Here is a 288,358-nt window from a genome sequence, read left to right as displayed (position 1 = left end):
TACAACACTAGATTACTAGGCTATAAAGTCAAAATTCTTAACGGATGAGAACAGCATAAATCTGAATAATTTAAATGGGTCCTAGAATCATCTTCTCATAATAAAGATCTATTTTTATCAAAAGTAGTAGTATGGTTTATAATATAAACCAAAAGCTAAATATAACCATGTCTCACTCATTCAGATTAGAAAATATGCTTCAAATCTGCCATCCCCCTCTTTTCTCTGATTGCCAGACACGCATGAAGACATCAAGCTTTGGGGACAGAGTGTGACACAAATACACAATTTGCTGAAAGCGAACAGAAAAATTCAGACAACACACTCATACACACGCACAACAAAGAGCAAGATAACAGAGCCTGGACAGTGTAGGATTAGAGGATAAGATAGCAGAGACAGGCAGGAGATGCAGACGCAAACATTGAAACAGGCACAGATGGGAAAGCGAACGGCAAGAAAAAGAAAAGGTATCTCCACGAGAAAGACAGGGATATGACACAAAAAGGAGTGAAGACACTGGAACAAAGGTATAATTGAAAACAGGGTCCACCCTGAAGCTGGAGGCCATATGTTGAACTGAATTTCCAAAGTTAAAACCGAATATCGGCTTGCTTTGGGTGGCGAATGTATACATAATACCCCAGTTTGCATATCAGTGTGCTGTGAATCTGTGCTACCTGCGTGTGGGTTAGCGGGTATACATGGTGTGCATGGCATATGTCGTTGAAACTAGGGCTTTATTCTCCTTTCAAAGTGTATTTTTTATGATAAAATACCATGTCCCAGCTTACCATGCATTGATCAGTGTTTTGAGTTTGTATGACCAATGGCTATAATATTATTTTTGAATTGTCCTTTAGTATTTTAAATCGACACATTTAGTACACACTTATCCAAAACAACCTATGAGATTACATTTATTTACGTATGAGTTCCCTGGGAATTGAACTTGCTACAGGTGACCGAAACAGGTTGTGTTTCTAGTGATAAGATCCCCAACTTATAGCTATAAAGCAATATAAATCATACACAAACAATGGCGCCAGACGGCAAGGGTGAACAATGCTTCATTTATATACTTTAACACAAACGCATACAGCCTCTCCTTTCACCCAACACCTCACACTTTAGTTGCCTTAGTAGGAGAGAGGGGAAACGAAGAAATGTTGGGAGAATTTTACATCGGACCAGTTTAGGTTGAAAATGAGACAGAGGAAAGGGCTGTATGTAGAGAAGGTGCGAAAATGAGAGAGGATATTGCCAGCGAGGGAGTTTGCTGAGGCAAGCAGCAAAGCTGTGACCTACTAATGCAGAACTGAGGAATTCTCATTGCTGACCCGAAACACATTCCTCCGGACTGCAGATATTAACCCCCACACCGCCACTGTACAATATGCATACCAACATAAATGATCACAAGCACTGTACACACACAAACCTGCAGAGATCTGCTTGCTTACACATGAATACTGTCCCGACCAGTGCTGTAAAAGCACATTCAAACCAGCACAACCACAGGCACGGTTACAGTATGCACTAGGGTTGCACGGTGTACCGGTGCTACGGTAGCATCGCGATGCTAAAGCTTCAAAATACCCGCGATGCCTCTCTGTTTTTGAAACGGTAGTATCGTAGTTAATGTTGCATATGCGCATTAATATTCAATTGAACACTTACATCTGCCTTTTTGCGGTGTTTATCCCCTAAATGAATGTGTGTTTTGAATGACTCGGACGAGAGAATGATTCAAATTGGCGATTTGAACGAGTTGGTTAAATGATTCACTAACTCAGTGGAAATTGACGCCACCTACTGGCCGTTTTAGTTCTGCATTTAAAGTAAGCCTAATATTTCCCTTTATAAAAACTGCTGTATCAATTAAATTTGTCCAACATTTGAATTAGTTCATACGTGAAAAATGATCTAGTGTACTTTAGTATTTACTACAGTAAACTACTAAAACTCATAGATACTAGTGTTTTTGAGTCTTAACATAGTAAATATTTAAGTATACTACAGTATTTATAGTATTTACAAATGACTAAATGTAAATGTATTTGCTACAATTTATCCAATTACTACAGTTAATACAACAACATATTCTAGTGCAAAGTATAATACAGTTTACTATAGTAAATACAAAATGTTTAATCTAAATCTGTGTTTTTGTATAGATTTGAATTATATGGCACAGCATCGTGATACTACTTGGTATCGAGATACTTCAGCTGGTATAGTATCGTAAGACATGTTTATGGTACCGTGACAACCCTAGTATGCACAGATCATGGCACGATATTGGCAACTGTAGTCATTATTCTTACATGGTCACATATAACACTTCCATGACTCAAATAAACCAGAACAGGAAATCTACTGTGTTTTTTTAAGCTTTCTGCAAACCAATACAAGCTCAGTACAGTACTACCGGGTATATTTAAGATACTGTACCATGTTTTAAAACATTCCACTGGATGCCCTAGATTTTCCTAAAGAATCAGAGGAGAAAATGTAAATGTATAAATTCCACAGATTTGGTCTGGGGTGTACGTCAGCACTCTAGTTTAACACACAGCACTACAGCAGTTAATGTTAATTACCCCCATACTGTCAGCACGTCTACACTACGCAGGTGCAAAGTATCACCATCACCACAGCTTCGCAGGAAACACTACCTTTCAATAAAAGCATTAATTATATTCAAATTCTTAAACATACAAACAGACGGAATGCTTTAAATGAACCGATTTGATATTCTACACTAAGCTTTAGCATTTCAAGAATGTAATAAGTCAATAAGAATGAATACATTTAAGCAAATTACAAAGCTTATATTTGTGCCCTAATGAATGAAGGCATAGGCACACCAACGATACAAATTTAGCCCAATTATTGAAAGTGGACTGAAATTTGACAGAAGAGTTATTTAGATGTGAGTGAAGACTGAAGTTGAGGCGGTGAGGCAAGCTGATCCCATATATGTTATGCAGACAGTTTTTCAAACACTTTTTTCTGAAACTATTCATATAGAGAGCCCATATAAATCATCTTTTTCTTTGTGATACCAAGTGAATTCACACTTACAAGGTAACATATGAATGGCTCAAGGTTGATTCATATTACATGTATACTGACCATTTACCCTTGACCACAGCTTAAATGAAGTAATGTACAATATGACAATATTAGACTACAATAGTGAAGAAACAATAGTTTATACGTGCTGAATGCGTTTTGTTTTCCTTTTTCTATAGCTTTTTGAGAAATTGTGAGCGATAGGGCAACACTAATGTCAAACCTATTGATTACTTAAGACAATTCAATGAGGGCTCAAGCAATATGAGACACTTGATAATGTATCGCATAAAAAGCATAAAATACAGATGTAATAGGCTAAAGCTAAAAACAAGTACTATTTAAATTAGTTGTCACAATCTTGTATATTTTGTGTTGTCTTCTTTTTTGGGCAACGAATCACTCAAAACATGAGTGCAGGATGGTGGAGAGAGGAAGTTTGTAAACCATTATGGTTACGAAGCTAATTTTAAACTAAATTATTTACAATATTATCCTATGAGTATAATTAGCTCAAAATCATGGTTTTTAATATCATGGCTATTGTTAATACTAGTTTATCGTGACACCCCTAATTTAAACAAAAAGCATATTTAGGACATCAATCACACTAGAACACTGACTAAAACAGAATTTAAAAGATTACATCATTTGGTACTTCAATGAAGTGCTGCTTCCACATAATAGCACTGCTGTTAGGCTTAAAATACACAATAGATGTTCGCTATATTAAGAGCAGAATTGACTACCTTTAAAACAGCAGCTCATCAAAAGGCAGACAAACACTAACACAATTGGGGCATCCATTCCTTTGGGATTTCCTTAACACAGAGCATAAAAGCACCAGTGAAACAGAGATGGTCAAATATCATTGCCACGTTTTTTATGTTACACACCATAAACTTACACCAGAACAGACCCCTCCGACCCCAAGATCCTCTTTCCCCCCTTTCTGCGACTGAACCTGTTTACTGCACTGTACATAATTGATAGGCCTTGCCAACTAACATTTTATAAAGTGAGGTGATCTCATGCTCAGTTCACTCAGTATGCTTCGTCACATTCCACAGGGACACCTTATGGCACAGACTGTGAAATAGATGGAAGTGTAAATAGATGCTACAGATGATTTTCAACTCAGTACTTTTAAAGCTTAGAGGCAGTAAAAAGGACAGATTGGTAATAACATGGTACATTGTGAAAAGTCCATGAAAAGCTGACTATGCTTCTTGAAAAGAGACAATTTTAAGAAACCTAACTGCAAACGGGTACTGGAAGTGGAGCTAAAATTCATGAATTTCTGGTTAAAGAAACCCCAGCGTTTACACTGAGAGCAAGCATCGTTTCAGGGATTTTTGACAGCTAGACTACCGTTACGCTTTTATACAGTGGCAGGATAGCAAGAAACCTAAGGTTTAAGACAGTAGCAGATTGCTGTGAACAACATGTCAGCAGTAAGATTAAATCCAGAGAAAAACAGTAAATTTAAATAGAGACAATGGAAAACATATTATAAGATGGTAAATTATCTTAAAGATTCAAGTGAGAGGAAAAACACAGCAGTATTAGGGGCGATGGTGCGTGCTACTGGAAGAGAAGAGGGGACAGCCCAATAAAGAAACATTTCAAAATGAATCAAGTGTGACAAACTGAAAAATCCAGAAATAATTTAGTACAGAGAACACACTACAAGTGCATCAATGCAGGGAAAATTAAATTGATGTAAACGGTAAGCACTAAACCTTTCATACACCAGACCTGTCTGGGCCCCATTTTGCCATTTGAAGTCACGAATTTTAATGCACAGCAAATCAATGAAATGTGAAACAGCAATACACTACTGATATGATTGCATGTAGGTTTCTTTTAACATAGAAAAACAAGATGACTCCAGAAGGAAATCTGATGAAGGAAATATGAAAAGCAAGTACTTAAAAGTCCAGAAATGGATGGTAAACAGTCATGAGTTATAAAACACCCAGAATAAAACAGACAGAAAAGATATATTAATACAAAGAGAAAAATAAAAAAACCATGAAAAATGACCGCAAACACAGATTGGAGAGTAAAAAGAACAGAAAATCAAAAACATAATACGAAGTAAACAAATAAATACCAGCAAGTCTTGCAGTGGTACGGTGGCTTCCTTTTCCCCGATTTTGCCCACTTCCATCTCAGCCATCCCTCGTTTCTTCTCTCACGGTTTCCTCTCCTACTTTACTCTTCTCGCTCTCGTATTTCACGTTTATGCCAGTCCACTCTCCTCAGTCCTTCTCTCTTCTTCCCCCCTCCTTTCTTCTCTCTCCCTCTCTCTCCCTCATTGCTTCTCACAGACAGCTCTCCTCTCTCTTCTGCTTCCTTCCTTTCTTTACGGATAAGTGTAGAGAAGAAGGGGAGGGGGAGGGAAACCTGCGAAAAGGGAGCGACTTGTGTTTTACAAGTAGAAAGGGGCCTCTCAATGAGAAACAGGCTATCCCAGTGTGTAAAACACAGCTGAAAGGGAGAGAGAGACGGAGAACAGCACTGAGCCGGTTTCTCCACACGTCAGGGGAAATACATGAGGGTCTTAAAGCAGTGCAATGGGAACATGCTCTTAAATATGACCTAAGAAAAGACACAATCGAAAGGATAAAGAACTGTTTAATAGCATGCGCATGTGTGGGAGTGAGTGGAGGACAGGAATAGAGGACAGACTAAGGTAGTCAGATAGAAAGAGAGAGAGAGAGAGAAAGGGGGGAGTGGCTTCAGACAAAAAATATTAGTGGGAGGGAAAGAGGAGGAGTTTAGCAGTGAAGAGAAAACAGAGGGGTGCATTTTCCCATTCTAATTCACTTTTAGTTTTGAAATCAGTGTGATATTAATGTTTTTTTCCTCATCTCTTACGTTCAGTTCTTCCTCTTGGCCAGGACAGGTCACGTAGTAATCTTGCACTTGAACTTGAAACCTCCTCACTGGTCCGCAACCCCATACTGGCCTCTCTCTGCCCAGGAACCTCCTGCAGGAGAGTGAACTGAGTCTGGGGGACTGGGGACAGAAAGGGAAAGAGAACATTGATATGCAGAGCAGCGAAGTGCACGTTCGTTTCTGTTTTTATACAAGAATGATTTGTCATGGTACATATCCTGAACAAAGCAGTAAGTAGTGTATTTGTAAGGGATGATGCAGTAAAGTGTCTTTAAAGTCAAACCCTGAATTTTACAGCAAATTATGACACTTACTAATCCGAGTAAAATAATGTCATTCTTTTACCAGTTCAAAGCTTCCGCTCAAATACACCATCATAGATAAAACAATCGGTCTAGTTAAAGATGAACATGGGCATGTTATGAACAAGTCAAAAAATATACGTTTAACATGTATTCATCAAGCAGACGCTTTCATCCAAAGCAATTTACTGTATGAGACGTTACGTTAAATGCGTAGTACAGAAATACAGATTAGGTCATTGTACAAACAAATAATGTAATGTATTTCACACATCTACAGTAAACTATACGAAGAGCTCTGTGATGTCACGTGAGTTTAAGTTTTTAAGTAATGTACTAAATGCATTACTTTATTCATGACCTACAGCAATAAAGACTAAAAAAAATTCGCTTTTACCGCTGTTCAACGATTACTGGTAATTTAGTAGTCATCTATCTCTCGTGCGTAGGCTACCCTACCATTTATCATGAGGTGAAGAAGTGTCGCCGCAGGCACACCGGTGCACCTTTAATGTAACTGAGCTAAGAGGTCACTGAAAATCAGTCACTCAGCATTTCAAGTTTATTTGTTTGCCGGACAGAAGTGCAGGTGTGTCGGCGAAATATGACATCAAACTACCTCGAGTCGAGAGTGATTTGAATCCGATTTGCCGACCCGAAAGGCGGGCATTACGCGTGGACAGGACAATCAGCCAATCATAGCGCGCTAAACGCAACGCCTTCACTAGAGGCGTCACTTGACTGGAGGTGCATTTTGTTTTATTTAGAAGCGATCATCCCAAATTGACCCAAAACCCCCCCCCAAAAGTCCCCATGAAATAAAAAATCTCAAAATATTTTGTCCAAAATATTGATGACTGACTTTTAATAAGGTGACTGACTATTGTCCCATGGAGAGAGGTGAAGTTGTCATCAGGGCTCAATCTCGGTAATTATAAATGGATAATGTTGGTGTTCCTCTAGCTCAACTTGTAGAACTTCGCGTTGGCACTGCAAAGGTCATGCATGGGTTCAATTCCCAATGCACACATACAAAGGTAAATGCACTGTAAGTCAGTTTGAATACGTATCAAAGTACCAAATCATGCATGAATGCAAAATGTGTTTTAAGCACCCTAGATTAGTTCACAACTTTCATAAATGTTGTTAATTAGATGCTAATTTCATGATTCAGAGTAAAGTTTCTATTATTTTTGTCATAACTGTTGGTTAAACAAGCACAATACTTCATGGTCAAACCATACTTTAAGCAAACACATAGAGCAAGTGTCAAGTATAATGCACAAAAATGTGTGGAAAATGTCAGGTTAGAGGAAGATGCTATGCTTTTCATATAATGCAACTTTTGTTGGACTACTCTAAGCAATAGATGTTTTGTATGTTACCTTTGCATTTTTTTTTTTTTGCTGTTTCATAAAGTGTTTTGTGTTCTGTACACATACAGTTTGTAAATGTTTTGAAAAGAATCAGATTATAACATCAGCATCACCTCAAATTTACTTCAGAAACAATAACGTGTTCATAATAATTAGGGATGCACGATAAATTATCGGCCATATCGGTATCGGCCGATAAATGGTCATTTTTAATGTTATCGGTATTGGCCGATAAATGGTCATTTTTAATGTTATCGGTATTGGCCGATAATAAAATTTGTGCCGATATATTAAAGCCGATAAATCTTAAATAGTTTCCTCTAGTTAAACTACTTCATCTGCACGCTGCTCGCAGTTAAAATACAGTACAGTACTATCTTTCTGTCGTGATCATTCACTTACTGCTATTATCAAAACATTGCTGATGAAGGTACAGTATGTAGACACAGTATTTAGGAATGTGTAAATTATAAGAACAAAAGCATATTGTTTGAATCAGACTGCTGTCTGAATGCTTTCTGTCTTGAGACCTGTTAGACATGTGGCTATTGAAAACATTTTTTCTGGAAGAACATCTATAATATGTTTATTAAATATACCAGAAAAGTTTGAAGGTTAAAGAATCGTTAATAATAATAAACTACTATTTTTCAAAAACAGTTTATTAGTACTCAGTACTTCTTTACATACTGTACACAGTAACATGAACACTAATGTAAAGTTTGATCAAAATAAGTTTACACTGTTTCGCTGACATTGAGCAACCTTCAACAATAATCACAATCACAGTCTCACCATATTGATTGCTGTCACCAAAAGTAACAAGGACAGATCACATCACATCATACATAATCTCCACCTAACCAAAGACGCAGATCTTCGTGCACACTGCAAACATAAACAAATATTGATTTGTTTCAGAATTGGTATGAGCTGAGAAAGAATAAAGGGGGAGAGAAAAGACAAGGCAAGATAACAAAGGTCAAAACAGAAGTGTGCTGCAATCTCTTTCACCTTCATTAGAGAACCAAACTGGCCCTTCATACGTAACATCATTACCAGAGTGGGAGAACAATCCCATTAGGAACACTTCACTCCTAATGCAGACAAACTGCCCAAGGACAATCTTTACCTGGGGGTGTGAGGGGGTACAATGGGAATGAGTGTGTGTCTCTGTAAAGAGGTAAACGTGCATGAGAGGATGGCTTGCTTATACTAGCGCTGATCTTGAAAGGCCATCACTATCGATTGCATTAAGCTTGCGAGAAGCGCAGAAAATCGATACATTTTTAAAGGCGAAGCCACTAACACATGGCATTTTGGAATGTGAACTTCACTGACACAAAGTGGATTCTAAAGTGATAATTAATTAAGAAATAATGCATAATCGAATAAAAGATTATTAATATTATTAAAATAAGGCCATGATCAGCATTATCAACTATTCAAATTAAAATTTATTTTTCATTTAATTTTTGTTTCATTTCTGAACTGATTTTCACCTGCTGCTGTAGTTGAGTGACAATAAAGAGATTTTGATTTGATTATAAATGTTTTAGAAAGTCAAATATTTATAAAATGCTTTAAAGTGATAGTTTACCCAAAAATAAACATTCTGTCATCATTTCCTCACTCTCTTGTCATTTCGAACGTGTATGACTTTCTTTCTTCTGCAGAACACAAAAGAAGATATTTTGAAGAAAGTCGCTAACCAAACAGCGCTGGCACCCATTCACTTCTATTGTATGGACACAAAACCAGTTTAAGTCAATGGGTTTAAGTCGCTGTTCAATTAACAACATTTTTCAAAATATCTCCTTCTGTGTTCTGAAAGAAAGTAAGTCATACAGGGTTAAAATGACAAGGAGTAAATGTTGACATAATGTTCCTTTTTGGGTGAACTATCACTTTAAATGGACTTGTATAACTCTTGAAACATGTGAACACAATTTACGGCAAATTCAAGAGAACTTTTTTAAAAACATTTTGTGGTATTACTTTTCTGTCTGAATTACTCAGATACAAGGTGAGAAATGCCTTTAGAACATTGCATTTAAATACAGTACAGTGTTGAAATCCCACTGATGCAAGGCTCATGCAGGCTGAGCTCTTATAACACCAAAATCACAAGGGCTTGGGTGTGAGGTCGAAGGAATACATCACCCTCATAAGACTAAATTCAAGTGGTGGGCCAAATCACCCGTGGCTCTTTAACCAAATTAATTGCTTGTTTAGATGCATCCCAAAAAAAATCCAATCAGTCTACCAGCTCAGGTCCGGAATTACCCACTGACAAGGAACCTGAAGCCAAGAATGCATACAGGCAGCCGACAAAACAATAGGAGGGGAAACTGGGAGATTTTCACAGTTTTTCCATTTTTCCTAGTTCCTCTTTACAGAATAGATGCAGATTGATTACTCCTTTAAAACATGCTTTTTGGTATTGGTAGTAGCCTTCTGACCCCCTTCCTCTCTCTCTCTCTCTCTCTCTCTCTCTCTCTCTCTTGTTAATCTAATGTATATAAGTGCATTAATGTATATTAATGATCTAACTTACTGCAACAATGAAGGGATACACTATAAATAGAAAAGCACAGATCTCATCATAGGCTACTGTACTGTAAAAATCATAGAGGTAGTTCGCTTTAAATATAAACAAGGTAATCCAACACGAAGGTAGATGAACATGCTCTTACGTCAGATTCTTGCACACAGAGTAAAAGCACCACATATCAGAAATAAAATGGAGAAAGGAGATCAGTTGTGCCATCTGCTGCACATAAAGAGAAATTCAGCCAACATCAAGCCACGCCTCTCTTTAAAGCCACCACTGCACTCTTTTATGGTAAATGGGAAATATGCCACAGTTATTTACAGAAAGACACCTTCCATATGTCTTTAAATTCTCGTTTCTAATTCTACTTTGTTTTTGAGCTCATAATAACGATACATTTTATTGATAAATATTTAATGTAATTCAAATATATTTTGTGGTGAAGCAGCTTTACAGAAAATACATTTAAGGAGCACAGAAATAGAAAAGAAGTTTAGAAAATGTTTCAAATACATGGTATTGTTTTAAATATAAAAAACTACATTTTATTTGACTCTTACTTCCTAATACTTTACTGCTGCCCAAATTTGGCTAATGAGTAAAACGGCGTCATAACTGTCTCTAGTAGAATGGAGCGCTGTACGGACAAGGAAGTGAGTCATTCGCTTATCGTTGACGGGAAAGTGACGTATTTGTGGGTTGACCGAGCTCAACGCGAATGAAGAAACGTGGAACGGTTTGTTTGAGCGTGTACAAGGAAGCAACGTGCTTACTCAGGTTAAAAACCTTTTTGGACAAAACAGTTTTGAGGAAGAAGACTCAACGAAAAAATATCCAGAAATTTAGGATTTATCATATTTGGGAGAAAATATTTAGGTAAGGAATTGCATTAAATCAGTCTTTTGTCATATATAGATATAGAACTAGTATTTTTCTTCCATTTTCTCTTAAAGTTTGAGTGATTAGGTTGTAATAAAAGGTCAACATAGTGAAAATATCAGCAGTTCACTTACTTGTGTGTTTAGAATGTATAAACAAACAATCACAACTTTTTAGGGCTAAAATTATAAAAAATTGTTATATTTACATTAGGGTAAAATTACATTGTTCAGGAACAAAGAGGCTGAGTTAATTAAATTTGAAATGTTATATTAGCTTGGAAATATTTGTCCAAAATACAATGAATATTTTGTGGTGATGATGATGATGATGGGGTTTCTTGCTGGGAATTTCCCATTGCTCCCATTTTAAGTATGAAAGCACGTCGTGATAACAAAAGGCGTCTTCTTGACCATTAAACTTTCAAAGTGAATCCAAACTTGATTCGGTGCGAACTTTTCGATCGATGTTTTTTATTTACCTGTCGCTCGCTTGAGCCTTTTAGAATATTTGGAATGTGGTGTGCGTCTTTTGCGAATTTTTCAGATTTGTTATAAAGTAATAGTAACTGTTTTGCAACTGAAACCATCCACATGCATCAAGCATTCTGCTTTATTTGCAGTTTCCAGGTGTTATAACAAAGTACCAAAACCTTTTGACATTTAAGTGTCAAAAGGTTGTGTGCTATATTCGAGACTTATACCACGGGCTGTGGAATGCTTCAATCTGATTGGTTGATAAACGTTCTTTGGGTATGCATTAACTTTCGGTAAATGCACACCTATGAAGGTGTTCCAGTTCTGCCGACCGCATTACAGTTCCATATCACTTCGCCAAGTTTAAACGGGTCATTTTACGTGGCTAAAACGAGTATTATTTTTGCTTTAGATATATTACAATGTGTATACACGATTTAAGGTTAAAAAACGCTGTATTTTCCACATACCGTGCATGTTTGTATCTCCTCTAGCCCGTATCTCCCGCCTCTCTGAAACGCGAGGATATTTTACAAAGCTCATCGCTCTGAAAAGCGAGGTGTGCCATGATTGGCCAGTGCACTACTGCGTAGTGATTGGTGGAATACTTCAATTGTGTGACGGAAATGTAACGCCTCTTACCAGGCTGTGAATCTGAAGCGCCAGGCTGTCCTCGCGGAGTTTTAACCGATGGAATTACCCCACTTTTTAACAGAAGCTGCCGTGCATGGCCGGTCTTGATCGCTCCCAGATTAGTGAAGCAATCGTCGTTAAAATGCTCTGCACAAACTAGCACTTTTTCATTGTACTTCTCTGGAACAGTGTTGAAAATAAAATGTAACCATTCGTTTTTTGTTGACTCATCTTTTGGCAGAGAAAACAAAGAGGCTTTTTTTGGCAACGGAACACACAGCGTCTCCATGACATGGTTGCTCCGGCGGCGGTACAATGAGATTTACAAGACCGCCCACATTACTTGCGTGTAGATTTGGGCAGTTTTAGTCAAATCACTCCACGAGCTGACGTCAAGTTGTGGGGGTGTGGTTACACGAGGCGTTTCAGGCAGGTCTGGGTGAGCATTCGCTTCTAGATAAAATACATCTTTTGTTCCGACACTTACATTTTTGCAATTTCACGTATCTAATACATGCATGGGCAACTTATAACACAGAAAAGACAAAGAAAAACACATACTTCTGGCGAATGACTCCTTTAAATAACAGAAAGGTTATAGTGTAGCCTACAGGCCATCACCTCACACAGCACCCTGCTCTTGATCTGACGTTTATAATGTCAAACTTTACTGTTAATGGAAACGCGTGCACAGTTTCGTTTCAATAAACAAAGCATTTCAAAAAACAATATAGAAATACATATACTGAAATCGAATAAATAAGATAACTAAATAGAAAAACTAAATCAATTAATAAACACGGATAGCCTACTGGTTCGTTTCCATAAAGAATCTTTAACATAAGAAGTAAATATAAAAAAGTAAGTAAGAGATGGTTCTTCAAAGAACCTTTGGCTGAATGGTTCTGATTCTCAACAAAGGGGACACGCCTATGGCGCTCATTCAGACCCAAAACTTGCGCGCATGAAAACCACACACGCGCGCAGAACAGTTCCACGAGTGTAAACACACCCTCGCGAGAGCCGCGAGCACGCAGAACAATATCCGCGTACGGAAAAGAATCCTTGCGAGAGAGCATTTCTGTTCTGTGTGCAAAAACGCAGTCCGCGAGCAGAGGCTTTGACGCTCTCGCAACTGCTCAACACTTGCTCGCTCATCGAGTTGACCTCTGAGACTTTGAAGGCGGCACAATGGCAGACTTCTCCGATCCTTTGATTGGTCACTTTTAACATGCACTCACCTACAGTCTCCGACCTGTATCTTACCCGTTGCACAGAAACATCATCATTTGTCATAACACAACACTTTTTCAGTTTTTAAACTTGGGTTACAGTGTTATGATTGCCCTTGGCTTTGGATCTACATATTTGGCATCTTAACAGGAAGTTAAAAATTAAATAGTTTGTATTTATGTATTCATAATTGCTTATGTATTGTTAATAATTTTCATTAAATTGTTATAAAATGAGCATTAATAAATGGGTATAACAGTATAACTCAAAGCACAAGTTATTATAAATTACAGTATGATGTTCTCTCTAAAATGTAATTTATTTTAATTTATTTGTTTTGAAAATATTAAAACGGGTTATACCAGCATTACCAATTTTAGTAGATAACTCAAATGAAATGACTACAGGAGACATTTAATTCTATTATTATAGTATTTTTTTTTAAATAGGTCATACATGAAATGTAAGTTTAACTATATTATATAGCATCATTTTTGTTGACAGATGTAAGAAATCAAAATGTCACTTGTTAAAATACTAACACAGCTAAGGCCAAGGTAATACACTAATCATTAGGTAAGATAGGTAATCTGTATGTGACTGCATGTAGGTGAGTGCATGTTAAAAGTGACCAAATCAAAGGATCAGAGAAGTCTGCCATTGTCCCGCCTCCAAAGTCTCTGAAGTCAACTCGACGAGTGAGCAAGTGTTGAGCAGTTGCAAGAGCACACTGCAAAAAATGACTTTCTTACTTAGTATGTTTGTCATGTTTTCCAGTACAAATGTCAAAAAATTCTTGAATCAAGATGCATTTTCTTGATGAGCAATATTGAAGAGCAACATTTGTACCGGAAAACAAGACAAAAATACTAAGTAAGAAAGTCATTTTTTGCAGTGCATAGAGAGAATTGCGCGTGCTCGTCAAAGCCTCTGCTCGCGGAGCAGAAATGCGCTCTCGCAAGGATGTGTTTACACTCGTGGAACTGTTCTGCTCGCTAAAATCATGCGCGGGTGTGTGGTTTTCATGCGCGCAAGTTTTGGGTCTGAATAAACGCCATAAAGTAGCATTAAGTAGTAGTAATTAAATCTACAGTAAGTGACTGGTAAACCTGCTGCAAAACTACTGCTGAGTTTTACAGTGTAGTATTAGTAGAGATGATCACATAGATACTTTATATGTTCCATCTTTGGGTGTATATTAAAAACTACTAAAACCTATTTTCTATGCAGTGGAGAAAATGAGGAGAGAAGTAAAAACTGGAGTGAACTTTCTCAAATGCTTGGCAGTGGAACGGGGAGGTGTGGATAAAATCAAAGCCAAACTGTTTGCTGCTAAACTACAAATGCTCCTGCTTGAAAAGTTCACAGGCCATTGGTATCCAGACAACCCCAGCAGAGGACAGGCATTCAGGTAACCAAAGAGAAAAGCGAAAACAGGTTACTTTTTACTTTAAAAAAATCTTAAAAACATATATGTATTACATATCCCAAGCTATATATGTCTTTATTGTTTAAGTGAGTACATGCTTTAATATGTTGTCTAAGATTTATATCTACATTTATGCATTTGGCAGATGCTTTTATCTAAAGCAACTTAATTACATTCAGTCAATACATTAATCAGTTTGTGTGTTTCCTGGGATCGAACCCATGACCTTTTGCAATACTAATTATGACTTCACCCTTCACTTCCTTTCTGTAATTCCTCAGATGTATCAGAATAAATGAAGGTGTTCCCTGTGATGAGTCAGTTTTACAAGCATGCACAGAGAGCGGTTTAGAGCCGCGTGCTTTGGGCTTTCCTCGTCAGATCACAGTATGGATCGATCCACTGGAAGTGTGTGCGCGGTAAGTTATTTTATGCGTGTACAAAAAACACAAAATTAAAACTCAAACTTAATGTAAACATATGTGTGTGTGTAAGCAGTCCTTTAAAAATGTTGTGAATGATGAATCGTGGACATTTATTTTTTCCCACTATTTCTTCATTCTACAAAAATATTCTGTCATTTTCTTCCCATTTTAAAACATCTAATGAAACATCCAAGTCATTCTTATGTTAGAAATATTTATTCTTTGTAAGGTAGAAAACATAATTATCTTTATGACAATATTTGTGTTACTGCAGTGATGTTTGACAAGAGCTGTTCAGATCTTTGTGGCGTTTTTGTGAATGATTGTACTGGATCATTTCTGTGAAATGAGAGAACAACAGCACTCATCGCTAAACGTTTGTAGTAATAATCTATCATGTTTCTCTGCAGCTCTGGTGAGAACTGTAGATATTTTACAGTGGCTCAGTTTTCAAAAGAAGAAGAGGGGGATGATGAGGAAACCGAGATTCACTTGAGTCAGGATGACACTTTTAGCCTAGTGGATTCTGTGAATCTGGATACCTCTGATTATCATTCAGCGAGCTCGTCTGACTGCGGCTCGGCCATCTCGAGTGACACAGAAGGGGAGATGAAGGAGGAAGAGACATTGAAGGAGAAAGAGACAAAGGAAGTGGTAGAGAAAAGGGTGAAGAACGCAGCTCATACAACTAGATTCATGGCGAGGGAGCCAAAAGGCCCACGCAAGTTTTCTCAAGCACAGGTAAATACATTTCTTCAACATTACTTTACCAGGGCACTATTACCTACTCGAGTAGATTTATCTGTCTGTATTGTTTTTGGCATGTTGTAATGACTTGGTCTTTAGATTGAGGTATTTTAAACGTTTTGTTATGTCTGTTATCAACAGATCCCTGCCCCACATTACTTTTATCTCCATGCACCAATGTGGCCCCAGAACAAGAAAAAGAGAGGCATGTTCTTCACAACCGTATGCACACCAGCACCGTCTCCTTTGTTTGCTTACTATGTCTTTCCCAAACCCACTCCTCAGTTCATTGTGCCTCACGCTACCCTGCAAACATGGGGAGCGGTAAAAGGATAAAACAACTGAAACCCAGTTGGAGGGCTATTAATTGCTTATAGCTTTTTAAAATCCATTTTATAAACCAATGACAGTGTCAAGCGTGCCAGCTTTTTATAATGTTTCACTGAAATGAACTTTCATGAAATGTAACCAATTACCCATATTTTCTCATTATTTATGTTTGCTTTGGGTTGTTGCTTAACGAAACACAAAATCACTTAACCAAACAAGACCTTAAAACCGCTTTTGTACAAATCACTAGCTTTATGATGACTTAATCAAAAACTGTACAGGGATATTTCCTAACTACTGTGCCAAAGTTGACTTGCTGCATACTTGGAATTGTGTTCAATGAGAAGTAACACATTTTTCACTAGTTTCATGAAGTGAATGTTTATTTATAGCATTTACTTTTTATTTATAGCATATGTTTGTGTGGTATTTTATAGAAACAAAATATTGTAATGGTAATCGTAAATATAATCTTCCTTGGTGATAAAGCATTCCCAAATATGAAATTGCCTTGCCAGCAGTTCATCTCAGGTTTAAGAGTCTATCAGTTCCGCAATACCACTGAAAATCCCAAGTAACTGATACCTCTTTCATACAGAAATGAATTTAATATACTGAAGCCATAAAGTGCTGTGCTGCATATGGATACTCAGAAATAATGTGAATTCACAATATAGAAAGGATTGCATTAATATAAAGTCTTATTTAAGAATATTGATTCACCATACAATGGCGCTGCAGTGCTTGTAGCTTTGTTCTATTGTAATTGTGTTGTAATTTATTTTAAAAACCACTAGGTGGTAGTATACATCACCTAAAGCCATACTTCATTTCAAAAACGCTGTTTTTACATGGTCGTTCAGAGACCTGCTGCCGTTTGTTTTATATTCAACTGCATGTAAAGTGTACAGTGTTCTTATGCCACATAATTATTTAAAACAATAATCAGTTTATTTATTTAGTATACACAATCATGACTAATCAAAACATTATTTTTTTTACGTTTCAGCTATGGAATGTCCTTTTTTTCTTTCTTTTATTCTTATTGTTTAAATTAATCAGGTAACGTTATATGCAATCTTTACTACCCTTAAAACTTTGTTTTCTTTGCTCAAACCTTAAATGCATATTTATTAGTGCTTTTTTGTCATTTATTTTATTTCTAAATTGTTTGTGTTTATGTAATCTTTTCTTTAGCAAAATGCTTATTTAAAATCTGTCCATCGTTATATTTGTGACAAATATATTTTATTACTCAAATGACTTTTATTGCTGCCTTTTTATTGCTTTTTGTAAACCTTAACCTTACATTACGTAAAGGTTACATTGTGTCGATTTCAGAATTCCACTATTCATAGTAATTTTTTCAATTCATACTTAATCAAACTAATGTTTAAAACCATAAAGCTTAAAGACCAAAAACCATAAAGAACTTGAATGGATCTTGATACCAACTACATATAAGACATTATAGCCTACTGTATAGTGGATCTTACGATAAACCTTACTTTTTATGGCTCAGTATACGTAAACACTTACTGGGATGTTCAAGAACAGTTTGATTGTTGTAAGCTAAGTGCTACAGGATGCACAGTCGGAAGGATCCACATCCAAGGCGCATTGAGTGTGTCACATGGCCCAAGGTCATAACGTCATTCCAAGAGGAAGACAGACTAGGTTTAGAGCATAGAAATAGACTTGGTTTAAGTTCATTGGGTTTGAAGAAGGCGTATGTAAACAAAGAGTGGTCGGCGACAAACCGTGTGGCCATATGGTATTATTTAATCACAGACATCAGCGCAGCTAATGTGGGCAGTGCATTTTTTTGGTTGCCTTCTGCCCGTTTAGATGAACTATACTCTTTCTTGTGCCTCTCACTGCAGTTTGCCAGCGTCAGACGCAAATATTTGACATTTAAAAACTAACATATTTGTTCGAGGCTTGATGTAATCCATTTTAAAATGAAACTCTTCAAGACTTTGTCACATGCGTGCAGCAATACCATTTTAGTAAGACACATCACAATCGCAGCAAATAACAGCAAGTGAATACATTTGAGTCACATCATATTAGGCGGCGGCACTTTTGAGAGAAGTGACTGTAATCCATCCACAGCGTTTTGCCTTTGGCGTACAGTGCGTAAAAGCGAAACTGAAGAGTGTCGGAGCGCGTCTCCACGGACGCGTGTGGCTCCGGTCAAAGCGTAAGCACTGTGTGAGTGAGAGGAAGAGTTCGGTGGGGGCGCGCATTTCGGAGATCACTCCGCTTCGCTACTGCGCTACGAAAGTGGACCACTTGGAATACGGCCTCACTGTCCCATGCCATCCTCCGGTCTATGAAACATTTCGGCTGGAGTGAGGGAAAGACAGAATGGAGGCGACTGAAGGAGGCGATCAGGTCTGTCAGGACTGAAAACAAGAGCGCGCAATGGAGATGACTTCCCGCTTCTCGCATTTCGACTCGAAGGTGGACAGCAGAAACTGTGACGGACTCGTCAACCACAACGGCGAGACGATGGAGATCAGAGTGCCGCTGTCGCCGTCGGGGAAGAGACTCAGCCCGATCGAGGGGGGAAATCTCTACAGACTGCGGGACAGAAAGTTTCTTCTGGAGGACAAGAAGCGCCTGTGCTCGTGGGCTCTGGGAACCGCGTTGTTGGGAATAATGTTAATGATATTACATGCTGAACTGTGCCCTGTCGTGTACCAACCAGTAAGTACTTATAACATGAATTCCAGGTAATGATGGTGCACGGTGCACCTCAGGTGTAACGGATAATTTAAAGAAGCTGGGGGGTTTCATTCGCCTGGTGAAATTGATGGATGGAAACTTTGGAGGACGCAATTATATTTTATTAAACTGATAGTCTATAGCTCAGAGTTAAAAGAGAGCAAGTTAATTTTGCATAATTCTAAAGATTAATTTAAGTAAATAATGTTTTTTTAATCTACCAAATTCTGTAAATGCGGAGAGTACATGTGGCTGGAACCACGTGAAACTTTAAGGCTTGCTTAATTATGGTCTTAAAATTAATTATTAAATCAATTCATTCGTTTGTAGATTGAAAAAACCTTAATCATAATGAAACCGTAATGAAGAGAGAAAGTTTAGAAAATGTTTATGTAGTTTTTATTCTCAGAATTTAAGAAAGGTACGTTTCTGAATTTCGGCGGAAAAGATCACAGAAATCTGCAATATATCATCTATAACCTCTGTCTGCTGGCTATGACAAAACACACAGTGCCACTGAGAGCAATGTGCATTTCGTACATTTCCATAACCCTGTAATGCGTTCCATAAGTGGTATTTTGTATTCTAATTTGTATCTTAATTATGTGATGCATTTTACACTATAGAGACAGGTGTAATGTAGACCATAGCATTAAGCATTTCAAACTTTTAAAAGTGCATAGGCCTATATGTATGTTGCAGTGTGAGTTTTGTTTCTAATTTTTCTCTGTCTGACCGGATTTTTGAGATACTGATGCAAAGGAACCTTTCCAAGAATACAGAGAATAGCCCCCTTAATGTTCTTGATTAAAGTAATTGTTTCTCATCATTAAAGTTTTATTTCATACATTACATGATAACTTTGGTATTCAATACTTTGAAAAGGTATTGACTGACACCTAAAGAATGCAGTAGAACCATAATGACAAGCAACAAAGAAAATATGTACACTGCATATAGTAACATACTGTCATATAGAAAGTCAAAGTTATTCCTTTAACATGAATAAAATGCAAAGCTTCTATATAATCTTCTTTTGGACCATTAGAACTTGTTAGCTCTATATACTCTACTGTGCAGTTGTGATTGGATCATGCTTTACCTGACTGGCAGGTAATCTGTTCAGTAAAAAGTTTTATGCTGTTATTTTTGGTCATGCTCCTTCAGCAGTACTGCTGTGACAATTTGAAGAAAGAATTAAATTGGGGTGTAAAAGCATTTGCAAGAGTGGAGGATTACCATTGGAAACTACAGGAAAAGCAGCTATTTATGCAAGTTTTTCCACATTTTGTCCACCCCTATAACCCCCCTTTTGTTGCTCCAACTGCCTATGGTCATATTGCATCTTTCCACACCATTTAGTGCATAATTAGCGCCCGTTTGAATAATGGATTCAAGTGTTGACCTCTAATGGGACAAAAGCACTGTGCTGATTTTCATGTGTTATTCTCTTCACATACCGTGGTGATTGGAGTGGGAAAAACAAACTTCGGCCCTCAACCCCACCCCCTAAACTTCTGTTTCATTAATTTTGTTGTTTTATTCTCATACACTTACCTAAATATACAAAGAAATCGTAATATATATACAATTGGTTATTAGCTCTATAGCTACATTAACAGAACTGTATGGAAGAATACAAGTGTCATTGCATTTTATCCACCTAAATCTGGCACCTTGCCTTATTACACCAATCCGGGTATGTCAGATGGGTCTGTAAGAAAAGTGCCTCTCATTTGTCATGTACCAGATGTTTTTCATCAGTCCTCATATTTACCTGTGCACATATATTGATCAAGAACACAGTAGTAGTTGAGTTTCACTCAGCCTTTCTGTACCTTGTATAGTTACACTATACCAAAAATCAAACATGCAATGGTAGAAACCAGGGGACAAATTTTAATTAAACGTAAAAGAAATTCGTAAGAATAGAAGTGGAATTCCTAAAAGAAGTAATTAAAGAAGTTTCTAATCATTCTAAAAAGTTCCTAAAAGAAGTTTAAAGAATTAAATAAAGAAAATAAAGAATTTAAAGAATAATCCTAACTTCCGTTGTCGCGACTCTCTCTGCAGCGGCTCTGGGTGGAGTAAACAAGTACCTTGTGATCTTTTTTATTATTTAAATTACTTTTTTTGCTCATTTTCTCCCCAATGAGCAACAAATGTGAAGTAAAAAGGCAGTCCTAGTTTTTTTCTAAGGATAGAGAAAAAAAATACAATAGGTAAATAAGGCCAGTTAGGCCTGAACGTCATTATTCATATAAAAAGCAATTACTAGACTAAATGTTTAAAAGTAAACAGTCAAAATTGCAATTTCTGACATAATTTGTGTTACCCTTAAATGTATTAATCATCTTACCTCTGGAGACTTAAGACAACAGCACGGTCATCTTAAACTTAAGATAATACTAATGCCAGTTTATTTCAAACTGTAATAGCAAAAATAGCGTTTTTTTACACTTGAAAGGTCATGAAAGACCCATTATAGATTTTTATTACCTAAATTTACACAGGCAAATAAAGATGCTTAATGTTTTACTGGCCCGTGGTTATGTCAAGCTGCATGGCTGTGCTAGAATGCTTTATAAAGAAAATCATTTACCTTTCTGTATGAGTGCGCTCATTCCAGGGGCCAGGTTCCCAAAACATTCTTAAGAAAAACATTCTTAAATTTTCTTCTTATATTCTAATTTAGATTCTAATTTATACGCTTGTTTCAATATATCATGTATCATTTATCCTGTTTACTTCCCCAAAGATTGGTTTAGTGATAACATTTGATAAAAAAAAAAGAATATCGTCGCTGTCCTTCTGAAACCTTGAATGTCAAAATTCACTATTTTTCAAATGGAAAAAACACATGTACTCTTTAAAAGTTGACAAGCACTTTTTAATACTTTTTATTGGTTTGATATTTGCAAAACCCACTGTTAAACATAAATACGAAATATGGAGATTACAAGGTTTCAGAGGGACAGTAGCAATATAACGATTATCAAGCCTAATTCCACAAGTCAACCTATTTTACGATACAGTTTTATTTGTGATCTTACATTCTGCATCCAAGCAACTCAACATTGGAGAGGAAATGTGCATATAAATTCTGCAGCCTGCAACAGTTAATTGGCCAACTTACATGACAAGCTTAATAAAAACCATGAGGTGTTTGTCATTCCATTGATCCATTAACATTTTTTAATCGAATTACCTCGTGCGCATGCGTTTCTTTACAAAAATTGCACTACTTAGGAATATTCTTACACAGACACACTACTTATAATGTATGTTAGAAACTTTCTTATTTTTATTACATCTTAAGAACATGTTCATGAATTCGGCCCCTTGCTATGCAGGAAAATTATGCAAGTTTTTCCACATTTCTTTCACTTTTTTGCAGCTTATACTGCCTACGGTCATATTGCATCTTTCCACACCATTTAGTGCCTAATTAGTGCCTGCTTGAATAATGGATTGGAGTTTTGACCTCTAATGTTATATATGCCTGATATATTTCTGAACAGCAGAAATACTACCTGTTAGCTCTTTATGAGTATTTAAAAAGTTTTTTTCAGTTTTCACGTGGAAAATTCTTAAGAAATTTGGTCCCTCACCATAAGCTTTTATTATATAATTATCTCTCATTCTTTTTGTTTTGTTTCTTTTCCATAGGGATCTGTATATGCACTCTCCATAAACGGTCTCATCAGCTTCTCCACAGGGTGTCTGCTCATTCTCATCATTGCCTTCCATTATAAAGACATCAGAGTGAGTGTTTTTTCCATCTAAATGAAAATTAATTTGACTTCACTTGGTTCTCTTTCAGTGTCTGAGGACATGTGTCTATGTATGAGGACTTTCTTCTGTTCCATCAGAGTCTTATTTGACTTTCTAATCTGATATGATATGTTTTGTGCTAAATAATATGACGTGATGAAACCTTGCTACAATCTTCTTATTTTTCATCTCCCATTGAAATGGTTCAAACCATAGGATCATTGGTGTGTGCTATTTTGGGTTTAGCAACAGTGATTAATTTATGAAGCAAGAACAACATCTATGGAGAATTTAACGTTTTTAACTGTAAGATTCAAAATTTGTTTCATAACAAGGAGATCTGCAAGTGCAGTGTAGAGATAAGAAGTGTAAACTGTTAGGACCTGGTCTTATCTGGACTTCTCACGCTGAGTCAGTGATATGAGGGGTTCCTGAGAGCTCTTGTGTGTGTGTTTTTAAATACTGAATATATGTCTAAAAGCATAAAAACAAAACTATACTGAGGATGAAATCTGGAGGAAAATGATCAATTACACCTCACACACACCTTAACTCCTTTGGGCCAAAGGACATACGTTCGGCCAAAAAGGAAACATGACAGAAGAATGAAGGATAAATCTATTATATTGATTAATCAAAAAGAGTCACGGTTATGGGAGCAGTTCACACAAAAATAAAAATTCTGACATAATTTACTCACCCTCGAGTTGTTCCAAATCTGTATAAATGTCTTTGTTCTGATGAAAACAGAGAATGATATTTGGAAGAATGCTTGTAACCAAACAGTTCTTGCCCACCATTGACTACCATAGTAGGAAAAATGACAATGGTAGTCAAAAGTACCAGAACCGTTTATTTTCCTACATTCTTCAAAATATCTTCTTTTGTGTTCAACAGAACAAAGAGATTTATAAAGCAATTTTTCCTACAAAGATTGAAATCAAAATTGGATGCTTATTACGTCATATTTAGATTTTCAGATTTAAGCCTGGTTTTAAGCCAGACTGGGTCACATTTACAGTAATGGACCTCAGGTTTTCTATCAGCTAAAATTGGATGGAAAGTACAACAGGTGTAGCAGGTAAATCAGGAAAAAATTAAAACAGAATTCCTGACCACGTACTTTCCGAAGTGTGGAATGTTATCCAAAACACAAACACTATTACCTCTCTGTGGATTAGTGTGGTGTTATTCTTATTATGCTCGAACTCATGTTTACGATTTTTTGTGTCATACAATTAATGAGGCGTTCATTTGTGATTTATGGTTGTGAGTAATTTCACTGACACATTTGTCCTTCACAAGAAACGCAGTTTATACCCAGGCACCCTATCAGAGAGGGCAGGGCTGGGTTTATTTTGGCTCCGCTCTTACCGTGAATCAGGAATGCTTTGCGCGCTCTCTTTTCTCTGCCATACTTTGTTAATCATTGCTTCCTTGTGAGATCAATCAAGTGATTCTCTTGTTGATACTGTACACATCCTGCCTATGTTTTTCTTTCCTTTCTTCAAGCTTTTCATCATCGACCACAACCAGGTGGACTGGCGCATTGCCATGACCAGTAACCGGGTGCTTGGCATCTCTCTGGAGCTCGTTGTATGTGCTATCCATCCCGTGGCCACCTACCTGAGGCCAGCCATGGGGAACAGGCTGGGGGAAAAATCTGAGGGAAATTCCTCTGCTCCCCTCTGCTTGTCCTCAAGTCACAAAGAAGTCATGCTAGATGTGGAGCTGCTGCTTTCGGCCCTTATGTTCCTGAGGCTTTATCTGGTGCACAGGGCCGTCCTGTTGCACAGCAAGGTTCTCCTCAGCGCTTCCTACAGGAGCATCGGCTCCCTCAACAACATCAATTTCACCTTTCGCTTTGTGCTCAAGCTGTTAATGAACCAGTATCCTGCCCGCACGCTGCTGGTCTTCATCATGTTTTTCTGGCTCTCAGCATCCTGGATGCTGCGACTGTGCGAGAGGTAACAAACACAAGCACATACACAGTTAAATACCCAAACAGAGACACTCAAAGCTGATCACACACACTGATCTGATCCATTTGTTTGCATTATATATATTTGGTAGTCTCAGCCTCAGAGACGTGAGTGTCGCGTTCTTTAACGGTCCGCCTCTAAACAACACAAAGCCATCTGATCTAAGAAGTAAGCTGTCGTGTTTACAACAGTTGCAATAAGAATTCATCACGATCGACTAAACGCTTAGTTCTTAAAAGTATGCAAGGTTCGCGGCATAAACTTATAATCATTGTTGTAGCTTTTAACTTTTGACATGTTCGTGAATGTACACCGGTCTGTTACTGCGGTGACCTTTCCACGCCTCAAAACAAATGTGATTGGTTGCTATACCTGTCAGTCATATGGCCTCTTAGGCGGGCCTTGGTCAAAGAAAGCACGAAAGCTTCCAGACCTTCAGTATGAAGGTCTAGCTATGCAAGACTACGTATTTGGTGCTCACCAAATGTTTTTTGACCTTGTGTAAACATGTCAACATAGAATCTGGCAATCATCCCTCTTGATTTATTAGATTAAAGCTCATGAAGTGTCATTCATTCATTCACACTCTCTCTTTTGTTAAATTCTGTTTGAATTGTAGTCAAACAATTCCTACAAATAGATCTATTCTACAAACAAATTGTTCTTCAGCATTGACAACATGTCACTAAGTATTAGATTTCTTGGAACTATTCCTGTCAGGGCGTGGGTAGTAAAAACATTTGTGTAATTCATCATTGGCATTTTCGTTTTTCATTTTTTTTGTAACAAGATTTTCAGGTTATGAAAGGTCTTTCAAGCCCTATTAAAAACTCTCATGTATTGTAAATGTCCTGTATGGTTTTTCAAAACTCATAAATACTGTGCAGAAAATTATTCGTGTGGCCACTCACTCACATTCAGTTACTCTCTGTCTCCACCTATAGGCAGGAACAAGTGGAGACAGGTGGCATGGGCACAGCGCTGTGGCTAATTGCCATCACCTTCCTCACAGTGGGCTATGGAGATGTGTCCCCTCATACCAGCTGTGGCAAGGTGGTTTGTCTCTTCACAGGTGTTATGGTAAATATATGTATATACTTTACATAACTATAATTTAGGTATTATGTTACAGGTATTATTTTATAACAATATACACTGTCCTGTTTAGCTTCTTGGGGCATTGTATTTAAAATGACAGCATACATAGCTTTAATTACTAATATTAAATTAATATTTGCACACAGAATTTTTATAAATATTTATATATTTATAAATACATTCACCAGAGGAATTAACATTGCATATACTGTACATACGAAATTGGTAGTTGGAAATTACAAAAAACAATATTGACAATAAAGTAAAAATATGTTTTGCTTTAAAGGGATACTTCACCCCAAAATGAAATTTCTGTCATCATTTACCCACCCTCAAGTTGTTCCAAACCTGTGTAAGGAAAGGAAAGATATTTATATGAATGTTTGTTACCAAACAATTCTGGGGCACCATTGACTTCCATAGTACAGAAAAAAATATTATTGTAGTTTAGTGCCCATGAACTGTTTAGTTTCCCATATTCTTCAAAATATCTTCTTTGTGTTCAACAGAACCAAGAATTTTATGCAGTTTTGCAACAACTTGAGGCTGAGTAAATTAAGACAGCATTTTAATTTTTGAGTGAACTATCCCTTTAACAAGCCACCCAAACCAAACTTAGAAACAGTTATTATACAAATGCACTTGCGTCCAACTGGGATTTCTGTTATGCAGTGTTGACAGACAAAATGATGAAGTTTTATACAGACGAGGCCTTGCTGTACAATGCAATAAATTATGTTTTATGTATTGTACTTGACAGTATTCAAATAAGCAATAGTCCTTGCTTGGTGACACCAAATTACAACTTCCACCTTTTAAGGGATAGTTCACCCAAAAATAAAAATTCTGGCATTTACTCACCCTCAGATTGTTCCAAACCTGTTTACATTTCTTTGTTCTATTGAACACAAAGAAATATATTTGGAAGAATGTTAGCAATTTTCAGTTCTGGGACATCAACCACTACAAATTACCACTAAATATTGTATATTTTTTTGTTCTGTTGAACACATAATGAGACATTTTGAAGAATTTAGAACAGTTCTGGAGCACCTTTGACTACCATTTAATTTTTCCTGAAAATTTCACTGAAAATTGCTAACATTCATATCATCAGAACAAAGTAACTTATACAGGTATGAAATTACACGAGGGTGAGTAAATGATGACAGAATTTTCATTTTTGGGTGAACTATCCCTTTAAGAAATATAATGCAGGTATTTCACTGATAGGTTTTTTTTATATATATTTTTTTTCTTTGACATATCATATAATGGTGATGTTGAAAGCATAGCTTTATAACATAATAAAATAATCGTTTTAATATGACCTCTGTGTGAATATTGTTCGTTTGATCCGCAGTGTTTGTTTGTGTCTGGGTGTTCACTAAGTAAAGGAGGGAGGGAAGGCTTTAGCTATGTGATACACAGATTGTTTTGTGTATAAACCAAATTCTTTGGTTACACCCGCACAAGATCATTTCAATGTGCTTGAAAATGTAGTCGATATCTGTTAACTTCATGTCAGATGCTGTGTCTGAAACCGCTCCCTTGTTCACTCGTTCACTATTCCCTATATAGCGAATTACATTTTTGTCCACTATATGGGGAAGAAGTGAATAAAAATGAGTGAGTGATTTAGGACACTGTCAGTCAGTGCACATGTCCTCCAGCTGATTCTAATCAGGTGATCGTCTCATGTTGTATCATGGGAAATAGTGAGTGAATCAGAGTGCATTGTGGGTAAGAGTGACCTTCGTAAGAGTGACCGAATGTAGGGAAGGAAGTAGTTGACTCAGGTTTCGGACACCCGGTTTAGTGCACTAGGAGGTAGGGAGCGGTTTCAGACACAGCAAGAGGTTTACAAGAACTCAACTGATTAAATTGTATCGGTGTATCCTAATAGAGTCACATGCATTAAGATGCGCTTAGATAGTTATAGCTGAAATTGAACATAATAATTAATTCTAAAAATGAGAATTAATCTTCGTTGTGGCAACGTGAGCACATGCCAGCATGTCTAAGTAAACGTCTGCTGTTCTGTGGTGTACACCACGTATGACTCACACAGCTGCATGTACATTTGGATTGTCTCGCCCTCCTCCAGCGTTCATTTCCGATCAGAGCAGATAAGCGTGCAGGATAGGAGCATGAGGCTCACACGACAGGAGCGTGGGGCTAAAGCCAAACCCAGACACCTCCCTGACACAGTGGAAAATAATCCATCACTCCTCTTTTCCTCTCTCGCTCAGTGTTTTTATAAGCTTTCCCCTTTTTTTAGGGAAAACTTTCCACCATTGCCATTTTTAGGCGGTTTATAGCATTTGGCGCCACTAGATCAGGAGGGTATGCCAACCTGTGCCCAAGTCTTGGAAAACCAGAAGAAAAGTTTCCTTATCCAGCTGGAACAGAATACTGAGTGCTCATAAGTAAGGGGAAAGCCATCTCACCTGTAGCTGATTCAGCAAAAATATTCAAAATGCCTATTCGTTGGTCAGATATACAGTATAAAGACCCAAGAAATCAGCTTCACAATGATGTGGTCAGCTTCACCTGTTATGCTTCGAGTGATAGTGTGATATGTAAGGGATAATGTATATCCAGTTTGTTATTCCAAAAAAGATCCTAAAGGTCTGGTATTACTCTGAAGGGTTCTCTTTCGTGATGACACAGGAAATTTCTCTGATATATCTGTACACCAATTTCCCCAACTGCCATGAATAATCAATTTTGGACATTTGTAGCATTTTTTAATCTCACCTTTTATCTCTCGTTCCTCTAATGCATCAAACGAAGGAGCTAAGGTAAATGCACTTTTACTATCGTAAAAAGTCACTATCACTGCACTTGGTCTTGGATGGAATTCTGTGTATTGTCTGTTATGTTAACTCTAAATGCTTGAGTGCATGTTTGGGATATTGAGACAGTTGGTAACCATGCTCATGTGTGTGTATTTGTTGTCAGGGTGTGGCATGTACTGCTATGTTGGTAGCAGTCATGACTAAGAAGTTGGCGCTCAACAAAGGAGAGAAACATGTGCATTTCTTCATGATGGACATTCAGATCTCCAAGCGGGTGAGCACATGGACCACCATATGAAAACATTTTCATGTCTTGGTATTTAGAAGATCCCAACTCTCTATTGTCTTTACAATACATTCACAGCACACACGTTATTTACTTAAATATATATTAATTTACATGTAATTTCCTTATTGGTTGTAATAAAAAAACGGATCAGGCTTAGCTTAGCTTAGGCATTTTGAAATCCCTAACTATCCGTAAATAACAGCTCTCTGTTTGGCGTGAGAAAAAAAAGGCAGTGACCCAGAGGATGAACAGACATGGGGGGAATCAACGTTATTTTCCATACAGCACGCGTGTTGTGATTTCGGAGGCTTTTTTTGTAATATTATTTTTTCTTTAAATAGGGAATTCCGGACAACTGCGCAGTGTGGGAAAAAGCTTAGGTCGGCCAGACAGAGAAAGCAGCTGAGCTCCTAATAGCCAACAAAAGGCGTTGAAGGGAGGAAACAATCAGGTCCCTGTCAGGAAAAATGTGTGTCTGTCCATGAGAGGTTTAACTAGAGGCAGGAAATAAGATTCACTGATGTTTGTGTCCTGTGAGGGCGTGTTAGCGTATGTGATGTACAGGAATGGAGGAGAGAGGGTGTTTAGTGGGTGGATATACATGGCTAGGTGGGCTGGTGATCAGGGTGGTGCTTTGAAGTGTTACACTCCTCAAAACAGGATCCATCTGTTTGTTTATCAGAGCGAAGGCGGAGAGACCCCACAAATAAATGCATAGAGGAGGATAATAGTTGGTAAGACTTTTCACAAAAGGAAAGGGAGTGAGAGGGAAGCAGGTATATTGGAGTAGGCAAGCATCTGTTGACAGGTTCTGTATTACTGTGGATCTCTTCACGCTTGGCATTAATGTCTTTTCGGGGATGGGAACACATTTGGATAGCACTTGACCATAGTAAAGGCAGGTCCCAAAATGCATTGTGTTTGAATTGCGATCGGATCACTGAAAACACATTCAGAGGTGGTCAGGAAAAGATTCTGACAATATTTAACCATGGTGTGAATGCAAATGCACTGTCGCTATTGGCATGCAACTACACAAGGGTTGCATTATAACATTCCCAGAGGTGGAAAGGAAAACATATTAACAACATATTAAAAAGTTCTGAAAAGGTCGAAATTTTAAAAGGGGATTAGTTTTCCTAATTACGCTCAGCTCTAAAATATATCATCAGCTGTAAATAGCTAGTACATCTAATATATACAGTATATATATATATATATAATATATAATATATATATATAATATATAATATATATAATAATGTTATATAATAACATTAACCCTATATGGTGTGCATGTATTGTATTTGTTAATTCAATGTTTGTGTGTCACTGTCTAATGGACCCAACCCTTACGAAACAAAAATATATGGGAATATACTGGAAAATATAATGCATTATATTAAATTATACATCAGTTCTTTCTGGTTCTCGAATCTGATTGGCTGATAGCCATGAGATATTCCACCAGGATCATCACGGGAACTGACCGTTGAACCGCTTCACTGTTTGTATCACTCCACCACTAAACTAACTCGGACTATGCTGTCCTCGCAACTGCGTTACTCTGAAGAAGTTAGATTGCTAGCAAACAAACACACACAGCAGTTTATCCTTTCCAGAATGTTTACTTCTGTGATGCTTTCTCTTTTTTTTGTAAAACTGGCATACAATAAACAAGATATGAAATTACTAACTGCACATTAATTCGTTTGGTATAGCGTGCACTGCGTTCCGCACATGGGTGTACATGTGATGCGATAGGACTTTCTTTCATTATCATTATATCGATCACAGATTAACTTCCAAGAATCAATATTATGTTAACACATAATATGAACGCTTACATATAGTAAATAAACTTACAGGCATATCTTTCTCCAAGGCAAAGATTGTTCGTGTTGTGAACCGAAACTAGGTTACTGCTGTACGATGAATGAGATCTACATAAATCTCAACACTGCGCAAACTTCAATACTGGAAAATGGCCAAGTGAATCTAAACGTTGTCAGTGTTGGTGGTGTCTCTAGCAATTTATTCACAGTGCTCTGCACTCATTGTTTAAAAATATTACAGCACGGGACGCAAGGGTCTCAAACAAGATAATAGAAATGGCATTAACACATTCTCGGTGAGTTGCCTTTTAAAATCTCTCAGCACAGCGCAAATTTAAAAGAAGTGATTGTTTGGATTTAGTAGCGGAGGTTTAACCGTTATGCTGGGCTTGGATTCGTGGCGGAAGAAAGTAGTTCTCCATTTCCTTTAAAACCAGAGCGGTTTAAACACACTCCGACATTGTTTCTGGTTTATCTACACACTTGTTCATGGGGTCCAGGGAGGTGCCGGCAGCTCGGGCGGCCATGGAGGTGCAGGCCGTACCAGGAAACAGACAGTCAGCCGAGCTGGGAGGCGAGGAGCAGGGAACGGCGCCGTGGCCGTGACGTTGGAATCGGGAGACGAGGAGCAGGGGCTGATGGCTGCCTTGGCGGTGTTGCCGGGGAAGCAGGGGCTGATGGATGCCGTGGCAAGGACGCAGCCTAACGTCACCACAACCACGGCAATAGCAGCAGGCTTGCGCTTCTCCGGTTTGGTGGCCTGGAGCAGAAGTACCGGGACGTCCACTGCAGACCGGTACTGCACCCCCCAAAAAATTCCAGGGGAGACCCCCGGTCGTCCATACCACCCAGACGGCGGAGGCGCACAGGCGAGGCCTCCTGGAGGAAACGGCTATGGCGCTGAGCTCTGGGAGAAGCTTCTCAGTCACACGTATCGCCCTGACGCACGCCACAGCCATGGAGATGAGGATCACAGCTGCGATCTCTGGAGTCACTTCCGAAACAGGCACTGGTAGCTCCGAGAACTCTGGGAAGCCGGATGGGACCGGCTGGAAGCACACTGGAAGGCCGGACGGGACCGGCTCGAAGACCTCTGGAAGGCCGGACGGGACCGGCTCAAAGACCTCTGGAAGGCCGGACGGGACCGGATCGAAGACCGGATAGGACCGGCTCGAAGGCCTCTGGAAGGCCGGACAGGACCGGCTGGAAGGACACTGGAAGGCCAGACGGGACCGGCTCGGAGACCTCTGGAAGGCCGGACAGGACCGGCTGGAAGGACACTGGAAGGCCAGACGGGACCGGCTCGGAGACCACTGGAAGGCCGGACAGAACCGGCTCGAGGACCTCTGGAAGGCTGGACGGGACCGGCTGGAAGGACACTGGAAGTCCGGACGGGACTGGCTCGAAGACGTCTGGAAGACCGGACGGGACCGGCTCAAAGACCTCTGGAAGGCCGGATGGGACCGGCTCGAGGCCCTTTGAGGACGTGCTACAGCATCCACACCGTTTCCTACAGCAGTAAGTCTTTGTGGAGGAGTGCTGGGCAGTGGAGGACTGAGGCGTGCACCCCATGTGAGCTGCAACAGACCCCCCATTTGCGACTGGGACTGGATAACTACTATGCCCACTTTCATCGCTCTCCCTGACGCAGAGTTCACACCCCATAGCTTGGAGGATTAGGTTGAGAAAATCCTCCAGGGGATATGCATCTGCGTCTGGGAGCATGATGAGAGCGAGTAGCTCATCATCCAGCCCAGTCAGGAACAAATGGTTAAACTCGGGGTCGCTCCAACTCACCAGTCTGCACGCCTCCAAAAAGTCCTCCACGTATGTCTCCAGAGACCTCCCATCCTGGCGGAGTTGCAGGAGTTGAGTCTCCGGAGAGAAGATGTCCGGGTCCGGTTGTAGAGTGAACATCGTAGTTAGGTCAGGTCTTCTGTAACACTTTACATAAGCAGACAGAAGGACAATGCCACACAAGGAACTGAAGAAGGGGACTGGTGATAGTTTATTGCAGGGAATAGGTGAACGGAAGACAGTGAAAGTGAAAAGTGAAAGTGACCTATTAGTCAGATATGGTGACCCATACCCGAAATGTGACCTCTGCATTTAACCCATCCAGAGAGTAGTGAACACACGCACAGCAAGTCGTGAACACACGTACACCCGGAGCAGTGGGCAGCTATTACTGCAGCGCCCGGGGAGCAAGCAGTCGTTACCCGCCGGCCCTGGGAATCGAACCGGCAACTGGTCACGAGTCCGACTCTCTAACCATTAGGCCACAACTGCCCGGTGAGTAAATCCAGAAAAAACAACAGGTAACATCCACGGGCAAGTAAAACCAAAAACAACAGGTAACATCCACGGGCAAGTAAAACCAAAAACAACAGGTAACATCCACGGAATACAATGTAGTCTGCACTAGAACAAACATAGTACAACTAGACCTGACCAAGAACAGAACAAAACACAAGGAATATAAAGAGTCCAGGGAATGACGATCAGGTGTGGATGCAATCATGAGTCTCAGGTGTAATCAAAGATGGTGACGAACTGGTGCAAAAGATTATGGGGAGTGTAGTCCATGACTGTTAAAGGTGCGGTGAATAAGAGTCCATGGAGTGAAAACATGGGGAAAGCTGGCAGGAGAACACAAGGGGGCAGACAGGACCATTACACAGTGAATATATAGGAAAATATATTTTCTTTGCATAAGGGAATAGAATTATTCATTTTTAAATCAATACAGCCTTAACCATTCATTAAAAATACTTTACAGATGTTTACATTATTCCAGTCACAAGTAACATAGACAGCATATATGAGTATTTGTCATTTACTTCTGTTTAATCACAATTGTGAAAAAATGTTTCGTATTAAAAAATGTCCTAAAAAAGAAAAATCTTTGACATGGATGAAAAAACATTTACGTATCTACAAATACGATATAAATGTCTGAGGTTGCAAAAATAGTTAATCACATCATTTTTTAAAGGGGTCCTATTTTATTAAATAAGTCTTTATTATGTTTATGATGTGCTAAACAATATAGGTATTCATGTTTCGATTTTCCAAAAAATGCTTTTTATATTACACATTTCACGTGCGTTTTACACATCTCGATTCTCAGAAAACAGGCTGTTGAGTTCCTGAACACTGCAAAAAGGTCCCACATACCCGAACACTATGCAAGGTTTAATCCTTATCTTTTTTTCACGAATGACTGGAAAAGTCATGGAAATTCTATGATGCTCATCAGTGAAATATAATATGTAATAAGTCACATTTCTATCATGGAATGCAAAGTATAAATACAATTCAGCTGAAGAATAACCAAAAATACCGTGGACACAAAAATGCATGTTCATTTCCGGTGAACAGGGAACCCGTGGTTACATTAGATTGTTTTCCACCACGAAAAAAACACTGAGGTTGTTAACATAATCATCTGGATAGGTTTGGATCCTGTGCTTTCAACTTAGCAGAAGCCATTTCCTGTCCAAGGGTACATCACTGTGTGTGTGAGCGTGCCACATATCCAACTCATCAGATAAGTGATTTACTCTGATGATACTTAAAGGAAGACATCTGGACACAGTCCGTCCTGGAAACTAATAATAACTACAAACACACAAAATTGGCAGGGAGCTCGTGACATCATTATGCGTAACCAGGTCTTCTGCAGGAAGACACTGGGACAATAATAGAATCAAAGGTGGAGAAATGTGTTTTATAAAAAAAAGAAAGCCCTCCTATAACTTTATGATCACTATTGTCATCTGCGAATCACCCTCAGAATAACCATTGTGTCTTTCTGTTTTTGTCTTTTTCCATTTGTGTTCTCATCAAGACCTCCCCACACCAATTTTATTATGCCAGTTGTATAATTTCACAATAATTTGATATATAAATATCAAATGATACACGTTTTACAGTTACAGAGTGAAATTTAATTGGAATTACAGCACCATTTATTCTCAGTATTTTATCGATTGTCTGGTGAACAATCGAAACATTTACTTGGCAGATCATTAATGGATCATTAAGCAGTTATGACAAATAGATGACCTATTAATCATATCCTCTGTGCCACAGATCCGGCATGCTGCAGCCAACGTATTAAGAGAATGTTGGCTGCTACATCGAACCACCCAGGAAAAGGACAACAGTGGAGAACATCGACATCATCAAAGATGTTTGCTGGAGGCCATTTGTGTGTAAGTCATCTGTTACCTTCACAATAACATTCATCCATTCAAAATCCTCTAGCTCAACTGGTTGATAGCACTTGCAACACCAAGGTTGTGGGTTAAATTCCAATGTATTCCTCGAATGTACTTTGAGTTGTTTAGGCTTATGGTCCAACAAATGTAAACATGTAGCGGTTAACACTAGCAAAGGATGATACGCTGAAAAAAATAAGAAACCATTCCAAATTTTCATTTAATCTTAATTTCTAGATGTATTGTGACCATTCCAGTCCAGTGTCTTGTGTCTTGTGAATTTCAACAAAATCAAATGTCAGGACTGAGATAAAGTCATGAAAAGCCACATAAAAGACAAATAAAAACTGTGATAAAAATGATCACAGATTATCACATAAAACAGTTGTTGAACTTTTCCTAAATACATGCACAAATATTACTGTTGTACTGCTTAAAAGTGAAAAAACTTGTTTTCTTTCCAGGTTTTGATGTCAGAAAAATACAGGGCATCTTTTATGTTATTTTGACCTCTTTGACCTTGTTATATTTTATGTGAGCATAACAAAAAATAGTTTTGTTCTGTTTATATATCCTCCTGAGACCCAGCAATTCATTTTTGTCCACTATGGTGGAAATGAGTCTGAGACGTCTAATGCATCTAAATCCTACTGTACTGTTTAGGGGACATGCCGCATTTTTGGGGTTGGGGCTTACAGAGCGTATATATTTTCTTTTCTAAATGCCTACTTTACTACTTTTGTTTGATATCCATTGTAGTGGACATCAGGATTTACTAACTCCTGTTTTTATTACATGAAAATATGATATTACATGTTGTGATCAAGCAAGAACAATTTACCAACCAGGCCATGAGCGTGTGTTCAATGAAACTGTCTATACTGTATGTAACACCTGTTTAAACATTTAATATAACATTCTTTCTTCACACACTCAATAAAAAAAATTAACTAAAGAAATATTTATCTTGACAACAAATGTTGATTAAAATATGATTTGTGCCAAAGTTTTCACTGTTTATGGTTTTAGCCATTTTGTTTTGCTGTTTCTCTTTTACTTTCATTTCCTATACAAACATATCCGTGTTACAGAAATTACATTATACACAATAAATAATTATAAAAGAAGAAATGAAAGTAGCTGCATTCGAGCTTTCATAACATTGCAGTCTTGTTGATCAAACAAGGCAGTCAGTGTTCTCTCAGCATCTGGAAGTAACTTGTTTCACAATAACTCAGCTGATTGATGTCAACTCTTGATTGTTTACAACAGCCCCAATCTTTCTGCAGATAAAAGTCTGAGTTTAAAAAGAGATGCTCACCTGGCTGCCTTCTTTGGTTTTCTTCATAAAAAGTTCAGATGAGTTATTCACAGCAATATTTCATATTATTGATGACTCTGGTAATCTGGCGCTTAGAATGTTCCATGTGTGTTTGTGAGCAGGAGCAACAGTGGTTGGGTGGAGGGATTTTTGACTTCCTGTTTTACAGTTAGCAGAACCACCAAAAATATGCTGGAAAGAAAGCGAGTGCTAAATGAAAACGAAAAAAGCGGTGGATAGACTGAGCAACTGAGGAGTCGGGAGGTCATTCTGGTTTCTGTTTTTTGGTCTGTTTCCATTTTGCTCTCAGTCTGTGTCACACGGACACCGGTCTGTCATTTTTGCATGTTTCAGCAGTTACTGGTGGTTACTTCTGTTACCTCTGCAATGACCAGTTTCCATAAGCGGTTTGCTTTTTTGGGACACAGAATGTTCATAGAAACCTAAACAAAACCGACACATCAAGAAATTTCTAGAATTCGTATTGCACACATATACAGTTTAAAACTTTCTTTAATTACTTTATCGCGATTTATCAGGAAATAAAAAAAAATATTAGAGAAATGACAGCTCCAACACATTTACATTTTGTGCATTAATCAGATTCGTTTCATCCTAGCACCTTAGTGCATCCAAAGTATACATTTCTTTTCACACAGTTTTAAGGAGTTTCTAAGGGATGGTTCACCCCCCCCAAAAAAATGTCATCATCTACTCTCATGTCATTCCCAAACTGCATGACTTTCTTTTGCATAGCACAGAAGAAGATATTTTGGAGATTGTTGGTAACCAAACAACACTGGCCATTAACTTCCATTGTATGGACACAAAACCACATTTCTCAAAATATCTTCTGCGTATTTCACTGTTGAAAGAGTCATATACAGGTTTTGAATAACATGAGGGTAAATCGTTTTTTTGGTTAACTTTCCCATTTAAATTGATCATACTTGAAACAGTTATGTGTACAGTTATGCTTACAGTAACAAATTTATTAGCCATAATAGAGAAAACACATATATATTTTAGGAATCAAAAACTAAACATTTTATTGTCATTTATTCAGAAAATAACAAACTGTCTTTATTCACATTTTTATACTTATACTTTTGAGGCGGCACATTCATCCTCTCTAAGAAGTGAGAAATTAATCATGTTTAACATTCGACTATTAAAACGTGTTTTTCTATTAGGACTGCAACTAAATAACTGCAGTTGGGCATCTATAAAAAAATAATAAAGTAATTTACTATTTTTTTCTTCCTTTCTTATAAAAGAGTAAATTAAAAAAAATTCATGGATAACAACAATTATATTTTAGCATTAGAAATACAAGAGTTTACTGATGGATTAACCATTACAGAAACATGTATGATTTTGGTAATCAACAATATTGTTATTTTTGGGCAGATGTGACTTAAAAATGACATTTGATGGTGGTGGTCTATTAAGATTTGTTGAGCATTATATATAACAGCTGCTAATTCTAATGAATGAATGAAATACACTTTATTGTCCCCCAAAGGGGAAATTTGTGTTAACGTTAAGACATAAGAAACATAAATAACAGATTCATCAATACAAAAAAAATGTAACTCAAAAAGGTATAAGGGACTTCCGGTGGCGCTGCTCTGCTGGCAACCCGGACTCGGGTGTTGGTGTTACATTGTAAGGTTTATAACTCGTAATGAACACATTTCTTTGTCTTCAATTAGATTTCGTCACCTGCGACTGAAGCGGAGAAAGCTGAGGGATTTTGCCAGTGAGATGGTGGATCTGTCGAAGGTGAGCCAGATATTCGTCATTGTGCTTTAAAGAGGCACTCACATAACTCAGCTCATGCGTAATCAGTGTTACGTTAGATCGGCCCATGTTCTTTATTACTAGGTGTTTAGACATATTTAAAAACTCCATAAAAAAACTCAAAAAATTTTTTAGCTTAGGTCTGACAAGGCCCTATGACTGTGTGTATAAACATAAAAGCAGAAAAAGGCTGGAAAGTGTTTCCACTGAGACATATTTCATCAAATTAGGAATAAACCTGAAACCAAATGTAAAATGTCCATTTTGGGGAGGAAAAAATATCTCATGACTTTTAATTCCTTTTATTAAAAGGCTCATTTTGAAACAACACTGCCTGTATTCAACAGATGCAGATGATCATGTGTGATCTAAGTGCAAACTGGAACAGCTCTTATCATGAGCTTGAGCAGAGAATCATCTCAATGGAGCAGAAGCTCGATGAGCTCAGTCGCTCCTTCCAAAGCACATCGGAGCTGCTCGCACAGGCGCTAAATCACAGCAGACGGGACCACAGGTGATGCTGTCAATAGTCAAATGTCTTATAGAAATGTTAATAGAAATATGTGACATATGTTCGTTATATATAAGAAAACAATCATTTTCAGAAAACATCACAGTCCTTAATATTTTCAGATCTGAAACCATCATGAACGTAAATGGTTTATGGAGTAATTTCTGTCTCTGTCTCTAAACAGGTGACTTATGACAACTCTTTCAAACTTCTAATGAAGGCCACTATACTCTGCGTCCTCTGAGCGATCTCCAGCTGGTGTGCTGAGCTTATGGAGGAAATGCATGTCGAAACATTTCTCACACGAGCAGCATGAACCATGGAGACTCCATGTTGACAAAACATTGATTACAAAAAAAAACTCATTTGTATTTATGATAGTGATGTTTGTTTATGCAGCTAATGTTTCCACTTTGAACGTTAACTTAGAAAAGGATAGTTTCAGTTCAAAAGCGATACCAAGACTGATCATTGAGAATTTCCAGTTTTACACCAAGAACAAATCTTGTAATAGTCTCAGGGCCCTTGTAACGGGTTCAAGTTTGTGAAGCCACAAAAAGGATGTGAAACTTTTTTTATTCTTTTTCAAACAAACTAGCAGTTCCTCTGTAGATAAAGTTATATGTGATATTTAGGAAGATTATCATCTCTAAAGCATCTGTGTCTCAAATGCTTCTTTAAGATATTAGGAGTGTAAATCATGCCGAGCAGCTTGATTATAACTTTTTCGTCACTTTCTGTCTCTATTCTGATTTGATACACAATGTTTCTTGTTGCACAAGGACATGTTAAACAGTTACATTTAAAGCATGCTTATAGCTTGGGTATCTTTTAATGAAAAAAATTGTAAACTGCTGGCAGCTTTTTTTTAAAAGGTAAGTCAGATAAATTGTCATTAGATACCATGTATGAGGCGGACTTTTTTGCCATTGTTGTTGTATCTCCCCCAGGTGGACAAAATATGTGCACAAGTTTGAGAACTGCTGTAGTGTTTTATCATTTACGATATAGTTATTTGATGTGTGCAACATATGAAATTTATAAGATCACTGAAAATATTTAAAACCGTTTTGAACAGCAGAGATTAGACTTTTTTATATTTTTATTTTCCAGACAGGAACTTTAGGTGTCAGTTTTACTGCTGTGTTCACCCATTCAAAACTGCTGGCCCAAGGAAGACCACTGGGAAGAATAGCACCGGATTCATTATTTCACCAATCATTAACTGTCGCTGCTTATAAAAGAACTTAAAAGCAAACCGAGTGAAGCAAAACAATTTATTGCTTTGCATTAAAGACACGTTGCATGTTGTATTGTGAAATCTACACAAAAACTGGGAGAAAATGAATGAAAATGTTTACAGCATTATTTTTGCACATTTTAATAAAGACATCTCATGTTAGCAGAACTTTGTGTGTTATATAAAACTAGAACTAAGCTAAAAAAACAACAAGAGTTTAATTTCTCTGTATATTTGTGCATTACAAATTTATTATAATCAATCAGATTTGTACTGTATGACACAGACCCCATAAATTGAACTATTATAGTTCACAATTGAAAAACTCAGAACACATTGTATTATGTTTTCTCTCTTTGCCTTCATTAACATAACTTCTCTGCAAGATTTTAAATTCTCAATGACTGCTAGACAGTATTAACGGTAACATCAAATTCCAGTGCATCTGAAACTTAACCTTGGGGTTAATGTGTTACTGTTCACGCATTACTGATTTGTCTTTCAGCCTCTGTATCTTCATTTAAATCATCTTTTAACAAAAAGAACCACCACGATCGTTACATGTGCATAAACATTGTACAAAAGTAAAAATACAAATACACCCCAAATAAAATATACAATTTCAGAGGTTTTCATTTGGTTTATACAGCAGTGACTGGTTCCGTTAATGCACTGTGGTTTTTGTGTTTTGTTGGGGTTTAGTATTTTTAAGCACATGCCACAGTAGAACAGAGGGTCTTGTAAACACCCGGCCGCAGGTACACTCAAAGGCTGCTATGCATTTTGTCTTTGCATACTGTCTATGTATTAACCGTGACTGTTGTTTGTGCCGGGTCAATTTATTTGCCCCGTCGAACGTTCTTCCACAGCATGCACAAACAAACCGGACGGCTTCCGCGTGCTGTACCTGGTGCCTCAGTAAATGTATCTGCCGTTGAAATGACCTCCCACACTGACATCTATATAACCGTGAGCCCCGGTGTAAGTATCGATGACGTACCCTCAATGACGGCTGCCTTGAGACGGCACCACAATGACGACAGGGGAAGATGGGCTTAGAGCTCCAGGTTTGCTTGAGTCGTTTCTGAAGAGCTATATCACTGCTTTTGTTCTCAAACATGCCCACTGTTTGAGGCAGGCCAGGTGTAGGAGACTGAACCTGTGCAGGAGATGTGTGAGCCGGGTTTTTCCGGAGAATGGCACTTACAAGGGTGGGACAGGACGCTAAGGGCACCGAGGCAATTCCAGGTAACAGAATTGGTCTGATGTTTGCAGGTAACTGGAGTGGTTGGACATTTCCTGAAAACTGAAGAGGTCTGGCGTTACTGAGTACCTGAACAGGTCTCACATTCCCAGGTAGCTGAACAGGTCTGACGTTCCCTGGTAACTGAACAGGTCTGAGGTTCCCGGATGACTGAACAGGTCTGAGGTTCCCGGATGACTGAACAGGTCTGAGGTTCCCGGATGACTGAACAGGTCTGAGGTTCCCGGATGACTGAACAGGTCTGAGGTTCCCGGATGACTGAACAGGTCTGAGGTTCCCGGATGACTGAACAGGTCTGAGGGTCCCGGATGACTGAACAGGTCTGAGGGTCCCGGATGACTGAACAGGTCTGAGGGTCCCGGATGACTGAACAGGTCTGAGGGTCCCGGATGACTGAACAGGTCTGAGGGTCCCGGATGACTGAACAGGTCTGAGGGTCCCGGATGACTGAACAGGTCTGAGAGTCCCGGATGACTGAACAGGTCTGAGGTTCCCGGTTAACTGAACAGGCCTAACATTCCCGGGTAACTGAACATGCCTGACATTCCCGGTTAACTGAACAGGTCTGACATTCCCGGGTAACAGAACAGGTCTGACATTCCTGGGTAAGTGAACAGGTCCAACTAACTGTAGAGGTCTAATATTACCTGCAAGTGTCTGTCTTGGAGCGGGTATGGACTTATTACTATTGGCTGATACTAGAATGGGTGCTGAGAGATTAACAGTGGGTGAAAAAGACACAATAACTCTGTTCTGTGTTTGCAGAGATGGATTGAAAGGTGTAGGAATCCTAAGGGTCATCCTGGTTTGGTTGGGAGGCGAAGGACACTGTATAGGGGGTGAACAAGCAGGAACATTAGGGCAAGCAACCGAAACACTAGGAGGCCTGACAAGAGTTTGCGGTACAGTTACCGCTTGTGGATGTGATTCAGTCAACTTAGCGGGGCCTGAAGGAGAAACGTTGCCCACCAGCATGGTCTGCGTTGGAATAGTTGTTTGTGGAGGTGTTGTTACAGTCTGACCAACAGGTATCGCAGTGGGGATTACTGAGGTTATTTTCTGTGAAGAATTGGTTGAATTCAGTGGGGCTACTGCAGGTGTCAAAGACTGAGGAAGCAGTTGAGGAATCATTTGGATCTCAACAGATTTAGGGCCTGGCACAGGGGCAGAGGTTGTTCTCCGATTGTCAGCATGAGATAAATTCAAGACAGGTAACTGTGGTACTGTGGTGGCTAGCAAAATGTTCATTTGGCTTGTGGGTCTCTTCCAACAGACATGTTTTTGGAAAGTGTTCTGTTGAGTGAAGGCATCAAGGCAGCGTGAACAGATATAAACTGCTGTGGGATGTTTTTCGCCGATGTGTTTGAGCAGTACATCTTTATTTATACACGCAGCGTTGCACATACAACAAACGAAAGGCTTTTCCTCACAACCGTTCACATTCTCCTCCTTAATCGCAACTTTGCTATTAGGAGAATTGGTCTGAAAATCCATTTTTGCTCCACAGGTTGATGACTCAGGATTCACACTGTGATTTGCAAAAGATGTTTTTATTTCAGAATTCATTTCTTTCTTTATCTCTGTTTTTCGATGACGGTTGCGTGAGTTACTCTTCGAGTCAATAGCGTTGGAACCTGTAGAACATTGCGAGTCTGAGCTCCGGTCCTCGTCGGGGCAATATTCAGTGTCTTTGGGTGCGAGTGCGTCACCGTCGTCCTCAGTGGAATCAGTACTTTCACCGTCTCCAGGTATCACGTATTCCTCATCGAAGTGCGGCTGTAATTGGTGTGAGGTGGATGAGGAAAATTCAGAGCTTGGGTCGTCATCGGAGCACAGCCCAGATGAGGAACATGAAGTGCTGGGGGAGTGGATTCGGGGTTGTCGTTCTTTAATAACTTTACGTTTTCCAAAGGATTCCATAGACACAGTATGACGTACAGGAACACAATATGAATGATCAAGCAAAAATACATTGTCCCTACTATTGCCCATTACGAACTTTTCACCAACACCATTTTCCGTCTCTTCAATCTTAACTAAAGGCTTAGCATTCATTTTCTCCTCATGTTTTGTTGCTTCCTGGTAATTCTTTTCCAGATGTTCATTCAGATGCCACGTGCTCTTAAAAGAAACGTGGCAGACTGTACAAAAGAGGTTGTACTTTGGATGTGCGTTCTTTAGGTGTAACGCCAGAGAAACAGCCCGGTCGAAATTTGCCATACATAGGTGACAAAACAACTGGCCTTTGTGTGTCTTAAGGTGTTCCATCAGCTGATCCAGGAAGGGGAAGTGCTCTCCACACACGCAGCACATGCAATCCTCACAGTCAACAGGCACGTAGTAATCGTCCTCATCACTGGATCCTTCTGAGATTCCGTACCATGCAGAGATCGTGTTGTTGCCGCAACCCTAAAAACAGAATGAACAAATGAATGAAAACTAATACGGAGGTTTGAACAGCATGCATTTCAGCATCAATATGATGCTAAAAACATGTAGAGAGTGATGTTATGCTGTCAGTTTTGAATAAGCAGTATAAATACCAATTCAATTCAATTTTATTTACATAGCGCTTATCACAATGTTGTTCCAAAGCAGCTTTACAGGAGAAAATAAGAAAAACACAGTAAAGGTATAAACACAGCACATGGTGTTTATAGAACAAGCAAAATCATTCTAATAAATAATATCTAATAAAAATACCAGGCTGTGAACCAATAAAAACGTAAATGTTTGGTGGCCTAGAACTGAGAAATGTGAACTCTGGAGCAAAGACTAGTTTCAGGTAAAAGTGTAAACATATTTATCTAATTAATATTTAATTTCCCTTTTGAAAAAACAGCATATACTGGTTAGGTATGTTTTGAAGTTGGTTTAAGCTGGTCATGTGCTGATCCTAAGCTGGTCCCAAGCAGCTAGCTCCTAGCTCAGGACCAGCTCATAACCAGCTAAGGACCAGCTTAAACCAGCTCATAACCAGCTAAGGACCAGCACATGACTAGCTCAAACCAGCTACCATGCTAAAACCAGCAAAACATACCTAACCAGCTGTTTTTTCAATAAACTTCCTCTTTTAAATAAAACTAAAATAGAAAACTAAAACCGCACTACCTGAAAAAACTGTAGTGCAAGTTTTTTGTAAGCTTTAACGTGCGTGACCGTCATGGTAAACAGATGGCAAGCATTCAGTTCTGAGTGACTGTTATTTGCTAGAAAAGCACCGCCTAAAAAGCAACTAGCAATAAAGGAATTAACTAACTACCTATACACCTATAAAGTCAATACAAATGGAAAAAGTCAACATGGCATGTGTGTGTGAGTGTGGACATGTTTTTATATCCCGGTGGGGACCTAAACCTGAATGCACACACCAACACATGGGGACTCGTGTCACCGTGGGGACCAAAATTGAGGTCCCCATGGGCAAAACAGCTTATAAATTGTACAGAACAATATTTTTTAAAAATCTAAAAATGCTAAAAGTTTTCTATGATCTTTAGGTTTAGGGGATAAAATATACAGTTTGTACAGTATAAAAAACATTACGCCTATGGACTGTCCCCACGGAGATAGTAAACCAGACGTGTGTGTGTGTGTCAGACTTGAGCCTGCTGCTCCATTAGGAGGGACTTTCACATTTCATCATATAGTACACTTACATTGTGTTGAATCCCAGGGTCGACAGCTTGATGCATCTTCTGCCTCTTGTCTTCTTGGCTCCAGCAGCACTCTACATCTACTCACGTGGAAGAATTTCCATGGCAACGGTTTCGCAGCTAATCTTGAAACAGTAAGACAAAAACAAGCTAAATAAGTTACATTGAATAATATCATACACGAGGTATCCTCGATACGTTCCTAACATAACGTAACGTAACATCCTAACGTTCAATTTACAGTAGTACAATGTGTAACGTTAGTTTGATCTAAATCTGTTTTTTTAAGTGCATGAAGAAAACTTTCCTACAGTATAAATTCAGTTTAAAGCAGCTCCGGACGAAATGAAGACTATTTGAGCGGTTTTAACCGCGTTGTTAAATAATAACAATGAATTTATGTAAGATACGGCAAACATCACACTTATTCACTAACTCATAGAGGCAACCCCAAATGATGAAGGAAACAAGAGATAACTTCAACCCATTCATTGTACTATCATTAACACACATTTACAGTATGCATCAGAACACAAAATGTGGAAATGCTGCCTCCTAAACGCCATACTTACAAAGTAACGTTTTTATTTTAAGAATTCACGTGTTTTGAAACTGGCTCCTCCCCCAGACAGTCGAGCATGCGCGAGTCCGTCTCCAAAATCATTCCGGGCAACAAATCCACTGATTTGCGCATGCGCATTTTTGTATATTTTTATGACATTAAGAAAGTATTAAATACCAATATTTAATTCAATGTTTTACATGTAGAAAATAGTCTTCCATTCAGTACACATTATTATTGATTCCTTATCACCTTGTAATTATGTTGTTTGTGACCAAACACATGTGCCACATTTTATAACACAATAGTGTAACTCTACATTGTCCAATTACTTGATTTTAGTATTTTGCTTGACACGGTTTTTAACTTGACCTACCACTTTATATTTATGCTAACTAGCTGGCACTATGGAAGTATTTATGCCTCCCCAGGTAATGCCCTCAATTGCCTCTTCGGTGAAATAATTCTTCATTCCGCCTTGAATCTTAATTCTGAAAATAAACACTAAAGTGGGCTAGAATCACTCAAAACATTGTCATGTGTGGGGTACTGATTAGTACAAATCTGGCTTGGATACATATTTTCACATTTTTGTCTTTCAACAGTGCCCTAATGGAACATTGGTTGATGATGGATTAGATTAAATCTACTGAACGCATCATTAATAAAACCACCAAAATCTTGACGTTAGATGCCAGAGATAGCATGTTCTTCTGATGAAACATTTACTTAGAAACATGTGATGTAATCCTCTTAAAATAACAGCTGCATGCTCCAACAGATATCTTACAACACAATTGTATTGTTTACAAGAGGAAATACACTTAGAAAAACAGAAATGCATCTTTAAATTCCATTGTTAACATCACAACATCTTTGAGTTTATTCTTTAACACTTGACTGGTTAGTATATGAACTTTGCAGGCAAAGGCTGATTCTCGTAGAACAAACAACTCATCCCAAACTGCAATTACTTAGTGATCCAGACCTCACAGAGGAGCTGCTAGATAAACTTCCAACTCCAGAGAAGTTGGTTAAACCCAACCCAGTGCCACTTCTGTGACTCACAGTGTCTTCTTTCTGAGAACTGCCTCCTTTTTGAAATCATCTAAGAGGGCCAGGTTCTCTTTAACAATGACCTCACAGATTTTCATGACATCATCATGACAAAAGTCGGCTATACTCAGAGAGGGCCGATGACTTCTTAACACTGTCCCAAATTCTGGCCGCATAATGAAACCTGTAAAAAAACACATGCAGTCAATACAAACAGAACTCTACTTCAGAAAACAACATGGCTTAATATTATCTATTCTAAATATTCAATTCCAACTATTATAAATATGTACACTTAAATATGGAAAACTGGTCTTCTAGAAAAAGCAGAAGCAATGTCTTTCCGTATGCCTTACCAGTTTTTCTCTGTGAGAATTGTGTGTGATAGCTGACTTCGGGACATCGCCAGAATTTGACTGCGGAATTTAGAAACCAGAGAAGAAAAACTGGGATGTCCTCTATAACCAGGAAGCAGAGAGAAAAGAGGAGGACCTGAACCTGGTACACAAGAGATATAAACCAAACACTTATGTTAATTGGTTCCTCCAGGAGTCAGACACTAACAGACCAAAAATGTGAAATGTGATGAAATGTTTCATGAGATTGAATCTCATCTGCTACTGTTTTAACCACTGTTTTCTGACCTGCTCTTGTCAAAGCGTCTTCTCCATCATTCTCCATAAGAGGTAATAGAAAAAGATTGACTTCTGTTTCCAAATAGTCTCGACTCAATCCAGGGAATATGTTACAATCCAACATGGACAATGTACCTACATCACAAAACAAAAACAACAGTTTTGGACAAGATAGCTGCACTGACTGATGAAGCGCGTTCTTGTCATACTGAGCGGACTAACCTTTATATTTCAGATGGGAATGAGCCATGAGCTTGTCAACCGCCATATGCATCTTCTTCAGGTTTCGTGGACAGAACTCTTCCCGTCTTGCCTTGTTCTGCATAAAAACTAAAAACAAAAACATGTAACAATTTTACACAACTGAATCTGTAAGCAATGCCAATGTTGTTTCAAAGTCATCTCACCTATGTGAGGATAATACTCGGATGCATCATCAACTCCTGAGGAGCCAATGCTGTCATGACTGGCTGATGGAGTTGAAGGTTTTAACATCTCAGCAGTCTGCAGAAACCTGGGCAGGGACGCAATCGCTCTGTATCAACATGTTTTATTATCTATTTACTATTAATTTTATTTATATCAACTGAAGACACATTCACTGCAAAGTAAATTCTTAAATGTTGGGCTTAATTATTTTAGTTCATTATCAGTGCAACATGCTTCATTTAAACTGAGGTCATTGTAACATACCTGTATACGTTGATATCAGTGAACCAGTCCTGAATCACAATCACAACATGACACACGGTAAAGAGGAAGGCAGTGATCTGCAGAGACTAAACCCAAGAGATGGAATCAACCCAAATTGGACACACAAGAGAATTTCAGTAACCCAGTTTTAGATACAGCGCCCTGCAAAAATGACTAACCTGCATCTCCACGTATGTATGTGGCAGGTTGTATTCGGGAGGAAGCTTGCGGTCATTGTTGATGAGATGATCCAAAATAGAAGGGCTCAAAATTGGCTGCAGATGAGAAACACCATTAGCGTATAAAGCATCTACCAGGATTCTCAAGTTACGGCCTGGCCCTACAGTCTGACCTGTGTGTCCAGAAAGATGACTCTCTCCTGAGTAATGTAGAAATCGATTCCACTGCTCTGATTGCCAGCTCTTTCCTTGATCTCCTGCGACTGAGCTCTGAATACATATGCCCTGCTTAGCAGAAAATCAATGGGTAAAACTGAATTAAGAAATGACGTTTTATAAGGACAACACTTAACAAAAAAAATAGGTGGAAACCAATCTATTCTAGGTGGAATGTTGATCTTCTGACCTCTGGTCCTCCTCAGGGCTGTTAGCTGATAGAAGAGACATGACTGTGGATTTGCCTGTGCCTTGTAAGCCGATAACTCCCACGACCAGCATGTCTGTCTGGTCACGCAGATACTGAGATAAACAATCAACATAAAGCATTCAACACACAGTCACCTGAATGTAAACAAAATTGTTTCTTTTCTATCAACAACAAAAAAGCACTTGCCTCCATAGCGCTGTCACACCAGTTCATTTGGTCATCCACTAGCTTTATGCTGTGCTTCATCTTCTCAGGGGGGAGGAGCTTAGTCTGTCCAATCACAGCTAAATTTACATGAGAATACACAGGTTAATTGAACAGAAAAAACATAATACCAACAAAATGTTTGTGAGCAAATGACTCACGATCAACAGCTCCACCAGACGCAGCTGAGCCCATGCCTCTGTTCTGGATCTGATAAACAGGTTGAGTTGGACGCTGGCCTTCTCTCTCCAGTTTGGCAGTTCCTGCACTTGATGTTGACGGGGCGACATCAGGGGCTGTTCCAGGTTTCCCACCCTCCTCTCTGGTCTTAATAAGCATGATCGGCTTTTCCAAAGCTGGGGTCACACTCACAGGAGCACTTGGTTTGGACTGAACAATGTATATTCACAGATTTCAGTATAGCCGATTACATAGCCTATGCAATGCAAATCTTCTCAACAGACCACAAGAATAGACGTACTCTTTCTCCAGGAGGTTTGGCAAGAATAATGGGGGTCTTCTGTAAAAGGGGACCTGTAGGTTCCTCGCTACCATCCTGAGAATACAAGAGTTTATTTGTTTTACAAAAATGTTAAACGTTTTATTCAAGAAGCAGTCGATAAACAGGTCAAATACGCTTAAAACCTTAGTGAGCCGTCTACCTAGAACATCATAGATATGGAGTGCTGCTTTAAAGTGTGTAGGTTGACAGCTCACATTTTAAAACACAAGCAGCATCTCACCCTGCGCTCACGGGGAACGTAGTCTCGATCACGACTGGGGCCGGAAAGGTTTTGACCCGGTGGTCCCGGATCTCTTTCTCGTCGTCGTCTTCTCCTCCTTCCCTGTCCGTACATGCCGGGCTGGCTGTGACCGGATTCGGACATCCCTGTTTGCTGGATACTAACGTTACTGTGCTGGACCACTGACTGTTATCTGACTATTCTTGCAAAACCTATACAGTATTATCGTAACCTTAGCTTTAACATCACGTGCAATCTACGGCTATAATGTCACAGATCCGTTTTATAGTATTTAATAGAGCAAAAACACTGGAAGTCGATAAACATTAAAGACAAATGTCTGACAGGTTCGCGCCGTCCATTTCCGTAATATACAATTTTTATTAAGAAATCTTGACAAAGTCGATTTGCTTTATGTAACTATAAAAAAATATGTAACTGTCACTGCCTGAACACACTGAACTACAGCGATATTTCCCATCGGATGTAGCTGCCGAGGAGGCGTATGATACGGAAGTCAAACAAAAAAGGTACGCACCCGAAAAAAACATGCCGATGGGGAAACAATATTATATTTATTGGTTCCGGGCATAAAGACAGACGCAGTTTGATTAAAAATGCAATATTTGTAAAATAACTTGCAGGTATATGTAACATTATATGCGAATTTATGAATTAAACATTATTATATAAATTATAAAAAGTAGCCCTATGTGCCATCAGCATCTAAGTATAAACGTGGATTTTTGCTTATACCTTGCTCTCATATTCCCTGCTCCTCTAGCGTCACGATGTGGACAAAAATATTTTACATCATTATAATTGCATGTATTTGTTGTTCTTCTAAACTTAAAACTCATCATACGCAAACTTATTTATGTTATTTTCATTTAAAGCAGTAACAGCACTCATTCACTTTACGATGGTGACTGGTATCATAAAACATATTTTAAAAATATGCACATGAAAAATATTAGGCTACATTTATAAATAATGGCATACGCTTGTAAAGAGTAAGCAACAATAAAAAGGTGTTCTTTTTTAAACCATCTATCACATTTCCAAGTATTCCTTAAATGATATAGCCTATGTGCAAGTGTTTTTAAACCCTTTATTTACATGTTTTGTGGTCTTTTTCCAGTTGTTTTGCATTAACGTGATTTGAAAAACACACTCACAAGCATTTTTTTTTTTGGCAAAAGCCATCCACGCTGTATACACAATCTGCTTTCCAAGTTAAACACCTTTGTGTTTGAAATCTTCCATTTCAAATAGGGAGAAAAAAGTCTTATTATGTTTTGACAGTGACAAATGTCTTTAGAGTCTGGGAGACTCATTCAGGACACCACACCTGCATGTATGTAAACATGAAATTTGCATTCATTTGGAAAAGCATTGTCAAATGACTAAACTGGCCATTGTGATGGCAAAAGCATTTTATACTGTTGTGTACATTTCATATACTGTCCAAACTTGATTTTCAGAAACGAATGGAAAGATATAACAAATAAGAGATAAAGATAGGCTTTAATTTAGTTCTCATTGAATATCAAGTTAAATATGATGTTTAAAAAGGTCAACAGCCCAGAAAAATGCAAACGGAAAATAGTTTGGCTTATGGTTTGTGTGCTTATTACCTTACCCTTCAGTAAGATGTTGTAATCCTTGTATAAGATTTAGCTAAAAACAGCTTGACTCTGAATTAAGAGTATTTAAGAGTATTGAAAAGACAAAATTAGGCATGTGAATTCTTATTTGCAATTTAAAAAAGTAGGCTACAACAAGATGAATTCCAGAAATTTCCATAGATGTCTGAATAACCATTTGTTTTTATTCTCATTTGTTTTATTGCTTATTTACTTTCTCTTATTTACTTGATCGACAAAGGACACACCACTTGCAAGGACCACAGCAAATCAAGTCTGTAAGCCCTGTTAAAAGCAACCAAAAACAATTGAGAATGTTTATTACATCAAACCACAGGTATTGAATAAACTTTTTTATATTTTATCAAATTAATTATTATAATTTATCAGACATTAAACATACACATTTTTTGTTATACTGTATATTTTTAAGTATGCAATACTGGAAATGTAAAAACTCAAACCAGGAACCTTCTTGCTTTGAGACACCAGTGCTACCCACTGAGACACATCGGAAATATTTTCATTTAAATCTGTTTATATGCTATAAAGCTACTGCCACCAGCAGATTTCTTTTAAGACAATTATTTGCAGTGTAAAGGGGCTGTGGTATTAAAATGACATGGTTTCTGGATGAATCTTGAACATAATGAACCATTTTACAGTTTGATTAATACAACAGTTGTACCAAGTATCTATTTTAAATCATGCTGAGAAAATTGTTGTTGATGAGACACATCTTACATGCTAATTTTAATATTTTACCCTCAGGGAAGCGTTACAGGGATCTATAAGTGTAATCGTTTTAAAAATTTGTTTGTGCCAACTGCAATCGAAACTTTAAATAGGGACAGGATATTGTAAGCCACTATTAATGATGTGATGTGTACTTTATTTATTGTATGTTGTGTTATTCAATTCAATTCAGTTGAATTTAATTCAATGATATTCTTCAATGTGTCTAACATATGTATGTTAGCACTGTAAATTATTTCTGTTGTTTTCACGGTATTATTACTGTTTTTCATGATGTTTTGCTGCTTAAAGCATTTGCAGTTTTGGTGTCAATTTTGTAGCTTTTACAGAATTAATGCTTTATTTTGAGAATTGCATTATTGTAGAAACTATCTGAGACATGATTTCTGTCAATTCAGACTTTTATTTGAAAAACAAATGAGAAGCCAAATACTTACACTAATCCATTTTGAACACAATTGCTATTCTAACAGACAACCTTCAAGTCATATATAGCATAATGTACTGTATATGTAGAGGTTAAAAAGGACACCACACCCTGTCACGTTAACATTAAATTTACATTTGTTTGAAAATGCACTTACGCAACTAGTTACGCAACTAGCCATTCTGACATGTTTGTGAAATGCATTTAATGTGTTTGAAGAAATTGTCTGTCCAAACCAAATAAGCATATAATTGTAAAAGCTTTATTCAAAAGTATAAAATATTACTTAGTTTATGTTTGGAGTCAATATGGCTTGAGTATATTGTAAGAATTCTGCTTAAGAAATTAAGATGCATGCTAATGAGGCAGCTTCCATAGGTTTCATACAAATAGGATGCAAATCCACCATCAGAAATTTCTAAGATGTTGCTTGACCTAACCATCATTCCTTTTGCTGGACCAGCGATGGCACTTCAATGCACTATTCTGCTGCTCATAAGTGTCTTCTTCTCCAAAGGTACAGTGTGCGCCATTAACTTGTATTTCCGTTCAAAAATTCTGACATATATGCCAAATTTCCTTTATTAACCCAGATTTTCCATACGTATAAATCTTATTTTTGTATTATCAGCACTGGCACTCAGATGCTTTGTATGCATACCGGATTTGTCAACTGGAACGTGCACTCAAAGTTTCATTACCTGTCAGTCTCCGTGTAACTCCATGACCACAACTGTATACGTAGGTAAGAATAACATGATAGAATAAAATGACACCTATTGTAAATGTAAAACTGAAGAATCACATGACCGTCTTCACATTTAAACATTGTTCCTCACAGGTGTCCTTGATCAAAGTCAGAGCCAGAAGATTTGTGGAGATCCCTCTTCGTGTGTCACTGGGAGCATAAATTATGGACTAAGCAGAGTGACCCTTAACTCTCAATGCTGTAGTACAGATCTCTGCAACTATAACAATGCACCAGGTATTATGAGCATATGAGTTTTTACATCATCAGTAATCGTACAACATGTGCTGTTCCATTACCTTTGGTTTATGCAATATCACTTAATCTTTGTCTGATGGATTTAGGATATGGTACATACGATTTGTAGGTAAAACAGTTTTTTATTCATAACTTGTATAGTGTTGCCACGGCGACCCCCTAATGGGAGGATTTGTTTCACCTGTGATGACACTGGCTGCTCAAAGATGTTGCCCTGTGAAGGTGAAGAGACCCAATGCTTCACTGTAAGAGGTGAGTTTATGTCCAATATAAAGAAATGTACTTATGTAAATTTAAATTTAATTTAAAATCTTTCACAAGATCTCTTTCTCTTCTAGTTGACAGGAATGGCAAGAAGGAGATTCAGAAAGGATGTTCAAGTCAGCTCTTCTGTGGGAGCTCTGCAGCCCATGCTAATGTATCACGGTTATTGGGGAGTAATGACATGAAATGTTGTGAGGGAAACTTGTGTAACAGCAGCGGCGCCAAGAGCATACAAGGTTTCTTTTTTTCGCTCATACCTCTAATCTTCCTACTTTTCATCTAAGATGTATCAAGTGGACATTGACTCAATTAAGGGGTCTTGGAGAGTGCGCAAGTGTCCCTGAGGTGTGGTCGACAACAACTTATATATCTTCGTTGGTAATTTTTTATTTGTCATACCATTATTAAGTTACACTGAACAGAGAACATGATGTGGTACTGAGTGATGACTGCAAACCACCTTGAAGACCAGCCAGGTTGTGAGCCTCTATATTTTAAATTGCTGTAACTGGATAAGCTGTCCCTGTTTCCCTATAAAATAATTTTACAATGTGCTTTTCAAGATTGTACTTAATTTGTCCTGTTTAAGGAGCCCCCCAATGTTCTGCGTAGTTACAAAATAAAGCACAAAATAATGTAAAATAATACAAATTTAAAAATTAAATATACTTGTACTATTGACATTTAAAAAAAAAACAATATAAAATTATTATTATATATATTTTTTAAGTCAGCCTAGTTTTGCCTATAGCCTATAACGCTGAGCTTGCTGATCTATCTTCGTACATCAATCGATAGATCTTATGCTTCGGCATATATTTCAGTCGTGACTCGGGAGTTGTTAAATGTGTGTTGTAGTGGTCTGATGCAGTCGTTATATACTGTATATACTCGTTTCTGACTGTCAAAGACTAGAATCGGATCCGGTCGCAAGAAAAACTCTTCAAGTGTGTTGTGTCTAGTCAAAGTATGTTTAAGCTGCTGTTAAGTGTGTCCCCGGCTTTAGAGCTTTTTTTATCTATCTTCTGAGAGTTGGTGATGTGATATAAATATGAAATTTAATATTATGCTTATGATTTCCATGAGGTGGAGTGGGGGTGGGGAAGATGAATTCAGACCTTATGTTCTTCATGTAACATATAAATGCAAAATAAAATGGGGCTAGTAAAACCAAAACTTGTAGATTTGATGATGCAGTGTTGGACCCACCGGTAAAGCCTTCACAACACATCTGATGAAGAACCATTTATACAGTGTATCGGGAATGAAATATTATAGAACATTACAAACGTCATATAGGGCTGTTGGACAGAAATCACAACTGTTAGCACGGCAGGGCATTTCTTATTTGCAATTTAAAAAGGAACAAGATCAGTTTCAGTAATTTCCATAGATGTCTGTTATTTTTAACTGATTGAAATATATCAGTTGAGCCTTAAGACACTTAAAGACCATAGAACAGATTGATAGATAGTCTATTCTTCAAGGTGTCAAAGATCGAATATATCTTACCAAACTTACTTAAATTAAGTTCACTCTATAGAGAGGGACTGCTTATTGAAACACTGTCTGATCTGTAAGACTCTTCATATCATGTTTTATGTTTACTGGCAGCCATGTTTGAATTTTAGCCAATGCATGCTTTTGTCACAAATACAAAACATTCTAACCACAGAGAGCGTTCATCTCTTTAAAGACCCCGTTCTTTTGTTGTATTGTTTAATTCCCCACCATTCTTTTTAAAATTACACTGCATTATTACATGTCTGCATTAGGGAGTAATGTTTGCCATGACATCTGTGTAATGTGCTGTCCAAAATGTGAAATGAATAGACTGGATCTAAGTGCAGCATCAAAGTAATTTAATAAATCCAAAGTAAAAGACATTTGCATGGCATGGCAAAAACAGAAAACAACACGACTACATACATTCAATAACCAATAACCGACCAACACAATGGCAAAACACAGGGGTATATACCATAGACATATATATATTAACTAGACGCCTCATTGTCCGCTGGATCGTACGTCAACGCCGCCGCCATATTGGTAAGGGCAAAAGCCAACTATAAAGACATACGCGTGAATGGTGGAGATGCAGTTATCTGGATAAAAACACAACATCGTTTTCGTTTCTCAACTAATTTCAATACTTTTCTATTAACGTGGAGTACAGAAACCTTTTGGCTCCAGTTAAAGATGGTTAGACTTGAAAACGTATTTATTGTCATATGGAACTGTAAACTCAGGCTTGTCAAGCAATCGTTTAGGCTTAATAATTGTGTACACATCGCTAATGTGAAATAATTTAGGGTAGATTAAATGCACATGATCAAAGAACACAGCTCATTCACTTTAAAATCATGGGAAAAATCAAAACAATTCAGTTATTTATTCTGTTGCTTGTCTTGTCTACAACATATCAATGAACATGGTGCCATCTAGTGGATTCTCACGAATAACAGGCACAAATAATGGATTTCACATTTCGACAACCATTCATTTTAAAGTAGGTTATAATCGAGACATGAGGTAAGAGCTGGTAAATTTGAGCTCTACATATATCGTAAACAATATGTTAAGAAATGTAAGCATGATTGTGCTTTTAATGCCGAAAAAGCGCAGCTCTCCCATTGGGTTCAGTGGGCTTTTAGTGCACTGTTGCCCTCACCAATATGGCGGCGCCATTGACGTACCGCAGCAGCAGAGCAATGCGGCCAATGCGACGTCTAGTTATTTATTATGTCTATGGTATATACAGGGAAAGTGGCAATGAATCAATGAATTACCATGGCAACAGATGAGGGTGTGGTCTGTGGTTGAAGTCCATGGTGGCTAACAAGAGGGCGAAGCTAGACAGAAACAATACGGGCACGTTCAAGTTCAAACCGGTGCGCAACGTTTTGCTACGGTTTCCGGGTTGACACGTTTCCTGGAAACGGTGTGCAACAGTGTTTGAGATACGTTTCTCTTGTTTGGTGGGTGTGTCAAAAAAGAATGTCAGCCCAATCAGCAGCATGTATATAACCCACATAAAGAGACAGCTCGCGCAATGGGTCCAGGGTAAAGTCGTTTACAAATGTGTCCGCTGCAGTTTACGCAACAATTTAAGAAATTAGAAGACATGTATTTTCCAGTATTCAACACATATTTATACCGATTTCATTAGCTTCCATATTTCCATATTTTTTCATACTTGTATGGTTTACAAGTAGTTTCAATAAGGTATCTTCATAATTCACAATTCAACAAGATGTCATGTTATGTAATTTATTTTCTGTTTGGGGTCAATTCTGTTAGTGGATATTGTAAGAATTCTGCTAAATAGAAGAAATTAAGAGCTATGTTTATTCAGAAAGCTTTGATGTAAAAGTTCCATAATGCAAATAAGATGCAAACCACACCTTTGGAAATGCCTTTATAAAATCTAGCAAGAACCAGCAACCATCATTCTTTAGTCTGAACCAACAATGGCACTTCAATGCACTATTCTGCTGCTCATCAGTGTCTTTTTCTCTGAAGGTATGCCTTTCAATATGCTTTCTATTTACATTTCACAATTTATGTTTAACTTTTTTATTAAAATTTTAAATTATATTCTACAATACAAAGTATATTTTTTTTTTTCATATGATGTATTCTTTTATAGCCTTTTAAGTAAGTCATACATGAAGCAAAAATGTTACAAAATAACATTATTTTGTATTTTTTTATCTCTCAGCACTGTCACTGAAATGTTATGTATGCACGGCGGATCCATCAAATGGAATATGCACAGATAGTGTAAATACCTGCAATTTCAGTGTGGCACCATGACCACAACCATGTAAAGAATAACAAGATAGAACAAAATAACATCTAATACGCAAGTAAAAACAGTCCTCTGGGTTTTGTTAAATGGTTCATCAGTGAATCTTCACATTTAACGTTGATCTTCATAGGTGGCTTTCAACAAAGTAGTACGAAGAAGTGTGCGGATCCCTATTCGTGTATCACTGGGAGCATGAATTTTGGACTAAGCAGAATGACCCTCGCTCTCAGTGCTGTAGTACAGATCTCTGCAACAGTAACTATGCACCAGGTATTATGAGCATATGAGTTGCTCCATCATCTGCCTCTTAGCCGTTTCATTTCATTGACAATCCGTATATTGTTTTTTCATAAATGAGATGCTTTATCAATTTGCCTTATCTATTGCCTTACTAAGGAGCCCTTTATACGGTGGGAAAAATATGAGAGGTATACAGGTGCTGGTCATATAATTAGAATATCATCAAAAAGTTGATTTATTTCACTAATTCCATTCAAAAAGTGAAACTTGTATATTATATTCATTCATTACACACAAACTGATATATTTCAAATGTTTATTTCTTTTAATTTGATGATTATAACTGACAACTAACGAAAATCCCAAATTCAGTATCTCAGAAAATTAGAATATTACTTAAGACCAATACAAAGAAAGGATTTTTAGAAATCTTGGCCAACTGAAAAGTATGAAGATGAAAAGTATGAGCATGTACTGCACTCAATACTTAGTTGGGGCTCCTTTTGCCTGAATTACTGCAGCAATGTTCAATACTTCAGTTTCCTTTCCTGCAGCAAGATTTTTTTCGTCGTATTTATTTGGTGATATAAACTGGAAGAAAGCATGGAAAATACAGAATAAGTTTTGTGTCGGTATAATAAAATTAAGGAGGTGTTGTATAAAATTTTGCATAGAATTTATTCTGTTACGCATGTTTTAGAAAGGTTTAAACTTGACATTTCTTATATCTGTGAATTTTGTGGGATGGAAAAAGAAACTATTTTACATCTGTTTTACCATTGTGTCTATTCAAAATTATTTTGGAAAGACTTGGAAAATTATATAAATAGAAAATTGGGAAGTATGGTGGAAATTAGTATTTTTGGTGTATTTTGTTATTTTGAAAATTATAATTTAGAAAGTAATGAACAACACATTATACAGTTATTTATTATATTAGGTAAAAATCATATACATAAAACGAAGTGGGCCTTATGTAAACCAAACATTTCACATTTTATCAATCATTTTAAAATATATTTCATGACATTGGAACAAATAGATAACAAAAAAGCTCTGAAAACATGTAATAGTTTAAAAGCACTTTCTTTTTCTTTATTGTTTTCTCCTTTTCTTTCTCTCTGGCAATGTGATGTAGCACTGTTAAGTTGTGTTTGTGGCAATAAAAAAATGTATGGTGCTTAAATGAAATGTTACTGTTATACCTCATGTGATGAATTATATACTTTTTATCATTTTAAGAGGTTCGTTTAGTTGAAAAAGATTCTGAAATAATGCCTCTTTATTGTAAATCCGTGACCTACTTGTTGTATTGTCTGGTTAAGTCAGTATAGGCATAAAATGGTGACCTCTTGTGGCAAATGTACTGTATGACAGGCTGCTTTGCAGACACGTTATAATATTTAGGGTCATTCTATATGGTTAGTGGCACATTTGGCATGTGTCAGTAACTTTTTCCTAAAGCACAAACATGATATAAACTCTTAGTTACATAAACCCCTTAGCAATAAATAGGCTACTTGTACTAGCCTAGCTCGGGATTAGCCTACTTGGTTTTAAAAATATATTACCTTGAGGGATAAAGGACATGTCTGGAAATCTTTTAACCCTGCAAGTTGTACAGTAGGCAACTGAGTACACTTTTATTATCAAAACATAAGATTGAGTCAAAGTTGATCATTTAACTTTTCATTAATAATACTTGAGTAATGGTTGACAGTCAATTAATTCAAACTTGAGACTTTTTTTATTAGTGGATAACTTATTTGACATGCAAGTATCACAAACACTTCTTATTTTTGAAGAAAAACCCTAAGTGTCTAACCTAACTGAATGGAAACCTGTTTATATTTAAGGTAATTTTTATACTTAAACATGCTGAGTGAATTTACAAACTTTACAAAATGGTACCGCTGAATAACAGGGCATTATTTGATATAAATTTGATATGAACTTGAAAAAAATGTGTGACTTTTTACCATGTTGTGTTTGGAGAAAAAAAAAATTTTGTTGTAGAAGAATATGGGTATGTCAAACCCGTGAAAGCGTGGTAACTCAAGCCTGTTTCTAAAAGAGAGGTAACGTATACTCAGAGTCAGTAACCATAGTAACCTACTCTGTGCACCTAACCTGGGGCCTCATGTATCAACGCATGCGTACGCACAAAAATGTTGCGTACGCCAGCTTTCACACTCACGGTCGGATGTACTAACAGTGAAATTAACGTGAGAATGTGCGTTCCTCCATGCCAACTTCATGTCTGGCGTACGTACATTTCTCGTGGTTTTTAGAGGCAATGAAGTGAAGTTGAAAACACATAGACTATCAAATCATTAGACAAGTCTATCGCACCACCAGCTGTGAGAAACATGATGATTAATTTGTAATTGATAAAATAATTGACACACTATTGTCACACGAGCCTTATGGGAATATGTTATCAATTATGCAATTAACAAAGAACATATAAAAGCATGAGCAAATTAATACAACCCTTAGTCCACGACAATGGCAGCGTTAGCCTTATTAGAGGACATTGCCAATGGCAGAATCCGAAGAGAACGAGTTTTTAGGGACCATATTGATTTTCTGGCCCACGATGATGACTGGCTTATCAGCTGTTTCAGATTTCCAAGGGCTATCCTCTTGGAACTTTGTGCTGAGTTGGGTCCAAATTTGGAGAGAGAGACAGCCAGGAGCCACGCATTACCCGTTCCCTTACAGGTGCTCACAACACTTGGTTTCACACCGACACCCCCAGTAACAACGGCACAAGCATCATGAAACATGTTAACCTATACCCAGGTTTGGTTTGCATTTTCTTTAGACAAAACTTTTCAGCATGCAACAGGCCTCATGTCTTCTCTGTCTTAAGTCTTGATCTCACCTCAATGTTTCCTTGATTATTACTTGATTATTTAGTTTATGTTGCCCACCTGCAGTTCCTCAATGAGGGTCATCCTCACCTCCAGCCCAATCAGAATCAAGTATTCCAGAGCATCATGTAATATAAATGTAATAATGGTACATTTGTCATGACTTGTTCAATCAAAGTGTATAACACAATATACTAATTTGATGGTGCAGTTTTTTATTCTCCAAAGGTATTGCAATGACCTAGATTTTCTTTCTCCATTTGAATATGCTGATCTGCACATTGTAAAATCCAATGTTTCCATTCAAATTTATTTAAATAACAGCTGCTAAAGAAAATATCCTGACAAATAATATGTTATGACATGTGTCTTCATCAAACGCATTTCTTATCGCACATTCTTCAGGCAGATATGTATATACAGTAAATATGTATCAAAGTGTAACCAAATGTCTTCATTTGATGGAACAGTTTATATTCTCCAAAGGGTATCACAGTAGCCTAGATTTTATATTTGAATATGCTGATTTATGCACATTACAATCCAATGTTTCCATATGTAGATGTAGTTTATTGAAATAACAGCTGCAAAAGAAGAATATTAAAAAAATGAAGATTAGAAAGGTTTCTTGAAGCACCATTAACTCTCCTTTTAATATGTTTGAATTTATATGTGTGTAACACATCGTTCTTATCTAGGCATTGTGATGTATGTTTTGAAACCGACTTTTCCCTTAGAAAAAAGTACCATGGTTTTGTAATAGTAGAAGTTAAATAAACTTACTATTGGTGCATCAGTTACCAATTGTATAACATGGTATACCATTGTTGTTTTCATAAAGATTTTAAGAAAAAGATGGTATGGAAGTTAATTGCAATGTCACTCCATTGTTTGTATTATACTTACATTCACTGAAACATTTTCTGTAAAAAAAACTATGTTGACAAGTACAGTATATAACATTTCGTGATAAAAACATGACATCTCATTATAGGCCAAATTTTAACAAGACGATATTGTTAGAGGATCTTTTAAGCATTCTGCTTGAGAAATTGGCAATAAAGCTCTTCTGATTCTGATTCTGAAATTGAGATGTATGTTAATCAGGCAGCTTTGTTGCATGCGAAGAGTTCCCTATGCAAACAGGATGCAAAAAATTCCTTGGTAAGATCTCACATGATCCAACAATCATCATTCCTTCGGCTGCAGCAATGGCACTTCAATGCACTATTCTGTTGCTCATCAGTGTCTTTTTCACCAAAGGTACAGTGCACACCATTGATTTGTATGGTGTCTTTCTAACTGCTTAACATGTCAGTATTTACGTTTTATTATGTTTTACAATATAATAAAGAATGTTTTTAATAATGACATATGTTTTTAGGGGTTTTGTAAATTCCTTCGATTAAAAAGATTTTCACATTTTCACATTATCTTTTATTATGAAACCTCTTACAAAATAATTGTTGTAATACAAAACAAAAATCATAATGAAAATGTTTACATTGTTAATCTATTTTCTTAAATATTGTTTCCTAATTTTGAATAATTTTCCTATTTATCCCTCAGCACTGGCACTAGATTGTTATAGATGTAAACCAGACTCTGAAACTGAAATATGCACACCATACATATATACGTGTGCATCTGAGTGTAGCTCCATGACCACAACTGCATACGCAGGTAAGAGTGACAAAACAAAACAAATCTATGTGAAGAATCACATGATGACAGTCCTCTAAGGATTTTGTTAAATGATTTGGCAATAAAACGTTTAATGTTGGTCTTCATAGGTGAGTTTAAACACAGTCAAAGCCAGAAGTCTTGTGGAGATCCCTCTTCGTGTCTCACTGGGAGTATAAATTATGGACTAAGCAGAGTGACCATCAACTCTCAATGCTGTAACACACGTCTCTGCAACAGTCAAAATGCACCCGGTGCATGAGTTTTTCCATATTTTCCCATCATTTCTCTACAGTTTCATGACCTTGTTCTACATCATTTCATACATTAATTGTTGCATGTCTCTATAACCAATGTGAGGTTTACAGTAAATACTTTTTTTGCCTTCATCACTTGTATAGATTTGCCACGCAAGTCCCGTAATGGAAAGACTTGTTTCACCTGTGATGATTCAGGCTGCTCAAAGATTTTGCATTGTGAAGGTGATGAGAACCAGTGCTTCACTTTAACAGGTTTGTCCTAAATCAATTAAAAATGTAAATGGATTTGTACTTCCTTATGCAAATTAATGGTAGTTCGTCTGTGCGTTAGGGTTATGTTCTGTTTTCAGGTTTAGTTTCACAGTTTCCCTGTGAATATTGTTCCCTGTTCATTTAGCCAATTGCCTTAATAAACAAAACACCATAGATCAAGTTAAACACATTTTCTTATCATTCCTAATATATTTAATTACTTGAGTATTTGGGTTTAGAGTGTTCTCTCTCTCTCTCTCTCTCTCTCTCTCTCTCTCTCTCTCTCTCTCTCTCTCTCTCTCTCTCTGTGTGTGTGTGTGTGCGCCTGCCTTAGAATTTCACACAAGATTTCTTTTGCAGTTGAGGTGAATGGCAAGCAGAACACTGAGAAAGGATGTTCCAGCAACCTGTTCTGTGGGAACTATGCATCACGTATGAATGAATCACGTATATTGGGCCGAAGTATAGGTTATAACATGAAATGTTGTGAGGGAAACCTGTGTAACAGCACCCAGAGCATGAGTGGTTTCTTTCTTCCACTCATATCTCTAATTTTTCTACTTTTCATCTAACATGAGAGCTCACGAGAGGGCACGAGTTGTGGTCGCACAGGAGCTGCATGTCTGTGGACAACAAATTATATATCTCTATTCCTCTTTTTTATTTGTGTCATTAAGTAACACTGTTTGGTTGCACTGAGTGATGACTGTAAACCACCCAAGACCAGCCAGGTTTAGAGCATCTATATTTTACTGTAAACTGCATCTAGTTAGCTTTCCCTGTCTCTATATAAAAGAGCAACACAATGTGCTCTGTTTCAATTTTACTTATTTATACACTGTAAAAAATCCAACTGGCAAAATGTTCTCCCTACAAAGAGAAATAACTTGAACATAGCATTTTTAGTTAAAGAGTCAAATGATTGTTTTGCATATACTGAACAAAATTAGCCTAAACATGTTTCTAACAAAAATTATTTTGTTGACTGGAATTAGATTCTCAAGTTTTAGGCCAAAATGCGTCAGAAAGTTTGCCCAACTTACAAAACAGTGTATTCTGAACAAGCAATATTGCAAGAGTTTGAAAGTTCCCAAGATGCATTGCAGCATGTTCAATTCTGTGTTTCTTATTTGTTTTTATTTTAAAGATTAGTGTTTTAGTTCTTGCTGGCTTAATTTATGCTTTAATATCGTTGATACTGTTAGTTATCTGTTGAGTTTAGAGTTCTTTTAATGAATGATGGTTTTTGATTGTTACCATGGTTGAGATTTGTGTGTTCAATGTTGAGGTGTAAGTGACACAACGTCAAAGCCGATATACAAACACTCAACACAAACTGTTTAAACAGTTATTTGATCAAAGTTTGGGTTTGTTTGAAGCAGAAAACATTTACAAACGACAAATACATTTGTTGATTTTTAAATAACCAATCTACAGTATATTCTCTATTTATGTTCAGCGTCCAAAAAATATTTTGTTCTGTTTTTTTGTTAGGTAAACATGAGTATTTATGTTTTGACAACTTGTTTTATTAACAAAATATTTTGAGTTGTGTGGACTTCAGACCACATTAGTTGAGAAAACTCATAAATGTGCTTGTGATCGGTTGCCTTATTATTTTAAGTTTTGTCAACTTTTTTTACAGTATACAGTTGATAAAGCAAGTGTAGTTGTAGAATTTAGCTTATTAAGAAAAATCTACCTTTTTTAATTCACCCATAAATTAAAATTCTGTCATCAATAACTCACATTCGTATTGTTCCAGATCTGTATACATTTCTTTGTTCTGATGAACATAGTATTTGGAAGAATGCTTATAACCAAACGGTTCTAGTAGGAAAAATTACTTTATAATTATAATTTGAACACAAAAGAAGATATTTTGAAGAATGTAGGACAGCAAACAGTTCTGGGGCACTTTTGACTACTAATGTAATTTTTCCTACTATGGTAGGAATTTGCTATTTGTGATATTTTATGAACCATAACGTTTTTATCTACATTTAACTTTCGCATTATTGATCAGCATGTAAACATTTGTGACCCTGTGAAAACCCAGGCTAAAGTCTCATAAACAAATTAATTATTAGATAACAAGCATCAAAGATTAATTTCAAGCATTACTTTCACTAAGATTTCAATATTTAAAATGGCATGATTCAGTCAATATTGAAGATATTGTTGTTATATTTTCACAGAATATTCTGTAGGATGACTTAAAGTAGAAAACAGTAAAAAGACTGGGTTTTCACAAGCAGAGTCACATTTGGTAATGAACAACGTTCTAATTGGGAAATTATTTAAAGATAGAAGTAGGTCTGGTATGAATGGCATGGAAAGGCGATTTAGTAAATAACTTTGTTTTCTGTTTGTGATGAGAGCATTTTAATTGTTATACATTTGCTGTTTGTACGTTGTCAGTAGTTTTTTTTATTTACAAATATTAATTATCAGACTTCTATTAAGAGGGCATTCCCTTTAAGCCATAGAGCCTACAATACATACATGTGGATATCAAAATTTTAAGTAAATGGCCTGATAAAAGATCATATCTTATATTCAACTGGCTAAATTGATTAAATATTTCTTTATTTTCAAAAAACATATTGTCCGGACCTCCGTTTAGAAGAAAACATAAAGACCAGACCTCTTGGAACTTTAATTGAATACCCCTGCTATACAACTATAAAGTATTCTGTTATATTTGTAATATTGGGAGCGGGTGAACTGTCAGATTCTTTTTCTGTTGAGGTCAGCACAGTTTTGCATGTATGAGCCCATGTTGCTTGTGATTTTTGCCTCCAGATATTATTTTCTCTAATAAAATATCTAAAGTTCATATTCTGCAGTGAGTTTTATTTGAACACTCTAGTTAAACAGGGGTCCGTTTAAAAATACAGTCTAATATGTCATAATGTTGAGCAACAAAGACACAAACAACCTTGAAGTAAATATATTTAAGAGTTTTGAAAAACCTAAAATCTATTCTGTCTCTCACAAAACTTATATGGTGGTGCTTATATGTTTCTCCACTCTCCTGTACATAAAAGGCACAAAGATGCCCATATTTACAATGAATTAAAAACAGCATACAACAATGTGCAGAGACATGCATGCACACATGCAACATGACATCATTGCCTATAATATACAGACAAGTTTCATTTTTTTTAACTGACCACAGGGTAGCATTCTGCTAGTAGTTTAATGTTGACAACCCCCTTTTAAGGTATCAGTTTCAGCATGTTTCAAATTTCAGTGCAATTATTTGTTACAGGCTGGGGGATGTAGTGTTCTGTTCACACACTCGCTTCAGTCTGAGCACAAATCAAAATGGCACAGTGTCTTCTGTTTATTCTGATGAGCACACTTTTCTACAAAGGTAATTGCTTTTTCTTTATGCACATTCTGACGTTAGGTCTAAATGATTTGTATGTTTATGTGATATGCTCATGTGTGCTACTGGAGGAGTTATGTGATCTTTGCAGCGCCAAATGTATTGTATTGGTATTACTTTCAAACTTTCAACAAATAAGTTGAAAATTATGAAATTTGAATAGGAATATATTCTTGTTCCTAAAAATTCATTGCATTGCTGTATTTTTTATGAAATGTTATGTTGTGATCAGACAATTCCGTAACATTTTATCTTCTTATATATATACATGAACATGTTTTAGTAAATTCCCTGACCTGTTATCAATGCATACCCGAGACATCAATAAAATGCACTGAAACTAAAGTGGAGTGTGCTGTCGGTCAGTGCGGTACCATGAAAACCACATCTTACATGGGTAAGAATTAAGGCAGGCGAGTAGTTCACTCCAGAATTTAAAATGCTGCTTACAAAACCTTTCTAGGTACAGAATCTTACAGTCTTTGTGTGTAAATGTTCACTGTAGGTAACAACAAGTTGGCTGAAATGATTATGAAGAACTGCTCTTTACCTCAACAATGTGTGACTGCATCTGTGAACCTAGGAGTTACAAAAACAGTCATCAGTAACCAATGCTGTGATACTAACCTGTGCAATTACCAGAGCGAGCCAGGTACTTTCCACAGTAGAATAATGGATGCCATTTTGTGACAATAAATGAAAATATGTTCAATAAATATATCAAATCACTTACATTGCAAGTTTCAATACTGTGCTGCAGGTCAATGTCACTTGTTATATTGTCTTTGTTTCATAGAATCACCCAAAAATGTCCCAAATGGTATAATGTGCTACACCTGCAATGGAGGGGATTGCTCTTCAACTTTGGCATGTGTTGATAGTGAAGATCACTGCATCAAAGCTACAGGTATTCTAACACACAAACCAAACAAGACAATATAAAAGTAATTAAAAGCACTTAAATGACTTAAGCACTTAAAGGAATAGCTTACTTTTGAATTAAAATGTCATGATAATTCACTTACCCACATGTCATACATTACATTTACATTTATGAATTTGGCAGACGCTTTTATCCAAAGCGACTTACATTGCATTATACTATACATTTGTTTCTAAATGTGCAATCCCCTGGGATCGAACTCATGACCTTGGCGTTGTTAGCGCCACTGAGCAGGCAAGCCCTCTGTCTTTATTTCTTCTGTCGAAAACAAATTGAGGTGTATTGGGAAAGCTTTCCAGGGTTCTTCCCCATAATGGACTTCAACGGGGGGATTTCAGTTTCATCGCAGCTTCAAAAGGCTCTACACGACACCAGCCGATGAACAAAGGTGTCTAGCGAAACGATTAGTAATTTTCCAAGAAAGCAAAACAATAAACCTAAATATATGGCTTGAATCTGTTTTTGAAAGAAGAAATAAACACACGGGCGTCTTGTTTGACATGTGGGTGAGTGAATTATCAATTTTTAATTTTAAAGTGAACTATTCCTTTAAATGATCTTGTAAAAATTTAAGTTTTTAAGTTTTAAGACTGACTAATTGTTCCTCACTCGAAGCAAGTTCATCAATGTTTATAACATACTATACAACTAAAATGCATTTCCTTATATCAAACACTTTATAATGTTTTGTGACATCATATTAGAGTCTTGTCTGCACACACCCCTGCAGGCACTGAAACAGTGTTGTATTACTAAGACTTGATGTCCCAAAACAACACTTTTTTTTTGCCTCATTATTGAAAGGAAATATAATACATCTGTCAATGTCCTCTCATAGCTGCAGAATGACTATGATCTATCTATCCACAGTTGATGCTGATGGACAGATGATGATGATGAGAGGATGTGCCACCAGAAGTTTTTGTAGAGGCGACCTGTCCACACAGATTGGCCAATCCAGCATAACCATGGGTCTGAACTGTTGTAGAGGAAATCTTTGTAACAGTGCCACAACTGTGCGTGAGAGCAGTCTGTTTCAAATAGGGCTGCTGCTGTATGCTATTGTACAGGCATCAGTTTGAACTTTGGGGTGTCATGGTTCTTCATAGGGTGTCAACTCTACAGATATTCATGTACCGTTGCTGTCCTTCAAAACCATTGGATGTCCAAATTCACTGCTTTTCAGGAAATGGAAAAAAACATTGTACTTTTAAAATGATTAAATACTGTGTTGTCAAAGTTAAAAGCATGTTTTAATACCTTTTATTGGTTAGATATTGGAAGTGACAAACATAACGAGTGACTAATTGTAATGATTTATGGCAAATAATAAAAATCGCCAAATATGGAGGTTGCAGAAGGACAGTAGCGATATGTTTCTGTAAGATTGCTCCTACATATGAAAATATAGAACATATGAGCATAGTTGTATGAGTGCTTGTTAGATTATATTTATTTTGTATTTACAGAAACTTTTACATGGATAATTATTGTCTTTGCAACTGAAAAATCCAGTCATTTAACTCTTTCAATAAATTGAATAGATTTCAATTGAGCGTGTAATAAATCTTTATGTATGAGACCACCACAGGTCAGAGCAACTAGTTTCTCCGAAACTAGCGTGTAACAGCGTACATATGTTAACTGATATTTTCCTTTCAAGATGACGAGGGGTTAGGTTTCAAAATGGAATTTAGTTTCAAGACACAAATATGGTTCCATAAATCCTTTATGCCTTAGGCTTTTTAATTGTCTTGGACAAGGAAAATTAAATTGCACCCTCTTACACGCTCAAGTACATGCATCCATTTCATAACCTAAAAAGAAACGCATCCTGGTTTTTTTCTATTCCAAACCTTCCATTAATGTAAAACTTTGCCATTTCTCTTCATCGCAACATAAGTCATTTGTCTATTCATTATACTACACTGTAATGCTCTTTGTTTGCCATAATAGGGCGTGAAAGAGCAGAAGTATAGTATAAATAGTGCTGCAGATGCTTGCCACACTCCCAAAAATAAAGGTGCTTCACAGCGATGCCATAGAAGAACTTTTTTGTCTAAATGATTCCATAAGGAACCTTTAACATCTGAAGATCCTTTCTATTCACAAAAGGTTCTTTGTGGCAAAGAAAGGTTCTTCAGTTTATAAAAAAGTAAGAAAGAGATGGTTCTTTAAAGAACATTTGACAGAATGGTTCTTTGTGGAACCAAAAATTGTTCTTCTATGGCATCGCTGTGAAGAACCTTTTAGGCACCTTTTTAAGTGTGTATATGTTTAATTCAATTCTTTCATTACAAGAGAAAATCTGGTAATAAAACCAAAATCAAAGAATACATGCTTCCCAATTCTTATTAAAAAATCCCAAATAATGTATCTATGCTGACTGGCTTTCCAAGAACACGTTTTGCATATATCTGATTTGCAAGAGTTTATGCATTCCATGTGGCCAGACACAGCCCTAAACGGTTTATTAGACAGAACAAAAAACAAAGCCAAAAAACTGTTAAATTATTTTTTATTCCACTTACATGAAATTACATATTTTCCCTCCAAATAACATTTATGCTTGGGTGTTCTGTATGAAAATTCCAGAGACATGACACAAAGCTAGCCAGCCCAACAGTACCCCCGTTTCCTCCCCATATTAACTACTTCAAAGCCACATGCAATTTAGGCAAGTATCAAAAGAAATGAAAGGAAATTGTGGAAAAAACATTTTAAAAACAAATTACTGGAAAAAAAAAAACTCGCACTGATATTTCCTACTGCTCTGCTTATACAGTCAAGCGGTAACCGTACAAAGCTTATGTGCTCTTTGTTCTTAGGGTCCACTATACCTCGTGATTGACAGGGAATAGGTAAATGCCATTTGCAGGGCACCAAATGCCTGGAATAAGAAAACTCCAATAAATGGAATGTATTTTTTGCCCATGATGTGTGAGCCAGCAGTTTTACCATGTAACACATTGCTGTTGTAACTTTAGTTGTAGCCTTGCACTGCTATCCTCACATATGCTTAAATCAAGGGCTGTTTATAAAACACAAATGCTAAACTGCCGTATATAATGATTATGGAAAGTGACTCTGTGACAGAGATTTACAAACAGTATAACAAAAGATTGAACTTGCAACTTTGCATGAGCCCTCACTCGCCTCCTGCACTAATGCGACAACCTAGAACTCCCTGCTTAGAAAACAAGGTTAACAGCAGACGAACCATAGCCCCTTCCCATGCCTAGCCCCTTCCCATGCCTAGCCCCTTCCCATGCCTAGCCCCTTCCAATGCCTCGCCCCTCCCACCCGCTATTTAACCCCTCCCACCCACCTCCCATGACACAAATCCTTAGGAAAAAAACCCACAATGACAGGGAAGGAAGAAAGCAAGGAAGGCGCAAGAGTAAAAGAACTAAAAGAGACAAAAGTTGACGATGAGGTGGTCTCAGTGTTGACGGTGAGCTGGAACAATGGCAGGTGAATAACGGGAAGGACTGACAGAGCGAGACTCAGTTTTCCCGCCCCTCCTCGGCGTCCTCACCGTCTCCCTGGTTATCTGAAGTCCACAGCTGTGAGGAGGAAGAAAGGACAGGAGACTTTGAGCCATGAACACTGAAGAACCTGCTTGTTTTGGTACACTACAAATCTGATGTAATCACATGTTTTTCGAGTTCCTTTAAATGAGATATAAGCAGCATCAAACGTAAGCATGGTCCAGTTTGGCAAATTAGAATCTCAAGAACATCTCATTTATAACCTCTTTTCAATGCTAGCAAAGAGAAAACTTACTGTCAAGTTGTCCCGCAGTAGCTGCATGATCAATGTGCTGTCTTTGTATGACTCTTCATTCAGTGAATCAAGCTCTGCAATGGCCTCGTCAAAAGCCTACAGGAAGCAGATGACACACAAACCAAAGTGATGGGTTATATTGGGGTGTATGAAAAGTATGCAGCATTCATAGTCTAACTGTGGGTTTTACATGTTAGTCTTACCGTTTTGGCAAGCTTACAGGCCTGCTCAGGCGAGTTGAGAATCTCGTAGTAGAATACAGAGAAGTTGAGGGCCAGGCCCAGACGAATGGGATGTGTGGGCTGCATCTCTGCCTTGCTGATTTCAAAAGCATCCTTGTAGGCCTCCTGTGAATTGGTAATGATAGCTGAAGACAAAGAAAAAAATGTGTGAATATATTTCAATGATCCTGGATTTAATAAACAGTTAGTTACAGTCCACTAGTGATTAGGAAAACAAACAACATTTGAATATTTCACACAGGGATGCATCTGGTGTGTCTGCCAGCTCAGAAAACCTGATAAGAAAACACACAGCCAGTTTGTTATAGGCTGTCTGAAACGGTATTATCCAGCGAGGGGTTTCAATTTTCAGCCTGTCTCTACGTACAAGCCATATAAAGAGTCTCCTTACATGCTTGTAGACCACCCCCTTCCCACTTGTTTAGTACACAGGTAGCGAAGATAGCTAATTTGTTTTAGCAAGCATTGGACAATGAAGCTATCCCGGCGTGGGGTGACCGAGCTGTTTTTGACACAGTAAAAAAGTGTTTTTACACGACCATTGGAGAATTTTAACCAGACCCTAAAGAATGATACCAGGAAGATGGGCATCTGATGTCCCCTGTAAATTTGTGAAATGAAAATTTACCACTAGGGGGCATGCCAGCACAAACTTTGCAGTACGGCTTTCTGTTACAAGGCTTTTGCACTGGGCACTAGGAGGGTGAGGCTATAACATGTAAATGAGCAGCTTTCAAACTTTTCCACTCTGAGAGAACAGACAACACAACTGTCAGCATCTAGCCATTTCATTCAACCAAATAACAGGCACGTCTATGCTCTCATTGCTCATGCATTACATTACTTAAAGGGACAGTTCATCCAAAAAAAAAAATCTGTCTTCCTTTCCTCACCCTCAAGTTGTTCCAAATCTGTATAAATGTCTTTGTTCTGAAAAACACTGAGAAAGATATTTGGAAGAATGCTTGTAACCAAACAGTTCTTGGCCACCACTGACTATCATAGTAGGAAAAATGACAATGGTAGTCAAAAGTGCCCCAGAGCGGTTTTCTTTCCTACATTCTTGAAAAAATATCTTCTTTTGTGTTCAACAGAACAAAGAAATTTATAAAGCATGGTAGTCAATGACTATGCAGTCAATGGTGGCCAATAACTGTTTGGTTACAAGCATTCTTCCAAATATCTTTCTCTGTGTTCATCAGAATAAAGAAATTTATACAGATTTGGAACAAACTTGAGGGTGAGTAAATGATAACAGTTAACAGACATGAAGAGCCACATTAAAACTAAGAAGAGACAGATTTTTTACTCAAAGGCCATAATTATTTCGATCAATCAAAATACATCCTAATAAAAAAATAAGAATGACAACATTTCCTTTCAAACAAGACAGAACAGAAATCCGGCAGGCTGTGGAGAATTCAAGCTCCACCCACACATGGGCTCTCATTCATTTACGAGGTGGGTGGACTCACATGTCAGCACCTGCTCCAATGAAGGAAGGAAATCAGACTGCTAACCGTTTCCTCTGCAGACCTAAAGACCCTCTTTTCTTTCTCCCTTTCCCACAACAGAATCCCAGAGCCACGCCCTGAAAGCTTGTCAACCTCCTGGCACAGGAAGTGAGACACAACCTTCTTCCTGTTATGCACACTCTGACCCTCTTCCTTTCTCACTCTATCATGACTGAGACAATAAAGAACAAACCACTTTGAGCTTTGAAACAGAATTATTAGCTATGCCATTAAACTGTGTTAACATCAGATAAGGGGTCTTTTGTACTGAACGAGATTCAAATCATAACCCGCAAAAAATGTAGCGCATTCTCTTGACATTCTCATAACTCTTGAATTAGTCTGAGGTTTTTATGAATGGGCTTGTAGGATCCTCTTTAGAGATTTCCACCCCCTTACTTCCTCTCTCATGTCAACAGTTTGCGGAAATAGTTACTTTTTTAGCAGAAGTTAGTGTGTTCAGGTGACACGGACATTCCTATTCACAACCACATATTTGAGAATAACACAAAATTTCTCAAATGCCTACCCGATTATAGGCATTTGCGGCTCGGTGGTTAGAGCATGGCGCTAGCAACGCCAAGGTCATGGGTTCGATCCCAGCGATTGCACATAATCAGAAACAATGTATAGTATAATGCAATGTAAGTCGCTTTGGATAAAAGCGTCTGCCAAATGCATAAATGTAAATGATTATCCAGCTAACAATGTTCATCAGATTTCAGCAGCTGCAAGTGAACCTAACCCCATCATGTTATGTAAAGACTTACAGGCTTTCTCTTCTGCCACAGCCACCTCCGCTAAGTAGCGATAGTAGTCGCCTTTCATTTTCAGATAGAAGACTTTACTTTCAGCAGGGGTCGCCTTGGGAATGAGGTACTTGTCCAGAAGGACCTAGAACAAACAAAAAACACAAGATAATAACGGTTTAGCATCCTAGTTTGCTTTTGAAGGTGTGTTGAGGGAAAAGGGGAAGTAGTCGTGAGCAGGACAGAAAGTCAACAGTCGAGATGGAGAGATAATATACAAAGTTCTGTAAAACTTGTTTGGCTACACGCTGTTACAAGTAACAAGTAAACAGTCGCAGTAAAATCTCTCCAGTACCATTTACAGTACACACAAAAGTCCCATGTCACAAAAATGGTTGTTGCATTTTGGGGGGGGGAGATCAGGAAAATGGACTACGCCGTATGAGCTACAGCTTGTGGAACTAGGTCATTGAGCTTGCTGGGCTCGTTCGCAGCTCGACTGGCCTGATTGTCGCCACGCTGAACAGAACCACAAGGTTGTCATTGCAATACAAGTATCCATTAACTCTTCAATGGTGCTCTTACAAAACACATGTAAGTCCTAGGATGAAAAAATGAAGACTTGTACTGTACTATCAAACTGATGCTGTCAAGGTCATTCTAGTTGAATCAGAGATGCGAATGTAACTTAACTGTTGTGTGACCTTAATATGATCAAAGTTAAAACCAATGGGACTTTGCATCACCATAACTGGAAGAACCGTTTAGGCATTCCTTTGCAAATGAATGCTTAAATCTTAATCTTAAATTACATGTCGTTGATGATCCAGTAACCTACTTGTATGTGCAACAGTGGGCAACAATGCTAAATTTCATAAAGCTGTCAGATTGCATAACCATCTGCCTCCCCATTCTCTTTGCAACAAGTCAAGACTTGTAGATGAGAGATCACAGCAGCTTGTGGCGGTTTCATTATTTTATATGTGATGATAAAGTGTGACTTTCCACCAACCACAGCACATTTCCTCCTTTAAATCCGTGGAAAATGACACATTGTGAGGTTCCAGCAAATCAGTTGTTAAAAGGATAGTTCACCAAAAATAAAAATAGTCATCATTACTCATCCACTTGTCATTTCAAACCAAACCTGTATGACTTTCTTTCTAATGCAGAACACTAAAGAAGATATTTTGAAGAATAATGGTACCCAAACTATGGTGGTACCAATTGACTTGCATTGGTTTTGTGTCCATACAATAGAAGTGAATTGGTATCGCCGTTGTTTGGTTAGCAACCTTCCTCAAAATATCTTCTTTTGTGTTCTGCAAAAGAAAATCTTTAGGTTTAAAATGACAAGAGGGTGAGTAAATGATGACACAGTGTTCATTTTTTGGGAGAACTAATCACTTTAACGTGAAGAATGAGAGAACAGACTGTTTTACAAAAGGTGAGAAAGGTAAGAGCGTGTAACATTCAGGTTTTAACAGTTTCAACAATAATGTTGCTAAAATGGTTCACTGGTAAATTAACATTAATACAAAGAAAAAAATACAAAAAACAAGAGCTCAGCAACTGCCATTATGGGATTAGAGAGGTGAGTCAACCTGTGCAGTATCACACAGCCCCTTTCATGCTATGAGCGCACAAAGTGAATGTATTCCCTCCCCTCAAACACTGTTAATCTGACTCAGGTTGCCGTGGCCACAGCCTCGTTCTCTTTGGTTTGAGCTCATCCGCTCAGGACCTGGTGACGAAGATAGATAAGAAAACAAATATTTCCCAGATGAATAGGTCTGACATCACAACGAAACATAGTTTTTAAACAGCCTAGCAATAATTTAACAGCCCTTGAATCACAGTGGGGTTGAGTGCCCTGTTCAAGTGTACAACAAGCTCAGGAAGAGATGAGTGGTCTTCTATGGCCCACACAACCACAAAGGCTCCACTGGGTTTTCGTCACGAACAAATTGGTTGAATTAATGGACACTAAGGGTTGCGTCCACAACCAGCTTATGCAAAGCATTCGACTAAGCAGTGTACGGTCCACAGCCGCATTGTAGAGTAAAGGTTCCCTCGTGTTCTCTGGAGTCCTCTTTACTTCCCACACCTCATTACATATCCTCCACTTTCCCACCCGAGCAGCTGCTAAAATCTAATTAGCGCCCATGCTCGCTTACTCAGACTTTGGAAGGAGGGGGTGCGTGATTTTCTGATTTACGGCTTATGGAACTGAAGTGGACACAAAATCCAAATCTCCTGTGATGTTTGCTTGTATAAAACATTGCGACTTGTTATTACTATGCATACTGTGTCAAAGTTTTTGTCATAGGTTGACGTCACTGGCATAAAGTGGTTGAAACAGCATCGAACAATAACAATGAAAGCATAAAAAAAGGCCTTCAAAGACTTAAACGGGGTGAAAAATTGTTTGGGTTTAAATTTCAGACAATTGTTTCTCAGGTAAAATAAGGAGACAGAAACCTTGACAGTAACAGACATAGAGTGTAACATGCACACTGTAATGTTGAATCTGTATAAAACAGCTTTAAACAGGTGGAGATGAAGATTGAAACAAAGGTTAAATAGACCCTGACCCTTTAAATCCGTCATCATCAAGGAGGGCTCTCACGTACGATAACTGTCCCGGAGAGAGGACACCTGAGCGTACATTGGAACAAATGAGATCAGGCCTGGACTAATAGGCTTGGCTGAAAGAGGTCCTTGCTCATGATGAGTTATTAACGCAAGCAGGATTATCAACCTACGCTAGCCACCAACACTTGGAATAAAGAAACAGGGATGAGAATTTTGCTTTATAAATTTACACAGATTTGGAGAAGTTGAACATAGAACAACCTTAAGGAACAATGCCTGTATGAAAAAGTAATAGAAAAAGATACGCAATGCTTTACACTTCAGACTTGAATTGTTTTGAGTTCCTTACCAGGACATCATTACAGATGTCTTTCAACTCCTTCTCGATCTTCTCCCGATATTCCTTGACCATCTGATGCTTCTTGTCGCTGGCGTCCGTCTTCTGCTCGATGCTGGAAACCACTCTCCAGGAGGAACGGCGGGCACCCACTACATTCTTGTAAGCCACAGAGAGCAGGTTGCGTTCCTCATTAGACAGTTCAGTGTCACCCTCAGTCACGGCCTTCATAGCGGCTGCCATATCATCATAGCGCTCCGCCTGCTCGGCCAGCTTGGCTTTTTGCACTAGCTCGCTTTTGTCCATGGCTGCTCAGTGCTGAGAAGAAAAGAGTCCAATTTTAAGATTACAGAGTTCAATCAGACACACATTCTTAATTAATTAATTTTCCTGGAAAAAATATGTTGATGACTCGACCTGCACTACAAAGATTTTAGTCCAAGAAAATCCTCAGCCAATGCATTACACTGAATTTAAAGGGATAGTTCACCCCAAAACAATAAATATGTCATAATTTCCTCACTTTCGAATCGCTCAAAATCTGTATAAATTTCTTGTATAAAGATATTTGGAATTAGGGCTGGGCGACATATGCCGCAATTCACACTACTTATATGCCTTAAATCGATTCTCGGTTTTATGCACAGCTCTTCTGTGAACTACGGCTCTTTTATCAGTAGGGATGGCCCTAAAACTCTATCACGAGAATTCCTGGTATTTGTTGAGATAACGATAAAAATGACGATATATCCATAACGCCATCCACCGCTGTTTTTTGCGTCAAGTGATAGTAGCTGCATGTAGTCTAGACCCTCAGAAAAACAAATATTATCAAAAAGTAAAACATACCCCAAATCAAACAGCTCCTAAAATATACCTACAGTATTTTTAAATAAATATAAAAATATATAATAAATATAAAATATAATAGTGAGATTCGACTTCAAAAGGTTGTAGTAAAGAAAAGTTAAATGAACTAAAGCTCAATAAACACATCATGTCATACCTAAAACTGTATAAATTCTATTGTTGGATGGAAACGATCACATCACGCTGTCAATCACTCTCTCTTGAACTGTGTGAACCTTCTCTTCTCACTGCAACATACACTGAATCTGTCTATGACTCGCGCTACAGAAAAAGAACAGAAAAATGCGGATAAAAGAAATCTAATTAAATAATCCATGCTTTCATATACTCATAAACGTATCTAAAATAACGTAATACAAACTCGCATTTTGTACCGTATGTAAACAGGCAGCAGTGCTGTGCACGCTGTGTCGCTATGAAAGCACATGTGGGCGCAAGCTGCGCACGGGACGATCCGTTCATCTAACAGGCAAGAAATCATATTAAACAATTTGCGCACGCGCGCATAACATCTAACGAATGTTTAAATAAATACTTTTAGCCAAACTAAATGTTGTGGTGTAACGTATTATATAACTATCAACGAATACTTAACAAACGAACTAAATGAAATGAAAGTGAAACTAAACATTAACTCGGATGCATCTACAGAGCCAACCTAAACGAGATTTAGAGCTTTTAGTGCAAACTCTTTCTCAGCTTCACGTCTGTCCTCCGCTATACCCGTTTTCGCTTCACATAATGAGCTGTGAATGGGTCTCACAAAGAAATACGTCATCAACTAGAATTTATCGTTTATATCGAGGGAAGACCAATTCCTATTGTGATGGGGCATACTGTGACAGTACGTACAGAAATTAATTTATTGGAACTTACATTAAAAACAGGTGTCCGCCTTAAAGTTTACCGCTATATTTATTTGATTTACTTTTGAAATTTGACCATTGCTCAGCTCCCTTGGCATCATGGGATAAATAAGTGTACATCCGATCCACACTCACGAATCTTGGCGGTAGTAGTATACTATCCGGGTATTTCTCGCCTGTTTTTTTGCATACTGAGGTTTCGGACATACTACTCATGACTCATACTCATTTTCGCCTACTATATAGTATGGAAGTAGGTGATTTCGGACGCAGCCTGTGTGTGTAAATCGTTCTACTTCTGTGTCCCATATTCAGAGTTTCTGCGTGAGAGCGCCTTCTGGCTTTCGGATGTTGCGGCATTTAACCGTATTTCATTGAAGAAACTGAGCATAAGAATTGCACGATATATCGCCCAGCCCTATTTGGAATGCTTATAACAAAAACGGTTCTTGGACCCCACTGACTATTATATTTATATATATTATATCATATTTACAGAAGTGCTAAAAAACACACACCAATGAATAAATTAAAGTAACACTTCACAAAAATACCCTTTGTCTTATGAAAAAACACGGATCACACGTATCAACTAGATTTAGATTTATCAACATACCATCTTCAATTTAACATACTGATCTGTATATTTACATATATACTCCACGTATTGATTGCTAAAGCTCAAAATATGACATTGACACACTGGAATCATTTGGGTACCTTTAATGTTAAATGTATATGATTTTTGGAGCTACTGAGGGCGTCATATGGGATGACATGAAGTTGAGTAAATTATAACAGTATTTTCTAATTTGGGTAAACTATTCCTTTCACTGTTTTTTATTCTGCCTAAACCACAGATTTACTTCTTACATGCCAGATGTCTCTATACATAACCAGTTGCTTGGCAGCTGGCATGATCTATTGCTTTTGTGTATCACAAAAAAACTTAAACATTCAGATTAAACTGCTATCTCTGAGCACCATTACTGTCATTTTACGTATGAAAGGTGTTCTAAAGTGTCATTATTACACAAAAATCTGAGCTATGCCATAAGTATTTAAACCTACCGGGTGGCATTACAGCGCGAGGAAATATGCGGATGTGCTTTTCTTGCCAACCACGCCCAGTTCCCAATCCCATAGTTAACGTTACCCATCTACACGCTTTTCAAATCACGTCTTCATAATAAATTCATTCGTTTTGCAAGAACAGAGAAATACCACAATATTAGTGAATATCGCTTAATCGGAGTGCATTGGTCACTTGCCCACTACACTAAGCGTAACCAATAAAAACAGAAATAGGGGTTTGACTTTTATTTTTCGCTTACTTTATTTAACAGTACATAAAAACAACAACGATGACAATTCCACGGGAATATGACAGAATGAGAAATGTATTACGTATTTGACCAGAATCTAACACAATTGTAAAGAAATTAACGCTGTTTTATGTTCAACGGAGTTAGCATGTTGGCTAAGTCATAAGAACCGAGGTCTGCCCTGCCCATCGCCATGGTCGACTGACCTCGCAGTCAAGAAACCTGCGCCTCGTCTATGTTATTTGTAACGTTAACACTAAGACCCCACAAACACATTTTTACATGATTTAAGTTGCACAAGTTTAGTATAGTCATGGGACTAACGTTAGACGATAAACCGAAGGATGGCGCTGATTGTCATGCTGAGCACTCGATCGCAGCATGCATGACATGTTGAGAGACAGAAAAGCTCGCCTGATACTATCAACCACATGACCCGAAACAATAGAAAATGAATAAAGTTCGCTTAGAGTAAAAGTAACGTTACATTTTATTTAACACGGATTAAACTACATAAAACATGACTGAATTGGCGGAAGTGATGAGAACTATAGCTTTGGCTTGTTTCACAAAAATGTTCAATAACAATACATACGGGCTAACACTGAAGAATGCTCAATGATGATCAAACGAAGTGATATCCAGAGACATGGCATTAAACGTTTAATATTACGTAACGCGTTTCTATTGTAGGATCGACCACACCAGACAACCCACCAACAGCAAGAAACAAAAAGGGGCGGCCTAGATATGCCAAGCAAAAGCTTATTGTTCATTTTCAATACGTTAGCATTATCGGCTACTTAGTCACTCGCCGTGTATCGGCCATCGCCATTTAAATTTCGCTTTACATCTCAAAGAATGAAACACGGCCCTGCTCTGTCAGACTGACCGAACGAACCTGGCATTTATCCCGATCTGGCGTATTCTCTTACCTGAGTGTCGGGGAAAACGATGGTCCTGTCGTAGCTAAGCTAACCGCGGCTCACAGCTGATTCTCACGGGCTATCGGGCTAATCCACGGGGTTTCCCTCCAATCAGACCAGCCCCAGGAGCCGAGACAAGGATGGGCCATGTGACGTCAAAGGTAACCAAGGCGACGGCTGATTTCATGTTGTCTGTGATTGCACGAGAGCCATGTGAGAGTGGTGCACCATTTTCCCTCCACTTTTCCTTCAATGTTCTCACTCACCCTTACGTTCATTGTATCACAAAGGTTTAATTAAATATCGTTTTTTGTGTCATCTTAGGCATGCTTATATTAAGAGTGTAAATATGTTCCTTTAATTGATTTATTTGTAAATCGTATTATATTGTATTGTCATTGTGTTGAATGTCTGTACTAGAAGCTTCCAACACCAAAGAAAATTCCTTGTGTGTGCAAGCACACTTGGCAATAAAGCTCTTCTGATTCTGATTCTGATTCTTTAGCTGACCCCTGTTCACTGAACAAGCCAAAATACATCTCACCAGAAGAAAAAATATGAAAAATGTATGAATCTGTTCCAAATCCGATATTTTTAGCTGCATTTTGAGTATTATGTAACAAGGGCCCTCATTTGAATCCATGCTATCACATTTATGTCCAGAATAATATGTAGGCCTACTCTGTCAATATTTACTTTACAAAAGTCCACTTTTGCTTTGTGGCAATTAAATATACATATACATGTGTTTACAAACCTGAAAAATATACCGATATATACTATAAACATGGTATATCTTGTGAAAAACATGGAACAGTGTATGAAAAAATCCGTCATCATTTACTCACCCTCAGGTTGTTTCAAACCTGTATAAATGTATTTGTTCCAATGAACACAGAGAAAGATATTTGGAAGAATGTTAGCAATTTTCAGTTCTGGGACATCATCCACTACCATAGCAGGAAAATAAATATTGTATTTTTTGTTCTGTTGAACACATAATGAGATACAGTATTTTTAAGAATTTAGGAATACAAAGAGTTCTCGGGCACCTTTGACTACCATTTAATTCTTCCTACTATGGTAGTCAATGATGTCCCGGAACTAAAAATTAACATTCTTCCAAATATCTTTCTTTGTGTTCATTGGAACAAAGTACTTTATAAAGTAACATTACGAAAATGTATGAAAAAGTATGAAATTACATGAGCGTGAGTAAATGATGACAGAATTTTCATTTTTGGATGAACTATCCCTTTTACATGATCAAGACTGTGAAGACTGAAGAGCGTTCATAGGCAAAATTAGCACGCAAGGACACACATAGCTTTCTTGGTAGAAGAGGCACTATTTCTGCACTACTCCAGTTTGTTTCCATGGGGAAATGAGTCTATTTTCTACATTGTCACATGTCCTCCCATCAGATATGAATTCAGTAACCTATTTCAAAACTCGGTTATTATTGTTCAGTCCACAGTGAGACCAATACACATGCATAAGTGCAACCGATTTCTACAAAGATATGCAGCAGTCTCACTCAAATGTAAATCTGAATGGTGATTAGAGTTTGCTGGATGACTAGTAGGGCAGGTTTTTTGTTTACCTAAAGACACACCCCGGTAAATGGTGAGAATCACTCGCTTGAGTTTTCCACAGCTACATTCAACACTATGGTTCTCACACTCTCAGTGTAGTTATGTGAACGCCATGAGCACACAGAGAAATCTATGCAGTGAGGAATGACAAAAAGTCAGTCATGGTCTTTGCAAAGGGTGGGTTGACATGCCTCGCTCTCTTTTAATACAAGAGAAATGGTCTTGTCTTTTCAAACACAGACTTTAAAGGATGTCACTCAATGCTAATTAACTTGATGGCAAGAGTACTTCTTAAACAAAACCAAAGTACACCTAAAGTAACACTTTCAAGTATGCATTGTATGGTACTGTTTCAGAAAAAAAAGAAGAGTCACATAGCTTGTTAAGACAAGAGTGTTCCCTTAGGGTGTGTTGTAAATCAGCCAAGTTGTCATCGATACAAATAACACTAGTTTACCTACAGATATCAAATCTCAGTGATTTCCACTGAATATTCTTTGAATCAGGTAGACAATTCCTCTTCTCAGTGACATAAAAGTGTTTCAACATCGATTTAAAACATCGATGTGTGTGTCTATAAAATAGGGATGAAAATAAAGAGATGAATCATCTCTTTGAAGAATATCCCCAACGCCGTCGTTATATAAAGAACATGTGTGCAGTGCTGTATGACAGTAAACAGCAATGTTGAAGGTCCATGTGAAGTTACATAATGTAAATATTACTGAGGCACCATCTAGAAACTACAGGGGGTCAAGTTTTGATGTATTGACGATGTATCAATGCATTTGTTCTGCAGATTTAAAGCAGTTACATTGTGTTTCTTTGCATATTACAATAACTAAATTACTTATTGTTCATTAACTGATTCTTTGATGTTTTATCACGTCTGTTTGGACATTTACACCATGTAATTATGTATCTCTACGTTTTATAAGACACTGTTTGTACATTATAAATAGGTCAGAAGAATTGCATATTCAAATAGAATATTTCCACAATAAGCATCCAGGGAAGTGCTTTAACATTATTTTGTATTTCTCGTCCAGTCGATTTTGTCTCTTATCAGACATACCTTATTGAATATGCCTGCAAACCTAAAATATTATTACACAGAATGCTGATATATCAATCACATCAAAATAACTTCAAAACTTAAAGTATGCCTCTATGTACTTGAATGATGAAACCATTGCTAATAGTGCCGCCTGATGGTCAATATACAGTGCTACAACTCTTTGTAATGGCGGCGGCGCACCTGTTATGTAAAATATATCTTATATAAAATATAAAATAATCTTTATAATGTAACTTTAAAATCAACAAGGTACATTTTATAGTAAAATGAGTCTAAACATATCGTTGGATAGATATTCAGATACTTTGATTTGCATTTTTTTGTCACTGCAACGCACTGAATGTTGTTCATGCGCACTAGAGGGTGTAAAGCCAAAGCGGGTCACAGTACAATATGGGGAAGTTTACAGTATGCATAATCTCGTTTTTCGTTATAGTTATTTCAGTTTTGATCGGAGAAAGACTCATAACATTGAGGTTGGTCTGTAGTTTTATCTATGCACTGTATGGGGCTAACGATTAACTATCAAGAATTATTTTTAGTCGTTTCAGCTGAAATTACATTTTCATCATCATTATGGTAAGAAGGCGAAAAGTTGCGATATTTATGTGTCATTTTTTAATGTTCTCCACAGGCATGTGACACTTTCCTCTAGAGAACTAACTCAGAAATACCTTCCCAACTGCTACCTGATAGAGGGCATAGGTAAGATAAACACGTTGGCTGTTTTTCTGACTAAGTTTTACTTATTCCATTCCAAAACTAGTGTCATATTGCCTGCCTAATTGTTAATGTTTTAGTTTTTACATACAAATTCACTTTGCTCTTTGTACCCGTGCAGTTTGTACACGCGTTTACTGTGTCGAGAATTTATGACAGTCCATATAAAGACATTGAAATGCTCTCTACTGTGTTGTTCGTTCTTCCGTGTTTTTACAGAGTTTGGGGCTGAAGATATCACCATTCTAAAAGATGGATTAGCCTTTCTGAGTACCGTATGTCATCAAATCTCCCTATAAAACCACTGTATCATGTTTGTTACAAACCGAACAGGCCTATTGTGATGTTGGGTCTAAAAGTTATAACCTCATTTCACAATGAAATAAACACTGTTAGTAGACAAAGAGGCTAAAAATGCAGAATATGCTTGTCCTTCAATGCCTGTATCTGTATTTTTAAATGCTCGAACATAGGGTTTGAAGTATCCGGGATTACCGTACTATTCAGATGAGCCTGGAAAAATCTATACTCTTGATGTGTTGGATTCTGGGCAGAACATTCAAGCATTGAGCATCAAGGGAGAATTTGACAAAGACTCTTTTAATCCACATGGCCTCAGTGTGTACACAGATGACAGAGGTTTGTTTTTTTATAAGTATTTTTTGTTGTTGTAAAATTGCATAATGTGCATATACATAAACACATAAAATACTTAAGGAATATAAAAATGTTAAAACTACACGTTTTACACAAAACAGACAAACTTGTCATCTAGTGTTAACATTTTTTTTGGCAAATATGTGATCTTTGCTGGCAAACCCTGCAAGTTAGAATGAACCTATGAGCATTTGATCAAACCTAAACGTTTGCTAATTATTTTCTCTCTCTCTAGATGGTGCCATATATGTATTTGTTGTTAATCATCCTGAAGGCAAAAGTCAGGTGGAGATTTTCAGATTTGTTGAAGAGAAAAACTCTCTTCTGTACATTAAAACCATTAAACATGATCTCCTAAAGAAGTATGTGCTTCAATGAACCACCATATGTTGATACTGTCCTAAACCTTATGAGAGAATAATTTTAAGTCTATATATGTGCATTTTGTTAGTGTGAATGACATTGCAGCGGTGGGTCCTGAGAGCTTTTATGCCACCAACGATCATTACTTCACTAATGGCATTCTCAAGTTTCTGGAGCCTGCTTTGACTTTGGCCAGGTGTGATGTAATCTACTACAGTCCTGAAACAGTGCAGTCTGTAGCAGGGGGTTTCTCTTCTGCCAACGGCATAAATATCTCCCCTGACAAAAGGCAAGTTTCAGAAAGTCAAGGCTTGCATTTTTGCATTAAACAATATATAAGAAAATATCAATAACAAATATATACAAAAACAATGCCCTGTTCATATGTATTATCATTTGTCCTTGTTTCAGGCATCTATATGTGTCAGATATTCTGAATCATAAAATTGTTGTCTTGGAAATAAAGAAAAACACCATATTGTCACGTTTAAAGGTAAACAACAAAACTACAGGAAATGTTTACACCTCATTTGTGCAATGAGACTTGTAAAGTATGTTTTCAGGAATACGAGATTATTTGTTTTAACAAAGTATGATATTTCTTATGCAGGAGGTTGATGTAGGGTCACTATGTGACAACATTGAGGTGGACCATGAAACTGGTGATCTCTGGTTGGGCTGCCACCCAAATGGTCTCAAAATTCTTCTTTCTGATCCGAATGATCCACCTGGCTCTGAGGTGTGTATGTGCATGTGCTGGACAAAATAGCTATAGGCTAGTATCTTTTAAACTTGTAAATGTAAAAAACTGTGTAAATAATTTGTCACTGTGTGTTTGTCAGTATTTTTTTCAATAATTTCAAATACCCCTTTCCTTGAAAATCTAAAATATGTCCATGTTCTATTTTAAGGTCATCAGGATTCAGGACATCCTCTCCAAAAAGTCTCAGGTGACTCAGGTATATGCAGATGATGGCAGTGTGATCATTGGTTCCTCTGTGGCGACCCGGTACGGAAAAAAACTACTTATTGGAACTGTTTATCAGAAGGCTCTGATCTGTGACCTCAAGTAGGATTATGTACTTGACTCTGAGATGAATAAATAAAGCTTGAATGAATAAAAAATTCCAATACAAGAAAGGGTATTTTTCGTTGGGTAGTAGCCTATGTCAAATGTTATAGGCATTGCTTCACTTGACATGCTATATTTCCTGAAACTATTTTATAAGCTATTTATGGCCTCTTATTAATAACATGCTAACTGCATATGCATATGGCTCAGTAGCTCTAGAATATATTAATGTTTTCTTGAATGACTAGCACATGCCCTTTGTAACAGCTCTGCGAGTGATTTTTTATGGATTGTGTCTTGAGTGTGTGTTTGTGGATGAATGCAGCTTAAGAGAAAATAAGATCATGAAAGAAGTCAGTCCTCAGCGTTTGATGCAGATATGTACTTTACTTACACAACATTTTGTTCATACCAAGCTGTTCATTAAAACTTAAAGACTGAAACATTGTACACCAGTAAGTTTTTTCCTGTTTGCTGAAAACAGTATTGAGAGACTTTTTAAAGGAAATAGAAAACTAACCATTAAATTTAAGTCACAATCTAGAGGAACGTTTAAGATCTGAACATGGTTCTGTCTGTACAAAAGGAAACGAGCAAAAAAAATCACGTTTTGCAGCTGATTAGTAAGGACTTATTCTCAAGTCTCAAGTGTGTTGTTGGGTAAAGTCATAAACAAAGTTGTAAGTGCTGGGCTCTTTGGGAACAGGAGGAGGAACCTCGGGAATCTGAATGTTCTCAAGGTCCAAGAGGCGAAGTTTTAACTCCATAGTAACCAGAGTGTCCATATCTGATTTGGTTAGATCACTTGTCATCTCTTTTCCCTGGAGAGCATTCAAACCGTCAGTCCAAATGCAGTACTAGTGAAAAACATTGAAAGAAAATAACAATTACTAAGATGAATAAACAAATGTAAAACGTCAAAGTGCAAGGGTGAAAAACTGATGAAATTATGCTTTATGACTGTAATCATAAGATACTGTAAGCGTGATAAGGTGACGTTGGTATATTTTAAAGTATAAAGGTTTTGTATATGTTATATCTCACCTCATGTTTATCAGGAGCAATAAAATTGAGATATTCATCAGAGTTATGTAGAATGGAAAACGCCAGCTCCAGCAGCTCCTGAAAAGCAGAAGAATAATGATCTTCAAGCTCCACCAGACTCTACACCCAGCCTCATTTCCTCTCCGATGATTCCCATTTGAACTTCTCTACAGGTGCCTGTGCACACCAGATGGCTTCTGTCAACACTGCACCTGCCTCCCCAAATTATGTGAAGCGATGATTTTCATTTCTTGAGCCATTTTTACCCCATAGGTAATAATGGGATGTTAGTTATTCAATGTTAGTTGTTCCAAATCTGTATGAATGTCTTTGTTCTGATGAACACAGAGAAAGATTTTTGGAAGAATGCTTGTAACCAAACCGTTCTTGGCCACCATTGACTATACCATAGATGAAACATTGCTTTATAAACTTCTTTGTGCTGTTTAACACAAAAAAATATTTTGAAGAATGTAGGAAAGCTAACAGTTTTGGGGCACTTTTGACCACCATTGTCATTTTTCCTGCTATGGTAGTCAATGGGGTCCAAGAACTATTTGGTTACAAGCATTCTTCCAAATCTCTTTCTCCATGTTCATTAGAACAAAGAAATGTATACAGATTTGGAACAACTTGAGGGTGAGTAATAAAAAAGAGAATTTTCATTTTTGGGTGAACTGTTCCTTTAAGTGTGAGTCACATTGGCATCCACAGCACAGTTTATAATAAGTTATGTAAAAATGAAACACTAATCTGAAACAATAAAGTAACTAGATCTTTAGAATGTGTGCTGTTCATAAGTAACGTTACCTAAAACGTATTCTTTAAAAAGAGATCCCTGAAAGATAGAATGTGCATCTATTTATTATGAAGACATTACCGCTTCTACACTAGAGGGTGCCATTTGAGCTGTAAATTGTGGCTCACTTGGGAGTTAGTTTAATTGCTGATTGTCTTCACGTGCAAAAGTTGCACTCTTTCATTGCTCTGTTTTGACTTGTGTTTTACCGAAACTGATCGTCTTGAAGTCTGTAATTTGGTACTGCCAGAATCTCCAAGTAAGTTTTGCCTGTTCTGGTTTTGGATTAGCAACGCCTATTCCTGTCTTTTAGTTAGTTTCCAAGTTTCTCGCACCTCCGTTACAGCTTTCTTTGAGTTTATTCTTACCTTATTCTGCTTAAGCGCTCCTTTTTCCCTCATGTGTGGGCAATCTTTTCCTGTTACCACTGCTTTTATATCTGCTACTGAGACTGAATGAAAAGACGAGAGATTAATACAGTGAAACTCTGGTTTACTGTAAATTACAAATTAACACATTTCGAGCCAGTTTGTCGGTCAGTATAATATTTCATCTCAGTCATGAGACTGTACATGATAAAAACGTTGTGGCCCTGGTTAAGTGAATGCTCTCTGTCTGACAGCAACAACACTAAACGTTATGTGGCCCAATCTTAACTTCCGGTGTTCTGCCAATTTATGCTACCCATAAATTTGTGCTACCCTCGTGTTGTGATTGGGTTGGGGGAGGGGTTATTTAGGTGTAAGGGTTGGGTTGGGGGAGGGGTTAGTCCTGTTTCGTATGGAGGTAGCAAAATTTGATAGGGATGCATAAATTGGCAGAACACCGGCAACGTTAGAGCTCTGCAAAGAATCAATAACCGTGGAGTAGGCTAGTTTTACCTTAATTTTGTACAATTCATATACAATAAAATATCAATATGAATTCATATTAATATTAATTAAATATAAAATAATTGTTATACCCAAACACAGAGCGGAAGTTAACTTCAGGCCAGCGCGTGCGTCCGATGAAACCGTCTATAAAGGCCTTAGTTACTAGGCCATTTGTCGTGTATAATAAACAGGTTGCTGAGATCACCCACCTTTCTCCTGAAGAGAGTCGTGTGGTATTTGTCCTTGGGAGAGCTCCTCTATATCTCCATAGTGTAACACTTTGTGGTTTGGTGAAAGACGACAATACCAGAACTTGTCTAAAGTAGGCGAGAAGAAAGTATTGCACTCATCTATACAGTAGGCATATGAATTTTACATGGTACCAAGGAAAATTACCCTTGGTCTCGTAGTAAAAGTGTTAACTAGGGATGTCCTGAGCGGACTGCAAAACTTTGTTTGTTTATTTTGTAAAAAAATAAAACTGAAATGAACAGCTTGATTCATTCTGTTTTTTTTTTTCTTCAGACATTGCACAGCGTTTCAGTTGTCAATTATGTACATCGGATTGATTTTAATAACTTTAATGCACATGAAGTGTGCATCTATCACAAGGAAAATACAAGTATCAGATCGGGGGCACAGAAATGAGATCTGGACATCTCCAGTTGTAACCATCATTATTTGTCTGATAGTTTTGTTACAAATGCAGCAGTTAAGCTGTAGTTATTGTGGTGAGAGTGAGAAATCTCTTACTTTGGATAAAAGAAACCATTAACTTCTCATGCTAAATGTTTATGAATATTTGGTCCAAATATAGTTTGATATATAGAATGCAAAATAATGATTTGAACATGATTTTGAAATGTAGACTGTGACAAAGTGCCGATTCAAGAGTTCGCCTCGCAGATAATTAGTTGGGACGGATAGTATGTGTATTTGACGTGCTGTCCCGGGGCGAGGGCTCCGAGCTCGGTGATTCTCCCCGAGCTCGAAGCACCAGCCCCTTGACCGGGGAGAGGGCCCCGGGTCCGGTGTGTGTGCCCAAACACGCAGCATACCCCACGGTGCTGAGGTGAAAAATGGGCTAGTGGGGTGGAGTAGGGGGTGGAGGAGGGATGTTGCAAGACATTCGACAGAATGGAGGTAATGCAGATTGAGTATTTATAGGGCTGATAGGATGATTGGTGTGATTGTTATTCGAAAAGCCAGCCGAGTTAATTATCTGTACGTGCTCCTCCTGAACCTTGTTAATAAAACAATAAATGTGTCCGAAATCACATACTGTGTGACAGTAGGCTACGTACTGAATTTAAATAAGTACCTACCTATCGGCCGTTAAAACAGTACGATCTATATAGTATGAGTGGGTTAAGGGTTTAGTATGAATATATTTCGCCTACTTCCATACTAGATAGTAGGCGAAAATGAGTATGAGTCATGAGTAGTATGTCCGAAACCTCAGTATGCAAAAAACAGTAAGCGAGAAATACCTGGATGGTCTACTACTTCTGTGGATCGGATGGACACTTCTCTATCCCATGATGCCACGGGAGCTGAGCAACGGTCAAATTTCAAAAGATAAAATCAAATAAATATAGCAGAAAACTTTAAGGCGGACGTCCGTTTTTAATGTAAGTGCCAACAAATTAATCTCTAGTGACTAAATTGTTTTTATAAACACTCATGTATAGGTTGTTGTTAAAACGTCATAGGTCAAAGAGCATATGGGTCACATGACCATAAACATGAGGTTTATGGGTATCGGACATGCTATTCATGATGCGTACTTATTTTTGCGTACTTATTTTCGCCTACTATATAGTATGATGGAAGTAGGCGTTTACGGACACAGCAATTGTGTAACCCAAAAGCAGAACAAGGAAGTCTGTAACATACAGTTAAATGTTTTTGGTAGGCTTCTGTGTAAATAAGTTGTGGTGTTGTTGGGTGACTAGTTGCCACTGACCTTGTCTGCGGCGAGCGCTGATCTTTCTGAAGCAGGTTCCCTCACACAAGCGGTTTAACCTCTGCTGTTTTATCAGCTCTGTCACCTCTGGCTGGAGCTTCTCTCGTAGTTCACTAAACATGCGTACAAATAATCAGGAAAATGAATCATCTCTAATCTATCAGGACAAAAATGTACTAAAAGTGCAATTCTTTAGATGGTGTACTTGCAGCATTGGATGTGAATTGGGGTCATCTTGGCTCATCATCTTGGGGTTCAGTATGGATCTGTGAGGTCTGTCCACTGTGTTATGCAATGTGAAACTTTGGATGGTGTGTTGCTACGGCCTTCCCACCTGCAGAAATACAGACTTATTCATTCATACAATAACTAGGATGCTTTTGGCTTTGTTGGTGACCTGAGCGTCCTCTGCTCAAAGACCTGGAGGCTTTAAGACAGCAGCTGTCAGTCTAGTTTGGTGTTGGAGTGTGATTGCTTTGCTATTATAATTTATTTAGTCTGTGTCTGTGGCCATGTAGTACTTCTTATCTTTGTTCCTGCCTTAATGGAGTCGCCCTTTATCTTGGATATTGTATGTCTTTGTGTGGACATTAGGTAACAGAGGGCACGGTCAGGCATGGCACAGTGCTGTAAGCAGAGGGAGCTGTTTTATGGGATTAAGGCATTGTCAATCTAATCTCCAACAGTGCTGTGACAGTCAGAGCCTGGGGAGAAACATGCTGACACAGTGCACGAAAGAGAGTGGGCCGGGTAATGTCTGTTTAGAGAACATTGGTTATGGTTGGATTCGTGGTTGTCTCGTTTTGTATTGAATTAATCATTTTAATCTGTATAAGATTGAAAATGTTTTGCTAGTTGTTTGCACAGCAGTGGGCAAAGAGTGTATTTAGGAATGTTTTTGGATGGCACTCTGGAAATGCATTTAGTGACTCATTCAAGTCTCTAAGAACATAAAATTCCATGTGCCAGTTTTTCTTTTGCAGTATTATGTTTGGTCAAATAGAATTATTTGGACTGTGAACTTGGGTTTGTGTGACAGGAGGGAAATATCCTTTCAAAGACAATGTTGGCCAGTTTTTCACCTGGAATTAGGCGTGAGCAGGCTGACCGTGTGCACTGTTGTTTTAACGTTTCAATTCATAATGAATTATTTGAATAAAGGCTCAACTTCCAAATGTAATTTTAATCAAATTCAAGCATTTAAAGCGGCTTGTTCATGGTGTGTGTGGCAGAAGCGAAGCACAAGTTAATGGGTTATCTCGATCATTGTGAAAAGTACTGGAAAGACACTGTTAATTCGTAAAATTCTGTGGACATAAATAAATGAAGATATTTAATATTGACACAAGGAAAGGGCACAGGCCTACAGAAAGATTTTATTCTTATCACATGTAGCTTTTGTGGTGGGGGTACAGATCCAGGATATCAGTTTGCTTAGATGGCCATCTGCAAAAACAATTATATCAGTGATCCGGACTGCGACCAAAACACATTTTGTGACCAGTTTTCAAGACAGCATGATTTTTTTTCACAAGTACTTGCACATATACGACCTGCAAATTTGGAATTTCTTCCGGTTGTTATTTCATGTGGAAAGACAAGTAGATCGTGAGCCCAGCAGTGTAGGTTGCGTGTGTGATAAGTCAACTGCGCGGGTCACGCGGCACTGATGTTTCCCGTTGCCATTGCGGACGCGCACAGTTCAGGTTGTCATTGACAAGTTTACACACACACAACGTTTATCGTCTAAAATTACTACAGAAAAAGCAATTTCCACAGTGAAAAACATTCGTTTTTATATAACACCGTGAATTAAACTATATTGCCTTGGGTGTTTTGTTCGATGATTCAAATAAATGGCTACATTTAAAATAACGCATATGCGTGCCGAATAGATGCGAAATGTGAATCGGGCCTAATGCGTTTCTAATGTCTTTTGTCCTGTCACGCCGGTTGCATCCGGTGTAGACACGTGCTGCATCAGAAATCACCTACTTCCATACTATATAGTATGCGAAAATGAGTATGAGTCATGAGTAGTATGTCCGAAACCTCAGTATGCAAAAAACATTAGGCGAGAAATACCCGGATGGTCTATTACTTCCGCCGAGATTCGTGAGTGTGGATCAGATGGACACTTTTCTGATGCCACGGGAGATGACCAACGGTCAAATTTAATAAGTAAATCAAATAAATATAGCGAAAAACTTTAAGGCGGAAGTCCGTTTTTAATGTAAGTGCCAATAAATGAATTTCTCGTGACTAAATTATGTTTTTATAAACGCTCACGTATAGGTTGTTGTTAAAACGTCATAGATCAAAGAGCATACGGGTCACATGACCATAAAACATGGCGGACGCAGTATGTCCGAAATGTATTCATACTACACCCACTCATACTATATAGAATGTACTGTTTTAACGGCCGATAGGTAGGTACTTATTTAAATTAAGTACGTACTGTCACAGTATGCGATTTCGGAAGCAGCGACGGTGTAACACTCCTTATAACTCTTTTAACATTAATCAGGTCCTGCACTTTTTCTCATTCCTGCATGTTTCAAAACTGAAACCAAAACAGACGCGTGAGTGATTTGCTTCCGATGGACACGCTCCTTTGTATTTACAAAGATATAGCAAGGTGCACCTCAGAAACGTAGGCAAATAAAGATCATTTTAGATGTTTAAATACTATTTGGAGCGGGATAGACGAGGGCTTAAAGTCCCAGTGAAATGTAAAATTTCAATTCTTATTTTTTTTATTAAATATTGCAGCGTTTATAGTAAATAGCTTATCAATATGGGTCATTTTATTTTTTTAAGTTCACGTACCCTCATAATCTTGAACTTCTGCAATGAAATGACTATCCATCTCAAATGACACAAATTAGACAGCTTGGGCAGAGCATCCTTTAACTCCTCCCCTTCAACGGTCAGTCTGCTGCTAGTTTCATTTCAAAATGCAACAGCTGTTTATACATCCAATCAATTTGCAGTAAAAAATGCATGCCACGCCCACTAATTTTCTCCTTTGAAATTCCTTTTCACTCGGAAATGCATCAGAATACGGAAGTAAAAACGATTACAACTTCCGGTTCACGGGGACTTTAATGTACTTATTTTTTTATGAAAATTTAAAATTAGTCTAAAATTGACATTTTTTAAATCTTTTCCTTGTAGCTTAAAACTCATTCTGAATCATTATGCCAGCATGGGTCATCAATTATTTTGCATTCCCCGGAACTCTGGTTTAAGTAATTAGCGGTGTTGATAGATAGGTTAATTATACAAAATATAGGTTGAAATGAGCTCAAACATGTTCTCAAAAAAAGACATCTTAAGGGGCGATTCACATTTCGCATCCTTTCCGCGTGCAAGTTCGGTATTTTAAATGCAAGAGACAAGAGCAAGAGACTAATGACACCTAGCGACAGAGTTGCTGGCGGTGTGAACGCACAGTAAGGTAGGCATTCCAATCCGGAACACTTAAAGTGTCACGAAACCTCCGCTTTCAGCTACATTCTACCTCACTGTCGTTTTTGAAAAATGCAATTAAAATGGGCGTGAACGCTGTGAGAAGAAGAGCCGTTAAAAACCGGCGAAGGTTCCGGCATGGGAGACGGGCGCTCCAATCACAAGGCGATGTCATGAATAATTAGGAGAAATGTCTTCTCATTGGTCAAGAAAACACAGTCTCATGAATAATAATGAAACACCGACGCGTCATCGATGTACTATAGTACACGTCACATCCTTTGACGTTGGCCAGATGAGGATTTTAAACCCAGAAGGCAAAAATAGCACAAAAAAGCTAGAAATTAACTAGTTTTCTCTACTGTAATAACTTGCAGTTGCTAACATTGTTTTCTATGATGTGCAACACAACCAACTTTGTTTACATCTAAATAAATGTTGTTTAGTGTTTCGTGGCTCTTTAAACATCCTGTTTATTTAATATGTCGGTATATAATTGGTTACATTATTGCTAAAAAATGTCAGTGTCCGTTCTGTTTTTTGTTTTAAGTGAAGTATGCGCATGGGAGCTGTCTGTCATGGGAGTTCTGTAAGCGTTTTTTAGAATAATAATAATATGTTCAGTACCCATATGAAAATGAACCTTGGTTTTACTGCAAATAAAACCAAAAAACTTGGTTATTGGTAACCACCAATTAATCAAGATTTTGCTACAAAAAATATATTTAACAAACTTTCTGGCAGTCTTTGCAAGGGACCGTAATGGCAACGGTTCGCAGATTACGTCAGAGGTTGTTTGCGTTTGTTAGAAAATTATACCACACCGCTCATACAATGCACGACCCGACAAACACCGATTGAGCATGTTCAGTCGGGTGAAAACAGATTCCGACCAACAGCAACAGACACAGACAGGGGTATCACACTGATCCATCAAACACCGACAGACAGACGTGTCTGTTGGAGTTTGTTGGCATTTGTCGGCATTTGTCTGTGCGGTGTGAATTAGCCATAGTAATTTTCTTTTTGTTCCAGTTTTTAATTCCAATTTCTAGGGATGTAACGATTCACCGCGAGCCGGTTTAAAAACAATTATTATTTGAGAAATAATAAAAGTGAAGTTGTTCATTCCTAATTTGTCTCAAATCATTTTGACAATTTTTTTTAAATAAATCATATCGTGAATCGCATTGCATGAGTGGATCGTTACATCCCTACCAATTTCTTTTTGTATCCTAAGCTGTTAATTATGTGTTAATGTAAATCTCATTTTTGCATAGTATGTTCTTTTTATGATGCTCATCAAATAATACCAATACCATAATTGTAGTACAATATGTTCAATACAAAAATATATTACTTTTTGTGTGTATATTAGTATATTGTGTTGAAGGCAAAGATAAGACAATGGCTAAAGCAATGTTTCGAAATTGAGTGTTAATAAATCAATACTTTGCAAACCAGTCAGGATCCCCCAGGAATTTTCTAAATTATAAAGCTACAGTATATGTAACAGCTAATATCATTATTTTTTTCACTTTTTCTCAACACCAAGATGTATCTGGAAAGTGATGTTACATGGACTTTCATCTCGAGTCAGCTTCACTTTCACTTCCAGTAATGATAAAACAAATGTGTTTATAGAGATTTACCTTACACTTTCATAACAAGAAAGGTCTTATCACTTGAATTAAAATAATTAAAATGTATTATATTATATACACTGCTCCAAAAAATTAAGGCAACACTTGATCATCCAAGCATAACACCAAGTCAGTTAACCATCAGGAATACCAAACAACCCGGTAGCATAAATGATTGTGAACCATTTTTACTTGTTTTGGTGCAAATGAAAGCGACTACAGGTATACTTAAGAGGCAACAGCAAGGGTGGTCTGGGGAGGACCATCCTTAGAGGGTCTGACAGACCTCCATGTGCTATGAAGTATCGCAATGAAATCCTCAGATCTATTGTCAGATCTTATGCTGGTGCAGTGCAGAGCCCTCTTGGTGCATGATAATGCCCAACCACATGTGGCCAGAGTCTGTATAGGCCGTTTCTGGATGATGAAGGCATTGATGCCAATGCCTGGCACTCACTTTCCCCAGACCTAAATCCAGTTGAGAACCTCTGGTATCTCATGTATCCGAAGCCGTCAAGTAGCACATAGAATGTCCAGGAGCTCACTTCTGCTTTGATCCAGGTTTGGGAGGAGATCCCCAGGACTCCATCTGCCATCTCACCAGGAGTATTTCCAGACATTGTTGGCAGTTCATACGGGCATGTGGGGCCATTCACATTACTGACTAACATTGAGTTACTGTGATGAAATTAAAACAAGTTGAATCGGCCAGTACTTTCTTTTTTTTTACATTGATTTTATTGTAATTCCTGCCCTGAATGTGTTTATGATTTTGGCTTTCAATGACCATTGTCACATTATTTTGTTCTCACAACAATAAGCAAAGTATAGAATTGAAGAGTTTTGCCTTGAATATTTCATGCATTGAGATCTAATACAGTGTGATTTAGGTGTTTCCTTAATTTTTTGAGCAGTGTATAGTATTTTTATATATTTACATATGATTTTGGGATCTTTCAGGTTAGGTGGAATTCTATTATGGTGTCCAGACAAACTTAAAGAAAACATTTTTGTAGAGCAGCCCTATCAGTCACCATGACCAAAGTGCAAAAATGCTTTTCTTTGTCCGTGAAAATCAAAAAAGGTATGAAAAATATGAATAATATCTATTCAGTCCATTTGTAATGCACAACAAATGAGAGGTTGACGGTTCAGGTGTAATATTAACTATTTTAGAAAATTATAGGCACACCTGCCCTGTGCAGCATTACAATATCATGAATTGATGAGTTGAAACTATAATATTTTTTAACAAACCGTTACAAACTTTGTACCAATGCATGAAGTCAACATGGTCACACATTGTTTACAAAAACAAGACCTCACATGATTGGGTTTCTGTGTGAGTAGAGTCAGGGAAGGTTAAGTGCTCTCAATCAAATTCTCGCTGTACTTACATGTCACAGCTTGTCCTCTGTGTCAGTGCTGAAATCTCATGTGTATCGAAGAGGAGGAACTGTAAACGCACTGCTGGTCACAATGGCAGTGAGAACAAAATAATGCAGGGAGCAGATGGTCCTGGAGCAAGAACAGTTCTCTTCTCAGAAATCTTTTCTTTACAGGTGCTGTGAAATAAAGGGCGAAAGAAGGCAATGAAACCAAATGTAGTATATCCCATTGACTCCACTGAAAGAAAGGCTCAGTTCTGAATCATAAGAATGCTGCTCTGCTTATGTTTATGTGAGTGAACCGCACCGATTGGACAGATGCCTTTGTGGTGCCAGCCAATGAACAGCTGGCTATGGTCACGTGGGTAGATCACAGAGGGAGAGCATTAGCAGGTTGGATGGGGGATGGGGCAAGAGCAGAGCCGAAAGATAATGACTTAAGAGGTTGTACGTCTGGTTAAATTGCCGTGGAGTTGCACTGCTGTTTATTGGAACCCCAGTGAGATGCAAGAGAGGTCCTGATGAGAGGAATTTTCTGATATTTTTTTCATGAAGGGGGAGAGGGTGTGTGGAAGTGTGGGACCATTGAGACTCGGTAGCATCCTTCTTTGGTCGGCAAAGCAAAAGCCAGGGGTGTAGTCATTAGAATTCAGTTGTCATGGAAACCGGTTCAGTGTGTCCTGTCGGGCTGGTGGCGGGATTCAGTGTCTGCCCCAGCATTGCACAATAAGAGCTTTGCTGACTATATCTCTTTTGGCAGTCGTGGCCTAATGGTTAGAGAGTCGGACTCGTGACCGACCAGAGGTTGCCGGTTCGATTCTCAGGGCCGGCAGGTAACGACTGAGGTGCCCTTGAGCAAGGCACCTTACCCCTACTTGCTCCACGGGCGCTGCAGTGATAGCTGCCCACTGCTCCGGGTGTAAGTGTGTTCACTACACTGTAAAAAACGGGTGTTAAATACAACCCATTAAAATCAGTTGGAAGGGTTAAATGCAGAGGTCACGTTTTGGGTATGGGTCACCATACCTGACAAATAGGTCACTTTCACTTTTCACTTTCTCTTTAAGTCCCCTATCTTCTCTGTTTCTGATGTGCAATGTGTGTAAGAAAACTTGACAAGGCCAGATCAGCGAGAGAGATGCTATGATTCATGATCTTCTCTCTGGCAAATGTTGGTAAGGGGATAGACAAGCATTTGATGCTTTTGATTTTTTTTTTTTGAGGAATCATGATTGAACTCTTAGATTATTATATGTAGGTATAATAACTAAAAGGCAATATGCTTAATATTAATATTTTATTTCTAAACAAAAAAAAAACAGAAGCATAAAGCATCCAAATTGTGATTACAGATGAAGCGGTTGAATTTTGCAACAAGTACAAAGAGATTGGTTGATGATATCTCTGTACACTAAAAAATCGTTAGTTGACTCCACTCATTATATTTAGTTCCTTTTTTTTTATTTTTTGTTTTACTTATTTGGATAAGTTTCAGACAAATTATAAAGTACAATGAACTAATTTAATTTAGTTAAGTAAATTTTGAATTTAAGTTTTGCTAACTAAAGTGAAGTTTTCAGAACTACATCCAATAAGAGCTGCCAACTAAAGTAAAGTTTTCAAAACTGCATAAAATAAGTTCAGACAACTAAAGTGGTGTTTTTCAAAACCTGCAGCACCAAAACATTTTAATTACTAGTAGAACATTAATTTGTAAAATACGTTTTTAACAAAAATGATGGCATAGTTGCAATCACAAATTAACTTTCCAATACAAAATGTATTGTGAACAAAATAACCACACAAAATGGTGTTTTACACTTGTCTTAATGTATATTTTGTAGATAATCTGTTACATAACATAAAACAAGTACTATTCCATACTTTACCAACTCAATTTTGGTTGTACTTTGGCACTGCAGTTATCAGCTCAAATGTTCATGAACAGAATATCAATGACATTAAAACAGTATTTGAAGTCTTTGGGTAGCCTATGCTAAGTGCATCAAGCTACAGTATCCCATTTAATTGACAAATTTAGTAGTCCCTCAAGATGTCAAAGAATGATGGCTTTTCAACAAGGGCCACATCACTCCAGTCACAAGAAATAAGGTCCATCCTTGATTAACGTTTTTCAGAATCTGTGTGCTGTATTAAAAACAAAGACAAACTTTAAAATGTGCATTCACACATACAACCTTCACAGATTAAAAAATAGCAATAGTAAACTGATATTATGGGTATTGCACAAATTAAACGACATGGTGTTTTAAGAATGTAAACATTACAGGAAAACTTACTTTCATTGTCTCTCATCCACTCACAATCCACGCTTTAACTGGGGGAACATGACACCTAATGTTACATTTACCTCAGGAAAGTTATGTAATGGCAATAGTTAATTGATTTTAACTGGGTATAGCACAAAATAAGTAACTTAATGTTTTAAGAATGTAAGCATTATAGGATAACTTACCTTCATTGTCTCTCGTCCACTCACAATCCACGTTTTAACTGTGGGAAGAGATGACACCTGTTACATTTACCAAATGGTAAGTTATGTTATAGCAATCCCAATAGCAATTTTTAGAGAGGGTTTAAAAGCAATGCTAAATTTATAATTGAATATATACAGTAAGACACATAAATATATTGTATTTTTACTTAACCTGGTATCAATAGCTTGAATTTGTCTTATGACAATGCACTGATGTGATGTTACGAAATAGCAGAATTTGCTGCTCCTCATCATTGGTCAATAAAAAAAATGTCCCAATCTGTTTACATAAATGCCTGAAGTAATTCTTTTAAGAAAAGAAAAACAAAGTCCCCAGAACATTTTTAAAAAGTGTATTAACACCAGGGCCAGTGTAATACCAAATCGTATGCTATATTATTAATGACCAGTTGTTTGTAAGCAAAGCTAATGAATGAGCACTACATGGCAATAAGAAAATGAGAAAAAAGATAGCTTTTATTGTGCTCTGACATCGCTGTAATGCTGCGTTCGAGACATGTCGGAATTTGAATATTTCCTACCTTAAACCCAGAAATAACGCATGAGTTGGGACTTTAGTGTTATGCAAAGTGGACAAGACACAATGAAGGTAAGTTGTCCTATAATGCTTACATTCTTAAAACATTAAGTTATTTACTTTCCTGTGGCTCAGTGGTTAGAGCATGGCACTAGCACTAGCAATGCCAAAGTCATGGGTTCGATCCACTGCACATCAGAAACAGTAAGTAAATGCAAAGTAAGTCGCTTTGGATAAAAGCGTCTGCCAAATGCATAAATACATGCAAGCATTTCTCACAGAGCTCAAATCCACACACACAGTGCACCAGTAAAGTTACCTCACGTCACGCATGCGCTTCCTGCTGTTTTGTTTCAACCAAAGTTTCAACCCTTTTTTCGTTTCTCACATAAAACTGTAAATGTAGTGCATGTTTCCACATACATTTATATATTGTGATAAAGTAATATATCAAAATCGCATATGATAGTTTACATCACTACTTATGAAGCTATTTAGGGTAGCTTTACCCATGCAGCCACCTGCCTTTTGAACCCCACTGAGGTCATTTATGTTAAATAAATCACGATATGGATGACACAGTAAATAATACTTTTGCTTTTAAATCATATGTCGTTTTACAAATTGTTACACCAATAAACAAATATTCACTTACCAAATTTGATGATAGTTAAGTTTAAATCCACCTTCCGCTTGTGACCATCTTCAGTCTGCTTGACTGTTTCCCGCTCCACGAGATCTCGCGATAAATGTTGAGATTGAGAATGTGATTTTGCTATTAAATTGACTCCTCAAACCCTTTTAAGTTAAGACAACAAATGCGCTCGTTAAGTCAACTTACAAACTAGTTAAGGGAGGATCTCATCTTAAGAATTAGTGGACCTTTCTGGTGGTCACCATGGGGCTTGGATGGGGCACCCAAATGTCTCTGAATATTAGGCCTTACAAACCTTAAAAAGTACGTAACAATGAACAAATTTTTTTTACTAAAATGCTGTGCTTTGAGATCATACGTAAATGTCAGTTTAAAAGTTTGGATTTGTTACACAAAGCTTTGACAGGATTTGCAATGCTGTGCATGAGTCATAAAGCCTACTTTTACGGTACTTTAATGACCGTATGAAAATTGTTGGATGAAATTTTTAGGTAAACAATTTCTTTAAAAAAATTCTATATTAACAGAAGTTCTGACCACAGTTAAGATGAAATATGTTTAGGTTGAATATGATTTTTTGCTGAAAAACGTCATATCGTTAAAAAAATAAAATAATACACCAAGTGAAGTTTGTAGATTTTTTCAACTGCATAAATTCTTCATCATTAAAGTAGTTCAAGAAACTTTTGGCCATGGTTGGATATAAAACTTGTAGAAACATTATCAAAACCAAAAATTCTGTGAACTAATGTGTGAATCGATATGTTAATAATTGTTAGTAAGAACGTTGGTTATATATACTGTATATATATGATATGTTAATTACAGTATAAATGGATGTAAAAATTTAAAGGTTCTGGCATCACATTTAATTTGTATTTGCTGAAGAAGGAAAGGTATGCAAACTTACCAATTTGCACAGTGCAATAAATCCATACTCATTGCATTGCAGACATTCGGTGCAGTGTCAGCATGTTTAATGTAGATTCATCTATCTACAAACCAACCCAGCTTATTTATTTTTCCTACCATTACTTTTAAAAAAGTCTCACAGAACTGCTCTCAACAAAAGCAAGTGTGTTTTTGGATAGATTCAGTTCCTTAAACGGTTCAGGTCACAGTATTTTGTTCATAAGCAGTTCTCTCTGGATCAGATTTCATTTTTAATAAATTTCTAGTGCGGGGCCACCAATTAGCAATGAGGTTTGAGCACATTAGGCAGGTTTATGTACTGGCAGGTTTTAAACTTTTAAGAAGCTATTATAGTCTTTCTAGATGATGACATGCCTCTCTTTTTACAAACAAAAATTCAAATTCACATGTGATTTAAGACAACTAAAATAAACTCTGTAAAAAATCCTGTAAAAAAAACAGAAATATTTTGGCAGCTGGGGTGCCACAAATATTCCTTCAAATAACTTTATCCTGTAAAATTGCATGGTTTTCTCAGTTTTCTTGCAGTCTTTTTCTATAATTTGATGGTTTTTGACCATATTCCAAAAATAAACTGTAAAAAAATCCTGTAAAAAAGTGAAATTTTCTGGCAGCTGGAGCACCAGAAATATACCATAAAATTAAAAAAATTCCCGGAAATGACGGTTTTCTGTTTTTTGTGTGTGTAAATTTGCAGTCTTTTTCTGTACTTTGACGGTTTTTGACCGTATTTTTTTAAGTATGTAAAAATCTGTTAATAAAACAGTACCATTTCGTGAAAAAAAGTAACATTAAAATTCTGTACAAAAAATGTTTACAGTGTGGAATCAGAATTTAATCTGAATTTAAAGAGGTTTGAGGTTGTCTAGGGAATTTTGAGAAATATTGGGACTGTTCAATTTCAGATGCTGATATAGTCTTAACACTTTAGTCTGGTGTTAAAAATAATGGAGTCATGAAGTATATACAGTAGAGAGCAATAGTGTAGATTTAGCATTCCTACATTGTATTATTAGCCATAAAATGTAAGTTTTGAAACTGCATTGACCTGCATTGAAAATCTGTCAGTTAGAAAGTGCTTCTTAGCATTTAAAAGTTGTTGTGACTAAGTTTTATTTGCTTAATTTCAGTGCAACACTAAATCTGAACTTCTTTGCCTTAGATAATTAAATGTTCTCCACACCTTTTAAATCAAACTCAAAGCAACCCTATAACTTGATGATTACTAAATCATACCTCAGCTGTATGGTTTTTTTATTTTGTGGATGACCAGAGCAAGAATAAGTATCTGGTGGAAAGGTTTTTCGTTGTCACAGTGATGATAAAATTTACTTGAATTTAAAACTTTGTGAAATATTTATTCCATACCTGGGCTTCTCTGCTGCCTCAGGGGCTGAAAGTCTCCTGTCGCTTTAAGGTCTTGTGGCTTTCTGTTAAATAATTCAGACATTTTTGCAGGGATGCAGGCAGCAATTTCCCATTTGAGATTAAGGATGATTTATGAATTTAAGTGTTAAGCCATAGATCCCTAATAAATCAACAAAGTAAATATTCAAGAAGATACATTATTGACATTCAAAAAGTTTTTGTTTCTGCATTCCTGAGGGCTTTAGCAAAATGTAATCTATTATGTTTAGCTGAAAAGAATTTGTGTACCAATAAAGGGTCTGCTTAATATTAATAATCTAACATGCAAGTTTGTGTGATGACGAATGGCACAGCAATTGCAGATAAAATAAGAGCAATGCCAGCACAGAATGTTTTGATGTGGAAAAGGGTTTCTGCAATTTTCATATCTCTGTGTAAATGACGTTTCATCGCTGTTTGCTCAGTGGCTTGGAAAACCAAAAATGTCTTTAGGGAATTCCTTCATGGAGAAGTAATGCGTCTCTTCTGCATTCTAAAGTTGGGTTACATAAGTCACATTACTTCTGGTCACCGCACATATGTTTTGTACCCCTGCTCCTCTTCCTTACACTGAAGCATCTATCTATTTTGGTAATAGAATTAAAGACCAAGTGTTAATTATATTGCTAATTTATCTTGGCTTCTGTTTTCATTTTTAGCTACAAGTCTCTGTATCTAAAACTGAAAAGCTTTTTTAAACATTTGCTATCAATTTTACATATAGTTGTCCATGCTAGTAAATTTGCTGTTATTTTGCCTGCCATCTCCCTTCAGTGGATCTTGACATTGGGATGAGATAGACGGTCATTTCCAGCTCCTCACCTGTGACACACAGGCAGGAGGCTGTAACAACAATGACCCAGCATCTGACAAGGGCACACCATGACGTCATGGCTATTTCTGGAGCGAGTCACTGTCAACACTGACCCTGTCCTGCATTCTGGATACAACATAGCCTATATTAGAACATCAAGTTGCGCACTTATAAGAGCTTTCAAACGTGCATTTACTGTAGTAGGACTAGAAAGCAGTCTAATAATAGAAATATGACACAGTAAAAATAGAGAGAAACTCATTGCAAGATTATTGTTTTTGAATGGGGAAAGGATTTAAAGGACTTTTAGATTGATTTAAAAAATAATCTGCTTTTCTGTTTGCTGTTATTTAATAAGTAGACACAACTTGCCCTGGCATAATATGCTAATGCTAATGGCCTTTTTTTTATATAAAAAAAAGACTAATTTTGTAATTTCTGTCAACATGTGCAGACTGTTCTTTTGGTTTTGACAGGCCTGCTGGAGAGACACGTTTCTAGCACTCAGTAAATTATGTAGGCTTTATGAAGAAATCCTTAAGAATAGATTACGTTTATACATTTACAACTTTGTTGGTGAAATTGTTTTTAATAATTTTGCTTTCACAGGTGAGGAATAAACACTATAACACGTCTAAAAAAATTCAATCATAAACGCTATAACACGTGTAAAAAAAATCAACAATTTTTCAAAATTGAAAATCAAAATTCAATCAGCAATTTTTGTCAACAATTAAAAATAAATCGTTTTACATTTCTAAACCATTATAGGATATGGAATGCGCTTGTTTTATGAAGTTTCATACATTTTTGAAATCTTATTCGTCAATGAATGAAACCTTTAAAAAATCCTAAAGGGCGATTTGCTGCATCCTAGTGTTTAAAGAGTGTAACTACATTCATTCTACTTTCTGATAAATTCTTTCACCGCCCCTCACTAATTAAAGAGCGTCAACATGAACACAAAATAAAACCGTTTTATCATTCGCTGTATGAGTTTCATTGTTATGAAAATCAAGTCCCTATGTAGTAGTGTGCGTTTGTTCTCTCTCATTTCAAATCGGATACATTTGCTGTTGCTTTTAAAAATAAAAATCAACACAAAGGGAGTATGCTGTGGTGCAATACTTGGAGGCTAAAGGATGAAAGAACCAACACATAGGAACTTACTCTTATACTATCTCTGGAATTTGTGGTATTTCGGAGAGGCTTACAAGTAATCTTTATCGTTATTTGTCACACGGACCTAAGAGCACCCATTAAAGATCTATCTTCGGCGTACTAAATGCAAGATGTACGTCTCATTTCTACTTTTAAAGTCGTTATAAAACGTTCAGTATCTAGCATCACAGTAGGGAGGTTTTCGAAAGAATGGGCATTGAAAATGAATACAACAGAAAGAAACATCGTGAACTGCTGTGGGTCAGATATCTAGAATATGAGGCTTATCATTAGAGCTGTGATGGGCGTGGTGAGGGTGGAGGAGGTGGAGTCACGCTCCGCTACACACAGGCGCGCTTTCAACGTTAAAAACGCACGCCGTCGCCTATGTGTAATGTACACAACGATTACAGCTCGCTAAGTATTTAAGGATTTGCATTTACAGTATCTAAAACGATATTAGAGTAAAATACATTTTTTTTACACAGAGTTAACCCCAAACAACGCGTGGTCAAGATTGCCTTTGTTTGGCATCAGGAATTAGTAAAACCAGATTGTTTTGGCGTTCAGCATTAACGAACTGGTAAGACATTCTTGCGCTTTCAGTTTTTATTTTTCAAACTAGCGTGTTTTATTATGACTTCTGTACGCTCAGGGTTTTTGCATAACAAGCACATGGTTGGCTTTATAAATTGCGTCTACATGGGAGACCTGTTGTAAGTCGATCCGTGAATCGATGCATCGTTATAATAACGCCTAGTTCATGCATTGAGCCATTTAACGCATTTTTTTATTTGTCTGCTCATGTCTTCGTTGAACACTGAAAGAATGCAGTCTTGATTTTATTGGCAGCTCGTGCACGTGACCACTTGTATCATATTACTGTTTCTTGGGTTATTTTTTAAGAAGTGTTTTTTTTAATGTTTTAAATCACATTGTCGCTATCATGTTGACAGCAGTGTGGGATTTGTTGTGTGTATTGGTGAGAAAGGAGCTTCCATATGACCACCAAACCCTGGAATGAATCTTGGGAAAGTGGGTTACGGGGGAGGGGTTTTGTTGTGCGTGTGTTTCTCAGAATTTAAAGGGAGTAGATCGACTCATCATTTATGAAAGACTGTTTGAATGACACAGATGTGCAAAAAGATTTTGCAGTGCTTTTTGTAAACAAATCTATGTTCAGGATTAAGGATGATTTAGGTTTAACCCATGAATGTTTTTTTGAAATCACTCCATTTGCTTTATTATTGGTTTTCTATAATTTTGTATTTGTCCTCTGTGTGTAAGACATAAACCTAATGGTTACCCTGTTTTATTAGAGTCGCAACGTTCTCCAGAGAGATTATTAAAATGAAACACTTTAATATCTCTTTAATTTAGAGATATGCCCCTGCATTGGTGCTTGTGTTTGTTTTAAATAAACAAAGTTTTTTTTCAAATCCACACTTGCGTTTCCAAACCGTTGAACAAAATATTATCATAAACACTTTCTATATACAGCCATGTGCCCTGTGCTCCATATCCAACTGTTTTTAGTAGGGGTGAAACGGTTCAAATTACTCACGGTTAGGTTTGTGTCACGGTTTCGGTTCGGTTTGTGTTATGTACAGGGAAAGGGGACTACTGACAAATAAAAATAAGAACAAATAAACAACCTACACGTAACAGCACCAATAAAACAACAGAGCAAAGCAGAAAATAAAATAAGATACTGTATATAAACCTTTTAAGGTAGAAATGGATTGAAGTAATCAAATAAAACATAACATTGCATATGTACAAATTAAATAAAGATGAATCATAATTTAAGTTACAGAAGCTATTGAGTCACAAGCAGTGAGTGATTTCCTTGACTTTTAACAGACAGAAGGAATATGCTGCTGTAGCTTTAAGAGGAATGAAACCAATCCAGTACACTGATACTGTACACATGCGTTGTTTTTCGTCTGTTTCGTCCGTTCACTTAAGACATAACCTACTATATTTGTTAAGATACTCGACAAGAGGGGCATGTTGACCTACTTCTTGTGTGAATTTGTCCGTTTAATCGCTTCAAAGACAACTCAGTATTTGCGCCATGTCTGTGTAGTTTAAACAGCAACATGTGCTGTTCAGGTGTCACCTGCACTCGCGCGCTCACAACACCCGGGTGATGAAAGCATAAATAACTGTACAGCAGTGGTTCTCAAACTGGGGGGCCTCAAGATGGATCCAGGGGGCCACAGATTTTGTGGCATTTTATGAAATATAGAAATTTATCATAGATTTTATGCAATCAAACATCAGAAAAATGACACCATCAACCAAACGAATTGAGGTTCCAGCATTGTATAACTGAATGTTTTTGGTTTAATTAAAATTCTAAGTTTAAGATTATACGTCTTTATATGGGGGGCCGCAAAGCGATGCACTTAACACAAAGGGGGCCTTACAACGAAAAAGTTTGAGAACCACTGCTGTACAGCATACGTCAATCCTATTGAAATTTGTCTACGTTATTTGATTTGTTGTAGGTATTAAATGTGTATCCATCGACAAACATACATTAGCTGAACTTTGTCTGTTTTAATTTTTAACGAACCACATTATAAATGCGTTGTCAGATTTAAGATGAGGACCGCGTGCCGAACTGTTGGTGGAGAATCGTGCGCTTCAATTTTTGACCGAGAACCGTTACACCACTAGTTTTTAGGTATTTCTCCAAAAATAGAGCCCTTTGCCATTATTAGCAACAGGATACTGAAACATGCTGAGGTGTATGAACAGCATGTGGATGCTGAAAAATAAACTTCATTAAATACGTTTTAATATTGACAGAGATATTAAATGACAGTTCAAGAAATTCCTTTAATGGTCAACTACAGACATAATTTTCCCGAGGTAAATAAGTTTCAAGAGATATGAGGCCTTTATAAGTCATCCCAAAGGCACTGACGTTTGTTTGTGAAATTCTACAGGGATTTATGACTGTCCAGTCTGTTTTCACTTGTTTTTCAGACAAGATGGAAGTTTCTGTCGCCGTTGTGCTTTTGTCCTACTTCGCTCCAGCTCTGGGTGAGTGCTTTTGTCTTGTCTCATTTATTTGCTCTGCTGCATTTATTGAATTAGGTGGTGTTTCGAGTTGCACTTGGAGGACTGAAAAGTGAATTTCTTACTTATTTGTCTAATGAGAAATCAGTATGTTTATAAAAAGTAAAATCCTTCCTAATGCATTGCAGCAAAATTGCTGTTGCCCATTCCCACAGACTTTCCTGAAGACATTTAACAGTATTTGGTGATTTGGCCTTTGTGTGTGTATTCATGTGTATGTATGCAGGATCAGCTTTTGGCAGGGAAATGCCAGGTAAGTGTGTAGAGGGTTAGAGACGCTGTGTGAGCGCTAAAAACTAAGCAGAGTTTAGCTTTCTGTGCTTCTGTCTGTTTTGAATGGATGGGCTTGTTTGTATTTGTCGATTTTGCAGCAGTTTAAAAATGGAAAGCAGTTCGTTTTGGCACGTTTTAACACGTTTGTTCAAATGGTTCTGCGGTGTCCTGTTTTTTCTTCAATAAGTTGTTTACGATTCCACCTTTTCCTGAAGGGTTTTGTGTAAAGTTCATGATGTAACACTACTCTCGCAACACGAGGCTGGGAGTGTCTATCCAAGTGTTTGCCAGTGCAGCTCGTGTTGTACCAACCTTGAGTACATGCAGTTCTGCAGCTCCATTTGGAGGGAGTTTTGACACTGAGATTTTTCAGTTTGACCGACCTTGGACAATTAAAACAAAGTTGCAATGTTTTCTAAGATGATTTGTGCACTGTGAAGTAAAAAAAATTACGCATTGCTGACCCTTTGACCCCCATTTCTGGAGGATTTGCTACATTCTCAGACTGTCGTGTTTGTGTTGGCAAAACCACAAAGTTTGACTATGCGCTCAAACACAAATGCTGAGACATGCAATTGTGCACTCACATGCACATGCAATATGCAGTGAGTAATGTTTTTTTGACATGGGAAGTATTTGAATCAAGCATTGTTCTTTGTTTATCAACGGGATGGAGGGAGAGAGAGCGCAAGAGATCTGTAGGGTTAACCAAAGTTCTACAGTCAGACCATTCATAATGTCTAATGGGAAATTTGGACCAGTGCCTTCAACATTCTTGTTTATAGAGAGCAGCAGCCCTTAAAATCAGCTGTGGCTCTTCAAAAACAAGAAGGTCTGTTATTACTCCATTGATCTCTTTTTGTGACATAAAACAGAGTGTGGAGTAACATTTTCAGCCAAAATTCGGTTTGATGCCTAATGACTATAAAAAACTTGAAAATGGCTTATTATGAAACGTCATAACAGCGTCTAAAATCATTTATTTTTGAGGTACTTAAGAAGATATATTTCTCTCGTCTCATACTGTACAGTGATGAGTATAGTGATGATTGAGTTCTTCTTCCAATGTTATTGTAAATATGAAGTGGTTCATTTTGTCTAGCAGAATCAAGATGAGCTATTGAGGTTGGCTGTCACAGTGGGATCATTTTTTCAAATATGTCTTAAATGGTTCTTTTTACACAGTTATGTGTCTCCGTCCAACCTTTTTTGGATTGTAGCGTGCATCAGTAGCATTTATTAACACAATTCTAATGTGTATTGAAATGTTCAGCTGGCACTTGATGGCTTAAATAGTTTTATAGTAGAAAATTATTTTTTCCATTAGACACTTTATCAGGATCCTAACCCTGCTTCTGTCTGTAAACGTTCAATTTACATGCATGTTTATGCCTGGCATTTGACTTGGGATCTTATTTTTCTCCTCTCTTTTAGCTTCCCCAGTGGATGAAACTAACGGTAAGTCACTTTGCGGTATAATATCGTCTTTATATTAACATAATGTCTTATTGGCTTATTAACAGTGTTTTTTAGCCCTGCCAGGCCAGACCACAGTCACCAGAGGTTTAGTCTTGTGTGCATGAAAATGCCTCGTGTTAGACACTATAAGATTTCACTTCACAGGAAAATGTTGAGCAGGCAGTGAGCTTTTATCCTCTTAGCATACATTCCATAAAATAGCACCTAGTCAATATGCTTTGGTATTTCAGAAACAGCTTGGTCTGTGTAGTTATGTAGATAAGTAGGTTTTTGTTGTTCTTGGTAATATGTACATGAATTTGAACAATGAATTGAGATTTTTAGATATTGTTCTTTTTTCCCCTCCTACCAGAGTACGACAAGCCATTTCATTATGGTGAGTATAGAATATACTTAAGATGTTTAGAGATTATGTATATACTCATGGATTACGGACATATCTTGGTTGATCTTTATAAAGATGAAAAATAAAAGTGATCGTATGCAGAATATTTCTCTTACTTTAAGGCATTTGTTTCGCCTCTATGTATTACATGCTCAGAGTCTTGTGTTATGAGCATTAGATCTGCTCTGATGGTTCCCACAGTGATCTGAGAAATGTGTTGAAGGGCAGAGTGCATCACCCTGCTCAGGAAACATCTGGGAAGTCGGAGGGATTTGCGTTTCCCCACCGTTTTTCCTAAATAGATGGAAAATGGTCACCCCAGGGTTTTCAATCTGTAAAGAACATCATTTCAAATCTGATGTATATTACAAAATTTCCTGAATTCATTTTAACATTTAATAAATTCAGATTCTACATTTGCATTTATCCAAAGTGACTTACAAAACAAAGAGTATTTGTAATCCCCTCTTTTCCGCTAGCCTATTCTGATGTGATTGGTCAGATGGTCTAGTCTGCAGTGATTGGTCTACCGCGAATGAGGCTCACGAGCTACAGAGTTTGGGGGAGAAGAGTGAACTTGCAAAACGTAGGCGGGGACTAAAGTGACGTAAATCCGCGGTGGTTCGCGAATCTCGAAGCCATTTGCTTGATTCAGAGTCGACTCCCTTTTTTCCAAGCCAATAACTTTGTTATTCATTCACCTTCGGATTTACAACTTGGCAGACTGCTTACTTTCAAACACGGCAACATTACACACTGCATGAAATGTAATTTTCATGATCTTATGTTATGTACTCTTTAAGGCTGTGCAGTGTTTTTCAGTTCTTTGAATCCTCCTTTCAGATTATGAATCCCTGAGGATTGGTGGTATGATCTTCGCTGTGATACTTTTCCTGATGGGGATCTTCCTCATCATCAGTGAGTGCTGGGCTATCTGTATACTGTTCCAGATTAAAACGGCTGACCTTTTTTGCATTTTCTCTGCTTTTGGGTAAATCTGAAGAATTCTGAATGGAGTTCACAAATGTTAGGCAAAGTAACACTGGAACTGTTACTTCAGCATGGCTCATTATTAAGAGAGGGACAATTGGTGAACATGTATCTTTGAAAGCATTTATAAGGAAAATCTGTACATTTGCATATGGTTCCGACATGCTGTAATGTAGCTCCTTATACTGTTGTTGTCTTGATCAAATTTTAAGGACACTTTAGTAGGTATTAATCTAAGAATGTGTCACACACCGAGATAAACAAGCTAAAGATCAGCGGTTCAGGGAAAGCTGGTGGCAGACCTGCATGTCTTTCATAACCTCTAAGTTTAAACCTCAGCGATACCCAATACGCACTATGACTTATGGTCTGCTTTTCGTGAAGGGACAGGCAGCCAGCTGGACCCTTGACACATTTACTCCGAGACCCCCACCAGCCCCCTTAAATTATTAATGAGGTTTCCAGTTGGAGATGTTGTCCCAGCCAATATATAGTTTAGTTTGACAGTTTTTTCATGTGGGTGCTTGCATACAGTTAGGTCCATAAATATTTGGACAGAGGCACGTTTTTTGTTATTTTAGCCGTGTACCAATATACATTAAAATTACAGTTATATAATGGATAGTGTCCTAAAGTGCACGCTTTATTTAGAGTATTCACATCTAGATTTGGTGAAGGGTTTAGGAATTACAGTTCTTTAATATGTATCCCCCCCCTTTTTAAGGGACCAAAAGTAATCAGACAGTCGAATCAAAAGTTGTTTTATTCACAGGTGTGGGCTTTTCGTTAAATAATTTCTTCATAAATTAAACATTTTTGTTGTGCGTGTGTTTCTCAGAATTTAAAGGGAGTAGATCGACTCATCATTTATGAAAGACTGTTTGAATGACACAGATGTGCAAAAAGATTTTGCAGTGCTTTTTGTAAACAAATCTATGTTCAGGATTAAGGATGATTTAGGTTTAACCCATGAATGTTTTTTTGAAATCACTCCATTTGCTTTATTATTGGTTTTCTATAATTTTGTATTTGTCCTCTGTGTGTAAGACATAAACCTAATGGTTACCCTGTTTTATTAGAGTCGCAACGTTCTCCAGAGAGATTATTAAAATGAAACACTTTAATATCTCTTTAATTTAGAGATATGCCCCTGCATTGGTGCTTGTGTTTGTTTTAAATAAACAAAGTTTTTTTTTCAAATCCACACTTGCGTTTCCAAACCGTTTAACAAAATATTATCATAAACACTTTCTATATACAGCCATGTGCCCTGTGCTCCATATCCAACTGTTTTTAGTAGGGGTGAAACGGTTCAAATTACTCACGGTTTGGTTTGTGTCACGGTTTCGGTTCGGTTTGTGTTATGTTCAGGGAAAGGGGACTACTGACAATTAAAAATAAGAACAAATAATCAACCTACACGTAACAGCACCAATAAAACAACAGAGCAAAGCAGAAAATAAAATAAGATACTGTATATATACCTTTTAAGGTAGAAATGGATTGAAGTAATCAAATAAAACATAACATTGCATATGTACAAATTAAATAAAGATGAATCTTAATTTAAGTTACAGAAGCTATTGAGTCACAAGCAGTGAGTGATTTCCTTGACTTTTAACAGACAGTAGGAATATGCTGCTGTTGCTTTAAGAGGAATGAAACCAATCCAGTACACTGATACTGTACACATGCGTTGTTTTTCGTCTGTTTCGTCCGTTCACTTAAGACATAACCTACTATATTTGTTAAGATACTCGACAAGAGGGGCATGTTGACCTACTTCTTGTGTGAATTTGTCCGTTTAATCGCTTCAAAGACAACTCAGTATTTGCGCCATGTCTGTGTAGTTTAAACAGCAACATGTGCTGTTCAGGTGTCACCTGCACTCGCGCGCTCACAACACCCGGGTGATGAAAGCATAAATAACTGTACAGCAGTGGTTCTCAAACTGGGGGGCCTCAAGATGGATCCAGGGGGCCACAGATTTTGTGGCATTTTATGAAATATAGAAATTTATCATAGATTTTATGCAATCAAACATCAGAAAAATGACACCATCAACCAAACGAATTGAGGTTCCAGCATTGTATAACTGAATGTTTTTGGTTTAATTAAAATTCTAAGTTTAAGATTATACGTCTTTATATGGGGGGCCGCAAAGCGATGCACTTAACACAAAGGGGGCCTTACAACGAAAAAGTTTGAGAACCACTGCTGTACAGCATACGTCAATCCTATTGAAATTTGTCTACGTTATTTGATTTGTTGTAGGTATTAAATGTGTATCCATCGACAAACATACATTAGCTGAACTTTGTCTGTTTTAATTTTTAACGAACCACATTATAAATGCGTTGTCAGATTTAAGATGAGGACCGCGTGCCGAACTGTTGGTGGAGAATCGTGCGCTTCAATTTTTGACCGAGAACCGTTACACCACTAGTTTTTAGGTATTTCTCCAAAAATAGAGCCCTTTGCCATTATTAGCAACAGGATACTGAAACATGCTGAGGTGTATGAACAGCATGTGGATGCTGAAAAATAAACTTCATTAAATACGTTTTAATATTGACAGAGATATTAAATGACAGTTCAAGAAATTCCTTTAATGGTCAACTACAGACATAATTTTCCCGAGGTAAATTAGTTTCAAGAGATATGAGGCCTTTATAAGTCATCCCAAAGGCACTGACGTTTGTTTGTGAAATTCTACAGGGATTTATGACTGTCCAGTCTGTTTTCACTTGTTTTTCAGACAAGATGGAAGTTTCTGTCGCCGTTGTGCTTTTGTCCTACTTCGCTCCAGCTCTGGGTGAGTGCTTTTGTCTTGTCTCATTTATTTGCTCTGCTGCATTTATTGAATTAGGTGGTGTTTCGAGTTGCACTTGGAGGACTGAAAAGTGAATTTCTTACTTATTTGTCTAATGAGAAATCAGTATGTTTATAAAAAGTAAAATCCTTCCTAATGCATTGCAGCAAAATTGCTGTTGCCCATTCCCACAGACTTTCCTGAAGACATTTAACAGTATTTGGTGATTTGGCCTTTGTGTGTGTATTCATGTGTATGTATGCAGGATCAGCTTTTGGCAGGGAAATGCCAGGTAAGTGTGTAGAGGGTTAGAGACGCTGTGTGAGCGCTAAAAACTAAGCAGAGTTTAGCTTTCTGTGCTTCTGTCTGTTTTGAATGGTTGGGCTTGTTTGTATTTGTCGATTTTGCAGCAGTTTAAAAATGGAAAGCAGTTCGTTTTGGCACGTTTTAACACGTTTGTTCAAATGGTTCTGCGGTGTCCTGTTTTTTCTTCAATAAGTTGTTTACGATTCCACCTTTTCCTGATGGGTTTTGTGTAAAGTTCATGATGTAACACTACTCTCGCAACACGAGGCTGGGAGTGTCTATCCAAGTGTTTGCCAGTGCAGCTCGTGTTGTACCAACCTTGAGTACATGCAGTTCTGCAGCTCCATTTGGAGGGAGTTTTGACACTGAGATTTTTCAGTTTGACCGACCTTGGACAATTAAAACAAAGTTGCAATGTTTTCTAAGATGATTTGTGCACTGTGAAGTAAAAAAAATTACGCATTGCTGACCCTTTGACCCCCATTTCTGGAGGATTTGCTACATTCTCAGACTGTCGTGTTTGTGTTGGCAAAACCACAAAGTTTGACTATGCGCTCAAACACAAATGCTGAGACATGCAATTGTGCACTCACATGCACATGCAATATGCAGTGAGTAATGTTTTTTTGACATGGGAAGTATTTGAATCAAGCATTGTTCTTTGTTTATCAACGGGATGGAGGGAGAGAGAGCGCAAGAGATCTGTAGGGTTAACCAAAGTTCTACAGTCAGACCATTCATAATGTCTAATGGGAAATTTGGACCAGTGCCTTCAACATTCTTGTTTATAGAGAGCAGCAGCCCTTAAAATCAGCTGTGGCTCTTCAAAAACAAGAAGGTCTGTTATTACTCCATTGATCTCTTTTTGTGACATAAAACAGAGTGTGGAGTAACATTTTCAGCCAAAATTCGGTTTGATGCCTAATGACTATAAAAAACTTGAAAATGGCTTATTATGAAACGTCATAACAGCGTCTAAAATCATTTATTTTTGAGGTACTTAAGAAGATATATTTCTCTCGTCTCATACTGTACAGTGATGAGTATAGTGATGATTGAGTTCTTCTTCCTATGTTATTGTAATTATGAAGTGGTTCATTTTGTCTAGCAGAATCAAGATGAGCTATTGAGGTTGGCTGTCACAGTGGGATCATTTTTTCAAATATGTCTTAAATGGTTCTTTTTACACAGTTATGTGTCTCCGTCCAACCTTTTTTGGATTGTAGCGTGCATCAGTAGCATTTATTAACACAATTCTAATGTGTATTGAAATGTTCAGCTGGCACTTGATGGCTTAAATAGTTTTATAGTAGAAAATTATTTTTTCCATTAGACACTTTATCAGGATCCTAACCCTGCTTCTGTCTGTAAACGTTCAATTTACATGCATGTTTATGCCTGGCATTTGACTTGGGATCTTATTTTTCTCCTCTCTTTTAGCTTCCCCAGTGGATGAAACTAACGGTAAGTCACTTTGCGGTATAATATCGTCTTTATATTAACATAATGTCTTATTGGCTTATTAACAGTGTTTTTTAGCCCTGCCAGGCCAGACCACAGTCACCAGAGGTTTAGTCTTGTGTGCATGAAAATGCCTCGTGTTAGACACTATAAGATTTCACTTCACAGGAAAATGTTGAGCAGGCAGTGAGCTTTTATCCTCTTAGCATACATTCCATAAAATAGCACCTAGTCAATATGCTTTGGTATTTCAGAAACAGCTTGGTCTGTGTAGTTATGTAGATAAGTAGGTTTTTGTTGTTCTTGGTAATATGTACATGAATTTGAACAATGAATTGAGATTTTTAGATATTGTTCTTTTTTCCCCTCCTACCAGAGTACGACAAGCCATTTCATTATGGTGAGTATAGAATATACTTAAGATGTTTAGAGATTATGTATATACTCATGGATTACGGACATATCTTGGTTTATCAGAATCTCAGATTCAGAAGAGCTTTATTGCCAAGTGTGCTTGCACACACAAGGAATTTTCTTTGGTGTTGGAAGCTTCTAGTACAGACATTCAACACAATGACAATACAATATAATACGATTTACAGTCTAAAAGATTCTAAATTGTGCATATATAAAATAAAGACTATTTTACAGAAAATGGGGGATAATAACATATAAGAGACATTGTACAGGGTAGTATATAGTAGAATAAACATATTGTATGTACACTTGTGCAAATGGATAATTTAGTAAGTAGAGGTAGTGTTATATGCATGTATACATAAGATGTAGATATAATAAGGCACTATAGTGCACACTATAGGAGTAGTGGAAGTGGAATATTGCTCTTAAGGAGCAGTTATCTGTTTAGGAGGGAGATTGCCTGGGGGAAGAAGCTGCTTCTGTGTCTGGAAGTCCTGGTGTTTGGTGCTCTAAAGCGCCGGCCAGAGGGCAGCAGATCAAAGAGTTTGTGTGCTGGGTGTGTGGAGTCAATGATGATTTTTCTTGCCCTGTTTTTCACTCTGGAATCGTACAGGTCCTGAAGTGTGGGCAGAGGAGCACCAATAATTTTCTCAGCACTACGAACTGTCCGTTGTAGTCTTCGTAGGTCTGATTTGGTGGCCGAGCCATACCAAACAGTAATTGAAGTGCACAGAACAGATTCGATGACACCTGGTAGAACTGGGTCAGTAGCTCCTGTGGTAGGTTGAACTTCCTCAATTGACGGAGGAAGTATAACCTCTGCTGGGCCTTCTTTACAATGGAGTCTATGTGGGACTCCCACTTCAGGTCCTGAGAGATGGTGGAGCCCAGGAACCTGAATGACTCCACAGTATCCACAGTGCTGTCCAGGATGGTGAGGGGAGGAAGTGATGGAGGGTTCCTTCTGAAATCCACTATCATCTCCACTGTCTTGAATGCATTCAGCTCTAGGTTGTTTTGACTACACCAGGCAGCCAGCTGAGCAACCTCCTTTCTGTAGGCAGATTCNATCACCGTCTTGAATAAGGCCAATGACTGTGGTGTCATCTGCAAACTTCAGGAGCTTGACAGAAGGGTCTGTAGAGGTGCATTCGTTTGTGTAGAAACTAGAGCACTCCAAACCGAGGCAGCCATCCGCGGCGCCATCTTGGATATATCAAGATATTAATCTTTATAAAGATGAAAAATAAAAGTGATCGTATGCAGAATATTTCTCTTACTTTAAGGCATTTGTTTCGCCTCTATGTATTACATGCTCAGAGTCTTGTGTTATGAGCATTAGATCTGCTCTGATGGTTCCCACAGTGAGCTGAGAAATGTGTTGAAGGGCAGAGTGCATCACCCTGCTCAGGAAACATCTGGGAAATCGGAGGGATTTGCATTTCCCCACCGGTTTTCCTAAATAGATGGAAAATGGTCACCCCAGGGTTTTCAATCTGTAAAGAACATCATTTCAAATCTGATGTATATTACAAAATTTCCTGAATTCATTTTAACATTTAATAAATTCAGATTCTACATTTGCATTTATCCAAAGTGACTTACAAAACAAAGAGTATTTGTAATCCCCTCTTTTCCGCTAGCCTATTCTGATGTGATTGGTCAGATGGTCTAGTCTGCAGTGATTGGTCTACCGCGAATGAGGCTCACGAGCTACAGAGTTTGGGGGAGAAGAGTGAACTTTTCGCCGGCAGTTCTAGCAAAACGTAGGCGGGGACTAAAGTGACGTAAATCCGCGGTGGTTCGCGAATCTCGAAGCCATTTGCTTGATTCAGAGTCGACTCCCTTTTTTCCAAGCCAATAACTTTGTTATTCATTCACCTTCGGATTTACAACTTGGCAGACTGCTTACTTTCAAACACGGCAACATTACACACTGCATGAAATGTAATTTTCATGATCTTATGTTATGTACTCTTTAAGGCTGTGCAGTGTTTTTCAGTTCTTTGAATCCTCCTTTCAGATTATGAATCCCTGAGGATTGGTGGTATGATCTTCGCTGTGATACTTTTCCTGATGGGGATCTTCCTCATCATCAGTGAGTGCTGGGCTATCTGTATACTGTTCCAGATTAAAACGGCTGACCTTTTTTGCATTTTCTCTGCTTTTGGGTAAATCTGAAGAATTCTGAATGGAGTTCACAAATGTTAGGCAAAGTAACACTGGAACTGTTACTTCAGCATGGCTCATTATTAAGAGAGGGACAATTGGTGAACATGTATCTTTGAATGCATTTATAAGGAAAATCTGTACATTTGCATATGGTTCCGACATGCTGTAATGTAGCTCCTTATACTGTTGTTGTCTTGATCAAATTTTAAGGACACTTTAGTAGGTATTAATCTAAGAATGTGTCACACACCGAGATAAACAAGCTAAAGATCAGCGGTTCAGGGAAAGCTGGTGGCAGACCTGCATGTCTTTCATAACCTCTAAGTTTAAACCTCAGCGATACCCAATACGCACTATGACTTATGGTCTGCTTTTCGTGAAGGGACAGGCAGCCAGCTGGACCCTTGACACATTTACTCCGAGACCCCCACCAGCCCCCTTAAATTATTAATGAGGTTTCCAGTTGGAGATGTTGTCCCAGCCAATATATAGTTTAGTTTGACAGTTTTTTCATGTGGGTGCTTGCATACAGTTAGGTCCATAAATATTTGGACAGAGGCACGTTTTTTGTTATTTTAGCCGTGTACCAATATACATTAAAATTACAGTTATATAATGGATAGTGTCCTAAAGTGCACGCTTTATTTAGAGTATTCACATCTAGATTTGGTGAAGGGTTTAGGAATTACAGTTCTTTAATATGTATCCCCCCCCTTTTTAAGGGACCAAAAGTAATCAGACAGTCGAATCAAAAGTTGTTTTATTCACAGGTGTGGGCTTTTCGTTAAATAATTTCTTCATAAATTAAACAAGTTAAAGGTCGGGAGTTGATTCTATGTGTGGTATTTGCATTTGGAAGCTGTTGCTGTGAACCCACATTATGCAGTTCAGAGAGATCTCCATGCAAGTGAAACATAAATAAATAAAGCTGAGAGTGTGCACTTTAGGACACTATCCATTATATAACTGTAATTTGAATACAATTTGGTACACAGCTAAAATAAAAAAAAAATGTGCCTCTGTCCAAATATTTATGGACCTAACTGTATGTAAATTGTAGTGTGACATACAAAGACAAAATGGAAGCTTTGCATTTTTTGTATTTGCAGTAATACCTTCTGAATAATCATGTGCATGTGAAAATGTTTCACTCATATATATATATATATATATATATACAGTATGTAGGGATAATCCACAGCTAGCCGTGTGTTAAAGGGTTTTAATGCACGACGTGGTTGCCTCTGCGAAGTGCATTAAAATCCTTTAACGCACGGCTAGCTGTGGATTATCCCGCTTATACCATGATCATTTACCAAGTGAAATCTTTTATTGATGTTTACAGTGAAATTTTACTGCAAACAGGTGAAAATTACAGTGATTTTGTCAGTTAAATTTCAAATGTAATCAAACTTACTGGAGCTACCTGTACGTTAAAGGGTTTTAATGCACACCTTCCAGCCAATCAGAATCGAGTATTCAAAAAGACCATGGTATAAATATATTTATATATACACTCACCTAAAGGATTATTAGGAACACCTGTTCAATTTCTCATTAATGCAATTATCTAATCAACCAATCACATGGCAGTTGCTTCAATGCATTTAGGGGTGTGGTCCTGGTCAAGACAATCTCCTNTATATATATATATATATATATATATATACTGTATATATGTGTATATATGAACTTTCACTGCTTTGGGTCTGACTTTTGCTTTCTTGTCTACTGTAGGTCGGAAGTGCCGCTGCAATGGGAGTAAGTCAAGGTAAGTAGCTTAAACGTATTTAATCAAATTTTTAGGCCAACAGTTTAAGTACTGTGTGTGCTGCATTAGACAGAAACTACTTGTTAAAGCAGATCACAATAAATAATAATTTTGTTTCTACATGGTTCAGAAATCTACCAACTTTTGATTTGTCTTACTTGTTCTGTTTTAGACCAGTGGGACTTGATCCTGAGTCAGCCAGAGGTCAGTTTTCATTATTCTTTTTTTTTGAGGTATCATAACACTTTAAAGAAACTTACAATTAACAGATTTATTTATTTTTTCTTTGCAGGTGGGAAGTGAACAGGGTGGGCAGGTAAAAAACGGACAATACTATATATCTACGTTTGGATTACATGATATTATATTTTTGGCATACATTTTCAAACTATATATCTGCTGTTTCCTTTCACAGAAGTCTGGTGGCCTAAAGAGAGTCTCATCTTTTGGAGCATTTCTGCTTGGAAGAAGAAAAGGTCAAATGAGGATATAGTCGTACCATAGTGTTCCCCACAATTCTTAATAATTTTTAATAAAAACTTTTTGCCGTTTTTAAAAATGTTTAAAGAAAAATGTTGATTCTCAGCTAGGCTTACTGCCATTGTTTACTACTTCAGCAGATGATTCTCTTTGACAGTTTTTGACACAGTTTGTACACAATTTCATATGTTTTCAGCTTTCAACAAAGTTTATAAAACTCATATTACGTGTTCAGTAAATATTAGGCATTTTATATGTTTTGTAAACGATGTACTTCCGGTTTTGTTACTTTGTAGAGTTAACCAATCACACTGTAAACTGCACTAGAAATAAACTGATTTCTAAACTAATGTCTGTTTAGTGTTATTAAGTGTCAACATGATGTTAACTGCTTTTGCACCTGTCCCAGTCTGTCGCTCATATGCTGCTCGTGGCATTACAGAAAATAGTTGACACTAATACAGGCTTTAAAGGGATAGTTCACCTTAAAATGAAAATTCTGCCATAATTTACTCACCCTCTTGTCATTTAAAACCTGTATGACTTTCTTTCTTATGCACAACACAAAGAAGATATTTTAAAGAATGTTGGTAATAAACGGTACCCATTGACTCCTCCATTAATCTACAATGTATTTCCCAGCGAAAAGTTATTGATTTATTTTCGGACTGCCTTAATTGTATGTACAGATGTAGGTTTGTTAAGGTATTCGCGATTCTCCTCTGGCAGGTCAGTCACACTTGCTGCATTAGGTGGGGTTCTGCGCATGCAAGGTTTCGTCGGCATTGTTCAATGGGTGGTTTGGCTCAGGATCCCCACCGCAATATCCAGCAAGCTTCATTTTGCAGACGCTAGGAGCTTCCCGGGGAGGAACGCTGAGACTAGAGTTCACCACTAGAGGGAGCAAGCGAGTGCAGTTTCTAAAGCGCAGCATCGCCGCAATCCTCCTCCAGCGTGCTCTCTTCATCCACGGTGCTGTATATTAAACGGAACAACCCCTGCCTGAATAATACAGAAAACTGCAGCAATGGCAGCTCCAACAACAGGTTTGTCTGTTTATTGCATGTATTTATTTTAGAAGATCACGCAATGCCATTAAATGCTTTTATCGATTTGTGTTTCAGAACATTCGAGTGCACGAGCACTCTATTGAGCAAGGGAGACTGCACTTGTTGTTTGTCTGAAGAAGCCATTTTTTGCGACATTGTGTAAAGGGTATAACTTGACTAGAGCATGTAATCAATTTGACAGAAATTCAGTTGTTGAATTTACTTCACAACACAAATGTAGTTGTCTCTGTTTGCTGTAGGTTGTAGGCTGTAACACATTCGAAATTTGCCGGTAGGTGCAATCCTATCTACCCTATACGGCGTCGCTATAGAGCATCCTCAAGAGAGAATGCGCTGCTGAAGAGCGCCAAGCTGTCACAAAACACTGAAGTTTAACTGGAAACCCTAGTAAAATTCCTTAATTTAACAATAATTTTACTACAGCTGAGTTGCGGTGTACGGCTCTAACCTTGTTTGGCACTCTGCTGAATCTCTAAACGATGATAAAGTTGTCAGAGGCATGTGACAGCATCATCATTTCGTTTTGTCTTTCGTTCGTGTTACTTGGCAATGGGGTTTCAAATAGCCTAATATCGGCAATATAAACTGACAGACTAATAGTATTTTGGAAATGCAGATTTGTATTGATTGTTACTAGAGGAAAGTACACTACCCGTGTAGTGTGGCGACTGCAGTTATCCCTGCGCTTACACAATCCAACCTGCTTTCCGCTGAGCACGCAGTCCAACTCGTTTTTCAACCAATCGATAATCCGACTGAGATCTTGTGGAAAAAACTTGAGTTTGCAAAATGTCTTGCCCAGATTGCACGCACAGTATCTGGTTCGGATAGTAATTGTATGATTACTAAATCAAATCATTTCATCAGAATGGGTCTCGGATGCATGTCAGCACAACGCCTGCATGAATATGTTCATCATAATTTCACACATTCACTCTGATAGCAGGTGTGGTATTAACATAAGTTTAGATTTAGAAACCCAGCACCTGTCCATGGTGCTGAACACAACGCATTGTCTTTCCAACTTTAGTCTCATGCCTGACTCTAAATAGGAGTTTCCTTTGTTCCAAAGATGTTCAATTGTTTTATGTTTATATTTACTTACAGAGTCTTACGCGTATTTGGACCAGAGTGCCTTTTACTATGGTAGGTGTGCAAACATTGCATAGTTCAAACATTTGAATATATTGACTTAATTAAAATATAAATGTGATTGAGCACAGATTATGAGACGTTGAGGACCACGGGTGTCATCTTGGGTGTGGTTATGTTCGTGGCTGGGATTCTCATTGCTCTGAGTAAGTCAATCTGCCAAATATTATAGTTTATTCTTTTTGTCATATTTACTGTTTTTAGTCCCTTGCTGTTCTTATGTCCATCTGAAAATGTTTGTGTTCAAACAACACAACACAACTACTTTCTTGGGACAAGACATTATGTGTACTTACACATGACTTGTGCTGTCCCTTTCATTTATTTTACACAAAACCAACACAAAATATTGGTCACATTAATATTAACACATCTTTTTTTAGTTAACTAGGCAGTGCAGGGAGACCAAATATTTATTGCATTTCACACAAGTTTAATTTGAAATTAGTCATTTGTAAAAGAAATGTCTGTGCATCTTTTCTGAAATGAACTGAATTCCAAATTTGAACCAGCCCCAATCGAATTTCCCAAAGAGTCCTTCTCAATTTCATTTTTCATCACATCTCTCTTTGTCTCTCTCTGTCTCTCAAAATATTTTGCCCTTGACAGGTAAAAAGTGCAAATGCTCAAAAGCATCCAAGTAAGAGTTTTTCAAGCAAGTGTACAGCCTTGACTGTGCATGTGGAATGAGTCCAAAAAAGGATGAGGGTACTATGCTTGTGCATTGGAAAGCTCATTTGCTGTTTGAATGCAGCCCCTGGTTTCTAAATTGACACATATCTAAACTGACCAGGTTATTCTTTCGTGCCTCGGACACTGTCTATTCACTCAAACAATGTTACATTTAAAATACACCCCATCAACACTAACACTAAGTAATCCCAAACTCTTACACAGAACAACAGAATCTCACAAATTCCCAACAAATTGAAACTGGTGTTCTTTGTGTGAATAGGCAGTGTGTATCAGTCAGAGACTCAGCATGTCAAAGCTAAACTGGCCAATGAGTCCAAACTTAACCTCAACAACAGCTGACTGAGCCACACTGAAGAAATTGCGATTACTGCAGATGAGCATGCTCGCCAAATGTTTCAGTACCTCAGGCTTAGCATAATAACTTTCTTTTGTTCCCTATTCACAGAAGTCCAGTGGAAGGCCCTCAGCCACCAAAAACAGAAGGTAAAACAAACTTTAGGGACTGTTTTACTCAACAATACAGTCACATTTAATTTAATCTTGATCTAACCTTTTTATTCTATAGTTCCACCTCAGACAGTGTAAAGAAGATGCATGTGTGCGATTGGGTGGCCCGTTTCGGAGAGGAAATGCTCAGACGCACAAGGTTACTTACAGGAATGTGGAGGAGAGTAGAACCTACTTGACCTCTTTTTGTAACCTCAGCTTAAATGCTGTTCTATTGCTGTATTTCTAGGTCTCTCTTTCTCTAGCACTTGTTTTACATTTTGTCCAATGATACCATTTATGGGAAACATTTTGCCCACCTTAACTGCTTTTGGAGAGATGCACCTTATGTGTTTGTTTTGCATATGCATGAAACAATTGCTTTATAGATGGGAATTGGGTGTAAAAAAACAACCCCTTTGCTCATGAATAAAGCATTCGTGGTCTTATACCTGTTTTTACAGCATGAATATTACTACGCTACACTACATTTTATAGTACAAAGCACTGTGGAAGGTACAGTATCTTAGCTCCCCACCGAATATCATGAAGCAAATGAATGTACTTGTAGATGCAACTAATATTTGAAGCATCCATTATACGGTATCATCATGTAACATGAAAACTGAAATATTGAGTATAAATTATTGTGCATCTATTCTGAATCACATTATTCCAACCGCATGTTTGACTGTTATTAGGGGAATGTTCATTAGAAGTCATGCCTTTATTACAAGGGCTACAAGGGTTTTTTTGTTGTTGTTTGTATTAGGGTCTGTTATGAATGAAGAGCAGGAGACAACAGCTCTATTAAAGGCCACTTTTATTATTCATCAAAGTTTGTCATGTACCAAAGACATATGAATCAATAAAAGATTGAGTAACCGAGGTTCATCTTGGTCTTTACTTTGATTAGCTTTACTTGGATTGGCTTAGCCAGTTGACACAATATGCAAAACATATGATTAAACATTCATTAACATTTGCAGCATAACATGGATATTTTATGATATGTAAATATCAAACTACAAATACAATATCTTTATATCATCCCTGTAATATTGTATATATGCACACTTTAATGCCAGATGTCAGACTTTGGTTTTGTCAATAATTTCATTCGTTCAACTGCTCTAATATTTACTAAAACAGTAACCAATGTTTTACATTTCACTACATGGTCATTACAATTGTGAACCAATTCTCATAAATCCACAGTCCTGTAAATCAAAGCATTTTACAAGAAAGAGGCATTGGCGTGTTTTCCCTCATTTGAATTTCCTGAGGGACTCTGGGTACTTTAACACAGTGAATCATGCTTGTGATAAATTGGATTGGTTTTCTTACATCTGATTCAATCTCCAACATTTAAAATCTTGATAAAGGTGACTATTAACCCCACATTGAAATCAAACGATTCATACTTTTATTTAATACCACTCAATTAAATGTATGTTAAGTCATCGATTATGACGTCTTGACACTAAAAGGTCTTAAAGACTGTAAAGACAACATCAGTGTGGTTGTGTAGTTTTTTACCTCAGAACCCCCTGACATTTCACCCCCTCATATGACTCATCAAAATAACACATTCACATAGTCAGTTGACACATATCCTGATTAAAGGACTTGATATCAAGTGTGCTACTGTATTACATATTAAAGAGCTATCATTCACAATTTACAATGAAATAAATACTGAAACAGATCTTCCCTCTATAAGAAAGTAACATACATTCGATGAAAAAGATTCCAAATGGAACCAATGAGGTTTTTACAGTGTGACATCATTGTAGAATCCACAAACCAATACTCTGATGTGAAGAACTTATAAAACCTCAAAAGAACAAAAACTCTTTATGGAGTAAAAAAAGATGAGAGTTCTTCGCAGTGATGCAAAGAACCATTGAACATTCACAATATAATAATATGAAATGCATAACATCCAAAGGCAATATAAATATGTAAAAAAAACAATTTCCCACTGATACAGTGGGTTCCATGAACAATTTAGCTGCCCATATAAGAGAACCAATATGGTTCATAATTAAAAGTGGAAACTGCCAATCCTCATGACGATTTCATTGAAATCACTATTAATGAACAAATTCATTGATCGCTTTCATGCTACATGAATACACCCAAACGCTAAGTGAGCATTTAGATTTACTGAGAATCAGTTGTTTTTTGATGCAGAATCTACTCTGCCCTTTACTGTCATACTAAAATGATGCAATACTTATAATCCTCATGTGAGGATACTGTAGGTAAATCCCATTCCTCTCCGATGGCAAGCTAGATTTATTCAAATCTAGATAGACTACATGCAGCAATTTTTCTGAATATTTGGCTATTTTGACAAAGATCTAATCACAACAAAATATAATAATTCCTATCTACACTGATGGATTGTCTTGATGACGGATGTTCTTTTAACGATTATAATTTCATGTACATACTGTACTATTATTGGTTCCCTCATTACTGTAACTCTATTGGAGAAGGTTGGGTACGCTGGGACTGCAAAAGTAGTCCTGGTCACTCTTGGTCCTGTAAGGATGTAAAACGCCGTCTAGAGGCACTTTTCTTCTTCAATATGAGTTTGAGCTGAAAGAAGAAAAAATAAGAATGTCAGCTGTGTATTCTCCTCTTGAAATTTTTATTTATATACTTCAATTTATTCTTTTCAAGGATATCCCCTGTAATACATGTCAATTTATTTTTCATTTCTTTGGTAACACTTTACAACATTAGTTAATGCATTAGGTAACATGAACTAACAATAAACAAGTTTATCAGCATCTGTTAATCTTTATGAATGTTAGTTAATGCCAATACAATTGTTCATGTTAGTTCATTGTGCATTAAAGGTGCTGTGTGTATTTTTTTGGAGGATTTCTTGCATGGAATTCGTCATGATGTTTCTACAGTAGCCCTAAACGAACAAACTGCTCAGAGCACGTTTCGTAAATATGTTATCTCCTTCGGCAAAGAAGCGAAAAGGTGACGACATATTAATCCTGTGTCAGCCACCGTAGTGACTCGAATGGGAGGGGTGGAGTGAGCCGTTGGTTGCAATTTCTCAACCTCACCGCTAGATGCCACTAAATTTCATACACTGGACCTTTAACTAATGTTGATGTTGTATTAGTAAACGCTGAAATGAACATGACCTAAGATTAATTAATGCTGTAGAAATATTGTTTACTGTTAGCTCAAGTTGCATTGGTTAATGTTAACAAAAGTGATGACCATTTCTTATGAATGAAGAAAAGCCTCTTACACTCTCTCCTTTATCTCCGCTCTGCAGTAAATGAGCGGGCTGGTCATTTTCCAGGTTGCGGATGCTGGGATCAGCTCCACGACTCAGCAGAAGTCTGATCAGCTCTTCCTGACAGGGGCTTCCATGCAGTCCTGCGGCCATGTGTAAGGCGGTGTGGCCATGAGCCTAAAAATATATTTGATATACAGAATTTATTTGTATATTAAAATGAGGATCTCTGCAGGATAAGAAAAAATCACATCACATGACTAAGAGAAAGAAGCACTTTATCAACACAACTCAAAGGCAACAAATACCAAGTAATGGAATAAGCATTAAAACTGATCTGGTGAAGCGGCACAGTGATTATCAGTAAAAAAAAAACAAAGATCAAAAAGATTGCTGACTCCCATCCTGAAATGAACTAGAGTATGTGATAAATGTATCACTGAAGTATGAGTACATGAAACCACTTCAATACAATATCTGTTGTTATCATGTGTCGCTCACCTTCAGGTTGATGAAGGCCTGCATATCAGTCAGCGGCAGGCTCAGGAGAAAGCGCACGAGATGGATATTCCCCTCCTTCACTGCCAGGTGAAGAACTGTCTTGTTGCTTTTGATTTCCTGAAAAGGCCATAACAATACTAGTCAACAGAGTGAAACCGAAGCAAGATCAAAGCCGCCCGTGGCATGAATGAGATTTCCTCCCTGTGCAGCACCCAAAACGAAACTACTGCGTATGGAACAATGACAAAAGTCAATTGTTTGTCTATCTCTCAGAAAGGAACATTAGGAAAGAAATAGTTTCTTTTCCCATACTATGGAAAATCTACCGTCTTTTTAAATGTCAATACCAGTGATTTGCTGTTTACTGAAGCTAACTGAGCAACACTAAGCAGTGTTAAAAAATACTCGTCCTGAACAATGAGACTCTAAAGAACCAAAAACTTCATTTTCAGGTCGTGTGATGGTACAAACTAGTTAAATAAAGAGTACCTGGCTGAGTATTGAGGCTCCAGCATTTATAAGAAACCGCAAGCACATAAGTTTGTCCTCCGCTTGAGAATGTAGACTGCCATCAGCGAGCCAGGCATTTATAGCCTTCGTCGTGCCACAGTGAGAGATTACAGCACAGTGCAGAGGAGTCAGACCTTAAAGAAGAGGATATTATTATTATTATTATTATTATTATACGTCTCTACTTGAGTTTGATGTTCCTTAATAGCCACCAATGAGTCAATGACTCAAATAATAAAAAATCGAATTACTAAATTATTACATATTCATATTATCACAATTTGTCAACTTTTCGTGCAGTTGCACGAAGTTAAGATGGCTTTAAAGTTGATGACATGGAACTGTAATTTAATAATAACTTGTACAGCTTTTACCTTCAAAATTACGAGCCTCCAGGTCCACTCGGAGTCCGGACGAAAGTATAACCTATAAATTCATCCGATTAGATGCATGTTTTGTGATTCTGAATTGCATACAAACGAGTGGATGGCTTAGCCCTCTAACCTGCATGATTCGGGGAAAGCCATATGTGGCAGCCAGATGAAGCGTGGTTTGACCATTGACATCACATGTGCTGATGTCTGCACCAAGTGAGAGTAAATCTTGGACTATTTCTGGTTGATTTGCTGTTACGGCCACCAGCAAAGCAGTCTGGGATACAGAAGAAAAGCAATTCAATTTGCGGTCCATATATAACTTAAAATGGGCCCTTATTGATTTAACAGTCTTGGGTTATGATATTCACCTTCCCCTTGTGCTCCTTGGAGTCCAGCTTCCCCAGTTCACACAGTTTCTCTGCAGCAGCAAAAGCATATTCCCTTAAACCTTTAGCAGTGTAGATGTGTAGAATCCTAAAGAAAGAGAGAAAATTTGGTTTCAGTTCTCGTTGACGCAAAATGCTCAGCTTTCTGCTTTCTTTTGGAGTCACAGGACTTGCCGAGGTTATATAAGCTGAGAAACTCACAAGAACTCTCTGGTAAAACACCTAATGATGTGGTCTGGTGTGGCCACATGATTGTAAGATATGTTAAAGGAAAACAATATACATGACGACAGTATACACTGTATACACATGTTAATGGAATGCACCCAAATGAGTAGTATTTAATTAAACCAAATTTCAATGTCATTGGGAAATTCTAGAAGCTATTTTGTCACGTCTTAAAGTAACTGCTGATTTTTTTGTAGATCATTATTCTAAATGACCACCCATTCCCGCATTAGTGCTAATAAATCTAACCCACATTCAGAACAGGCTTCATATACACATTCCCGTGACTTACGTGTCTCCATCATCATCTTGCCAGGTGGTTCTGCTGTAATCCATGTTCTGCAGGAACGTTCGAGCCTCCTGTAGCTTCATTATATCCATCTGCGTCTTAAGGTCCTGGAGAATATACGGGCTAGTGTGATCCTCTTGTTTAGATTCAGATGGCCAACACAGACCAGAGCTCATATCAGTCCCAGAAGCAGTAACAGGGCACTCGGTTATGGACTGTGAGGACAAAGAGAAAATCAAGACATTTTTCATCTATTTTGAACAGATGCCATATGTTCTGTGATGCTTTCCTGTGGCTCAGTGGTTAGAGCATGGCGCTAGCAAGGTCATGGGTTCGATTCCAGGGATTGCACATACTTAGAAACAAATGTATAGAATATTGCAATGTAAGTCGCTTTGGATAAAAGCGTCCGCCAAATGTAAAATGTCGTGTAATGTTTTGTTTATCACGTCGCCTCAGGATTTCCACAAGCCTCAAATTATAATGTTGCTTCAGACTTCTATATGTTTAAAGTTCTCTCTTAAAAATGTAGTTCAAAATTTGCCTGACATTTTTTCTAAAAAGTCTTAAATGACATTAAACTTACTTAAACTGAAGAAATTAGTTATATACTTTATAAATTATGCGAAATACGACTAGTTTTTCTATTAAAAGTCAGTTTAATAGAATTTAAGTTCAAATAACTTGTAAAGCTAATATCTTGTTGTTCATTCTCTCCCTTGCTTACTCCAGCTTTGATCCTCCTAGTATACAGCATGGCCTTGTAAACTAACGGTACAGTTTAGCATGTTGACAAAATGTTTATATGCTCTCCTACTTGTAAGTCGCTTTGGATAAAAGCGTCAGCCAATTGAATCAATGTAAATATGATTTAACTGATCAATTTAAGGCAGCTTTTATGTTCAAGTTTGTATATTAAATACATATTAAAATCCTTTTTTTTAATCTAGGTTTTCTTACATATTGCTGTGTTGTATGGCCATCGTGGCAGTCCTGCATCTGCTGGGAGCTGTAGCCAGTGGCAAGAGTCTGTCCAGTCTGGGAAAAGTTGGGCATAAATGGGAATGGATTGCACTGCTGCAGGGATGATTGAGGCGGATGAATGCTGGGAACCTCCCAAAGGTCATATCTGACTGCTCCCATATCTGAGTAGCTTACACTGGCCCCTGTGAAAAAAAGAGATTCAGAAATTCTGCAAATGAAACCATGATTTAAGTTATACAACCACCTCTATCTAGCTGAGCTGGTCAGACTTACCAGCAGTGGGAGATGGTACGGATGTCAAACCCTGTTTGAAGCATTTTAAAAAATGATTAAAGTCTTTGTAATTGTCTGAAGACATTTATATGTAGAAATCTGTGTTTTTACTCACTGGGACGGATGCAGGGCCACCAGCGGTGTAAGTCGCTGTGGAACAGAACGGGGGTGCTGAGGAGGTCTCCCTTTTTCTCTTCTGCTCCAGGAGTTTCTTCACTGTGGGCAGAGGGTAACACGCCTTTTCCTTCGGTGCTGTTGGCAGACGTAAAATGTTGTTGGGTATCTCTCAGTCATAAATTGTTAAATATATCATTCTCTTTAAATATCTATTCTAAAATATTCAAGATTTAAGTCCCCTTTTTCTATTTTATGCTAATTTGCTTAAAAGTACAATTTTACAACAATACTTACATTATTAATTAATGATAATGCTGTATAAAACAGTATATATTTAAAGAAAACAAAACAGTGAAAATCAATGTTTAAGCATGTGATTTATTCACCATCACAATAAACATATTTTAAACAGACAAATATACACAATCTTGGTGCTAAGGGGAAGGTGAGAAGATCGTACGTTTTCATTTGAACACACAAAAGCATTTTAAACAACAATAATTGTATTAAATGCCATTGCTAACCCAGAGTGGCAGATAAAGCACCGCTACATTTTTCTGGACACAAGCATCTTTAGCGCACTTTGTTATTGTTGTTTTTAAGTAATATTGACTGATTTCTCCAGTAATGTGATTTACCCATGAGCCCATTTTTATAGTAGTAGGTGTTGGTATGACACAAAAATGTATTTTCTTTGTGTTAGTCACCAACAAAAAGTGAAAAAGAATGCAAATACGGTAGGTTTCCAGTGGGCATCGGTTACGTATTCTAAAGCAAACGCGAGGAAAGTTTCTTCAAACTCTTGACCCAAAACGTGAGATAAGATATTTCCACCGAAGGAGCATAATGTTCATCCTCTCGCCTCTGAGGAAGGTATTCCATTTGGAAAGGTGGTGATGAGCTCACGTCTACCGTTCTCTTTCCCCAGAAACCCTGTGTCTATGGAGAGGGTTCACTTCTCGCAGAACATTTTCTGTTACCTTTTCTCCGTTACGCTCTCGTGGCAAACCACATCTTCTTCCTGCAATGGTGACGTATGTTCTTTGAAGGGGCCCCATAAGGTTGTGTACTATATTTATAATGTAGCTGATCCTGAATCAGTTTTGATACCTGGCACGACACCAGATAGTTAGGCTGCACTGAGTGATGACCTGAGCTGAATTCAGCTGCCTGAAGCAGATGACAACATTGCAATACTTCATCTAGCCACTAGAAATAAAGTCTGCAATCCAATATGGGTAATAATCGAATGACTTCTACACTGACATATATTTCTTTAATACAAAGAAATAAAAGTCCTAGATTTCTTTAATGAATCTTTTTTAGGGCATGTTTATAAACCATGAATCCATTATCTTTTCAAGGCCGAGTCAGAATTTTTTTTGCGGCATCAATTTTCGTTAATAATTGTCATGTTTTCAAAAAGTTGAAAACATGCAACTGTAGAATTCTGTATTGCTATCATTTTCAGTATTGGTTTCCCCAAAACATGCTGAAGTGAGCTATTTCTATATCAAAGGGGTTTTAAAAGAGGAAGGCAATTCTGGTTTCATGCATGGAAATTCCACCGGGGATGATCTCAATTATTGATTTTCTTATCCGTCCTTTCTCTTCGTCTTTTAATGCACGTGTAGGCTACTGTCTTCAAAATTGAGCAGGGCTACTGATGAACAGAGTGGATATACTACATTACTAAACTAGCAATTCCTTTGTATACCTAATGTATTTACTGTAATGTTTTAAATATAACCTACATGTAGCCTATGTTCCTCTTCCAACGCCTCTATTGTGTATGATCAAAGTGTTTCAAATGTCCGAAAGGTTGGGCTTCAGTGGTCGGGATACCCTTGCGCCGCTCTCTCGCAAGTTCATCGGAAATCCCTGGCCAATGAGTCACGCGCGTGGGTGAGCTAGCGGGGATTCCGTACACCACGCTCTATTCTAGACACCATTATTTACATGTAAAAATGTTTTATTTGTGGTTACACTCCGGGCAACTTGCTCTGTTTCTAATGACATTTTTACAATGACTCCTTGGTTATTTTTCTTTTGACTATAATTATTATTTATAAAAACGTGTCAATTGCTGACTAGACCCACACCCATAAAAACGGGAACTGAAAGCATAACAGGGAGGAGTAATTCATTAAGGGGTTTCTCCAGATAGTTTTAGAAATGAGCTCATTGAGTGATATACACTATGTTGTTGGGGATCCTTATTCAAATGAGTAAAGTCTATTTTAAAATGGTCATACATGACCGAATTTACGTTCGTGCTTAGCCTGGTCAGGGATTTAAACACAACTACGAAATAATGTAAACAAATTAGTTTGTTAAACATACAGTTTGTTATCAACAGCAAAATGTCAACGACGTTTACCTGCTGGGTAGGCTTTAATAGGCTATTAAATGACTTATTACTACAAAACAGCATCGGTAATGATCTAACATTCTCCAACATTTGAACAGGCCGTAGGGCTTTTCTGAATAAATAAATGTAAAAAGCCTTACTTACATTTCTGATGCATGTCAGAATCCCTTTTGCTGTCTTTAAATTTCGGCTCCCACGCCAGGTGAAATGAATGATGTCAGTCGCAAGCCAGGCTCTGTTAAATGTCAACTCCACGAGCTTGATCACGTCCTCCCCACTGCTGTCTGACAATGAATATTATCAATTTATTCCGGCACGTTCCACTGTGTATACAAAAAGCACGCTGTACGTATTCCGCCCTTTTGATGCCCCGCCCCTTTACTGTTGAGGAACCGAATCTGTTCTATCTGAAGCTCCGCCCTTCAATGCTGACGAGACCTGGGGGTACGTGTCTAATTCAAAAGCCCTAGACTAGAGCACATCATGTACTGTATTTAATTTTTAATTCATCCATTTAATGACTTATTTATATATCTATAAAAAAATGATAAATGAGAATCTCAAACTCTCTAACTGACAATTGATTACTCAATTAGTTTAAAAAATAATTTATATAAAAATATCATTTTTGTATATTTTATTTCCTATTTATTTCCTAAAATTTCTCCATCTGGAAACTAATAAAGTATTATCCTAGGCTATACAAAGGCAGTTTACCGCACGTAAAGGGCACAAAAACAGCATAAATTAGTAACCTATTAATTTGCCAACCTATAATATAGTGAAATTGACCTATTTGTCAGTTATGGTGACCCATAACCTAAATGTGACCTCTGCATTTAGCCCATCCAGTGAGTAGTGAACACATGCACTGCAAGTCGTGAACACACACACCGCAAAGGTGCCTTGCTCAAGGGCACGTCAGTCGCTACCTGCTGGCCCTGAGAATCGAACCAGTGACCTTCTGGTTATATATTGTCATAGCCTAAATAAGGTAGTATCTGTGACTTTGCCTCATCTGTAAATGTCACTATTGAGTCCTACAGTTTTTTGTTTTTTCTTATTCTAGGTGACTATATGGATTACCTGTATAAACTGGTGGAGCATAGAATTATCAGCAACAATGTCATAGGAGAGAATACACATAATGATAATCTCTAAAAATAAAATAAAACCTGAATATACCAAGTTTAGACAAAACTGTCTGCCAAATGCATAAATGTCAAATACAATGGGAACAGGAATCCCAAGCATTTATTAAAAATCTTTTGAGCTGAACCAGAATGAAAAAAAAACTGTGCCTATGTTATTGTTAATATTATTATTTTTCTCATAGCCACTTTAGTTAAATACTGCATTTAGTGTATGTATACTGTATTTAGGAGTTTTCCTTGTAGTTGTTTACAAGTGAAGAAACTCACACTATTAATTTGAGCAGTTTAACCCTAGTTTGTTTACAACACATAACAATGAGGGGAATATCCTCATCCTCAAACCACAGCTTCTCCCTCATCACTTTATGTTATGTTATGTTATGTTATGTTATGTTATGTTATGTTATGTTATGTTATGTTATGTTATGTTATGTTATGTTCTATGTTCTATGTGCTATGTGTTATATTGTAACACTGACTACTACAGTAGTTTGGAATAGCAATAGTATACATTATTTTTTATAGGCATATTTGCCAATGTAGAATATTACGAATGTTATAAAAGTACTAGTATACAAATGATACATAAAAATTCTAAAATAGTTGCCAACTTTTAGTCTACTGTGCAGTACGTTCCATTCCAAATACAGCCGTATATTCTTTTGAGGGGAGGGTGGAGCACGCGGCTTCTGTCTTTTAGGAAAATGGCCCCATCTAGTGTTCAAACATACATAGGCTCCATAGATCAACAAAGCTTTTTGCCATATGCAGAAAGGTTCTGCGAAAAGATCAGCATTACATTGATCCACCGGTGACTATTGTTAATTTTGGCATCATTAAATGACAATAGAACAGGTCAGACCAGATCATGACAACAATGACGTGTATTGACAACATTGGTGTTTGAAAGATATTGACAAACGAATGAATAATTAAGCATAGCACACAAAAGTAGTGATGTTATTGCATTAGGATGGGAAGTCTAGTAAAATTGAACGGGAGATTATTCTATACGCGACAGTATAAAACCATCAAACTAGCTTCAAAACGGACGTGTTTACAGGTTTTATTACTGAAAAATAACGAGAACATTTTGTCATAAGGCCATATGCATTTTTGTAAAGTAAATGAGGTTCATATAGTCACATGATCTATATCCCGGAAATAAACAGCTGGATAAAATGGCGATATGAGCTGCTACAGTGTAACAGAAAGTGTAGCAGTAATAGACATCAGTTAGTACCGCAGGACTTGAAAAGCCGATAACGTAAATAAATGTGTAAAGCTATGTGTATTTAATAAATGTGTATTTAAAGGCACTCCATCCAAAAATGGACAAAGACAGGCTCCCCGTGAGTACATCAAATAATAAACACACACGAGGAAGTATAAAGGGGGTGTAACGCAAGGCAGAGCTACTGTATAGCCTATACATATATATGGAAATATAAATCGCAAAAAACGTCAACGCAAGCAATTGATTATCTTACGTGCATCTTTATGGATGAATGAAAATGTTGTGATATTTAGTATGATGTGTCTTTTGATACCGTACTCACTGTAACGCTTGTCTGACATTATTCAAAGCGTGTCCACGCGTGTCATTTTCACATGCTGCACGGGACCAGTTTTATTTGTTGTCATTTAGAGTTGATCTTTTTTAATCCAGTATCTAGTAAAATTCATATATGTAGTATTGTCTTTAAAGTTTGCTATTCAGTGCAGGATTTTCTGTTTATTTGTGCCACAGCCGGGTCCGTGCTCTTGGCTGGAGGTGCATAACTTCATTGGTGACCTTATGGCAGCCTCTGCTCCACTGAGAGATCAGCGGGTTGATGAAACTTTGAGTTCTGCCTGGGACATGACAAGACCCAAAGTCTCTCCCCAGTCAAACCCTTCTAGATCAAGCCAGGTGAAAAGTACTGTAGCGTTTGGTCTGCATTCTGAGGAACGGGAAAAATTACCTAGAGACCATGAAAGCATTAGTGAGTAAAGTCAGTGTATTGTTTGTTTATTTTTCCACACACACTTAATTCATACGTTTACTCTTTTGTAGTTCAGCATCGTACCTGCACATGTCCTGGCTGCCCACTTTCCACATCATCCTCTCCTTCCTCACTCCAGACTATGAAAGCTAGAGGTAACTCTGCCTCACAAATCCAACCACCCTCACCCCCCCAGTCCACCCCACCACAGCAGGGCAAAGAGTCCAATTCTGCCCCCCTAGGCCTGGGCTTGTGTCTCGGACTGGGTCTCTCTTTAGAAGAGGACACCAGTGAGCCCAGCTGCACATCTAATTCTGAACCTGGTCACCCTCAGCAGCAGGACAAAGGCACTAGCACCCACAGTCCCATCCCACATGCAAACCCTGATGCCCCACCTCTTCAAGCTTTTCCCTGTCTGTGCTGTCACCGTGGGTTCCAAACCTGTGCTCAACTCCTCTATCACGAAAAAGACTCAGAAGAGCATGCTGCGCGCTACCACCACCATAATCATCACCACCATCACTGCCTTCTTACCTCTTGCATGCCGTGTACACAGTTGTACCACGCTGCCCAGTCGCTGTCCTCCTTCCCGTGCTTGTCCTGCCAGCGCACGTTCCCCACCTGTGCCCAGCTCTTGCGCCATCAGCAGGGCCACGTGCAGCAGGAGAGCTTGCAGCAACTGCCGTGCATGCACTGCAGCGCCTCTTTTCCCCGGCCTTCGCAACTGCTGCAGCATCAGCGTACCCAGCACGCGTCCAAAACGGGCGGCTTCCTGTGTGCCGAATGCGGCCGCGCGTTCAACTCGCACAGCAACCTGCGCATCCATCTCAACGTGCACACCGGCGCCCGGCCCTACAGCTGCGCGGACTGCGGGAAGAGCTTCAGCCAATCAGGGGCCCTCAAGATTCACCGCAGAATACACACGGGAGAGAGGCCGTATACCTGTACGTATTGCGGGAGGGGTTTCCCTCACTTGGCTGGGGTGAGGGCCCATCAGCGCACACACACGGGGGAGAAACCCTACCGGTGTGCCCAGTGTGGCAAGTGTTTTACTCAGTCTGGGGCGCTAAAGATCCACACTCGCATCCACACCGGTGAGAGGCCTTTCGTCTGTAGCCTCTGCGGGAAGAGCTTTTCTAACCGCTCTGGCATTCGCTTTCATCACCGTACAGTTCATGGGATTGTTACTGAGCCCAACTCCGTCGGCAGGCCCAGCCTGGCTGCCACCGCGTCGGCTCTTGCATCAGACGTCCAGAGGATCCAAGAACCTCTCAACCTGATCCATCTTAGGCAACTGGAGGGGCGGAATCTGTCCGGCAAAGAACAATTAGGCAGGGATAGTGACAAAACAGCCCTTCCATATGTCTGTGAGGACTGTGGCCAGCGCTTCCCAGATGCTCCATCTAGAAACAGACACCAGACTTTGGAACACTATTCAACAGAAGAGAGAGAAAGGGAAGAGAGAGGTACAGATAACCACAAAGATTAGAGGAATGACAGTAGACTGAGAAAGCAGATAGTCAAATACCGATGGCACCTGAATAATGCACTATGCCGCATATAGTTAAAGCTATAGTTCACACAAAAATGACGATTCTGTCATCATTTACTCATGCCATTGGCTGTGTGTATGATTTATTCTCCTCTGTGGAACACAGTGGAAGTTTTTTTTAAAGAGTGTTAGCTCTTTTTATCCATACAATGAAAGTCAATGTGGTCCTAAAGTTTCAAACTCTCAAAAAGGTAAGGTATAAAATATTCACGCAAATCCAGTTATTTCATCATTTTTAATAAGGTTTAGTCACTCTGTGTGATACGTTTTTACATTATTCACTCAAATCAAATATTGACCAGCTCATGTACACAGCCCAAGTCAAATAGATGTACTGTAAGTTGATAACAGAAGATCTGGTTGTTCTTGCATGTCTTGTGACCAAACGTCATGCCACATGAGAACCAATGAGATCTCAATGTTATCCACTTGCTGGGAGCTGGTATCAGTCCATCATAACAAACAGAGTATTATTGTTTGGTCATGTAATATTCGTTTGTCTGTGACTTGTGCCTCAAGAACCTAAATTATGATGATCTATTGTGATTTGCACCTTAAGTTTTAAATCAGTAACTTAGAATTTGGCAATCAGTGTTACGTTTTAGCACAATTAGTCTTCCTTATCTACTATTTTTAAGTCGACATTTCTTTTTAGTGTTTGAAAAACTGCTGAACTAGATTATTATGAAAAGGTTCTCTTTGCATTTGTTGTGTGCTGTTTGAAGTTATAGTGCCATGTGAATATTGCTAGGCAAATCAAAACAATTGTAGATTCTGGCTTTAAAAGCTCATTATTTATTGGTTAAGGTTTTTTTTCCCTTCTCACTTCTATAATTGTTGTAGAACTAATGTTTGTAATTACTGTAATTCATGCATTCACCAGGTAAAAGCACTTAAGTATATTGTGTGGTAATCAGTATTATAACATATAGGACATGTCATGGGCTCTCTGCAGGAGCTGACAGTATACAAAATTACATAAAGTGGTGTAGCTGTCTTTACACAAGTCCAGGTAAGTAACTAAAACAAAGGATTGTCCATTATTCTTGTATTAAATGTATTTAACATTATATTGTTGGTATACTCACTCTGTTGACTGATCATCATATTTCTTTCTGTACATCTGTCAGTGTGAACATTGATCAATGAAAACTTGTGACATATGACGTTGTACTGCCTTATATTGATATTGAGAATGTTACAGTGTTACAACAGTTGTCAGTGTGTGTTCCATCTGTTCGGTTGAAAATAAAGCTTTGGATTGTATGACCAAATGTTGTTTCATACATAAAATATGGATGTTTGTTTGGATAAGAAAAGAAAAGACAACATTTGAAGAACAACAACATTACAATGACCCTGTGGAAGTGTAATTTATTATGATGCACTGGTAGGTTCTTCATATGGACTTCGGGCAGATTAATCTGAAATTGTTTTATATTTGTTTATATTTTTTATTATATTAAGATTTACAATTCGACATTATATTATGATTAAAAAGTAGCTTGGTATACTAAAGACAAGGTTTCTCACCGTCTCTGTGGGAAGAGGGGAAAGCACAAAATGTGGATACTGTATTGTATGACCAGAAGTGGGAACGAAGTGCATAAATATCAATCTTCAAAAGTATAATTGTAGTGGATGTATGAACTACCTTAAAAAGTCACCAGTGCTGAGTCACAGTTACCTGAAGTCAAAGTAATTACTGTAAAGGTCAATGAACTCTAAGGGAATTTCCATTGGGCTTGTTTAGGGCAGGTCTGGTGATGATATTGGCCCATTCATTATAACTATATCAAAACATTGATTTAGAAGTTTAAGCTGTATGCGCGCAGATCCATTTCATATTGCCTCGCAACAGCAAACAAGCCGCAGCAACATTTTGCGCTTCAGTGAAGTGAACAGCGTTTCTTTTAAAATCCACATGAAGCAAAGCGGGGTTTTTATTTCACTTTAACATAATCTGTTTCCTTGTTATTCACAAATGATCACATTTAATCAATTTAATAAAACATTTTATCAAGGAATTCTTTAAAAACCATTGCAAGGGGGCTATTTTTCAAAATAAAATGATTATTTATTGATGCACTTCCCTGGTGCGTCCTCGCAAGCAACATAAAAAACAGCATCCTTTGTTATGCACTCAATCTATGGCCACGGATTATGCTGGATACAGGTGACGCTTTTAACCGATTTGCATAGGGGGTCGATGTGTGAAACCACGGCGTAGCTTTGTCTTTAATTGTTTTGATTGATAAAGCAATCAAATACTTTGCAACAATTATTATATATACTTATACATACTTTTTAAATTGTGTTTATTATTGCAATGTGTAACAAAATTAAAGGTACGTGCTCAACTTGAATAGCAAACCACGCCTTCTTCTGCGGTCATAAATTGTGTTTACAGACGTTCATTTCAGCAGAAGTTTGTTTTGAAGCGCAGAAGTCAAGAGAGTCAAAATGAGGGTCTGTATTATCCTCGCAGTGCTCGCGCTCATCAGTCTCCAAAGCTCAACTGGTAAATATATTTTGTTTTGCTAAAGCTATTGTTTCGCAGCTGAAAATTAAAATGATAAAATGATTTTGCACCACCTACACTGTAGGCCTATTCAAAAGCTGAAGTGATCAAATGAGACCGTACAGTACTGTGCGTACGGTTGCTCACTTTTGGAAAATAATCAAGTTGGGGTTGTTGAGTTGTTATGTAAACCATTTTAACAATATTTGTATCGTCTTTATTTTGTTTTGTTGCTCGTTAAGTGCTAAAGCTAAAGAAATGTACCTTCAGAAATGAATACTTGAAGTTTTCAATTGTTTGAATGATCGGGGCTGGGTTTCCCGAAACCTTCGTATCGCATCACTACGTCGTTCTTAAGAATATATCGCTACCACTCTTAAGGTATAGTTTAAAAATGACGTAGCGTTAAGAAGGTTTCGGGAAACTCAGCCCAGCTCTTTAGGTGTAACTTAATCCATGCATGTTTAGACATAAATCGTGAATATGAAAGTGTTGATGAAAATTTGTTTAACCATCATGTGCTTTATTTGACAACAATAATGTTATCATTAGTATTGCATGTGAGCAAACGTAGAAATTGCATTATTGGTGGATACTTTACTACAATTCACGTTTTATAGTGTTTCGAATCGCATGCTTCTTTTGTCAATGTTGTTTTCATGCGTGGTGTCCACAGTTCTATTTCAAAACAACGCACCATGTTTTTTACATTATTACAATCATATTACAATTTTTTGGCATTTAGGTGTAGGCCTAAGATAGGCTTTCGTTTCTGAACAAACAGGAAGCTGTGATATGCAAATGCTAATTCAAAACTGTTTTGTTTTCTACATTCCTCAGCCTATCTGATGGTAAAAGGACCATCTGAGCCAGTCCTGGAAGGACAGGATGTGACGCTGGAGTGTGTGGACACCGATTCTAAGCTCAATATGAGCTCAGTCCATTTTGAGAGGTTCTCTAAGGTACGGCCATTTACACAGAAGCATAAATGTGCGTGTATACAATATGCTTTGACCTACAGTTGTCGGTGAATGTCTATACAACAGCAGCTTGATACTGAAACAACATCTTTCTTTTTCTTGAGAAACGAGCAGGGTTCAGGTTGGTTGTGCTGTTTTTGCCTCCCCTCTGTTTCGCTGCCAATATGATTACAGTAAACAGAGATCTTATAGAGACGTATTTTATAAGGAATTTTGTTTCTTCCCTCACAATTTGTATCAATATTTTATAGACTAACTTATTTGTCAGGGCAACAACAAGAACAAGAACAAACAAGGAACAACAACATTCTCATTTGAATGTATTTGTCTGGAGGTCAGGACTGAAAGTAGTATTTACACAGCAGAATGCAGTATGTGTTTTTCCAGGCTACTGAAAGCTGTTATTCTGGTTTTAATTAGTATCTGGCACTGAGAAGCCTTTCGAGGATTCACAACATCTGCTGCGTCTGTCGATGCGCTGTCTGTTTGTCACCTTTTCCTGGCATCTAGATGCAGTTGTGCCAAGACAAAAAGAGGTTCTATACAACCAATCACAAAGACAGATGTTTTGTTTTGCAAACTTTCATTAGCCTGTGTCAGTAAGACCCAAGTGTCAATATCTATTTCCTACAGGTATAGCATATTTGAGCAAATTCAGCAAGCAATCCCCATTTCAGATACAATCTCAGGCAAGCCTTTATCATGCAGTCAATTTGTGAGTCAAAGTTGTCAGTCTGAATATCTAAAAGTCTAGTTTTTATTTGAAACAAAGTAGAAACACCCATCTCTATACAACACAATATATAAAAACCTATTTAGTTAAAAATCGAACTGAAATGAACAGACTAAAACGTTTTGTTGTACTAAATTCAAATATAATGTAAATCCAAATGTGACACTTATTTTACACATCTATATGTGAGTGAAATTTTTCGTTCTTTTTCTTCCCAACAGTACATGAGGAATTGGTATCGTCTCCAGGCAGATGATGTGTATTTATACCGCAGATGTTTCATGTATGATGTGGATGTGAGAAGAGAGGAGGGCAAACTTCTTGTCCTAATTTCAAGCATCCAGTCCTGGTCTGAGGGTCCATACCGCTGTGTGTCTGAGAACTCTTCTGCACCGGATAACTCTTCCGAGTCGCTCACCATCCCCATCCACTGTGAGTAAGAGTCAGATCACTGCCAAGAACTCACATCATGGGCTGATGGAATCTTTAAGAAACAGTTTAAGACTCTTTATGTAATTAAGCAGCGATGCAAATGCCCATCGATTGTTACGAACACAAATCGATTTGTGTATGTCTACACTGTCTAGACGCATAATAGCTCCTCGGTCTTTCGTTGTCACATAAGTTTTCTGTTTTGGATCTAAAGATAAGGAGAGAAATAAAACTCTTTCTCTCATAAAATGACTAAATCAATGTTGATATTGAATGGTGGTTTTGCTGTGCCCAGGGATGAGTTATTGGAATAACTTTGTGGAGAAAAAAGATGGATTTGTACTAGGGCTGTCAAACGATTAATCGCATCCAGAATAAAAGTTTTTGTTTACATAATATACTGTATGTCTGTGTAGTGTTCATATTAATTTTGAATTAATAAACACATACACATACATGCATATATTTAAGAAAAATATACAATATTCTTTTTTATAAACGTTTATTTATAATTTAAATTATTGGTAAATATAAATAAATACATCTAAATATTTCTTAAATATACGTGTATGTGTTTATAAATACAAAATTAATATGCACAGTACACAGACATATATTATATAAACAAAAACTTTTATTCTGGGTGCGATTAATCGCGATTAATTGTTTGACAGCCCTAATTTGTACAGAAAGGGTCAATACACATAACAGATGGAGACAAGACAATCTGTGAACAGATTAATACACCATAATCTTAAATAATTCTTCATCCTTGTCTCCAACAAGATTCTTAAATGCATGTGCAGGTTAATATCTCTCCATGTAAATGATCTTTGTTTGTTTGTGCTGCTTCCTTGTTTTCATGTGAATGTATTCAGAGCTGCTTTGACTCATCCTCTGTATCCACCCATGCTCTCTCTCTTTTTCTCTCAGATATGCGAGAGGTATCAGTGCACCGGGCTGGTTTGGGCTACCTAACCCGTTATTACAACTCTGTGGAGGAGCTGAAAGTTCAATTAGGGGATGACGTAGAGCTAGAATGTTCCACTTCAGCTTCTGAGAAACCCAATTACTACTGGACCAAAGAGGTGACATATCTAATATTTGATGTTATATTCATTTTATCTTGTTCCAAACCTCTTTCATTTTTCTGTCTGTGGTGAGATTTGAATTGCCTGTTTCAAGGAATTGGTAGTGTAGTTTTCTCATACCTGAGAATTTTTGAAAAAAGTCCAAATGAAAGGGTTGTGAATGTTATCATTTTTAGTTAAATAAAGGAACTTATATTCGTGCATGGTTCATGTGTGAAAAGTCCCAGAATTTTGAGGTGTAGGATAGACAGCACAACTAAGTCATGCTGTGAGACTGTTTTGTCACATAACCTAAAACAACTGGCTTTGTGTGCTAAAAATATTATTGACTAAACCAGCCTGAATATATAATGAATAAACATTATAAAATGAATATAAGGATTATATAAAGAGTTTGTATTAAGAAAATATATATAGTAAATGTGGAAATAACAAGTACACTTATCTATTTTTTACAGTGCACTAAAGGGATAGTTCACCCAAAAATGAAAATTCTGTCATAATTGACTCAGATTGTTGCAAACCTGTATAAATTTAATTTTTCTGCTAAACACAAAGGAAGACATTTTGAAGAATGTCAGTAACCAAACAGATCTCATCCCCCATTGATTCCCATAGTATTTATTTTCATTACTATGGCAGTAAATGGGGGATGAGATCTGTTTGGTTACTGACATTCTTCTAAATATCTTCCTTTGTGTTCAGCAGAACAAAGATATTTATACAGGTTTGAAATGACAAGAAGGTTAGTAAATGATGACAGAATTTTTCTTTAAGAATTTTTGGGTGAACTATCCCTTTTACACTTTCGATCTGCATATAAATAGCATGCATAGTCAGCTCTTCAGTACATTCCTCCGGTGTTTATGCATCGTAAAAGCTTTTGTGCCTCTGCTTGTCTATGTGTAATTGTTGACATTCTCAAATACACACAGAACAGAAAGCACCATGCCACGTTCTTATTCTCAGGCCAAAAAGTCCCTTTAAAATGTCATTGTGTGGGTTGACAGGTGGCCATAGAATTGCATGTGATGTAATGTGGTCAGACCTGCACCTCAGACTCTCAGAATGATTTCATCCATTACTTTTCACAACCATGCAGTGTCATTCATTGTCACAGTAACTGCTTTAACTTTAGCACTTTAGCACAATTTTCATCTGTCCAAATCAGGGTCGTTATCATTAACTAAAGCTAAAATTAAAACCGTTAATGCATTTCTATTAATTGAAATAAAAAAAGGAAAACTATTTGAAAAACTTACACCAAACAAAAATGAGAAATATTGCTTGGATTTTTTTTAAACTGAAAATGTAAGCGGAGGCACAAAAATTATCAACTGTAAATAAATAACCAGATCAAAATTAAAGCTGAAATAGAATAAAATACAACAACACTATAAATAAATAAATAATCAAACAAACAAATAAAGCTAATTAAAAATAATATTAAGCTTACAAAACTGTGGTATTATCAGTTTTCCCTTTAATACAGTATGTGCTTCCCAATCCCAAGGTATAATAGATGCAGATTCCTGTAAATATAGCAACGCAGTATAGTAGTACGTTGGAGTATAGCAGCTACCGGTTACTACGCTCTGTGTCTGCTCTTTGAAAGAGGCAACAGGAAGGTGCTGGGAGCCAGTGGATTAGCTTAAACAATGGTGCTTTAGCCAGAACTTGGCCTGATGGAGAATCCTCTTAATTCACTTTCATTTAAATTGAAATGGACTTTTTTGGCAGGCTGCAGAATCCCCTTTCGGAGCCAAAGGCATTTGTGAGGTTATGATGTGCTTTGACCAGTTTTTGCACAGGCATTTGTTTCCCTGTTTTGTCCTCTTGTTAAAGTGCTAACATGCAGTTGTTACCATAAGCTCAATTTTTGCTTCACCAAAATTATTCTGTATCAAAATTATTTTTGTTGGTTTAATTTGGTAACCTCACAATAGACGTTTTAAGGTGTATGCTCTGCTTATTTTTATACTTTCATTACACTCGCAATGTTGCACTGTTGTAGTTTTTATTCCCCTAATGGGATCCATTACTTTGGCTTTCCCCTTATTCATGGTTCCTTTACTAAGAATTATGAAGTACTTCTGCCTTATCTTTCTTTGAAATTAAAATGTAAAATCTTGCCTTTAGTTCCTGCTTTAGTTTTCACCTCTCCTATAAACTTACCTTTGTTTTCTATCAAGGGAGAGAACTGGGTTTTGTCTGCCAGTAAGCTGAAGTTGGAGAAGGTGACAAGGCAGGTTGGAGGGAGATACACCTGTACAGCCCAGTCTCCTACTGTGCAATCCCTGATGAAGAAACGCACTATCAGCGTCACTGTCCTGCCAGGTCAGAGCTGCCAGAAGGGGGCAATGGGCTGCTGTTAGTTAACCGCACAAACTCAACTGAAGTTAGATGACTGTTACAGCAGTTTCATGGTGTTGGGGTGGGATTTTAATAATCCAAACAAATAGACGAAAAGAAAATTAAGATATAGATCTTGTACAATAGATGCATAATATTGGGATTGCTATAAAAAAAGCATAACGTTAAAACATATCTAAAATACTAAACTTAAAAAAATAAAAATGGGATGTTAGTGTTTCCCTTTAGATGGTTTTAAAGCAACAACATAAACAAACGTCACTGTGCATGCACATGTTTGTGGACTGCCCTTAACTTCAGGTACACATTAACAAATAATAGAGTGCCTGTAGATTATTTCTGATAACAATAAAAAGAAACCGAGAAGAACAATTACTTGCCTCTCCAATATTTTGAATTAAGACTGCGATACCAAGCTCATCTGCCAAATGTCAATGTCCCATACGGATTCTTTAAATCCAACAAAACTAGACAACCCATTCAAAAAATTGTTTATTTAATATAATTAATATACAACTAAATTCAACAAATCATTTATTTAATACAAGTATTATAGAATAAAATAATAATATCAATTAATATTACCATCAATTAAATGAAATATAAACTGTTTATATTATTAGACATTAGCCAAACACAGTCCGAAAGTTAACTGCAGTCCAGGCGTGCACGTAAAATGAAATGGTCTATAACTGATAAACAACAGCGAGCAAAGATAATTTAAAATAAATAATATTTGTATTTCATTAAATGTTCATTATATTTAAAATTCTTTTAATTTCTGATTTAATCTTAAAATTGCACAGACACGACCTGCAGCAAATCATCCTGTGCTTATACAGTATCTCTGGTGCCCTCAATTTTATTTGAAAATCGATTTCAACGTATTTACTGTGATGTTTTTTATTAGTAAATGTCACAGAACGAAAGACATAGATCAGCCCTGCATCAACCAGAGGCAACAAAGCCAGAGTGCTTCCATTCTAATCAATGGAGCCATCGCTACAGCTGCTGCATGTTCAGACAGCTTCATTGATCATCACAAGAACGTTCCAGCTCTGTGGTGTCATTCGCTTGTGTTGTAGACACAGTGCAGGACAATAATAGCTGCCATTAGACTATTGCATTACAGTCATGAATATTAATAATAGTAAATAGTTGTCACGCAACATTACAGCAAAGCAATAACATCAGGATTAGGGACATTTGTCTTCTGTGGGTGATGAGGTCAGAGAGGAAGCAGCAGAGATGAGGGAGGGTAGAGATGAAGGACCTATGAGTGACAGACGAGAGGAAGAAATCCAAGAAAAAGAGATCATGAGGAAAATGTGTTATTTTTGGTTGATTGTATATCATGAGGAAAGACTGTGGTGCAGCAGGTGCATTAGGACTACAACAAACAGGAAAGTAGGCAACTGATCGAAATAGAAGTGAAAATAAATAATACCTGTTTTATTAATGTAAAAGCAAAAGTATATTTTGTAAACAGAGGTAAAATTTGTACTAATTAACTGAGTTTTTAGGGTTCAACATCCAAAATTCTAAAAATAAAAATAGTGTCATCATTTACTCACCCTCTTGTCATTTCAAACCTGTATGACTTTCTTTCTTCCGCAAAACACAGAAGAGATTTTGAAGAATGTTGGTAACAGAACAACGGCGATACCTATTCACTTTCATTGACTGGACACTAAATCATTGCAACCACCATTGTTCGGTTACCAACTTTCTTCAAAATATCTTCTTTTGTGTTCTGCAGAAGAAAGAAAGTCATACAGGTTTGAAATGACAAGAGGGTGAGTAAACGGTGACAGATTTTATTTTTGGGTGAACTATCCCTTTAAGGTATTTACTATTAAAGTTTCAGAGTTTCTGCTGAGTCAGACCTTGCCCTCAAATTGACCTTTAAATGTTTTGTATCTTTTTCACATTACAACAAGGAAGCAATCTGGAAAAGAAAGATAATTATGGACAATTAGCTTACCTGCCTAAGGCTGAACTACTAATTTAAAAGTGTTTAGTCGGTTTAGATGGTTCATCAAGTTTTTAGATTTACCCTGCGTTCCAATCAGCATACTATCCGTCCTAATAGTATTCGAAAGTAGAATTAGTATGTTCAAAACCGTAGTATGTTGAAAATAGTATTCCGAAGTTTCCTGGATGGTCTACTACTTCCGGTAGAAATTCGAAGTGCAGAATGATGCACACTCTAACGGCTGATATTACCCACAACTCACCGCGAGTAGGCGGAGTTTAGTGAGGCTCCACTGCATTAATAAATTATATAACGGATGCGTCACTAAAATTAACAAATGTAAGTATACAGTAAACATTACATACGAAATAATGAATGAATAAATACCTTAATGGAAGAAGAGCTGTATTTTGATGTATGAGACAGTTATTGGCCACAATGTTGTTTAGGCAACAACAGCCACTTCCGCTTCCTGTTAGTATGTCCCAGTGTGTGCAATCTCTTTTGCCATGCACTCAAAAGTACCTACTATTCCAACACAAAAACAGTACCTACTATTAGGGCTAGTATAAGTAGGCGAATTGGAACGCAGCGAATGTTTTTTGCAACTAAACTTTTTAGCAGAGTTAAGATGACTGTCTCCCTGTTTGTGTTTACAGAGAATGCAGCATGGTATGAGTCCACCGCTGGTCATGTAGTTCTCACAGTGTCCTGTGTAGGAATTGTTCTTCTGGTGATTGTGATATCCATGATAACATACCTCTGCCGTCGAGCCAGCCAAAGGAAGTGCAAGGGTCCCATGTAAGTACTCTTACCTCCCTAAAAGGACAGGGAGGCGTGGCTTGTTATACTGTAAATCAGTACTATGAGTTTAAAAGACAGTGATGACTGCCTCTCAATCCCCATCACTTCTAACCCCCTTAGAGCCGTTCAGACAGACTAGACCATGTGCAAATAACCGTCTCTCCCAGAGCCCCACATATTTTCTTATTCTGTCTAATATAACATGTTAATCATTCATATTTCTCTCTTCCTCAGTGATGACCACTCCCAGAAGAAACCCATCTACAGAAACAGCGTGGAGTCCCTACCCTCCACCAGTTCTGACAAGCAGCCACTGGTATAAAGAGTGAAATCGATGGAGGGCTGGAGAGGAGAAGAGAAAACTGAAGAGAAAAGAATTAGAAGGGGAGAATATAGTGTGAAGAGGACTTTGTATACTTTTTGATTCACTTTATAGACAGATAGTATCTTAATTATATATCTAAATAAAGACCCTAGAACATAAAATCTATAGACAAAGGTGGAACAAATGATGGTTTTAACAAGGTAGGTCGTGTCCAGTGTGCTCGGCAGAAGTGCTCTTCAACAAAAGGTGTGCAATTTTCTCTGTATTGATTAAAAACGCAGCAAAATTGAGAAATGCTGAAAAGATGTTTTTGAGAGCTGACCTTGAATTATTCTTTTTCCTATCGTTCTCGGGTTGAAAAGGCAGATTTCAGTTTATGTAAACCATTTAACATTTCTTTTATGCAAACTCACTGTCTTCAGGCTATCAGATCATTTAGTCCGATGTAAAAAATGGAATATTGCTTTAAGTAAATGCATAATCATCTGTTTCTCTTGAAAGGGCAGTAGGTAAGATCCAGACTAATACTCATCCAATTACTCTTTGCACTTTGACTGTGTTGCACTTTTGCACATGTTTGATTTTGCCCTGTATGTCTTTGAATTTAAAGCTAATAAACTGTTTTAAGTTTTACAACGTATTCAGCCTCCAGTGTTTTTACTGATCTAATTAAGATACATGGATACTCATCTATCCCATGCAATAATCCAAAACTGACAGCAGACTTTTATCTCTATGTAAAATTCCTTAATTCGTTTTACATTTATGATAATGCATTATAAGACAGAAAAACAAATAAAACAGAAAACAGAAAATAAGCAAACCAGTGGCTTTAACATGACCAGTGCCATATACAGTATCTATTGCATGAAATGACAATCATTTTTACACTGTATATAAGTATTTCACCCCTGACTCCCAATGGGTGGCAACAATCAATAGATAGGATTGAACAAAAGAGGGATCGACAAGGCTTGAACTCAGAACCAGAAATGTATCTGACAACTCTAGAATATAAAAGGAAAAACCGTCCATATCCGAAAAAGCCTCAGGCAGTCCATATCTAAACCGTGCGTGCTGCTACATGCCTGTAACTTGGTATGCAATCCAAAGTTTTTCACAAACAACATGAACAGTAATTGCCTATACTTTCCCCAGTCAACGCATACTGTAACAGTAACTCCACTGTTAATTTTACCCTCCAATGCTTTAATTTTACTGGAGTCCAGCAGTTCATCACTGCAGGCATTATCCCAGCTACTCATTTAATTTGTTCTGTTTGCTGTATTTCAGTTTATGTTGTTTTATTTCCAGCGTGTGGCTGACCAGAGGCCTCCATTAATAACCGGAGCTTCTGTGCATTAGCAATGACAGTTCATTAACAAAGGTACATGCCATGAAAAACAACAAGAACAATAGGCTAATTTGGAACTGATTATTTGCAACGTATCCTCTATTCTTCTCTGTTTACATGAGTGAGAGTACAGGATAGCAAGGTCAACTTCTTGTAGAAAAGGAAACCTAAAATATAAATGGACCAAAAAGAAACACCTCAAGTAAAGAATCTGAATAACCAATCAAGCTGTTAATGTATACTGTTCGTTTGCATATCCGAGGACAGTTCCATTTTTCAACATTATAAGAACACCTCTAATTCGCACAAAGCATTTTTTTAAGACCGTTGACTGTTTTATTTTCAAAAATGGTTTTAAACATCAAAACCTGTTTATTTGCTGCGTAATTATTTTGGTTAAAAATGCCACAAGCTGCAATTTGGGATTGGAAACACTGAGGTGTGAAAATAATATTTCACGTCTCTCTGTTCTCAAAGGTAGCAGGTTCTTGTCAACAGTCAGGGTTATTTTCCCACTTAAATGGCTTGCAGTTTGTGTTGTATAAATGTCTCCACTTTAATGTCTCTACAATTTTTTTATGCCAAAACATTTCCAAAAAGTAATTGCCAACTATAAAACACAGTAAACAAACTCCACCCACCACTCTGTATGTATTTCATTACATAAATTGAAAAGAGAAAGTCGTTCCATTATTCATGATTTCTTTTTTAAATGATTGGAGCTTGTATTTAAATAATACATATATGACTCGCAGATTCTCCTGACTACTGAATGTAAACATAACTATGATGACTACAGTATGTAGTCATAAACCATGTTTTTATGATTCACACCTTAGACATAACAATACCATCGTAGAAATATACAGTACGTATTTCAATACAACATCATTCAGCTATAATTATGTAGCTTGTTACCACAAAGCCCACAGAAACAAAATAGTTTAACATAATGGGATGTTATTTTCACACTTTCAGCAGGAGCCAACAAACCATTTTTGTTTGTTCAGCGTTTGTAATTCTCTTATTGATCAGATGGTGTCGCTAAATACAAACATTATTCTGCCAATTATTATCAGATTCTTTCCTTTCTAATTACGCCAGTGAACTGAGCTTGAGACAAAGATATTGAAGTCGTGCTATGAGCGGTTTCATGGCAGCTTGGCCGCTAATGATCGTGTAACTTCTGTTCGTCTTGTGTCAAATAGTTGAATGAATCACAATGAATGAACATAACTGCTCACAGAAACTGTCATTTAGCGCTGCCGATCCGCTGTCACATTACAGTATGAAACATATTAATCAAAAAGTAATTCTTCCAGTAAAAGCGAATTATATGCAGAGTTTCAGATATGCAATAAAAGTCGCTAAAAACTTTATTAATAGCTATTGTAATTCATCATGTTATCAACGTGAGTACCACATTTAGAGGCTCATTTAAAAGCGCAGTCTAGATGTTGTTAAAGTGCTATAAGGGTGGTTTATATAGCACATTGTATTTTTCATCATAATAACAACACGGTTATTTGTCTTTATTTTAAATTGCATTAATAAAACCCCGCCCACGATTGGGTGTGCGCCGGCCATTGCCAAATCCGATTGGTTGTGGGTGAGCCCAAGAAAAACCGGCCCTTCTACATTTCCACCTTTCATTCAGAGTAGTGACAGATTTAGCGAGTGTATGTGTGTGTATTAGTATGTAACACAAAACGATTGCAGCTAACAGTGGAGTTGAGAAAAGCCTCGTAGGTGCGAGCCTGCGCGCTCATGTTTTTCTAATTCCCATCCAAGGAAGAGGAATTAACAGAGAGAAGGGAATTACACAAATGATGGCATTTTCTTCTTTTTGGAAGTATTGCGCTCCTCTTTCTCTCCTGCTGCTCCTGTCCTGTTCGCACACAGGTAAGATGAATGCTTATTTAGCGCACTTTTGAAGTTAACCTGCCGGCATCATATAGGATTGAGAATGTGGAGAACTGTTTCTCCATTTACCAATGCTTTTCATTGCAGGAGGTAACGCTGTAGGGTAAATAACACACACCGGGGTGCACGCAGCCAAACGCACACTGGATTTAACTAATAGTGTTCGTGTACACACAGAAATCGTGTTTCCTTTTTCATAGATTGTTTGGTTCGCGAAGTGTTTGTGCAAAAGTGAAATCGCTTCCGCACTTGAATTAGTTTTCTCCAGAAAGTTCTTTCTGTTTACGTTTGTGAGATTGTTCGCGAGTGTGTAAGCAATTTAACGGCAAACGTTACTTACCGCTATTGGCGTATATTATTGGGAGTAGTTTGCGTCAGCCCTCTGCTGACTCCGTACGCTTCAGTATTGAAGAGAGTCGCTCAATTGGATGGGGTACATTCGTGTTATAGACGTACACGTACGCACATGCACGTATTCCTGTGTTGACACTCGCACCTCGCCTTGTTTAGATGTGGTGCGCTGTGAATTTTCTTTGTGCATACATAGAGTTTCAATTGTTATTGTTGCCGATGTCCTTCGTTGGGATTCAGCGCGACGCGCAGAGATCCCGAGGTGTACTTGTACGACCAATGCGGCAGTCAATGAAGGAGTGCATTTAGTTCTGTGTCATGGTAGTGGACTTGCGGAATTCGGGCTGTCCCGTAACAGCAACACACTCCTGTCTCAAATCCCAACACGGGCCGCGTATTACATGCTTGCCATCGCATGTTAAGTGCATCTGCTGTTGCCTTGGGATTTGGATGACAAGAGTGTCTCGATACTAGCCGGCCGTTTAATTCTTAGTTTCTAGCTGTGCCATCTGTTTGTGAAATGAGGCCCAAATTAATAACGATTAATCAGCAAGAGCTGAAAACGGCAACGAATGAGTCTGAAAAGAGAGTGAAGCGCAGAGTAATAGCGCCTTGATTCACTCGCACTCTATATTTATTTGACATTTATGGTAACTGACATTATTAGCATACGTATCTAGTTAAAATTCCGAAAGCATTCATCCATTGAAATTCAATAGCTGTTTGTGGTCTGAGCCAGATCCAGGTTTGCGCGTCTATTTGTTTGACACCGTCTAAAGTGGGTTTGTTTAAGGATGTGGAACTGAAGGCATTTATGCAATTGTCTGTACACAGCCATGCATGTATATCACTGTATGCGCTTGTGCCTGTAATACATTAGATTGTGTGTGGAATTTTGTAAGTGGTGTATGTATACATTGTTCAAATGGCATGACTGGTTGTTCATTTGGATCTTTGAGGTCAAGAGGGAGCTATGGAGACGACTGTCATTAATCTCTCCAGTGACAAGAGGTGAGGCAGGTGGAGGAAGACAACTGAACTGATTATCATGCCCCTTCGTCACATAAATCAATAGAGACTTTTGATACCAGATTCACGTCTATTTATTTCTACTACCAGAAAGAACCAATTTACCAGAGATGTGGCAAGAGAGATGACAAAGGGATGTGGTTAGGGGGAGATTATCTGATGTATACCATCTGAAGCAGAATGAATAAGAAATAGGAAGGAGAAATAGGAGAAAATGAATATACTGTAGGGTGGAGGGATAATGATAACAAGATGACACGTAGTGAAACTACCTGATCTCTCACAGGAATTGGAAGAACGTGCGATAAAAGGTGTGTGTCTCTGTGTGTCAGGTTTTGCCTACAAAAAAAATGCTTGATACTAAAAATGTCTTGGTGAAAATTGTAAAATGTAGAAACGTTCAGGGGTAGGTACAGTATAGAGTAACTATTGTTATTGTGGAAACAATGGAAGTCAATGAACAGTCCGTGTACATTTTTGGTTTTTGGGGTGGTCCTGAGAATAAAAAAAGATAATAATGTTAGCCTGGTAGCAATGAAAGATTTATACATTCTCAGTAATATAGTGTAGTGTGTAGGCACGCGCGTGCGTGTGTGTGTGTGTTAATTTCCCACCCCCCACCACAACAAATTCAGAATATACTAGAAACAGTGACTGTGTGTGTGTGTCCCTTGGGCATAAGCCTGCAGTCTCATATTGTGTGTTCCATCTGAAGCCCTCTTCCACTGTTTGTTGCTCTCTCATTGTTTCTCTCTCTCTCTCTCTGCACGGCCTTTTTTGCAGGGACTGACACACATGAACACGCACGCTCACAGTAAATGGCTGCAACTGCGCCAGTCGCATTCTGCATGCTGCATTCTGCGCCCGTCCTCTCCCATCACTGCTGCTCTCATTGGGCCTGCACAGTTAATCATCTATTTGTTTATTCGATGGCAAGCAATATGAGAGTCATTCGTTTGAATCTGTTTTCATCATTTGTTGGGACTCTGTCAATGTTGCTTGTGCTGGAGGGCCAAATTGCCTCCTAATTAGAACCACAGTGCAAAAATGGCAGTGCTGTTTAAGAACATTTGTATGGATCGTACCTTTTTATTCAAATATCTGACATTACAGTTGTAGTCGTTGCCTTATTATACAGCTTTCCGTGGTTAAAGGTTAAGAAACAGCCATTGTTAAAACTATACAGGAGGCAGAATGTTTGATTTATTGGTCTTATTTGTAAAACAAGAACAGGGCTTTTGAGCAGCTTCTGTAAGATCACAAATAGCCTTATTCCAATGTGTATTACAATACAAATGCTCTTCTGCATGTAAAGGTAGTTCTCTACCAGCACTCGCATCATATTGGTAGAAGCTATAGGATTAACCTTTTTTAGTTGTATTGCATGAAATACTGAATTTGGTATTTTCACTTGTCACTTTGTTCTGTAATGCCACGAGGAAGCCTTTATCTTAAGCCAAGGTTTATCCTTTGATTCCAGCCTATGGTTGTGTAATTCCCTCAGTAAAATAAAAATGTTGACATTTAATTTAAGTAGAAGCACCACCTACCCGTGTGCTGAAAAAAGACTGTGGCAAAGCCTTCGGGTAGCTATCTATTTTTATTTTAATTTCACAGTGAACGCTGAATCCTGGTTTACACATTTAGAAATACACAAGATGGAAGAACTAGCATCTTTCTCGTATCACTTTAATACACAACGGCACTATAAACAGATGTTCATTTAGAGACATAGAACCTACTGTTACATAATGTCACGGCATGCAGACAGAAACACCGTTCTTTTGCTTTGATCTTAAAGGCCCACTGCAATGCCTTTGAACGTGCATGATTTGATATGTTGTCGTAATTTCAACTGAAAAATGCAGAGAACGCGAGACATATTGAGTGCCCCCTCCCCCTTTTAAAGTAACCAATAGCATTTCGTTTAGAGCACAGTCAGCCTCAGCCAGGCAAAGCTGCATTTAACAGCGTGATAGCCACAGTGACAGTAGTGTAAAGGAGCAGGTATGGTCCGTCCGTCGGTCCGTGATGCGTGCAACAGCGCATGCGCGAGAAAAGTGCACTAGTCCACTAGGGGTAAATACAAACACAGAAAGGGTGCAGTGTGCCGGTGTCGAAGAAGAACGATACAAAACCAACACGCTGAAACCAAGAATAGTAAGCTAGGAAACATATCCTTATCCATACGGTTTGGTTTTTGTTCTTGTTGTCTTGCTGTTTACTCGGATTGTTTGCATTGGCGAATGACTTCCTCTATCATTAATTTGCAGTTGGTCTGTGAATGACGCGACTCAGCGCTGCCCTCTGACCAGTGTTGGGTGTAACTAGTTACTAAGTAATTAGTTACTGTAATTTAATGACTTTTCCCTTGAAAAAGTAAAGTAAGGGATTACTCGAATTTTTTCTGTAATTTAATTACAGTTACTTCTGATGTAATTAAACTAAATACTTTGTGTAATATGTGTGTGCGCAGAAGAGGAATTTACATCAAAATTCAAAGTCTAACTTTAAAATACGTGCTTTAATGTATAATTCTCACATATGTAATTAATAATAATACTTTATGTAGTTTTATATTATTTATTTGTATGAATTAAAAGAGCCGTTTCATGTCTATCCTTGAATCACTTAACTCATCAAGGTTGATGTAGGATATAGAAAGTAATAAGTAATTAAATACTTTTTGAAGAGAGTAACTTGTACAGTAATCTAATTACATTATCGAATGTGTAATTAGTAACTAGTAATTAATTTAAACACTTAATTAAACACTGCCTCTGACGGTCTGGTAGAGCACACATACTCATTCCACATACTCATACTCATTGGTTCCAAAATGAGATAAGGTTTGTTTTGATTTAAGCCATAATAACTCAAAAATACAGCTAACTAACACAATAAAACCATGATAACATAATAAAAATCATGATTTTTGAAAAATATCATCTCATTTTGGAACCAAACTCTTCATACTGTGTAGACTTGAAACGGGTTAGATACATTTTGTTTTCTCAGCGGATTTGCCCGTATGATCAGGCATATGATCAGCTTTGCGCTATAGTGTCTCTCTTAACCGGAGGACACTCGCGTGCAACTGGTCACGTGACACTAATGCGAAATTAAGACTTTAATGTAAATGTTTACACTGTCTGCTCTGGATCATCCCCTATCTCCCATCTAGTGCATTATATGTCATTCACCATGTAGGACATAATTAATGTGCGAACAAGTGGCTGATATGAGGCGCCACTTCCGCAGCTCTGCTAGTGAAGAGGGTGGGACTCTTTGAATTCCAAAGCGAATTTGATTGGACAAGAACTTTGACGAGAGGCTGAAGTGTAGCGTGATGCCATGGAATTTCTAGATTTGTTTGAGCGCCCGTGCCAGACTGTCAGTTTTGAACAGTTATATTTCCTAGATGCAATTTTTGTCAGCGCTTAATAGCATATCAGTTTATTGATGTCCTTAAGGCGCTCTCATTTTTAATAAAAGGAAAAAAACATTTATTTGATTTCACTGGGTCTTTAATATTGCCTCTCCTACTGGACGCGTTGAACGCCTCCTGCGCACTTCTGAAAAAAGTTAAGGACAGGGAGAAATGCCCAGTTGAATGAATTCATCATAGTGTTTTATGGCGTAGTCGTGCAGGCTGGGTATGTCGCAGGTGGCGTGCCTCGCTAACTGTATTTCACCGTAATTATCTCCAATCTGATTCAACTGATTAGACACTCCTTTAATTTTTTCGTTCGGTCTCATTGCCTGCCCGCGGTCACCCGCATTAGATGCTCTTCTTTATGTTTCATTTCAGAGCTTAAGTGCTTCATTGAGAAATAGCTTATGCAGGAGTGTCGTTTCAAATGACAGAGAAGATGAATCAGACGCCACTCCGTCATGTCACATACAGACGTTATTAAGGCCCGCAGCGCTACGCATTGCTATAATTAAACTAAAACTCTTTCATGTCTCCCAAAAGAATGTCTAGACCATTATTTTAATGAAACCCACTCGAAGAGATGCATCAATTAAAAAACCTTATTTTTTAGGGTTATCGCTCTGAAGCCGTTTCTGCTGTTTGCTTTGATTGAATCGAGGCTCGTTCATTGTGGGAATTTAAGTGCTTGCACTCTGATAGGGATGTGAATTATTGAAACGCGCCTATTTATATTGGACCCGGTTTGGTGAGACGACACAACCTTGCTAGACGCAAGCTGTCAATAATTCAGCTTCAAACTTTTATAGTTCTGAAGTGCAGACAGATTCTGATCTAATTTTTCTTCCTGTTGTCCTGTGAGATGTCTGAGAGTGGCACATTTGTCGTCTGGGGCCTGACATCTTCCTCAGTGTAGAGAATAAGACTTCAGAATTACAATGCGTTATTTCTCAGCACCTTTACAGCATTATTGAGAGAGCCAAATAGAAGTTGTCATCAATCTGCAATCTCTGCCACTGGTTCCTAATGGATACTGAGATGAATTGTAGTTTAATAGTTCTCCTGCAATATTCCTAAATCATAAGGAAACTTTCTATTTGTCTGCCTCGTCTGATAATGTTCCTGCGCCCTGAGCTATGGTGATCTTTCGGGTCTGTTCTCTCGTTTTTAAGCCAGTAAACCAACATGTGAAACGCTTATGAGAAAAGTCTCGGCAGTGTAGAAGGAGAAAGAAATCAAACACTAAGCTTTAGGAGATAAAAAGAAAGGCGGAGAAAGAGACCTAAGTGTTGTGGTTGATGCCACAGAGGTGAACATTCCTCTGTATAGGGGATATTGTTGTCATGACTTTGCAAACTCTCTGGCTTGTTTAACAACCCCTTAATTCATGTCTCCTCTCTTCGTTCTCTCGCTGTCCTATAATTCCTTTGACTCATCCCTCCACCTGTCTCCAAGACTCCCATTCCGTGCCCACATGTGGTAAAGGTCCCTGGCTTTTGCGGTAATTACAGGACTTTGAGTGGCACTAAAGCCCTCGCTAGGTTTGATTGGATGAAGGGCCCATTAGAACTAAAATGGGCCCCGGCTCCAGATGGAGTGCGTGTGAAAGGCTTTGTGGCTTCTTGAGAGGGCGACTAATGCCGCCCGCACCGATTACATTATGTGGAGAGCGTGGAGGTGATAATGAGGCTCTGGACGAGCAGAGAGGACAGGAGTGAGCAGCCCTACTCAGGACAGGTGTGTGTGTGTGTGTGTGTGTGACGTGTCAGAGCACATCCTCATGCGAGGAGAGAGAGAGAGTGGATTTTTTCATATATTTTTCCCTCTTTGTATATGTTGTTTTGTTTAGAAATGCTAAAACTGAAGGCTTGTGTACAATCATTACAAGTTACCATGGTAACTATGGTTTCTAGCAAAATAACAGTTCTATGTTTCATTTTGTATCATTAATAAGGACGAAACGTATCTGTCTGTGTCAGTGTGTCTAAAGGAACATGTTGACCTACGTTACTGCAGAAAATTTGTATTATTTATTTGTAATTGCATGGAAAACAGAGGTCAGGACTGTCTTCCGCATTTCCATTTATTTTTTCTATGGACCCAAGTCATATGAATTAGGAAAGGCTCATATAAGGTTAGTAAACCATGACAGAATTTTTATTTTTGGGTGAACTGTCCCTTTAAAGTAGGCCACAAGAAGATCCCAGCAACTACACTACACAGTTCAATGGGCCGTGGAAAAAAAGAGCAAAATGGGAAGTGTAAGAGGCAGGACTGCACTGGACGCTATTTAAGAGAGTGAAGAGCGGCAGTCGGAGGGAGGAAAAACAAATAAATGAGCCTCTGAAGGATCTGGGGGAAGAAAGAGCAACAGCAGAGTGCAAAAGAATCTGTATCCAGTGAGAAGATTAAAGACAGCATTGGGGAGAAAAAGTGTAGAACAAAGTGAAGAAGAAAGACAGGGAGTGAGGGGGAAAAGGAACACAAACTAAGTGGAAACTAGGACTTCTGTACTGTCCGTGACTGTCACAAACAAAACACTGCAAAAGTGGGAACAAATGATCAATGAGGACATTTTACTGCAAGCCACCCACCCATCAGGAGCTGAGTGGCAGGTCAGGGGGGAAGCGCTAACACACGCACACAAACACAATTACATTTTCCTCCCAGTCTTCTGCTCTCACTGATATGCGAGCTCAATGGCGTGCTAGTAAATGAGAAGTGCCGCTTTGATATCAGGAGAGGACCTGATTGAAAACCATCAGATAACGGGTAAATTGAAAGGAACGGCATACAAACAAATTGTTTTCACGAGCGCTCTTGCTGTCATACGCACTGCTGTTGTGGATCAAGGGTCACACTCGGAAGAACATACCGTGGACAGTTAAAGGGATGGTTCACCCAAAAATGAAAATTCTGTCATTTTACACCTGTATGACTTTCTTCCGTAAAACACAAAAGATGACATTTTGAAGAACCAAACCATGGCGGTACCCATTGACTTGAGTTGGTTTTGTGTCCACACAATAGAAGTGAATGAGTTCCACCACTTTTAGGTTACCAACATTCTTCAAAATATCTTCTTTTGTGTTCTGCGGAAGAAAGAAAGTTACACAAGTTTGAAATGACAAGAAGGTGAGAAAATAATGACAGAATTTTCATTTTTGGGTAAACTATCCCTTTAATAGCGCCCCACAGAGAAAATATCAAAAAGATAGAATATAGATTGGGCACATAGGGTTTGATAAAACCTGGATCAGAGAAAAAAAAATCCCAGCATCAGGAGTTGCAGCCGCCGGCACGATCCGACACTGCAGTATCAACCCAATAGCGACCCCTTCCCAAACCGAGAACAATGAATTCGTGCTTAAGCACGAGCCTTTGATCTTGGCTAATTAGTAAGTGGTAAATAAATCTTCATTAGCCGTAATGAATTTACACTACGAAACAACAAACATCAAAAAGTTGCCGTTAATTCCGCAATTAAAATCTAAAAGCACGGCTGGAGGATGGGGCAACACTTGCGATTACGCGCCCGCCATGTTGTTTAGACTTCTTATTGTTCGCTAAAAACCACAGCAGAGACCGCGAGGTCATCCTGTTGTTCTGGCGATGTGGAGAGTTTGTCCTTCCAGCGCTGGCAGGCAGAATTGGCCCCGGTTCTCCAATAGCAGGAGATTACTCTATCTAACAATGGATTATGTTTCCGAGATTGTCTCGGTTTGAGGGTGGTGCAAGACATCCCGGACCGCCGAACTTGAGGGTTGCTGATTGCGGGAACTCAACTTCAGGGAGCTCTTGTGAGAATGGAAAAAGGAGACACAAAATAAGTAGTGCTAGATTTTTAGCGAGCGCAGGAGTGACTGGCCCTGCAGGTGGTTTTGGAAGATGCATTTTCTGTTCCCCGATACCAAACCTGGAGCTCTCGGCAATCTCAGAGCTCATTTGAAAGAAAAACGCCGATGAGGAAGGTCCCCGCTGTCTTGCCTATAATCACATTGCTGCGCAAACTGTTGTATTAACGGTAATTTTTCGTAGCAAACAAATTTTTGTGAGACTCATATTTGAGATGAATGTCAGTCAGAGATTGTAGCACCTCAGGCAGGGGCGGATTAAGGTGGTCAGGGGCCCCCCTTAGGTGGCTTTCAGGTGCCTTTCACGCATGCAGTTTAGTTCGGAACGGGGCAGAGTTTGCATGAAAAATCGCCAGGATAAGCTCACGCAGCTCAGTGGTAAGAGCATTGCTTTAACAACGCAAGGTTGTGGGTTCGATCCCAGGGGATTGCACATACCTATGTATAAATGTATAGGATAATGCAATGTAAGTCGCTTTGGATAAAAGCGTCTGCCAAATGCATAAATGTAAATGTAAATGTACCAAACCCTGCGCATCCGCTTTAGCCTATTACAATGTACTTACTATAAATCATATGTAAGAGATGATAGCGTTGGTAATTTACCTTGGATTTGAGCAAGAGTGAGCCTGCATTGTTTTGTGCATTGCGAGAGGAATTAGAGCAGCAAATGAATGGTAATACAATGTTTACAGATTTAAAAATAGTCCTGATAAATAGTCTGTTTGCAAGCAGCAGAAAGCTCTGTAAGCGAACATACAGTAAGACCAAGTGTTGTTTACGCTGCGCTACGCATAATAGCATCAAGTGAATAAAAAACACAATATATATTGACTCGTGTTCTGTTTACTATCATGTGTCATGCACGTTCGTGATGAAGTAAGATGAATGCAAACGCACCAGGGTTCGATAGAATCAAGCTGAGACACAAAACCAATGCTGTGAGGGACGTCGGGAACAATCGAACTTGGATACATTTACATTTTATTTATTTGGCAGACTCTTTTATCCAAAGCGACTTACATTGCATTGTACTATACATTTTGTTTCTGACTACGTGCAATCCCCTGGGATCGAACCCATAACCTTAGCATTGCTAGCGCCATGCTCTAACCACTGAGCCACAGAAAAGCTATGTACACATTGAGACAGCAAATACTACAGTGCGTTTCCTCTACATTCCTGGTTTCTTAGTAATGGCAAACACCAGGAGAGCACAAGCTCCAACCCCTAAAAACGCCTCGTTCGATCTTTACTGAGATTCAAACCACTGTGCATTACATAAACTGTGTATAAAACAAAGCCATAATTAAAAACCAACCTGTATAATATGAGTGTCATTGTGGAATAACTCCTTGAAATATTACAGATGAGCTAACTGCTGCAACAGCTAAGGATCCCACTGCAGTTGTTTCAACCACAGCACCGATGTTAGCCAATGCGAGCTGCCAGTCCTCCTGCTGCTATCTTGGTCACGTTGTTCTTTTAACCTTTGTATTTTCCGTTTTTGTGCTCCACTGTACTTTCTTTCAGACATTTTGCCACTATGCCGTCTAGCAGTGACGTAAATGAAAATGAATGACTGATTCATGAGTGATTTCACCAGGAGCTGATTAGACAGATGTGACCCAAATGTCACGTCTATCCAATCACCGGCTTGTTTTTTGTTTTATATCCTATGGGCCAATGAGGGTCTATTATTTTGTTCGCGCTGAAGTAAATTTAAAATAAAAAATCTGGCCAATCGGAGGCCCCTAAACAGGTGGGGCCCCTAGGCTGCATGCAGCCTAGGCAAGCCTGTGCGTTAATCCGCGCCTGACCTCAGGGAAGAGAGGAATCAGTCAGTATATACCACTTTAATTACCCATGATTCCGCTTCACGTTATCTGTGTGTTCAACTAATGAAGCTCGGAGGAACACAACTCTCCGCTACAGGAAATTGTCCAATTAAAAAAAGATTGCTTATATGCTCGAAGATGGATTGGAGGAGATGACAGCAATTTATGTGCATGGATATTAAAAATATTAGAGTTAAAACAATCTTAGGTGATTAAGAATCTGGTTTATGGCTCTTAGGATGGTCATGTTAATCTTCACTTGTACATCCAGATGCGGTCGCACAATCGGGGGGTTTAATCACGTCACCTTGTTTTGAACCATTTATATAAATCTCTCCTAGAACGCTGGAAATGGCAGCTCTTGTCTCTCGCCTGGGAGGAAAAATGAGGCTGCTGATCTGACATCTGTAGATTTTTTTATATAGTGTTTAGACAATCTTCCCTCTTACTCCATCTTTGCTTCGGCCCTCTTCTATTTTGTCCATTACATACTCATACACACTTGCACACCTACAGATCGATGCCATGCATATTCATCACTCATTTCTCTCCCGTGGGAGGTTATGATGTAGTATCAGTAAGGTAAGAGAAGGTGATTTTAAAGTAATGGCCATGGGCTATGCTTTGTAGGAGAACCCGTGTGTATATTCGACAGGAGCTCTGGAGCAGGGCACTCAGTCCAGGTGTCCAGGTTTGACGCCTGTGGCTGTTCAGTGCTGATTTGCATAAAGAAAATCTGTTGTGCTTTTATTCCCCCGCCCTTTCTTACGCTTTAAAGCGTAAGAAAATACATACCTCATAAAATACAAATTTGAGGTTTGTGGCCAATTTTTAGTCAATTTCTATCAGCTGTGAGGCCATCTTTATGCTCTTCTTGACGTTTCGTTTAACATTGAGCAAAAATAAGCTTTTTAAATGTGCTTTTTTCTGACTAAGGAATAGGAAATGCATTAAACGCAGAGGGGTAGCCTGGTCTATTTTTGTTTCTGTTCTAGTATTTCTCTCTTTGGGATTTTCTTAAACTTTCCTCACCTATCTCTCTATTTCTATTCCCAAATTGTACAGTTTGTGCAGGACTGCATTTTTCTTATAGATCGTTTCTATTTTTGCCCATTGACATTTCCTGTGCCCTTTAATCCCCCATCATACTTTACTGTATCTCCTGCGGTCTTTTTCACTTGTTGTACTCTCGCTTTCGAAACTTTCGCTTTTCCTCTCAGCACGTCTTCCTGTTTTCCGTCCCCCTGCATTTGGAGTCACCACACAGCATGGGCTGATGTCCACCGGGAGCTCTTCAAGCGCAGCAGTGGGACGTTTAAACCTATTTACTCCCATGAATGTTTAATTTTCTCATCTCTCTGCATTATCGTAATGCTGAAGAATATAAAGCAGACATATCTATCCTTATCTCTTTTCCCTCAAATTTATTTATTTTTCTGCAAAGGCTAGTTTATCTCTTCATCTATTATATATTGCTCTCTATTTCTTTCTCTCTATTGGGCAATATCTTAATATAAGTTTTATGTGTATATAGCTAAGCACTGACTGGTTCTATATGGCTCTATGGGTAATATGCTCTTATGGACGCAAGCAGTCATTGGCACAGCAGCGTGCATCCTGCATGTCATTATAATGCCTCAGTCATTCATGCGTGCCCACATACCCTTTTATGCTCATTCACACACTCACTATTTCCAACACGCAGTATCACAGGATGAATATATTAAAGATATTTGCATCTGCCACTCTTATAAATCAGTGTTGACTAGAGGTAGAGAGAAGGCAGTGCCTTTATTTGATTTAAGCTATACAAGCCAGTTGGTCTGCTGTTCAGGAACCTGAATTTTTAAATCATTAGAGAGATTCAGGGATGTGAAATTAACCTTTAAATCTAAATAATAATGGCTGAAAATTCTCCTTTTAAAGTTGAAGCATTTGACATAAATACTATATATGGCAAGCAGTGGTTATGCTCTGGAAATAAATGTGCCCTCATAAAGGTAAAATAAATGCACTTGTAAATCTATTCAAGGGGTAAATGTTGTCCCACTGAAACATTTTCTGACACTGTTTAAGATATATGTACATATATCACAAAACCCTTTACAAGGTGATAAACAGAACAATATAAACCTCAGCCCTCCAATAAAACGGTTTGAAATCTGAAAATAAGAGCTCGCTAAACATCCACTTGTACAAAAAATCCCAACAGACCAAAACCATTCAGATATTGACATAGCTACAGTGAGGAACAATATATTTTATACATACTGTATATTTTCATGAACAAACAAAACATATTTTTTGTTACTCAGAGAATGAGGCATCCTCAAAATGGTTATTTTGTTACTGCTTTATAAAACTTATCAACGTTTTATGAAACCTTTTACTCGCACATGCTGTACTGACAAAGACACAAGCTTATCTTTCTTATGGTGTCATGTTATGCACACCGTCCAAGTCCAGGAGGCCTGAAGTTGAAGTACATCACACACTCCCACGGCCCACATGCTGGACGAACACACTAACACACTGCCATGCTGTCATAATGTTGGCTATGGTAAGTGATGATTCCACCAGGAGGTTTAACACTAGCCAGAGGGTTTTTCAGTTTTTTAGTCACTCCCACCCCCATTTTTCATACAGCATCTCACAGCTCGGCTCTCCCTATATCAACCCTATGCATTTCTATCTGTCTCAGGGCTAACTCGCACCCTGTTGTACTTTGCCAACCCCTTCTTTCAGATGAGCGTATAGGCGGAGACTGAAAACAGGAGGAAAAGCAGAAAAGGTCTTAATGTGTGTGTGTGTGTGAATAAGGGGCCTAACAGAAAGCCTTGGAAGCAGGCGGCAACACACGTTTTCTGGCTTTGAATTAATCCTATTGATTACACTGCTGAGATCTGGGTTGTGACACAGTTGTTATTGCTTTGAGTTTGCGATATTAATAAAAAACTGAGACGGGGAGAGGAGGCTGAAAAGATGGAGAAAAAAAAATCAATGCAGCGGCTCATGAGGTAATTAAAAGAAGCAATGGACGGCATTGAAGGCTTTATTAGAGGCTCTCGGTAAAATGACTATTATTACGCAAACAGCTCCAGCAACACAGGCCTTTGTGTTTAGGAAGTAATTGCCCCTGCAATGGATTCAGATTCTCAACAATGTTGTTTTTCGTGAGCAATCGGAGACAAGAGAACGGGGTGGGGGCTACTTGATGCAAAGGGCACCTCTTCTGAATGCCCTGCTGTCAATATCCGAATTAATCACCTAATCGTTTTCCACAGAGCAAATGTACTTTCATGTTCTCAATTACTCCCTGTTTTCCAGCATGCTGTATTCATGAAGATGTTGTGGAAGATCGGCTTGTTGGATTCGTATTAGCAGTTAGCGCATAGCCTCTGACACAAAGGACAGCTGTGGGCTTTAATTCATTTGCAGTTTGCAAAAGTCTAACCATGACAAAATAGAGCCAAAGAGAGTCTAACCCTCAATGGATCTGCGATATAAAAACATTACGTCATTGACCAAGTACAAAAATACGAAAAATAGGCCAAACTCACAGATTAGAGATCTGACAACAGACACTTTGGAGAAAAAGCCGCCTGCATGTGAAATGATTCAGGTCTAAGCATATCTAATAAATGCGCTGGCACGTAAAGATATCTTGTCGGAAAGAAACTCGTGTGTTTGGGTGATGAGACAAGACGTGTGCACTCACACTAGAAAAACATTACAGGCAGAGAGATTCAAATGTTATTGCAAATTCTGCTTAATAGTCAGTAAAATACAGTGAAATATTACACACGTTTGCTTATCATACTCTTTTGGAGATACTGGCTAATGAAGACCGTGTCAGACAGATAACACTCATGTACCCGTCTACCAATTTGAGTAACCAATACAGTTACCCAACAACACTTTTAGAGGCATTTTTTGTCATTGTTTTATTTGTAAATTGCCACTAAATATTTTAAGGGAGCAATGTTCAGATTTTAGCGGCATCTAGCGGTGAGGTTGCAAATTGCAACCAACTTCTCACTCCAGGCCGTAGGTCCGACGCAGAAGTAAAAAACACGCTTTAGCCTGACATAGCTGATATGCTTCAGCACACCCCACAACCCTAATATAGGACAAGCGGTATAGAGTTTTTTATTTTATTTTATTAACATTTGATATGCACATTCTGATTAGTAATGCAAATAAGCGCTTGACAAAGCTTGCTATTACCCTAAATGTGTTTTATTATGCTTCTGCAAAGTTTATGAAGTTCAGATTAGCTTCATGTAAATGGTTTTTACTGCTGTAATCACGAGCATTTACTATGATTTATTGTGTTCTAATGTGCCTGCAATCAGAAGTGGTTTCACTTTTCACGTGTCCATATGGCCATCATTATGGTTCGATGTGAGTTGTAGAACATATTATTGCTTTGTATGATTAGAAATGATTAACTGTTTCCAGTACTGTTTTGTTTTATTTGTAATTTTTATTTCCAGCTACACACCACACCAGTTTGTGTCATCCGAAGACATTGTATTAGGATAGAACTAAATCTAAGTCTGCTGTAGCTCTAACCGCCTAACCAGAGTGCCGTCTCATTAAATAAGGATAATAGACCTTCAGCAGTTCAGATTAAAGACAAAGTTTAAGTTTATCTTGAGATTTTCAAATGCATAGTGTCCAATGTTCTTAAATTAAAAACTAACTAATATAATTGTTTTGTTATTACACCTAGTAGACTTTCTCTCGTAGGGATCTACTAACAGTTATTATTGCAGTTGTTATTAAAGAGATCTTTAGTTTAACAAAGATTGAAGAAACCATGCCGTAGAAGACTTAATCGGATTCCTTTTATCACAGGTTCCATTTGACGATGGTGCTCATGGGTGTAGCATAAGCTGTCATTTCCCATCCTTGCACCCTCCTCTTGTCACTTCCCAATTTTCGCATCCTCTCTTGACGGTTGCTGTCAGTAAGCGAGTTGGCAAAAAGGCCAACAACTGAAGATGCTCAGTCGCGGTTCTGTGTCGCTACACTTTAATGTGAACTGCCCTTGAGAAGGACAGAGAGGCTTTTATCCATGAAAGGAGAAGCATATCAAGGCCTCCACCGATGCTTGTTTTTTCACATATGAGCAACTTCGCAGTTTTGTGAAATATTTCTCTAGCAGGTAAAGCAGATGGTGTCAGAACCTCAGCACAATGGCAACACACACACCTGGCATATACAGTATTGTGTTACCAGTGACATACTGTATATGTGGTCAAAATTCACTAAAGAAAAAGTGAAGCTCAGTTCTTAGAAAATATAGCATGGTTTGATATTTTGAATCTAATGCAGTGACACTCAGCCATTTGTATTTGGGACTGATGTTTAAAAATGTCCATACTTTTTTGCGGTCATTGTTATCATCATAGATATTGGTTTTGAGTATGGCCGGGTACAGGAAGTTGGTAATTTACAGCCAACTGTATTTTATGATATTAAGTTGCAATCTGTAACCTTTTTTTGTTTATAAATACAAAAGTTATTGAGCGTGTGCATTAAAAATCAGAGTTTAAAACTTTGTCCTTATCATACCTTGATTCACAGCGATAAGTTTAAAGGTGGGGCAACAAGCTATTTCATGCATTCTGACTTCTTTACACTGATAAACACGCTGGCTTCCCAGTGCTAAAAGATGCTGACATGAACCGCACGCGGTAAGTGAAACTGAGTCATGTGTCTGTGTTTTGTTGGCAATCACCGCGTACATGCATTATGTAAACTACACAACCTTGCAGTGAATCAACACTTATGCAGGGATAATGCGATGATGTATTGTGTGCTCGTACTTTAGTTCTGCCCACTGCACTGCACTGCACGTCTTCAGGAGGTCGACTGTTTTCAGAAATAATTGTACTGCTGTCTTTTATAAATGTGATCAAACTAAATACTCTTCGAAGTATGCAGTACTACTCTATAGGTACTCAATATTAATATGAGATTGGTAGAAACTGTGTGTTACCTCCGCTTTAATATTGATTTAAAAGTTGAGGTTTTGGGTCAGATTTTGCTGGATATGTCAGTTTGACATCATTTGACTGCACGTGAAGATAAGTATGCAAGTAACCTTCAATTTTATGTTACAAAAATGTTATGTTACAAACTTATGACTTGCAGCTTTATTGAATCAGACTGTTAATGATCACATTTATAAAAGGGATCATTTTATCATAGTTTGATCACATTTATAAAAGACGGATATAGCCGTACGATTATTTCTGAGCTTGTTACCCCTTTACTCATTCGGTTCCCCTGTGGTGGAATGAACTGCCAGCCTCCATCCGAACTGCAGCATCCTTCACAACTTTCAAAAAACCGATCAAAACATAACTGTTCCGCATTTATTTGACTAACAATAACTGTCTGTCTTGTGTCAAAAAAAAAATTCTCTCCCTTGCTTACTCGAGCTTTAATCCTCCTAGTAGCATGGCCTTGGAAGCTAACGGTACTGTTTAACGTGCTAACAAAATGTTTATATGCTACCTACTTGTAAGTCACTTTGGATAAAAGCGTCCGTCAAATGAATAAATGTAAATGTAATGACAACAATGCTTTCCTGTCCCCAGATAACACTTATGCTGGTGAACGGTGTTCTTGTAAGCGAGTCATTTCCAGGTTGCATATCCTCTTCAGTGTTACCCTCGTCGGCCTGTTCAAAGAGGGTATAACAAGCCTGAGAAAGTATAAAGAAGCAAAGAAATCGTAATGAGACGATCCGAAAAAACAGGCCAAAATACATAACCACGCCTGTATTACAGTATCAGAGTGAGTCATCAGCACTTCCTGTTCTCATCCTAGTTCCACACACCTTATCACAACTACTCATTTGCACCCATACAGTATATACGATCTTCAGATGGTAGAAAAGCAACGCGTGCACACACTTCTCCGGCCCCGTTAAGTAAAACAGAGAGAGGCTAATGCATTTGGATTTGGCACTGTGCAAATTCATCGCCGCTCCTCAGACGTGACCCACTTTATCTGAAGTGGAGCCCCATCCGTTCTGCTGAGAATCTATCACCATTAGAGCTCGGCTCTTCAGTCCCACTGCCTTGTGGTGTTATAGAGACTCACATATACACAAATGCACACAGTTTGTGTCAGCCCAGGGGGGTGCAATCATGTCCCGCTACAGGGGATGGAAAAGTGACAGAAAGAAGAGACACAGATGTGTGTGTGTTTCAGTATGGTCTGCCAGCCAGCGAGTGTTTGGGGCCTGGAGTTTCCTTGGTAAATGGAGGATGTCCTGAAATACTCTGTGCAGAAGGGGTTTGTTTAAATGAAGAATGTGTGTTTTAGCAGTTTATCCCAGTTCTGTGTACTTGTGTGTTTAGCACGATGAGGCGTAAAGAAGACGGATTATGCCGTATATGAGAGGACAGGATAAACAGATTTAGGGGATGGAAAAATATGAGTTGAAGATCAGAAGAGGAGAGACTTAGGATGAAGGAAACTTAGGAACGAGAGCAAAAGTTAAAAAGGAAATGTTAAACTGTGAGGGGAACAAGAGATACTTTGCCACAGATTAAAATGACTCCTCCTGACTACTTAATAATTAGAGATTACTACTGAAAGAGAGAGAGAGAGAGAGAAGTGTCAGAGGTGTCAGAGGAAATGCGTGTGCTTTAAAAGAAAGGGTGGTAGCCAGGGGCGTCGCACCCGTGGGGGATGTGAGTGTTTTAACACCCACAGTTTTCCCGGTGAGAGGGTTCAACACCCGCACTTTTTGAGTTTTTCCGCAGTTTTGCACAAACGCCTTACAGCAGTTGCTCCTCCGTTTCTCTGGCCGCTCTGTGTCTGCTCTCGCTGCGGCTGCCTCCTCTCCCCTCCCTCTCAAACATGACACCGGCTTTGAGTGTGACAGGCTGATGATTGCCTGTTCTGCCTTAAGTCCCGCCTCTCTTGGTGTGTTAGATTTATCGGTCAGCTCGTGCTGAGGAGGCGGGAATTTATGGTTATGGTTATTTACATCTCCCTTTTCCAGGTACTTTGAATGAGTGTTTATGCTTTTGAGGTTTTTAAATAAGCTTGATATGTGTTTGGGAAGATATTCTGTTTATGTTTTGTTGACATGTCGAGTGTTTTCTGTATTATATTTCGTTTTTTAGACTAATACTAATTGCTAATTGGGATATTGTTCAGCAGCTAGCTAAATTCGGTTATGTATGTGGCATGCAATGTATAAAGTAACTGTGATGAAGAAGGCAGGGAATTGACGAGGAGGAGGGACACATTGTCATTGTTAAGCAGTGTATATATGGGTTTATTGCCAGTGCAATTGATTTAGATATTTTGAGCATTGTTTGTTGATTAGCTGAATACTTTTGTGGATACTTACCTGTTGTGTTTGATTGTACCTGTTGAGGAGAAAAAAGTGAGAAATGATGTCATTGTTTGCATACCTGTTGAAGAACTATGAAAGAAAAGTGTATATTATTTTAATGTTTAAAAACAGTAAATTGTTACATTATTTATACCACCAGAGAAAAAGCTTTGTGTGGGCGTTTTTTTTGTTTGTTTGTTTTTTTATATCTCCCCTTTTCAAGGTGCAAGTAAGCCAAATTTAGCAGTCTCAGTCACAGTCCTGTCAGACCCATGTCACTATCAAGCCTACCACCGAGTGTGTTTTTATACTTTTCTAGAATCACTCATTTAAATGGGAAGCTTTTTATATCTTGTATGTTATACCATTTGTACCCTTCTGTCATTGTAATCATCGTTTTTATTGTTAACAAACAAACCACATCCATCCCCCGCACTTTTGAAAAGCTTGCTACGCCCCTGGTGGTAGTGGAAATAAGAAAGATGGGAAAAGATGTGATCGTTGTAATATGAAGTCAGGGGATCGTGAAAAAATAAAACTAACAAAAACGAAACAGCAGGCGGGTGATGTATATGGAAAAGAAAGATGGAATTTCGTTTTCACACATAAGGGTTTGTTTCGGAACCTGGTGCGTTTTCCCTCTTGGTTAGGTTCGTTTAGGCATATGTGAACACGGCAATACGCCTTTTTCACATGACGTCACGCATCTTCCGTGCTGCCGTGAAGCAGTGTATCATTACTTCCGCTAGCACTCCAGTTCATAAGGTAGCGGTAATGCACATATAAGCTGATTTGCCAACCGCCAGTAAAACTCAAGAAGAAGAAGTTACTTCCAATAGCGCCTCAGAATGGAGTTTACCAAGTGGCTTGCACATCTGCCACAAATACGACTAGATGATGTACAACGTCTTGCAGACAAATTTTCGCTAAAGACAAGATCAAAGCAAGAGAAAGGATACAAATTCTTCGTTGAACAGTACCTGTTTGATTATGAAGGTAAGTGTTTTGTTTTCTTTTTGTGTTAGCGAAGGTGCTAGGATAAGTACTTGACTACGTGTTCTGTCAGTTTTTTTTCTCACTGTTGTTAAATTCCAGCGCGACGGCAAAACGGAAGTTCTTCTTCTTCTTCTTCTTCTTCTTCTTGTTTGTTGCAAGACGGATGTTATGATACACTGCTTTGCAAAAGGCGGAAGTTAAGTGATGTCATTGTGAAAAGGGCGTATCGCGCTAGGATCCGCCCCAAAACAATCGCTCCGAGACCGCCTGAACAAGGTGGTCTCAGCCCGATTGCAAACGAACTCTGGAGCTATTCGCTGGACGTGTGAAAGCCATCCGACCCAATGGACCAACGAACCAGACTGCATCAAAATGTATGATGGGTAATTACGTAAAATTGCGTGACGCAAAAGGGATTGTTTTGCTAATGGCTCACTGTAACAATGTTCAAAGTAAGTAAGGAAGGAAGGTAGGCTGGAACCGACGAACGTTAAACCTAACTTTTAATAAAATAAACAAACAACAAACCGAAAGTAAAGTGCCGACAGCTCCCTCACGGTCGACTGCCGGCCACACAAACACAACAAAACATAACATAAAATCCAGGCCTGGTTCTCTCTCATCCTTCTCCTCCTTTTATGCTTCCAGAGCTCCGCCGTGAGAGACACGAGACCGGTGCAACGCGCAGCTGACGCTCATTATCACTCGCGTTACCGGCCGGAAAATAAACAGATGCACTCTGACCAATAGAAGGAGAGTTTACTCGCACGTGACTTGTATTAACAAAGTTTGGTCAGTTTGGAAATATTGCCTTGTGAATGCGAACCGAACTAAAATAAATTTCAATATTGTAGCGATTTAACCCCCAGTTTCGGAACAAAGCAATCGATACACAGGTGTGAAAACACAGGAGCTGATTAATGAGATTTAATACAGGTGGTAATATCACATACGTGTTTCAGGAGCTAATAGAGAGAATGTCGTATATCAGAATAATGATCCTAATAAAAGTTGCAACGAGAAGGCCCGTGCTCAGTTTACTTTTTCTTCCTTTGAATCACATTTCAAAGAGTTTGGAATCTATTGCTGTAAGCCAGTGGTTGTCAACTGGTTGGCTGTTTGATAAGGTTGTGCAAACAGGAGAAAAACAGAAATGCAGCTAACATGGTCATTCAAGGATAGAAAAATACATATATTTTTCTGTACATAGTTTTATAATCAAATTATTCATGCTTTTCTGTGTTTGATTTTTGAAAGCACGTATATTTTGTGCCGAAACCATTTCGGTTCAATATTTAGTTACTTCTTGATTTTAAACCACCTGCTTTAAGCTACTGATGAGAGTTTAGCACTCTCGGATTTGTTTAAAGCATTTTTAAATCCATTTCTACTGAAATCCGCTCATTTCCTCCCGGATTCCATGCAGGTCTATGAACAAACAGAACTCTCGTGCTTCTTTAATGATTGTACAGTGGGTTTAATAGTTTTACAGGAGAAATAAAGATGCAGAGAGGATGTGGGAGGTGAACGGTTAGAGAGGGAACAGCAGGTGTTACGGAGATCGGAGATGAGAGATCTGATTATTATGATCGTGTTGATGACGCCGCTGATGAGCGAGAAGATTCAGACAGGAAGAGAGAGAGAAAAGACTGATTAGAATTTGAAAGGCGAGTTGATGGCCACTTCTTTTCCTCTGAGGTATGAAGCCTTGTCAACCTTTTTTGCTCTCTTTCTTTTAGTCACACACACAGGTGTTTACTAAATCTATACCTGTGTGACGAATGTCAAATGCAAGCCACTTCCTGACCTTTCACTGTTGTGTTTCAGAGTGTGAAATGGATACATGTCTGCACAGGAAACGAATCATGAATGCTGATGGACATGCAAACTTGCATCATTACTGACATTTTCACAGGAACGGTGTGCAGATATATTTATTCAAAATCTGTATGCTTGTGCATAGTAATAAGGTGATGCTCTGGAGATATATGTCATTATAAAACAAAAACTGTGTGTGTGTGTGTGTGTAGCTTGTCCTCTCATTCAGATTCAGAGTTTGATTCTGGATCTGATGATGTGCTGCTGAGATGCTGTAAATACAGGTAGGCATTGGGGAATTATGAAGAAACTAGAATGCAGGTTAATTAGGTATTTGTTTTCAGAGAGATGTATCGAATGACAATCAAGCTGGCCAGTTGTTTGATCATTTAGCAGGACTGTGTGGGATGATAAGGTGTACTTTTTTCATTTGACTGACAGCTATGGGACACATTATGGATCTTAATAGAAAGATAATGAAGTGCACTGAGTATAGGCTACCTCTTGATTTGGCAAATAAAAGTCCATACTTTTAGACAAAGCTAATTATGATTACTACACTGTGATGCTAGAAAATGTACAAAACATTGTTGCAGTTGAGATGTCCCCAAATGGACGTTTTGTCAGATTTACCTTATATCGTGGAATGTTTTGTTCCTTAAGAATAGCTAAGCACACCCACTGACAAACACATTCGCTGCACTAGTAGATGATGATGATGATATATTCGCCCCTATATAGTTCTGATCTATTTACTCTCTCCTTTATTCCCGGTACACAGCAGATCATTTTTCCCCTTGTGCTTGTTCTTTCTGTACTTGACGACTTTAAAGTATCTGTCTGACACTGAATTAAGCTGAGTTGTGAATCACTATAGAATTGCTGAGAAATAGTGTGCAAGCACTGCATATTGTCAGTGGGAAAAATATGACAAAAATGTTGCTTTTTAATTCATTTTAATTTGAGTGCAGCTATAATCGATCTATATACTAACAGCGTGCCTGAATTTTCATTTTTCATTGTGACCGAAAATTTCAAAGCTGTTTTTGAAATTCTTCTATACTAAATAATGCACATTTAATAAATGATATAAACTTCTATTTTGGATGTATGGCACGTTGAATAGGTTGTGTATTGCATCACTTTTTTCAAATACTGGTTTTAACTTCCACTTTCTCTTTAAAACTTTTAAAAAAGGGACTTTTTATCCACTCTGTTTTCTGCTGCTTTCATTATGTCTTATTAGCTATCTCCTACTCTCTCGAATGTCATCATTCCTTCCCCCTCCTCTTTTAAATTTATTTTCATTTTCTTTATCTCTTTAAAGTCTTGGCTGGAGATAGCTGGAGGTGACTCACACCGGTACACATGTTTCCTGTGTAGGAGGCAGCGGAAAGTCCTGTGAAATTGTGAAAAATGTCAGATGTTTTCAGGCCTGTGATTGGCCTGTTTCAAAAGGAGGTCACTTTCACTTTCAGTGTGATACAGAAAGTCCCCAGACTCCCCACATTAGCCCCCCTGCATCACCCTTCCTGCACTGACCGTAAAAGATGCAAAAAAACAGAACAAGAAATACGAATATGAGAACCTTTGTGGTAAAGGAATGACATTTTATATTCTTTCAGCTGTCCCTCTGTTGTTGGCTTTCATGATGCAAGTATGTGAAATGTTCGCCCGAATCCTGTGAGTTCAGGATTACTACCTCACGTGTTCACACGTGTCATCTTGGTACTCCTGCAGATAAGGCTTCAGGAACCCACCACAGACCGCGTACAGCCCAGGGCCTTACAAAACGAGAGAACTATTTACCTTAGACTAGATGGAGGTCTTTCTTTTTCGGTTTATGGCACATCAAGCCTTGGCAACTGATTGAGGCTTACAGTGCTGTTTTACTCTTCCCAGAATTCTCTCTTAATATTGATGGAGGCCAATAAACCAAAGTCATTTCCCTTGCTGCGTCGCTTTGTCTGAGTGCTGGCCTTAAAATAAATCACTTAAGTGTAGTGTGAAATTCACAACCAGACTTTTTGGAGCGTTTTGGTCTACTCGCTGTGTTACCTTTTTGTATTTTACCAAATCCTCACAGTTCGCAGTTATTTAAACCAGACAAATTTGATAATATTTGAATATTGATTTGCAAGTATTTCATGCACAATAAATCCAGGGTAAGTCATTTTAAATGTTAAGTGAAACATTTTTTTTACTAAATTATTTAAAACATTGAAATTGCTCAAAAACATTAAAGGTGCTGTGTATCATTTTTTTGGAGGATCTATTGACAGAAATTCAATATAATATACATAACTTTGTCTTCAGGGGTGTATAAAGAGCTTACATAATAAAGCGTTATGTTTTTATTACCTTAGAATGAGCTATTTCTATTTATATACACCGCATGTCCCCTTACATTGAATTCGCCATGTTGTATACCGTAGCCCAAAACAGACAAACTGCTCTACGGAGCGCGTTTCATAAATACTTTATCTCCTTCAGGAAAGAATCGAAAAAGTAAAGACATCTTAGTTCTTTGTCCGCCACTGTAGTGCTTCGAAAGCAAGGGGTTGAGTGAGCCATTAGCTGCATTACGCAACCTCATATGCCGCTAAATTTCATACACTGGACCTTTAAGAAAAAAGCTTTAATATCATTTGTTTGCATTTGCTTTATGTATTGTTGTCTTGTTATACATCTAATAAAATGCATATGCTTAATGTTTAAAAAAATCAGAACGGTTATTAGTACAATCGCAATGCAGATTTGTTATTTAGTCAAATTTATATAAACACAGAATACAGAGTATCACACATTAGTGCACATAAGCATTAAAAGCTAAAGGAATTAATAGGTAGACGGATAACTCTCAGCAGGAACTTCTTTTACTTTCTCTTTTAAGCAGATGAGTCTTCAGGCATGTGAGAGAGAAGACTTTAAGTGTGAACGCTTTGAATTTGTTCTGTTTTTAATTGAGGATTTTCTTTTTTTTTTCACTTGCTGACGATAGGGTTGAGAAAGGAGAGAAAATAATGAGGCAAAGAGGGCACATGGGATTTGAAAATAGCTGCACTCCAACACGTCACCCTTGAGCTCTTGTGCACACTGTTGACCAACTGTTGACCAAATTGCACATAAACTGAATGGTCAATTGTGTCTTGACTGGACTTGACTGTGTTGATGAGCAGATCAATCTAATAATGATGTCCCATAAGTTCTTTTTCACATTCTTGACTCTTAGACTGCCTTTCTTGAGATGACACATGTTGTACTAACCCTCTTCCATTTTTCTCTCTCTCTCTTGCTCTTTCTGATACTCTTTTTCACTTGGGTTGTTCATCCGTTTCACAATCTCTCTTTCTCCGACTGTGCTGTAGCTTGAGTTGTATTACTGTGTGGTGGAGAGATAAATCCTGTTGGCCAGTAGTGCTGATCACCGAGGCCGATAGTTCGGGTGGATTGGCCGTTAATTGCCGCTCTGAGCCGGATCTCCACAGGGAGGAGTTGGAATCTTGATCACTCTTTCTTTTTGTCCGTGCTTGTGATCGGATAAAGTCAGGGGGGTCTGATCCTGAGAAACCTCACACAGTCAATGCCTTCATACTGTAGGAATCGGTCGACCTGTTTTATAGGGAGCACAAAAAGAAGATTCTTTATGTTTCTGGATGCTATGCCATGAAACTGTGCTGTAAACAATGAATGTTGAAGAAAGTAATGATAAAGAAATGCAGTCAATTATGGACAAAAACTGTAAGGCTGCCAAACATTTGTACAGAGTAAACACTCTCATGTTATAATAGCTCTCATTGCTCTCATAATTAAAGCTGCATCCACTAGTCTGTGGAGCTTAACTTCAGGCCAGGCACGAACATCCGATGATGCCGTTTTTAGGAAAAATTATTGTGATAATCATTTTGTCATTTTAATCATTTTTAATCTCATAAGGCTAAATTCAGGTCATTATAATTACAAAATGTAAGTGGAAAAAGGAACGTTTCCAAACGCTCAAAGGCAAGTGTTCCTGTAGCATATCTGATCAATTGTATTAAATGTAATAGAAATCCTATACAAAACAGTCAACACATAGTTCATAAATTTACTGAAGTTGAAAGACTTTTTTAAGCCAACTTAAAACTTAACCTGTCGCTAAGCATTTTTTGCTTGGAGAGACTTCAGTTTTTGCATTGTGTTTTTGTGTATTTGAGGGGCAGTGGGAGAGAGAGATGTTTGTCTCGGTGTATAAGTTGTCTTCTTTTAGTACAAAAACAAGAGCAGCCTGCTCAGTTGGAGCCTCTGAGGGTACTGTGATTGGCTCAGCAGGGTGGCATGAGAGCGAGGCCAATGAGGTGGAAATGAACTACACTCAACCTACCATACTGTACAGATCAAAAATATGAGGTGATAGATAGCTTGGTAGTTTAAGATTTGAACTGGTAGCTCAGCTAGGATGTTGGTTTAGAACCCTGCAGGGTGGTTCGGAGTCAGCCCAAGACATCTTGCATGCACTGAATAATGTTAAATAACTTGCAACACTATATTATTTAAAATACAAACTGGCATTTAGACGTTAGACTCTTTATTTTTAAACTATAGGTCTTTTGTAATATTACCGGTTCATACACACACAGTCCTGGGGGTCTTATAAAGAGCCAATTTAGTGTGGCTTTACTAAAGTTTGAAGCCAGTTCACTGAAGTTCCCCACGGCAGCAGTCAAATCGTGTGTACTTCCCCTCAGAAGCAGAATCTTTAAACTCAGTCACCTTCAATCAATTAAAGCCTGTATTGGACGTCTTCTCCTTAGGGGGGAATTTGGACGGGAGTGAGGAAGAGTAAGTGAGAAAAATATTCACCCTCTGTGAATTGCTTTTTAACCCCTGCTAAGGTTAAAAATAACAGGTTCATGTCTTTGGTAATGTGTTTGATGCAATATGATTGATAAAACGAAAAAAGAAGCCTAGACCGGTGTTAGCTGGGTTTATGTGGTTGGACCAAGTAAGACTAGCAAGCTAAACAGGACTCTGTAGCGAAGAAGAAGAAAACTGTATTTGTTGTAAATGAAATGGTCTGGAGAAGATACACAGTCGAGTCCTCTTGAGATTCAGGATAAAGTTGCCAACCACGCTTGCAAAAGCCTCTTGTGAGATGGATGAATGACAGCAGTGCGTACAGGAGATTTGAAAACGTAACACTGAGACTATTAATCGCTCAGCATTGTGCAGGATGTGATGGGCGTTATCCACTACTCCAGCCTGCTGCGTTTCATTGACGTCTTCCTGCTGAGCAGCACTGAGAGATGATGTAATGCTCAGTCTGTCAATAATATCACGTCTTGAATTGATTTTAGATGCTGTTCTAATGACTTGATATTATGGGCATGTGTGCAGTTGCAGGGTGTATGATACACTTACACTTAGACACTTAGACTAAATTAGCTTATGACAGGTAATCACTACACACACATCTCCATTTGAGTAGCTTATTAATTTATTACAGTCTTTCCTGTAGCTCAGTGGTTAGAGGATGTCGCTAACATGCCAAGGTCGTGGGTTCGATCCCAGGGGATTGCACATACTTAGAAACAAAATGTATAGTATAATGCAATGTAAGTCGCTTTGGATAAAAGCTTCTGCCAAATGCATAAATGTAAATGTAAAACCGTCGGTGGATGTGTTTTAACTCATGTGGGTGATAAGTATTGTATTTGAAAATCATGTGGTCAGTGGGTTGCTTGAATGACTAATTGAGAATATAGACCATCAAAGATGGTCGATGCGTCCCTATTTACTTCCACTGTAGAAAATGGAAAGCCAAAACCTCCCAGATATGGCCACTGACATATTGCGCCAACGATATAATTCAGAGCCAGAGTCTGTGCAGTAGTAAGCAAGAGGTGGAGCCGTGGTATCAAAGTAACTAAAACCAAACTTATTAGAAAAACAAACACTTGAATATACATCTGCATTATAATAACAGAAACCATCTTTGGCAAAAATGTATTTGAAGCGTAATTGATTTTCTTTAGTTTGGCGTACATCCCGTTTGTTTACATGAAGAGGGCCGGGCTTATGACCTTTACTGCAGCCAGCCACCAGAGAGCGATTGAATTGCTTTGGCTTCACTTTTTTAATTTTTATGCGGCACGCATGGCCGAGACAGACAGACCACTTTTAATTGTGTATTTGTTTGTTCATTTCGACTACACAGTCTTAAAGCATCTTCACAAATCATTAGCATCTACGATTGTCTTTTAGGCTTTATTTATATATGCAAATTGCAAAACACTGATAATTAAGCATTTGGGAAAAGATGTTGCGATTCTTTATTGCAGGATAAAGCTTTCTGTTGTTGTTATTGATATATATCTCTGATGAGCTCTTTAAATCAGGTCACAGACTTGCGTTGTGTAAGAATACATGTTTGCCTGAGCTATGAGCGCACTTGCGCACTACATTAAGTTCGTGATTCAGACAATTATATCACAAATATATGTTTGATTATGACTACATAAACCAGGCGCAGAAAAAGATTGTGTTGCACAGGCCTGTGCTTGCTGAACTAATCTGCCTCACTAAATGATGAATAATCCACTAGTTGGCCATCGTGATCAATCCCTTGTTACAATATTCATAGGGAATTTGTATTTTGAAGTCCAATAAAAGGTTTGGGAGGCATGTCCGTATATGAAATGCGATGGGCGGGACTGTGCGTTGACAGTCGTGAAGAGTGACGGCAGCAACGGCCAATCGATAACAGCCCTCAGCACGGCCATGACAGACAGCTGGTAAATTGAAGACCAGCGTGACTGCAAGACAAATGGATACAATCAGATCTGAGAAGAAGAATGCCTGTTTGGAATAAATGCACACACACGCGGGTTTCAAAGAAGATGAGCCCAAGATAAATAATGTAATTTATTCAATGGCGGAGAGCGACACACAAGCCATGACGGAGAAAGTGAGAAAGTCATTATGGGTGGGAGATGCAGTCGATATTAAAACTATAGTTTTACTTGTGCTCGGATCACACTTTTCCCTCAATCTATCATCCTGGCGATCGCTGCCATTAATTTTTCAGAGCCAATCTGCCTCTTGGACCTGAAACTTCTGTCATCGTAACTCTGTACCATTCTGTATTCTTTTGTCTTGCGTCCTTCTGTTCTTTCTTCTGCTACAGTGGCATTGTTTATTGTGCATTGTGGCTTCCATCTGGAGTGTTTGTGTGTGAGGATGCATGAGACTGTACTGCATGTTTGATCGCAGTTTAGACAAGGCTTTTCTTGCTAATCTGCTTAAGTATCAACCTTTTGTTCAAGCCATAAACAGTCTAAAATGTTGTGTCTATAAAATAAGGCAAAGCTACTGTTCCATGTTAGCCATTGCGGGCAGTCGCAGGGTTTGCTTGTTTTCTTGAAACTGATGACTGCACATGCAAAGTAATTTCCAGGTACATTTGTAACATGCAAATTCATTGAAACACATGAATCTGTACGAGTTATGCGCTACAGAGATAGTATCATATGGTGATGGAATGGTGAATGTCCAAAAATATGATGCTATTATTAAAAGGATAGTTTAGCCAATAATAAACATTCTGTCATCATTTATTTGCTCACATGTCAATTAAAACATGTATATGATTTTTCTTCTGTGTAACATAAAATAAGATATTTTGAGAAAGGTTTTAGTGGCTTAGTGTCTATATAATGGAAGTCAAAGAGGGCCAATGTTGTTTGGTTGCCAGTGATCTTCAGAAGAAAGAAAGTCATACATGTATGAAATGACACAAGGGCAAGTAATTGATTCAAGAATTTTCATTTTTGTCTGAAATTTCCCTTCAAAGGACATTTGGGTACTTTGTTTTTATTACATGTTTGTCCCTGCTTGTTTCGGGAAAAGAGGAAGATTCAGACAAATGAAAAACATGTCCGTCTCCTGCCCTCCCTCTCTCTCCCTTGTTGAATCTACTGGGCTTCTCCATCTATCATTCACCCTTTGCCCTCTCTCTTCTCTGTTATTTTTCCGCCGCATGTTCCCCTAGACATTTCTCATTTGTTGAGTGAAAGTTGCTGGTTGAATAATCATGTTTGTACTGCTCAATGGTAGGCTCTGGCTCTTATTCTGCGATTGAGCAAGAGAGCTTATCTTTTGTGAACACTCTTTCCATGCTCGTCTCCCTATGTGCCCCCTTCCCCGAAACACACACACTCATTTTTCTCTGCAGTCCCCATACTTGATTTATGTTGACCCCTCGAGCTAATGAAAAATACAGAAAAACAACCACAGCAAGCAGTAAATCAAGCCAGACTTCAGCTGTCATTGTGAAACCACTACACTTGTTTGATTTCTTGTGTCTCAAGCAGTTGATGTTAATGACAATCATCAAGTGCTTCGCGGCTCCTCTGCTATTATATTCATCCTTGTCTGTCATCTATGTGGAAATTGCCTTGACTCCAGAAATATGTTTCTCACAGACCTAAGAGACTTTGATGTGGCACGATAATACAGGTCCACAGAAAACAATTCAGCCAGACCAGTTGGTGTGGCGTGTGTGCTTTAGAGCTGTCATCGCGGTCCACCGGGGTTGAGAAAGGGCTATGACAAATGAACGGTTAAGGGGCGAGTATGGTCCAGCCGCCCGTGTCTGCGCGTCGCCCGCATGACGTAATTTTCGTCATCAGGAGGGTCCGTGGTCGTCCACACATCCCGTCCGCGTGTAGCCCATTTTTTGAGACCGTGCAGACGTGACGCGTACAACAGCGCATGCGCGAGAAAAGTGCACTACTCCACTAGGGGTCAATACACACACAGAAAGTGTGCAGTGTGCCGTTGTCGAAGAAGAACGATACAAAACCAACACGCTGAAATCAAGAACAGTAAGCTATTGCTGTTTGGATGTTGTTCTTTGTTGTCTTGCTGTTTGCTCGGATTGTTTGCAATGGCGAATGACTCAATCTATCATTAATTGCAGTGGGTCTGTGAATGACGCGACTCAGCCCTGCCCTCTGACGGTCTGGTAGAGCGCACATACAAATTTGTACTGCGCATGTTTCGAATTCAGACGTCCGCGATTAATCCGTGATGAGTATGCTCAAGAAGCTGTGCAGACGGGTTTGTGCGCGAGACGAACACGGACGCGGAAAGTCAAGTATACCCGCTCCTTTAGGGGTCGAACTCGCATACTGTGCCGGTGTTCTGTCAATTTATGCTGCCCATAGACTTTTGCTACCCTCGTGTTGTGATTGGGTTGGGGGAGGGGTAATTTAAGGTGTAGGGTTGGGTTGGGGGAGGGGTTAGTCCTGTTTTGTATGGAGGTAGCAAAATTTAACAGGGTAGCATAAATTGGCAGAACACCGGGTGCTGACATCATAGCAGCACGAGGGCTCTAATAATACCCTGTGCAAACGAATCAGACACGCTTTGAGTTAAACCACCGGAAAGAGGGAGGGACGCAATCTAAAATCTTAAAATGAGATCGCAATGCTCCCTTCAAGCAGCTAAAATTAAATGAAAGAGGGAGATTTTGTCATTATATCATCTTGGAAGCTCGGCGAATATAGTGCAGACTGCTGGGAATTTTTTTTTAGATTCCCGTCGGGCCCGCTCCCACACGTTTGTAATCGTTTAACACAAACAGTGTTTCCTGTAATTAAAATCGGAGGAAACCGTCAAGTCTGGTTACGCTCCATATTCAGAATGCCTGTTGAGAATTGTGTGTTTACATCTGTGCGTGTTGTGCCGGTCAGGTCAGGTGAACCGAAAACCAGCTTTACTTGTCCATAGAAAATCTAACAAAGTCTGTTTGCATTTCAGGGTGTATCTTTGGTAAAATCGGGGGAAGGCACACTTAATTGGATAATTACATTTATTCAACAATGGCAACAGCACTATGATAAAAAGCGCATTTGCTTAATAAACCTGAATTTGGGCCTAATGTTAATAATGATCAGAACAGTTATTTTGCCAAGTATGCTAACTGTAGGTTATTTGTTGGAAAGCAACATTAATATTGAATGTGTCACAGGGAACTGTTAACCGATTCACACAAGGCGCATTCAGTCAGAATTAAAGTTCTTACTAAGTCAGCACAGTTTTTTTTGTTAGTCTGACTTAATTTCATGAGAAAGGATGAATGAAATTTCACGAGGAAGGATGAGCAAAAAGTAAGTACAGAAAACAAATTTTTCTTTCATTATACTTTCATTATTTTCTTATAATATGTTTAGTTCATTATACTAATTTCTTAGTCTTTTCTGCATAAACTGCAAAACACCTTGACTTGTGCAACCCAAAATGAGTAAAAAGAGAACTGCCATTAGCACAGTTATTGCTCATTGGTGAAACAATGCATGTTACAGATGTAGCCTCCCAAGTCTGTAACTGTAATTGAAAATCCAATAATCAAAATTTACTCTACCAATGTAGTCCGAAGCAAAAGCATGCTCAGAATTTTTTAGTTTGACTCAAAACTTAAAGTTCATAAAAAAAATCATGATACTTTCCTCAAAAGGAAGAATGTCTTTCAGTAACTTAAAATGTTTAAGTAAGTAGAACTTTTCTATATTAAAAAAGTTTACATTAGTCTGTTTAATTACTTTGAGCATTTGTGTTTACAGCGTTGTATGTATTTAATGATTTTAATGAAACTGATTCATCTATTGTTTCCTGTGATACGGTATGGTGTGTTCACGGTGATAAATACAAAAAGCATGTCTAATTGCCGTACAGTATATGTACATCTGTACATTATCTGGCCAGTGGCACTGACCCTGTGCATGTTTATGCATGTGAATATTGTTTATTTGTGTCTTAATGCAAGCCACAGATGACATTTATGACTAGACTAGTCATGGTGGCTCACCTTTATCTAGATTAATTCAAGCCATGGTTGTTTTGCTTGTCCATGAGGTGGAAGAAGCAATTGCACATGTGTGTGTGTATGTGTGTGCACCTGTGGCTTTGTTTGTGTTCCATCGAACACGGTCAGAAAAGATTGAAATACACAGCTCTGAATGGATAATTTTGTCTTTCTATAGATAAAAAAGGCCTGTTTACCAGATTCACCGCTGAGAGCGACAGAGTCCTTACTCACTTTAAGAGCGTAGCTTGTTGGAGAACCAAAGCTGAGGGCTAATTATCACCCCTTCCTCTTCTTCCTCTCAGCAGGGGTAGGCTGGTCTTAACACTTGGTACAAAGCGCTGCTGGAGGACGTTCAAACGCATTAGCCGTGTGCACCGGTACTTCTCTTAATATTTAATGTAAGCGTGCGTTCTGATAGCCCGCTGTAATTACCCCTCTGCCTCGCGCTATAACTCAGCCATCTCTCTGAGTGCCAGTGTTATTTTTAGATTTTATTAATGATAATTTCCTCAGACATAAACAGTACCCTTTCTCCACCTCATTTCCTCTACTCCTCCTCCTCGGTTTCCAACTCTTTGCTTTAAAGCGAATCGGTGACGTTGTGTGACTGCTACTTCCTTTGGCTCTGTTGTGTCTTTTAATGGAATAGGAAAATTAAAGATCTCTTTAGCACCACTATCTGTAGATACACATGAGTGTAAGGGAACATGATTGCAAATGTGTCTGCAATCTGTCTTTTTCTTTCTTTTGCTCACTCACTTATGCACACACTGAGTGGCTGAGTGGCAACCGCAATGGAACATTATTGGCAGGGCATTTATGGCACTGAAGTCTTTAGACCAAGTAGAGATGGTACACAATCCTTTTCCCATTATTCTATCCCCTTTTTCATGTTTTCTTTCATTTTAGGCGCATTGGAGAGCAAAATGAGATCTTCATTACTGTTTCAATTGAATTTCTATTAGATTATATGAGATGGAGCAAATTGAGACATTTTGTTGAAGTCAGCTACTTATCAGATATTTCTCCTGGTAAAGACTAATCTAATGTTTCTAGAGTTTTAGTGAACATCCCAAAAAGAACTTGGAAAAAAAGTAGTTAATAATTCATATAATGACTATTAATATTGAACATTAAACTGGTGATGTTTCTTAACATTTTCTCAATACACAGCAAAAATGAATCGCATTTTCCTGTCCTCTGTTGATTGACAGGATGTATTGGCCCTGATCATCGGTTGTTTTTAAACTATAGGCCGATAGCACGAAAAAGTGCTTTTACCGACCGATACCGATTATTGGCCGATATATTGTGCATCTCTATAGAGAATACATTTACAATATCAATATGGATTCAAACATTTATTCGACTCATTTGTTTGATTTATTTTGACAGATTGATTCTGTAGACATTCCTTTCATAGCTCCATGCTCTCATTTATGTCAAATTGTATTCTCTCCAAACTTAAGATATCAGAGAAAAAGTTGTCAATACAAAAGAAAATGTATCTGAGAGCTCTATATCCTGAGTAATGAACGACATCCTCTGTGAGATTCTGAGTATAATTACATCTCACAGTGTGCTGACATAGTAAATGATTTACTCATTTGTTTGTAGAAATGAACACATGATTTCCATGAGGTGTTACACATATTATTGAGCATACATTTATTGTAATATGTGCCTTCCCGAAGGAGTATCGCTGACTTTCTAACCATCACAGTTTCTTTTCTTTCTCAGTTTGGCATGCTCTAATATTTTCAGTGAAAGCTGCTTTTGGAAACAATAAATATTGTGAAAGCACTATAAAATACTGTAAACACGACTTGACTCAAGTTCCTCAGTTGTTTAGCTTTTTTGCGTTGTTTGTGTCTTTCTATTCTACTTTTTTACACTTTTGTATCCACTTTTCATCTCTCTATCTTCCTCCCATGAAAGCTCAAGTGACACCGGGAACAATATTTGAATAAAGCTTGACCGTGAGAGCCTGAAAGAGTGAAAGGAGGGAGATACTGTAGAAGAGGAAAGATAAAGGGCATAAATAAATGTGTGTAACTAGAGGAGAGCGAGAGTCTCTTTTAATTCTTGCTCTTTCTTTCTCTCACTGGAGAAACAGCTTTAGAACTGTGTGAAAATCAATCACTTTACTCCTTCGCTCGGCTCTCGTTTCTCCTCTTTCATCTGATCTCTGTCTCTTTCCCTCTCTTCTTTTGTGTGTGGATCTTGCTTTCACACACATCTCTTTCAAATTCAAGTATTTATAAAGCAAGCACCAATTCACCATACAAAACGTTTATATATAGACACAGCTTGGCTTACAGTACATAATGTGTACTGTACGTATGGCATTAAAAGCTACAGTATATGTGGTCAAAAGTTCAGATTCATTGGTTGATTTAACCTGTCAACATGTATGTGATCCTCTGTTTGAGTTCATGGTTTAATTTAACCCCAGGCTTTGTATTGTATTTGTATCGCCCAAGGGAAGTGTAGTCTCGGTCAAAACAATTAGTGCTTTAAATGAGATATTTAAACCTCCCAGTATGAAGCCTGTAGGATGAGGCTTCATGCTCAAACAACTACGAATGACATTTTAGAATGATGCAATTCCATTATTCAATACATATTTTAGTTTGCACTTTTTACAGTATAATGCCTGTTGTTATGTTTGTACCTCTAAGCACCTTTACTGCGTCTTGTTGTCTTATTCTATTCTTTTGTGAATACATTGTGTAATCCAGTAAACGTCCCTATGGAGAGGTATGCACTGTGTTGCTGTGCTTTGATGTTTTTCACGTTGCATATATTGCATTTCTGTTTTCAGAATTGCGGTTGAAATATTTTTGTTCTTTTCTCCTCATCTCTCGCACTCTGAAATCCTTGTTTTCCTCTAGCTCAGCATACCTGCCGTTCCCTTCTGTCTCAGCTCAGCTCTCCCCTGCTCTCCACACCTCTCCCTCTTTTTCATCTCCCTCCATCATTTTGCCGTTGTTTGTTCCACGTGACATCATCTCTCCGTCTAAACTCACTTCACTTGTTTTCTTTCTTCCGTTCCTTATGTGTGCTCTCTCATCCTTCCACCATTTATCTTTCTTCTTTAATCATTCTTCTCTCCTTATCCAACATCCTCTCTAACCTGTTTTTTGCGGTCTTTTCGTTTCTCGCTCGCCCTCTCTATATATCACGATATGTCCCAGTTCTTATGGGGGGGCCCCTGAGGGCCAGTCCCTTAATGAATGTGAGTGCCACATGAATATTTCATGTGCCTTGTTCCTGTTTACTTAATGATAGCGCTAATTCAAAGGCCTATTGATTAAAATTTCATTTATTTTGTTAGATGTTTTCTTGTTTATTTTCATTTGTTCAAGCCAGGGTTTGTTTGTCTGCGTAAGCAACATGTTTATGTGAAAATGAGTGAGGATACAGCAAGGATAAATCACTTTTGATTTAAACAGTGTGTTGCTCCTAAGAGTGTGTATGTTTGTGATACTTCAGATACAGTTTGTTTGTACAGTAGTTCAGCCTGTCTTCATTTTTCTGATGTTTTGTTCTTTTGTCTTTTTGTCTCGGCTTCTTTTGTCTCCAGGGACGCGAATACACCTTCAAAATGTTTCCCATATTAGAGATCCAGGAAAACAGAACAAACTCCCCTCAGCAGCATTGATGCTCTCTTCATTTCCCCCTTAACATCTTTCATTCTCCTGCTTGTCTTGGAGTCTCGTTTGAGCCATATGTCTGTTTTCTATTCTTTCTTGTAGGTAGTAGTTGTAGTCCTGTCTGTCTGGCCTCTTCAGTTCTGATGGTTCGCGCATGTGTGTGCGCAGCTGAATCCATTTTGCAGCCCACTGTGTCTTTGTTTGGCTTTGATTTCAAGTCTCCTTTTTCCATCTCTCTTTCACTGATCTCTGAATCTATGTTTTTTCGTCCTCTGTGATCCCATTCTCCCTGTATCATTTACAATATCCATCTCTCCTGCACTTACATCTCCTGAAGTCATTCCTTCAAAAATTCTCTTATTTCTCACTCCATCCCAGCTTTGTGTCCCTTGATAAGCTCAGCATGTAAAACTGAAAGCTCGGAAAGGAAAAAGAAAATACAGCCCACCCCCCTATCGTTTCTTCATTTTTTGTGTGTTCTGCATAGCCAGAAGGGCAATTTTGTCATATTTCTTATATAAGAGAAGGGAGTAAGGAAATAAGGGAGAGAGAGGGGGAAATAGAGTGATGGATTAGGAGTCTCATGCTCTACCGACTGAGGTAGCTGGGCCTACACATGCACTACACCTTTGAGACTCTGCCAAACAGTGTCAGACATGTCTTACTCAGGGAATACGCAGACACCTGTAACTTTTTTTTATTCCTTAACTTCATCCCTTTTATCTTTCTTTGTATCTTTTTGGGGGGCTGGAATAACCTGGAACAATCTGTTTTATATAAAATAAAATCCTATTTTTGGTGAAGCATCTAATGCACCAAGACTTGTGCACAGTTGGGTACTGTACATTGTAAATATTTGACAAAACAAATGTAAAATATTTGTCATGCCAATGAAGCGAACTTCAAATGAACTTGCAAGCGAGACAGAGAGGTGATATGAAAGCCTGTTAGGCAGTGATTTGCTGTGGAGAAGAAGGACGGTGTTTGAGTGGTGAGATGAGTGTGTTAGACTCACTTCACTTAAAAGCAAATCATGGTTGTTTCAGGACCTGTGTTTTTGCAGTCAGCCAAATTTTACTACAGGAATATACACAGTGCTGTGTTCTAGCAGGACAATATCTGACTGCCCATCTCCATGACTTTCAAGGGTACTTTCAATGGTACCTCAAGTATGATCGAGTCTGCAAATGTTGGATATTTGATCAATTTCACAAAAAAATAATGTAGTGAAATTGTACAGACTCTCTTTTGTCCATCTAGTCAGAGGATTTTTGCTAGTTTGAGGTGAGTAAAAGCATATTGTCTATAATGCTCCAATACTTAAAGAGATACTACACCCCAAAAAGAAAATTCTGTCATAAATTACTCCCTCCCCAAACCTGTATAAAAAAGATATTTGGAAAAATTTTAGCAACTGATATTTTTCGGACATCATTGACTACCATAGTAGAACAAAATAAAATGGTAGTAAAAAGTGCCCTTGAACTGTTTGCTTTTCTAAATCCTTTAAAATATCTCATGTTGTGTTAAACAGAACAAAAAAATTAGAAAAGTCGTGAATGATGTCCCAGAAATGTCAGTTGCTAACATTCTTCCAAATATCTTTCTTTGTGTTTAACCGAACAAAGAAATTTATACAGGTTTGGAACAACTTGAGGGTGAGTAAATGATGACAGAATCATTTTTGGGTGGAGTATCACTTTAAATCTGATAGGGATGCACCGATACCATTTTTTAAAGACCGAGTACGAGTACCGATACTTTTTTTCTGGTACTCGCCGATACCGATACCTATAACCGATGCCTGTATAATGTACAATTATGTTAATAAACCAGTATCTTACATTTTTTTTCTTTTCTTTTTAGGTCTACTTAAATTTAAGTACTATTTTTAAATTAAGGTCAATTTTTTTATGATAAGTAGCACAATTTTACTAGCACATTTACTTCAGTTTGCTAAAGTAAACAATATACTCTGTGGTTGAGTTATAAAAAATTCAAGGGGGGTGGTGTGGTAAAATGTGAGTGTATTATAACTTGTTCAAGTTAACCGGTCTTTTATTTTGACGGATCGCCACAAATGGTGTTTGTTATGTGTTCGTGTCCTCATGCAGTGAAACGCTGGCGCTGAAAGCTCCACAAGCACAATGCGTTCAGTACACGCAACCGCACCACTCTTTCACACACGGTAACGTAAAACAAGCAGAATACATATTTAAACAGTATCTGAATATTTCGTTAGCTGTTAGCGGTTCAGCGCTAATTTCTTGTTAGTAAATAATACGTTTGCCAGATTCCGTGTTGTACAGCAAATTCTGTTTTTATGCCTAGATTCCTCTATTCCGTCAGCGTTTTCCGCATTGCGGAAATCATAGGGCTTCATGTATGTCACGTGAGGTATCGGTCTTTGGTATCAGTGTGTCATTACGAGTACGAGTACGAGTACATGAGCTTGGTATCGGGTATATTGGTATTGGTATCATCCCTAAAATCTGACTCAAATCAAGTGATACGTTAAAAATTCTCAAAAATAAAGCTAAAAAATAAATGGACAATTTAACTGTCATATTCTGTAATGTATGATTCTCTGTCTGTTAGTGTGTGATGGCCAGATTTTGCAGCTATTAACAAAGTTGGCAAATGTGTGGCGCATTGTATTTTAAAAGCTGTTTAGATTTTTAGTGTTTATGAACTTTACATTATTTAAAGGTCATGTTGTTTTGTTTTTATGGATCCATTGCCCAGTGTGAAAATGCATTTTAATTCATTTAATATATTTGTTTTTTTTTAACAACAAACTGTGTCTTTTGTAGTAAAAGGATCTTGAAAAGCAATTCCAGGTGACATTTTATTTTTTTTGTGACACTGGTACACTCCAACCCCCCTAAGACTAAAGTTGGTCGTCTGATTTTTTATTATCTGTCCATCTCCCCATGGTTTGCTACATCTTCCTGTCAGAGCTCGCACTTTATTTACTTTCATTTTTGTTGCTTTTTGATCTTGCGTTTAATCGACTCCAAATTGAATTCTTTTCTTTTGGCCTATCCTGGATCTGTCTGCAACCTTTTGATGTGTTTTTATGTTGTCACAGCCTTTGCTTCAAAACGTTTGGTGACTGAAAGTAGCATAATATTGTGTGTTCTGTGTGTTTGTGCAAATATTTGACACACCTATTTACATGAAGTTGCTCTGTACGTAGCTTAGAGAACTTTGGAGTACTTTATACATGTCCCCAGTACAGCCCTCTCTCTCTTTGTGTGTGTGTGTAGTAGTAGTAGTAGTAGTAGTAGTAGTGGTAGTGGTAGTGGTAGAGGTAGTGGTAGGGGAGCTTGTGTTATTGCCACACTGGTGAGTTGGGTGTTGCCAAGCAACTCTGCTGTATATATATGTCTGCTGAGATGGCCTTAGACTAGTCTCCCCCGTAGACTGTTCAGACATTATCTGCTGCATATCGCACACATAACTGGCAAGAGCTTTCATAAAACTCTATACTCCAATCTGATTGTCTTGTATCCAATTTCTAGGAGTCAGTCGCACAAGGTTTTTGATCAGTCTGCCAGAAAACTGTCACGTTTGCAAGTTTTCACATAGCAACAATAATGAGTTCAGAAGAAAAGCTAGTCAAGATCAGATCTATTCACTTTACACTTTGCTTTGTGCACAAGTGTAATGATGGGGCTGTGCTACACAAAAAAATGCAGTGTTATAGTAACAGTATATACAGTATGTAGTATATTTTTCACATTTCATTTTCACGAGACATTTTCCAGCTTTTGTTGGAAATGGCCATTTTTTGCTAAACTAGCTCTGGTTGTTTTACATGTTATTTGTTTTATTCAGCAGACATTTACATTTAGACTTTAGCTCGTAGGCAAAAGTAATAGTACACTGTCAAAATGACAAAAGGTACAAAAGCTGTCACTGACGAGGTACCTTTTCAAAAAGTACATACTGTATATGCACCTGAAGAGTGCATATTAGTATGTGCACGTATCCGTACCTTCATGGTACATTTTAGGACCTTTTTAAGGGGTACCATCCCTTTTGTACCATTTTTTCTGTACGTGTACGTGTACGCCAAAGTAAGCTTTGACCAGCACGAATTTCCATTAGGTAATGTTGGCTTGTGTCTGTTCGATTCAAGTCGGTGTAGCATCCAAAACACTGCACACTTCACATTAAAGGGATGGTTCACCCAAAAATGAAAATTCTGTCATCATATACTCTTGCTTGTCATTTCAAACCTATATGACTTTGTTTCTTATGCAGAACACTAAAGAAGATATTTTGAAGAATGTTGGTACCTATTCACTTTTATTGTATGGACACAAAACCAATGCAACCAACATTCATCTTCGTTTGTGTTGTGCAGAAGAAAGAAAGTCATACAGGTAATGACCAGAGCATGTGAGTGGAGCGGGGAGCGGAGCGTGCGAAATGTAGTCGGACGGGGAACGGGTTTTTATCCAAAGGCTGGAGTGATCGCTCTGTCTCGCTCTGGTTTGTCAAAAATAGACTAGGCACCTATCTTTAGCGAAGCTGTGCAGAGAGCCGCTTCTGGGGCACTTTTGAAACGTGCCGAGGCGCGTCTGGTGTAAACACAAGCATAGACTAAAATGACCGCGATCAGTTCCGGTAGCTGCGTCGGAGCCGTAACGTGCCGCAGATGCATGCGGTGTAAACGAGGGGTAAGGCTTCGGTTGAAAACGGCAGGTGTTAGGCATGCAGAGGAATTTTAAATTTGAGCGAGTGTGGAGCGATTTCACCGGAGCGGGATGAAATTGTAGATGAGCGGGGAGCGGAATTGAGCGGAGCGGTCTGGTGCGACTTTGAGCGGTAGAGCGGAGGGAGCGAAAACCCACGTGAGCGAACACCACGTGAGCGGGGAGCGGAAATTCTCACCGCTCAGCTCCGCTCACATGCTCTGGTAATGACAAGAGGACAAGTAAATGATGACAGAATTTTCATTTTTGGTTAACTACCCCTTTCATATAAAGATTTAAAGAACATTTTGGCCCTTGCTTGTATGTTGGTCTATCTGCGTTTTTTTCAAGGATCCATTGTGAGATGCAAACATTCGCACACATGCAGGAAAACACAGTGCCAGTCAATTTGTTCTCTTTGATCCTCACGCACATACAGACCCAAACACAGAAAAACAAGACTGATGTTTCTATAAGAAGATTTCCACACAGGCAGAGAGAGCAAGGGAGAGGGAGACACTGCCGATGTAATTGGGCTTGTTGCTTGTGTGCGTGTGTTGCAGGATCACATGAAGCCGAAATCCAGGACTATTAGAGCTCATTCTAAGCTTCTTAATCCATCCCGTTCCACCACTGCTCATCTATTAGCACTCCAAGCCTCATAATTACAGCTGCTCATTGGGCCTGAATGTGTGGACATGCGCCTTGCTCTCTACCAGTCTGCTTTAATCACACATACAAACACCTATTCCACAGTTCACAATACCTCAGAGCCTCAGGTTCACAGAGGAAATATAAATGTTTTCCAAATTCAATTTACATTGTTGCGCAACACGCAGAACATGAATATAAACAAGATTACAGAATATGATAAAGGGACAAATATTGTAGTCAGTCAGTAGTACGTCATCTTCCGTAATGATGTACACAATTCTGTTGTTATTTTACTGCGTTTTAAAATACTCATATAGTGTGTGTTTAAGGATAACCTCTGTAATACCCTTGTGAAAGTCCCAGAAGCAATATCTGCTACATTCCCATAAATGCAAAGTCACCGGTCTATAGAAAGAATGAATATTCTTTTGTGTTCCTGGAGACACTGCAGTCGTTGTCAGAGTTATTGCTTGGCGGCACGAGAGCGCTTTGTGCTCCGCCGAGCAACAAAAAAATCGATGTGCTCTGCTGGCAAAAGAGAAAAGTGTAATAATATTTTCACGATATAAAAGGTAAAACCTTCCATCTCTTTGATACAAACCAAAGTAATAGCATTACATGTTTTACATTAGAAACGCATTATCTAACAGAGCCAAGGCCATCAGGGTATTTGGAATGATGAGTCTCTCGCACCTGCAGTAACTCATTTCTTTCTGGCACGGTGCAAATTACAAAAGCAGATTTGGCCCCTGTGGCTAAAAACGCTAAATATCGATACACTGTCTCTCTCATTGCAGTCTTTTAAATAGAAGAACAGAAATGCTATTCAACGTGCTGATTTATATTTTCCACCTCGCTGGAGCCGTTTCCAAATACCTGCTTGTGGTTAGCCTGAATTCTGCAGCTGTTTTGGATTAAACATGCATTTAGGAGCTAGATTGATGCCTGTGATTCACAGAAACTCTGGTCTCCTCGGCACTAAGGCCCTCCTAACTCATCTACAGATGGGATAACTGGTTTGGATGGCAGGGGTTTCCAGGGATGTCCCGCTTTGATGTGCCTCCTCGGTTTTTGATTTTAGGCCAGGCACCAGCGTCAGATCCCCTGGATCTTTTGTTCTACGGTTATTATCATCAGTGTGTGTTTTTTGTTCTTCATAACCACCTGTGCTATTATAAACAAAATGGCTCTAATGGTGATTGTCTGTGAGCACTGGCGTTTCAGTTGTGCCTAATTTAGTCTTTTAACTACACTTTTGCCCCTTGATATTCTTGTAAGGAATCTGAATGTTCCCGTGACAATCTGAGAGAAAAATGTGGAAAAGCAATGCTGAACATGTAGAGGATTTCAAGCTCGAACCAAATTCACACAATGAATACTATATCGGCAGATGTTCTGGCACAGAAAGTTAAGCGCCTGCAGAATATGAACTAATTTCATGCCAGTGAGTAATTTAACATGCTATTTAAGAGCTGGTTTTAGAACTGCCTTGAGTCCACACTGGACTGCTTCCTTTCAATGGAGCCTCATTTGAAAAAGAAAATGTGGAGTTATTACCTCATAAAATGACAACAGTGGTCTGAAGTTAACAAAACAAGCAAATAAATTGAACATGCTTGTTCAAATGAAAACAATTATGTTAATTTGCTAGATAAAAATGCTTCTTTTAGAGCTAGACTGTAAAAGCAAGGATTGTTTTACTGTATTACATTTTTACAGATTGTGTTGGCCCGTAAAGCTGATTGGATGATCCACAAAGGACGTTATAGCTAATAACAGTGGCAGGTTGCTTGGCATAAGTTGTTGTACTAATGAACGCTATTATTTACTGGAAGTGTTTGTGATTTATTAGGATTACAAAATGTAATTTATTCAATTTTGGTGTCTTATGTTTGTCTTGCAGCAGTGAGATTTCTACACTGTAAAACCTAAATATAAATAAGTTTATTTTAATTAATTAAAAAAAGTTATGTTCACTTAATACAAAAAATGTTTTGTTAACTCAATAGATGAATATTACGCAGAACTTCATCTGAATAAGTTTTAAGAATTAATATGTTATTTTAATAAGCAATTCATCAATTTACTTAATTTAAACAAGGTGTAATTCAACATGATCGGTTGAGGGAGATTTCCAGTTCCCAGCATGCTTTGCGTAAGACTGCATTTAGGCAGTATATTTTTAAATTGAGTGATTTTTATGTTTTTTTTCAGTTAAGATAAAGACTTGTTTGTGTTTAACGTTAATTTATCTTTAAGAAGGGTTTGTTATATTTTTGAGTTTTGGGGTTACCATTGTTCAGAAGAGTGGTACACGTGCTTAGGCTGTGGGAGGTTAAAGTGCGTCCGTGATGTGTATTGCATCATTCAATGAGCGTCAACTGTGCCAATGCCAGTACTAAGATGTCTCTCATCTTATTTGCTCATTGGATTTCAGACTTGCATGCATTACGTCTATATTTAATTTATGTATGACAACAGAATAGTACCAACGAGACTAATAAATGTTGAGTTTAGTGAACATAAAATTAAAGGTGAGTTATATTAGTAATGTTTACAGGTGTAAGTTTAAATCGTCTTTGGCATTGAAGGGATGAATCCCTGTAGTCCATTCACAGACGGCCAATCACAAGCAAGCACATACATTATTGTCTTTCAGTACAAATGTATACCAACCAGTTTTTTCCCCTCACGACATACTGAGGGGTAAACAGACTACCAAAGGGCTCTATTCGTCATCTCCATTTATCTATAAATGGCTCTATCAATCGCTCTATCCCTGTCTGGTCTTTTCTGTATCACTCCTGATAAAAATCTTTAATTAATCAATGCTAGCACTGGCGCAGACCTCCTGTGACTCTCTGCTCCTATGCTTCAGCTTTCCATTTCAACATTCCTAAGACGTCAGCTTCTTCCGTCATTATAGTCGCTCGTAGCAAACAGTGTTTCTTCTGTCCGGTCAAACGTAATGTTCTTTGTATGCTTGGATTGTCCACTCCAGACAGTGACAACAGTGGTGACCTCACTTAAAAGTTCACGATGTCTCGTCCTTCCCCTCCCGGGAATGTTCCCTGTTTATCTCTCTCTTGTTCGATTCTCACCCACTCACCTCCTTATTCCCTCTCCCTTTATCTGGGTAAAGTGTATCCATGTGTGGTGATTACCGCCTAGTGGCTATGGAAGTGCGGGTGATGTGTGTGTATGTGTGATTTAAAGAAGAATGTGTTTCAGTGCTGTGGACAGTGTCTTCAAGCCAACAGTACCAGCTAACGGCAGTCAAGCGCACTTTAAATGAAACAAGCTTGTTGTGGCGTTATCCTCTGGAGAGATGGGGAGGGGGACAGTGTGTGAGTTTTTGTGTGTTTGTGTATCACCAACGGGTCTGGCTGCACTATGAGAGTGGAAATGGGCGAGAGAACAAAAGCAAGCGAGTCAGTAAGTTGAAGGGTCTGAGTGTTTGTTTGCTGGACTGTGACAGACTTTCCTGTACTCTAGACTTACCCAGAGTGCTTTTATCTGGAAGGAGTCAACGATATATGAAGATTTTTTTAGGATCCATGCAGAAGTGAAAGAGGCTGATTGGGGTTTGTCTTGTGATTTTGATTCTTCTTTATTTGAGGGAAAATGGGGAAACCCTCCCTGTGATTGTGAAATGGAAGCATTTCACTTCATTTGTCTCGTGAAGGTTGTGAAAGTTTTATGCCTGAAATATATTTCACTCAAGCAAACACATAGCCAACATATTGCCTTGATCTGTTGGAAACTGCAACATAACATTTACATATTGCAATAGGGAATGTTAGAAAAGATAATTGGCTAAATAATTCTTAAAAGAGGGGGGAAACTTAATCTGAAATTAAATCCAAAAACTGAATTATACATTTATCAATTTTGTAAATTCTTAATATTCCGAAAGTCAAAATAATAAAATATATTCCCAATATGGCAGACTTCATATACAGTACACACTCGAATACAGGGCGAGAGAGCGCCTATGAAAGAGCTTGACGTCATGCGTGTACATAGTCGTGAAAGATGTGAAAATCATTAGAGCACTGAAAGAGAGCAATAAAAGGAGCAAATTACTTTGTGTCAGCTGTTTTATGTTGGAGGAAAAAGAGAGAGAAAGAGATCAGCCATAAAATGGGGGTGACCGATAGATCAAGAGATGAATGAAGAAACTGAAAAGTGGATGAGAAAAATGTATAGAAAGAAGCGATAAAATGGGAGGGAGGGAGGGAGGTAGAGCGAGAGAGAGAGAGAGAGAGAGAAGGGTAGAAGTCAAACTGCACATTTAATCTCCTTCCCTCTCCGGCACGCTGTAAATCAACCACAAAACACTGTTACTAGAGCTTGACCATCTGCACATACACAGTCAAACTACACACACACGTGCGCGCACACACACAGGAACTTTCAAATGTACAGTTTCAGAGAGCACTGACCACTTCTGAAAAAGTACTGTGGTATTACCATGGAAAGATAACATTGTAAAATCATGTTTTTTCGTTGTATATAAATGTATGTAAATTATTCAGCACCATAGTACAGTGTTGGCTAAGTACCCAATAGTATTGTCGTCTGATACCATGTCATTACATTACATTAAAACATGGACAAAGGATTGTCATGCTTTTTTAGAACACTAATAGAGGAGATCTGTAAGACAAAATATGTTTTAAGAAGTGGTATACCCAAAGGTACAAAATGTCACAGTGTTTTGTTCAAAGAAAGAAAACCAGGAGCACTGCTCACAAATGCCCCCTCATAGTGTTCTCATCGACCCCCCCCATCCCCCCCCGCCCCCATAAAAAACATTTCGGTCTTTGTGAATTTGAACAATGGCACAATTTTCACAGCAATTTCCAATGTGTATTTGTATGGCAATCATTTTTGAAAGATGTTCACAAAAGTTGTGTCTGGTGAGCGTGAGGGAAGGGTCCGTACATGAGGCCTGGCACCAGGTGGTCATTGATAAAGTGGCTGCCTGGCTGTGTTGTGCGCTTCCTGACCTCAAAGACACCTCGTGCACGCACAAGGGAAGCCAGTTCGGCATAGGTGAGACAAGATGCTGGATTTATGAGTCCGGTGACAAAGCAGGCATTATTCATTCCACTCCCTGTTGCAAGCCTGGACATGGACCGCTGCTTGGAACTGGCGAGACCGTGAGTGCAATCACAATGAAACTCTGGAAAAACCTCTGCATCGCACACATGCAACAAACGCAGTATGTTAAAATGAAAACCATGCATGTACCTACACAGCTTACTGATAAAGATCAGAACAAGTAATAAAGCACGGTGTTTAACGCTGTCTTTCACCCCACACACGCAGGCGCTCGACATGCTCCCTTGGCTGGCTGCCCCTCTGCGGCAGTGCTTTCTGTCCCGAGGCGAAGAGAAGCAGACGTCACACTGTAACAGCGGGATTGAAGTTGTGTGTGGGAGGGAGGCTAGTGGTAATTAAATGGACAGTTTATGTGAATGTGGGTCCGTGTGTGTAATTTTGCTGTATGTTGCTGATGGGGATGAGCTGTCTTTTAAATGGGCTGGAAATGAGGCAATTTGCTTCACGGAGAATAATACTTTCATCTGTTTGAGCTGGTACACATGTGCTTGGTAATTTACAACCTCCTGTCCGCGCACACACATACACGGGCTTTCTGCAGTGCCGTGCAATTACTGTGTCCTTCTGTTGTCCCCTTTAAATGTCACCATGTGTACGCTCGCGGAGCCTGTGCGAGTGGGAGAAGAGCGTTATGTTTGCTTTTTAAGCACACCTTATGGTTTTTGTTTTGCTATTTTAGTGTGTGTTTATGTGGGGTAGGTGCAAAACTCCACACCCATGATGCCACTGCCCTATTGATTAAGAATTAAATCTTAGCAACCTATCTGAAGTTCAGTGTTCTACTGATCACATTGAATTTTTGAGCACTTCCTCTGCGTCGATTTAAATTTCAGAATAAGTCCAGCGAGCCTTCGTCTTATAATTACGTTGCGTAAATAAGATGGTTAACCCTAACCTTAACCCCTGTAAAATCCGAATTGGAGTTTTGTGGCTTTTTAGTCCATGTTGATTAGCTTTGATGTCATCTGTATGCGAGCACGCTCCTAAAAATTGACTAAATTAACCTTTATCAGATTTTATCTTTGCATTTTAGATTTAGAGTCTCATTTTGGTCCAGTCATTCAAGGTATGCTCTGTTGAATAAGAATGTTCCTCTCCTGCATTGAAGATCAGTTCTGCCATACTTTTTCAAACATTAAAACTGAAGATACATCGGAAAGAGTGTTTGCTTGTTTCGAGCTTGGCTGCTGTTAATGGAAACTTGTTTGTGTAGGACATTAGGTTTGTGTGTCATTTCTGATGGTTTGGGGAAAAGTGCTACACTTGAAAAGATACAATTTCAAGGTTTTGATGCATCAACACACGCACAAACACGCCACCTCCTTGCAGGCTCTCAGAAACATTTCGAAGCGTTGCTTTTGCAAAACATTTCGTGTACATTCTTGTCCCCTTCTAAATCAATGGATTTGTAGCGTTCGCTATTGTGTAGGCGAACATTGCACTGCTTACCACATTTTCTCTGAGTCTGTTTAACTAAAAAGGTCACAGTCTTTCAAGAATATTGAAAGTTTGGAGTGCGTGTACTGTAGATGGAAGAGCGAGAGAAAAAGAGAGAGGATTGGTGAGTTTGTGTGTTTACCTTAAAGGGATACTTCAGGCAAGAAACAAAATTTCCCCATGTTTTACTCGCCCCCAAGGCATCCTGACTGAATATGACTTTCTTCTTGAAGAATAATGCAGTCAAAGTTATAATACTACGTATCATTTTACTTCCAAACGGTAGAATGGGAGTGAATGGGCATCAACTTTTTGAAGCTCCAAAAAGTGCATCCATTGATCAAAGAACTGCTCGACATGGCTCTATGGTCTTAACAAAGGTCTTCTGAAGCGAATCGATGCGTTTGTTTAAGAGAAATATCCATTTTGACAGTGCTATTAACATTGATGTCTAGCTTCCCTTATCCCTCGGCTGTGCATGAACCTGAGGCATGTTTTTCCGGCAAATGACGGTGACGAAAGATCCCGCGCAGAGGAGGCGTCCTATTGGAACAAAACAGAAAAGGCTGCGTTCGTCACCAGAACTTACGACACGCCTGTGTCATTTGCCAGAAAAACAAGCCTCTGGTTCACGCGCAGCTGAGGGATAATGGTGAGTAAAACATGGGGAAATTTTGTTTTGCCTGTGAAATCCCTTTGCACAGTGGTGCGCACAGTGAACCATATTGTTTTTGTGTGAATTGTGTGGTCTATGAAAAAGCAGCGACACAAAACAGGCCCACGTATGTATGTATGTGTGTGTGTGTGTGTGTGTCTGTAGCCGGTGACCGCATTACTTAGGGTTGATTAGAGCGGTGAGGAGAGAAAGACAGAGAGGGAAAGATGTTTTAGAGGGCGGGTGATGGACAGCGAGATCAGGGACAGACATGAATGACAGCGAAGTGTGGATTGGAAGAAACAAAATGCAGTCAAGCCCAGCTTAATGAATCGAGGGCTGAGTCCAATGGTGGGTGCGATGGATCGCCAGGGTAACGGGGCAGAGAATGCATATTGTTCAAAAATCTCCCCTAAGAGCAACAATAATAGCCCCCTGAGTCTGAGGTAACCGGGCCATGACATCATCGCCTTGGATTGCATCGCTACGACAGCTACTCTCCTCCAGCAGTTGCCAGGCACCGGTCACCATGGTGATGATATATAAGCTGAGGTTAAGAGTTAGGGTATCAGAAGGGTGGGGGTGGGGCCCTCAAGGGTTGAAAAGGTTACGTATATTTGTATGCGTGTTGCACGCAAGGTCAGGTTGCTAAAAAGTGTTTTAGTAGATAGGAATAGGAACGGAATATTGCAAGTAATATTGCAGCTGTCACCTGACTAACATAATGAAAATGAATTAAAATATAAGATGATGACCAAGATAGACAGTAAATGTGGAGTGAGAGAACCCGAGCGAAAAAAAGAGAGACAGCGGTGACCCTCTCTGACACTAATGGCTTGTCCGCAGTAGATTGACTTACATTTTTCCGCCCAGCTCTCTAATGATGTACCAGTCATATGACAAAGATGACACATGCATACTCTGTCAAATCAGAGCTGAAATGTTCTGGAGTACTTTTTGTGCTCTGCAACTTTCTTAAAATGACTACTTGGGCATATTTATTTTTGAAGAAAACTATGAAAGGACACATCGACTATCAACAATACTTTCAGGTCAAGCTCAGACACAGAAAATTAACTATGTCTGACAGGATGGAAAATAAAAAATTAGTTAACCTTTGATAACATTATACAATTTCAGTAGTTTTATCTTACTAAAGTGAGACAAACCAACTAATTCCATGAAGTAGGGGTGTCACAATACACTGATATTGACAATAAATGTGATATTAAAATGCATATCGATAAGATGTTTATTTTATGATATCGTAAATAGTTCAGCACTTGTTTAACTTTTGCCTCAAGAGCCACAATGGTTACAAACTATCTCTGCCTCACTACACTTGTATTTTGAGTGTTATTCATTGGCCACAAAAAGAAAAACACAAAATAAACAGCATTTTTGACAGAGATGATTGTTTATTTCTAATAGATATTGCAATATTGCAAATTTTGGGTCAGGATAACCGTAGTAAAAATCTGATATTGTGATGGCCCCTACCAAGAAGTACAGGATATGTCTTAAATTGGCAGTTTTTATGTTTAATGGTAATGCATAGATTGTGGGTTTAATAAATAAAATAAACAAAAGAATATTGCGTTCTAGAAATTACCATCTCCATTTTATATCTCCATTTACCCATTTTATCTCACTCCCGCCCTTCATATGAGCACTGCTTAGTAGGCATGATCTGCTAACTATCTAATAACATTATACTATGCTACTAATGAATGACTACTTACAAATTACAACATCTACTAATTTGTGTGTTAGCCCAGTCACTCTCTCTCTCCATCACCCTGGATTCGTTGAGTAATGAAACACTTTATCTCACTGCTAAACTCCCGCAGCTCATCTGCGTTAGCGTAACATTCATTAAGCAACGCTGTGAATCTTAGGCACTGCCGCTAAGCAACCTTTCTCCGTTCCGCATCTCTACCTTAGCGATTCTGAAACGCTGCCCCTGCTGTGCCTCCGCACCTGGCTCGGAATGAGAATTTATAAATGCATCTTCATGCTGTTTTATTAAAGTCCATTACAGAGGAATGGCGCAGGATCGACTGGGGTATTTCACCATCGCTCTCTGCACTTTGTTAATCTGGCCATTATTAAATATCGCTCTGCTTGTGCCGTTAATATCCTTCTAGGTCTAGTTGCTAAGTCATGAATATCAAAATGGCCACCGGTGAAGCGGCCCTTCTCCAGGTCATTGTTATCCTCGGGTGCTGATGGAGAGGATCTTCGGATCGATTCTAGCGCTTGGTTATTATAAAGTGACAACGCAATGCCGATCAAGGGTCAGTGGTGTGTTGGGGCAGGTGCATGTGGCGTTAGAATTTGCGCCGTGAGTTATGCACACTTGTCAATTTTACTCTGTTCTTTTATTCATGGAGAATGTGCTAATGGCTCCCAAGGCTTGTTTCCTCATAATTACGGTCCTTCCTCACCCTAGATTACATTCTAACAGCTAATGTACACTGAACACAGACCTATTAGTGTAATGTTAGCTAGTAGAGCTAGCTCTTATTAACATTTGTTTGTTTAAGGCTGTTTTAGCGTGTGCAGTTAGAGGCGTTTAACTCACTGCTCTATCTCAGTCTAGCGTTTATTAAGAGCCTTTTCGACCAACGCACATTTGTTTTCCTGCAAAAGTTTTAATACAAGTGTTTAAGTGGGCCGTTTGTTCCCTTGGGGAGAGAGAGGAGTTGTGCACAGGTTATGCAGCACAGGTGTAGTGATTTACCAGACTCCCACAGTGCTCTAGCAACAACTTCAGCCTGCCGCTCTGTGTGTGTTTGCGTTTACTCGTGTTTTGCTATTGTACCATCCCTCTGTCAGTGTACACAAAAGCAGCGCCAAGGATTAGCATTTATTTATTCATTCATTCGTGGGAGTTTTTTAAGCTAATTAGTTTGCAACCAAGGGAAAACTGTAATTGTGTCCTGAGGGATGATGGGATGGCGGGTGGGGGGACACAAGAGACGAGAGAGTAAGCAGAAGAATGAAACAGAGAAAAGAGAGATTTATTAATAGAGATTCAACGTCGGTGTACACACGGCAAGCTGACAAGACCATGTTGAGGTTCGTGTGTGTTTCAGGTGAATCAGTTCCTCACGATGATTCCGAGAGCCGCTTGTGTTGAGATTGAAATGTTTGTCAGGTGAGCTGCCAACCTTAGCTGTGAGTTTAGCTAACAGCGTGTTTTCACAGACAGCATTCTTACATCATTTACTTTCACATTTGAGTTTACATAACCACATCAGAGAGAGAGAGCGAGAGAGAGAGAGAGAGAGAGAGAGAGAAAAAGTGGCAGTGAAGTGATGGAGTGCTTTGGCAGTCACAGATAGGGGAGAATTACAGTAAGATGGAACTGAATAGTGTGAGGGGTGATGAAAATTATTCCTCCTCTAGGGAGTTTTTGCCTCCTGTCAATCACTGTATTAATCTCAATCCTTCCTTCCTCTCTCACATCTCGCACTCACTGTTTTGTCCATCACTCAAAATATCGCTTTCTGTCCTCAATTTTCTATCCTCAAATATCCCAGCAAACCATGAGAGACTAGGCAGAGATCTCATTTCTGCTGCTATTTTCACTTGGCTGTTCTGAAACAGGTAGTTGTGGCTCATATCTGATTGGATGAGAATTCAAGATCATTGTAAAATACTCAATATATATGCACGTGGCCGTAACTTGGCTAAATTTTATACTTATATAAATTATATTCTGCCAAGTCGCTTGGCTGGCAACCACAAGCTGCCTATAGTTAGTGTAATGAACCCTTTTAAGTGGGTGGAAGAGTTGTACATTATGGGTATTAACATATTCGACAAAGACGTTTATCATTTTGTTTTTTTAAAGGCAGTAAGTTAAGTCAGGCTGATTATTAACAAGCATGTGTAGTGTGTTATCTAACACGCTTTAACAGTGGTCAGAAGGGATTGCAATGAGCATCTTGTGGTTGCCTGTTGCTTTTAATTTCACATCTTTCTCGATGTTCTTCCTTTTTTTAGTTTCAAAATTCACGTTTATACTTTCACAATCTAGATAGTAGGCGGAATTATTTAGTATAGTATGTTGTGGATGGCACAATAACATACAGACTGTGACTGTACTAGGGGGATTATTTAAACATTGGAATGAGCAGAATTAGTTTCTTAGAACAGAAATGAATAGTCTGAATTGACTGGCCTTGATCATATTCAGTTTCCAGACAGAGTCGTGTGTTGTAGTGAGGTGAATACACAAGCTGTGTTTTTTTCTGAAATAAAGCACTATGTAGAGTGGGTATAGCATTGATTTTTATTCTGCATGTGTGTTCCACTGGAGCTTTTCTGTTTTAGTGCTTACAAGGACAGTTTCTTCAACTAGAAGGTTTCGTATTCATGTGCACTGTTTTTTATGAAATACAACTGTCCACTTTTAAAACTCAATGTATTTCATCTCAGCTGTCACACACAGAGATTCACGCAAACTTAAACCCAGTTCACAATGATAGTGATTAAATCACTGGAGGTCATGCCCAGTTTGCACTGGCAGCAAAGTACTACTCGGAAATTATTTATTTTCAATCGAGGCTGCCAATGTGGTTGTGTTCAGTCGTGTCCAGAAATTTCAACTTCATGCAAATTGGAAGCAACTATGAATAGGAAAAAAGAAAAAAATAATGCTGGGGTATAAACAATGATGTGTGACAAACACAATTTGAGTTTATAGTACATTATGATTTATTATGCACTTCTACAGTTTTTATACAAACTTTCCCATGCAGAATGGTCATTTTTAGCAGCTAGAAAATGATTCTTTTATTAAATAAAATAAGTGAACAAAATGCAGCAACCGGGTGTGTGATGCTTTAAAGGTGCAGTGAACTGGCCATTTTTATTGTTTTATACTATTGTGTGATGTTTACTTGACGTTCGCGTGGTTTTTACATTCGAAAACATCAAAATCAATAAGTAATAGGCTATTTTCTACCCTGGTTTTGAGGGCGGCTGGAGAAACGCTCGGTTTCTAAGGGTGGGCCGCATAGAAGACTTGGAAGTAAACGCCCACTGCTATGATTGGATAGCAGCTTGCATAGTTGACTTAGTTTGGAGCCTTCTTTGAATTTGGTTAGACACGTAACATTACGTAACTTGATTTTACTCAAATTTAGACTTATTTCCCGGATATGATGGCAAGGCTTTGCGTATAGTTTTTATAGCCTATAGTTGTATGGTGTTTGGTGATATATGACCGTACATGTCAGCATTTAAGACCTGCGAACCGGACAGAAGATCACCGCGATCGCGGGTCTCAAATGTTATAGTTTTCATGATAAATAAACAAACAGTAGACTCCCTGCAAAAATGACCCAGCACCAGAAATAATATCAAAACACTTCAAAACAGCCTCCATTATTCGCAAACGGTGGATAAATCCTTGAAAAATGATATATGAGCTGCCAAATCACAGAGATGCCGATTACAATTATTACAAATGACTAGAGGACCCCAGGTAATACTACCAGGGCATATCAAGCGATCTCTAACAAAGCAATAGTTGACACATAGTACAAATATGTTTTACTCACATAAGATTGCTTCGCCATTCCTATCGGATCCAATATTGACGGCACAGCACTGCTTTTTAATTTTAGTCTCTCCGCAAAGACAAAGACAAGGAATCTGCATTGAAATGAAGTGAACAAACGCTCAATGTTTTCCCCACGTGAGCTAGAATGTCTTTAAAAATAAAATTCAACCGGAATCCGAAGGAAGGTTATGCAGCGACTGTGTTCTTCCACAACCAGGCACTGCACAATATTTTGCAATCTTTAATGGCATGATGCTTACACTCGCTCTATCTGGTTCCGTGCAGCTTGTGTTCAGTACTGTCATGTGCGAACCAGTGGGCAGGGCTCGAGAAGTAGGCGTTGATATTCTTCTGTGGAGGCTGTGTTCAACCTATAGATAGTTGCATTCCAGGACCCTGGCGTTCACTGAGCCTCGTGTCAATAACAGTTGTTATTTCAGTAACAAGGGTGTTTTCAGGTCTGACACTTACAGGATGTTCGCTTGAATACAATTCCCTCTTATATAACAAAAGCTCGGGTTAAAATTGTGGTCCTAGTTCACTGCACCTTTAAGAGATAAGACTGGAGCTTCTATGTCAGGGCTAGTCAACTGAGGGCTAGTCAACTGGTGGCCTGCCAATCATCTTTACCTGGTCCGCCTTAATATTTTAAATAAGAGAGACTTTATGAATGGTGTGCTTTAAGAAATGCGCATCCTGAGACGCCACGCCTTTGAAAGTCCAAAACGCTGCTACATTCAATACGAAAGTAATTCCCGCGGCTCATTAACGATTGACGTCTTATAAAGCGATTTGATCGGTCTGTCCAAGAAACTTAATGTTATTTGCAATGTTTTAATCAGCAATCCACAGCCACAGGCAGTCGGTTTGCGCACGCGATAGGTTGCGTTCCAAAACGCGTCTTGTGCCCTTGAAAGTAACTTAACTGCAGGAAAAGTACTACACCACGTGAACTGTTGTCTCAGATAAGGAAAAACAATGTTGTTTTTGTTACTGCATTCATTATGTATGATTTAAATAGCTATATTTACGAAAACAGCTGTTCATCTCCCTCCAGAACTTGCACTTCAAAGGATCTGCCGTTATAAGTGCGTGGGGCACATGAATGCGATTGGATTTCACCCGATGATTCGATAGCGTTCAGTTTCTTGCACAGACCGATTGATTCGCTTTATAAAAACCCAGTTTAACGTCAAGGGGCAGGGATTACATTTGTGCTGAATGTATTAACGTTTTTACTTTTCTTTATTTGACTTTCATTAATTCAATATCTTCATAAATATCTTCTTGAAAAAAAAACAATACCACCCACATCTCGGAAGTACTGGGGGACTGGGGAGGAGTAAATTAACAGCAATTTCATTCAACGTATCAGGGAATATAAAATACAATTAAAAAGACAATATCCATTTTAATTAAATATCATGAAAAGGTATATACTGGATGCAATATTTGTGTGCAGGTTTTAATATATGACCTGTAAGTAACAGCAACAAAAACAGTATAAAAGTAACAAAATGCAATAAATAACGAAAATACAAAATAACAGAAGAAATTATGATATGGGAAAAAAACTGGCCCGCATCCTATTTATACTTTTGGAATCTGGCCCTCAAAGAAAAGTAGTTGAAGACTAGCTGAAGTTCTATGTTGTCAGTTGGCCTTCCTACTTAAAGTGAACCCCCAAAATTCCTACTTAAAGTTCACCCAAAAAAATGAAAGTTCTGTCTTTATTTACTCACCCTCTTGTCATTTCAAACGTGAATGACTTTCTTTTTTCTGCAGAGCACAAAAGAAGATATTTTGAAGAATGTTGTCAACTTGCCCCCATTTAAAGTAAAAGTTTTAAATGACAAGAGGGTGAGTAAATGATGACAGAATTTCCATTTTTGGGTGAACTATCACTTTAACAACACAGGTGGCAGATTCTTGTCTGCACTCCTGTTGGTGGCCACATCACGTGCCCGCTCATTTGCATGAAGTTGAACCCAATTTCGTTGCTGTCTCTCATGTCACCAGAAATCACTATCATTGAAAATGAAAGACTTCAGTCACTTTGTCACTGCAACGCCCCATTACTATCCCACTCTCTGTCTCTCTCTCTTCATGTTCTGAGCCTCAAAACAGACATTTGTCTGTTTTCATAAAGCCCTCTCTGTATTCAGCTACCCTGTATCTCTCTCAGTCCTTCCCTCATTCACTCACTCTCTATCTCTCTCTCTCGCTTTAAAATGTCAGATGGGAGTCAGAATGTGGTCATTTTCTGCTGATGCAAACAATGTGTCACATACACTTAGATGCAAACAAGCACACACTGAACTAAAAACATGCGTACGCTCACAGCTAAGTACCAAGCACACTGCTTAGGCAGTATGGACTACTTTGCATTCTACTTGTGCTGTTCATTTCAATAGTGCTTGTTGTGGGTCTGTTCCGTAGTGCACTCGGCAAACGAAACTCCCAAGATAAAAATGACTTAATTCTCAGCCTCCCCGAGCCATCCGGTTTACAAGACCGGCCCGGCGTGCTCCTGGCGTTAACACTGGAGTGGCCTGCGACTCTACAGCATAGTTGCTTCCTGTTTGTAAATACTTTAAAAGACCAAACGCATTAGTCACCCCGTCACGCGTTTGCTCGCGTTTATCAGAAGGGGGCTTAACCGAAATCCTTGTCTTAAAAAAGCAGGCGGCATTTCATTAGTCACCTAAATGCACACAAAACGTTTCGGAATGACAAATTCAAAATGTGTAACTAATTTCACAGCTGCTTGAGGTAGTCTCCTGAGTGATATGGCAGCATGTGTGTGTGTGTTTGTGTGTCTCTGTGGAGCTGGAATGCAAATGACGGAAGTATTGGCTGTATCTCCTGCAGATGGGAAGTAAGTCATTTTGTAGCAGCTGTGTTTGGAGCTGCTGGGCAAAAAGGAATGGGGACCACCTCAGTCCCAGGACAACGAGAGACTGTATGTGTGTGTGTGTGGATGTAGGTTTTGCCAATACAGTAGAGTGTGGGGACAAAATGTTCTCAAAAGGACAGTAAAGCTATAAATCACATAAATTAAAGGGAACAGCCAACGGTCCCCGAGAGAAAAACGGCTTAATAAACATTAAATAATGTCTTAATGAACATCTAAAAATGCAAATATGTGAGGGTTAGGTGTAGGGTTCGGGAATAGGAAATATCATTAGCTCAGCCTAAAAATGTCAATGGAAAGTTCCTACATTAATAAAAAAGCTAAATTATGGGCATGCACAGTAAATGCAGGACTTTTCCTACATTGTGTGCACAACCTAACTTGTGTTCATTAATGGCTTAATAAAAATGTATATGTACACAAACAACAACATACTGGGCTTTATTTATCCTACTCCCGGAAACCTTTTTGCAACAACCTTGTTTTTTTTCCTCGTTCTTCTTCTGATAAGACTGCATGTGTATCTGTGAGAGTTAGGTGAAAAAGAGAAATCAAGTGATACTGAAAATAAAACAAATTTGTGCTGAGAAAGTGTTAAATAAAAGAAAGGTTAAAACCATAACATGATTTGACAAGAAATAAATGATTCAGTCCACTTTTAATTAGATTTTTTTAATGAGCTCAATTCTTTCATAAGTCTCCACAAAAGTGAGAGGGGTTAACAAACGGGCAGATCGACTGAAAAAAGTGTATGACAGAATTAAAATAAATAGCATGTCATGCTGGGCGAGAGAATAAAAAGCCAGGGGTCAGGGTAGAGAGCCATGGCGGGGGTTACACGAACCCCTTTATTGTCAAAGTCAAATGCGGATGGTTGCTGTGACAACATGCAAATGAGATGCAAACGAGCGGAACATTTGGGAGGAGGGTTGGTTGGCAGGGTGATGTTGTCATGGCGACCCCCAGTGATGCACATCGGAAGAACACAAACAGGCGGGAGAGCCGCGCAGGGGACAGGCAGAGTGATATTAAAAGAGAGAGACGTGTTTGGAGATGAATAGATTATGGAGCAAAGTGCTGGACAGGGAGCATATTGAAAAGTGGGATGTTGGCGGGACAGATAATAGAAGTTATCGTTTATGGATTTGTGGGGGGTAAAGCATGAAACGAATAAGGAGGAGCGGTATTTGAGTGAAAATGAAAAATATGGGGGAAATAGGGATGAGGGAAGGAGAGGTAGAATACCAGTGGTTTTACTTTTTTGTTCTTTCTAGTTTCTGTTCTCATCAGATTTAACTGCTTTGGGTCTGTGTGTGAGGTTGGACATCTAACAAATTGATAAGGCAAAGGGAAAGACAAGTGGCTGGAGAGAGAGTGAAGAGGGGTTTGCTTTGTCGGGACAGAGAAATTGAGTTGTGAAATGAATGTGATGCAGCACACTACAACGAATTCCAACGGACAGTGAAAACCGATGAAAGAAGCAATGTGCGTTGAGGGAAACTTTCAGAGAGTAGTTGGGTTGTCATGATACCAACATTTTGGTACTAATGCTGGTGAAATGTCATGATTCGCTATACTTTTTTATCACGTCAAAAGTATACATACTGTATATAAAATCTCATATATGAGATTCCTTTAAAAAATGTTTTGGATATTTGGAGCTTTGAGCTAACTTTAAATTAGGGCTGTGCAATTAATCGAAAATTAATTGTAATCGTCAATTTTGGCCTTCAACAATTACAAAAACAAAATAATCGAGTATTGCGCCACATTCCATTTTGCAAGGATCCTCTCTTTTCTTGTGGTATAAATCCACAGCGCACCCCTTTCCTTACAGTGGTTCAGCTGTGCTATTTCTTTACATTTATTTTTCAGTTGAATTCACAGATTAAAAGCAAAGTTATTTATTTTCTATGTTGTTATAAAAGTTAATGAGTAATCGTGTTAAATAATCGGGATCTCAATATTGGCCAAAATAACCGTGATTATGTTTTTTGTAATAATCGAGCAGCCCTACTTTAAATATTTTTTTCTGTTTAAAAATTATTTAGCACTCAGTTAGCATTTCATATAGACAATTGGTTGGTTTTGACACCCCCACCTTACACCACATGCACATCTGCCCTTACTCTCTCCTCTCCAACTCTTCCCTTCTCTCTGTCTCGCTCTATTATTATTGTTAATAATAATAATAACAATAATAATAATAATAGGTTATAGTTGCTGTCAAGATTGAGCAGTTATGCGATTGGGGCACACACAAACCCTTCATGCAGAGAGTCATTATAGGACGGGGGGAGGTGAGCAGAGGGCCTTGTTTTACAAATCCCACCTAAAACAGAAGGCTAAAGAGGTGATCGAGCAACATTGAGAGAGAGATGAAAAGACTACAGATTTCTCCCAGCAAGAGATTGTTCTCGTTGCAATCCAGATCGCAGTACGGCTGTGTAGCTGCCTCTCCGGCGGGCGTACCGCTGCCTGGTCCATCCCCGGTGCCACACGTTAGCAATAACGTTTTATCACCAGCGTGCGCACACTGATGCGCAGTCTCAGCTTGCTGCTAGATTCAGTCCAGAACCCCTGCAATGTCTCTGTTACAAAACCACGGCCATCAGTACAGGCAGTGCGCATTTCTGTTCATTTAACAAAACAAACCAGATGTGGGGAGATGGAATGAATCAGGACCCCTAAAGAGAGAGGTGAGAAATCGTACTGTAAAGGACCGGACCCCCGCTGTGGTAGCTGACAGGTCACTGGGGCAACACATCAGCAGGTTAAACACATACAACACTGGTTTACTTAAACAACAGTAGTTTCCCATCCATCCCCTGACAACATGAAAGCATGCTGCCAATATCTGCAGTGCTGCGTGTGCTGTATTATATTTCCTTTTCTGTCACCATCTTCCCTCTTGCTTTTGTCCTCAGTGTCTGTTTCTGCTTCTTGGCTTCCTTCCTTTCGTCGCTGCTTTGTTGTTCCCCACCAGAACGGTCTAGAGAACTGGCCGGGAGGGGAATTGGCGAAACAGCAGAGGGAAAGCGCTGACTCTCTAAACACTCTTCACACTTGCTGAGATTAGAAGGCTAATCAGGCGGGCCTCTCTCAGGCACCTACGAGGCCCCTCCAGTAGATTGGGTTGTTGATGTTAGTTAGCGCCGCATAAGGAGAGTTAACTGCAATTACATTCTCCTGCCTGAGGGGGTCAGCCAGGTTACTCCTCATTAACTTCTCTCAGTCGAGTTTTTTTCCCCACTCTTGTTTCTTTCTCGATCTTGTATTCTTTCTAGGTCACATCTGAGACAACAATTAGGGGGAAAGAATAGGACAGGAAGACGGTGAGATTGGGCGTAGAAACATCTTTTGTGCTGAGTGTTTCAGAGGAACACAATGGCATCAGTGTGCTCGGGACCCGAGAAGAGTTGTCACGGCACACCAGCCGCCCGAATGCAGGGCAGCGCGCTTTTCATCGGCGCCCAGCTGGGCGAAAGGATTGAACGTTTGGAGCGAGCGCGGGTGTGCGGTTATGAAGAAGAAATATGACAAACAGTTCAGGCATTATTTCCGTGTGTGTCTGCGCCCGCTTGTCTCGGGATGTGGGAGTGGGTATAATTGTATGTGTGAATACCTGGCAGGACAGAGAACAATGCGAACAATTTAAGGTTGACATCATCGTCAAGTAGCTTGTCAGAATAATAGCGATGCTTCAGCCTCCTTTTGATACATGTAGTCTATCAGCCAACAAGCGCGCACACAAACGCAAATGCCATTGATCACAGGGACATGACAAGAAACTTCAAGTACAGTAGCAACACAAACACACGCCCACAGACTCGATTCCTCTCCATCACTGGATAGTGACTAAATAATAAATCTTCGGTGTGACACAAAATATGAATCCGTTATCTGCTCCTATCTTATTCTCTGTGCAAATGACTAATCCAAACCATTTTATACTTTTTTTACTCGTATTGTTCTTTCCGTTCATGTTTGGTTTTATTTGGACGAGTTTAGCTACAGTGACCAACCTGAATTACCTGCAACAATAAGCAATTCTTCCAATTTCATGTCTTTTGTTGTTTCTTTCTCAGCCAGCTGTGAGCACTCGCGATGAAATGATAAATGAAACATACACAGTTCAGCAACTCTTCAAAGAGAGTGGTGACCGTGGAGCTCAAGACCCCATTTAGCCTCCCCTGCTGAAAACACCAGCACATGTTGTGATTTACTTGCTGGTCCATTGTGTGGGATGCTGGTTGGAGGTGGATTTATTAATCTGACAATATTTTGCCTATTTTAAGATACCCAACTGACCATCGATTAACATAAGTGGTCATTCTGCTACGTGCAGTTTCCAAAATCTACCAGCCAATGATTCAGGGCACATTTTAGATTTATTTTATTCATATTTATTAAATTGATTTTGTAGCAATATTTCACATTATTGGCCATTAACTAGCTATGTAGCTACAGTACGTATATTAGTGGCAACTGTTAAAAAACCCATATCACGTTAATGCTGGATTCTCCACCAGTGTTAAAAACTGGCTTTACCATTAAGACTTGCTTGGTCAGCTTACCGGTACACCAGGCATACCCAGCGTGGCAATTCGTGTTGGTCTGAGGTGGTCAGCAGCAGGTTGCGAGTATGTGTTAGGCAGTATTGATTGCGCACAGAAACGATTGTGCCCGTATTTCTCATCCTGCTGTGATTTCCCCGACCCCGGTGCTGTGTCGTAGATATATGAGGCTCCATAAAGTAGTTTAGAGCAGCCAGCGTAACCTTCGACTCAACAGCATATTTTTTGGTCCACGGTGAAGCCTATTTTGCCCAGTAACAATCTATGTACAGTACATAGAGCGAGTTCAGGGAAGGTTTAATTGCAATACAAGAATTTTACACATTTCTATTACGCATTTGTGATCATTGATCCTAAGTAGCAAGGGAACATTTTTAGTAATAGCCAAAAATACATTGTATGGGTCAAAATCATAGATTTTTCTTTTGTGCCAAAAATCATTAGGGTATTAAGATCATGTTCCATGAAGATATTTTATAAATTTCCTACCGTAGATATATAAAGACTTTATTTTTCTGAGTGTATGGTCTGCTACAGTGCGTCTGATTAACAACTTTCTCAATATTAAACAGATTTTTTGCACCCTCAGGTTCCAGAGTTTTGAACGATTGTATCTCCACCAGATATTATCCTATCCTGACAAACCATACATCAATAGAAAGCTTATGTATTCAGCTTTCAGCTGATGTAAACATCTCAATTTCGAAAAATAGACCCTTAAAGGGGTCATATGACACGGTTTAAACGAATATTATCGTTTGTTTCAGATGTAATGCAATGTGTATACATGATTTAAGGTTTAAAAACGCTGTATTTTTCACATACCGTGCATGTTTGTATCTCCTCTTTACCCCGTCTCTCTGAAACGAGCAGATTTCACACATCAGGTTCCAAAACAATTGTACTGACACATACGCCCATCTGCGTATACATTTGGGCGGTCTTTGTCAAATCATACCACGAACTGACGTAGATTTGTGGGGGTGTAGTTACACGAGGCGTTTCAGGCAGGTCTTTGTGAGCATTCGCTTTTAGATAGAATGCATATTTTGTTCCGACCAGGGCCGGCCCTGGGCATAGACGGAGTAGGCAAATGCTAGGGGCGCCGCCGATCCCTAGGGGTGCCAAAATGAGTGAAGATTTTAATTATAATTCATCATCTTAATTGTCGCCTTCATAGCGGTAACCCAGCAACATGAGTACGTGGCCGCTGCTTGATGACGCAAGCGCACAGCGGTTCGTATGCAAAAATTACAATGTGAACACAGACCAGCGGGGGAGGGAGGAGGCCGGAGAAATTGAACTAGGGTTCGGTCCAGGCAATCGAACTAGATATGAAAGCGGCCTAAGTGAACTGAAAAGTGTGTGGCATATAGCATGTGCCATTTATTTAAGAAAATCCAAAACAGCATTTGCGCAGAGGTTGACAAAATGAATAAACACAATTTCTCATTAATCCTTATCTAAATAATAATAACAATCAAATATTAGTTTTATGAGCTCTAATATTCAAATACAGTAGCCTATTATTGAGAAAACAATTTGTTTTATTTTATTTGCAACATTATTTTCAAACAATGAGAAGGTAATTAGAAACATTTTTATTACAAATATTTGTAGTTGTTATTTATTTACTTCCTATTTATGTTAATCACAATTCATTTTATATTTAAATATATCTTGCCTAGGGCACCAACAGAGGCTGGGCCGGCCCTGCTTCCGACACTTTAATTTTTGAAATTTTAGGTGTCTAATATATGCATGGGCAAATTATAACACACCAAAGACACAGAAAAACACGTATTCGCGCCATATGACCCCTTTAAGATTGGTGTTGTTTTCCAGGGTCACATTTACGCATTTGGCAGATGCTTTTATCCAAAGCTACTTACATTGCATTATAATATATGTGCAATCCCTGGAATCGTACTCATGTCATTGGCATTGTGAGCGCCATGCTCTTACCACCGAGCTACAGGAAATTTAAAAAATGTTGTATTATTATAATATATTAGATTAATAATAGACTTCTGTGAATGTTCAGATTGAAGCAATGCACATTAATGCGCAATATGTCTAACATGCAATTCAGATTTTGCGTGGGGGTCTGTTGTACTGCATATATGTCTTGTTCGGGTCAAGAGATAAAAGTTTGAGCGGGTGAGCTTGTGCTTTGTGTTTCTACCTTGTCACCTACTACCAGCTGCTGTCGTTCCATTTTTCTCTCGCTGTCCTCTGCCTGAACTCTGGCGCTCAGCATCGCCACTGCCTGACACCTCGGCCATACTAATGACAGCAGTGATCGAGAGAGAGGGATAGAGGTATATATAACTGACAGAGAGAGGAGCACATTAGTGGGAAATAGAGATGAACTGTATATACCATACATACTGTACCCCAGGAGAATAGAGTATAATGTTATATAATACTATACATATTTAATGTAAGTATATTGAATAAAATCAAATCTACATTGAAATAGGTATGTAATATTATATGTATAGTTATATATGCTCTAGTTATGTAATATTAGTATATAGGGGTGTCGCATTGTACCAGTATTGACTGGGTTATATTTAATCCAGCGTTGGGACCAACTCAATCAATGTCTTATAAATTGACACAATATTAGACATATGATCGTATCATAAATAACTCCAAAATCAACCAACATAAGGCCAACTCTCCAACACAGTTGGTGGTGGTATTGCACCTGTTTAACATCTTGCCTTATGAGCCAAAGTGGTTACAATTCCTCTCTCCTCCTACCTACCCGTATTTTAAATGCGATTCATTGGTCAAACCAAGAAAAAATAAAGAAAATAAAAGATGACTGAGTAATAGCATTGTTTTTTAAAAGTCATTAATATCATAATATTGTTATTGTGGATTCTTTTGGCCATTATAATGTGTAGTAAAATTGATATTGTGACACCCTTTTTAGTATACTGTATAAGAGTCAATAGTACATATATTACAGAGAGACTTTGTGATTTACTATTTCTTATATACATATATATATAATAAATATATAAAATAGTCCCATAAAATATTCAAAAGGTCTCTTTTACTGTTTATTTCTCGCTTGAGGGAGAAAAGAGCAGGGAATGAATGAGAAGAATAGGGAATGAAATGTGTTTTAGGTTATGCCCAGACCCCTTGTATTTTCTGATCACAGTGGAACAACTCACCTGATTGGCCAAGTATGCTAGTGTGTGGCCGGAGCACAGAGCCGTGTGTCTGCTGATAGGCAGTTGCTTGGCGACTGTGTGCTTTATGCTGAAACATTACAGGCAGTGACTGATACAGCCAGTGCCCAGCTGTGCATAAAAAACAGGTAGAGATGGAGAAAAATGGGAGGAGAGAGAAAGGATGAATTTGCCTGGCTCGTGCTAGTAGCAAAGAGGTTTAATAACTGTAATTATAGGATAATCAACACAATGTAATGCACCGAACAGAGAGATTCAAGCCACACCCATGGGGGGTTGTCTCTTTAGTCTGTGATTTTTTTTTTTTGCATGTACGTGTGTGTGTGTAATAAAGGCAGCTAAAAATAGAAGATTGTGTTTTAATGTATTACAAGTTTGCGTGTACGTGCAAAAAAAATCTTTTCATCAGAAAGAGACAACCAGTCAGAGCTGTGGCACATGATATAGGCCTATAAGATACTTTGGTGACCTGGGTTTGAGTCCGGACTGAGTCACGTCCTGTTTAAACCCCATCCCCACCCTACCTTCTTGTCTTCACTTTGATATCCTAAAAGGGCGACAAACAAATTAAAGTGTGCTTTTGTGAGTGTGTGTTTTTGTGTGTAGTATTAGAGTGTCTGGAGCTCAGTCTGAAAAAACAAGCAAGTAAGGCTTGTGATTAATCTATGTAAATGCAGACGCACAAAAAAAGAATGCAGCCGAGGAGAGATGTACGTGTGTGTGTGTGTGTGTGTGTGTGCGTGTGTGTGTGCGTGTGCGTGTGCGTGTGCGTGTAGGTGGAAGATAATAATGCTTTTGAACAGCCAAGATGTTCTGTTTTCTTGGCTGCTGACTATCTGATAGCAACAGCTTGAGTTTGACATGAAGCGTTGTAATAAAATGTGAGTGCATTATTTATCAAAGAGCACCTGTAAGCTAAGGTCACCTTTCCCAGAAACTGCCCAGTTCCTCTTAAAGATGAAGCGAAGAAGGGTAATAGAAGAAGAGAGAATTTACTCATATGGGGCCTCATTTATCAACAGTGTGTACGCACAAATGAGTAGTGAGTGCGTAAGAACAGTTTCATGCAAAGTGTGGGATCTACCAACTTGTACTTATATGTAGAATTGTGTGTAAATATAAGCACACCTCTGAGCATGCTTACGCAGAAAATCTAGTGGTAGAACAGTGATAATACAAAAAGAAAGTGCCACCGTGTGTGTTTCCTTTGTCCTTTATTTGCAAATACTCAGTAAATTCATAGTTCAAGCTAGACATTTGTATAATTGGTGTGAGAAGCTACAAAAGACAGATGGGAAATCATTTGAAATGTAGTTATAGTGCCATGGCTGATCTCACTTGGATGATGTGGCAAACCTTCTTTTATTGAAAGCACAATGCAAAAACACACTACACAGAACAATATATTAAACATAAATAAAATAATAAACATTCAAACAAACTGAAAAAGAACTAAAAGAGCTTTGCATATTAATCATTATTACAAAAATTATATATTAAAAAATCGTATTTCTTTTCTGTTACTACATCGTTTTACCAAATCATAATAACATTGCAATTTCACCAAAAAAAGAACTGCAAATTTGGTTTCTTTTCTGAACATTTTAATTTATGCAAAATAAATCTCTAAATAATTATGAAATTAACAATAAAAACCAAATTAAGCAAAACATGCATTGCGGAAAGAATGCGTTTTCAAAGACTGCTGTGATCTGTTTAGTGAGAACACAGAGAACATTCACGAGGTTTATGAAAGGAGGTTTCGTCACCATATATGGATCATTGGGGCGTTTCCAAATGCAAATGACCATGAACGTGAACGAGCATGGAGCTTAAGAACATGTGGGATTTATCAACAATGATTACTCGCTGGTGTGGATAAGAACTGTGTACGCAAGTTTGATAAATACAGATTTTTTGTTGTACTTAGACACATTTTAAATTTAATTTGTAGGGCAAAAACCTTTTCTATGCACTGTTGATAAGTGAGGCCCCAGGAGGAGAGAAAGAGTGGAGGATGAAAGAGCCGGTGCCACATGTAAACGATGGAGGAGTGTAGTCGTGTTAATATAATATTGCTTAAAGATCCCGTTTATGAAATAAAGCAACATCTAGCGGTGAGGTTGTGAATTGCAGCCAACGGCTTTCTCCAACGCTCGCCCCTCCCTTTCAGAGCACTACGGTGGCTGACACAGAACTAAGATGAAGTCCCGTTTTCGCTTCTTTGCCGAAGGAGATGACGTATTTACGAAACACACTCTGTAGAGCAGTTTGTCCGTTTAGGGCTACTGTAGAAAGAACATGGTGAATTCCATGCAATGGGACCCGCGGTGTATGTAGATGGAAATAGCTCATTCTAAGGTAATAAAAACATAACGCTTCATTATGTAAGGTCTTTATACACCTCTAAAGACATAGTTATGTATGTTATGTTCAATTTCTGTCAATAGATCCTCCAAAAATAAAACACTGGACCTTTAAAGTGATAGTTCACCCAAACTATCATTTACACAACCTCTGGTCATTTAAAACCTGTATGACTTTCTTCCGCAGAGCACAAAAGAAGATATTGTGAAGAATGTTGGTAATCGAACAACAGCGGTACCTTCTCACTTGCAAACCAATGCAAGTCAAAGGGCATCGCCAACATTCTTCAAAATGTCTTCTTTTGTGTTCTGCAGAAAAAACAAGGTCATACAGTTTTGAAATGACAAGAGGATGAATAAATAATGACAAAATTTTAATTTTTAGGTGAACTATCAATTTCTACAGCTGTTAAAACATTAAGTTTGAGGTCCTTAAAAATCTAGTAGGCTGTTGTTATGTTACAGCTGTTATTCATGATTTACTGCATCTGTGGCAGATGGTGTTAGTGAAAGGAACTTTATTATTCCAAAAAGCATTTGACTGGTTAAAAATATCTGTAGTGCAAGAAGTTATCAATATTTTTGGTATTTCATTTCCCCGAGCTTGGAGCGTAATTGCAATCTGGCTTTGGCCAAAGGTTCGTTATTTATATTGTCAGGTATGGAATGGCGGTTCGTAACACCTGTGTATAAACAGTAATTATTTTTGCAATTATGTTTGATGCCATCGGTGACACAGAAATTACACATTTCACCAGCTAGACAGTTTTCTCTTGTGGTCACTCATGATCTGTAGTCTTCACAGACCTCTATATGCCTCTCACATACAGTGCACATAACCACAAACAACCTCCTCATTTATTTTCATAAACAAATACGTCTCACCTGAATGCGCACACTGATTCTAACTCTTTTAAAACAATGATTCAGAAGCAACTTTTCTAAACATCTTATCACATGCTCACCGACTTTCTCTCTCTGTCGTATCACTCTCACGCACTATCTATGCCCATGGGCAGTACAGATGCACGGTAATTGAACTGACATACCTACAGTGTATTAATGCAAGTTTAATATGGCTGGAGTGAATGAGAGATGATGGGAGACAGAAAGGAGAAAATAAGAGAGAGAGGGCAGAGTCAGAAACGGGAGCAGCCGAGCAAATCAAAGCAAAATTAAATGGATTTACATATTGGAATGAACGCCGCAGGTATGCCTTCTAATTATTTCATCTTCCCTCAGCTCTCATTTCATCAGTTGTTTCTCTCAGTCAACAGACAGCCTGTTGGTTTGATGTAGATGTGTTCTACAGCTCCAGGCTCTCTCTTCCCTTTCCAAACCATTTAAGCATCTCTACCCTTCATTTATTTGTAATGAGATGCTTACAGGTGCTCTTCATGTCCAGTGTGTAATCACTGTAAAATTCACCTCTTTTTTTCTTTCGGATTGTTTTTCACTGTAATGTCCATCTTTGGTGATCTGCTAATTCATTATTGGAAACGCTCTTTTTTATGTAAACTGTCCCTAGAGATCCCCTAATTTAATTTAATTCTGTGGCGTGACCGTTCACACTATTGGCAAATCAATGAGGTATCGGTTATGTAACCCAGTATTATGCAAAGAAACCGCAATAGTTACATGGATTGAGCTCATAAATAAGTTAGCACATCTATCACTGACATGATTGAATGAATAAATGAAGCGCATGTATGCACATGCATGCACGCATACTGTCATTTCGGAGGCGGAATGGATCATTCGGATTTATCATTTGGTGGATTAAGAAGAGCTGGACAGATTTTAATGCAGGACGGACATAAATGTGTAAGTGCACATTTTGTAAAAGCACATTACTGGCACACGTATCTCTAGTTGATGCCAGGATCCAAAACTAACACCCGCTAAGTGGCAAATGTAAGTAGCGTTTGCCGTTGAATGTAAATATTTTTTAAAGCAATTGCAACAGAATACATCGATTCATTTCAACGAATCACCCCAAAGGAGTCGTTTTATTTGTTAATATTAAGTTATCAATTTGGGCAGAAACTAGAATTTATTGAGTTGCTTTGGGGTAGTGGAGGCCTAATAGGCCAGGATTGATTTTCAGCTTTTTCTTAAAAGCTCAAAGCCTCATTCAGGATGAACACAGCAGCATCTCTTCTTGTTTCCCTCTATGTTTTGTATCTCACTGTATCTCTCTTGTTGAACAAAAGCACATCTATACCGAGGGTCTCCGCTTTGAATTTATATAATGTTGAATTCCACAAAGACAGGAGTGCTTGACCATCACATCAAATCAAAGAGATTCAAACCGCGCACTGAGAAAAGCACACGGCCTTTGCCATTGTTATATTGCAGTACAGTGTGATTACTGAGCCCTTAGTTTGACAGCTCTGTCTCTATATCTGTACCTCCGAAAATGGCCTTATATTCTGTGAATCTCTATCGCACAGTGCATCAAGTGAATCTGTATGCAGTCTCTTTGACAGTGACGACATTTTCCGCCATTTCCTAATCGTATTTTGAGGCTCAATGGCATTAGAACTTGTATCATGCTTTGATTTTATACTTTCAGTATTCCAAGGCCATTTGTTTTTTGTTTTGTAATTTGATTTGCTTTCATTTCGATTGGGTCAGAGGAGATTTTTCTGATGTGCTTTAGCTGTTATATGGATTTCACAACCCACTAGAAGAAATTGGATTTAGAACACAAGATTTGCATTCACATCCTGTAACTTTGTTTTGAATCATACAAGGCAAAAGGGTTTTGTTGTATATATTGTGTTTATAATGTGTGTTTATATGACAGTGGATAAAATATATAAGGGATGTACATTATTGTAAAAAAAAGTCTGACAGGATAACCAGGTCAGGTTTAAGCTGGAAAGCCTGGTATTTTTGCTAAGGTGTTCGTTTAAACTGTTATTTTAAGTATTAACAGTGTGAAGAGGCAATTTCAGCGTTATGGATGTGTCATTTTGCATTATGGATGTGACAAATAAATGCTCAGATAATGTATTTCTTACCAATAAACTGAACCATCTGTTTATATTTTACTGAACCATTGTTGATAGAGTCTAAAGATCAGAAAAATATTAGTCTATGCACAAGTTTTCTATTTTAAGAAAGAGAAATAAACATGCAGTATGCATGTGACAAAAAAGGACACCATTTTTGAGAGACTTTGTGTACATACATACAGCCACAATATGGAATAATTTTGTTATTAAATATCCCAAAATCACTTCCACAGAGTGATATATTTCATGCAGTTGTGTACTTACATTATCCCAAATGTTCCCAAGAATATGCAAATCCAGAGACATTCCTATTTAAAATAATGGCCCGTCCCTTGTCTCCCTTGTATTTGTCGCATATCAGTGACTTAATATCCGCTGCTCCGCGCTACCCTCAGTTTCCGGTTGTAGAAACTACGGCAACACGCAAATGCGGAAGTGGTTAAACAGCATCTGGGACGCAGCATCTGTTGTTCTGTTATTATGGATCACGATTACTCTTTGGCGAGTAGAGGAAACCCATAAAAGCGTAAACGAAGGCCAAACGAGACAAGCAGGCTTATGGACAAACGAAGAAATAAAACGAGGATTAATATCGGCGAGGCGTTTTCTAAATGGAGAGAGCTTCGTGACCAATTTGGGCTCGACAGAGACTCCACTCTCGCATGTGTTTTAATAGACAGGTAAGCAAAAATGTTTTTATTGTACACAAAATACTCATGCACAGATTATTTGAATAGTTATGAATGCAGTTACCCTATGAAATACACAGTATATGTCGCACAAAAATATGTAGCCAGTAACGTTACTTGTAAATGCTGTGGGTTCGTTCAAATTTACTTTTTAAACGACGACTGTATGACTGTTTTAAACACGAAAAACTGTGTAGCATTACGCTACCAAATCAATTGACAAAGTCCAATATCAGTCGCGGGCTAACGTAGCATTACATTCCACGTTTCTTGCAAGCTAATTCATTACGATGACATAAAATAAAATTAATTCATTACCTCGTCCATGAACATTATGGGCGATCTCCATACGCCTCTGGAAGGTGAAAACGACATGTCCCATAATTCCACTCTCCTACATAATGTCATTTAGCTTCGCCTTTTGTTGTTGTTTCGAAAGTGCGCCATCTAGCGGTCTAAATTTTCCATATTGTGGCTTTAATAGGATTTCTGTGAATTAAAATGCACAAACTAGAAGCAATAATACTCAACAAATGAATGTATGCCTCTTCATAGAACCTAAAATAGTAACTTTAATCAAAATATCATGTGTCCAATTATGAGGAATTATGTTTACTGTTATGGATGTGACAATCCAAAAATGGCACTTACCTGAATATGGAAAATCATGCTCTTAAAATAAAAAAATGCTTTAAAAACTTTGAGACCTCATATTTGAACAACCAAATGTTGACGTCTGTGCTATATCAGTATAGTAAAAACTTTCTTTTCATGGCAAGTTTGAAATTTGCATGGAATGCCCGAAGATGCTATACCCCTCCCATTACATGATTGGCCAATCAGAATCCAATTTTATTTATAAATAATATTAAAATACTGTCTCATCCTTTAACATAGGGCAGTATTACTGAACCGATCACACATATTAGATTTATATTGCACATTCATAATAGGAATAAGCTCCCTTTCAATCATTTTTAATAGGGATTGGAATTTAATTATGTGTGTTGAATAATGAACTCCTTTGTAATCACTTTAATACTCTCAACTGGATGGTCTACAAGCACAACTCCTGATTAATTGTGATTACAGAAACTTCCTACGATTCCTCATCACGCTGTGTCCAAACTCATCACCCCTCCTCGATGTCTTTTTAACACGATCATGCGCTCTGTCTATCACTATTTTCTCCCAGACACCTCTGTCATTTTCATCATCGATGTGTAAATGTCACATTAACCAGCTTTCACTGCGTCTATCACTCCATCCACCCTCTCTCTCTCCCGTGCCCTGGCGCCTTCTCTTCCCAGCCCGTTGGCTCGTATAAAAGGTTGTTATGTGAGTTAGGTGTTAATTGGTTGCTGAAGTCCATTAATATTCTCCTTGCAACTTTGTTCGTCAAGAGCTGAGCAGGGAAAACTGATGAGTGTGTGATTTTCCTCTAGAGAGAGAGAATGAGAGAATGATGGAGAGGGATGAAAAACGAGCAAGAGTTCAAAGCCCCGCTGTAAGGTCACTGTCAGTGAAAGAAAGGGAGAGTTATTTAGAAGAAAGTGACAGCGAAAGACAGCCTGAGAGAGAGAGAGGGAGAAAAACAGTGTTGATAAGAGCTACTAAAGGGCACTATTCATAAGAGCACAGAAAGGGAAGATTATGTTATCATATGGAAAGAAATAGTTCCTTTGTGAGCTGGCAGATAACTGGCAGAATGGGGACAGGAGGAGAATGATTTTAAAAGGAGCGTGCCGATCTCCTGTTCCTTTTAATAAACAACATACAGCTCCACACAAAAGCCTCTGATCCTCGTAGGAAGCAACACACAACAGCACTTTCAGAGCCGCCGAGAGCGCATTTCCTTTTGACCAGATACTTTGTTTGTTTGTTTCCGAGCAAGTTTGTGTTGCCTGGTGCACACACTTGTCGGGTTGTTGAGCTCACTGGGATTTTTGGTTAAAGCCATGTCAGATTGTGCTATGACTTGGCTAGACTTTGGTCACATTTGACAGCATTGACTGGACTGATTCCATCATCAATCTTGTCACGTACTTACTAACATTCTCATTGACATGCGATATTCAGTTGCAGAAACCCAGGCAAGTCCTTGCACTAGTCTTGGCCAGTGTTGGGCAAGTTACTCTTAAAAAGTAATTAATTACTAGTAGCTAATTTCATATTCAGTAGTGTAATTAGATTACTGTACAAATTACTCTCTCCAAAACGTATTTAAGTACTTATTACTAATTACTTTCCATATCAACCTTGATTAGTTAAGTGATTCAAGGATAGACATGAAACGGCTCTTTTAATTCAATCAAATAAATAATATAAAACTACATAAAGTAGTATTATTAACTGACCTAGGGCTGCAGCTATCGATTATTTTAGTAATCGAGTATTCTACTGATTTTTCCATCGATTTATCGGGAAATCGGATAATAAGTACTTTTTCTTCATTAAAGAGCAACTCTAAATATACAAGAGAAAATAAGACAGGTCTCTTAAAATGAACAACTAATTTGTTTCCTTTCTAGAAAAATTAACATATTTATTGCTGAAATTGCATACATTAATAACTGTGAAAACTAAACCCATTTAGTACATTCCATTGCCATATTCCATTGAAAATGAAATATAGGCCTAATACAAATGTATAAACAAGAAACATTAATAAAAATAGAAATAATAATTTCAAAGGTAAACAACTAACTTCAGCTTATGCATGATGCATTTAGTTTATCTAAATTACTTTTAATTTCTTTTTTTTTACTATTAAATAGTAATATATTTGTCCACATAAAAATACCTAGTTAACCGGACTTTTATTTTGGCAGGTCGTTGGAAGACGCTTATTTTTTAGTGCGTTAGCTTCACTCAGTAAAATGTTCTGAAATAAACTCTCAGAGCAACTCTTGGAGATGAAGTTCATGTGTTCATGTCCTCATAAAGTTCAGACGCAGACAAATTCATGAGCATCACACGTGTAGCATGTTAAACTGTGCAGTTCATTCACTCAGACACGCAGAACAGACATGTGTAAATAACAGGATTTGGCATCCACTAGTCCGAATCTAGTTTGATGGACTCAATGCAGCCGGAAAACAAGTTTCACTCGCAAAATAGACTAAAACTAAGTAAAATAGCAGTTCACCATTTCAATAAGCTATCAGTTATTTATCAGCATGAGAAATACGTGTGAGCGTGTGAACAGACTCAAATGCGTGTGTCTCACGGTGAATGCGTGAGACTTGAGAACCCTGTAACATGAATAGAGTTTAGCGGGCTGTGCGTCAGTAATAATGGTCCGTGGGGAAACGCAGCGCTCCGTGTGTACTGTAGTTAAGTGGATTAAACGAGGCTTCGAGGCAACAAAAATTACCTCGATGATTTTTTTGTATTCAAATTACTCGAGTTACTCGAGGAATCGTTTCAGCCCTAAACTGACCAAAGTATTACAAATGTGAGAATTATAAATTAAAGCAAGGATTTTAAAGTTAGATTTTGAATTTTGATGTCAATTCCACTATTGCATGCACATATATATTACACACAGTATTTAGTTTAATTACTTCAGAAGTAACTGTAATTAAATTACAGAAAAAATAAGAGTAATCCCTTACTTTAATTTATCAAGGGAAAAGTAATTAAATTACAGTAACTAATTACTTAGTAACTAGTTAAACCCTACACTGGTCTTGGCTATGTTTTGTCTGGAAAAAGAAAGACAGAGAAAGCGTCTGTAGTCTATTGTACTCTAGCTGGAGAAAGAATTTGTTGACTTCATTTATTGTATGTAATTTTGAGTACTCGTTGCCAAATTCGCTGTTTTCAGGAAATGGAAAAAAACACTGAGCTTTTTCAGTTATTGCATACTGTGTTGCAAGCACTTTTTAATACTTTTGATTGGTTAGATTTTTTGCAAAAACCAGTGACAAACATAAAGGGTGACTAATAATGATTTATAGCAAAAATAAAAGATATAAAATCACGAAATATGGAGATATGAGGTTTAAGAAGGACAGCAGCAGTATACTGAAATGGTATATTTGAATAATATAAATATATTACATACAGTAGGGCTGTGCAATTAATTGAAAATAATTGTAATCGTCAATTTTGGCCTTCAACAATTACAAAAACAAAATAATCGACGTAAAACGATTATTGTGCCGCATGCCATTTTGCAAGGATCTCTTGCATCTCTTTTCTTGTGGTATAAATCCACAGCGCACCCCCTTCCTTTACAGTTCTTCAGCTGTGCTATTTCTTTACATTTATTTTTCAGTTGAATTCACAGTTTAAAAGCCAAGTTTTTTTATTTTTCTATGTTGTTTTAAAACTTAGTGAGTAATCATGTTAAATAATCGGGATCTCAATATTGGCCAAAATAATCATGATTATGATTTTTGTCATAATCGAGCAGCCCTAACATACAGTATGCAATTTATTATTTATATTTATTATTAACTTTTTTCCACCATTATTAAAGATTTTTAGATTTTTTCTACAAAAAAACTAAAACAAATATCACCTCTCATAAATGTGATTTCAACAGAGAATAATGGACAAAATTAACCATATATGCTGTCTTTGTTGCTTGTAATTGGGATAAAGTAAACTAGTAAACAATATTTTACATACATTTTTATGGCTTTCTGCATCCTTTTTTAAATACATTTTTATGTTGGTCCATGAAACTCATAAACACAAAAACATGAACCCCATCCAAGGGTTAAACTGAACGTGTCTCTTTTACCCATCGCAAACATCATTATTTCTGTGCTCATGTTGGTTCTTATTGGCCTACCAAGGTAGAAGCATTACATGCTTGCAATTACATCATGGCCAATATTGTACAGTGTGAAACATGTATTACAGTGTTTTCCTCTTACATTCACTGTAGCTGTTCAGTGCTGAAACCAGGCTTTGTATTTGTTTGTGAAAAGTCCTAATCTCCAAATTAAGTATTTTAACGGTGTCCCATCAACAGCAGTGCTAGGATTTCTGTTCCGCCTGTGTTTTTCACATGCACCTTCTTGTTTGTTCTTGTGTTTGTACGTAAAGGGTGATAATTGTGCTGGTAGGTTTAGAGTTTGCGTGAGGTTTTAATGAGAAGAGCTCGCAGGAAGCTGTCTGATTGAGTAATGGTTGCCGGCTTGGCATAACAGCCTGGCAGTAACAAACAACGCGACTCAGAGAGACAGCCTTGCACACTCACCCGGGCCACGCACACTCGTTTCTCTCGCTCTCTTCTACGCCTTCTTCCTCCAAGAGGCGTAAATTTACTGCTCCTTCCACCCACAAGCATTATTACATCGCCCCAAGGACAAAGCACAAATTTAGTCTTTGATAAGCAGAACACAGGATCAGTGCATCAAAAGTATCCTCGACCTTTTTTTGCTGATGCATCAGGATTCCGGCATCCACAGACACCCACCTCAGGCCTTCCTGGACTGAACTGTAGACGCTGGATTAAGTGTTAAGGAACTTTTAATGTTTACAATATCAGCAGAGGCAGGTCAGAGAATGTACGAAGCATGCGGTAGTTTCTAACATGCGTTCATGCAGCTGTTAATTCAGGCCCCTTTGGCTGCATTTGTTTCAATGTGGCCCAGCTGAAAGCCAGGATTTGGATTAAAATTTGGATAAAAGAGAGGGAAGGTTGACTAGGGACAGAGATTCAAGATGCTCGTAACTGTGGGATACAGTCGCGTTAGCAGCGATGGAGCGTAATAAGGACAAAAGGATCAAATTAAATGAAAAAACATCTGTGCATTAGAAAAGGTGTCCGACAGATAAACAGTGCATGCTCAATTTGAGCTAACTTGCGAGCATGAGGGCAAGCCAAATTCTCTTGAAAACACATCCACCTACTGGCTACACGTTATTGTTTGAAAACATGATTTTTGCTGTAATATTTTGTCTTGTTTTTCAGTAAAATATTCGCTAAAATTACTTGAACCCAAATTGCATCAGATATTAAACCTTGTGTTTAGAGAATAGATCTTGAATTAAGTTTGTTTATCTGACCCCACTGGCAAATTCTGTGAGAATTATGCTAAGCAGGAAAAAAGCATTTGCTAGCGGCTAAGAAAAATAAGCTTAATTCAAAATATATTCTCTGAAAAGAAAGTTAAGCAATTGTAATTTTCAAGTATATTTATCTTGTTTTGATGGCAAAACAAAATACTGATGAAGAACATGACATTTTTCAGTGTTGTTTCTGTGTTTTTTCATGATTTCTTTTCAGTATACCCAAATTATCATTTCATGTGATGAAGTCAATGTTTACCTTATGTAAATGGCTTACAGTATGCTGTGTAACTTCAGTGGCCTGCTAGTTTTGTCCAATGCCGCGTTAACTGAGGGTGTGAATGGAAGGAATGTTCACGCAGCTGAGATGATGCAGGTGAGAAACGAAAGCGTGCATATCTCTATTGCCAGATTCATGCTGTTTGCATTATCATAAATGCTGCAGAAACACTCATGTCACGCTCGCTTACCGTTTCTGTCAGCCCTAGGGCGACTTGATTAGTTTCAGGTTGGTTTGCGAGAATTTTGGCTTGTTTGTGAACACTCCAGATTAATACAGACCATCTTAGATGTCTGCAGGACCGGCGATGGAGTTTTATTCAGGCTGACATGTATAGAACAAACTCAGCTGAAGTCGTGTGATGCACCAGTTGTGGCAGTCCTAACGCGTCAGAATTAACATGCTAATTAGATAGATGCTTGACCACTTCAGTGCGCACCCACACGACATCAAACCAACATTGAGCTTTCCTCAAGTATAGTTCCTTACGCACGCACCGCAGTGTATACTGTTTAAACACATACACACACAAGATGCTTTTCATACATGACACTCACAGACACAATAGTTTTCAAACATGACACACACACACACACACACACACACACACATTGGGCCTCATTCATGAAACATTCGTAAATATATTAGTAAATTCCGAGTAATTTACGCGTAAAACAGACCTTCCCGAAAACTTTCCTCCGGATTTACAAATACTTCGTAAACGTCAGATTTGATAGTAAAATGTGTGTATGTTAATGAATTCCAATCACTCGTAAACAGTGCGCGAACATTCACAATTAGCATAACCCCGCCTATGAATTACAGCTACGCAAATTACGTATGTAGGAATGCCGGAATCCTCTGGACTTCATTATCTATTTTGGCTACATTATATTGCATAAATGCATAAGAGACTAATAGGCTACATGCTTACCAATAAATTAATCAATTAAACTATGTCCACCAAAGCGTTTTTAGCAAGCTAAAATAATAATACCTGGTGCTCTTCTGAAAACGACCAGCTGGTGGTGCCTGACAACTCTTTGGGGGCACTGCGCGTTATTCCGGAGATGCGTTGGTTGATGTGATTTAGAATATCCGCAACAGTTAGCCTACTTGTAACTAGTATCTTATTTTAAAGAATATTACTTAATATGAAAATGCAGTAACCATTAATATTAACTTCTGCATTGTTGTGTATAATGGTTGGTCAATGTAGTGTTTGTCCCGCCTCATCTCCACTGTGATTCGACGGCTGTATAAAAAAGGACAGTGACGAGCTCTGCGTTTTCCTCAAAGTTAAAAAGTAAATGAATCATAAAAGACAGGGCAAAAGAACTCGTGAAATATCATTATGATACATAGTGCATCAAAATGCAGTGTCATCAGTTTGTCTAAAAGGATACAGAAAGTTACGTGCGGTTTTACGCACTATTTACACGTGGTATTGAGCAGGTGTACATTTCTTTCGTATCAACTAACATTTTGAAAATACGAACATTTTCATGAATCCGAAAATTTGCGTCAAAACGACTTTACGAACGATTTACACAAAAAATCGTTCTGCTTGTGTTTCATGAATGAGGCCCATTGTGTGAAAGTGTTTACTCATGTATGAACAGCATCCAAAGGCCACTGCATTCATATAGACACGCATGCTCACATAGTGTAGTAGTACGGTACAGAATGTACTGCACATTGCAAAATAAAACACATTCATTTAAAACGGCCCTCGTGACCCCATGAACACGCTCTGTGTGGCAGACAGATAAAGGCTGATCAGAAAGAAGCTAATGTTCCCTGAGAGCCTTGGCAAAATGCACTCCACTGTAGAAATTAGGTTGAAATAGGAAGAGACTCTCTGACTGACTGTCTGTTTTGGATTCTGAATGAGTGCTATTGTAGCCTTACACCCTCTCATGCCCTTTAGAAAAATAACTGATATGTGGAGTATGCATCTGCAGACACACACACACATACTCAAGTATATATAAGGGTGCGCCACCCAAATCGAGTCGGTGCAGTATTAAGAGGGGTCAGAAAAGCAGATTAATCGAGCTGTAGCCGGAGTTTAAAACTACCAAAAGAACATTGTGTGGGAGAAATACAGAGGAATTAGAGAGGAGAACAGCCACTTTTTCCACGGATGGACAGATCAACAAAGAGGGAGAAAGAGGAAAGGAGAGATGGATTAACTTTGACCCAACCTTGGTGAAAGTGGGACGTTGTGTTTGCGGAGAATCGATTTGGAATCAGGTGGCCATTGCAGTTACCTGGGGCACAGATCTGGGCTTGTGATCCCCTACACAGTCACTGTGACACAGTGGATATTAGCCCTGCCAATCTCTGTGCGTGTGTGTTTGTATGTGCGTGTGGGACTGTGCAACTCAGTATCAGGGTGTGCTTAGAAGACTGGCATGATTTTCTGTTTTGGGCTTCAGGAGATCTGCACAGAGGCTCAGGGTGCTGCGATAAGACCCATAGCTCTCTAATCATTAGGGATCAGGCCGGCCTTTCTTGAGCTTTTCTCCACATTTTGTACTTGCTTTTTAGTTCATGGAGCAGAACCTTTTAATATTTCATGTGTTTTATGGGATCTTAACTTTATTTTCATATTGTACCATCTATCGATCCATTTAGGGGTTTGTTACCATGTAATAACACAGTAATAAGCATGTGATACATTAAATGTTTAGCTTTGCACCTGCAAAGGCATCAGTTCTTGTGTTCAACCCGTTCATTTGCCTTTCTGAAGTTGATTGAATGTAGTTGTTTGATTTCCTGTGATTTAAATACAGTTTAACTCGCTTTAAATCTGGTGAAAACAGTTGGCAGACTAGATAGCGTATTGATTTAGGGTTGTTTCTGTGAGCCAAACTATGCTTGTGGTATCACAGCGCCGTGTTGGCACAGAGGTGTGTGTTACGACGAGGTGAAAATCAGCGGGATCGCCCCGTCAGGGAAAGGGAAAAACAAATTGAGCTCGCAAGCAGACGAGCGGAAGGTGTGGAAAAAGATTTTCATAACCGAAAGCTTTTTGGGATTTAAATATGTGACCTCAGCTACAGTTTTGAATATAAAAACAGCCAAAGAGCAATGTAATCTAAAAGCAGCTACGCGTTAATGTTTATAACAATTGAGCTTATACTTTCAACGCTAATAAGTGGTTTGGCAGCATTAATCAGAAAGTTAAGTGTGGAAATTGCCATTCGCTGTGCGTTTTGTTTTTTCTTCACACTTGAAATGTGGAGATTGGATAGTTTTAATTAGTTGCGTTCAGTTGGCTATTACTGCATTCGATATTAGCTCGAGAATTCAAACGTTGCCACTTAAGTGATTTAGTTTACACTGCACTTATTGTGCTGGTGTTTCTTGTAGTCATTTTGCAGTGTTTTCAGCTGTCTGCTGTGCTCGCCCGTACTGTGCGTTTGTGTGTGTATATGGTGAATTGTGCAATCATCGACCACAGAGGCCTCATTGATCAGCTACTGAGCCTCAATACACAATGAGACCAGGCCAGCGACCTCTCCTCTCCTCCACTCCTTCCCTCCTACTGCGATCTCTCGTTCTGCTCTCCCTCAGCCGTGAGTGTCATATCTCCACTTTTTCTTCTCCCTACTCTTCTAGTTTCACATCTTCATGTCTCTCTCTCTCTCTCTCTCTCTCTGTCTCTGTACTGTAGATGTTCTCTTAATAATTTCTGAACACACATCGGAGTGAATCTTCACTTTCTTTGTCTGTTACCTCTCTCAGCGTTCATTTCTCATCTCCCCCCCACTCTCAACTTCACTCTCTCTCTCTTTAGTTTCAACAGTCATTGTCTCCTCAGAAACTTCTCTCTGCCCTTCTCTCTCACTCTGGCTCAGAGGAAGATAATTTATGGGAAAGAGTGAGCGAGCGTGGAGAGAGAGCGAGAGCATGAAAGGAGGATACAGTGAGGAATGAAGACTGAGCCAGCTGGCAGATTTATGATTGAGGGATCAGAGAATGAGTGTGGATAAAAAAGGAGCGTAATGCACCTATTTTTATAATTCTGAAGGGCTACTAGTGGCAGCCCGACGTGACCAAAAAATATGAGGGTGTTTGTAATGCCAAGGTCACAAGTTTGATTCCACCAACACGTACTGCAAAACTGATTGCCAGATGTGTTCATGCAAATTACTAGTTTGAGATGTAATGAAGTCAAACCTTGTGATTATCCGAGAATTGTTGAATTAAAAACCCACTTTGCTTTGAAATCCAAGGGGGCTGGAGTGTGATAAAACAAGAGCCTTCAGCTGAGAGGGAATTGTTAATACAACCCTTAAAATAAGCAGAACGCTATGGAGAAAGGAAAGTGCTGTACGACGACAGCGAGACAGAGAACAGGCTCAGTGGGGACACAGAAGACGTAGCATGAAGGAAGAAGATATGACAGCAGCTTTATGGAGGATAACCTCAAACTCACTAAGGGATTTTCGGAGTTAAAGAGTACAAGTATTCAGAGAAGCCTCAAAGCACTCGAGGAAAACTTTGATCGGCCATTTTGTGGTGTAATTGTTATATTTCCCCAAGTATTTCCATTAATAACTCTGCCAGGCCCTCGTTGTTCCTTTTCTCTGACTCACTACCTCAGGATGATGTGACAGATTTTTTTTACTTGTTGTCCTCTGAATTTTAATAACTGTGGGATTTGGGTTGCTGGGCCTTGTTCTCAGCAGGTGAAAAAGTAAATATAGTCCAAAAGTTTGAGACCACAAACAAATTCTAATGTAAACCTGAACTTGAGAACAACTTTGAAATGAGAAATTTGATTTGAGTTGGTTATAAATTAAGCACATTTGTGAAATATTGACTTTGTTAAAAGGTCAGATTTCATTGATTCTATTAAAGCACGTAAGATTCATGCTCATTGAGCTCATTGGAACATTCTCAAACCATGCTGTGATTACACGGTTACCGGATCATCATGTTTAGCTTGAAAAATCCATGTCGGCATGTGTGCTATCAATAGAGCAATAGGAGGTCTTGCCAAATACTACACAATTATAAAATTCATTGTTTCATTTAAACTATTACGCTGAAAAAAATAACAAAAAATTGATCTTTTGGAACCCACTGTATATTCATATATCATGGCAACAAAGATCAGCGTGTATGTATGAGAGACAGAGAAAAGGATAAGAAATGGTCTTTAGCTTTGGCAGCATTGGCTATTATGTAATTCTCACCAATAAAGCATTTTTTCTTTTGCGGTTTAAAACTGAGAGGCTGGTGGGGACGAGAGCCAGCTTGGCTTGATAAATATGTGTGTAGGAGCGGTATTGTGATGGTCTGAATCTTTGTTGCTGGCCGTAGGATAACTCTCGCAGGCTAGACTGGTGTAATTGCCCTGTAAATTTCCCGTAAGCCCCCTTTGTTATGCCTGACTGTAAATGTCTCTGCAGCACCTCGATACAACTCCGAAACAGCATGTCAGGAACACAATGGGTCCAAAACCGCTGAACACACATGTGCGCGCGCGCAAACAACGAAACTGCAGATATCAGGGACGGAATAACCTGATGGAGTGAGAGAAGCCATCTAGAGAAATGAAGGGATGGAGAGAGAAAGCGAGGGATGAAATGGGGTGAGGAGAGGATATGACTGAAATATGGTGATAGGACAGGAAAGCGTAAAACATGAAGGGCAAAAGAAAGAGAGAGTGCAGCAGTTATAGTGTGGAGAAGAGATAAGCAGAACAGCAGGCAGAAATCACAGATGAGGAACAGATGGAACTGGGAATGAAAGAATAAACATCATAAATAGAAAATGCAACGCTGATAGAAAAGATGTTTGGGTACAGCTTTAGAAAAAAGATACAGAAGAGAGAGAGGGAAAAAATGGTTGACATAAGTTATGGATGGGTGTGTTTGGGGTGTTTCTGACCCCCAATTAAGGTTTGACCATCTCAAAGTTAAAAACTAAATATTTCTGGGGGGGTTAAATTGATCATAAAAGCACCAGTCTAAATACAATGCAAATTATTTCTTGCCATTAAATAAACGCTACATATAGCATAACAGAATTGCCGGAGGAGGTAACCATAGCAACAGTAGACCTCACTCTGATCATTGTTGGACAGTACATCAATGAGACATGACAAGTCTTTTCACAAATGTATGAGCGAAAAGTGTTTTGTTTTGTTCAAAGTCTTTTGGATAGTTAACGTCTAGCTTTTGGGCAGTTTGGGTTAAGTGAGATGAACATCAGGAGACTGTGGGCACTAAATTAACAATACAATTTATCTCAAAAACGTCAACCCACCCCCCCTGCACGCTGTATAACAGCATGAGGAGAAGAATGGAAAAAATGAGCATGAACTAGATGTAATTAGAGAAGTGAACCAAAGAGACAAGAGATGGATGTTCGGTCCATTTTCCTCTCTCGTGGCTTTTGAGATTTCTGCATGTCCCCATCGCTCTCTCCCTCCTATTTCCCACTCCCACTCCCTCTCTCTCCCTCGGACAAAAGGGGATGATTATACCGCGAGCCTGAGCTGCAGAACAAATCACGTTTCTGAAGGAGAGAGATGGAAATAAACGGGGCCCTCGGCCGAGAGATAGTATGGAGCGAGAGACCAGAGAGACGATGAGGAATCCATGGCAGGGAGATAAAGAAGTTAGTTAAAAAACCTAAACTGGGGGAAACAGAAGCAGGGGAACGTTCGATGCCTTGAAGAGAGAGTACCACAGAATGAAAGCCAGGAAATGATGGCTGTTACAGAGGAAAAGGGGGCTTAGCAGGGACTGAAGAGGGGAAAGATGAAGAAAAAAGAGGGGGCTTGATGTAAAAGAGGAGGCAGGGGAGCATGTGTAGGTGTGAAAGAGGGAGAGGGAATGAGATTAGTGAGGAAAAGCAGGCGGTAGGAGAGGGAATTATGAGTTTTAGAGCGGAGCGGAAAGCGAGGAAAAGAAGGGCAGGGGATAGAAACGTGCAGGATTGGAAAAGAAGAGTCACAGAGCCGGAAGAAATGAAAAAGGACCTGGAATGAGAGGGTGACATATTGGCATAATCGGGAAGAGAGATTTGCTGGGGATTATGCTTTGTTATGCTTTGAACATTCTTTTTTGAACTGGAAATGATTGACAGAGAGTGAGATTATTCGCTGAGATAGCTTTGATTTTGAATCCAGGGAGGTCTGTAGTGTCTTGAGAGAGCTGTCAATGTCAGTTGCTCGACTTGAGCCGGGTCTTTTGTCACCCAGAAAGGGTATATTTTGTTGTAATGACCCTGTGCAGTGTGTTTTCCTTTTGCCACAATTGACCGGAATCAAGTATTCCAGAGAACAGCAATTCATGATTGAATTTTTGTTCCATCCGTATACACAGCTATTGTTGAATGGCCTTCAATTGAGAAATATGCTTTCTGCAACCAGATATAGTTCAAATGTAGTACAGAATCTTACAGTACTAGCCAACTTTGAGCTCCTGACCGCAGAATTGAAGACTGGTATGCGAGTAAAAGATAGGTGCAAAAAATCACAGCCTGTCAGCTTCTCCACCAAAACGCCTCCATTACGGCTCCACAGACATGATTGGTCTGATTTACCAACTTCAACTTGCTCACAAGATTTTGGCTCCTACAGCCAAACTTGTACACACTGCGGTAGGATGACTTGAACAGATGATTCTGTGAGCCTCAGGTTATGGACAGTCATGTTTAGAAGAATAAAACAGGAGAAAGAGAGATCAAGTAGCTCGCGAGTTATGAAGATATCAGGCGCTTACAGAGCGAAGCAGAAGAACTGAAGTATAATTGGATTAAAAGATTGAATTAAGGTCTTAATGTCTTGATCGCGCTAGTATTGTTAAACTCTGACGTAAATCTCATGGGAGGTCCTGATCCTCTGTCTGGATATCTGTTAATTCATTCAAGGCTTATAAAAGTGAATACATGACCGCTTTCTATGTGTGTGCGTGCGTGTTTGGTTTCTTAGCGGGCGTCTCGGGGCTCCATCTCTATAATTCAACTAGTTAATCTTTAACAGGGTGGTCGCTAGCATGCCAACTTTGTATCTGGCTTTCAACCAACTCTCTAAATTGAACTCACCTACATGCAGCATAACTCACTACAGCTTCCCCAGGACCATTACGCTGCCATGATACAGCCTTGTTTATTTATTCACTCCTATTATTTATATATTTTCTCCTGAAATAATAACCCTTTTTCTTAACTCTAAGGGCGCAGTAAATTAAAAACTATTTTCTCTACATTTCAGAAGGACAGAAGGACATTTGCGCATGTGTGCCACAAGTTCCTGTGCGTATCTATAGGGCGCCCTCACCTGGCCGACATCGCAACCTCTTCACCCCACTCCCTAACCCCCTCCCCCAAATGTGCTTTATTTATTCGCTTTTCATAGCGTCTGTACATGGGCCTGCCATCGATTGTTTGACTTCCTTACTTAATACAATTCTGAGAGAGTTGAGTATTTTATTATGGCTTGATTCTAAAAGGGTCAAGATTAATCCATCTCCAGCTTGTCGTTTCTCGTGTTAGCCCGGCCATTTGTATTCATAAACCTCTGTGCCCACAATGCAGATATGCCCATAAACAACTCCCACGCAAGTTATCTTCGATATTCAACTCACAGCTGCAAATGCGTCCCAGGCTGTATTTTTCTCATTGTTCCTCGCTCTGTCTGTCTTTTAAGTTATTTTTCTCCTCTTCATCAGTGAGTTGGCAGATTTCTCAAATGGCGTATTGGCATCACGGCCGTTTCTCCTCCCTACGCACCATCTATCTTCCTGTTTGCGTCCCCTCTGTTCGGCCATTTACGTGAAGAGGAGACAGCTGGCGCGTGGCGGAGTGCATTTAACGGATGCTCAATTAGCTGTGTTTTGTTTGACTTCTCAATCAAACACATTTAGCTACTTTTGTTGGGAATTTGGCCACACTTGTTTGAGTTGTGTTAGGTTGAAATTAGGTTTTTAATTGCCTTCCTTGCATTCACACGCTTTCTCTTGATGTATAGTGCTGTTGGAACAATTAGGAGCCATTAAAACAATGGCGGCCAAGTCCGCGGACGCCCGAGTGCTGAGTAATAACAGTCATTAGAATAATAATTGGGACGGCAATGGTGGCGGCACCGATTGTCGTGATATGAATCACAATATTGATGCGGAGGACAGAAATAATAATGGCGGCAATTACAATACCAATCGTGCAAAATTTGAATAGAATGTTCTCAGTCAATGTCTCTTGTTTTTTACTTCTTTATTTCAGCTTAATACCTCACCTGTCAATGTTTTATTAACCCGCCCTCCCGCTGCGCTGAATTTAAGACAAGGGGCTCCAAGATGGATAGGCCCTGACAGGATTAAATTTAAATGAAACTAGACAAACGGAAGATTCGGTCTCACACCTCGATACAATGTTTTTTACTTTCTTGAACTTCTTGTCTCGTTGTCTTTCTGCCATCACATTGGCACAAAACTCCACATTTCAATTAATCAATTTCTCTCAGAGACTTCTTGCCTACTGATTATAAACCAATGAGAAGTTTGGAGACAATCTCGACATTACGCTTTTGTGTGAAATGCGTCATGTACTCTTTCAACTGTTAGTTCTTCTGAGCTACTAAGAGGTTCAAAAGTCTGGGTCCATGTTGAAAAGCTGGGTTTAAAATCTTATTTAAAGCAAATTCGTGACATTGACCATGTGAGCTGCTTTGTACAAGAATTCAGATTGGCTGCTTTGACTGAAGCACACAAGCAACGTTTTTAGTAAATTATCAAATCATGTTGGAATGAAAAATCTAATTTAATGCAAGTTTGTATTACCTACTTTGTACAAGAAGTCAAATATCCAGTTTTTTGACTTTAGCACAAACTTTTGCATTGAATCGAATGCACAAGTCCTAAAGGGGAAACATGCCACCATGAGTCTGAGATGCTATGAAATTCATTTATTTTGGATATACTTCTTCACTAAAACTAAAAAGTTAGCTTTAATATAATTTATAATGAAAAAAAAAAACAGTTTTAGTCACAAAACTGCAAAGCATCTTAACTAGTAGTATCAGAATTTCGGATACCACTGTACACTATACAGTAAATACAGCACAGACACCTGTTCCAACAAAATTCCAGAAGAATGCAGCAGATGTAGACAGGAAACATGGGTGATCATCATTCCAGTCATGACAACCTTACAGCATTTCTCTAACATGTCAGGTGACATGTCAAACAGTCACTCTGAGCATGTAACCATCTAGTCTGAGCCATTGAATGTAAGTGCAGAGCGGGACCCAACACGTCTCAGCCAATGTGACAATTTTACCCTAGTGATCTGTCTCGATGATGTCATCAGATTGAGACAGTACAGCTGAAGAACTTGTGTCAGGGTTTCGAATCATTACTTCGCACCAGCGACAGGCTCTCTGCGAAGAACACGGCTAATGATGTGCCGTGGGTTTCTGCAACATGCTCTTGCAATCCAGCGGTGATGTCCTCATCTTCAGCCTTCACAAATAAATATCAACAATCAGCCATGGCTGCAAAGCGTCAGCCGCGACATATGCCGCAGTGACATGCCACAAGTGTTGTTGTGTTCAAATGGCCATTAAGACGTTGTAAACAGACTTAGCATCGTAAGTGCCATTAGTTATGTTTCCATTTCTCTGCATGTGTAAGGGATCGGAGTTCGGTTCCAAAAAAAGAGCAGTCATTACTACTGCTCTCAGAGCTCAGTGTCAGGCTGAGCAGATGGAAGAGAGAAATGTGCCAGGCCCACAGTAAAGGATAAAGATAATGATGCTATTGGTGTTACCGCCGCTTAATTAGGACCCTTTTTCTTTCTTTTTGTCCTTTTCGCTGTGTCTGTCTATCTGTCAGTCTCTCATTATTCCTCTCTTCTGCATAGTTCACACTTCTAAGCGCAAGATAGTTACGTGAGCTATGTGTTAATTGGTCACTGAGGTATTTCTATCTTTTAAATCGCTCTATTGTGCCATCTTTTTTATCCTGTCTATCAAAATGCATTTATAAGTGATTTATTTAAACGAGTTAGAGGTCTCCATTAACTCTCTCTGTCTCTTTTTCTTTCAGCGCGGGGGCAGGCCGTGGAGGCTGAAAATGTGACGGTGCTTGAGGGGGGGTCGGCACATATTTCATGTCGTCTCCAAAACTACGATGGTTCAATCGTGGTCATCCAGAACCCACGCAGACAAACGCTGTTCTTCAATGGGACACGAGGTGAGCCCAGGCCTCAGTTGTGCTTAAAAGCTTTATTTCCAATCAAAAGTTTTCTGACTTAAATGTTTTTGTTTGCCTACCCCAATAATTTTAGTTTAGCTCGCTTTATGCAAAGGTCCAATTAGTCAGATTATTTTAATAGAAAAATAGAACGCAAAAATAGAAAACAACATCAATGAGTCATTCAAAAATTGACTCAATTATTCTACCATTTATCTGCTATTTATAAAACGAAACAAAGTTTCTAAAGAAGATGAGATTTGGCAAATGAGAAAAGTTTTGGGTGACATAAATTAACTTAATAATCACGTTATTAATAGCATTAACAACATTCATTAAATTATATAATGCTTAGCAAATCACTAGTCGATCTCAGTTTTCGTAGATCGCAGACCGTCATTAAAGTCTTTATCAACCAATCTTCATCAATCATAATATAATATAATTGTGACAAGGAGAGCGGGACGAGGGCCGTGAGGGAACGGCGTGAGGCCGGTGACGTGAGTGATAATGAGCATCAGCTGCGCGTTGCACCGGTCTCGCATCTCTCACGGAGGAGCTACGGAAGCATAAAAGGAGGAGCGACAGCAGTGAAGGACGAGAGAGAACCAGGCCTGGATTTTATGTTATGTTTTATTATGTTTATGTGGCCGGCAGTCGACCATGAGGGGGCTGTCAGCACTTTACGTTTGTTTATTGTTTGTTTATTTTATTAAAAGTGGTTTAATGTTCACCGGTTCCCGCCTCCTTCCCGTTTACTTGGAACTTTGTTACATTGGTGCCGAAACCCGGGAGGAAGGAGAGACATGCTGTCGGAGAGCCCTCGTTCCCTCACGGCCCTCGTCCCGCTCTCCTTGTCACAATAATATATGCTGTAACGTCAGTGAGTTGGTCATCATAGTATGTTTGTCACCAATTGTATTGCTACATCAGATGCTGCATTTTACAGCAAGTACCCGAAGTAACTTATTAAGCCCTCACTCCTTGACATTCAGTAATTCTGACGCATTCCTTATTCACTAATGCTTGTCTCGCAGCACTTGTAAGTGTTAAATATGTTAAACACAACCTTGGAGTCTATGCTACCAGTCTCTTTTCATCCTGGTTAGCTTTTATCATCTTCTGGTGCCATCAGTCTTCCTGAAATCCTTTTTAACTGATTACACCTAATTTCAGTTCCTTTTAAAAGTCGCTTTCATGTAATAACATTTGTTTTTTCCCTTCCAGCCGTCACTATCGCTCAGATTTAAAATGCCTTTAAGTGATGCCTCCCTGTCACCCTCGTTTAACATGATATGCAATGGGTTTTCATCCATCCCTTTGTAACCCTCGACTCGGAAGAGAACTCGGAAAGCACTTAATTCGGCAAAGAGACAAACTGGAGAAAAGAGCGAAACGGAAGCAACCACAAAAGCTGGAAGCTAAAATAGTGTCTGTGATCCCTGCTGTTTCAAGTGAACATAATTGGGCCATTTTGTAGGCGCTAAATCATCCCCTCTTCTGAATCATTTACTCCACTGTATCCAGACACGCTTTTTACTAATAATCTTTGGGTTTTTAATATCTGTGTATTCTACACTGTGACCATGACAGCTCCTGGCTGCTCTTAATGCTTGAGTGCTCTGGTCTGAATGCACTGAGAAAAAACACACGAAATGAAACCCTCTTCTCGCTAACTAATGAATCCTGATGACAGTCTTTTAGTGGGTGGCAGGGTGTAAATATCCTTTGGCGGTCACTGACACAATAGCCTATCAGTGTGTGCCCTTTCCGTTAGATTCATTCAGATTGGCTAGATCTTTGAGGTATGTAAATGAGGCGTGACTAAAGGTGATGCCAGCCTGGACAATGCATTGACATTTCCTTGCCATTTAGCACGAGCAAAGGCATTTATCTCCCTTAGCTGGGGTCTTTTATCCCTGTCGTGTGAAACAGGGATGGTGCGAGTAGATACACATGTCATGGAAAAGTAGACCGCTATTCACTCATCGCTCATTAATTTGCTCACGGACTCATTCACTCATTCGTGGTATTGATTTACTAGTTCATTCATTCACTTGCTCTCAATGTCTCTCTCTCTCTCTCTCTAACTCGCTCACATTTTTCGACATGAAAGTCAGATAAATGCACCAAAAGCCCAGGTGTTGAAAAAGCCCTCGGCCCATTAAAAGCAGTAATCATCTTATGGATTCAGTGCATAGGGCTGCTGTCTGTGAGTGGGCTGATGGCAAAGGGTCATATCTCCATAGCACAGTCAGACAAAGACAAACAGCTTTAAAAGAGAGTGGGAAGAAAAGCAGTATTTAGCACCAGTCGATACGAAATGAGTTTGTGTGATTTTTATCCCCAAAAGCGCCATTCGGCCCATGCAACTGGCATCATTATTTGTTATTATTATCATTTTCTGTCGATTGATTTTTCTTTCACCTTACTTTCAAAGCACAAATCATTTTCTCCGCTCAATTGCTCTGTTGTGTGCTTCCTCTCAGTGTTTTTGTGTTGTTCTGTGACCAACAACTGTTAAACTTTCATTTGCTTTCTCTTTTTCATCCGTTCCTTTTTGTTTTCTTTTTCATTTATCATTTGTCATGTGATTTTCTCGTAGAGTTGAAGTCGGGTAGCTCAAAAGTTAGGGCATAATTCATTCAGAAAGTTGCTTTAAATAAATACGATTGCCAAATGTAACAATTTAATGTAATATTGTCACGTGCAAACCTACAAATTAGTTGACTAATAAACGAAAAGTAGTTGTGTTACAGTCTAGCTCCCTTCTTTCTTAGCTCCCTCCCTTCTCAAGGGGGCAGTCGTGGCCTAATGGTTAGAGAGTCGGACTCGGTTTGATTCCCAGGGCCGGCGGGTAACGACTGAGGTGCCCTTGAGCAAGGCACCTTACCCCTCCGGGTATACGTGTGTTCACCACTTGCTGTGCGTGTGTTCACTACTCTCTGGATGGGTTAAATGCAGAGGTCACATTTCGGATATGGGTCACCATATCTGACTAATAGGTCACTTTCACTTCACTTCACTTCTTGATAAAGTAGGCAGCCAGCAAAAAAGTAGCTATAGTCACTATACACTGAAGTTACTCGAAGGGCAATATGTCTTATCTATTTTACTATCAAATGATTTCTAATGCTCTCACATATCTTGCGCATACACAATCCGGATCGCAATGGCAAATTGACTCTAAATACAAAAATATAATTTATGCCATTTATGTCAACTAGTTTCATTGTTGCTGACAATTGTAACTTACCTTTCCAAGTTTTTTCAAGAAGGCAGGGAGATTTTAAAACAGAGCACAGTACAGTGCAGTATCTCACAGAAGTGAGTACACCCCTCACATTTTAGTAAATATTTTATTATATGTTTTCATGTGACAACACTGAAGAAATGACACTTTGCTACAATGTAAAGTAGTGAGTGTACAGCTTGTATAACAGTGTAAATTTGCTGTCCCCTCAAAATAACTCAACACACAACCATTAATGTCTAAACCACTGGCAACAAAAGTGAGTACACCCCTAAGTGAAAATGTCCAAATTGGGCCCAAAGTGTCAATATTTTGTGTGGCCACCATTATTTTCCAGCACTGCCTTAACCCTCTTGGGCATGGAGTTCACCAGAGCTTCACAGGTTGCCACTGGAGTCCTCTTCCGCTCCTCCATGACGACATCACGGAGCTGGTGGACGTTAGAGACCTTGCGCTCCTCCACTTTCCGTTTGAGGATGCCCCACAGATGCTCAGTAGGGTTTAGGTCTTCACCTTTACCCTCAGCTTCTTTAGCAAGGCAGTGGTCGTCTTGGAGGTGTGTTTGGGGTCGTTATCATGTTGGAATACTGCCCTGCGGACCAGTCTCCGAAGGGAGGGGATCATGCTCTGCTTCAGTATGTCACAGTGCATGTTGGCATTCATGGTTCCCTCAATGAACTGTAGCTCCCCAGTGCCGGCAGCACTCATGCAGCCCCAGACCATGACACTCCCACCACCATGCTTGACTGTAGGTAAGATACACTTGTCTTTGTACTCCTCACCTGGTTGCCGCCACACAAGCTTGACACCATCTGAACCAAATAAGTTTATCTTGGTCTCATCAGACCACAGGACATGATTCCAGTAATCCATGTCCTTAGTCTGCTTGTCTTCAGCAAACTGTTTGCGGGCTTTCTTGTGCATCATCTTTAAAAGAGGCTTCCTTCTGGGACGACAGCCATGCAGACCAATTTGATGCAGAGTCCGGCGTATGGTCTGAGCCCTGACAGGCTGACCCCCCACACCTTCAACCTCTGCAGCAATGCTGACAGCACTCATACGTCTATTTCCCAAAGACAACCTCTGGATATAACGCTGAGCACATGCACTCAACTTCTTTGGTCGACCATGGCGAGGCCTGTACTGAGTGGAACCTGTCCTGTTAAACCGCTGTATAGTCTTAACCAACGTGCTGCAGCTCAGTTTCAGGGTCTTGGCAGTCTTCTTATAGCCTAGGCCATCTTTATGTAGAGCAACAATTCTTTTTTTCAGATCCTCAGAGAGTTCTTTGCCATGAGGTGCCATGTTGAACTTCCAGTGACCAGTATGAGAGAGTGAGAGCGATAACACCAAATTTAACACACCTGATTTCCATTCACACCTGAGACCTTGTAACACTAAAGAATCACATGACACCGGGGAGGAAAAATGGCTAATTGGGCCCAATTTGGACATTTTCACTTAGGGGTGTACTAACTTTTGTTGCCAGCGGTTTAGACATTAATGGCTGTGTTGAGTTATTTTGAGGGGACAGCAAATTTACACTGTTATACAAGCTGTACACTTACTACTTTAAATTGTAGCAACGTTTCATTTCTTCAGTGTTGTCACGTGAAAAGATATAATAAAATATTTACTAAAATGTGAGGGGTGTACTCACTTCTGTAAGATACTGTATACTATCATTTAAAAGTTTAAGGTCACTTGACTTAAAAAAAATCATCTTAAGAACTTTTGATCTGAAGGCATATCTCTGAATGTTTGAGTGTGGAAAATATACTAGTTGTGTCAAAATGTATTTTATTAATAAGCAAAAAATGGATAAAGAAAGTGTTTTTGACATGAATGACTTAGACTAAATAATGAAGAAATAACAGCAAATAAGAACCCAGAATACTTCTTCAGTACTGTTTACAAAGCATCTCTTGATGAGAAGCTGGTTGTTAAAATGCAAAAGCTTGCAAAGAAAAGTGCGCATGACCCTACACTTTTAAACGTTAGCGTATGTATATGGCGTTAAAATGCAAAGTGTAAGATAAAAACACAAAAAAGTGATTATTTTATCCCACAAGAGTGCAACATGTTTGCGAAAATAGCCTATTACTTTGAAACAACCAGATAATTTCATGTTACTAATAAAAATTATGATCTACCCTTTCGTGTTTTTTCCTGATACTGTATATTTGTATCATGTCTATGTATCCTTACCCCTCTATTTCTATCTTTCTTTCTCAGCGTTGAAAGACGACCGCTTTCAGATGGTCCTTTTCTCGCCACAGCTGGTGCGGATCACATTAACTAATGTTAGTGTGTCCGACGAGGGTGGCTACTTCTGCCAGCTCTACACCGATGACACACACCACCAGGTGGCTACGCTGTCAGTGGTGGTGCTCCCGGAGGTGCCCATAGTGGAGGTGAAGACAGAGGCGGTGGAGGGCGGTTCGGTGGAACTCACATGTGTTTCTCCACGGAGCAAACCTCCGGCAACACTGCGTTGGGTTCGCGACCGCAGAGAGATCCCTGGTGAGTGTCTATGTCTGGGCAAGTTTAGCCTAAATTACAGGGGCCACGTATTACCATGAGCATTGTGAAACCTGAAATTATATTGTTGGGCCTCACAAAAAAGACGGTTTAATAAACACATTAAAAAGCATCCCAATTACAAGTTTAAAATTGCAAGGTGATAAACAAGTGTGTGTATGGGCAAATGTGAATGTAATACAAAACAAACGTTATATATTCATATACTTTACATGCACATGGCATGCAACCATACACGCAGTATTGTATATACCCCATATTTAAACACATACAGAAGATCACACACACACATATCGCAAGAGACATATGTGCATATTTGCTTTCTCTCTCTGTCAGACGTTCTGTCTTCACAGTAAATGTCATACATTTCTACTAATTCCTCTGCCAGACAGAAAGATGTGCATTGCCCCTCGCCCCTTTGCTCATTGGTACATTTTCTCCTCTATTGCTTTATGTCACTCTGTTGAATTTCAAATGCATCTGTCCATATGTGTGTCCCCTCGCGTGTGTGCAGAGAAGCGTTCGTCAAACACACACCCACACACTACAGTGCTAGAATCTGGATCCAGGTGCAGCCCAGTCTGTGCCTTCCTTTCTTTACTGTCAACTGTGCTCTCATTCCCTCTCTATCTCCCCCTTTTATTTCTCACTGCCATTCACATTTGTTTTTTGTTTGTGTTTCTGTTTCAGCTTTTCTCTTTTGGGCTCTAGGAAGAAAAATACTGAGAAAGAGAAATGGAGAGAGAAAGAAAGAAAGTGCAGAGTCGGATTTTAGGCTCAGGGTTTTTAGAATATAAAGATTGATTGCCGACACAAGATAGATGCTCTTTTTCCCAAACCTAGTGAGCTGCCTACGTAGGCAGCATTTTAAAGACCTCATGAAATCTAAATTAGAGTTTTGTGGCTTTTAGTCAATGTGCTTTAGCTTTGAAGCCATCTATATGCTAGTGTGCTCCTATACTTAAGCAAAATTACCTTTCGGTAGACATATGCGTTTAAAATGTACATGATTCTGACATCTGGAAAAAGAAGCCAAAAATATTGATGACTCATCCTACACCAATTTTGTTCTACAGAGCAAGGAAATGCTCTAAATGTTACTCGCCCCTAAATCACCTGAAGCTCACTAGGAGGTAGCGAAATGTGGTTAATAGATGTGGGCAAGGCAACATGCACATGTCAAACTCTACTGAAATCATTTGCTGCCTATGTAGAGCGTTCCAGATCAGTCACATACGAGGGTCTTAAGATGGTTACGATGATACATTGGAAGAAACAGATCAAGTGTGTGTGTCTGTGTCGGCCTGCCCACAATAGATTCAATGAGACAGGTCTCAGATTAAGTTTAGGTCTTTGAGCCAACCCCTTTTCCACTTAAAGAATAATATCCTGCGATATCGCCCTTGTTACAGATGTTCCAATAGCTCAGTTGGTAGAGTAAATATTTTTCTGTAGCTCAAGGGTTTGATTCCCGGGGAGCACACATACTGATAAAATATATAGCTTAAATGCGCTGTAAGCCACCTGTCAAACGTTGCAAGCATCCAGATTTCACTTATAAATCTCTAAACTCGGTTAGTTTGACCTGCTGCTCTGTCCGCCTACACTTCACTCTCTTTAATCACCTCTTTTTCTCACTTTCAGCTTTTGTCCTTCATGCTGCACTTGTCACTTCTTTTTTCTTCATCAAATTAAAACGCGATAGTCTTGCAAGGAAAACGCAAGGCTGTTCTGTGCAACGTGCGCGGCTCACAACATCAAATTCACGCTGTCTGAAATAATCACGGCTATCACGCAATCTTTTTAAAACTATGCTACTAGTGTTAAAACGTTAAACATTTTTGAGAAAACTGACTTATTTACTGCTGCTTTTCCTTCTTCCTCCTCTCTCTCTCTTCGCTCTTTCTTTTTCCCAGGTGTGATCTCTCAGCAGGAGAATGGGAAGACTGTGAGCGTGTCCAACACTATCCGCATCCCCGTGGAGAGGAAAGATAATGGGGCGGCGCTGAGTTGCGAAGCGTCTCACCCGGCGCTCGTGGGCCAGAAGCGAGTTCGTCACTACAGCCTCGATGTACACTGTGAGCCAACAATGCCATCATGTTTCCATGACTACTGCCATATTAGACTGATTAGCTGTTGTTATTAGCTTGCTGAAGCCCCATCTGTTTAAACATGTTCACTTGGCAAGTCTCTAACAAGGTTTGTTTGTTTGTGTTACATCTTGCCTGCCATGATAAAGGATGAAAAAGATGACAGTAGATCCTGTTACACATCGCAGAGTTGTTAAAAAAACGCTTGAAATATGATTCACAGAGTGATGTTTTTTCATAAACCATAATGAAAGAAGCATATTCAGCTTGCCATGGCTGATGGAGGGTTCAAGCATGACATTCATCTCGAGCTAGAAATTCCTATTTTAGACTGCTAAATTATTTAAGATAATACAATACTTAATACAAGTGAAGTGAATTGAAATAGAGGTGGTGATAGGTCTGGGCTAAGATGGCAGGAGAATTTTTTATATATAATATACAGTTATATAAACTTCGGTAGTAATTCACAGCGTTAGATGTGAATTCAAAGTTTAGTTTTCCATTAATATAGTTTCAATTTGACTGTAAATAATAATAATACTTAACTCAAGGACTCAAACACCGCTGTATGAAAGGCTTTACTGTATTTAAAGACAGTTTATTGCCGTCTGAACCCACAGCGAGTTTGTATCAGACACCTGTTGACACCATGCCTAGATGCATCCCGTCTCATCCTCCCTCTTTCCTCCCCTCTCTCCATCTTTCTCTTTATCTCTGCAGTTGCTCCTACAGTGAAAATCATTCCCCCTCAGGGCATCCTCAGAGAGGGAGACTCCCTCAGTCTTACCTGCTCCGTTACCGGAAACCCACTGTGAGTGCACACCAATGTGTTTGTTTTCCTTTCACTGTCGTTTCGGTTTGTGCGTGGGTGATTTTGATGGATGTGAAAGCTTGTGTGAAGTTCTGTTTCTACATGTGCTTTGAAAACGAATCATCTGAACTGGTCCCACAAGAACGGCTTTCGTCTTCTGATGATCCAAAGCGCTTACGATGGATCTCAATCCGGCTAAATTATAACAACTGGGAAAAAACAGCATCTGGACGTGACTCCCTTTCTTTTTCCCGCTCTGTCTAATTATCTGTCCTTGTCCCTCAGCGGCGGTGAGCATCAAGCCATTAAACCTCTCTGGAGGCTCGTAAACCACCGCGGCTGAAATGAAAGATGAACGAATGGAGAGATAGAGAGAGGATGGATGAACTGCCAGTGTCAGTCACTCAATGCTGAAGTAAAGGCATGAAGGAGGAAGGGAAAGAAAATAACTCGGAAGAGTTTGGCAGTTGCTAGAGCATTGCTTTAGCAAGGTCGTGGGTTCATTTTCACGAGAACACCCATGCTGATGAAAAGTGTATACTTTGAATGCGCCGTATGTCGCTTTGGATTAAAGCGTCAGCCAAATTCATGAATGTAAAAACGGGTGTCTTTTCTAGTTGACGAGATCATAATTCTTCATTCAACCTTAAGTTTCTATCAGACTTGAGTTCAAATGTAAATGATGTGCCATCTCAAGCTGAATTAAAGGGATAGTTTAAAATTCTGTAATTTATTCACCCTTTTCACATGTCAAACCTGTATGGCTTTCTTTCTTCCGCAGAACACAGAAGATGTTGGTAACTGAACAATGGTGGTATCCATTCACTTCTATTGTATGGACACAAACCGAAACCAATGCAAGTCAATGGGTACCGCTGTTATTTGGTTATCAACATTCTATAAAATATCCTTTGTATTCTGCAGAAGAAAGTCATACAGGTTTGAAATGACAAGAGGGTGAGTAAATGATGACAGAATTTTCATTTTTGGGTAAACCACCCCCTTAATACATGTTGTAAAGATGCATTCTACGTGTATTGGTGCCAATAGATTGTATAGACGAGAGACAAAATACAAGTTAATGGATGTTTGTTGTTACGTTTAGAAAAATGTCTAAATTAACATAGTAAAATCTGCTGTGTGCTGTTCATTGTTTAAGATATTTGTTCTCATATGCATATGAGGAACACAAATAGCTCTCATTTCGCACAATGACCGTGACAGACTGATTTATGTGATACGGGGACCGGGAGAGAACAAAGCGCGTGAAACATGTAAATGTTTAATTGTAGGGACACGTTTGACGATTATGGGATGCAGTGATGAGAAATGAGAATAGACCGCCCACCCACAGGGAGCGTGCATCTCTGGATGGGTGGAGATAAACGAGTGCCGTGATAGCAGGATGAGGGATGAGTCCAGATGCTTCTCTATGGTAGCTGAACTCATGGTACAGCACTTCGTGCTGCTTAGTTATAAAGCCATTACGATCCTGTTCGTCCGACATTAATCACCAATTAAACACTGTCTGCTTTTGTTGAAGGGGTGGGTTTATTATCCTGCAGTACTTTGGCGGGCTCATCCTCGGTGTTTGTGGTCACGTGTGTGGGGGTGTGTATGTGACAGCGTGTGTGGTTCGGCGTCCTGTGAAGGCTGTAATTAAAAGTGCCCGGTGGGATTACAGTGGGTGATGATGGAGGGATTGTGTTCCAGTCAGCGTGGATGAGAGATGAGACGTTTCGCGGGGCTCAGAACAGAAGCCTAAGGCTTTTGCCCTACAGCTTCAGTGTATCTCCCGCTGCTATGGATCACCTCACAGCTGCTCGTGTGTGCGTGTGTTTGGTAATCTCCTCCTTTCATGCTCTTTTGTCTCTGTCTGTCCGGTGTTATCTGCTTGAACATCCTGGATTTTTCTCTCCTCTCCTTTTTTGGAACTTCTTTTTTGTGTTTTAGACATTTTTGTCTTACCTGTGTTGAATTTACATTTCTTATTATTTGGAGAAGGTTTTTTTCCATTTTCTTTCCTTAATGTTTTTCTCTTTCTTCATCACTCTCCTTTCTTCAAGCTTTTTTCACCCTTACCTGTTTTATTTCCACTGCTTCATTATTTGGAACCACCGCTTACTTTTCATTACATCAGGATGCAAATGAAACAACATTTCATGCTTCTGTTTTCAAATCACATTTGTCTTCTCTTCTAGACCACGTGACATCCAGTGGACACGGGTAAACGACACTCTTCCCGAGAGGGCGGAGAAAACCGGCAACATCCTCCATATGTCTCGCCTCAGCCAATCACACAACGGCACCTACCTCTGTCAGGCGCATAATAATTACGGCCGTGCAGCTGACCACTACACACTGCTGGTGTATGGTAAGGAAAAAAGAAAAAGCACATTCATTTTGCCCTTTCTAAATTATTCATAACAGTCCACCCGCCATTCCTGTATCACTAGCCGTCAAATGAAATCTATGTTTTCACGTTAAATAACAATTCAGCATGTATCATGCGTCCTGTGCTCCCTCCGTCCTCCCCCTCTCGCCCATGTTTGCCCCCGGTGGCCGTGCAGGGTACAGAACATTTGCTCTCTGTGGACCCGCTGGAGGTGTGATGTATTTTGAAAGAGTGTAAGAAATTAGATCCCCAGAGGTTTCCCCCCTTTCTTTTTCTTTTTTCTCCTCTATTTCTCACACGGTGGCGACAGCCATCAAACACTCTTGTTAACGAGAGAGCTCAGAGAGAGCAGGTGGGTGGGAATGTCATCTTTCATCCAGTCTCTATCCCTCGCTCCCACTCTCTTCTGCTCTTTGTCTTCAACAGATCTGTGTAGGTGAGCCTCTTAGCTTTGAAACTCCTCTGCACGTCACAGAATGGCCCTTTCTTTATATATTCGTTGCTTTGTTTTTTCTTCTCTCTCTCTCGTACACAAAACAGGCCTTGCTATGTGATCGTGTGTGAATTTTACATAAACCCTATAATGGTTCGCTGGCCAGATAGGTATTAAGCTAGCTAAAAATTGCTCAGTTCCTCTAAAACAAGCAAACAGACCAGACTAAGACCAGCTGAGGCATTCATTCTCAGTTTTAGCGTATGCACGCATCACCTGCTGGAGGTGCCGTGTTCAGTGTGGTGAAGTGGCTGATTGAAGATGAATCAGCGATCATTGTGACAGCTCAATGAAGCTGAAAGTGGAGGAGGGCTGATCTCAATATCTCACCGTTTCGCACTGACAAACATTTTTCCCCACAGATTTATTGTCTGTCTGAAGTGACCACGAAGTGCAAAATGAGAAGCAAACAGCCACTTTGGGAAAGAGAGTGCGTGTTTTGAACAGAGTGTTGTTTAGAAAGTTGAGAGCGATGGCGAGAGAGAGAAAGATAGCAACAGTGATGGAAACACATACAAACGCATTCAGCTGGTCTATATACCCTATTAGTGAACAGCACAGTTTTCAACATGATACATGCTGAGGATCAGACATACAATTTAAAAGGAATAGTTCACAGCTGTCATATTGTCATCCTCAAGTGGTTCCAAACCTCTATAAAATTCTTTGTTCTGTTGAACACACAAAAAAAGATATTTTGAAGAATGTGGGAAGCCAAACAGTTCCGGGCCACTATTCACTACCATGTAGTTTATTTTACTACTATGGTAGTCAATGGTGCCTCAGAACTATTTGGTTTACAAACATTCGTCAAATTATCTACATTCTTCAAAAATTGTAACAACTAGAGGGCAAGTAAATGAATTTCCATTTTTGAAAATTGTGTGTCACACAATAATTGTATTAAATTATACAATAAATAATACCTTAAGCCCTCTTGAGACATACAATGTACTTGTAAAATCATCATGTGCGATCATTTAATTAGGCCCTAATAGAACTATTCAGTCTCAAAGGACAGCAGTAGAGACAGCCAAGTAAATAACATGATATGAAGAGCGCCCCAGTCCTGTCTTTGCCTGGAGCCCCAAAACCATTGAATTAGCCCTTTGGGAAAAGCAAAGGACAGAGTTGGAGGAGATGTTTTTCAATATTTTACAGCTTTCCGTTTCCATCTAGTTGCATTTATATTTGTTGTTTTTATGTGGTCGGGATGGTTGCTCACGTTTAATAGCAAACAAAACTCCCATTGGAAAGACCATGCAGCCAACGATGAAAACCATTACGTCTCTGACAGGTCTTTACCAGTATAGCTTCCAAGTTCTGTGTGTGTGCTCACCTTGACGTATTCAGCCTTTTAAGTGGTCATACAGTCAGACCTTGAAGCCCCCCCGGAGACGTGCTTATGTAAAACAGAAGCAGCACTTTGCCATGATTGACCCTGCTGCCAATAAAAGCCATTACGATCGAACTGCCTCAGAGAGCCGCCGAAATTGAAATGAATGGAGAGGAAAGCGTGATGGAGGGAGAGATGGAGACAGCGTTGCTCGCAGGAGAGATGCAGACAGTAATGAGCTGGAGCTCTAATTTGGAGAAACAACACAAGACGATTAATTAATGAAGTGAAACTCAGTAAAAAGGCTGAAAATGGAAAATGTGAGCGAGAAAAGGAAGGGCAATTTAAAGATGTCATATTTGGAACTCATGATAGGAATATTAAGTGGTGTTGAGTCGACAACAGGGACGTGGCCTTTGAGCAGAGAGGGCATAAGTGAGAGATTTAAAGGGGTCGTATGACACGGCTAAAACGAAAATTATCGTTTTAGATGTACTGCAATGTGTATACATATATCAAAACCGCTGTATTTTCCACATACCGAGCATGTTTGTATCTCCTCTTTGCCCTGCCTCTCTGAAATGCACAGATTTTTAACAAAGCTCATCGCTCTGAAAAGCGAGGTATGCTATGATTGGCCAGTTAACCAGTGGCCAGTGTGTAGTGATTGGTCGAATACTGCAAGCGTGACGGAAATGTAACGCCTTTTACCATATTTGGACCATCAGGTTCCAAAGCAATTGTACTGACAGGTAAGCCCACCTTACTTGCGTATACATTTGGGCGGTCTTAGTCAAATCATACCACGAACTGACGTGGATTTGTGGGGGTGTGGTTACACGAGGCATTTCAGGCAGGTCTGGGTGAGCATTCGCTTTTAGATAGAATGCATCTTTTGTTCCGACACTTTAATTTTTGCAATTTTACGTGTCTAAAACATGCATGGGCAACTTATAACACACCAAAGACAGAAAAACACGTGTTCGCGCCATATGACTCCTTTAACCTCCTACGACCTGGCGTCCACATGTGTGGACATCACATTTTTGGTTGTGTGCACGATAATACTTAATTCTGTGTAACCGGAACCTGTTATTCACAAACATGGACCTTTACACTGCCATCTGGGGGTGTCAGAAGAGAAAAACACTTTACATAGAAATGTCAAGATGGCAGCGAACACATCTGAAAAATAAAGGCAGCTATGACAGGCCAAAACGTCCAAAAGGTAAAAAATGTAATAAAATGTCATTGTTGCTTCTTGTTACGTTATGCATAGTAGTGTTGTATGATTAATATGGCATGCAAATTTGACACATTTTTGCAACAGTAAAGATGTACTATGCCTCTAAACTTGATGTCCACACATGTGGACAATGGGACTTTGCTTAGTTGAAAATGTAAAAATGTATTAAAAAAAAATTGTTTTTAAATAACTGTGAAAACGTAGTTTGGGAAGAATTTGTTTGAAAACATCAATTTACACAACGACTGCAAGCAGTACCATGGGGCCAAGCCCACACTTTGCCCACACTTTACCAAGTGTACCCACAACCAGCCCACACTTCCCCCGGGGTGCCCACATTTTCCCCGGTGTACCCACAGCATTTTCACACTTCCCCCCAGTGTACCCACAGCATTCCCACACTTACCCAAGTGTACCCACAGCATGCGCACACAGCCCACACTTCCCCCAGTGTACCCACAGCATGCGCACACACTGCCCCCAGTGTACCCACACCCAGCCCAAACTTCCCCCAGTGTACCCACATCATGCCCACACTTCCCCCAGTGTGCTCCCACAAGCATGCCCACACTTCAACCTCAGTGTACCCACACTTACCCCAGTGTACCCACAGCATGCCCACACACAGCCTACACTTCCCCCAGTGTACCATACTTCCCAGTGTACCCACACTTACCCCAGTGTACCCACAGCATGCCCACACACAGCCTACACTTCCCCCAGTGTACCCACACCTAGCCCACACTTCCCTCAGTGTACCTACAGCATTCCCACACTTCCCCCAGTGTACCCACAGCATTCCCAGACTTCCCCCAGTGTACCCACAGCATTCCCACACTTCCCCCAGTGTACCCTCAGCATTCCCACAGCATTCCCACAGTGTAACCACAGCATGCCCGCAGCATTCCCACACTTCCCTCATTGTACCCACAGCATGCCCCCACACAGCCCACACTTCCCCCAGTGTACCCACAGCATTCACACACTTCCCCCAGTGTACTCAGGCTGTTAATAAAATAGATTTGTACTTTAATAAACAATGGTGTCTTGACTGTTTTCTGTGGATACAGACCGATTGTTGACATGTGTGGACATCGTTTTTTTCAAAAAGTGCTTCATGTTCAAATATAATATTTGGTTATTATATTTATTGGTTCCTCCTAACCCCAAATAGCTAGAAGAAATCTAAACTGCAAGCCAAACCAAAGCTCGGGTCTTAGGAGGTTAAAAGGACCTTATGGACTCCTTAGACGCTAGCACAAAGCTTAGGAAGATATACTTCAAGTCTCTCTCTTGTCTTTGGTTGTATAATGTCGGCTCAAAACCCAAAAGTCCCCAAAACTCAGGGAACAACATCTCTGACATCTGTGTGATGAAATGTTTATTAGGTTTCAGACTGAGCTGTAATGATGCACGGGAAGCAGGAAGGAAGAAACGCCTTTAAATAGCAGTTATGGGAGAAGTGCTAGAAAAAGTAAGAAATGCCATAAATAAAAAGTGAGAGCTGAAAAGAGAGGAACGGAAAACAGCGGATATGATATAATAAAAGAATGTAAATGATTAAAGATCCTGGCTGTTTCGGGAGGCTGTGACTTTGGCACACGAATGGTTTCAGTTGTTTATTTTAAATTAAAAATTAATTTCTTCACACACTGGTTTTACACACAAATGTGTTCGTACGCACGTACAAGAGTGACACCCATTGAGAAGAGAGGAAGAGAGATGATTAGCTTCTCTCCTCTTTCTGAACATGAAGGGTGGTCTCAAGATATTGATCCGTGCACAGTTATCCATTGGTCATTTGGTTATGTATAAATGTGATAGACTCATATGCAGATGGAAGAAAGAGTAGCTGTGAGCCTCTGAGAGGAACGAGACGGAGCGAGAAAGAGTGATGACGCTAGTGCTTATATTAGAGGTGTGGAGGTTGGTGAGCACAGCAGAAAGATTGATGATCTTGGGGACGGAGGGATTGAAGATTACAGTGAGAGAGAGAACAGAACCCCGGGTGCATCGTAACTGCAGTATTTTTCAGCGGTGAGGAATTGAGGGGCATCACAGGAAGTTGCTGCACCCTGCTGGCTGCAAACGTAACCCACACAGAGACCCTTGACCCCCAACCCTCTTTCTCTCTCTCTCTCTCTCTCTCACACACGCATACAAAGACTACCATGTCTCATTTTGAATGTGTTTGCCGCTGCATGAGCTTTAATTTAGTTGCAGTAGTTTGTAAATAACCCTATGTCACTGCCATTCTCTTGTAGTGTCTGTCTCACCCACCTCTCATCCCGCCATTGCTCAACCCACCCCTCCATCCTTCAGGTTTTCAAAGGAATATGAAGGTAACCCTTCCTCCATCCCCTCTCCTCCTCTGATCTTCATCCCATCCCTTCCGCTTAATTTCTTAAGGGAACAATTCACCCCAAAATGAAAATTCTGTGGTGGCCAAGAACTGTTTGGTTACAAGCATTCTTCCAAATATCTCTGTGTTCATCGTAACAAAGACATTTATACAGATTTGAAACAACTCGAGGGTGAGTAAATGTTGACAGAATTTTTTTGGGGGGGTGAACAGTCCCTTCAACTGATGTTTTTTTGCACCAAAAACATTTATTTCCCACCTTCTGTCTTAGAAATAAGGATGTTTTTGCTAATGTTCCTTTTATGCTATTTCATGTTTTTCTCCACAAATTATTTTATAATTGTTCAATATCTCTCATTGGCTTGTGTTGTGTTGATTGTTCAATGTTAAATAAAACAGGCTGCTGATGTTCTTGTAATACTTGCATTTTTTTGTATTCTGAATCATGATTGATGTTTCTGTAGCTGTCTTTGACCTGAACACTGAAAACAGAAGCTACCTTTATATTCATCAATCTGTATTGCACATTACTGTCGATACTCTCAACATCTATTTGCATCTACTGCCTTCCAACGCTTTTTCATTTTACCTTAAATGTTAACACTACTCTTTTGCCGCCTCACAAACACCGGTATTACCTTTAGGAATTGCATATCTTGTTTTCCAACTTATTCTGACTAAACACAAGTGAATTCCTCGCCGACTCTGCTCTGAATGCTTTCCTTCAAATCAGCTTTCTTCCATATGTTTTCGTCTCATTGTTATATTCATGTGTTTATTATTGTTCCTTAAGATGCATGTGCACACTTCTATTGTCTTCTAAGTGTCCTTGTCATCTGAAGCACCAGCGCTGCTCTCTGGAGTATCTGCAAAGCTGCTGTTCCCTGTTTCTTGTTAGCATTTCAGAGTCTATGAACAGAAGAGACGTATGCTAAAAGGGGAAATAAAGACCCCTTATATTTATAATGTTGTGTGAAGTGGGGTCGTGTCAACAGAGAGCCCTTGAACCGCCCACCCCACAGAGCTCCTGACAGTCTTGACTTTTCTCCATAGCAACATTGCACAACGCACACACATTTGGTCTTTTCACATTTGAGGTGTCATTTCACCGATCATACTTTCCAGCATTAGAAATTTAACCTGGATAATTACATATCAAGATTTTAAGCTGTATATTTGTGAACTCCGGGTTAATGTAATTATTTGCATATTTATGAAGTCAAATGAGACAAGCTCACACTTTCTTTAATAACTGCTTTTCCATCCGTGAAAATGATTTCAATCTCCTGAAACATGCAAACACAAAAAATGCAGCAAAAAAACGCTCTCTTCTTCCAAAAATAAAAAAATTACCATTGCTGTTCAATATCTCATTTTACTCACACTAAAACTAAACGTAGCTGTGAAAATTTTCTCTGACAGTTTATTTTATTATTGGTCGTCTGTTGCTAACAATTGCAGTATTTTGACAAACCAATTACAAATTACAAATCATCTTTTTTCAAAGACAGCAATGAACTATTGAGAAAGCTACACTCCTGAACAAAATCTTAAGACCGGGGGAAACATTACAAGTATTCGCATTTCTCGCTGGTGGATCGTAACCAGGTTATACTGTAAGTACTGCTTCAAAATGCCAAAACAAGAAACAGGAGCAAGAGACAAAAAAACAGAGAGTAGGCAATTTATTGAAAACTTCATTTAAACTCAAACAGGCTGTTCATCAGCTGATCAAAAGTTTAAGACCATAGCCTTAAAAAGTTCAAATCTGCCCAAAAATATGGCTTTCATGTCATTGTTATTCAGGCAGTCACACTGTAATGATCTCCTGATGGCAAAGGCAAAAAGGCTTTCTGTCTTTGAACGTGGCAGGATTGTTGAGCTGCACGAGCAAGGGCTCTCACAATGTGCCATCGCTGCCGAGGTTGGACGCAGTAAGACAGTCATTGCATATTTCGTTAAAGATCCTGAGAGTTATGGGACAAAAAAGTCAAGTGGTAGACCCAAAAAAACCTGCACTGAGCCGGAGGATCCGACGGGCTGTCCGTGAAGACACAGGGCGATCCTCAACCCAAATTAAGGCCCTTACTGATGCTGACTGCAGCCCAATAAACATAAGACGCCATCTGCGAGAGAAGGGCTTCAAGAACAAAAAACGTCTTCAAAAGCCACGTCTCTTTCCACGCCACAAACTTGCCCGTTTGGAATTTGCAAAGGAGCACCAAACATGAGACATTGACAGGTGGAAAAAGTTTTATTCTCTGCTGAGAAAAAATGTAAACTGGACGGTCCTGATGGCTTCCAACGTTACTGGCATGACAAGGAGATCCCACTGGAGATGTTTTCTACGCGGCACAGTGTTGGAGTCACCTTCATGATTTAGGGTGCTTTTTCCTTCAATGGGAAAATGGAGCCGTCAAACGGTTGCTGGCTATGTGGACATGTTGCAGCGGGCATCCCTCTTGACTGAGGGCCCTCGTCTGTGCGGTAATGACTGGGTCTTTCAACAGGACAATGCTGCTGTTCCCAACGCCCACCTGACAAAGGACTTCTTCCAGGAGAATAACGTCACTCTTTTGGACCATCCTGCATGTTCCACTGATCTAAATCCCATTGAGAATGTTTGGGGATGGAAGGGATGTTTACAAAAACGGACGTCAGTTCCAGAACGTGGATGCCATTTGTGAAGCCATCTTCGCCACATGGAGCAACGTTGCCACCAGCCTTTTGGAAACAGTCGCATCAAGCATGTCGAAACGAGTGTTTGAAGTGATCAACAAGAACGGTGGAGCTACTCACTACTGAGTCCATTTTTGACACTTTTAGTTCTGCTGTGGGTTTTTGGGGGGCTATGGTCTTAAACTTTTGGTCAGCTGATGAACTGCCTGTTTGAGTTTAAATGAAGTTTTCAATAAATTGCCTACCCTGTTGCTCCTATTTCTTGTTTAGGCATTTTGAAGTAGTACTTACAACCTGGTTACGATCCACCAGCGAGAAATGCGAATACTTGTAATGTTTTAAGATTTTGTTCAGGAGTGTAATAGTGACTTCAAGTCTTCTGCTTCTCAGATTTTAATCCTCTATAAAGTTTCAGGAAAAAAATCTCAACAATGGCTTAAACTACAATATGCTTAGATTTGCTCATGCACCGTCTCGAAATTCTCAATTTTCATAGAGACATTTTGGTAGCACTTTATTTTACAGTCCTGTTTCCCATGGACATACTGTGTACTTATTACAGTAAATATAATAACTGGGTAATAACTAGGTTCTAACTCTGAACCTACCCCTAAACCTGAACTTATACCATGTAGTTACCTTATACTACCCAGTTCTTTCTTAGGTAAGTACACTGTAAGTACACTATAGGTACACGTACTGTAAAATAAAGTGCAGCCGACATTTTTGTTATAATTTTTTTTACAAATGATTCTAAAACCCAGTTATCCGAGCTATGCTATCGACATTTGTTTTATAGCTCTTTTCTCTTGCTTTATGCTAACAATAATCTAATTTGTGCCTTCTTTAAAGGAAGAATAAACATCTGAAGTTGATACTTAAATGAAACATAACTGAGCACTTTAAGAGCTGTGAATGAGCAAACTCTCAGCAATAAACCTTCAATCAGAGAAAGATTTCACACTGGATACTTTTTCCATTGGCGTTCAGTGTTGGGTGCAAAAAAGGTGATCATATAAGAGATCATAACGTAGGGTTAAGAACTGTGTGAAAAGTCTTATTCTGTCCATCTGACCTGCAGAAGATTATATCACATCCGTTCTAACATTTTCATTTCATGCACGTCACACTGAAGAGTCACAGAATCTGTCACCTCTCTTTTCCTTTATGGCCTTCTCTCTCAGTACCTTCCTCATGGGCACTCTCTCTGCCTTTATTTCTTCAATCTGTGCAATTTTCCGTCTAATTCCTAAGTTGCTGTTCTTCGCATTTTTGGCTTTCTCCGCTAGCCAGTGAGAGCTGAAAGGATGAAAGCAATGTTTTCTTGAACAGATGGAGAGGTAAAGACAATAACAGGCAGAGAAGCAGTGCATTGCAGACACAAAGGCTGTGTTCTTGCTTTAATGTCACTTGCTGGTGCCGGGTGACTGGCTCACTGAGAAGTTTGTTTGAGACAGGGAGCGCTGTTAATTTTTCATCATCTCCTAATGAAGCCTCCCTCTCTCCAGACCTCCCACTCCTTCTTTGTTTGAAGTGTTTAATTGTTGTGTTAAAAGGCAACTATTAGAAATATATGTGGTTGCTTTTTCAGAAACTTGTGGAACCATTTCTTGTCACTGTTGTTGACTATTTTGCTGCAAACAATGCTTTCCTCGTTCGTCTTTATGTCCTTTTTCATGACATCAGTCTTTTATGTCTGTCTACCACTTCCATTCATTCTGTATCCTTGTCTTGTTCTCTACCCACTAATGTGTGTGCAAACAGGTTGTTAAATATTTAAGTGTGTTGTCCAGGCTTATATGATGAGTCAGCCTCTGTTTGCATCTCGCTGTTTCCCATCTGTCAAAAATGTGACTGAATATTGAATACTTAACAAAACACACACACACACTTCTTATTCCACCCATCTATCATCTGCAATCTTTCCCTATTATTCACTATGTTCAGCGTTTTGTTAAATGCATTTTCCATAATGTTTTCCCATGTTCTCGCTGTCATTATAATTCAAACGCTAAAGTTCTGTTCTTTATTTGTGTGACTCAGACCCCGGGGCAGTGGTGGAGACCCACAGTGCAGTTCCGTATGCAGTGATAGGGGGCATCCTGGCTCTGCTGGTCTTTACTATTATCTGCGTGCTCATCGTCACCATCTGGTGCTCCGTCCGACAGAAAGGTGACCTCCTCTGTCCACACGCACTTAACCGGCCGTGACACACTGACATGCTACGCCTTGCTCTCAGAGGACAGAAAAGCACAAATAAATATATAATGATACAAAAGAGAGAGTGGGGGAATATTGAAGGAAATGAAAAAAGCACAGAGGTGTATGGGAATGTAAGATAAAACTAAAATGTAGAAAAAATGCTTTTTCCTGGTTACCAATTTTAGACATTGTAAGCTGTCTTACCTTTTTTGTACAAAGGTCAGATTTCTGCTTCTATAGAAGAACAGTAGGTGCTGATTGCAACATTCTCGCATCATGCTGGGATAATTTCCACATTGTTATGTTAATGTTAATTTTTCAATTCAACTTTTCATTCTTAACTGTTCATGCTCCAAACAAATCTCAAATGGATCAACGGGTTTAAACTTTACACAGTAATATCATATTTATTTGAGAATGTTGATTTTGAAGGTGTGCGTACATCAGCTATTTTACATATATATATATATATATATATATATATAACCTAAAATGTTTGTACTCCAGTAAGAATTCAGATTCTGGACGGTGTTGAGTCTTTCATTTTTAAATGTTGACTGTTACATAATGTGCAGTTGTTTTTGCATGTATCCAAGACTTCCTTCCTCTGTTATGAATAATTGTATCTATTGGTTTGTATCCATCAATTTTTAAAAACAAAGAATGTATAATCTGAAGCGATCAAGTGAGCTATTAATCATTTGTACAACATTTAATTATCTGGCTTATCTAAAAAGAAACTTAAATTGAACTATAATTATAAACTATAATTCTCTCTCTCTCTCTCTATAAATATACAGTATATATATATATATATGTATATATATATTAGTCCTCAGAGGTCACGCCCACGGACCGTTGGCTAAACATCTGATGCATAAAGCACACTTTTCAGGAAACACTTCAGCACGTTCAAAGTTGTCATCTGATTGGTTGAATTTCACATGATTTCCGGGAGACGCGCATGTCGCGTTCTTTAACGTTCCGCCTGGAAACAACACGAAGCCGTCTGATCTAAAGCTGGGTCTGAATTCTCCCCCTATCTCCTATATAATGCACTATATCCGGTGTTCGCCATTTTGTAGGGTTGTCCGAATTCTGAGTGAACAACTCATTCCCTACATTCGTTCACTAATTTTTACACACAATGCGTGAGTGTCGTTAATGCCATTGATATCAGGTTAATGCCACGAATTCACGTTTATACTTTATACTACGTCTGCACTTTGTTTTTGTTGACAGTTATTTTCTACTTTTTGAAAATAAACAGAGTAAATGACTGTATAGACAGTGGTGCTTTATTTTAACTATATTAAATAATTTTATTAAACGTAATAAATGTAATAAAATAAACGTGGCAAACAGTTGTTTTGTTCTCTTTATTAAAAACAAATACAAAAACGTGACAAAGTAAAAATTAACTTTTTTAACCATTTTATTAAACAACAAATGTCCGCGACAGTACTGTCAGACGCAGGTTATATTACGTCAGTGTCCGAAATCGTTCACTCATTTTCATTCACTTCACGGCGGCGATAAGTTCCGGCTACAATACATATATATATACATATAAACATATTTGGGTTATTTCAACCCTGCGCTGGGACAGGAACACAAATGTTGAGTTAAATTACCCCAGAAAATGTTTATATTTGACTCTAAAATATAGATTAAAACAATCTAGCATTTTGGCTTAAAACAACCCAGCATTGGTTCATTTATAACCCAGTTGTTGGGTTCGTCCCTTTTTGACCCCTGTGCTGGATTTGAAAATACCCAACATTTTTTTATATTTGTTTGTATTTCAAATGATTTACACCGTGATGTAAAATTTTTGATCATATTTGGTCATACATCCCACCTCTACCGCAAGAGAATGATGGATGACTGAAGACCCAGCAGGATAGAATAGTTGGTGTAGAGACATCTTGTATTCCTGAGGGCAAAGCACACATAAAAAGAGTGTATGTGTTAGGATGAGAGGAGAGAGGCTGTGACAGAACTGTTATATAGAGATCTAGCCCAGGGAAACGTAGGCATAGCCCTTATGTTTAATTGCCTTCATTCGCCGACCGTATCACGCCGCATCTCTAAAGAAAACTTAATTACCTCGTCCCTGCGCTGCTTTAAGAACTTCTGGTCGTTTCAGTATGTCACCATTTCCAATAAAGATCACAGCACCCGCAAATTGGGGGCGGAGGCCAGGGGAGGGAGTGACCAGAGCCCACCTGCCAATCAAAGTCAGAAGCAGTTAGTTCACCCATCAGCGCAGAGACAGGGAGCATTAGGGTTGATCCTGTCTAACCTTGAGCCGGCTGGCAAGGCAGAATGGAAGTGATTAATCAGAAGCTTCGTATAGGGGATGAGGAAGAGGAACATTAAAGCCCTTGATTCATTGTCCTGGACGCACACGGCCTGTGACACCACAGGTTTTGTAATGACCCTATCAGCCTCTGCTTTACACTTAGAAATAAAACCTCACGTACATAAGATCGATTTTTTAATTAAACACTGTTGTGCCGGTACCACGGTTATTAGAGTTATTTGTCCCAGTGCCACAAAGACAAAACTGTTGGCTCATATAATGATGGGAATAAAAAGGTTATATTGTACAGGGTTGCTGACTGTGCGGTTACATTTTAGGGACGATGATACCGTCAATGAATTTAGTAATTAATAAATTAAAAGTTGATGCGTTTAAGGTTCCAAGTTACAGTAGATGACTTTTGCTGGTCCCGCAGAAGAAGCCCACACTGTTTGTCTGCTTGGCAGAAATATGCCACACAGGTAATGAAGATTTAGATGTGTATGTGCGGTATTCAACACGGCCTCATCAATCCCCAGAGGCCAATTAGTTTTCAGCAGACAGACTGAAGGAAAGACAGATGCGTACTCTTCGGGATAGCTGAAGATGCAAGACAAACCATAAATATGACTATTTTGCATAAAACAGATATATGTTCAATAAAAAAACAGTTGGATATAATGTAGTACACAATGAACAATAAAAATGTGCATTCACGAGCTAAAGGGATAGTTAAAATTCTGTCATCATTTACTCTGAATGTTGGTAACCGAACAACGGCAGTACCTATTGTCTTGCATTTCTTTTGTGTCCATACAATAGAAGTGAATGGGTACCACCCTGTCTCTTTACGACAGAAACTATCAAATATCAAAGTTAAAAAAATGTTACAATATCTGTCTCTTTATCGTCTAGGTTCATATTTGACTCATGAGGCCAGTGGGTTGGATGAACATGGCGAGGTGCAGGAGGCGTTCCTCAACGGCAACGATGCCAGCCAGGGCAAGAAGGAGTACCTACTGTAGCGCCGCCCTAGTGGATCCCTTCAGAAACACTGGACCGGGGCAGACTGCACACCACAACCACACACAACGTTCCCAAACAGACACACCACCACCATGACAACCGGAGGGAAGCATCACAATCGTGCCATATGAAGATGGAGTGGGACGGAGAGGACGGAGACTTTAATGGAAGAGGGCGGAAAAAGAGAACAAGTGAAAGAGAGAGAGAGAGGGAGTAGGAGCCAAGACAGGAGGATAATTATTATAATGGAAAGAGATGCGAGGAACCACAAAGACCATCTCATCTCTCACACACAGTGTGTAAGATTGAGACAACTAGCTGTAATTATAGGGCCGGGAGAGAAAAGTGTCTATTCGAAATTGACTGATCCATAACTGGCCGAGACAACATCACTGCGGGTTGAGCTATTGAATGTCCCAACGTGAGCATATTGAAATACCGTGCATTGCCGAAGCATCTGGGCTTCAGATACTGAACTAGTAGAAAATACATCCACCAGTAGCAGCGCTGAGAGCTCAGAGCCGCCCTCATAAACTATTCATACCGGGCTATCACCGTGTTTCATCCGGCGACTCCATTATCTGCTTATGTTGGCCAAAACTCACCTCACATAATCGCTTCCTGAAGATTTAGTGGTCCTGCCGAAAGACGGTCCCTCTCATTTTCATCCCCTCGCTCTGCGATTCTCCATTTCCTCCTCTTGGATTTTCCCTCCTCTCCGTCCTCTATCTCTCCACTTCTGTTGATACACGTTAGACGTGTTGTCTTTTATGAGTGAAAACTGTAAAAAGGGGCTTAATTATGGCAAAGCGTCAATGTGAATGACGAAGCTTGACTCATGTTAGAAAAAACAAGAGAGAATTTTCCAGAAATAAAACAATTTTTGATTGCTACCACACAAAACACTTACACGACGAAACATATCTCAGAAGTCATTATTTGTATGAAACAAAAAGTCTACAAAGTTACATTTCTCTTTTAAGAAATCAGTACAAAAAAAGACTTTCTTTTGTGCGCATTACAGAGCGATGCTATCGTACTAACACAGAATATTAGCTTAGAGGTGCAAAACTGAACAAACTACTGTTACGTCATCTTTAAAAAGAAAACGGAGAAAATGACAAAAAATATATATTTCGTTTGTCTTAAAGAGATATCTGAGGTCTTAATTGTTTTTATGAATTATTATTTGGACTATTATGATCGTTGTTATTGTTATTATTATTCTTACTGTTATTATAATTGTAAATGTTATAAATCGTATACTTTCCATGCTTCAGTTTGACTTGTAGAAACAGCTGTGTGCCCACTTTTCTCTCCCCTCTTTCATCTTTCTAGACCTTTCTATCCTCTTCGTGTCTTTCTCAGAATTTGTCCGTCTCCTCTTTGTCTTTCACTTCCTGTTTATTTTATAGTCTTTGCGTCGCTGTTGATATAGCTAACTGTACATCTTTATAGGGGAAAGATACTGAGCACGACAAAATAAAAAACACTTAAAGAATCTCATGTGAGAATGACTGACTTTTCTCCACCTTACTGACTTCCTGTAATGTTTTAATTAAAAAAGAAAAAGACACATTAATAGAGTTTTACCAAGTGGCAATAAAAAGCAGGGAGGATATTTAATTAGCTGAAGCAGCGACAGAATAATAAAATGAGCAAAGATGGAAAAACGGGTGACTGAGATGATGGATCATGTGGATGCAGTAGAAGACAGACAGAGAGAGACAAACTAGGTGCATTAAAATATGAAGCCTCCATTATTCCAGAGCAATCAATATATGATTGTGTCAGAAGTCACTTGCTGAGCACCGAGGGGGGGCGGGTGCATTTAGATTTAAAAGCAGAAGGGAGGATGAGAGATCGATGTGTTTGTCCTTTACTGATGGAGAGGCACTGCAGAAGCCAGTCGTAAACAGTAAGTGTCACATGACAATCAAAGCGCACACTGCGTTCCCTGCTGTTGTGCTCGCTTTGAGCTATTGCATGGCCTTCTTGGATATAGAAGGACATTCGCTAGTAATATTTTTATAACTGCTTCGCCAAACACAATCAAATAGATATAGACAGGCAGAAGATGGCTTCCGCCCTCCCTCTCAAGCAAACAAATGGAGAATTGAAATGAAAAGTGACAGCATAGACATCTGAAGTTAACATCAATCTCGTATTAATTTAGTTTATAGGACACGGCCAAATTCGGCTGACGGTAGTCACGGGCAGATCCACGGTTTGTTGGTCAAATACCACATCAGAGTTTCCTTCGGCTTTATCCAGGCAAGGACAATGAACATTGCATTCTCTGCATGACGGATTCGAAGCTTCCATGCTTATGGTAATGACCCCATTCAAGGAGATCTGGATTAGAGCAGGTGTGATGAATTGACTGAAGGTGCTCCGCTGATTGAAAATTGTCATATTGGCAGGAAGCTAAAGGCTCTCGAGCGAAAAGAACAATTGAATGTGCTTTCAGTCACGGAAAGGTTTTACTTGTTTTTTCCTTTTGACAGCATGTCTTCACTCAATACTTCACCCCAGCGTTTGAGGTTAGCGCACACTGGAATGAGAAAGAGAACAAGCTCACATTTTCACCAAGAGAAAGATGGTAGTCAAGAAATTAAGAAAAAGCATGAGACAAATTACAGTCTCAGAGTTCGGCCTGTGGAGTGTTAAAAAGATAAACCGGGACGTTACATTGAGGATTTCATGCTTGAAACAGATTGATAATGGGTGGTTTGGGACAGAGAGAGGAAGACGGTGCAAAGGGAGAAGAAGAAACGGGGAGATCAACACAAATATACAGATACAAAAGGAGCCGTTTATCACACCGGCACTGACACAACTGAGCGAAAAGAATAATCCAATTAGTGTGAAACAGGGCTTTCATTCAGGCTCCACGTAAGAAGTGTGCATTTAATCAAAACTGCTATGGAATCCTGTTTTCCCTGGGAGTTATTGAGGGGTTCATTATCGCAATGCATTCATACAGTCTTTCCCACTTGATATGTTATTATAGTGGTTTTAATTAAACATTTAGATCAAAACCCAAAAGCTTACAGTACGCTGGGTTTAAACACTGATGTGATACATTTTAATGTAGTATATTTAATTATTGACTTATTGATGCCCTTCGTATAACGGTCCTCTGGGACTGGTGGGTACATGGTCCTAAGGATCCCATTTCCTTATAGTTTAATTTGACCATTAATACTGGAGGATCACTGATATTAGACATGGCACCAATGCGAGGGTTTCGCAACATGACAGGAATTACAACAAGTTTAACATTGTTTATAATGCAAATAGACCGCAGAAAGCCTGGCATCTAAGATGAGCTATGGATTTGTTTTACTCGACTACTGAATAGATTTACATACTGAATAACTCAAATGCCCAGAGGAAATGTTTTGTTGCTGAACGTCTGCTGTTTATGTTTAATTTAGGAAATCAAAAAAGACAAAGATGACAAACATAGATGTGCAGTAAGATTTGTCTTGTATATATTATTAAAACACCTTTTACCCAAGTTCCCCTATCATAAACAAGAGATTGATGAATTTGGAACTCTCTTGAACAAGTCTGTGGCATTGTTAGGAACAGTTCACCCAAAATTAAAATGTTGTCTTCATTTACTCACCCTCAAGTTATTCCAAATCTGTATACATTTCTTTGGAAGGATGCTTGTAACCAAACAGTTCTTGGCCACTGTTGGCCACCATAGTAATTATACATTTCTTTGTTCTGTTGAACGCAAAATAAGATATTTTGAAGAATGTAGGAAAGCAAACAGTTCTGGGGCACATTTGACTACCATGGTCATTTTTATGGTTGTCAATGGTAGCAAAGAACTGTTTGGTTACAAACATTCTTCCAAATATCTTTCTCTGTGGTCACCGGAACAAAGAAATTTACTCACCCTCGAGTTGTTCAAAATCTGTATAAATGATGACAGAATTTCTTTTGGTGAACTGTTCCTTTAAGACCTTTTCTACACCTAGAGGAGACACATGAGATTAATCTGTTTCTGAGGAGAAAAATTGGACGAGTACGGGACGTAAGCAAAAGTCTCCACTTAATCTCATTACTGAAAATGAAACAATTGAGATATTAAAGAAATCTCATTTGCAGTGTTTCTGTCCTATGAGTGTACTCTAAAGATAATAGCTGTTTAAGTGCCCTCTTCAAATCTCATAACATTACACCCCTGGGGATACATTGCCTTGAGAAGTTGGACCAGAAGAACAAAAATCTTCAACTGAATAGAATGCACCTCACAGACTTCACATGAGAGGAGGTGGTCAGGTGGGCACAGATAACAAGCAGAGCTCATTGCCTACCTGCTGCGGAGTGCTGGTGAAGAGGAGAGGAGCTATAGATATGCCAGAGTATGGAAACCATAATCGAAGATCATTTGGATCTAGTGGCATTTGGAGCGAAGAGGTGCAAAGCGTGGGTTATGTGGAGGGGCAAGCAAAGCATTAGGGAAATTGAAAAAATCCAAAGAGTGAGACTGAGCATATTTTAGAGTATGTAGCACTTACGTGAACTTGCAACAGACACAGGAGAACAGAACTTGACTAAGAGATGTGTAAAAAACCTGGTGATGCTTAAAAATAGACCATAAAGAACAGATTGAGCACAATGTCTGGGACACAGACGTCCCAGTGGTTTCTGGAGATCTCATCATGAGTGAAGTGTTCTCCACCAGGAACTTCACTGTAAAGCAAGAACTCCCTGATTTCAGAGCAATCCTGTGGGAAGGCCGTTTGACAGGTGTGCCATCACATCCTTTACTTCAGACCGTTTGTCCAGCTTAGGTCCTGCTGTACCTTCGTTCTGAGCAGCTCTCCAGGTGTCAGGAGAGCTTGAAAGGATGAACTGGCCAAAGGCAGCGATCACAGAGATAAGCCAGCACAAAACCCATATGAGTCACTAAGCCTTCATATCTAAGAAACTCCAGCACTATCTGAATTTTACTGTTAGGCGGAGTCAGCTAAATTTAATACTCTGATTTTGTAGTCAGCACAAATATGTCTTAAGGTTATTTCATTTTGCTATAAGCAAAAATAAAAATAGCTGAGTTAATTCACGGCAACTGTGTTGCATATGCTAAACAAAGTCACTTCAGTTTATTGGTTCCAAGGACTTCCAGACCCATCTGACCCACCTGTTCATCAGTCTGTATTGCCGGTGTGCGATGAGGGTGAGCAGGAGCACCAAATCAGAGTTGGAAAGATCTAGAAAAAAGTTTTTTTTCCCCAGAATTGTTTTATGTATGCAAATTGTATAATATCAAAGGTACACATTTCTAGTAATTTTTACAATTAATTTTCATATTGTAATTTCAGAAAGTTTTGGAAAATTCTTCCTCTCCCCAAATTATGTCACTACGAAACACAATAATATATAATTTAATAAGAAGGATTATACTTACATATTAAGATTTTGTTTAAATCTACTTTTTAAATATATTTTTTGCTATTTAAAAAAATGTTTCCACGTGTAAATCAATAACATTTACAATTTTAACAATATTTCAAATGTAATTTATGAGATTTGTTGTATTTTGAATTCAATCTTTCTTTGTAAAAGGCATAGCATTGATCATACCGATTTCAAAGTTAAAGATTCATTAGTTTATATATACATTGAACCAAACACTATCATAACATCTTAGTTGATCATTTAAAATACTTTATTTTTGACAAAACACCCCATCTTTCGGTCATGGCACATTTTCAATAGTGATGGTAATGTTTTGGAAGTGATCACAATATTTAATTTTTACAGCTGAATCAGACTTTCAACATTTTATGTTAATACAAAAACTAACTATGTTGCACATACGCAGCCAGCACATATTGCAGACACACATCTGACAGTAAATATCTAATAGAAAACATACAGCTCACATAATATATCACTACTAAAACATACTAAAATACTAATGACTTGCATAACTATACAGAGTTTTGTTTATTTCCCCCAAATAAAGGATTAAGTGTTCATTTTTCTCACTACCGAAACAATTTTTGGCACTACCGAAACAATGATACCCAGTGATACGTTTCGGTCGTGACTGTTTTGGTAGTGACAATTTTTGAATACTTTTGAGCCTAGCTCAAAGATGCTTATCAGCACATGGTTTGCAAGCACAGTTCTGAACAAATGTACACACATAAAAACTAAATTTAATGGAATAACGCCCAAAAAAGTTTGCTTAATTGCAGAAAAAGATGTTTGGTAGTGACGTTCCTTAAAGTTACACACAGATTTTGAGACTTTTGAACACATTTACTTCAAAATGAGAAGACCGATCTACTCACCATGTAGCTTATTAGAGAGAGGGACACTTCAAAAATGTAGGGGTGTGGCTAAAATCAGTTTCAGCCAATGGACTAAAACATACACTATTTCGGCAGTGACATGAAAATCCGGGACACATTTTTTTTACATAAAGTTTAATCATTTAAAAATAAAATATATATTTTTTTAACTTTAAAAAAATCAAAAAAATATTTTAAAAACGACAATTTAAAAAATATATTTTTTAGCATAATTTTCATAAATTGAAATTTAGGGGTTTGGGTTCGGGACACCCATCTCCCAATTGAAAGTACCCAATAAATCATGATAATATATATATGAAGCTTACTGATATTTTAAATATTATTGTGGGTTTGAAAGATGATAGAAGCTTCTTAGTAAACAACTATAAGATTTGAATACTTGAATGCTTTTTAAATGTGTTTTTTTGATATGGGACAGCAGTTTCTATGAATCCTGTAGAATGGCCCATATATGTAACAGCTCCTTCCCTGTCTCTTTCTCTCCACCAAGAAGCTCTTGGCCTGATAAAGGTTGAAGACCTTTGAATCAATTATTGAAACACTCTGAATATATTATGCCATTGTTTCTGTTGAACTACGTCTCACCTTTGATAAAAGCCTCTTTCCAACGAATAAATGTAAATGAAATGGGGTTCACTGATTTCAACAGCAGCCAAAAGGCCAAACCTTCACATTTGCTCCCTACTTATTTTTCTGTAACTTGCAGGTCAGTCATGTGTTCCTTGTTGTCAGCACTCCAGGTGGGATTAAAAAGATAGCTGGCAACAGGAGAACAAAGACAGAGCGATTCCTCATGGCATTTGTGGTTTACACTTGGTTGAAAAGGTTAGAAGAGTGTTGCTGTGACAGGGCACGCGGCGTATGTGAGCATAATGCGAATCCGCAGAGGGAACAGCCAGAGGAATCACACACACCGTAACAGCTGCTCTGGCAAACTAATCACGTCCTTGCCACAGTCGCTGCTTTGACAGACAGGTTATTTCATTTTGTGCCTAGACAATAGGCAATACATATTGGGATGAAAAAAGCTGTTAAAATATCCCCGGAAATGCTTCAATATGCCACCTGTCTCCTTATCGTAATGAGTTTGACCTTTTCAACAGCCACCGACAGTAATCAGTTCCAGAATGCCCATGAGTGTTTTATAGTAATGAACAATGATTGCGCAATCTCTTAATCCTCTGCTCCTCACAAGCATGGGTTGGGCCACTGGGTCCGCTTTTCTCTTATTGTTTTTCCCACTCACGCAAATTGATTAACTGAAATAATTAATGGTGTAAAAGTTTGAAGTCTTCTCATTGTTCTGCACCCATTGTAATTCGTCTTCACTCGCTGCACAATTAATTTCTCCAGTTAATCAACTATGAGCCCAGATATACAACAAACACATGCAGATACACACTCCTCTTCGGACTGAAGGAACGGGAAACATGCTAATTAAAAATCAAAACTTGACAGTTGAATAAAACTGTGAGAGAAACAAGTTATTAAAATTACCGTAATTTGACAAGAAGATAAATGTGAATTCTTTAGCCTAGAGTAATTCTTTCACCATTTATCTCATTGCTAATTCCATCTGCCTCTTACTGTATATGCTCTGGGTCTCACGTGCTGATGGACAGAGTGAACACACATTTATTATCTATTTTAACCACACCTCAACTGTAGATATCTCAATTTAGTCAAGTTTGTGAGCAAAACGGCCCTTTCCATTAGATAAGTACAAAGGAAAGCATTGCTGCTGCGTAAAACATCAATTTCATCCAGAAATACAAAAGGCACCATTACATACTATCACGATAACAGACACACAAGCACAGATTTGTGTACACTTTATCTCTAAAGTAAACAGGTATGGCTGGGAGAAAAAAATAACAAGGGGAAGTGCTTATCTGGTTGAGAGTTCAGGTGTCAATACACAGGAATTAACTCATTTCTCAGCAGGACATGAAATGATGGAATTCCACAGTGGTTCAATAATGCTTCTTCAGTGCTTTTCTTAAAAGTTCTAGCAAAACAACAATCTAAGGTCAAAAAAGTATTCTTAGTCTGTCTGTCTAACACAGGATGGATGAATGAATTCTTCAATATATTCATTCTTAACCCCCCCCAACACACACACGCACGCACGCACGCACGCACGCACGCACGCACACACACACACTCTTCAAAATATCTTATTTTGTGTTGTGCAAAATTAAAAAGTCATATAAGTTTGAAATGACAAGAGGGTAGGTTAAGTAAACTTTCATTTTTGGGTGAACTCTCAATCACAATCTCAAATGCATCAATTGCATCAGATGATTTCACCATAATTCCACCACTTTGTGCTCTATTGACCACAAGCATAAAGCCATTTCCTAACTACTTTGTTATATTTGGAATGTATTGCATGAGCTTTAATACAAAACACGTCCTTTAATACAAGATATTAAACCGTATTTTTGTTATGTTTGAAAAAAATGTTACCGGTTACTAGCTTTAATACGGTATCTTCGAATCTCGCGATAACAAGCGTGACTCGCCCCTGTTATCACGCATAGGAAACCCTGCGTGGTCCTCTTCTTTTTGCTGTCCACAAGCAAGGTAACGCAATCTCCGTATGTTTCTGTGGTATAAAGCGGATTTTAAGCGTTATTTGCCACTAGTTCGCTCCCAGAAGCGGTTTAACATTTAGCAGAACTGGTATTTATGCCGGCCTGTACATAAAATGCAACACAATACTTTGTATTTAAAAAATAAAGATTGAATCGCATGCAAGGGAGCCCCGATGTTTAATGGCGGCGCCCATGCATACGTTTGCGGCCTGGTCAACTCGGACAGCGTCTTACTTCAAACGTCTTTTTGGTTCAGTAATGATTACAATAAGACATAATGCTGTTTAACTTAACGGCTGTGTAATTTCTTTACACTATATATTTTGTTGTTACACTTCTAAGTGTTGTTTTCCGCGATAGTATAAACGTGGTCGGTAATGTAGCTAACGGCTATCAAGCCGGGCAGATGCGCGGGGACCGTTTTAAAATATAAAAATTTAAAGGTAGTACAGTGACCCTAAAATATATGTTTATTATTGAATATGGTTTCGTTTGAACTGGTTAGTAAAATGTATTGTGCTTTGATATCAAAGAAAACCTTAAAATAAGGTACCATGTTTGATTTTGGCTTTCAGATGCCAGGCGGTGGTGTTACAATGAAAGATGTCAACCAGCAGGAGTTTGTCCGTGCGCTGGCAGCCTTCCTCAAGAAGTCAGTTCAACTCTGTGTTTGATGAAAATTGCCTGTGTCGATAGCGTGCGACTTTGTAGTAAAAACGTTGGTCAGCTTATATCGAACCTTGATGTCTTCGCAGGTCAGGGAAGCTGAAGGTGCCGGATTGGGTTGATATCGTTAAACTGGCCAAGCATAAAGAGCTGGCTCCCAGTGATGACAACTGGTTCTACATCAGAGCTGGTGAGTGTTTATCTTTTTGGGGAACTTTATGCCAGAGAAACGTTCATGCACATATTGAAGTGGTATGATGGTTTCAACAGAGATCCGAGCTTCACACTCCAGAGCAAAAATGCTGGCTTCTTTTGATCAATGTATTACACAAGCTTTGTGCCAAAAGTTTTTTGTTCGTATTAGTCAGAGGGTATTAATTCTTTGTTGTTTTTCTAATTTAAACGAATGTAATGTATACATTGTAGACCATTGGCTGTTATATCATTACATGTAATGTGACAATTTTAATGTTGAAGTGTTATTTTCTATAGAAAATCTTGATTTGCATGTAAGCAGGGCAAAACTATTGTGTCATTTGTTTCATCCAAATTTCACTATGCCAAAAATGTCAAATCTGAGGTTTCGATCCGTTTTACAAGCTTGGCTGCTAGGTCTCACTAGAGCTGTCCCATAGGAAACCGATGTTTATTTTTATTTACTTGCAATGAATTACAATACGTTTTTCCTCACACAAACTCTAGCCTAAAGATAACTTGTTGCAAAAGATGAGCTTAGTGGTCTGAAAATGTTTCTTACAATAGGGTTATCAATAATGGATGTTGAATGTAAGCAGTTGTGGCAGGCTTGGGCCTGATTATTGATGTCTCTGTCCTGTTAATGTGTGTCAGCAGTTGCTGGTGTATGCTGGAAAACTGCTTCTGTTTCAGTAAGATATTCATCAAACAGGCCATTGACACACTGTAGAAAATTAAGAGCTGAGTTTGAGTCTCTAGAAACAGATTTTGTGTCAGTGAGAGCTGCTATAAAGTGGGTCAGGCTTGCATCAGATTTCTTTGAGTCTTGGATGGAAAGTGTTGGTACTTGTGGTGTTGTCTTCTTCAGCTGGCCTAAATGTCCACTTTTCTCACCTCCTCCCTCTCAGCCTCCACAGTTCGTCACCTGTACCTTCGCGGAGGTGTTGGTGTGGGTGCTATGATCAAGATCTATGGGGGGCGTAAGAGGAACGGCGTGTGCCCTGCTCACTTCAGCGTGGGCTCCAAGAACGTTGCCCGCAAAGTGCTCCAGGCCCTGGAAGGCCTTAAGATGGTGGAGAAGGACCCCAACGGGTGAGTGCCCTCCAGTAACTAAGTGTACTAACACTATACTGTCTTTCTCAGGCTAACTTGGTCCTGTGATGATTTGTAAGCTGCCATTTGTGTATTTACTTTTGGCTACATCTCTACATGTGATCACTTATTGTGTCATAATGGATGGTGGTTTTGTTTTCCAGCGGGCGTAGACTGACCTCTCAGGGGACCAGAGACCTGGACAGAATTGCTGGGCAGGTAAGGACTCCTCTCACTTTACAAGTCCTCAGTCCTTATTAATGCTTATCAGCATCTCAGAATTCCGAAAAATGCAGCTTGCTGTTGGTTTCTATAATGTAAATTTTCTAGTAATTAAGATGAATCTGTCCGACGCTCAGCATGAATAGGCTGGTCCATGTGCTAATCCACTGAACCTTTTCTCACTTAAATTTAAAGAAGCCTTTAAATACCTTGAGGATTGACCACAATAACTTTGATGTAGGGGTGTGACGAGACACTTATCCCACGAGACTGAGTTCATGAGAACGAGATGAGATTTTTAGACTTCGAGAAATCCTCAATGATGAAATGTATAGGGGAAAAAGTTTTTTATTCGCCTTAAAAACACAAAATGCAAAAAATGTAGGCATTGTACAATCATCTTGTACTTTATGAAACAAATTAAACTTTAATTTTAATTAATTATATTATGCAGTAATGAACAATATGTAAACACTGCAAAATGTTTAGTCACAAACTCGACACAGGCAGTAATTGCACAAAAATTATGCTTTGTTTTCTTAACTGATGCAGCTTTAAGTAAAGAGCTGTGGTTTGTTTTCTCTATATGCTTTTGCATAGTGCTCGAGTTAGCAGAGGTGGTGATCATCACACTGTCAATCCTCCTTCCTCCACTGACTGAACCCTCATAGCCTTCAGAGAAACAGTTAAAACTACACAAACACATCATGTTTTATGCTAACATATTAACATATTGAAGAGACAGATGATCTGTTTTTAAGAGGTTTGCCTGTGAATAGTGAAAATAACGTAATGTGAACTTGCAATTGCTATACTCTACTTGTGGTACAGTCCGTCGCTGTTCAGCGGCGCGCTCCCAAAGTGCTGCTGGCAGTGTAAACCGCCGTAAACACTAGTGCTTAATGCGCGAGGCGCTGCAGATGCGAGCAATGCGTGTGAAGGTTGAAATCCATCCGTCTACCGCATGTTTACATGGAGAAACGGTGGGAAAGTAGCGCAGCGGAATGGATAACCACGTGTCTATATGAATGGCCGGGCCGGTCACTGCAGCACACAGCACGCAGGTTAAATTAGGGAGCATATGCGACAAAAATGGTTGCAATTATGAGCGCTGTACTCCATTATTCCAATTGCGTGAGGATATTTTATTCTTGTGAGACCAATCAGATCTCGCTTCACATCGGATCTCGTGCCACGAGATCTCATCACACCCCTACTTTGATGTTTAATATGGTTATGGTAAAGTCTTGAAAAGGGCACGTGTATCCTACCCTACACGTAAAGCCTTTGCTGGGTCTTTGGCCCTCCGCTGGTCCTTCACTCTCCCGCGAGCTACCGCTGTGCGCCAATCCAATGCTGAAGGAAGTAAACAAGCCGATTGAATTTCATGCTCGCTGGGTTGCCGTATGGCGGCATTTTATTCTGCCTGATCCCCTTAATGAGCTGAATTCAGATGAGTTAATGTGATTTTCTTGTTGTGCTTGCCTTGGCTGTATCTTTGGCTCTCTGACTTCCAGAGCACTGTTGCTATTCTTGGCTTTGCACTGACTGCTTGATGAAAACCACTGTTAGTCTAATCTCCTGGCTAAGATCAGGTCCAGAACTTGATAGGGCTGCTAAATATTTTCAGCAGTTGGTTGATTTCTCAAGGTTTTCAGGGGTGATTTTTTGAAAATTGCTTGACTGTTTATTAATGGACTCTTGTTGTCATGTCTGTTAATTTTGTACCCTTTCTGATTTTTATTTTACAGGTCGCCGCTGCAAGCAAGAAATCTTAAAATGTAAAATAAACTTTTGTGGAAAAACTCAACCTAGTGTCTTGTCTTACTGTTTGGGTTCCTATTCAGTTATAAAATCTGTGATTTCATTATCTTACTGTTTAATAAAACGTGTCAATTGCTAAAAATGCTTGATGCTTTTTGAGTCGTTGAACAATATTTTGCATCAAGTCTGTCTGGGTGGGTTGTGCAAAAATAAGAGTCTGATGAGCAATGTGGCTATATTCCTAACATTACATCTTAGTACTGGTGCTGACAGATTTACTCAACTTTAAGACAAATGTCTGTTTTTCCATGCTGCTAGTTTTGGCAGAGGAGTTGGGAACAGTGATGACTGCTTTGTAACTACTTTATGGTTACTGTAACAGCGCCATCACGTGGACCTTTAGAGTATGGCCAGTACAACTGGTGATCCATTTATTTTTGCCCAAATTATCCAACAGTAATGTATGATTGTGGAAAAGTTTAATTGTCTGTGATGTGAATTTATTTGCAACAACTGCAAGTAATGCTAGAGGCGATCTGACGTGTATAAGTTCCAAATGGTAAGCATGTTTTTAAGAGTTTATATATTAAACTTATTTTTAAAAGGTTGTAATCAAACACATGCCATTCATGCGTGAATAACCATCCTTCAGTACATGTTTATTAGTGTATTTTCAGGTATAGTTAAACTAAATCATCTGATGTAGAAAGATTTACTACAAATAAAGCCAACAAATATATCTCTGGGTGTTCTGCATCATTTGCCATCCATTTATCCGCAAATACTTGCATTTTGGGAATAGTTCACACAAAAATGAAAACTGTCATGAATTACCCGAGTTGTACTAAACCTGCATAATTTGTTCTGTTAAAGATATTTTAAATGTTATCAACTGAGATTTCTGAGCCGCCATTGACTACCTTAGTAGACACCATTAAAATAGTAGTTAAAGGTGCCCTAGAACGGTTTGTTTTCCAAAATTCTTCGAAATATCTCATTTGTGTTCAACAGAACAAAAAATGTTACTATAATTTTTCTACTGTGGTAGTCGATGATGCTCCAGAAATCTCGGTTGCTAAGATTCTTCCAAATATCTTTGGAAGTGGGTGATTCATGACAGAATTATTATTTTTGGGCGAACTTTCCCTTTAAAATCACCATGAAACAGAAGTTGAGATTGACTTCTTTTCCGTATCGTGACGTGTATCCGAGTGAAACGGCTTCTGAAATTAGAAAAATGTAGAGCGGGCTTTATTTAGCCTTTCCCTTTTTGATTGGTTTGTTGTAAGTAGGGCCTGGAGGGAAGGGCTAAAAAAAAGTCCTACCTCTTTTTTGTTGCTGACGTCATGTGGTTTAGAGTTGTTGAGAGGGGGGAGGAGCTTAATGTTTTTGATTAAAGATTACAAGTGCAAATTTATTTAGAAGAAATAATGGTGTGCACGGATAAATCATAATAATCAATGCAACTCTGTGTAAAACACTTAGAATTTCCCTGTTTATTCTGCTTTTATTATTTTAATGGTCCTACAGATGTCGCTTTTGGGTTCAGCTTGTTTTAAGAGAATGTTTTTGGACTGCTTTACCATTTATTGTGATAACAGTATTGACAATGTTATGCTGTTGGGGATACTACCTATATTATGGCTAGGAAGAGTAGCTCTGAAAATATCTTCCCTACATTTGCATGTACATTTTTTCATTTAGCACAGTGGTTCTCAACTTTTTTTACTTCAAGGGCCCCCATTCTGGAGCTTAATGACACAAAATATGTATTTTTGATTTAAAAATAATTAAACATTACGAAATATCTAGACTTAATAGGAGGGGTTTTCTGGACGGTGCTTAAGCCTAGTCATAGACTAAAATGCTAGGTGTCTTAATTAAAAACAACTTTCACTGACATTTCTTCATTCATTATTTCTTTTTTAATGTTTACTGTATAAATTAATTCGGTAACGCTTCACTTATTTAACAGTGGAGCACTAATAAACTCTCGCGGTGGGTTAAATCAGCCGTTGGAGTGTACATGGGAAATTTTATCCGCATTGTTTGCGTGCTCTTCTGGTCCATGTAGCGTAAGTTATAAATACAATTATGCCTGACATTGCCTGTAGGACACTAAGAACGAGGTAAATGTAATACAGTAAAGTTGCTGAGTGCGCGTTCAAGCCAAGGCCAGCCCGTGTTTATATCCTGCTTGCAGTACTGCTATTCAACACCAGAGGGAAGCAAAGATCGGGACTTACGCGAATCACTGCTCAGAAAGTGAGCTTCATCAAAATGAAATGCCCCAACCAACATTGTCTCTAGGCATTTAAAAATTTCTAAACGAACAAATGTATTTAAAAAGCCCCCTCTGTGTTTAGACACAGTAGATGTTTTGTTCTGTGTGACTGCGTTTGGGTGTTAGTCTAAGTTACTGTTTATTACACCAATGTGTGTTCAGATGATCCCTAGAAAAACAAAGCGGAAAGCATCTGTGCCATTCCCTGTGTCCACACTGCCCAGCTCTCTGCCAATTTATCTGTGACTGTGTACACAAAACCGCATGTACTACAATCAGTCAGGACAGCTAGTGCATTTTTTTTAACCAAATCTGTTCTTTTGTAACATTTAATTCTCAATATCTCTATTTCCCTCTGTCTTGTTTTCCAGAGCAGCAGCTGTTGCAGAACACCTGAGCCCCTCCCCCTTCTCACCTGCCCCCTTCTCTCTTTCTCTCCCCTGTAATTTGGAAGCACAGGAGAAAGATAAACATGTCTGTGAATGATAGAGGACAATGTAAAGAATGCTGGCTGGGGAGGTGTTGCTGTTTGTTCACTTGCTACTGTTGAGGTGGGGAGATTTAGTCTGGGCTCCAGTGTCACTGACGACTCCCGCAGCCTTGATGTTTCGTCTGGTAACCTTTCAAAGGTGTTATTTCCATAATGGCGCATGTGGGTGTATAGAGTAGATTAAAACTAGAATTGCTGTAATTCAATTATTGAGATTGGATAATTAAGCGACTTTGTTCTGCGAAATACATGAAACATTTAATGGCGGTAAAAGTTTGAGTTCATGACCGAAAAGCTGTCAGCGTGCACTCAATCTACCAGGTGTCTGTAATATTCCACTGCAGATGTGTCGATTTGAGGATTCCTGGGCTTTTTAAAATAGTGGCGGTTATCACTGACAACCACTCAACACCATTCTTCTCTCCGCTAGTCTGTTTTTCCAGTAGGATAAGAGAGAGGTTGAAATGAGCATGTCTGAACGCAATTATAAATGTGGTTAAGTCGAAATCTAATGTTCCTGATGAACAAATATTTTGTTTAGCCTTTTCTATCTCCAAACACTAAAACAAGGTTGTGTGTGAGATTCACCCTTTTTTCCAGAATCTATTCCTACAGAGGTCTTCCTCTTTACACAACTGTTAGTGTGTGTAAATATTTTTTCTCTTTTTCATCTGTTCTCACCATGTCTAATCTAATCTCACTGTCCACTGAATTGAGCACAGAGTTGTCGTTGTTGGTTTTGCTGTTTGGCTGTGTCGAGAAAAGTAAACCCATTGAGTAGAAACACTAACACAATTCTTTTTCCAAACAAACACTTTCAGTAGGTTGAGTTTCATCATCTGCTGGCCACCTCCAGCTCTCTCTAGGTGTCTGCTGTCTCTTTTTCCTCTGTCAGACAGTCACTGACACTTACAGCTTCGGCATGGCGTCATTGGTAATCTACCCATCATGCTCTGTTTTTATTTAGGGCAGGTGGTGTATCCTGGTGTTTTGGTAGATTAATCTTGTCTTTGTGTGCAAACGTGGTTGTGATGCTTCCGTGTGTGTGTGTGTGGCATGGCCTTGGGGCAGACAAGCCTGTGTTGTCTTTACTCAACAGGCGCATGGCACGGTCTGCTCTCTAGAACATAACACCTGTTTTGAGGGCAAAAGGCGAACAGAGAACAGATGCAGGTTCGAACGACTGTGTTTGTCTGGCACATGATTTGGGTTCATACAATTGACTGGAAGAGTCAAGCAACTGTCAAAGAAAATAGTTTTCTTAATCAATTCAATGTTTAATTTAAAGTAAAATAATTTATACACTCCTTTAAATATCATTTTAACAAAGATAGTATTGTTATCAGAACATGCCTTAAATTAGATTAGCTTTACTCACACCATTGGCAAATCGTTTTTTCTTTCAGATTTTGTGAAAAAATCTAGTGGGGCTAGAAATTTTTTTAAATTTTAGATTCATTAGCTACAACTTGCCTCATAGTCTTGCCTGTAAGTGGATTTGTTTAATGGGACAAAAATATTAAATAACAATATTTTAGGCAGTGGATGGATCAAACCATATTCATGAGATTTGAATATGTTTGTAAACCTTACAGCACTTTAAAATAAGTTGTATTTGGTACCATTGCATTAACTAACTTGAACCAACAATGAGCAGTATGTTTTTTTTGGCATTTATTAATTTTATTAATGTGTGTTAATGCAAATACAATTGTTCATGACAGTTCACTGTGCATTATCTAATGTTAACAGTTACAACTTTTGATTTTAAAAATGTATTAGTAAATGCTGAAATTAACATGAACTAAGATGAATAAATGCTTTAGTTTAGAAGTATTGCTGTTTGATAGTTAAAGGCGCAGTTCTTAATTAACAGTGGCCACTAGCGTTGTATTATAGATTTGCCACGAATCGCTCAGTCCAAACACGACGGTCACAAAAATATGTCGTTGTCATGTTGACGCAGGGAAGAGATTTTGCGGGCATTAGAAGGACTGTAGAAAGAGCTATGACTTATGTATTACATAAATTAAAAGGTTTGTGAATTTTAAGTTTAAAAAGGATAAAAGTCAGGCAGGAGATAGTTCCTGTGTTAATGTTATAAAGACTTTCCATCAGAGATGCGTTAAGACCTGAGGTTTTAAGGCTTTTAGCAGATATGTACTCACGATATCTATGGAGATACTTTCCAGCAGAGAGTCGTTGGAGAGAAAGATCGTCTTAAAATCACCCCCGAGGAGGTTGCTTTTTTCAATTTTTTCAACCGCAGATATGAATTCGCGCAAAGAGTTTTCGCGTCACTCATGCGAAAATAACGAACTTTTAGTAGCAGAGTTATTTCAAGGTATTTTCAGTGCATATAATCCATATATCCTTTGTTTATACCTCCTAGTCTCAACGGCTATCGTGGCCCATGGTTGCTTCGCGACGAAAGACGCCAGGAGAACGCAAAGTACAGGCACTTTGGGAAAAAGGGAGAACGCAGCTTGCGTTTTCCGCGCGGTTTTAGACGTGAAATGTGAATCGGGCCTTACTCTTTTACTCAATGACGAATAAACTTTCAGTTAATCCGCGGGTCACATGCTTGCGAACCGCAGATAACGATTCGTACAGATCATCCCACGATCCGTTTCACCACGATACCGCAGCAGAGAGGAAGAGGAAACGCGCGTTGTAGATTTGTTGTTTGTCCGTCTAGGGCTGCTGTACAAAACATGGCGGCGAATTCATTGTATGTAGGGCCGCTCTGTACGTATATATAAATAGCTTATTCTAGGTATTACAAACAATGGTTCATTACGTAAGGTCTTTATACACCCCTGAAGAAATAGTTTTGTATATTATATTGCATTTCCGTCAATAGATCCTCCTAAAAACGCCGTATTGTTCCTTTAAATCCAGAAAGTTAGTCCAATGCAAAGAAAAAAATAATATAGGAAGGTGTGAAATGATGACACCCCTATACTCGGCTTTATCAGAAACATCTATGAGGGTTAATCCGATCATGCCTACCTCCGGTTCCCTAAATAACAATCACACACAATTCTGTTTGGGCTTATTAAAGGGGCTGTCTCTGTCTTTCCTCTTAAGCAAGTCCTCCCGATCTAATCACATAAACTGATAACCAGACAGTCCTTCCATTTCTGCAGTATTTATCTCACCTGCGTCCCAGCGCCAGTTCTGCTTCATTCGGTGGGACTGAGCTCTGTATGCGGTTACTTCACCTCTCTATCAACTCAAACCACTGTTCACTATAAGCTCTCAGCTGTGTTGTCTTATCTCAGCAGTTTCCCTCTCTGGTTTATACCTCTCAGCCTCCTTCAGTCTGTTCTCTGCAGACAATGCACATCCACATTTCCATTCCGTCGAGCAGAAATATGAATTTTGCAACATCCTATTAAATATTTACTCGAACAGTGTCCAGAGTAATGTGAACACAAGCCATGCAAATACCTGCGGTTATTTATTAAGTCTCATGTGACATGCCATATCCCTTCAGTTAGTAAAGACAACCAGAACAGCACGTGTGAGTAGGATTTATCAGGATGAGTGTATTCTCTAGGAAGACAGGAATGATGGATTATTTATGAGCGCTGTAATGGTTAGTACTTGATGGTATGATAGTCATGCAGGTCCTCTGGCTTTCAAGTTGTATGCAGTCTGTTTTTTAACTTTTGCCAAAGTTTTCACACTTTTCTCCTCTCCCCTTGTGTCCATCAAAGTTCATGCTTGCTGTTTGTAGTGTAGGAATGCTCGCGGACTGTGTAGTTCGATTTGAGGTGTATATGTGTTTGGAATGGATGGTTTTTGTATGTTTCTACATTAAATAACTTCTCCCAAACTTTATAATTTTCAAGTATAATAATAAACTATATGCACACTGGGTGATGAAGTACTTCTACTAAAATCTCAGCCAGTTAAGTTACTTCCGTTATCATAGCACTGAGGTAATTTGCCACCAAGTAATAAGAATATGTTTACTAAAAAAAACAACGTTAAAATTTCAGCGAATTACAGTTGAGCATCGTTGAGTGCCAATGTGATCATGCCTCGAGTAAGTGCGAAAGTTTATTTAGTTTTTTTTTCCATATTTGTGGATGTAGCTTGAAAACGTATAGCTCAAAGGCTTTCCCCTTTTTGGTTGTCAATGTATGACGTAGTGTTTGGATAATATGACATATGTCGTTGACCGTAATTCTACACTGTAAAAACAGCGTTTATATTTTTTCGACGTATAATGTAAACAAAAATGAAAAAATACATAAAAATTTAAAATGAAAAAGGCCGCAAATTTACAAGACAGACGTGATTTATTTTTGGCACCCCAGCTGCCAGAAGATTTCCGTTTTATACGTTTTTTACAGCGTAAGTTCATCTTGAAGTGACCAAGTGAAAAACATCATTGTTCCTTATGGGCAGTATGTGCGCCGGATGTAACAGCTGGCTGAGAGACAATGCGGAGGCGATCGTGCACAGAGTCTACTGAATTAAATTATTACTTCAGTGTAATGGATAATTAAAATGTTTTTTTTTTTTCAAAAGGCTGATTCACTTAACAAATTCAATGATACACACTAAAAAATATTGCGTAAAAAATAACCCAATACAATGACCTAAATGGCACAACTGAGTCAAAAGCTGATGTTTATCAGTGTACACTGTCAGAAAAAGTGTAAAATGTTGTCACAGGGGCGTTACTCTCAAAAAGTACATATGACCCTGCCTGTGAAAACCCAGCTAAAGTCATTTTTGTGATTTTGTGATACATAATGTAAAAAACATTTTGTAAAAATACAATCTTGATATCTTTCATATTGACTGAGTAAGGCTGCGTCATAGATTGTACTGATAGTAACATTAAAGGTTGAAATCCAATTTTCATTAGTTTAGCCTGGCTTTCACATATACATGGTCACATATTTACACCTAGTGCATATTTGTACCTTAAAAGGTATTGGTACCAATGGTGCCCCAGAACTGTCAGTTGCTAACATTCTTTCAAATTGTGTTCAGCTGAACAAATAAATTAATATAGGCTTGGAACAACTTAAGGGTGAGTAATTCATGACAGAATTCTCACTTTGGGGTGAACTGTCCCTTTAAGTTTTCTCTAACAAGTGATCCATCTCATGCTTCTTATAGTCTTTCTGTTTATGTGGAGATGGAGGTTTTGGTGGTAGTCTATTTTATGGTCCAGCATAGCTGTTTACATGGTCTGGTGAAGCTGGGTGACCTGTCCTGGGATCCAAGCATTCTCAGCATGATTTTTCAAAAGGGTTCTATCCTTTTATACTTTACCCATCCCATGTTCTTATGCCATCATTAGATTTCATGGCACGACTGAACAGACCTGGACAGAGGGGGACTGGGTCCAAGATCTTTTATGTTCCAGGTTCTGTCTTGAAGCTTGTCTGCCAGGTAGTGCAGAGCTCCAGAGCCACATTGGGACATTGAGACTGCTGTCTGGATACAGAACTGTGACTGTCCCCTGCTTTTGAAGAACACTCAGGAGAGAACTCGCACGGAATGCTAATGCTACAGTCAAAGTCAGGACAGTGAAATTTGGGATGCTGTTCAAGAAAGGAGACATTGTGTCATTGCTCTGATGTCCGTTAGCATGCCAAGTTGCCTCGCATACCCTATTCTGAAGAGAAACGTTGAAATCTATTACTACTTTGAAATGGAAGTAAGTTCTCTATTGCAGGTTATTTAGGAAACATGACACGAATTGTTACATCTAGATTTAATGTACTATGAATCCCTTTCTGAGCTCTTTAAAACCATCTGTTTTGGAGAATGTAAATGAGTGTCTCATTTGAAAAGCTATCTGCATACTCTTGTCATCAGACACAGATGAGACGCACTGCTCAAGTGTAACAGACAGATATTTAGACTAACATTATGCGTTTGCCTGAGGCACTACAGTAATGGGGAGTCGTGCTTTCCTGCCTTTTGATATATGAATGACCCTCTTTTTCATTTTTCATCACAGCCACAACGCTTCTTTCACAGCCGTCTCGTGTCCGACCGTGTTTTAAATCTGTAGCTCTACACACACACAGCATTTCATGAATAACAATGCCCCAATACTATTCATTGCCCTATGGGAGTAATGGTTGGGTGGGTACAAAGAACCCGGCCCATTAAATTGTCCTGCCACCTGCAAGCATAACTGCCACTCAGCTTTTGCTGCATGCACACGCTTTCTATCCACATTTTTTCTTTGCAGTAGCATGTTTAATTCCTTTTGTTGTCCTGTCAGTTCCAGGCCCGGGTGTGGAGCAGGTTGGATTCATAGATTCATTTTCTGTCAGGTAAATTAAAGCTACAGTGGTGTATATCAAAATACGTTCTCCTCTCCTAGTTTAATGGTTTTATGTACCCCGAATATATAAACATTGTGGCCATGTGATGCTTTAATCTTGAGTGATGTAGTAGTGGTAGTGTGTAGTTCCATCTGAATGATGCAGGACCTTGAGAAAGAAATGCATTATTTGGCCATCAACTGAAATGTTGGTCTAGAATGAATTGTACTCAATCAGTCTATTACAATGACAAAACTGCTATTTGTCTAAATAGTGTGTATTGCTGTTGTTTTATTCATTGAGGCATTTAGAATACTTTAGACAATCTAATAATTGTGGTGTAGGCTATTTTGAGTGACAGGCCAAGAGTAAATATAGACAGTACGCTTGCCCAAAGCCACAAAATAATATTTATGCTTGCTCCATACCTCTAATAGCTTTTATTCTCCTTCAAGACATTAACTTTGGTCGACCTTTAAAAAAATCCTTTCGAAAGTTCAAGTGCAGTTCAATGTCTTCCATTCTTTAAAACTTGTGTCCTTAGCAGGCTAAGTATTTTCATAGTGCCCTTGTTAGTGCCCTTTTCACCTCTCAAACAGTAGGCCTACACGCT

General features: G+C 38.6%; 17 protein-coding genes and 1 long non-coding RNA gene across 40 annotated transcripts in view; 12 read left to right on the top strand and 6 right to left on the bottom strand.

Annotated features, from left to right (window-relative positions):
* The window catches only part of spaca6 (sperm acrosome associated 6), a 50,247-nt gene extending 44,691 nt beyond the window's left edge, over positions 1-5,556 (bottom strand). For 2 of the 4 annotated variants that reach the window (XM_057339817.1, XM_057339818.1), the window contains exon 1: positions 5,195-5,556. In XM_057339817.1, coding sequence (XP_057195800.1) covers positions 5,195-5,260 — 66 coding nt within the window. In that variant the 5' untranslated portion in view covers positions 5,261-5,556. The remainder of the gene's footprint in view (positions 1-5,194) is intronic. The other 2 variants (XM_057339819.1, XM_057339821.1) reach the window with 1 other exon arrangement.
* A 5,367-nt stretch (positions 5,557-10,923) lies between these two features.
* Positions 10,924-17,617, top strand: si:dkey-79d12.5 (maternal B9.15 protein). Of its 2 annotated transcripts, XM_057340200.1 has the most exons (6): positions 10,924-11,090; positions 12,444-12,641; positions 14,666-14,846; positions 15,146-15,283; positions 15,700-16,030; positions 16,178-17,617. In XM_057340200.1, exons 3-6 carry the CDS (start codon positions 14,674-14,676, stop codon positions 16,370-16,372), a joined length of 837 nt encoding a protein of 278 aa, XP_057196183.1. In that variant the 5' UTR covers positions 10,924-11,090; positions 12,444-12,641; positions 14,666-14,673; the 3' UTR covers positions 16,373-17,617. The 2 variants fall into 2 exon arrangements, with proteins under 2 accessions (XP_057196183.1, XP_057196182.1); XM_057340199.1 differs by lacking the exon at positions 12,444-12,641.
* An 827-nt stretch (positions 17,618-18,444) lies between these two features.
* Positions 18,445-39,027, top strand: kcnn4 (potassium intermediate/small conductance calcium-activated channel, subfamily N, member 4). Of its 2 annotated transcripts, XM_057339951.1 has the most exons (9): positions 18,445-19,078; positions 22,766-22,861; positions 24,383-24,837; positions 25,797-25,932; positions 28,915-29,025; positions 34,971-35,092; positions 38,135-38,204; positions 38,570-38,736; positions 38,918-39,027. In XM_057339951.1, exons 1-9 carry the CDS (start codon positions 18,794-18,796, stop codon positions 38,919-38,921), a joined length of 1,446 nt encoding a protein of 481 aa, XP_057195934.1. In that variant the 5' UTR covers positions 18,445-18,793; the 3' UTR covers positions 38,922-39,027. The 2 variants fall into 2 exon arrangements, with proteins under 2 accessions (XP_057195934.1, XP_057195935.1); XM_057339952.1 differs by lacking the exons at positions 38,135-38,204; positions 38,570-38,736; positions 38,918-39,027 and adding an exon at positions 35,563-36,117.
* Positions 39,028-40,628: 1,601 nt separating this feature from the next.
* si:dkey-79d12.4 (uncharacterized) lies at positions 40,629-45,526 on the bottom strand. Of its 3 annotated transcripts, none has more exons than XM_057339948.1 (3): positions 45,466-45,526; positions 44,897-45,013; positions 40,629-43,646 (listed from the first exon to the last, which is right to left on the bottom strand). In XM_057339948.1, the coding sequence occupies exons 2-3, from the start codon at positions 44,930-44,932 to the stop codon at positions 40,638-40,640; spliced, it is 3,045 nt and encodes a 1,014-aa protein (XP_057195931.1). In that variant the 5' UTR covers positions 44,933-45,013; positions 45,466-45,526; the 3' UTR covers positions 40,629-40,637. The 3 variants fall into 3 exon arrangements, with proteins under 3 accessions (XP_057195931.1, XP_057195930.1, XP_057195932.1); XM_057339947.1 differs by having other exon boundaries at positions 44,897-45,018; positions 45,466-45,518; XM_057339949.1 differs by having other exon boundaries at positions 44,897-45,018; positions 45,205-45,468.
* Positions 45,527-46,203: 677 nt separating this feature from the next.
* On the bottom strand, positions 46,204-49,916 carry smg9 (SMG9 nonsense mediated mRNA decay factor). Its single transcript, XM_057339950.1, has 13 exons — positions 49,393-49,916; positions 49,131-49,205; positions 48,811-49,039; positions 48,632-48,729; positions 48,425-48,537; positions 48,192-48,303; positions 48,019-48,114; positions 47,840-47,925; positions 47,554-47,660; positions 47,369-47,476; positions 47,156-47,281; positions 46,868-47,009; positions 46,204-46,695 (listed from the first exon to the last, which is right to left on the bottom strand). Exons 1-13 carry the CDS (start codon positions 49,534-49,536, stop codon positions 46,617-46,619), a joined length of 1,515 nt encoding a protein of 504 aa, XP_057195933.1. The 5' UTR covers positions 49,537-49,916; the 3' UTR covers positions 46,204-46,616.
* A 2,728-nt stretch (positions 49,917-52,644) lies between these two features.
* Positions 52,645-54,034, top strand: LOC130558382 (urokinase plasminogen activator surface receptor). Its single transcript, XM_057340751.1, has 5 exons — positions 52,645-52,738; positions 52,853-52,966; positions 53,063-53,206; positions 53,369-53,479; positions 53,566-54,034. The coding sequence occupies exons 1-5, from the start codon at positions 52,645-52,647 to the stop codon at positions 53,772-53,774; spliced, it is 672 nt and encodes a 223-aa protein (XP_057196734.1). The 3' UTR covers positions 53,775-54,034.
* Positions 54,035-61,627: 7,593 nt separating this feature from the next.
* On the top strand, positions 61,628-65,410 carry LOC130557569 (uncharacterized). Of its 2 annotated transcripts, XR_008963330.1 has the most exons (5): positions 61,628-61,684; positions 61,991-62,104; positions 62,215-62,358; positions 62,506-62,616; positions 62,977-65,410. It is a non-coding gene; the product is annotated as an uncharacterized LOC130557569 (long non-coding RNA). The 2 variants fall into 2 exon arrangements; XR_008963329.1 differs by having other exon boundaries at positions 62,215-62,616.
* Positions 65,411-65,896: 486 nt separating this feature from the next.
* negaly6 (neuromast-expressed gpi-anchored lymphocyte antigen 6) lies at positions 65,897-69,761 on the top strand. The gene is made up of 5 exons (XM_057339441.1): positions 65,897-65,998; positions 66,297-66,410; positions 66,519-66,665; positions 66,810-66,920; positions 67,827-69,761. Exons 1-5 carry the CDS (start codon positions 65,950-65,952, stop codon positions 68,036-68,038), a joined length of 633 nt encoding a protein of 210 aa, XP_057195424.1. The 5' UTR covers positions 65,897-65,949; the 3' UTR covers positions 68,039-69,761.
* Positions 69,458-80,309, bottom strand: ywhabl (tyrosine 3-monooxygenase/tryptophan 5-monooxygenase activation protein, beta polypeptide like). Of its 2 annotated transcripts, none has more exons than XM_057339435.1 (6): positions 80,176-80,309; positions 76,192-76,497; positions 73,269-73,392; positions 70,946-71,109; positions 70,743-70,838; positions 69,458-70,522 (listed from the first exon to the last, which is right to left on the bottom strand). In XM_057339435.1, exons 2-6 carry the CDS (start codon positions 76,483-76,485, stop codon positions 70,463-70,465), a joined length of 738 nt encoding a protein of 245 aa, XP_057195418.1. In that variant the 5' UTR covers positions 76,486-76,497; positions 80,176-80,309; the 3' UTR covers positions 69,458-70,462. The 2 variants fall into 2 exon arrangements, with proteins under 2 accessions (XP_057195418.1, XP_057195419.1); XM_057339436.1 differs by lacking the exon at positions 80,176-80,309 and adding an exon at positions 79,836-79,959.
* Positions 80,310-83,209: 2,900 nt separating this feature from the next.
* LOC130557564 (serum paraoxonase/arylesterase 2-like) lies at positions 83,210-85,833 on the top strand. The gene is made up of 9 exons (XM_057339434.1): positions 83,210-83,315; positions 83,474-83,544; positions 83,779-83,834; positions 84,033-84,198; positions 84,452-84,578; positions 84,668-84,868; positions 84,991-85,072; positions 85,190-85,318; positions 85,491-85,833. Exons 1-9 carry the CDS (start codon positions 83,233-83,235, stop codon positions 85,650-85,652), a joined length of 1,077 nt encoding a protein of 358 aa, XP_057195417.1. The 5' UTR covers positions 83,210-83,232; the 3' UTR covers positions 85,653-85,833.
* Positions 85,834-85,992: 159 nt separating this feature from the next.
* Positions 85,993-97,141, bottom strand: si:dkey-56f14.7 (engulfment and cell motility protein 1). Of its 3 annotated transcripts, none has more exons than XM_057339440.1 (7): positions 96,850-97,141; positions 90,545-90,669; positions 90,336-90,448; positions 88,579-88,686; positions 87,863-87,945; positions 86,696-86,773; positions 85,993-86,472 (listed from the first exon to the last, which is right to left on the bottom strand). In XM_057339440.1, the coding sequence occupies exons 2-7, from the start codon at positions 90,580-90,582 to the stop codon at positions 86,296-86,298; spliced, it is 597 nt and encodes a 198-aa protein (XP_057195423.1). In that variant the 5' UTR covers positions 90,583-90,669; positions 96,850-97,141; the 3' UTR covers positions 85,993-86,295. The 3 variants fall into 3 exon arrangements, with proteins under 3 accessions (XP_057195423.1, XP_057195420.1, XP_057195421.1); XM_057339437.1 differs by having other exon boundaries at positions 85,999-86,508; XM_057339438.1 differs by having other exon boundaries at positions 86,000-86,508; positions 90,541-90,669.
* An 8,008-nt stretch (positions 97,142-105,149) lies between these two features.
* Positions 105,150-111,858, top strand: LOC130557421 (FXYD domain-containing ion transport regulator 6-like). 3 transcript variants are annotated; one of them, XM_057339123.1, is made up of 7 exons: positions 105,150-105,241; positions 105,334-105,428; positions 107,843-107,899; positions 108,162-108,188; positions 109,643-109,666; positions 110,040-110,063; positions 110,916-111,858. In XM_057339123.1, the coding sequence occupies exons 3-7, from the start codon at positions 107,848-107,850 to the stop codon at positions 111,065-111,067; spliced, it is 279 nt and encodes a 92-aa protein (XP_057195106.1). In that variant the 5' UTR covers positions 105,150-105,241; positions 105,334-105,428; positions 107,843-107,847; the 3' UTR covers positions 111,068-111,858. The 3 variants fall into 3 exon arrangements, with proteins under 3 accessions (XP_057195106.1, XP_057195108.1, XP_057195109.1); XM_057339125.1 differs by having other exon boundaries at positions 105,162-105,236; XM_057339126.1 differs by lacking the exon at positions 108,162-108,188 and having other exon boundaries at positions 105,174-105,428; positions 110,916-111,856.
* A 230-nt stretch (positions 111,859-112,088) lies between these two features.
* On the top strand, positions 112,089-124,777 carry LOC130557962 (sodium/potassium-transporting ATPase subunit gamma-like). 5 transcript variants are annotated; one of them, XM_057340122.1, is made up of 12 exons: positions 112,116-113,877; positions 115,621-115,644; positions 116,018-116,041; positions 119,971-120,004; positions 120,177-120,208; positions 120,297-120,320; positions 120,420-121,530; positions 122,662-122,700; positions 122,778-122,852; positions 123,316-123,346; positions 123,848-123,885; positions 123,968-124,109. In XM_057340122.1, exons 7-12 carry the CDS (start codon positions 121,512-121,514, stop codon positions 123,985-123,987), a joined length of 222 nt encoding a protein of 73 aa, XP_057196105.1. In that variant the 5' UTR covers positions 112,116-113,877; positions 115,621-115,644; positions 116,018-116,041; positions 119,971-120,004; positions 120,177-120,208; positions 120,297-120,320; positions 120,420-121,511; the 3' UTR covers positions 123,988-124,109. The 5 variants fall into 5 exon arrangements, with proteins under 5 accessions (XP_057196104.1, XP_057196105.1, XP_057196102.1 ...); XM_057340117.1 differs by lacking the exon at positions 123,316-123,346 and having other exon boundaries at positions 113,801-113,877; positions 123,968-124,777; XM_057340118.1 differs by lacking the exons at positions 122,662-122,700; positions 122,778-122,852; positions 123,316-123,346; positions 123,848-123,885; positions 123,968-124,109 and adding exons at positions 114,140-114,166; positions 118,085-118,159 and having other exon boundaries at positions 113,811-113,877; positions 120,420-120,834.
* Positions 124,778-124,880: 103 nt separating this feature from the next.
* LOC130557960 (NF-kappa-B inhibitor delta) lies at positions 124,881-133,534 on the bottom strand. 3 transcript variants are annotated; one of them, XM_057340114.1, is made up of 12 exons: positions 133,340-133,534; positions 130,823-130,959; positions 130,708-130,738; positions 130,411-130,616; positions 129,454-129,665; positions 128,916-129,021; positions 128,675-128,821; positions 128,545-128,596; positions 128,150-128,304; positions 127,661-127,777; positions 127,172-127,336; positions 124,881-126,495 (listed from the first exon to the last, which is right to left on the bottom strand). In XM_057340114.1, exons 1-12 carry the CDS (start codon positions 133,350-133,352, stop codon positions 126,427-126,429), a joined length of 1,410 nt encoding a protein of 469 aa, XP_057196097.1. In that variant the 5' UTR covers positions 133,353-133,534; the 3' UTR covers positions 124,881-126,426. The 3 variants fall into 3 exon arrangements, with proteins under 3 accessions (XP_057196097.1, XP_057196099.1, XP_057196098.1); XM_057340116.1 differs by lacking the exon at positions 133,340-133,534 and adding an exon at positions 131,349-131,823; XM_057340115.1 differs by lacking the exon at positions 133,340-133,534 and adding an exon at positions 131,463-131,823.
* A 1,986-nt stretch (positions 133,535-135,520) lies between these two features.
* On the top strand, positions 135,521-139,151 carry si:ch211-79k12.2 (uncharacterized protein LOC568844 homolog). Of its 2 annotated transcripts, XM_057340030.1 has the most exons (3): positions 135,521-135,701; positions 136,100-136,334; positions 136,406-139,151. In XM_057340030.1, the coding sequence occupies exons 1-3, from the start codon at positions 135,681-135,683 to the stop codon at positions 137,821-137,823; spliced, it is 1,674 nt and encodes a 557-aa protein (XP_057196013.1). In that variant the 5' UTR covers positions 135,521-135,680; the 3' UTR covers positions 137,824-139,151. The 2 variants fall into 2 exon arrangements, with proteins under 2 accessions (XP_057196013.1, XP_057196014.1); XM_057340031.1 differs by lacking the exon at positions 135,521-135,701 and having other exon boundaries at positions 136,147-136,261.
* Positions 139,152-140,272: 1,121 nt separating this feature from the next.
* Positions 140,273-149,760, top strand: si:ch211-79k12.1 (uncharacterized protein LOC568891 homolog). Its single transcript, XM_057340719.1, has 7 exons — positions 140,273-140,407; positions 141,248-141,369; positions 142,342-142,552; positions 143,486-143,640; positions 145,836-145,980; positions 148,651-148,792; positions 149,030-149,760. Exons 1-7 carry the CDS (start codon positions 140,350-140,352, stop codon positions 149,115-149,117), a joined length of 921 nt encoding a protein of 306 aa, XP_057196702.1. The 5' UTR covers positions 140,273-140,349; the 3' UTR covers positions 149,118-149,760.
* A 2,355-nt stretch (positions 149,761-152,115) lies between these two features.
* cadm4 (cell adhesion molecule 4) lies at positions 152,116-267,284 on the top strand. 3 transcript variants are annotated; one of them, XM_057339509.1, is made up of 9 exons: positions 152,116-152,376; positions 240,895-241,041; positions 246,530-246,817; positions 248,752-248,913; positions 249,649-249,739; positions 251,941-252,113; positions 257,474-257,551; positions 262,294-262,422; positions 265,673-267,284. In XM_057339509.1, the coding sequence occupies exons 1-9, from the start codon at positions 152,301-152,303 to the stop codon at positions 265,780-265,782; spliced, it is 1,254 nt and encodes a 417-aa protein (XP_057195492.1). In that variant the 5' UTR covers positions 152,116-152,300; the 3' UTR covers positions 265,783-267,284. The 3 variants fall into 3 exon arrangements, with proteins under 3 accessions (XP_057195492.1, XP_057195491.1, XP_057195493.1); XM_057339508.1 differs by lacking the exon at positions 152,116-152,376 and adding an exon at positions 232,092-233,409; XM_057339510.1 differs by lacking the exons at positions 152,116-152,376; positions 257,474-257,551 and adding an exon at positions 232,095-233,409.
* Positions 267,285-274,675: 7,391 nt separating this feature from the next.
* On the top strand, positions 274,676-278,712 carry rps19 (ribosomal protein S19). Its single transcript, XM_057339972.1, has 6 exons — positions 274,676-274,716; positions 275,303-275,379; positions 275,483-275,583; positions 276,497-276,680; positions 276,845-276,899; positions 278,654-278,712. The coding sequence occupies exons 2-6, from the start codon at positions 275,303-275,305 to the stop codon at positions 278,678-278,680; spliced, it is 444 nt and encodes a 147-aa protein (XP_057195955.1). The 5' UTR covers positions 274,676-274,716; the 3' UTR covers positions 278,681-278,712.
* The last annotated feature ends 9,646 nt before the right edge of the window (positions 278,713-288,358 follow it).

Source organism: Triplophysa rosa, linkage group LG8, assembly GCF_024868665.1.
Source record: "Triplophysa rosa linkage group LG8, Trosa_1v2, whole genome shotgun sequence".
Classification (NCBI taxonomy): domain Eukaryota; kingdom Metazoa; phylum Chordata; class Actinopteri; order Cypriniformes; family Nemacheilidae; genus Triplophysa; species Triplophysa rosa.
The sequence above is the reverse complement of the archived record's forward strand: the minus strand, read 5'-3'. Positions and strand labels throughout refer to the sequence as shown.

Bases quoted from the DNA above. Each gene is read 5' to 3' on its own strand.
- si:dkey-79d12.5 (XM_057340199.1), top strand. From the start codon at position 14,674: ATGAGGAGAGAAGTAAAAACTGGAGTGAACTTTCTCAAATGCTTGGCA. The intron at 14,847-15,145 runs GTAACCAAAGAG...GTAATTCCTCAG, and splicing joins AGCAGAGGACAGGCATTCAG to ATGTATCAGAATAAATGAAG. The intron at 15,284-15,699 runs GTAAGTTATTTT...GTTTCTCTGCAG, and splicing joins CCACTGGAAGTGTGTGCGCG to CTCTGGTGAGAACTGTAGAT.
- kcnn4 (XM_057339951.1), top strand. From the start codon at position 18,794: ATGGAGATGACTTCCCGCTTCTCGCATTTCGACTCGAAGGTGGACAGC. The intron at 35,093-38,134 runs GTAAGTCATCTG...GTCTTCAATTAG, and splicing joins TTGCTGGAGGCCATTTGTGT to ATTTCGTCACCTGCGACTGA. The intron at 38,205-38,569 runs GTGAGCCAGATA...TGTATTCAACAG, and splicing joins AGATGGTGGATCTGTCGAAG to ATGCAGATGATCATGTGTGA.
- si:dkey-79d12.4 (XM_057339948.1), bottom strand. From the start codon at position 44,932: ATGCATCAAGCTGTCGACCCTGGGATTCAACACAAT. The intron at 43,647-44,896 runs GTAAGTGTACTA...TTCTGTTTTTAG, and splicing joins ACCCTGGGATTCAACACAAT to GGTTGCGGCAACAACACGAT.
- smg9 (XM_057339950.1), bottom strand. From the start codon at position 49,536: ATGTCCGAATCCGGTCACAGCCAGCCCGGCATGTACGGACAGGGAAGG. The intron at 49,040-49,130 runs GTACGTCTATTC...TACATTGTTCAG, and splicing joins CCAAACCTCCTGGAGAAAGA to TCCAAACCAAGTGCTCCTGT. The intron at 48,115-48,191 runs GTCAGACTGTAG...TCTCATCTGCAG, and splicing joins TCATCTTTCTGGACACACAG to CCAATTTTGAGCCCTTCTAT.
- LOC130558382 (XM_057340751.1), top strand. From the start codon at position 52,645: ATGTTGCTTGACCTAACCATCATTCCTTTTGCTGGACCAGCGATGGCA. The intron at 52,967-53,062 runs GTAAGAATAACA...TGTTCCTCACAG, and splicing joins GACCACAACTGTATACGTAG to GTGTCCTTGATCAAAGTCAG. The intron at 53,207-53,368 runs GTATTATGAGCA...TAACTTGTATAG, and splicing joins CAACTATAACAATGCACCAG to TGTTGCCACGGCGACCCCCT.
- negaly6 (XM_057339441.1), top strand. From the start codon at position 65,950: ATGGCACAGTGTCTTCTGTTTATTCTGATGAGCACACTTTTCTACAAA. The intron at 66,411-66,518 runs GTAAGAATTAAG...TGTTCACTGTAG, and splicing joins GAAAACCACATCTTACATGG to GTAACAACAAGTTGGCTGAA. The intron at 66,921-67,826 runs GTATTCTAACAC...ATCTATCCACAG, and splicing joins TCACTGCATCAAAGCTACAG to TTGATGCTGATGGACAGATG.
- ywhabl (XM_057339435.1), bottom strand. From the start codon at position 76,485: ATGGACAAAAGCGAGCTAGTGCAAAAAGCCAAGCTGGCCGAGCAGGCG. The intron at 73,393-76,191 runs GTAAGGAACTCA...TGTTTGTTCTAG, and splicing joins ACATCTGTAATGATGTCCTG to GTCCTTCTGGACAAGTACCT. The intron at 70,839-70,945 runs GTAAGACTAACA...TGCTTCCTGTAG, and splicing joins CCTGTAAGCTTGCCAAAACG to GCTTTTGACGAGGCCATTGC.
- LOC130557564 (XM_057339434.1), top strand. From the start codon at position 83,233: ATGGGGAAGTTTACAGTATGCATAATCTCGTTTTTCGTTATAGTTATT. The intron at 85,073-85,189 runs GTAAACAACAAA...TTTCTTATGCAG, and splicing joins CCATATTGTCACGTTTAAAG to GAGGTTGATGTAGGGTCACT. The intron at 85,319-85,490 runs GTGTGTATGTGC...TTCTATTTTAAG, and splicing joins ATGATCCACCTGGCTCTGAG to GTCATCAGGATTCAGGACAT.
- si:dkey-56f14.7 (XM_057339437.1), bottom strand. From the start codon at position 90,582: ATGATGAGCCAAGATGACCCCAATTCACATCCAATGCT. The intron at 87,946-88,578 runs GTGGGTGATCTC...CTTTTCATTCAG, and splicing joins CGACTCTCTTCAGGAGAAAG to TCTCAGTAGCAGATATAAAA. The intron at 86,509-86,695 runs GTGAGATATAAC...GTTTTTCACTAG, and splicing joins TTGCTCCTGATAAACATGAG to TACTGCATTTGGACTGACGG.
- LOC130557421 (XM_057339123.1), top strand. From the start codon at position 107,848: ATGGAAGTTTCTGTCGCCGTTGTGCTTTTGTCCTACTTCGCTCCAGCT. The intron at 109,667-110,039 runs GTAAGTCACTTT...CCCTCCTACCAG, and splicing joins CCCAGTGGATGAAACTAACG to AGTACGACAAGCCATTTCAT. The intron at 110,064-110,915 runs GTGAGTATAGAA...TCCTCCTTTCAG, and splicing joins CGACAAGCCATTTCATTATG to ATTATGAATCCCTGAGGATT.
- LOC130557962 (XM_057340117.1), top strand. The intron at 122,853-123,847 runs GTAAGTCAATCT...CCCTATTCACAG, and splicing joins TGGGATTCTCATTGCTCTGA to AAGTCCAGTGGAAGGCCCTC. The intron at 123,886-123,967 runs GTAAAACAAACT...TTTATTCTATAG, and splicing joins TCAGCCACCAAAAACAGAAG to TTCCACCTCAGACAGTGTAA.
- LOC130557960 (XM_057340114.1), bottom strand. The intron at 130,739-130,822 runs GTGAGTAAAAAC...TGCTTCAAACAG, and splicing joins GTGGCCCTGCATCCGTCCCA to GGTTTGACATCCGTACCATC. The intron at 127,778-128,149 runs GTACTCTTTATT...TGGCCTTTTCAG, and splicing joins GAGCCTCAATACTCAGCCAG to GAAATCAAAAGCAACAAGAC.
- si:ch211-79k12.2 (XM_057340030.1), top strand. From the start codon at position 135,681: ATGGACAAAGACAGGCTCCCC. The intron at 135,702-136,099 runs GTGAGTACATCA...TTTGTGCCACAG, and splicing joins TGGACAAAGACAGGCTCCCC to CCGGGTCCGTGCTCTTGGCT. The intron at 136,335-136,405 runs GTGAGTAAAGTC...ACTCTTTTGTAG, and splicing joins TAGAGACCATGAAAGCATTA to TTCAGCATCGTACCTGCACA.
- si:ch211-79k12.1 (XM_057340719.1), top strand. From the start codon at position 140,350: ATGAGGGTCTGTATTATCCTCGCAGTGCTCGCGCTCATCAGTCTCCAA. The intron at 140,408-141,247 runs GTAAATATATTT...TACATTCCTCAG, and splicing joins CAGTCTCCAAAGCTCAACTG to CCTATCTGATGGTAAAAGGA. The intron at 148,793-149,029 runs GTAAGTACTCTT...TCTCTTCCTCAG, and splicing joins AGGAAGTGCAAGGGTCCCAT to TGATGACCACTCCCAGAAGA.
- cadm4 (XM_057339508.1), top strand. From the start codon at position 233,331: ATGAGACCAGGCCAGCGACCTCTCCTCTCCTCCACTCCTTCCCTCCTA. The intron at 241,042-246,529 runs GTGAGCCCAGGC...TTTCTTTCTCAG, and splicing joins GTTCTTCAATGGGACACGAG to CGTTGAAAGACGACCGCTTT. The intron at 249,740-251,940 runs GTGAGTGCACAC...CTTCTCTTCTAG, and splicing joins TCCGTTACCGGAAACCCACT to ACCACGTGACATCCAGTGGA.
- rps19 (XM_057339972.1), top strand. From the start codon at position 275,303: ATGCCAGGCGGTGGTGTTACAATGAAAGATGTCAACCAGCAGGAGTTT. The intron at 275,584-276,496 runs GTGAGTGTTTAT...CCTCCCTCTCAG, and splicing joins CTGGTTCTACATCAGAGCTG to CCTCCACAGTTCGTCACCTG. The intron at 276,681-276,844 runs GTGAGTGCCCTC...TTTGTTTTCCAG, and splicing joins GTGGAGAAGGACCCCAACGG to CGGGCGTAGACTGACCTCTC.